Source organism: Pelodiscus sinensis, chromosome 1, assembly GCF_052426305.1.
Source record: "Pelodiscus sinensis isolate ZL-2025 chromosome 1, ASM5242630v1, whole genome shotgun sequence".
In the NCBI taxonomy this organism is placed as follows: domain Eukaryota; kingdom Metazoa; phylum Chordata; order Testudines; family Trionychidae; genus Pelodiscus; species Pelodiscus sinensis.
Window position 1 is genome coordinate 63,272,622 of NC_143052.1, and position 210,976 is coordinate 63,483,597.

Here is a 210,976-nt window from a genome sequence, read left to right on the forward strand (position 1 = left end):
TTTTGGAGCTTTTAAGCAGAAGCCTATAGAGGCAAGGTATTTTTAAGGTCTCCTGCAGGCCCCCACCTTCTGCACTCAGAGTGCCAGAGTGGGGAACAGCCCTGACAGACCCTAATACCAATGTATCCTGATTCAGTACAAGGAAGATCCTCTGGTGGCTTAGAGCTGGTGTAGAGGCTCTTACCACCATACCTCTCCCTGCTGATGGCATAGTGGGGGAAAGAGGGAAATGGCCAGGGTGCCCTCCTACAGTTTTGTCTCCTTGGGAGCCATTAGCCTGTTACAACTTGACCTAGATGGATGAGCCCCACATGCTGGGCCCATGGAAGGATCACTGCTCCTTTGCACCCCTAATCCCAAGGTTGCATTGTTTGCAATCTGGTTATAGATGAGGTTGGTTCTACATAATTGATAACATGGGCAGGCTCGGTGCAAGCGCCCCATGTAACTCAGACAATAAACATCAGTCAGAACCTGCAATACTCCTGTTGTTCTGGTCGTTGGCCTCTCATGCAGTCGCTATCAAACAGTGCCCAAGTGTGTCATAGTTTTGTAATAACAAAATTTATTCATAAAGGACTGGAATGAGATTGTCTCTTTTCTTTTTTGTACTATAGTTGAATCCAGATCTCCAGAGACAATGCTAATGGATGCACTTCTTTTCCCACTTCAGTTTGCAAGAGATTGCAATTGACCATTAACCTCCTGTTGCAGTACAGTGAGCCCTCGCTACTTCGCGGTTCGACCATCGCGGATTCACGACTTCGCGGACTTTTTTCATTACGTATGTATATACGTGAATCCGCGATGGTCGAACAGCGAAGTAGCGAGGTCTCACTGTATACATGTTAAATAAATACGTAAATATGGTGTCCCTACTTCGCGGATTTTCAGCTATCTCGGTCGGGTTTGGAACCTATCTACCGCGATAAACGAGGGTTCACTGTAGTGCCTTCCACCCAGAAAACTCCTAAGGCTCTTTAGATAGGCCATTACTTGATTCTACGTGACAAAGGGCTGGGTGGTGTTCTGGGTTAGTGAGATAGGGTTTGTCTACACTATTAACTTTTTGCAGAAGAGGTAATGCAAATGAAGCACTCATTAGTGCTTCATTTGTACATGTGTTCCGATCTGTTTTGCGGAAGAGGTTTTTGCACACACAAAAAAAGCAGTGTGGATGTGTCCATTTTGCACAAAAACCCCTTTTTGAGCAAGATCCTTATGCCTGTAAAATAGAGGCATATGGATCTTGCATAAAAAGGGGGGTTTGCGCAAAATGGACACTTCCACATTGCTTTTTTGGCACAAAAACCTCTTCCACAAAACAGATCGGAAGAGATTATGCAATTGAAGTGTGAGAAAATGCTAACGAGCACTTGATTTGCATTGCCTCTTCCGCAAAAAAAGTAGAGTAGACATAGCCTTAGACTTTTATCTCTAGCTTCAGTTAGAGGTTGTATTCTTTACTCCCTGTTCAAAAATGGTATTCCTGTGAACCATTTAATAGCTGCCAGGTTTCAGTGTGGCATTAGCTCCATTTTTGTAGTGGTGAAAGTAATAGACCTTGCATTTATATGACTTTTATAACTCCCAAAGCTCTTTGAGAATCTGATTTTTATTTTATAGCTACTATATATGTTATGGTTTGTGCATCTGTCTGTCTGTGTGTGCATCCGTCTATCTATCTGTGAGTCCATTTGTTCAAGAACTCCTCCTAAATAGTTTAAATTTGCTATGCAACTTAAAGCAACGTAAGGTTTGGTTGTACCAGGACAATGGGATGTGCCTGGAATTCGATGGTTTCTCATAAAATAGAAAGGGTGAGTTCTGCAAGGAGGGACAGTTATACTGTAGAATGACCATAGGGGAACAGCCAAGGGTCAGAGATGGGGACAGGGACAGCTATGACCCCCTTGGACCAGCAGAGGGCAGGAGTGGAGAAAGGGACAGCTAGCTATGATATATTTCAGAGAGTTTGTCTGTGTGTCTGTCTATCCTAACATTGCAGTTGCAACAACCACGGAGGTATTTCTCACCTGGCCCCAAGCTGCTGCTGTGAGAGATTGCTGGGGTAGTCCTCTCTCTCCACGGCAGCCTGCATACTGAACCCCTCCTCTCCTGCCCCACCCCAGAACAATGATTTAAATGAAGAAACACCAAAATTATTTAAATTAAGGACCCGAGCAACTAGGTAAATCTTCTAGTTTATATATAATATTAAAGCTGTAGGATCAGATACATAAAGTGTGTGTGAAATCACTTCAAATGGGCAAGTATGCATTCAAGAAACTAGCAGATATAGCATCAATGTCTATATTTACATAGCAGCACCATCATTTCAAAAGAAAGAGAGGAGAAGCTGATGTGAGTTAATGAACTGACCATTTATCTGTACTTGCAGCTGGATATGCAAAATCTGTTAAATGTTTTTATAAAAGCTTTGTGATCCATCAGGATAAGGGCAGTATGTAAATGTAAGGCCCTACTACCATGACTTAATAACAACAATATAGTATTATATTATCTATTATTAGAATCACTTTATCTGCCCCTGAAATTCAGCCACTGATCAGATGACTCACAGAAGCTATATGACAAAGTCCACCAAGACTCCTTCATTCCCTTTCCTAACGTGGTGAGAATACAACGCCCATCTCAAACTACAGATAAAAGTCTAATTTGCTATCTCATAGGACCAGCAAAACCTTTATCTATTTTGCCACCGATTGATGACTCTTTAGGATGTCTATTATATTGGCTGGTGTACCATAGGCCTAGTCTGAGTTTTATACAGGGGCAAATGTCACACCTGCCTGCGGCTTGCCCTCCTAAATTATGCCCATGTGCTTGCTCTCCAAACATTAACGTGGATGGTGATTCTATAATTGCTTGTGATGGAGGCCCACTGTTGGAGGCCTTGCAATCATTCCACATTCCACCCCAAGGAAAGAGCAGTGAAGGTGAATCCTCCATACCTGCCTAGAAAGGCTGCAAGGAAACAGCCAATTAGAGCACGGCAGGCTCACATAAAAAGAGCCGCTGGGGTTGAGTAAGGCAATTCCTGGCTGGGACCAGAAGGGTGAGGAAAAGCTGGAAGATGATGAAACTCTCCAGTCAGAGAGGCTGGGGGGGAGACCCTGCTTAAGCTTGGAACAGACTGAGAAAACCCAGGAATTGCAACCCTAAGGTAGTGGATGAAAGTGATGGGATCAAGTGGGAAGCACCCTAGCGAATGCAGCAGCAGCAACTATTAAAGAAAAGGAGCAGATGACTGCTCCTTATAGGGTTCCTGAGTTGGGATCTGGACAAGAGTAGGACAAGGTCCACCCATCAGCAAATGGGGAAGTGAACTAAGCCTTGCGAAGGGGATAAAACTCTACTGAAAGCCTGAAAAAGGGGCTAGAATTTAAATAGGCCAAGAGATGGGGCTGAAGACCTTGGAGATGGCCAAACCTATGTTACCCCACAAGGGGTTGACTCATTGTGGCCTGTGTGATCTAGCTGGAGGGTTGAACTATTGAAGACCAGCCTGATGAGGTCAACACCCCACAGGAGATGCCAGGAAAAAAGAAAATTGCAGCACCACTCCCAGACAACAGGAGGCACTCACCAGAGATGAGTGCTTCCCTTCACACTGCTTAGTGGTTGTTTACTTACTGTCTGAAAGTGCCTTTTTCTTAATTCACTGGATCTAATTCTATAGAGCTTTCCAGCCTTGGCACTCCCATTGGCTTTAACAGGACTTTGGCATGCAGAGCAGCCTCAAAATCAGGGCCCAGCTGCCCTTTCCTACTGTGACATAAACGTTCTTTACTTTTATTTTATTTTTCCAATTTGTAATAAATTGCCTGTAATAAAAGTTAAAATAGTTCTATTATCCTCTAGCTAATAAAGGCAATGAAATAGTGCCCTCTTTCATCCCATTTTAAAGCAATAAACATAAGAATGAAAATAAGGCTAATATAAATTTGTTAAAAAATAACAGCAATATGATCCTGCTCATTGTGTGACACCATGAATGAATGTACCACCTTCCCAACACACTTAAAAAAAGGTTGAAATGCTTTTTAGGACAGTGATAAAATTGAATGGATTTTTTTTGTAAAGTTTATTGACTATTACAAGGCGGTCTTCTACAGAACTCTCAATGGAGCGGCACAATAGCTGATTGAGCATTTTGTGTAGCTGAGTGGGAATGCTGCATGTTACATTTTGACCTTGTTTCCTGGTTAAAATAAAATGGAGCTAAAGGAATGCTTAGAAAATCTTTTCAGATCAAGAATCTGATAATTGACTCTGGTATTATTTTTCAAATAAATGAAAGCAAAGCAATATTTTTACCCAAAATATTTCACTATCAGTGACATGATGAAAGAAAACTTACAGACAGTACAGACTTGAGCTTTTCTGGAGTGCTCATACTGGCAAGTAGTCCAGTAACAAGTATTTAGCTCCCTTAGCAACAGGGCCCCTCTCACGTGCATGCTTACCTCCCTATGTTATGTGTTTTCAGGCTCAGGACTCAACCTGTCATATTAAGCAGAAATAATATATTTGCATAGGCAATTAGTGGGGAGAGAAACAAAGGGAGCACCAGCCTCACCCCCATGTGACTCCTCCCTGCACCATCTTTAGCTTAGGGCCCACTCACTCTCCACATCCTGTCCCTTCCCACATTATCTAGGTGGGAAGGGATGGGGGTAGGATATTTGTCCTGTTGCTCTGCACCGGGGAACAAGCAACATCCTAGGCAGCGTGTCCTGAGGCTGCTTCGACTCTGGTAAGTGCTGTGGCACTGTCCCATCCCAACCCCTTCACTCCCCATCCTGTTGGGAAGAGGTCTCTGTGACCCTCTGTTGCTGTACCACAGTTGGGAAAAAATCAGTGTGCAGATATCTCAGACGGGGCTTTCTGATTTGGTGTTTTTTAATGATTCACTGAGAATGACACCTGCAATCTAACCTTTTCTTCAGCCAAAAAGAATTGATTGTCTAATGCAACAGATCTGTTTTCCTCTGCTTCCATTTTCAAATACTGAAAGTTTTCCTTTTTCCTTTTCCTTTTCCTTTTCTTTTTGGATTGGTAGCATTGAAGTCAATGCACGTCCAATGTGAACTTTTCTCCTTTCACTTAGTCTGAAAACGAGGGTTGCCAACCCTCCAGGATTGCCTTTGCACCACAAGGAAATAAAAATTAATCTTTAATTAGAGATTGTCATATGTTGAAACCTCCAGGTATATATCCAACCAGAATTGGCAACCCTACTGAGAACTGTGACTCATGTTACATCCCAAGCACAAAATTATAAATATATTGTCTGTCCAGGTGTCAAAAATACGAGGGCGCAAAATATTATATCCTGTCTGTCTCAACTGTTCCTAAAATAGCAATGTCATATTTTATAGGCTCACTTGATTGGAGCAAGTAGCTGTTATGACAAACAGGGGAGAGATGTCTTTTTGTTATCATTATATAAGTGGAAAAGTAGATTTTGTCCTGGGGCTAGTAAATTTGCAGAATGATTTTCCAGGCTATTCTGAAAGTCCTCTTCTTGTAGTCTGGGCAGTCTCATCCAGTTAACAACTTCATTACTGTACATTTTTTACATACATGAACATCTGGAGAACATTGTCAGGTGTAACTCCTGGGCAGTGTGGAAAATATCTGTAATTATCTGAAACAAGTTTTGCTTTCAATGAAAGTATGCCCCTGCGGGGGCTGGCTAATTGAGAAAGTATGTATTAGGATAGCGACACTTTCACCTCTAGAACACCACTTCAATTTTGGCCTGTGTCTGTAATAGCCAAAATCCACAATGATTTCATAGCTTTTGTGGAGTGAGTTGGTCTTGGCACCACGTTACAAACCTACCACTCTAGTAGCCCTGCTCATAGGCAGATAGTCCAAGAACTGACTGGGCAAAACGATGGGCCTACTACCTTTGCTATAGGAGTGGTTTTTTTTGTGTGCAGGGGTGGATATTGCGAGTGGGGAAATTGTCGTTCATACTATTCATCCTGTACCTGGTTTGTGGCTAAAGAAAGGACTTACATTAGAAGGGTTTCCAACTTGGCAGTTATTATAAGCTCCAAAATCACTCAAACCATAAAACAATATAAGTCTCCGAAATAATTTACAAAAACACAAGTCCCGGTTTTTCCACTCCATTCCATCAGTTTTATGTCAGGAGTTAAGCTCTGGTAAACCTGGTACAATGGAATGGAAAGCTAGGCCCATTGACTGAGATTTTCAAGTCTCTGAGAGGTAGTTGTATTAGTCTGTAACTAAAAAAAATTAAAAAATAACAGTGGTCCTGTAGCACCTTAGGGTATGTCTACACTACCACCCTAGTTCGAACCAGGGTGGTTAATGTAGTCAATCGAAGTTGCAAATGAAGCCCGGGATTTAAATATCCTGGGCTTCATTTGCATCTTGCCGGGCGCCGCTATTTTTAAATCCCTGGTAGTTCGGACTCCATGCCCACGGCTACACGCGGCACGGACTAGGTAGTTCGAATTAGGCTGGAACGAGGTGTAACGGTAGTTCGAATTAGCCTAATTCGAACTACCTACTCCGTGCCGCGTGTAGCCGCGGGCACCGAGTCCGAACTACCGGGGATTTAAAAATAGTGGTGCCCAGCAAGATGCAAATGAAGCCTGGGATATTTAAATCCCGGGCTTCATTTGCAACTTCGATTGACTACATTAACCACCCCAGTTCGAACTAGGGTGGTAGTGTAGACATACCCTTAGAGACTAACCAAAGATATATATAGATAGTATCATGAGCTTTTGTGGGCACAACCCACTTCTTCATATTACAAATGTCAAATGTCAACTATTACCCCATTTGCACATCCCTGCCCCTTTGTCAATATAGGCTTTTACGGTTACAACAGGTTCACACACAGTTTGCTGATTCCAGTGTTGCACAGGACTTCAATCCTAATCTAGGGATTTTTTAGTCAGATATCTTCAAGTCACTGAATATAGTTTTGTGGGCTAGCAGAGACCTGAGAGGTCACAAGTTGCAAAATGAATTCAGTGACCTCTGTTCATCAGTAGCTAGTTTTTCTTGGCCTTTGTGTCCTTTTAGGGTTTTACCAGTTCAAAGCTGTTGTCCGATAAATTGTTACTTGAATGGATGTGCAAGAACAGGTGTGTGCATATGTAATAAATAGTCACCCAACAGAATGAGAGGCAAAGGTTAGCTGAGAATCTGCCGACTGAGAGACTAATCTTGTTGCAATTTGAAATCAGTGTTAGTTTGGCCATTGAGCCCAGTGGGAGAACAATTTCCTTTGACCCTGAGAGAGCTAAAATTAGTGGGTGGTGAGGAGGCACCTATTCTCTGCTTTCAAGCCCCAGGATACAAGTACCTTTCACTGAAGTGGGTACGTGCTACTAGCATCCTGTAGGGGAAGGGCAGTCATTCCCCAGAAGAGGCAGGTCAAAGCAGACAGCACTTTCATTTAAAATAATATTGTTTGTATTTTTCAAGGGCAGATTCTTGTGGCTGTTTAGGTCATAAGACGCCGGTGCCTGTTTGCATTGAAAAATGAGGGCAGAGGTGGTGGGAGGTGCCTGAATTGCTACACCAAATCTAACATTCTAAAACGAACACTGACCTGGCCAAAGGGCGGCTTCATTCATCCCTAGTGACGCTGGGACATGAAGGGAGCAAGTCCAACAGCTGAATGACGTCCATCCAAGGGGAATAATATTTGGTATTCTGCCTCCATGAACATCAAATACTTCAGTACATGCAGAGATCCTGCAGGAATTATCCTCAAGTGAGTTGGGTAAATATTATGTATTGACTTCAGCTGACGTTTCTAGTGGAAAGAGATTATTCCAAAGGGCTAAGCTGTACCCAGTGATGGGATATGTTGCCTGCATCTGAAAGCATATTGGCCACAGAAGGGCCATCTTTTTTCCCTACACATAAAACTAAAAACTAAAACATAGGTTTCAGTATAAGCTAGACATGGGTAAAATAGAATGCCAAGATTTTTTTCAACACAGCTTTCTTTCTCGGTTGTGAATTTTGCTGGGTAACTGAACAAGCAAATTGTTAAATGTTGCTGTTTCATAGCAAAGACAAAGATGGTCTCTCCTTTGGGTGACGGGGCCACTTTCATGCAAAGGTTTTCATTTTTATTTCATGTTTTGAGCCAGGTGGCCAGAATGAAGTTAGGCATATGAGTCACATGACATTGGTTCTAGTTTACAAAACTGGCTGAGTGGTAGGAATAGAGGAATTGTCATACTGGAACACTGCTAGAAAGGGAAGTACAGTCGCTGGTACCGATACCTTTGACCCTTTTTGAGGCAGAATTACCACCTTACATCTTTAGCTAATTCCACTCCCACCCCTCCACCTGCCCCAGTTTGAGTATATTATGCAGAATACATGTGTGTGTGACTTGGCATTGTTTTCAGTCCAGAAGCCAAAATTGCCAGAAACAATGACAATAAACGCATTTGTTCTCTATTGCTATTTAATTAGCATATTATGCCCCACTAAACTGTGTCTGGATATATGAACGTTGCTCATCACCTCTCTTGTCATATGAAAGAAAGAGAAGAATCAGCAGATAAATGTTTTTGTCCAGGGCAGTTATGCAAAACAGTTTTAGGTTTCTCAATCCTTTCTCAGTTAAACACTTGGTATGTGACTTGTGGCGTGAGCAGTTCTTTGTTATTATTCAGCAGAGGTAAGTGATACATACTGCTAGTGAGCAACTGATTTACATTAAAAAATATACATGTATAACAATAGTGTGTCAAATAAATATAACTTTTGCCCTGTGACCAAATTAGATAGATTGGGAACTATCAAATTTGCTTATTAGGCAGTTAAGGGACTCATCCAGCTGTAATTTACAACCCTTTTAAATAACCCACTTAATCTCTGTGTGGCATTATTTCTGATTTGCACCAGTGTGAGACTAGGTGCCCACCTTCAACAAAGTTCTGTATTCCAAGTTGTCCAAATGGTTCACAGCCAACATGAACAAAAGGCAACTTCAGCAACTCAAAGTGCATATATTCTACAAAACTGCTGCTCAGCCACTTGATGTCTAGCATTCTGGATACATTTCTAAATTAATCAACAAAAACTTTACATATCCATTTCTGGAAAAGAAATCTAAAACCTGACTGTTTGTTTGAGAACAGGGACTTAGAAATTGGGGTAAAGCATAGAACGGTAGCTCTAAACTGTCCATCTCTGGGATTCTCCCCTAAATATATCCTTCCTTCTCCCCTGTTGTGTGCACATGCACACACACATGCTGCTGTTTCAGACAAAGCTCAAAGGTAAGTTTCAGACATTTGCTTACCAAATGCACATACTTGTCCACCAAATGCCCACTCTCCCCACCTCTAATATCATCAATTCACAGACGCTTACCTTCCTTTCTTCCCTCCCCTCCCCCCCCCCTATCCACCTCCTGTTCTGCAATGTGATTTGTCCTTTTCATATGTGTTCATTTTTTTAATTGTATCCTTTGGTATATATGGTTGTGACTATTTTCTTCCACTATTTGATCTGTGGAAGTGGGTCTGGCCCACGAAAGCTCATCATCTAATAAACCATCTTGTTAGTCTTTAAAGTGCTACATTGTCCTGTATTATACTTGTCCTAAGTATACTGTGTAATGTATAATCACAACGTGTTTAGCATTATGCAAAGATAAATCTGAACTCTATTCCCCTCAATTCAGGATTCAAACAACTTGTTCTTATCAGGGTTAGTGGACCAAACTGTCAGCTGTCTGAAGCCAGGAAAAAAGTAAATGTGGCATTGTTCACAAGATAATACTTACAGAACCCTTGGAATCAGCTGAGAAAATCACCACCTTTAAAAAAAGTTAGGCATTAGCTAAGAGTATTTATACTTTCTGAGTAATGAGATAACTTGGGCTACAAATTTACCTAACTCCTAACTCACAAATTATTTTCACATTTGAACTTACTTTATAGTGCAAGAACTTTTCAGGAAAATCCCTAGGTTTCTTTGAAGATGCACATGGAAACTTATATGGTGAAACATGGAGGTGGGAAGATAATTCAAAACAACTGAAATGTCAGCCATAGAGATTTTCAGAAAGTTTTGTTCACTCCAAACAAATGTTTTCATATAAAAATAGCCTATCTTTAATAATCACTGTTATTGAAAAGGCACCTCAAGGAAACATGTTGCCACATGGAAATGAAAAGCAATCTAATGTCAACATTAGAGCTCATTCATAATTCGGTATTAAAAGCCTATGCAATTTTCATGAACTATGTCTTTCTGCATAATCATGAATGCTGAATATTGTCATGGCTTTCCAGGAATTTTCAACCTCAGCACAGAGGAAAGAAAATCCTTCTTAAATCACCAAGCAGAAATAACAATAATAACTCTAAATTTAAAATAAACATTTCTGGAACATGTTTTTTAAACATTTTTTAAAAGGGGCCGTAGTCTAACAGCAATTCTACTTGCCATATGATACAGAGGCTTTGATTGTGCGTATAATTACAAACCCTTGCTTTGGAGAGAACCGAGGACAAACAAGGTCATTAGTAAAGGATCTGCTTACTAACACCCAGATTTGGCAAATTATCCCTTCAGAGCGATCTAACCTGAGCCACATCAATTTTTTTTTTCTCCAAATCACCAGCTTTGTAACTGGAAGTTGCTCTCATTACCATAGCATGCTGTCATTTGCTACTTCGTCTTTAGTGCTAAATTCTCTCTGTAGCATAACACTACACGTCTATCTGTATCTGAGAGGCTGAAAGGCAAATGGGAACTTCTGAGGCCCATCTTCCTGTGAATGTTGGCTTCTCTGCCACAAGTTCCTGGGATTCTTTGTGCATTTCTACATAGCAATTAAACATCTGTGGCTCAGCTGACTCAGGCTGTGGGGTTGGAAAATTGTACCTGTGTAGACATTCTGGCTGGTGCTGGAACCTGTAGTCTATGGAGGGGCAGGCTCTAAAGCCTGGCATCCTGTCTGATCCCAAGGCATGCTGACCGGGAACGGGGAACAATGGGGGCAGTTGCCCTGGGGCCCATTACTTCAAAAGGGGCAAGCCCCCCGGCCACTCCTGTGGTAGTGGCCAATAGCCGTTGGGCTCCTTAAATTGCCAGCAGAATGCTTGGTGGTGTATTCTGGGCGGTGTTGAAGGCTGGCTGCCACAGCCCCAGCCCTTCCACTCTTGGCTCCACTCCTTCCAGGAGCATAGAGCCGGCACCTCCACTTTGCCCAGGGGTCTGGTAACTTGGTCTGCTCTCCTGCTGATCTCCAACATCTTCACGGCAATTTCATAGCCCCACAGCCTGAGCTCTAGTCAGCAGGTGTGTAATTGCTGTTTAGACATACCCAGATAGGCCTGAAATGACTAGCACAGCTGCTGTTTGCCATGCAATTTCCTTTTTATTTGTCATTGTTTAAATTGAAACAAAATGCTGCTCAAAAAGAAAAATAATTTTGTTTTTGTTGTTATATTCTCATTAATGACCCCTTGGATTTTTTTTTCTAGACAAAATTAGCAGAATACTGCTTCTGTGGCATGAAATTAAAATGTTGGGAAAAATCATGCAAATGCGGTGTGAGCTTTTTCAGTACAGCTTCTAATCCTTCCTATTATTTGACCCAGTACAGGGCAATCGAGCACTTATTTGCAATTTACAATACAACTCACACTACATTCATCATGTCCTGAAGCCTTCCGTTTCCTTTTACCGAAGATATGAAAGTCTGTGATTCAAAGAGTTCCATTCAGCTTACACTGCATGTGGAAAATTAGACAGCATTACCTATATAGGGCCTAAGGGTAGGTCTACACTACCACAACAGGGTAGCTGCACCAATGAAGATGTGGTATGCTGATGTGAAAGCACTCTCCTGTTGGCAGTGGGGGGGGCTGACAGAATTCTCAGGCCCCCGGGCAAGATGTGTGTGTAGGAGGTTTGGGGACCAGCCCTCAGTGCCAGCAGGATCATGCCATGTACCCCTCCCCCGCCAAGCATGCCCTCAGACCCTCTCGGAGCATGTCCTGCAGTGTGGAGGTGGTGATTTAAAGGATGCGAGACGCTAGTCGCTGCAGTAGGAACGGTGGCAGCAGCAACCAGGTGCTCTAGGCCTTTTTGTATTGCTGTGCCCCAGAGTAGTTGATCCTGCCCCAGGGGCGGACTGATCCAGTGGGATATCGGGAATTTCCCGGTGAGCCATCCTCCGAATGGACCGTAATAGCCACCGTAAAGCTTCTAATACCATGATCATCAACTTGACGATCATGATCGACTAGTCGATCGCAAGGTGTTCAGAGGCCTCCCCCTCCAATTTTCCCACACCTCCAAGAAGCCCCACTACCTACCTCCAGCGACAATGGAGGTAGTGTCAGCTTCCTGCGGGGTAGACGGAAGTCCAGCAGCTGCACGCCACTTCCAGGGGTTCCAGAAGTACAGAGGCTGCTCCCCTCCCCCAGGTCTGTGGTGTGCAGGGAACTGGCGTGGCGTGGCGGAGTCCCCAAAAGAGGCACGGGCTTTCCCTCCTCGGTGGAGGGCGGGGGGGGGGGGGGCGGAGTTGCATGCCGGGGCTTTCCCTCCTCTGCAGGGCATAGGGGGGAGTCATCCTTGGAGGAGGCCTGTGCCAGGGCTTCCCTCCTCTGCGGGGGCAGGGAGAAGTCCCAGGAAGAGGTGGGTGCAGAGGACTCCCTGGCACCCTGTCCCCTGCTGAAGAACCCTGCCCTCTGCCCCCCCAGCACCCTGTCTACTGCTCCCCGCTTCCTCTGTCTCCCTCTGGCACCCTGTCTCCCACTGGCACCCTGTCCCCACCCCAGCACCCTGTCCCCTGCCCCCACTGGCACCCTGTCTGCTGCCCCAGAACCCACTAGCACTCTTCCCTAGTACCATGTCCCCTGCTCCTACCAGTACAGTTGGGGCCACATTAGTGAGGCTTGGGGGGGTCTTGGAGGAGGTTTTTTTGCTTCTCACTTCAGTGGCCCCAACTGACTTTTCTGAGTCAGTGACCCCTGATTCAAAACAGGTTCCCTGTCCTTCTCATAAATAAAGACAATGCAGAAACTTTTTGTGTTTGACACAGTATTTTATTTAAAAATGAAGCCTGGCCAACAAACCCCCATATGGCCGCAGCATCATAACAGTCCTACACCCCACCCCCCAAGACCCTAGATCTGAGCCTATCATTCACTGGAACCCCCTGCCCTGAGCCCCTGACATACTCCAGCCCAAATTCCTGCACTCTCACAGCTACAAGCTTGTGGCTTACTTAGTACCACAACCCTCCATCTGACCCCCACACTCCCCAGCCTGGAGCCCCCTCCCTGAGCCAGGGTCCTCTTCTCCACCTGCTCCTGCATCCAAATTTCCTCCCAGAGCTTGCACCTCTCACCCCCAATTCCCTCATTCCCACCCCAGAGTCCACATATCCTGTCTCAAGCCAGTGAGGGTACAACTAGACTGCACGAGTTTTTCCAGGATTCCAGAGATATCCCAGAAGAACTCTTCCGTGTCCATGGATGCATTTGTTTTTCCACTTTTTTTAGTGGAAGAGCACACATACACTTTCGGCAAGCCCTTGTATTCCTCGTTCCACGAGGAATAAGGGGGCTTCCGAAAGAAGGGTTTTTTCTGACATTTGGTCCTGTCTAGACAGGCCAAATGTTGGAAAAACCTTTTCCTACAAAAGAATTGAAAGAAAAGCAGCAGTGTAAAGTGTATAAGGGCTGGGGATAGCAAGTGATGGAGAGGAGGGGTATGTCTACACTACGCCCGCTAGTTCGAACTAGCGGGGTAATGTAGACATACCCGAGGAGAATAAAGAGGGCGGGGCTTCAAGGCAGGGGTGGGGTCTTGGGGAAAGGATGGGGTGGTAGATCTTGGCTTGTTCTGACATTTAAAAAGTGATCTTGGATGTAAAAAGGTTGGAGACCACTGTTCTAATACCAAAAAATCTATAATACCAAAATTCAAAATGTTGCAGAATAAATCTGAGGCGGCTGAGGCTGTGTGTGTATGTGTGTGGTCGGGTGTGGGCCGCTGCACTGGCTAGGCCTTTGTTTCTTTGGCGCCAAAGTGAATGACATTGCATTACGGTTGAAACCAACGGAACGGATGTGTGATGTGCAATGAGCAGGCCTGCTTTGTGCACCGGTGGAATCGGTGATGGAGTCGCTCAAGTCTTGACCGCCGAGTAGAGAGTATGCAGTTGTTGGATGAGTTCTGTTATCGTCTGTCATTGTGGTGTGTGGTTTTCCGTAACTGACAATAAATAACAGTGCGAGTACGGCGTAAACGAACAAAGATAGTATGTGCGAAAAAGTCGGCTGTTCACCCATTTCCTGGGCCTATTTTGATTGCCAGTCCGCCCCTGCCCTCCTCCCATCAATGGACCTTCCTCTTGGAATAATTGTTCCACCTCCATGAGAAGCGGAAACTATGTTGACGGGAGAGTAACACTTGGTGATGCAGTGCTGGTGTTAACAGTGCTCAGGTGGATGTAACCTGTGTCAAGCTGGGCAGTTCTTTTTCACCTCGCTGAGTAACATAAGCTACACTGACCTACGTGGTTGTGTAGACCTGCCTTATATTTGATTTCTCTACCTCAGTGCAGCTGGGAGCTTCTGAGAAGATATTTCTCTGCAAGATTTCCCACCAGCTGATAATTTACAGGAAAGGGTTCTTAGCTAAATCCCAATCCATGTGTTTAAACAATAAATGTGCCATTCAGCATTCTTAAGTGAGCAACTTCATTTTGAAGAATGATCCCTTTTTATTGACTGTCAAGAGTTCTTATATGGGAGCCTTTACTACAGAGTGTAAGGACTATTCTGGTGAAGAGCACCACTGAAGTCTCTGATTACTCATGACAAAAAGGGTTATATTTAGTCATAGATTTTGGCCCAAAATTGAAAAGAGATAGTGAAATTTCAACATTAGCCTATGGCGTGAGACTAATTTATATCGGAAATGCATTTTCTATGACCTAACCACCAATAGAGATCGTAAAGATTGGTGCCTCTCAGACTTGTAGAAGGCAGAGCTTTTTGACACCTTTCTTCCTGTCTGTCTTCCATCATACACTGTCGGGTCCAAAAATAGTGTCCCTTTCATGATTTGGCAGATAAGATACATGTCTGCTGGGTATACGCTCAGTCAAGCTGGCTCTGCCCCAAATTTGTAACACTCAACCAATATGTGGTAAAAACATATTGTAAGAATAGCCATACTGGGTCAGACCAAAGGTCTATTCAGCCAAACATCTTGCCTTCCGACAGTGGGCAATACCAGGTGCCCCAGAGGAAACCAACAGAACAGGCAATCACCAAGGTTACGTCTAGACTGGCATGATTTTCCAGAAATGCTTTTAACGGAAAAGTTTTCCATTAAAAGCATTTTTGGAAAAGAGCGTCTAGATTGGCACGGACGCTTTTCCGCAAAAGCACTTTTTGCGGAAAAGCGTCTGTGCCAATTTAGACGCGCTTTTCTGCAAAAAAGCTCCGATTGCCATTTCCGCGATCAGGGCTTTTTTGCGGAAAACAAATCTGAGCTGTCTACACTGGCCCTTTTGCGCAAAAGGGACTTTTGCCCGAAAAGGAGCAGCATAGTATTTCCGCAAAAAGCACTGATTTCTTACAGTAGGAAGTCAGTGCTTTTGCGGAAATTCAAGCGTCCAGTGTAGACAGCTGGCAAGTTTTTCCGGAAAAGCGGCTGATTTTCCGGAAAAACTGGCCAGTCTAGACACAGCCCAAGTGATCCCTCCCCCGACACCCACTCCCAGCTTCTGACAAACAGAGGCTACGGACACCATCCCTGCCCATCCTGACTAATAGCCACTGATGGACCTCTCCTCCATGAATGTATCTAGTTTTTTTTTGAATCCTGTTAAAAGTCCTGGTCTTCAAAACATCCTCTGGCAATGAATTCCACGGGCATTGTGATATTTACCTAGCTTCAGCCATTTGTACCCAACTGGTAAAGCTAGAGTCCAGCAAACAGTGCACCTCCTCCAAGTACAGTAGTGACAAAAGGAGGGATGAAGGGTACCACCCTGAAAGGTGGAGAGAGCAGTAGAACTGAACAATGCAAAAAGCAGTCTTTCAAAATCCCATTGGTGTGCAGCTACATGCAAATCAAAAGCTGTGCTGTCAGCTACAGCACTGCTGAATCCTCTGCTGGCCTAACTTTCTTCCAGGCTCAATGAACACTTACTTGTTTGAAGATAGGACTCCCCTCACCTGATTCCCTGTCTTATGCTTGCAGGAAAGTAACATTCTGCTTCATGACTGAGCGAAGTTCTATAAAAATTTGTCCCACTGAATTTATATCCATTCTTTAAAGCTAATCAGATGTAATGGATCATAAGACTTCAACTTTAGAAGTCAGACAAGAGAAACAAAGAGGTCAATCATATTCTAAGGTGGTGGAAAGCTGTCTATATGCCCTAGTTGCTTAAGAACTGCATTTAGAATGACAACCACCCATGAACTATTTAAGACAAACAAAAAACCTCTAGTGTTTGCAAAGATTCCCAGCAAAATAGGCTTGTGCCAGGTGGTCCTTTGGTAGCAGTTTTATCTAGCTAGGACAGCAAGAATCTGCTTAAAAGGCAAGATGGTTACTAAATACTGGGGATAGGATAATTGCTTGCAGCTCTGCAATGCCTGGAGGGAGGAAAGGGCTGCATACAAACTTTTGAGGTTAGAGAAATGGGATGAAATCCTGTGTTCACTAAAGTCAATGACAAGATTTCCATGAACTTCAACAGAGCCAAGGGTTCACTTCATGTTACTTTTCAGAAGAGTTGCTTTTCTAATACAACTCAAGGTTCTCATTATGCAATTTTGAGCTAAGAAGGAAAGAGAAATAGTACTTCAATCAACTGACAGCATCTAGGAAACAGCTCTAGAGCCTGATTCCCCATTGCCTTGCACCTGGGGCAGTGCAAAGTGTGTGGGAAATGCCACCATATAGAAATGGTACAAACTCTGCATAGACCTCTTTTTACAGTCTCTTGGGAAATGGTACAAAGTGCAGGGCAATGATGAATTAGGCCTAAGGATTTCAAGACATTATATGGCTGCAGATGTTCTTTCAAATTCCTGGGGCTGGGTTCTTTTGGGGCCTGATCCTGCAAGATAAGAACCACTCTGAGGAGGCTGTGCGCCCTTTGACTCCCACTGACTCCTGTTAAGCATGTCTCGAAGAGACCTGTTTTATGCAAGGCTTGCTGCGTAGAACTCTGAACACAACTCCACATTTGTAAACTTTCTGAAGCAGGACTATTAATCACCAAAGGTCAGACCAATGCCAACACTGTATCCACTTTACAGCTCTGGAATCTGGGCGTCATGTTTTTTTTAAGTAATGGCTGGCTTATGCTAGAGAATCAAAGAACCAAAACACATTGCCCTATGTTGGAACTGTTTTTATCAATTAATATATTTATTCCAGATGGCAGATGTTTAAGCTAACTCAACTGTACAATACCTTGCAAAGGTGTATGAGGGCCCTTGCTGGCAGTACTGAAGGAGAGCTATCAATAATAATGCAGAAAAGGCAGACATGTTCAATAAATATATCTGTATTTGGGGGGGAAAACAGACAATCTAGTATGTGGTGACAGCACACTTTCCAGACTAGTAGTATGTCAGGAGGATGGTAAACAGCAGCTAGCAAAATTAGACATTTTTAAATCAGCAGGTTCAGACAATTTGCATTTTTAAAGGAATTGTCTGAGGAGCAGTGTTCCCTCTAATTTTTCCCACCTGTGTGGGGAATGAATTTTGTCAAGGGCACCAATATAGAGGTAATGTGCGAAGCTGGGAGCTAGGACAGGAGCAGAGCCGGGAGTGGGGCATTGACTGGGTGGCTCTCCTTCTCTGGCCCATCAGAGGTCTGATCTGGACTGCTGTGTCCTTCTGAATATTCCTTTGTGCCCTCCTCCTCCCCAGTTTCAGGACCTCTGATTTAGGAATTATGTGGGAGAGTTTTATAGCCTGTGTTATGCAGGAGGTCAAACTAGATGCTCACAATGGTCCCTTCAGGCTTTGGAATCTATGACTCAATGAAATAAGTGGGAGTTTTGCCATTATTTTCAAAGGGAGTAAGATCAGGGACTTTACTACTTATCTTGAGGGTACTGTTTCAGAGCGATTACACACTCTGAGTCACACCAACGTGAAGAGTTGAAGACATTCTAAAATCTTTTCCCACATCCTTGTCTCAAGCAGTTTTACAAGTAGATTAAAAACACATTTATTTTCACATAATTAATATGAAAAGGTTGCAGAGAAAAAATATTCTTTCCTTACTTCCATTTGATGAAGTGGCTTTTACCCACAAAAGTTTATGCCCTAATAAATCTGTTAGGGTATGTCTACACTACCCTCCTAGTTCGAACTAGGAGGGTAATGTAGGCATACCGCACTTGCAAATGAAGCCCGGGATTTGAATTTCCCAGGCTTCATTTGCATAAGCGGGGAGCCGCCATTTTTAAATCCCCGCTGGTTCGAACCCCGTGCAGCGCGGCTACACGGGGCACGAACTAGGTAGTTCGAACTAGGCTTCCTAGTTTGAACTACCGTTACTCCTCATTTCACGAGAAGTAACGGTAGTTCGAACTAGGAAGCCTAGTTCGAACTACCTAGTTCATGCCCCGTGTAGCCGCGCTGCACGGGGGTTCGAACCAGCGGGGATTTAAAAATGGTGGCTCCCCGCTTATACAAAGGAAGCCCGGGAAATTCAAATCCCGGGCTTCATTTGCAAGTGCGGTATGCCTACATTACCCCACTAGTTCGAACTAGCAGGGTAGTGTAGACATACCCTTAGTCTTTAAGGTACCACAAGACTCCTCGATGTTTTTGCAGATACAGACTGACACAGCTACCCCTCTGAAACTTTTCACCATGCAAGGCACTGCATTTAGCCAGACGAAATGGAAATCCATCAACTTCATGAAGAAACTCGCACAGATACAAATCAACATGATCCTCCTCTCCAAATCAAAGTGATGAACATTATACCCAATGGACTAAAAGTGAAAAACTCATTCTAGTCAACATACTACACAAACTATAGAGAGCGATTGTGCCATACACTTCCAAAGAAACAGCTAATCAGCATCCTACGGAACAAACAGGAGAAGATCAATAATGATCTCTCAAATCTAGAGATTCTCATAAAAAAAAACAAGATTTCACACAAACTTCCACATGGTTGAACATTACAAAAACAAAACAAGCCATTTACAATGCTCACTTTACTTTCCTACAGAAGAAAAAGGACAATGAACTATCTCAACTCCTACAGGCCACAGAGAGCTACAACTATGGTACCTTCAACACATCAACAACATTGTTAATCTATCCAACCGCACACTTAGCTTGGCAGAGGTGGCTGTCATATCTTGGGGACTCTCTTTCTACCTCAGGACCCTCATACACATGATACAGTTCTGCAGTGACTTGGAAGCCTATTTTCTCCACCTCTGACTCAAGGGATATTTCCAACACACCAACATTGCACTGACCTACAGGATCCCTCCTGCCAACACTGCATGAAAAAACAATTTTATGTGAACTCCTCCTGATGGTCAAAAAGACAGTCTGGAGTTCTACGCTGACTGCTTCCACAAACATGCAGAGGTTGATATTGTGAACAAACAACAGCATGTTCTCCATAACCTCAGCCATGCAGAACGCAACACTATGCCCAGCCTCAGAAACAACTCTGACATTATAATCGACAAGGCGGATGAAAGGGGTTCTGTAGTCATCATGAATAGGTTAGATTATGAACAGGAGGCTGCCAGGAAACTCTTCAAAACCTCATTCTACAGGCCTCTTTTCTCTCATTCCACTGAGGAATACCAAATGAATTGACACCATCACTCAAGAAACACCCTGCAATAGCACAGGACTAAATCTACACAGACACACCCCCTAGAGCAGGGGTGAGCAAAAGGGCCTCCATGGGCTGGATCTGGCCCACCAAGCAGATGGATCTGGCCCACGGAGGCCCTACTGTTCCCCCACCCCCAAATGAATTAGGGCCTGTAGGTAGGGGAGCTCCTGAAGCCTTCTCTGCTCTGCCCCTACCCTGCAAGCAGCGTGCAGTGGAGAAGACTTTGGGTGCTCCTCCACCCCCAGGCCTTAATTGGAAGGGGGGGGGGTGGGTGCATAAAGCTTCCTCCCATCCGGTGAGCAGCACACATCACTTAGACGCATTGCGCGCTGCTTGAAGGGACGAGGGGGGAGAGCGGAGGAGGCTTCGCGTGCTCCCCCGCCCCCAGGCCAATCAGGGCCTGGAGGCGGGGGAGCTGCATGAAGCTTCCTTTGCCCTGCCCCGGCCCTGTGAGTAGCCCGCAGCACTTCAAAATTCCATGTGCTCCTCACAGGGGGAAAGGAGGCTTCGGGCACTCCCCTGTCCCCAGGCTGTGATTGGCCTGACGGTAGGGGAGCGTGCCAAGCCTCTTCCAGGGCATGGGCGCCTAGTGGGATGGGGGGCAAAGACCAATCATGGTCTGAGGGTGGGGTAGCCCTGCCCCTTCCTGTTTAGGCCCCGCCCCTTCTGGGGTGGCTCCCGGGCAAAAATTATTGCCCACCTCTGCCCTAGAGCCCAACCAGAAGTATACTATCTGCTACCCAAGATCTATAAACCTAGAAATCTTGGACACCCCATCAACTCAGGCACTGGTACCCTTTCAGACTATCCAACTATATGGACTCTGAACTCAGATCCTATGCTACCAGCATAGCTATCCTCAAGACATCACTGACTTCTGGAGGAAACTGCAGAGCATCGGTAATCTTCCTGAAAACACGATCCTGGCCACGGTGGATGTAGAAGCTCTTTACACCAATATTCCTCATGAGGATGGCCTACAAGCTGTCAGAAACAGTATCCTTGATGATGCCACAGCACACCTGGTGGCTGAGCTATGTGACTTTGTCCTCACCCATAACCATTTCCATTTGGATACAATTTATACCTTCAAGTCAGCAGCACTGCTATGGGCACCCGCATGGCCCCACAATAAGCCAACATTTTTATGGCTGACTTAGAATGTTTCCTCAGCTCTCGTCTCTTAGCATCCCTCCTCTACTTGTGCTACATTGATGACATCTTCATCATATGGACCCATGGGAAGGAGGGTCTTGAAGAATTCCACTGGGATTTCAACATTTTCCACCCCACCATCAACCTCAGTCTGGATCAGCCCACACAAGAGATCCATTTCTTGGACACTACACTACAAATAAATGCTGGTCACATAAACAACACCCCATACCAGAAACCTACTGATTGCTATTCTTACCTACATGCCTCTGGCTTCCATCCAGGACACATCACACCATCTGTTGTCTACAGGCCCTAATCTGCTTCAATCCCACAGATAGAAACAAACAACTACAGGATCTTTATCAAGCATCCTTAAAACTAAAATACCCACCTGGGGAAGTGAAGAAACAGATTGACAGAGCCAGACAAGTACCCAGAAGCCACCTACTTCAGAACAGGCCCAAAAAAGAAAATAACAAAACACCACTGGTCATCACCTACAACCCCCAGCTAAAACCCCTCCAGTGCATCATCGACAATCTACAACTTATTCTGGAAACCAATCTCTCACTCTCACAGGGAGTGAGAGACTTCTGGGAGACAGGCCAGTCCCTCATCTACAGACAGCTCCCCGCACTCCAACCTGAAGCAAATACTCACCAGCAGCCACACAACACACCACAGAAACACCCAGGAACCTACCCCTGAAACAAATACCATTGTCAAATTTGTCCACATATCAATACAAGTGACATCCTCACAGGACCTAACTACATGAACCACATCATCAGGGGCTCATCCATCTGCACATCCACTAATATGATCTATGCCATCAAGTGCCAGCAATGCCCTTCTGCCACGTATATTGGCCAAACTGAACAGTCTCTGTGCCAAAGAACAAATGGACACAAATTAGACATCAGGAATGGTAATATACATAAGCCTATAGGGGAACATTTTAATCTCCCTCGACATTCAATAATGAATTTAAAAATAGACCTCCTTCTGTAAAAGAATTTAAACCCCCAAAGGAATTGGAATTCATCTGCAGATTCAATACAATCAATTTAGGACTGAATAAGGATCTTCACTGGTTAACACACTACAAAGACAATTTCCCCTTTCTTCATAGCCACATTTTCATGTCAAATGCTGTGAATGAGTCTCTTCTATCCTGGCTTTATTAGCCTCATTTACACAAGTATCCTCTTTCTTTTGTTGTCCTGATATATACCCATGCCTCAGTGAATTCCACTCCAGTTCATCTGATGTAGTGGGTTTTTACCCATCAAAGCTTATGCCCGAATAAATCTGTTAGTCTCTAAGGGTACATCTAGACTAGGTTCTTTTTTTGAAAGGAGATATGCAAATTTGGTGCTAATTTGCATATCTTCTTCTGATTGCTTTCTCGAAAGCATTTTTTTCGAAAGTGAAAGTAGTCTGAACACGGGGTTTTTTTTGGAAAAAAAAACCTTTTTTGAAAAAACTGCTCTTCCTTTAAAAAAAAAAGAGGTTTATGTGGTTTTTTGAAAAAGGTTTTTTTTCCCAAAAAACCGTGTCCAGATTACTTTCACTTTAGAAAAAAAATGCTTTCGAAAAAGCGATCAGAAGAAGATATGCAAATTAGCACCTAATTTGCATATCTCCTTTCAAAAAAAGAACGTAGTCTAGATGTACCCTAAGGTGCTACAGGACTCCTCCTTCTTTTTGGTGGTGCCCAGAATGCCCAGAGCCTGCACCCCTCCCCCTTGTAAACTCCCACTCACCTGCCTAAGTAGCCTCTGGAGGAAGTGGGAGTCTCTGGGCACTGCTGCCAGCCTGCTGCCCCCAAACGCTCCCCCCTGTGCAGCTCCCAGACCTGCCTGCCACCCACGGGCAACTTAAAACACCCCAGGGGCCCTTACTGCCATCCTTGGCCACACCTCATAGCTGCTGGTTTGTGCGTCCCTGTGGCCTGGGGGAAGAGAGTTTCTATGCACTGCTCCAGCAGAGTGATGTAGGCTTAGGGGAGCATAGGGAAGTGGGCCAGGGTGCGCCACTTCCTGCCACTGTGGTGAAACAGAGCACGCTGGCTGGGAGATGGCAGCAGCGTGGAGCAGTCTGCTGTATGCAAGCCCACTGATGGGGGAGGCAAAGGAAGCAGTTGCCCTGGGACCTGGGGGTTCAAAGGAGTCCAGGCCTCTTGGCCAATGCAGTTGCATTACTGGCAGCCAGGAACCCCCAGGCCTCTTTGAATCGCTCCCTGAGCACTGCTCCGTGCACTCCATGCTCCTCTGAGGGTGGGAGTGCTAGTGCTGTGGTCTGCCTGAGTCTCAGGCCTTCCAGGGGCGTGGAGCCAGCCCCCTCTTCCCCACACACACCTTGCCTGGGTGTTTGTAGAAGCTGTTGGCCCCTCTGTGTGTGTCACTTCGCTTCCTGTGGATCCTGTCACCATGGTGAGTGCAGGGGGGCTGACTTCTGCTGCGGCCCCATTATGGGCACCTCAGGTTACCCCCCAGGCCAACCTAGGCCTTGCAGCTAACATCGGTATGGGAGACCATTCTGTCCATAGGATGGTTGGGACTAGTGGCAGCCCCCGTCAATACAGGCGAACTAGGCAGTCGCCTAGGGTGCCAAGATAAACAGCTGTTGAGGACTTTGGAGGCGGGAGCACCAATCGCGCACCGATCACGTGTTTCACCTAAGGCGCCAGTTGCCGGCAGCTCGTCTAGGGCCGCTCCTGGTTGGGCAAGCCACTGCAGAGTCCCCAAAACGTGAAGTTGGAGGCAGCTGGCCTGAACTGCCTATGGACAGGATGGCTCTGCCCCAAGGTCAGTCAGTTAATGAAAAGAGAATTCAGAATCCCTGACTCCCAGCTCGCTGCTCTGATTACTAGAGTAGCTCCACCATGTGCCTGTTCAGGTGCACAGTGTAATAGAGACCCATCAGGATTTAAGTCACTCTCTTACATCATAAAGGCTATTTAAACAAATGTTATATATGCTATATCATAAGTGAATAAAATGTGATATCTTTGGGCCCAGGCCTGCAAACACTCACAGCAGCAATGTAGGATTATTCATGGGAGTAAGTTAAGGGCTTAAATGTCTGCGGGACTGTGCCCTGAGTTATCTTCTCTCCTGTGCTTTTTGGTTGGTTGGTTTGTTTTGCTGGCCTGTTTTGTGGTGTTTCAAAAAGCAAGCAAATGAGAACAATCCAAAGGGTCTGTTATGCAGCTGCTCTTTCTGTGAAGGGCTAGATGGAATGTTTCCTAAAGGGCATCGTCATAGCCAGCCAGTTTTTACAATTAACAAAGGTATTTGGTGACAAGAAATCTATAGGGTTTGGGTTTTTTTTTTTAAAGTGAATGCATTCACTGTGGGTGGCTTAAATTAACAAGGGCTTTAGGGAGGGGGGCTATCAAGTATCATTCCTACCAGTGTATCACAGTCTGTCGGTTAACAGCGTTTAAATTCCTGCTTTGTCTACTGCAGGCCCCAGCCAGTCCCTCCTGGAACGAAAAGGCCCTGTTTCTTATCAAAATGTATTGAAAGCTCAGCACTCAGTCATAACCAAAACATGGTGAGGGATGCCTTTACACCTTGTTGTCTGTAACCTTTCCTTGGACTGTTTCTCGCCCTTTGCATTGCCTACCGGTCTTCTCCATTTGACATCAACTATCTGCAGGGCACATTAGCAGATCACTGGGGTACTAAGTCTATGGGGAGACTGTCACAACACATTCTCTGAGTCCAGAATTCATGTGTATCTAGTTTCCATAACCCAGATGTGGAAATATGTACTTTTAGAGTACCTCAGATATCAGGAAAGGAGTAAAGAAAAGGAGGGGGCAGTGGGAAAGTAGTAATATTGGAAACACCTCGTAAATCCATGGAGACAGCGACTCTGAAAACTGCAGGCTTAAGGAGTATTGGAAAACACACAAGGGTCAGCTGTAAAGTGGGCACTATTGTAGAGTATGAAGCACTTGTGTTTGTGTGTGTGTGTGTGTGTGTGTAAATCCAAGCATGCAAAATGGTCCAAAACACATTCAAGGACTTTACTAGATGGGCCGTTACCGTGCTTATTTCACATGAGTTTAGTATTTCATGTTAATAGGTTTGACATTTCCAGACATCAGCTAATACCAGTTACCATTCTATAAATGAGACCATGCCTTTCCCCACACATTAAAGACAAATCCACCAAAGCCTGCTCCCAACTGTCGCCTGGATTTTCCCAGTAACTGTTTCTTTCAAGTGAAAGACTGATGTTGTTCTAATCACAAGGGCCACAGTCTCTATTTCCAACTCTGGTTTAGACAGATCCTGAGCTGAAGAATTTAGAGCTTCCTGAGTCTGAGAACAAAGGGAATTAAAAAAAGAAGAAGAAAAAGTAACTATTGATTGAGGAAAAAATCATGCTTAGGAAAAAAAAATCCCCATCTAGTTTAACCCACTTGTGTGTCCTTCAAACATGTAAGGGCTGCACTCTATTCCACAGCAATATTTAAAAGGGAGAGAATGAAATGACTCCCCACAGAAGACATAAAGAGTTGTTTTAGACATTTTTTTTCCACTTCAGGTACCTATATTAAGTTGAGCAGTTCAAATATGAAGCAACGGTGAGCCTGTGTACTACCACATGGATGTAAAAGAGCAGAGATGTCTCGGCCTTATAGTGATAGAAATGTAGCCGTGTTAGTCTGGTGTAGCTGAAACAAAATACAGGACAGTGTAGCACTTTAAAGACTAACAAGATGGTTTATTAGGTGATGAGCTTTCGTGGGCCAGACCCACTTCCTCTGATCAAATAGTGGAAGAAAATTGTCACAACTGCATATACCAAAGGATACAATTAAAAAAAATGAACACATATGAAAAGGACAAATCAAATTTCAGAACAGAAGGGGGATGGGGGGAGGAGGTAAATATCTGTGAGCTAATGATATTAGAGGTGATAAGTGGGGAAGCTATCTTTGTAATGGGTAAGATAATTAGATTCTTTATTCAGACTCAGGTGTAAAGTATCGAATTTAAGCATGCATGAGAGTTCAGAAGATTCTCTTTCAAGTGCAGTCTTAACAGGCTTTTACCTCCCCCCCTCCCCCTTCTGTTCTAAAATTTGATTTGTGCTTTTCATATGTGTTCATTTTTTTAAATTGTATCCTTTGGTATATATGGTTGTGACAATTTTCTTCCACTATTTGATCTGAGGAAGTGGGTCTGGCCCACGAAAGCTCATCACCTAATAAACCATCTTGTTATTCTTTAAAGTGCTACACAGTCCTGTATTTTGTTTTGGCCTTACAGGCTATGTCTACACTGCGGAGCTATTTTGGGATACTTCCGGTATCCTGAAATAGCTATTCCGCATCTTTTGAGCAAGCCTGTTATTTTGAAACAAAATGGACTTGCTATTCTGATGTCCCTGTAAACCTCGTTACACAAGGAGTAAGGGTGGTTTTGGAATAACACTCTATTTTGAAATGTTAGAAATAAGCTATTTCGAAATTAACTCGAAATAAGCTACACAATTTGCATAGCTCAAATTATGTGGCTTATTTCAAGCTAAGGGTGCAGTAGAGATACACCCATAATGAATGACTATTGAGAAATATCAGTGACCCCTCCTTCCCCCGCCTCTGGAAACTGTTTAATCTGAGTGACCCAAGGACCTCTATATTCCAACTGGCCGAAGGCACTGGGATGTGTAAAAGATACAAGGGAATCACTGTGTGTTGTCTAGTTCACCAAAAAATATGTAAGGTGTTTACAGAAAGCCTGTGTCACAATTGTCATCATAATCTTTGAAGGATGACCATCATAATCAGAGAAGAGCAACAAGAATGATTAAAAGTCTAGAGAACATGACCTATGAGGGAAGGCTGAAAGAATTGGGCTTGTTTAGTTTAGAAAAGAGAAGAAGGGGGGACATGATAGCAGTTTTCAGGTATCTAAAAGGGTGTCATAAGGAGGAGGGAGAAAACTTGTCCATCTTGGCCTCTGAGGCTAGAACAAGAAGCAATGGGCTTAAACTGCAGCAAGGGAGGTTTAGGTTGGACATTAGGAAAAAGTTCCTAACTGTCAGGGTAGTCAAACACTGGAATAAATTGCCCAGGGAGGTTGTGGAATCCCCATCTCTGGAGCTATTTAAGAGTAGGTTAGATAAAAGTCTATCAGGGATGGTCTAGACACTATTTGGTCTTGCCATGGGGACAGGGGACTGGACTCGATGACCTCTCGAGGTTCCTTCCAGTCCTAGTATTCTATGATTCTATGTGTGTGGATAATCTGGGAGGAAATTTGTATATATGCTGGAAATTATATTTCTAAGGAATTCTAGTTAAAGATAGGTCACCCGGAGGTAGTGTGCCATAAAGCAGGTCCCACCAGACAAGAAACTGGAAAAACTTACCTCCCCAGCCAATTTGTGTATTGTGTGTCTTATAATGGACATTAATTTGCATACTGAGTTGAATGTTAACGAAGTGGATGCCTGGTGCTTCCAGAGAAGAAATTAACAGAAAGACATGAATATCAGGGGTGCGGGGTGGTTGCAGGTAAAGAAAAAAGGGCTTGTTTAATATATTCAGTAGTGGATTAATAAATCCTGGCTTCCTTCTTCTGGGACTGACAAGCTGCCAGCAAGTATACTCTCGTGAAAGGAAGGTCCCAGCCATCCTGGCTGAAAAATGCTGTGAAAAAGACTTTGGGGAAGCAGCACCTTCTTATACAACAGGTTGTCTTGTTAATCAAGTTTATCCTCTAGAATATGTGTTATGGTTTTATTTCATATGTAACTGTGATGGGGTAAGCCTCCCCCGCACTAGATCAGAAGGGGTTAACTCCACTCTGAGGGTAAGGGAGACCACACCCTCTGTAGACTGCTGGACATGCACCCGCTGCCTGGGGATAAGAGGGCTCCACAGGGAGTTGGGGTGGACCACCGGAGGGGAAGGAGGTCAGGCGAGCGCTCCTGAACAGCCCCTGCAGTCACTCCAGCTGGGGCACCAGCCACCGCAGCTGCCTCCAGAGCTGCACCAGCCACCACAGCCGCCCTGGAATGGCACCAGCTATCACAGCCGCCGCCACAGCCGCCCCAGAAGCCGTGCCAACCACCGCAGCACCAGCGCCAGTTAGGGAGGTGGCCGGACTGGCACAGCCCGCTGGTGCAGCACACGGAGGATGGCGGGCAGTGGGGGTAGGAAGTGGCCCAGGGCGGAGGATTGTTCTCCAGGAGCTCGGCGTGTTCTGGCCGGCACCCCCCTGAGCAGGCAGCGGGAGCATTCGGTGCCAACAGGGCCCTGGGCTGGGACCCGGTGGAGTGAGAGGGCCCGGGTCCCCCTCCTTCCCCATCCCACCATAATCCAGCTCCCTAGATTTTGGGGAAGCTTACCTGTGATCTAGGCTGGATGCCCGTTTACACCCTGAGGCGTGGGGCTGTGTTTGTGACTAGGCCTAGGGGGCGTAGTTACCCTACTAGGGGAGTACTAGCTTTGTACCCATAGGGGTGTACTAGCTTTGTGACTAGGCCGAGAGGCTGTATTGATCCTAATAGGGGTGAATTAGAGTGGTACCCAGGTCCGAGGGGCCATATTGACTCTAATGGGAGGTAGCCCAATTTGAGAACTAAGCACGAGAGGCTGAGCTAGTCCTGGCATTAGGGGCTGTACTGTGTGGGGTGCAAGAAGGGGGTGCACAGGACACAAGGGCATCCCATGATAGTAACCTTTTGTTCCCAATATTTCTGTTTGCTAGAAATTTGAATATCTGTTCTTTGGTAAACGCATTTATTTTCGTTATAAAGACATTTGAGTGCTATATGATAAGTAGAGGTAGGGGCTAAGGTGTACCTAGCAACCTGCGATGTACAGATCCTTTAGGAAGAGGAGGTCTGGTAATTTTGTGACTACCCAGTGGATAAGGAGCTGGATACTCCACCTGGCTTGGATGACCTGGGGATTGGTGTCTGTAGTGAATGCATCTAATTAGTCATGCTTTGCATCTGGCAAGGTGAGTAGCTAATTGGCTCTCAGCTGGCAGAATGGAGCTAAGCCATAAGTAGATTGGAGAGGAGACAGGTCTGTAGCTGAGAGAAGCCCCACTACAGGCAAGTAGCAAAGTGTATAACACTGCTGGGTACCCCTAGGCCCTATAAGGAAGGGTTGTTGAGAATTATTATTGGATCACCATTCCCCAGGAGAAGTGTGATCTTCAGCATTTGATCACAGCTCACGGCACTCACTGGGCTCAGAATTTCCACAATGAAGACCAGGGCTCTATACTTTTAGGGAAGGGCTTGTGCTTTAGTGTCACTAAAAGGAGACGGTTCATATTATGTAACCATCTGTAGAAATAATGAAAACAATTTTCTTACCCTGGCTTATGTGCTGGGAAAGCCCATTCTGTGAGGTGGGCTGTCTGTCAATATTCAACTTGTCAGCTTGTGGCCTCATCTTAATTCTTGGCCGAAGTGTGTAGTAATGGGGTCACACATACCAGTAATTATGGTCACAGTTGATTGAAGTATGATTGAGTTTGCATTGCTAATGCTACCACAATAAACAGATATTAGGTACGCACAATATTCTTCCAGACCAAAAGATTACACCATGGGGAGTTAAGGAATGGAGAACTTGTTCCACCCTGAAATTCCTTCCTCGACCTAGCAACCAGACAAACACACTGTACTCCATTCTTCCGTTTACTTTCCATGTTATTCTCTGCTCGCCTCTTAGCCTCAAAGCAAAATGTATTAAATACTGTGGAAGTACTGGCCCAGAATGCTTCACAGACTGAGATTCTAGTTGCTTTATCTTACTTGCTAATTAATGCATAGCACATTAGTGGCGTAAAATACAGGAAATGGAGGTGAAAGGAACAGAGATGGAGCATAAGGAGAAGAGAACAGCAGAGAGAGCAGCAAGGAGGAATCACTTGTCCTTTTCAACCAGCCTCCCCATAACTTACTTTTGCAAGTAACGGACAGCCCATCATCTCAAGCATTGGCACCATTTCATCAGGATTTTCTTGCTATTTTGACCCTCTCTTCAGACCCTGTGCTACCAGCACTCCTAGCTATCTTCAAGACATCACTGATCTCCTGAGAAAGCTACAGAGCATCAATAATCTTCCTGAAAACACCATCATGGACACCATGGATATAGAAGCTCTTTATACTGTACCAACATTCCACATGATGATAGATTGCTAGCTGTCCGGAATGCTAACCCTGATGACGCCACTGCACACTTGGTAGCTGAGCTATGTGACTTTGTCCTCACCCACAATTATTTCCAATTTGGGGACAATTTATTTCTTTAAGTCAGTGGCACTGCTATGGGTAGCTGCCTCGCCCCACAATATGCCAACATTTTTACGGCTGACCTAGTGCATGACAGCCCTGCTTCCACCATTGCTCTTTAGCATCTTGTTTAGATCCACAAGCAGCTTGGCTGACAGCTTTGCAGAGCCCACCCTCTGTTACAACATTTGAAAGTCCATTTTTGCAATGTTGTTCTGCACTTACCTCATATTTATTCATGAGAAATTAGCTTGTTAACTTCTGTGCATTTAAAATAAGAGCATGTTTCTCATTACATAGCATAATAGGATGTGTTTCGAAAAGGCACGTTTTAACTCAACCAAAAGTTAGGGTCTTGATGCAGGAACCATTTGAGAAAAGTCTGTTGCCTGTGTTTGGTCCTCTCAGGCCTTAAAATCTACATAGTAACGTTCATCCAGATAAATCTCAAAGTGCTTTGCAAGCAGATGGAATGTAGCTGCCCACGTTAGAACATACTAGGAGACGGAGGGCCACATACCTAATGTTATAAAAAGAGGCAGAGGATTTTTAATTTTAAGTTTCATTTGAGAGATGGCATCTGCAGGAGAACGGTGACCACTAAGACTAGGCTGGAGCACTTCTTCAGTGCTCACTCCGAGGGAACCTCAATACCTACTGAATCATCAGCCCTGTGTCATCATGCAGCAATTATACTTTGCCTAGAAATCACTCACCCACATAGTGAACCCAAAGTCCTCAAATGAAAGAAGCATTTTTATTAGATCTAATTGGTGTGGCAAGCTTTGCATCCAGTGAGATTAGGGCTAATGAGATCACACCTATAGATGCAAACTGAAACTGGACTGGAGCAAAGAGGCAGACGAGAGCCAGCCTCTGCCATTCCCGGGTATAATGGTGCCTGTGGGTGAGGATTGGTTTGTGATGAAGAGCTCTGAACTCCACAGACCTGGCAATTAATCTTGAGACTGTGGTGTTCCCCATATTCCCAATACACTGACTGGGTTTTGCATACTTTATCAGAAGTAAATATATATGATGTTGCAGAGGAGCAGAATAGAGCCAACTGAGGCGGGCCACTCTGCTCCTCAACATTGCAGTGAAGTGGAGTGACCTGGCTAGGAGATGGCCAGCAGAACAGAACAGGCTGCTGGGTTTCTCCACTTCCCATAGCTCCTGCTGCTGTGGTGAGTTTGATGATCTGATCCCTGCTGCCACTCTATGCCAGGTCCCAGTAATTCCCCAGGATGTGTAGCTCGGGGGAACGGGGCTTCAGAGAAGGGATGCAATGGAAGCAGAAGGGGGCAGGGCATGGGTGGAGCCTGGAACTGGATTACCCTGCCTCCCCAGGGATGGCCCTTACTACCAATCCTAATAGTGCTACGACTCAGCCTTGGCAAATCCTGGCACAAATTAAGCACTGTTCATATTAGCTAACATCTTACATATCCTAAGAAATGCCAGTGTCGGTAGACATAGCTATGTTGGTCATGGATGTGAAGAGGAGTCATCCCTGGCCATCATAGCTGTGCTGACAGAAGTCCTTGGGTGAGGTCATGCTAATCTAGACAAGGCCTCTGGAAGTCCCTTCATGTCCAACATTTCTATCATTCTGTGAAAGATTGACTATGTTTAAGAACAAGTTATTAAAGAGCACCATGCAACATCTGCATAGTCAGTCTTTCACAGAATGATAGAAGGTCACATAGTCCATCCCTGTGCACCGAGACAGAACCTAATATACCTACACCTGGTAGATGTCTATCTAACATGTTCTTAAAAGCTCCACTGACAGGGATTCCACAATCTACCCTGGTAACCTATTCCAATGCTTAACTAGACTTATAGTTAGAAAGTGTTTTCTAATATCTAATCTAAATCTCCCTTGCAGGAGGATTAAACTGATTACTACTTGATTGCCTTCAGCTGACATGGAGAACTGATCCTCTTTTAATAGCTCTTAACATATTTGAAGACTGTCATCAGTTCTCCAAAGTCTTTTCTCAAAACTAATCATACTCAATTTTTTTAACCTTTCCTCACAAGATCAAGTTTTCTAAACTTTTTATCATATTTGTTGCTCTTTGATAAACTTTCTCCAGTTTATCCACATCTTCCCCAAAGTGTGATGCCCAAAACTAGACACTTCAGTCGAGTTCTCATCACTGCTCAGTGGAAGGGAACATGTTCTATATCTTGCATATGCCACGCTTTTTAATATCCCAAAAAGTTATTAATCTCTTTTGCAACTGTAACATATTGTTGGCTCATGTTCAAACTGTGAACTGCTACAACTCCCAGATACTTTTCTGCAGTATGACCTGCTAGCTAGTTATTCACCAGTTTTTAGTTGTGCATTTGATTTTTTTCCTTCCTAAATGTACTACTTTGCACTAGTCTTTATTGAATTTAATCTTGTTGATTTCAGAATAATTCTCTAATTTGTCAAAGTCTTTTAAAATTCTGATCCTGTCCTACAATGTGCTTGCCATCCACTCCAGCTTGGTGTCACACACTCTACATTCCATTTTTCAAGTAAATAAAAATACCAATGAAAATACTGAATAGTATCAATTAAAAAACAAGCCCCTATGTCCCCAGTTTGACAGAGAACCATTGATAACTATTCTTTGAGAACAGTTTTTCAACCAGTTGCACATTCACTTTATAATAATTTTGTCTAGACCATATTTCCCTATTTTGCTTATGAGAATGTCACATGGGACTATATCAAAAACCTTATTAAAATTAAGATTAATCACATCTACTACTTTCCTCCCATCCAGTAGGCCAATAATCCTGTCAAAGAAGGAAATTGGGTGACTATTACTTATTATCCTATGAACATCTGGTGCTTATATATAGATAGTTTAATCATTTATTCCAGTATCTTTTTGATTATAGAAGTTAGATTGATGTAGATCTACAAGTCCCTGGATCCTCCCTTTCCCCCTTTTTAAAATTAGGAACTATGTTGGTCCTTTTCCAGTCCTCTAATTCAGTGTTTCTTGAACTATGTTCTACGGAACACTGGTGTTCTGTGAATGACTCGCAGGTGTGCCGTGACCACTTCTTTGTTTTTGTCTCTTTTTGTCTGACAACAATAATTTTTTGAAGAACATTTTCATTGGTGTTCTGCATTAAAAATATTATTGTTGGTGTTCCGTGGTGTCTCAAAGTTTAAGAAATACTGATCTAACTTATCTAAACATGCTTTAGCTTGTTTTTCCCTATTCAGGCTTATATTTCTTCCCCCTTGTTGTTATTGTATATAGTGTTAAGCATCTTGTCACCATTTTTTTTATAGAAGGGTGAAATGCAATAGACATTAAATCTCAGCCTTCTTGATATCAGCTGTTGTTAGACCTACCCCTCTAAGTAGTGAAGCTTCACTTTTCTTCCTCCTTCTCTTGCTCCTGATGTATTCATTGACCCTTTATTGGCTTTTATGTCCTTACTATGTGCCTTTTGTCATTTTGTGCCTTAGTCTTTCTGATTGTGTCCCTACAGGCTTGAACTTTTCTTTTATACTCATTATTAGCAATTTGTCCACATTTCCAGTTTTAGTAGCATTCCTTTTTTATTTTTTTCAGGTCATTAAACGCAGCCATACTGGCCTCTTATTATTCTTCCTGTCTTTCCTTCCATCAGGAAAGTTTGAAGTTGTGCCTCTTTTTCTTTGTGAAACTGCCAGCTCTCCTGAACTCCTTTTTCGCTTAGATTTTCTTCACTTGGGACTATGATTTATGAGTTCTCTGAGTTTGTTAAACACTGGTTGTTTAACAAAAACTGTTTTGAAGTTCGTTGCCCTTATTCTTCTGCTCTCATTTCTCCCTTTCCTTAGAATCATGACATCATTTCATGATCATCCAAGTTGCCTTCCACCTGTAGATTCACAACTAACTCCTCCCTGTTAGCCAGAATCAAGACTAAAATGGCTGCCACTTTGGTTACATCCTCTACATTCAGAAACAAGAAGTTCTCCCCAACACATTGCAACAGCTTATTGTGTTTTGCCATATTTTCCCAATAGCTGTCTAGTAGGTAAGTCCCTACATTCTACCAGGTATTGAGATTTAGCTATTTGTTGTTCAAAAAAATGCATCATCCACCTCTGTCTTCTGATCTGGAGGCCTGGAGTAGACCTGTTCCATAGCATCTCCCCTTTTTACCTGCAGCCAGAGATTTTCAACTGTCTCTCACCTCCTTCTGGATTTCAGAATACGTATTTATAATCTTGATATTCAGCACAATACCTCCTATGTTTTCCTTGCCTGCGTTTTCAGAAAAAACTATACCTCCCTCGAGCAGTATTCTGGTCATGAAATGTATCACACCAATAGGGTCATCAATTCATCTGTGGTTCAATTACATTATAATTTTGCTGGTCCATTTCCTCTGGTTTTATCTCCATACTCTTGGCATTTGTGCACTGATCTCTCCACTATTTTCCTGCCTGTTGTTCCTATAAACCTATTATAATTTTCCATTCCTTCCCCCACCAGCTTCTTGCTGTGAAGGTCAACTGTTTTATACTTTCCTGTGGGCTTATGTCACCAGTGTTGTAATTTAAAGGCCTTCTCACTATGTTGGCAAATTGATTCCCAAGAAGCCCTTGCTCTTCCCTTTCTTCAACAATTGGATCCCAACTCTTTCCTTGGAGTCAGCCTTCATGGAGAAGTATCCTTGATCAAGGAAGCCAAAATCCTACTGTTGACACCATCATAGCCATGCATTCTTCCTAGGATGCTTCTGTCCCTGTAATGCCTTTTCCTTCAAGTGGCAGGACAAATGAGAACATCACCTGATCCTCTAGCCCCTTTATTCTCACCCTCAGTGCCCTGCAGTCAAAGTATCTTTGCTTACTTTGAATTTTGCTGCCTTAGCAAGTACTCTGAGCATAGTATTCTGCTTAGTTTTTCATGGGTGAAATTCACTGAAGACTTATGCCAGGCTTTCTTCACCAATTTAACCTCTCATTGTTCCTCTGATAGAGGGTAAAGCTAGTTCTACACCTGAAAGGTCAGTTTAAGGTATACAGCTTCTGCTACATAATTAACATAGCTGGAGTCAACGTACCTTAAGCCAAGCTTGGTGTTGCCTCCACAATGGGAGGTTTGCAGGAGAAATGCTCCCATCAACTTCCCTTTCTCCTCATAACAATGAAGAGTACCAGCACCAATGGTGGTGCCCTGGGTGTTCGATTTAGTGGATCTTTACTAGACCCGCTAAATCGAACCTTAGAAGACCGATTGCTAGAGCATTGATCTTCCGGTAAGTGCATACGTGGCCCAAGTGTGGGCAGCTGTGTTACATAGTGGGCCTTTGGATGCCTCCTCCATTCTGAGCACAGAGCATTATGTTTGGGTGAGTGGGGCTGAGCCATTGAATAAAAACCCTGGTGTAAGGGACATGAAGTACTATAGCCTCTACGCCAGGTGGGCAGCAGCTGCAGAGAGGCTCTCCCCGGCAGTCCCAGGGGGTTGGGTGTGTGGTTGTGGATTCGACACTCCAGCCCCTTGGCAAAAAGCCCACTTATGAGAAACATAAACCAAAAAAGCATAAACGGATGATTACATGCAAAGTATATCACGATTAGCCAGATAGATCCCAAATGTTTATTCTGTAAATGGCAACTGCAGCAGCTCCGGTGTTCTTTGTAGCTGTCGTTTCTCATCTTATTTGTGTAAGTTTGTCATTAAGCTTAGAAACAGGTAAATCATCTTTCTTCGTTTCTTAGTTCACATTTAAGTAACTGCTCTAAAAGACTACTTTATGCCAATATTCAATCCAGCTCTTTTGCAGCTATTTTTATGCTGTAAGTGAGCTCTGACCTAATAAGAAATCTTCACACATTTTTCTTCAGTGCTACTTCCTTTTCTTGCTGCAGCTGTTTAAGTGGCTTGTTTTGTGAATGAACGCTGGCTGCCTTTAGCACGATGGCATTCGCATTGACCTCCGATTGTGTATTGAATTCCTGCCCAGCAGGGAAACTAGGTCTTAGGAAAAAGTTAGTTTACTGATGACCGCAGCCTGCTGGGCTAAGGTCTGTTATTCTGCCTGGGAAGTGAATGACTTAGAGGGCTTTTCCCCTTCTTTGAATTATGCCAGAAAAACCATCCTCTGTTTAGTCTTAACTCAAATCAATCTTTCCACTGACAGATTGATTTGAGTTCTCAGTTTGATACTAATTTTTTTTAAAATATGACACATAAAATGATATTCTCAAATAAGTTTAGGAACTCTTCTATTCTACTGTATGTATCAGATAAAGGACGCTCTGCTAACTACACTGAAAACTGCCAAGGGCAGTACAAAAAAAAATCAACCCAAATGCTAATCTCCCTCAAAAATATTAGGGAATTATGCTTGTTGAGGCCTAAGGCTGTGACATACATATCCTATGAATGGAATTAATCTGTAAACAAGATTCTTTGCAAAGATGATTAGCAATAGTGTCCTTTTCACCACACCACCAGCCAATGAGAGCTTGTGTCCATGATGTAATGAGAGTAATTCACAAAGTTGTGCTCTGAAAAAGTGACTGTAAAAATGATCTTCGTCTCATCCGAGGAAGTGGGTTTTGCCCACTGTGACGACAAGTAGGGATTCCTCCAATCCTGCAGCCCTGTAGCATCAAGAACAGACTCCGCCATCCAGCAGAATAGAGGGGATTTATTGCTTCTCTGGGATACAGCACAGCATAGACGTGATGTGTCTACAGGAGTCTGGGCCAGGATGCCTCAGCCCCCTTGAGATGGGGTCCCAGGGCCCCTAGATTCCAGCCCCCTCCTTAGTCTGTTTCCTTCATGGTTCCAGCCCAAGACATCCCCTTCCAACACTCACTTCTTTTGTTCCATCCTTTCCCTTAACTGGTAGAATTGGTTCGGTCACTGTCATGGGGGCCCTCAAGACGTCCCCCGTTGGGCAGTGCTTTCAGACAGAGGCCAGTAGAGGTCATCCACAGCCCAAGCACAGCAACCAGCAAGGTACTGACCCTGCATCACACCCATGAATGCACATGATACTATATATATTTTTGTTAGTCTCTAAGGTGCCACAGGGTTATTCATTTTTTTTAAGTTACATACTAACACAGCTACCCTTCTGAGACATACAGACAGCTGGGTTTATGATGTCCAAGAGAACTGCACGGTGACTTGTCTGTCTGGTGTGAGTTTTGTGGATCTCTCAAGACATCTAGATAGACATTATATGTAATGCTGGGGAGGAGCACTGGTCGTGGTACATGTAGGTATGAAGGACACAGGGAAGAATAGGAGAGAGGTCCTAGAGGCCAAATTTAGGCTACTAGCTAAGAGGCTGAAATCCGGTACCTGGCTGGTTTCTATGCTGCTGGCTCTGGGGTAACCCCCACTGGCTGCCGTGGGTACCACAACCCAGCAAAACAGGATGAGTCACTATGCAAACCAGTATAGCCAGACACCCCCCATGGAGAGGAACAAAGGAAGGTGGAATGCTGCCCTGGCTGGGGGGCAGGGCTGGAAGAGGGTTAGTTAGTTGCTGGCTGGAAGCATGGAGGAGACAGCCTAGGGAAAGGGGCTGGAGTTTAGGGGCCCAGTCTCCCCCATCTCAAGGGGGCCTGAGGCAGCCTAGCCCAGCTCTGTGACCAGACTACATCTGTGCTGTGCTGTAACCTGGAGAGGCAATAAACTTCCTCTATTCCACCGGCTGGTGCAGTCTGTTTGTGCCATTTCGGGGTGCAGGAGAAGGGGGACCCCCAACGCGCCGTCACACTAGCTAAGAGGCTGAAATCCAGGATCTCCATGGTAGCATTCTCTGAAATGCTTCCAGTTCCACACACAGGGCCAATTGGACAGGCAGAGCTGTGAGATATGAATGCATGAGTAAGACCAATGGTTTAATTTAGATTTATTAAGAACTGGAGGAAACTTATGGGAAAGGGGGAGTCTATACAGGAAGGATAGGCTCCATGTAAACCAAAATGGAACCAGATTGCTGGCACCTAAAATTAAAAAGGTAGTAGATCATTTTTTAAACAAAGGGCTGGGGAAAAATCATCAGTTGCAGAGGAGCACATGGATCAGACTGAGACATCTCCAAGGGGAGAGTCTATGACAGAGATTCTCTGTGTCCTAGAAAAGAGAAGAGAATGGAAGATGATAACAAGTGGGGTTCTGCAGGGGTCTGTTTTGGGACCAGTTCTGTTCATTAAGTTTGCAGATGATACCAAGCTGGGAGGGGTTGCAAGTGCTTTGAATGATAGGGTCAAAATTCAAGATGATCTGGACAAACTGGAGAAATGATCTAAGGTAAATAGGATGAAGTTTAAGGACAAATGCAAAGTACTCCACTTAGGAAGGAACATTCAGTTTCACACATACAGACTGGGAAGTGATTGTCCCTGCAGAAAGGGATTTAGGGGTCGTAGTGGACCACAAGTTAAACATGAGTCAACAGTGTGACACGGCTGCAAAAAAAGGATTCTGGGATGCTTTAACAGGAGTGTTGTGAACAAGACCCAAGAAGTCATTCTTCCACGCTACTCTGCACTGATTAGGCCTCAAATGGAGTACTGTGTCCAGTTCTGTGCACCACATTTAAAGAAAGATGTGGAGAAACTGGAGAAGGTCCAGAGAAGAGCAACAAAAATTATTAAAGATCTAGAAAATACGAGGTATGCGGGAAGACTGAAAGAATAGGGCTTGTTTAGGCTAAAAAAGAAAAGACAGAGGGGGCAAGATAGCAGTTTTCAAGTATCTAAGGGTATGTCTACACTACCCTCCTAGTTCGAACTAGGAGGGTAATGTATGCATACCGCACTTGCTAATGAAGCCCGGGATTTGAATTTCCCGGGCTTCATTAGCATAAGCGGGGAGCCGCCATTTTTAAATCCCCGCTGCTTCGAACCCCGTGTAGCACGGCTACACGGGGCTCGAACTAGGTAGTTCGGACTAGGGTGCCTATTCCGAACTACCGGTACACCTCGTTTCACGAGGAGTAACGGTAGTTCGGAATAGGACCCTAGTCCGAACTACCTAGTTCGAGCCCCGTGTAGCCGCACTACACGGGGTTCGAAGCAGCGGGGATTTAAAAATGGCGGCTCCCCGCTTATGCTAATGAAGCCCGGGAAATTCAAATCCCGGGCTTCATTAGCAAGTGCGGTATGCATACATTACCCCGCTAGTTCGAACTAGCGGGGTAGTGTAGACATACCCTAAAAGGGTATTATATAGGAGGAGGGAGAAAAATTGTTCTCCTTGGCCTCTAAGCATAGGAGAAGAAGCAATGGGCTTAAACTGCAGCAAGGGAGGGTTAGGTTGGACATTAGTAAAAACTTCCTGTCAGGATAGTTAAACACTGGAATAAATTGCCTAGCGGGGTTGTGGAATTTCCATCTGTGATGGGCTGTCAGCGGCCCGCATGCTGAATGGCCCAAACCGCCAGGAGGAGAGCGGAGTCGCAAGCCGAACCCCCCTGTGCCGCAGGGTCGTAGGGGAATGGCTGCGGGGCCAGACCCTGCCTCTGCGCCTATGCCGTCAGGGAGCTACTGGCCCCTCCCCTGAGAGGGTTCCAGGAGGGGCCGTTGTGGGGAGTGACAGCCGCGAGGCTGCTGGGGAAGCTGCCATGCCGCCGGAAGGGGGGGGCTCCCGGACTGCGTCTGGCATGGCGGGCCATTTAAAAAAGGTCCACCGGCAGAGAGGAAGGGGGCCTCCTCTCGGGGAGGGAGAGGCAACCCAGGGCCCAGGATGGACCAGGTGCATGCCCGAGACCGGCAGGTGGCCCGCCCCCATCCGCGGGGATTGCGGGACGGCCCCCGCAGCCAGCGGTTGGTTAGTCCCGGGTCAGAGGATGACCGGGACAGGCCCCGACACCCACGAAGGGAGTGACTCGGCTGGGACCAGACCTGCGGAAGCAGACAGCCCCATGGGGCTTGGACGGAACAACTCCAAACCCGGACCTCGGAACCGCAGTAGGTCGGGCGAGATGGCGGGGGTGCTCGAGGGGCTAGGGGAAGGGAGGAAGAAGCCCCGGGTGGGAGCCTTCTGGTGTCCTTGGGCAGACGAGTTGCGGAAGGAAACATCCCCCGTCTGCCGTGCAGGGGCGACAGCGAGCCCCTGCACTTAGGGCCCCGGGCTGGGACCCGGAGAGAAGGCGGGCCCGGGTCCCCCTCCCTCACCCCCCGTTAGCTCCCGACCCCTTTTTGAACCTGACCGCACTCCGATGTGTGAACTGTGGTGGCCGGATGGCAGGGCCGGCCAAGGCATCGCCCCTCCGAGGGGCAAGACTTGGGGTGCGTGCCCCCTCCTTTTCCGCTAAGGCGGGATATCGGCACTGGGTTCGCTGACCCCCACTCTCTGGCCCTGCAGGGAGGGGGTGATTGCAGCCACCATCCGGGACATATGACAGAGAACTCCGGCCGGGGAGCTGGGGGAAGGAGGGGAGTAGGACGAAGGGGTTCGCTGAGCCCCCCCTACCCACCTGGTAGGGGGTGATCACACCCCACTGACCCCCCACACCATCACTGGAGATATTTAAGAGCAGGTTAGACAGACACCTGTCAGGGATGATCTAGACAGTGCTTGGTCCTGCTGTGAGGGCAGGGCACTGGACTGATGACCTCTTGAGGTCCCTTCCAGTTCTAGGATTCGATGATGATAAAATGCAGGTAAGTCCTGATGAGAAACAGTGAAAAGACAGAGTTCCATTCAACCATATCATGTAAAAGCAGACAGCTAAAAGTGATATGTTTTTAAAGTGTTTATATACAAATGCTAGAAGTCTAAATAATAATATATGTGAACTAGAGTGGATATTAAAGAGGATATTGATATAATAGGCATCACAGAAACATGGTAGAATAAGGATAATCAATGGGACACAGTAGAACTAGGGGTACGTCTAAACTACATGGCTCCGTCGACGGAGCCATGTAGATTTGTTTTTTTGGCAAAGGCAAATGAAGCCGCAATTTAAATGATCATTTAAATTTACATGGCTGCCGCGCTGAGCCGACAAACAGCTGATTAGCTGTTTGTCCGCTCAGCGTGCTAGTCTGGACGCTCCCCTGCTGACATTAAAGCCCTTTGTCAGCAGCCCCGGTAAACCTCATCCCACGAGGAATAACGGGGCTGCCGACAAAGGGCTTTGATGTCGGCAGGGGAGCGTCCAGACTAGCGCGCTGAGCGGACAAACAGCTGATCAGCTGTTTGTCGGCTCAGTGTGGCAGCCATGTAAATGTAAATGAAGCCGCGATCATTTAAATCGCGGCTTCATTTGCCTTTGCCTATCTGTCTAATCTACATGGCTCCGTCGTCGGAGCCATGTAGTCTAGACACAGCCTAGGCTACAAAATATACTGGAAGAACAGAGCAGATGATGCTGGTGGGGGAGTGGCACTATATGTGAAAGAAAGCATAGAATCAAATGAAGTAAAAATCTTAAATGAATCAAATTGTACCGTAGAATCTATGGATAGTAATCCATGCTCTAATAAAAAATATAACAGTAGGGATATATTACCAACCACCTGACCAGGATGATGATAGTTACTATGAAATACTAAGGGAGATTAGAGAGAAAGACTATAAAAATTTTAAAAAACCCTCAATAATAATGGGGGATTTTAAATCCCCATATTGACTGGGCATACATCGCCTCAGGATGGGAGGCAGAGATGAAAATTTCTTGACACCATAAATGACTGCTTCTTGGAGCAGCTGGTTCTGGACCCACAAGTGTAGAGATCTTGATTTAATCCTTAGTGGAATGCATTATCTGGTCCAGGAGATGCATATATCTGGATCGCTTGGAAATAGTGAATTAATTAAATTTAACATCCCTGCGGTGGGAAAAACACCACAGCAACCCAACACTGTGGCATCTAATTTCAGAATTTCTAATTCTAAAATGAGGTTAAACAGAAATTAAAAGGTACAGTGTAAAAAGTGAAATCCTTTCACGTTGCATGGAAATTTTTCAAAAGCACCATAAAAAAGGCTCAACTTAAATGTATATCCCAAATTTAAAAAAAGCATGGTAAGAGAACAAAAAAATTACACCATGACTTAACAGCCAAATAAAAGAAGCAGTGAGAAATAAAAATGCATTGTTTAAAAAATGGAAGTTAAATCCTAGTGAGGAAAATAGAAAAGAGTCTAAACTCTGGCAAATGAATTTTAAAATATAATTAGAAAGTCCAAAAACAAGTTAAAGAACAGCTATCCAAAAACTCAAAAAGTAATATCAATTTTTAAAAGTACATCAGAAACAAGAAGCCAGCTAAACAAACTACCTCCCAGAGCCTTAGTCAGGTGATGGTGATCTATTGGCACACTTGCTATTAACTATTTACATATATAAAGACAGAGCACTCTTGTAACATCCCACTACTATATCTATATAAAGATGTATCAACACTACAGTCCATCCTGATGTTAGAAAACAACTTCATGAAGAACAGCAATAGATTAATATATTTTAACAAGGGGAGCAAAGAATGTTTACATGTCCAACAAAGGGAGGCCAAATCTTTTAATATAATTGTTACCATCCACAAGAGTTTGCTTCTCTCATCTAGACAGCACAATCGTTGTGGCCACTCTTTTATAAAAGGCTTATAGGGCAATTATTGTACATCAAGTTGTCAGTAGGAATTGCTTCCCAAGGGTATGTATTCATTTTTGCTGCCATGAAGTGTTGTGCAGCTACTAAGAAGGTTTCCTTTAGACCAGAAGATGCCACAGTTTCTGATCTACTATATGTGGCTACATATTTCTGTCTTTGTAAATTCTGGGACAACTACACTATGTTTAGTTTAATGAAGCACTATGGTCCATATCTACTACAAAAGTCATTCTAGTCTGAGCCAAAGACATCCCCAAATGTTGCTGTATACTGTGTTAAGTCACATGGTATGGTAAAAATCAGTGTGTTCTTCCAGTCTGTCTGCCAGACTACTTCTCAAATCCTTTCCCTATTTAATTGTAAAGGAATGCTGTTCAAAAGATTTGAAGTCCTAAGTGCTCAATAAAGGAATCCAGATACAGCCCTAATGAGTGCAAATAAAACAGCGTTTATTTTAAGTTCCTAGGTCCTCTTGGGAGATTACATTTTAGTGCAAGCAGAACTGCTCAGTTGCAGGTATTGGAAGGCTGGAAATTCAGGCCTGTTGAATCTGAGTGCTAGTAGATATGTTACTATTCTTTCACCATTGTGACTAATAAGCAAAATTAACCTCTTTCATTTTAATATCCTATTTGCTGAGTCAAGAAGAAATAAACAAGTTCAAGCCTCAGTGGCTATCCAGTATATTTGATGTATTTAGGTTTGTAATATACATAATGATTACAGTCTCTAGTTGTATTAACAATCCATCAAAAATACAATCACCTCAAAAAAAGAACTATATTATTTTTAAGAAAGAAGGTGCAGGATCAGGCCCCCAAATGTCAACTCTCTCAGGGTATGTCTACACTCCAAAGTTAGTTCGAACTAACAGACGTTAATTCGAACTAACTTTAATAGGTGCTACACTAGCGCTCCGCTAGTTCGAATTTGAATCGAACTAGCGGAGCGCTTAGTTCGAACTAGGTAAACCTCATTTTACGAGGACTAACGCCTAGTTCGAACTAGCTAGTTCGAACTAAGGGCTGTGTAGCCCTTTAGTTCGAACTAGTGGGAGGCTAGCCCTCCCCAGGTTTCCCTGGTGGCCACTCTGGCCAACACCAGGGAAACTCTATGCCCCCCTCCCGGCCCCGGACTCTTAAAGGGGCACGGGCTGGCTACGGTGCCCGTGCCAGGTGCAAGCCTGCCAGCACCCAGCTAGCAGACCCTGCACCTGGCACGGCACAGATCCACCCACCCGATGCCCCCCAGCCCTCCCCTCTTCCTGGGACCAGGCTGGCGGCTCCCGGGAGCTTGCCCGGGACCGCAAGAAGCGGGCACCCACCTGGGCTAGTGCGGACATCATGGACCTCGTCCACAACCTCCGCACTAGGCACAGGAAGGTGGCCGTCTAGGGCAGGATAGCTGCCAGCCTGGCCACCCAGGAGCAGGTGTGCATGAAAATCAAGGGGGTCCACTGAGACGCCCCGACCCTGAGCCCTGAGCTTACAATGGCTGTCCTGGGTCAGAGCAAAGGTCCATCTAGCCCAGTAGCCTGTCTGCCAACAGCGGCCAACCCTAGGGACCCTGGAGGGGATGGACCGAAGACAGTGACCAAGCCATTTGTCTCGTGCCATCCCTCTCCAGCCTTCCACAAACCTTGGGCAGGGACACCACTCCTACCCCCTGGCTAAGACCACTCCATGGACCCAACCTCCATGACTTGATCTCACTTCCCTTTCAACTCTGTTCTAGTTCTAGCCTTCACAGCCTCCTGCAGCAAGGAGTTCCACAGGTTGACTCTTTGCTTTGTGAAGAACAACTTTCTGTTACTAGTTTGAAGCCTGCTACCCATTCCTTTCCTTTGGTGTCCTCTAGTCCTTCTTTATGGGAACTAATGAAGAACTTTTCTGTATGCACCCTCTCCACCCAACTTCTGCTTTTAGAGACCTCTATCCTGTCCCCCCTCAGTCTCCTCTTTTCTAAGCTGAGAAGTCCCAGTCTCTTTAGCCTCTCTTCATATGGACCTGTTCCCAACCCCTGATCATGTTAGTTGCCCTCCCCTCTCCCAGCCTCTCTCTTCCCCTCTCCCACCTCCTTTTCCCACTCTCCCCCAGTTTTGTTCAATAAAGACAGATTCCATTTTTGAACACAATTGTCCTTTATTTTGTACATCAAGAAAAGGGGCTAGGGAAGGGTAAGTGGAAGGAGGTGAGGGAGGAATGGGGTACGCGCCTCCGATGGGGAGGACTGGGCTGGCTCTGTGGGCTTTTGGGGTGGAACCTCTCCTGCAGCCCCCCGATTACTCCCTCTCCCCAGATGGCAGCCTGCGGCAAGTGCAACCGGTCTGATGGCCGAGTGCTGTGATGTGCCCAGTGTGGGTACTCTGGGCAATCCAAGCCAGGACTGCTTTGTAAGCGGGACACCCCTGAGAACTGTCTGTCCGGGATGGGGGTCAGGACCCTTTAAGCACAGCCCTCGGCTAGCCTGAGACAGCATCTCCACACTCGAAGTCCTCCTCTGATGCCCTGCCAGCACTGCTTCCAGCCATCCTTAAGCCTGGTTCAGGGTCCACTCTGTGTGGACATGCTAGTTCGAATTAGCAAAACGCTAATTCGAACTAGTTTTTTAGTCTGGATGTGTTAGTTCTAATTAGCTTAGTTCGAATTAACTAATTCGAACTAAGTTAGTTCGAATTAACGTTGTAGTGTAGACGTACCCTCATTGACTTCAAAGGGTGTAGGATTGAGCCCTTAATTATGCAAGAGCCTGATTCTGTGAAGTGCGAGGCAACCTCACCTTCCTCTGATGTCAACACAAGTTGAAGGCTCTTAACATCTTGAGAGACAAGGCACTAAGATGCCTGAGAAGCAGTCAGGGAGAAAGCATTTAGAAAGTTACTACAGGTTTGACCTTCCTGGTCCAGCACCCTTGGGACCTGACCGGTCTAAAGAAGGGAGTTTGCTAGACCAAGGGAGGTCAGATCCTCTGCTGACAGTCTCCAGGCTCTCCCAGGATCTGTCAACAAATTGCCTCCCTGCCTCCTCAGCTAGCCCCAGAGCTGGTGGAGCTCCACTGCCCCAAAGCTGCCAAATTCAGCTGCTCCAGTGACACTCAGTTCCGCTGCCAAAGCTCAGCTACTCTGGGCCTAGTGAAGCTCCATGGCCAGCCATGGGCCACCAGCACGCCACAGCCCTGAGGCACCAGGACTCCACTGCCCCAAGAGGACCACGGATATTGCTGGACCAGAGAGTCCCAGACCAGAGAGGTTCAACTTGTAAATCAAGATAGTATAAATCTGTTATGGTTTTTACAATATGCCTTTTTATCCTCTTTGTGGTCCTATATGGTGGTTTTCAATAATATCAAGCAACCTTAACTCTGCGAATAAGTCTATCATACACACAACAGCCACATAAACCCTAGTAACTCCTAGGATACGTCTACACTGGTATGATTTTCCGGAAATGCTTTTAATGGAAAAGTTTTCTGTTAAAAGCATTTTCGGAAAAGCGCGTCTAGATTGGCAGGATGCTTTTCCACAAAAGCACTTTTAGCGGAAAAGCGTCCATGGCCAATCTAGACGTGTTTTTCCGCAAAAAAGCCCCGATCGCCATTTTCGCGATCAGGGCTTTTTTGCAGAAAACAAATCTCTGCTGTCTACACTGGCCCTTTTGCGCAAAAGTTTTTCAGAAAAAGACTTGCCTGAACAGGAGCAGCATAGTATTTCCGCAAAGCACTGACAATCTTACATGAGATCGGCAGTGCTTTTGTGGAAATTCAAGCGGCCAGTGTAGACAGTTGGTAAGTTTTTCTGGAAAAGCGGCTGATTTTCCGGAAAAAGTGGCCAGTCTAGACACAGCCCTAATGCTTTTCCATTCCTTTTCCAGAGCAATCAAAAGCTCCAATTCTTCACTGCTTTGCACCTTGTGTAGCCCCTTGTATGCTGCCATTCTCATTAGTTTGCATGTTGTACCATTTTACACCAGTGTAAGTCATAGAAATGGAGAGCTAGAAGGGACCTTTGTGAGATCACATAGTATCCCTCAAGTCACACTGTGAGAGGCCCAAGTGACTTAGGCCATCCCTGACAGGTCTATCACCAGGCTGGAGAGTAAGGGCTAGGGTAACCATACCTTTTTCAGAATGGGCAAGACAGACGGACTCAACTCTTCCACCAAATATTATTTGGGAAAAGATAGTTAACTCCCTTGAATAGTTCTGAAAATCATCCCCTGTGCCTTTTCTATTGCTGTTTGCCCATTAGCCACACGTTGCTTATTTTAATTTATGTTTAATTTAGTTTTAAACAGATATACTTACATTTTCTTTCCTGGCTAGACATACCATATAGCACAGTAGTGAAACTCTCAATAACTAGGAAAAGTGAGTGCATAAAAATAATGCCTCACCCACTAAAACTCACCCAACACAGAACAAAGGCTTTGAAGGGTTCAGTTTCCACAAAGATTCAGTAATCCAGGAAAAAAGATATCTGCCTGGAATAGAGTTCCATGAGAAAACACAATGTTAGGACTAGGGATGTCAACATGTAGATGATTACACAATTAACCAGTAAGCCTGTCAATTACATGCACCCTCCTCCTAGCTATCTCTGTATCAGAGGAAGCAAGGTGGGGAGATGAGATCCAGTGCCCTGAGGAACCAAATTTTAAATCAGCTTTCCAAAATCACCACATCTGCCTGCCCCCCCTCCCAGCCCCACGCTGCTGCCTCTGGTAAAGAAGCAGCAGTGTGGAGGGTAGGGAGACAAGTGGGAGCTATACCTGTGGGGAGTCGGCTTTTAAGCTGACTCTTTGTGCACGCTGGCTCTGTGGACCTGCCTGCCCCCTCCTTGCTGCCTCCTACCAAGACAGCAATGTTGGGGGGAAGGCAGGAGCTGGTGCTGTGTGCTTAAAAGTTGGCTCCGCGGTCCCACCTGCCTCCACCATACTGCTGACTCTATCAAAGGCAGCAGGACAGGGAAGGTCGGGGAGCAGGGGAGGCTGCCATGAAGCAGCCTCTATCTGGGGTGGGCTCGGGCTCACCACAGACAGAAGCTCGTCTTCAGCAGCAGCCCCCATCCATGGAGGGTCCACAGAGGGTGGAGCAGCCTCTGTCTGTGGGGAGCTTGTCCCTGCCTTGCTGCCTCTGTATCAGCATGGGTGATAGGCAGGAGCCAGTCTGCATGGGAAGCTGTTTTTTAAACTCGCTCCCCTGGTGGATCGGCACCTGCCTGCCACCCTGTACTGCAGCCTTTGATAGAGAGGCAGCAGCATGGAGTGGCAGGGGGTTCCCTGGGACTGGGGCTGGGAGTACACTGTCTGCCAGCCCCACCCCGGGGACTAGCGAATAGTCGTGTAACTGCTAAAATTTGATGTGGTTACATGACAATGTAGTTACTTGCTATCTGACATCCCTAGTCAGGACTTACCTGCTGGGTTGGTTGGTAACAATGAGTATTATGAGACTAACCTGGCAGTATTAAGTTATGCAGCCGACCAGACCTGGGAGTAACCCTGGTTCTGATTCCTCTGGTCAGCAGGAGATGGGAGCACTATAGAAAAGAGCCTCAGGCAGCCAGTGGAGAGTGCACCTCGAAAGATCTAGGGTGAAATTCTGGCCTGTAACTCTCTACCAAAATTCCTGTTGATTTTAATAGACATAGGATTTTACTCCTACTTTCACAAGACCTCCCATTGAATGTACTGTGTGAATAGCTAAATAAAACATAGTGTACTGAAAATTTTAGCCTATGTCTGTCTTAATCTTTGCAGGTGGAGCCTTGTCATGTATTATAAATAATTAAATATTCAGCAGGCTAGATAGAGATTGACTCTCTAGGCCTCAGCTAAGGCACTTTCATGAGATAAGAATCCTAGGTTCAAGGCCTTCCTCCAACTGAAGCAGAAGTGGAACAGGACAGAATCGTCTGCAGCTGAGGTGGATTGGCCTCTTTTTTGTGTGTCTGTGTGTTGTTGTTTTTTAAAGGGCTGACCTGGCTAAGATGTCTAGCTCCCAGAGAAGCATTGATTACAGTCTGGAATCATGCACAGGGAGAGGTGACTCCCTCTGGTTCTCCAGTCAGGTGCCTGAGGCCCAGATGGGTAAAGGTGTTTAGGCATTGTTGAGCTCAGCACTGAAATGGAAAACTGATCAAGGAGTCTAAAAAATCTCATTTTCTGAAGTGATTTAGACACTTGCAGTCCAACTATGGATTTGATTAGGCAGCAGGGCTTTGAAATGCCTGAGTCCCTTTGTGGAGCTAGCCCTTAGGCGCCTAAATGCCATTCCCTTGACTTCCAATGAGACTTAGGCTCTGTGACAGTGCAAACTCACCTCTCGTGAGCACCTCCTGTCAGCTGGGTGCAAACCTGCGCTCTTTTTGCTCATAACACCCCCATTAACTGTTAACCTTCTCAAGTGGGTCTTCAGTGGCCTATCTCTCCAACTGTCACAGAGTCTAAGACATTTTTTTTTGTCACGAGTGTCATTGTCTTTTCCCTTATGGCTCCAGCCAGGAAATGAACCGGTCAAACCCTGCAGCTCCTTTTAACTGAGCCTGCTGAGCTCTGGCTGTTTCTCTGCAGCCAGTCTAGGAAGACTTGAATAACCACCTTTACTGTTCTTTTAATGGAGTGGGTGTGGTAGGACCATGAGGCCTCCAGTGAGGGGGCTCAAAGGGCCCAGTACACCCTGTCACAGGCTCCTAAATGCCTTTAAAAAATGTTTAGGTTCCTAAATCCCTTAGGCACATTTTAAAAAATTGCCTATGATAAATACTTTTCTTCTAAAATGTACTTTTGTGTTCACTCATTCTTTGTTTAAGAATCCGTGCTCTGACTCCCACATATGCCAATTCACAAGAACGATCCATCACGATTGGATTACAGAGTGATGAAGGAGTGATTTTTATGGGAACTACTTAAATATGAATGATGGATTGCTGAATATAAAATATGTTCCACATATTGTTCACCAGGTACTCACCTGTAAGTGGAAGAGAAAGGCCAAAAGATGTAGGATCAACAGAGGATCCTCTGAGATTACATGAATTATCCATATGAATACCACAAGAATGCATCATGATTCATGTTATTACAATGACTACTCAAGAAAGTAATAAAGATTTGGCTTTTGTTACAAAAGGTTGGCAAGCAAGTTCTTAGATTCCTACCTCTTGTGCCTGGGATTTCTTTTTCTTGTTATCTATTGAGGAGTTACTCATAACGCTATAATAGATGGTTGCCAAATGAGCATTGTTTTTGCTGGAAAGGGAATTTATTATAAAATAAGATTTTTCTCTCCATGTGTTGATGCCAGCTCAATATTGGAAGATGAAACACATACCTAGAGGATTACAGACCCAGAAAGCACCTTTTGCAGGAAAGCTGGCTGAGTGAATCATTTCAGTAAAAAAATGTGTTGAAATGTTAAACATGCTCTCTTGATTTAATGCTGTTGTTAATTATAGAAAGGCTCCATGAGAAAGGAAACAAGTCAAGACAGAGATTGTTACTATTGAGCAAGCATTTAAAAAGGAAACAATAGAATTGGACAAGTTCATTGACCCCAAACTAATGTGAAAAGGGCGTGGAAAATTCATCAGGAAGATTTGGTTCTGTGTTATTTTTCATGTGACTAAATGAACAGTAAGAGGATTTTTGAAGCTGACTGGTCTTTGCTAAAGTAGTTGCTTGGAAAGACCTGCCTTAGTGGAACTCCTGCTTGGTGAATCATTTTCAAATTTCTAGGTGGCATGAACAAGGGATAGGCCCTGAATTATGGGACAGAAAATGTGTAGGGGAAGAAGGAGACAAGGTAGGGTAAGACCTCTTGCTAAGTCACATTTAACTATGGAACTTATGGAGATATGGCACAGCTGTACTGCAGGGATTTCTCACACTTCCATGGGAGGAGGTGTGTGTTGTACATGCCACCTGAATTTCTCCATCACTTCCCTCTCCCTGCCCCCACTAGTCAACTAGTTACATTGCAATGTTGCCAATTTAGTTGTTGGTTAGAAATTTGAAATGAAATGAAAACCTTAATACAGACTTTGAAAGCATGTACAGTGTATGATAAAATACTTGTACCTGCAAAAGCACAATAGGTTTGAAAAGGATGATCAAAGACTAACTTCTCACACAGCTGTTGTTTTTTATGACAACATTGGCACAGTCATTTTGGTGACGTTGGCCAACCTAATCATTTCAAATTATGATGTGTGAGCAAGGTCTGAATGAGCTCTCCCCCGATGCCTAGTGATGAACTGGGGTGGGAGGGCTAGGTGGAGGGGAAAAGCTTTGGAACCAGACTGTATTTCCATGAACACACCCTGAATTTGTGGGTAATGAAATGTTGTTATCAGGTGGTGAAAGTAACTTAAATTTCTTACAGGTACTGTCCTGTCACAACCTGCTCCCCCTTGAGTAGGGCTCAGAGCAGGGGATGTGGGGGTTGCGATAAGGCAGCACCTGTACGAAATTTAAGTGTGGGGGGCTCCTGACAGAGGTTAAGGTGTGAGGGGGTTCAGGAGTAGGGCAGGGGGCTGGAGACATGGGGGTGCAGGAGTCAGGTTTTGGGTGTGCGAGGGGCTCAGGGCAGAGGGTTGGGGTGTTGGGGTGCAGAAGTGAGGGCAGAGGGCTGGGTGTGTGAGGGGCTCAGGGAAGGATGATGGGTGTGTGTATGTAGGGTGGAGTGTGGGAATGGAAAGCTTGGGACAGGGGCAATCTTTGTTGGTGACCCTGCCCTGCTCCTGTTCCCAGCCAAATGGGAGCTGTGAGGGTAACGCTATTAGACATGGGAAGGGAGATAAAGATGGATAGGATCCTGGCTCAGTAACAGGGGTCCTCCAACACAGCGCTGTCTGCATGGAGGAGACGGGGGTTAGGTTAGTATAACTACCTTCTTCAGCATGTGACATCATTTTATCAATATAGGTCTGTCGCATAGACCTGGCCTACAAGCAAAACGTGGGTTTAAAAGACACACAGACCATTGTGTGTGCCCTCTTCATTATTGTGATTTATCATTAGGATTATTAATGCCTAGATAGTTGTACATTGTTGATTCTACATGTGGATATCATTGCCCAAACTATGGGCTCCGTGCATTCCTGCTCTCTCCATCCCTCACACTTCCTATAAGCCACCCGCCTCCTCCTTTAGTCCAGGGACTCACTACAGCCCCTTTATATATATATATATATCCCTCATTGCTTTGGATTCTGTGTGCACCTCATTTCCCTGCTCCCTCATACCTCTAGAAAGTCCTAGATGAAGTTAATTTCCAAGGCCATTTGCCTGGCACCTTTAATCAATACTAAACTCTTTTCTAAAGGAAAAAATAAAAGGCATGCATGTAAATTTCCTTACCATGTGGAGCATATGTATATAATGAGACCACTATTACACCCATAGAAACATTGATCCAATTTACTTCAAAACAAAAAACTGGTCAGACTATGAACTTGGACTGGCATTTTGCTGAACAGCCTGTGAATCGTTGGCTGTCTCCCTTTGCACCACTTGAAGGGCATATCTCTGTTGCCACCTGGATCCAGGCAAATCTCTTCAAAGCCAGTCAGTCAGCACAGCACGGCTCTGATTTTAAATTCTGCACGAGTAACAGCTGTCCGCTCTGCAAACCAATTAGAAAGTCTGTAAATGCCGCCAGTTACAAGTAAGTTTTCTGCCGACTGCACGGCTTGGCACTGATCTGTATGGGCTCAAAGCCCAGTCTTTTCCTCTTTGATTTCAATTACAGGGCCTTCAAACAGTCTTGTGTGTTTGGTTGTTATTGTCACCACTCAGATACAGCAGGGGCTATGGCACAATGAGCTAGCACAGCTGGGTTCCCATACGCAAACAAAAGATATTTACAGTACAGGCCAATACAGTGAGGCCCCACAACCTGCCAACAGACTAATGTGGTGGGCTACCACTCCTATGGTGGGATCAAAGAGCATATTTAAATGTTTCTAATTCAGCACAAAAATAGCTATGCAGTGTCCTGGAGAACTGGGCAGCAGAAGCAGGAGTAGCAAGTGAAAAAAGAAGTGCCAGAAAAAAGTCTCATAGGGGTAGCCATGTTAGTCTGTATCTGCAAAAACAATGGGGAGTCCTATGGAACCTTAAAGACTAACATTTGCTTAGGCTAGTGATAGAAATGTAGCCCTGTTAGTCTGGGGTAGCTGAAGCAAAATGCAGGACAATGTAGCACTTTAGACTAACAAGATGGTTTATTAGATGATGAGCTTTCGTGGGCCAGACCCACTTCCTCAGATCAAATAGTGGAAGAAAATAGTCACAACCATATATACCAAAGGATACAATTTAAAAAAATGAACACATATGAAAAGGACAAATCACATTGCAGAACAGGAGGAGGATGCGGGGGGGGGGGGGGGAAGGAAGGTAAGTGTCTGTGAATTGATGATATTAGAGGTGGGGAGAGTGGGATGTTTGTGAGTTAATGGTATTAGAGGTGATAATTGGGGAAGCTATCTTGATAATGGGTAAGATAGTTCAAGTGTTTGTTCATCCTCTTTGGAGAGCGTCGAATTTTAACATGAATGACAGTTCAGAGGATTCCCTTTCAAGTGCAGATGTAAAAGGTCTTTGTAGCAGAATGCAGGTGGTTAAGTCATTGAGAGAGGCATTGAGAGAGGCATTTGCTTAGGCATGAGCTTTCGTGGGTCAAAAGCACTTCATCAGATGCATGGAGTCTGACGAAGTGGTTTTTAGCCACAAAAGCTCATGCCCAAATAAATGTTAGTTTTTAAAGGGCCACGGGACTTGTTGTTGTTTTTGCCAAAAAAAAGTATATGTTTGTGTGTGTGGAGGGTGGGGGGATTAGACTATCTTGTGCAAGTGACAGGGTTGCCTGCTGTAGTGGGGGCCTGGTTTTCATGACCCGTGAAGTTCTTTCTACTTCTATGTTCCTACGTGTGCTAGGCAAGAAAGAGGATCTCCACAAAGGGAAATGATATGGACCTAACACTTCCTTGTGCACAAGACTAGATGGGATAACTTGACAATGTCCTGGACAAACCTTGTGGGATTAAGATAAACTGTATCGAAGTAAGTAAAACCTTATTAGATTAGGTTTAATACCTTTGGGGTTGATTGCATTAAAATGAATGTGCAAGCACCTTCACTGGTGGTAGGGGGAATGCTAAATTATTTTGTCCCTTAATGGCCCTTTGAAGCCACCTCCGGGAGAGATTCACATATACTAACCCTGACTGGATTCTCCAGGGACCAACAGACCCAGACAGGCATTTTTGATAAATAATCTGGTTTTAAGATGACAGCAAATGGACAGAAATCTTGTCCATGGAGGGCTCCAATCCTTAGAGAAGGGTAGGACGGACTAGGCCTATTAAAGCCCAAAACACTGGGTGCTTGTTCTGAGCTGAAGCTGTGATGATTTTGTGACCCAAAGGAAATCCCTTGGGTGGGGCGTGGAAGGACTGCTCCTGACAGAACCCATAGTAAAGTTGGGATGGATCTAGTAAGCGTATTACCACGATATAAGTATTCATAGTTAGTAGGTTTTCTCTGTAGTGTTTTTACCTTAAGAATGAAATGGGCTTGCATAAAAAGAGCATTGTTGTATCTATAATCCCTTGTGTAGGCAGACTGGAACACCCGGGTGGGCCCTGACTCAGGGTGGGCAGGCAAAGACAGGAAAGCAGGGGTAGGAGCCAATGGGGGCCCTCTCCTCTCCTACAACCCCTTGGGGGGCAAAAGATGCTCTGGCCTGGGGGCCCTGGGAAAATGGGGTGGGCTGAAGAAATGTGCCCCCCTTTCTGTGCTGCCTTCCTGATGGACACTCCAATCAGGGAGTGGCGTTGGGGACTTTCCTCACTCTGTCCTCCTGGCCCTCCCACCGGGGATTGGCATCAGGGCATGTGGGCTTGCCCGGCTCCAGGAATCCAACTGAGGATACCGTGTTGGGCAGAGGGGTCAGGATGTGGGGCTTGCCCTATTCTGTCCACCCAGCACTCCTTGAGAGCAGGGTTGGGGCATGGGGGTTTGTTCCACTCTGGCACTCCAGCTGAGGAGTGGGGGTCAGCACCTTGGAAGCCCTCCCCCCCATCCATCAATCCCACTCCAAGGCAAGAGCACCGGGTGGGTGAAGCAGGGCAAGCATTGGGGCAGGAGCAGAGCTGAGGTAATAAGTGGGTGGGCCGTGAGGCCCATCCATGGCTACACCCCTGCTGTAAACCTGGGAAGTCTCTGAACCTAAGTCAAGTGTGTTTGAAGAGACTGTCCTGAGATATCATAGTGAAAGCAGGCAACTGTGTAGCCTGGAAATCTCCCATCAGAAAAGAGTGAGATGCGGGTCTCCCCCGGACAAATACAGTGGCTGGAAAGTTGGAAGTCTGCGTGCAGATGCACTGGCTGGAGCACTGAGGGGAAATACTGGTGCAGTTGCCCTGAACTGTGACACTGGAAATCAGATTAACAAACCTAGAAGTGTTTCTTTTAATCAGTTTGGCTAGCCAGCTTGAGACATAATGGTCAGGCTCTGGGTATGTGCACTTATGGGTGGGGACTGGTGAAAGACAGTAGGCGGGAAGTCCTGTGGAACATGGAGTAGCATTCATATTTCTCCTATTTGTAGCAGCAGTAAGAAGCATAGCTGAGCTGAGCATGTTATTTCTAGCACCCACGCCCCACAAGCCTACCCTGCTCTGTGTGCGGCTCCATCAGTTATTCCTGGACTTCTCCCCTCATCCAGGAGGACCCAGTGAATAACACCAAAGTTTTGTCCAGGCTTTCTATCTTTCCAGAGAAAGATTGGAGTCTCTATCTATAACTCATGCTTTATTAAAAAACAAAAGCAACACCCGATCGTGACATGAAAGTTCTGATTAGAGGTACCTGGGAATTTTTCAACACAAGGGTTTTCTGTCAAAAACTGAAGTTTTGTCAAAATTGAAACATTTCCCAGAATTGTATCAATTGAGATGAAATTTTTGACATGGAAAAGTGAAAATGAATTGGTTTGACTCTTGTTTCAATAAAGTTAAAATGTATTGCTTGGGAAGGGAAAAAGATTTCATTACACTCTACCATTTTGATTAATTTAGTTTAGACTTGTCTATTAAAATTAATTTTAACATACTTACTTTATATTTTAAAAGAAAAGTCTAAACCCAATAATACAAATAAGGCAAAAATGCTTAATTTTAACTTTATTGAAATGACGCATTTTGATGATCTCAAACAGATTTTTTTTTTAAATTTCACATTACAGAAAATTGTAGATTTGCATTCTGATTCAGAATGATCTTTTTTAAATGCTGACTATTTCCACAGAATTAAAATTTCTTATCCTGACCGGTTCCAGTTTTGGTTCCTTTCTGAGCTAGGACAGAGAGACTGTCTCCTATTCACAGAATTGTGCTACCCACCCACATCCACTCTTAGTACCAGTGTATTATTGGTAGAGCAGTGGCTCTCGACCTTTCCAGACTACTATACCTCCTCCCCTTTCAGGAGTCTGATTTGTCTTGTGTACCTCAAGTTTCATGTCACTTAAAAACAACTTGCTTACAAAATCAGACATAAAAAATACAAAAGTGACACAGCACATTACTTCTGAAAAACGGCTCACTTTCTCATTTTACCATATAATTATAAAATAAATCAACTGGCATATAAATACTATATTACATATCAGTGTATAGTATATAAAGCAGTATAAATAAGTCATTGTATGAAATTGTAGTTGTACTGATTTTGCTAGCGTTTTTTATGTGTCCTGTTGTAAAACTAGGCAAATATCTAGATGAGCTGATGTACCTCCTGGACAACCTCTGTGAACTCCGGGTTGAGAACCGCTGTTCTAGAGTACATAGATGGTATTCTACAGACCAAAAAAATTGTCAAGTCTATGCCCAGTCCTGCAGTTCTTACTCTTATGAGCCATTGTTCTAAGAGCGGCAGATTTAGACCCAATAAAGAAAATTAACAAATTATAGGGTGGGGTTAAAGTATGGCTAGATGAGGATTATGACTGTGAGAGAGGAATAAAAAATGATGTCTACTGTAAGCCTTTTATCAACAAAAAAAAACTTTTAAAGGTGACTCTAAAACTGGACAAAGAGGGAGCTTACATCTGAGTATGGTTATTGTATATAAAGACCCATAAGAAAAAACAGGAAAACAAAAATCTGCTATGCAGAGATACACATCTAATTTAAAGGTTAAACTCACCCTCAGACCAAGCAAAATCACTTTGCAGTAACAGAATTAATTACAACTTTCAAAACCTCCAAACTATGCAAAGACTGGTAACAGTGTTTTATAACATAGAGTCACTCATCACAGAAGCTACTCCAGTCTCCATTCACGTAGATGAAAATTCGGACGTGACTGAAAAATTGGCGAAAGCCCGAGGTCCCACAATGATTTAAATCAATTTTTTGCAGGTCTATATCGCTTCTTTGGTTGTCTCTGTTATAACTGCAAGGTGCATAATAAATGGAAATGACCTGGTAGAAAAATGTCTACATTTGAGGCCCCTTTGTCTCCTCAGGCCCTGGGCCAAATGGCCCCACCTCTGATAGGACCTGCAAATTGATAGTTTGATATCCAAGCTTGATGAATCAATACATTATTCCAGTTTTACATGTGTGACCCTTTTGACATAAATTGGGTTGCACTGGTGTAAAATTGGAGTAACACAGTGATGAATCAGGCTCTTGGTATGTACATGCAAATGCCTTTTAATTATGAAAATGCTGGGTTTAGGACACACAGGATTGTGGGTGCCAGTTTAGAGGGTTTTTTTAAGGATTTGGCTTTCAATGATTGTCACTTTCAGACTTCAGGACATCAGCTGGGATCAGAAAATTACCTACCTTAAACAAGTGCTAAAATTTTCTCACAAGTAAGATGGAATACTAGACAAAATGGCCCAATGAACTGTTCCAATATGTAAGAGATTATGATGTTATGTGCTGATCAAAGCAATCAAAACTAGCTTGCAAGAAACACTAAGTTCTTTTAAGAGTGCTTGTTATTTCATTTTATTTATTCAGTCTGTGAAGTGGAGGGGCAAATATGGACACATTTTTCTCCAGCAGGTTCTTTTGGCTATGTAGATCATTCAGTCTTATTTTCCTAAACAATAGGATTATCCTGAAGAGTGTTCCTGCTTCTCTTTCTACTGTTTTAATGATGCCGAACTGGTCAACAGTGGAATCTTTTTTTAGGGGGGGTTGTGTCTAGTAAACTGGCAGTAAAAACAGCTGCAGTTAACCAACCCAGCCAGTCCTTATCTTAACAGCAGTGATAGATAAAGCTTGTCACACTTCATTACTAAAGGTTGATTGATTAGAAGAAAATAATTAGTTTACTTTGCCTTGCAGCACAGTCTCCTGACATACCAAAAAGACAATGTGCAGAGGAACTAAGGGTCATTCATTTCTTGATCATTTGTTTTCTCTTAATGGTGATGAAAAAGGTCTGATAACTCACAAGAAAAGAAGCCACAGAAACAGGTTTTAAGGTTGTCTTTAGGAGGCATAGGCAAGAAAGATAAATCCAGGCACCCTGCACTCTGTTTATGCCAGAATGTATGAAATAAGTATGTGTCCGTATTCAGAGATTGGCTTCATTCACTAAAGGATAAAGAATATTTTTTAAATTTCCAATAAACCTCTCTCCACAACTATAAGATTAGCAAACTTAATCAAATAACTTTGAAAAAGTGACAGACTTCGAAGATAATTATGAAGTGTGTGATTTTAATGTCTGTGGATGCATATAAAATAGTGTATATTTGCACAACAGGGTCTGTCTTTTTGTTCTCTATCTACAACACCCAGAGCAATAGGTGTTGCATGGTGTATGACTAGAATGTCTGGGTGCTAGAACAATGCTAATAATAATAATATAGAGTGCATCTACACTGCACCATATAGCTCAAAATAAGATATGCAATTTGAGCTATGCATCTTATTTCGATCTTATTTCAAAGTACCTTATTTCTTAATTTGGCACTGTCTACAAAGCGGACATTGGAATAGCGAGCCTATTATAATTCAAAATAACGGGCTTGCTGTGAAGACATGGGAGAGCTATTTTGGGATACTCTAGTATCCCGAAATAGCGTTGCAGTGTAGACGTAGCCACACAGACACACCCATGCACGTATATGGGGTTGGCTGAGGAGGAGGCACAGCCAGAGTGCTGTTGAACTCTGGTGACCTTTGGCTGGCATAACTATATGGTAACTCACTATAACCACGTTCCAGAAACATTGCTACTATTTGCTTCCTTTTTTGATACATCCATTGGCTCTTCTGATGCAGGTATTACCGTGCAGTGGGTTTCCACAGAGTTATTTTCCCCAAGGACAATAAATTATGAAAGCTACAGTAAGTTACTAATATTAGCCAGGTTTTTTACACTAGCACCTAGGGGCCAGCCATGAGTGGCTGTAGGAAGTTCTCGGAGGCTATGTCTATACTGGCATGATTTTGGGCAAGAACTCTTCCAGAAGAGAGCGTCTACACTGGCATGTGCCTTTGCACAAGAGATGTGCTTTTGTGCAAGAGCATCCATGCCAGTGTAGATGCTCTCTTGCGCAAGAAAGCTCTGATGGCCATTTAACCATAGGGCTTTCTTGTGCAAGAAATTCATGTTGCCTGTCTACACTGGCCTCTTGCACAAGAACAGTTGTGCAAGAGGGCTTATTCCTGAGCGGGAGCATCAGAGATCTTGTGCAAGAAGCCCTGATTTCAAACGTTAGAACATCAGTGTTCTTGCGCAAGAACTCGCAGCCAGTGTAGTCAGGCAACAAGTTTTTGCGTAAAAGCAGCTGCATCAATATAGACACAGCCTGAATGTGCAGAGGTTCCTAATTTTGCTGCTTCTGGTCCTACCAGTTGGAGTCTCCTGGCTCCTTCCTGCAGTTTTTTCCCAACATCACATGGCAGAGGAAGGAGAGGGACCAACTGGGCATAGCAACAGAAGCATCATGCAAGAGTCAATAAATGGCTTATCTGTAGCTTACCCTGAAAGTAAATACAAAAACTTTAGTTAAAGACACGTTTAAAATTTATTGATTTACTATCCCACATTGGTCATCAAATGCGTGAATCCACACTCTCAGGGTATGTCTACACTACCACCCTACTTCGAACTAGGGTGGTTAATGTAGGCAACCGGAGTTGCAAATGAAGCCCGGGATTTGAATTTCCCGGGCTTCATTTGCATATTGCCAGGCGCTGCCATTTTTAAATGTCCGCTAGTTCGGACTCCATGCCTGCGGCTACACGCGGCACGAACTAGGTAGTTCGGATTAGGCTTCCTATTCTGAACTACCATTACTCTTCGTGGAACGAGGTGTACCGGTAGTTCGGAATAGGAAGCCTAATCCGAACTACCTAGTTCATGCCGCGTGTAGCCGCAGGCACGGAGTCCGAACTAGCGGACATTTAAAAATGGCGGCACCTAGCAATATGCAAATGAAGCCTGGGAAATTCAAATCCCGGGCTTCATTTGCAACTCCGGTTGCCTACATTAACCACCCTAGTTCGAACTAGGGTGGTAGTGTAGACATACCCTTACAGACAAGAGTCTTGAGAAGAGCTGGGATACATCACTAATGCTTGATTGACAATATTTCCTGCATCAGTTCACAAACTGCTGAGATGTCCAGATGTAAGGGGACTGTTAGTCCCTTACTAAAACTCTGTGGAAGTTTTTGGTTCACCAGCTCCCAGTATCAAAAGGGGAAGGGTCCATGAGAAATCAGGGCCCTGAGACTGACAGACCCCCGAGACATTGGAAAGCAGCCAACCCTCCAGCTCAGCCTGATTGACAGGTTGGACAGGCCAGTGAGGAAAGCCAGGCCCCGTTCTCCCTGTGAGCTGGGATTGTTCTGGGTCTCTCTGAGCAAGGAGAGAGCTGAGAGACAGCCCAAGGAGTGCAAGCTGTGCTGAGAGGCAGTTTTGCAGCAACAGAGCCAGGCACACACAGCCCAAGGAGTGCAGACCCTGTGTTGATCAGCAAAGACTGGCAGTGCTCAGAGAAGCCAAAAGGGACAGAGAAGCAATGCAAGGAGCTGGAGACTGGCAAAGCAGCACAGCCTACAGCTGGGTGTGGTGAGCAGCTGGGACCAGCAAAGTGCTGGGAGAGGCTCTGGGCAGGGAGATATCACCAGCCAAGAGGCCCAGCAGGCCAGACTGGGAGAGGGGTCTGGCCACTTAGAGCTTGAGGCTGTGTGGTCACTGCCAGAGCAAGCGTGTCCAGCCTGCAGCCCCCCCTGCAGCACATCCAGGGCCTCTAAGGGGCCTATAAGGAAGAGACTGTGGACTGTCCTTACACTCTGCAGACTGCTGTTTTGATGTCCCTGTGCTACAGAGCAGAGCTGTGTGTTCTCATTTAACCATTCTAATTTTTTCTTATTCTTTTCTCTTTAATCAGTTGATGTTTAATAAATTGTATTTTGCTTAGAACCTTATGAAATAATCACCGGGCCAAGAAAGCCTGCAGTGTGAGGAGAGCACCTCGGAGTGGGGACACCCTAACTCCTGCCCCTAGTGACTACAAGGTCAGGGATTAAACCCCAGGAAACCTGGGCCCAGCCTTGTTGGGGTTTCGAGGACTCTCCTATTCAGGAGAGTGGAGGGGGAGCCCTCAGGATCAGGGAAGTCGTGCGGTAAAGTAAGTGGGAGCGGGGACTCAGATCCTTTTGCTGGCCCATTTCACCAGGGTGGTATAGAAGCCAGGAAAGTTCCCCACAATAGCAGGACCATTCCCCCGCTTACACAGAGTTTACAATACATCTCATTCTCTGTGGGCATTTGAGTACAGTCATACATTGGCAGGTTTTGGGGGAAACCAGAAATCGCTCACTTCATTGAGGCTGTGGAATGTTATGAGATTCAATGAACAGCTGAATATGTTGCAGCATCACAGATGATCCAGAAGTCAAATAAGGCAGTGGGATACAGAAGGCTGAGTCATCCTTGTGAAATCCTATTTTACCCTCTGGAAAGACTCTTCGCATCATATGGTAAGGGCACATTTGAGGTATTTTTATACATGCATTCTTCCAAAGCTATAGTCACACTTGCCTTTCAGTATAACTTAACTTTAAAAAAAATAATTGGCAAAAGTTCTTGCTAATCTGGCACAATCTGGATAAATCTCAATAGTGGTCTGGCTGGATATTTAGTCTATGTCCATCTTATCAAGCCACTGAAGCTTTTGGTAAGCTTGGCTGCACAAGCAGCATTTCTTGGAGTAAAACACTCTGGCTATGTCTACACTACAAGGTTTTTGTGCAAAAACAACCTTCTTTGCACAAAAATGGGCAGAGCATCCACACCTCAAGTGCATTTTTACACAAAAAATACAGTAAATAGACAGGTAAAGGGCTTTTGCCAGTAGAGGAATAGCTCTTGTGCAAAAAGGCATGTGTGGATGCTCCGCAGGGGTTTCTTGCGCAAAAAGAGCCTATCAGAAAAAGCACAGGTGCTCTGATGGCCATTCTGTTAATGGCAATCAGAGCTCTCTTGCACAAGAGCATCCATGCAGTGTGGATGCTCTCTTGTGCAAAAGTACATCTCTTTTGCAATGCGCTTTTGAGGTGTGGACGCGCTTTTGCGCAATATGTTTTTGCGGAAGATCTCGTCTGCAAAAACCTTCTTGCGCAAAAACCCTGCAGTGTAGACAAAGCCTCTGTAATGTGTTGATCTTCCATTCAAATACTGTCCAGTTCAAAGAAACCTCATGAAACAGAGCTAATGCTGGTAAAGGGGGCTGCTGGGCTCAGCTGTGAATAGTGTCCCAGCTGATCTTGGCCTACCACATATGGAGCAGCAGATGAAGATGGCAAGAATTGAAAACATCAACCCCACAGCTCTTCCCCTTCCTCATTGCCCAGATCTTCAGCTTCAGGGTAACCCTGATGTCACCATGTTTCTACAGAGGCCACTGAAAGGCTCAGAATGTGCTACTATACAAACATTCACATCTTCTGAGCATCCTCCAACACTACCTATGACACTTTCCAAATATATGACAATTGCCATCTGTTTGGGGCCCCATCCAGATAAGTTAATGCCACATTTGCAGACTTGAAGGATTCTTCCTGGTAATGGCCAAAGACTGAGTTTTGTCTAGATCAGTGTTTCTCAACCAGTGGTACGAATACCCTTAGGGGTACTTGAGAGAAGTCTGGGGGGTACGTCAACACAACTGAAATTTGGAGAAAACTGAATTTTTGTTTTAAGTTTTACAGCACTTTATTATTTTTGTACTTTTTACACCCAAAAATATCATCACCTGCCCAGCTACAAATAAGTTGTTTAAACAAATGTATTGCAATGGTAGAAAAAAAATTGTGTGTCTGAAAACTGTGGGTACTGGGGCTACTTATAATTTATTTATTTATTTTTTAAAAAGGGGTACTTTATAAAAAAAAAATGTTGAGAAACCATGATCTAGATTAATAACTAGACCAATGTGTGCTGATTCTTGGCTGACCATATCACTCATCAGCCACAGTGATTCACCAGAGTGAGCCAGTGAGATAATGTCATCGGGGTATTTGCATCTTGACCCCACTGGCAATTTTCTCTTCCATCTTAACCAATCAATGCTGCTATTGAGTGGTGGTGACAGGATGCAGCCCTGCTGAACTCCCATAAAAATAGATATGTAGGGGGGGATGTAGTCACATAAATTCACACTTGAAATATGTCAGGGTAGAGCACATCGGTGGGTTTGTCCACACTTGAAACACAACAATGACACTGCTGCTACTGTGCTGCTGTAGTGCATCAGGGTAAACGCTCCCTATGTTAAAGGGAGGGGATCTCCTGATAGCATAGGTAATCCATCTCCTAGGCTAATCCTCTACCAGCAATCTTACAGTGTATAGCTGTACCAATGCAGCTGCATGGCCGTAAGATTGCTCATGTAGCTGCTTCTATGTCGATGGAAGAGAGATCTCCCACTGACATAGCACTGCACATATTGTGCACACTACCACTTATACTGGTGCAACAATATCACTCGGGTGTTTTTTCACACTTCTGAGAGACGTAAGTTTGATTCATAGAAGGGCTGTGTCTAGACTGATCAGTTTTTCCAGAAAATCAGCCGCTTTTCTGGAAAAACTTGCCAGCTGTCTACACTGGCCGCTTAAATTTCCGCAAAAGCACTGACTTCCTACTGTAAGAAATCAGTGCTTCTTGCGGAAATACTATGCTGCTCCTGTTCGGGCAAAAGTCCTTTTGCGCAAAACTTTTGCACAAAAGGGCCAGTGTAGACAGCTGTGATATTTTGCAGAAAAGCGCGTCTAGATTGGCACGGACGCTTTTCTGCAAAAAGTGCTTTTGTGGAAAAGTGTCCATGCCAATCTAGATGCTCTTTTCCGAAAATGCTTTTAACGGAAAACTTTTCCGTTAAAAGCATTTCCGGAAAATCATGCCAGTCTAGACATAGCCAAGGTGTATTGTACATATGGCCTAAGAGGAGGTAGCCAAATCTAGCAAAATCTACAGGCTTCACAGGACCTAGGTTAGCTTAACTAATTCACTCAGAGATATGGATTTGTCATATCTCTGAGTGATATAATTAAGCCACTTTGACTTTCTAATGTAGGCCAGAATGTTCTGTTTAAATGGCAGAGTTAAGAACTCTTAGATAGGAAGTGCAACAATATCAATGGGAGGGAGCGTGGTGCCTTCCAAAATCATGGGAGCCTCAACAGGCCAGGGTTGGTCCCTGTGTACTTTGGAATATTCAAGAACTGTGGATAGCAATAGGATGCTACACCTGCCCAGACAGACACACACTGGTTCCCTACAAATGGCCTGCTGACAGACAGTTCAGTTGGTAAAAGATTGAGCTGGGTGTTAGGCAAACTGGACTCCATGGCCAGCTGTGATAGTGACTGTCATGTGAGGTTGAGTAAGCCTCTTCACAGCTGTTCCTCAGTTGCCTCCTCTTTGAAACAGGGATAGCGATGCATTGTGAAAATACATTGTGATTGATGGATGAAAAGTGTGCTAAAAGGCTGGCGTTAGTCAGGCCTGTGGGAATTAGGTTATAACCTCAACAAGCTCTAATGTTGTCAAAATTACTGGTGTCCTTCGAAATTGCCATGAGCCCCTTGGGGATATTTATAAAAAAGGTTGATGACTTAGCTACTACTTCTGAACATAGTTAATGCCCACTGGAAATGCACTATTGCATTACTGGTACATTCAGATAACAGAGCAAAAACTCCTTCATTATGTACCTAGGCACATCAAGCCTTTTATTGTGTATATAAAAGGCTTGAAATCAACAGAAACGAAGGACAGGATACCAAAACTGTGTCTGCAGTAGTGTGCTTAATTTGAGCGTACAGTTACCGCAGCTGTTGACGCACATCAGATATTTGAATGTGCATGTTAGTCATGCATTGCATAGGTACTTTTGTGTGCAGCCTTAGGATTTGGATGCTTTGAAAACTGGGTTTTCACTGTGCTTTTCTACGTAAGGGGATAAAACCTTGACCAGTGTTCTCTGTAAGTTGAGTGCTTGGGCAGCCACTCAAGAGAGATTCAGATGCCATCCACCTGATTAACAGAGTACTTACAGCCATCCACAACAGACAGCCTGCATTTCTAGTGGTGGTGCACAGCTGCACATGCCTCAGTGCACACAACAAAAATTATTCTGCACATGGGTTAAAAAAAAGAAGAGGGAACATTGACCCTGACCCATTTGAAGTCAAGAGGAGTTTTGCCATTTCCTTAAACAGGACCAAGATTTCTTGCAGTGTTTTTATATGTCCGTATGTGGAATACATTGTCCAAATATCACAAAAGATAAACCCCAGCAACCACACTAGAGTTTTGAGGCATGCATGATATTGAAAAATATGTATTTTTAAACATTGCAGTCTACTTAGAAAGTAGACTTTTATTGCTTGTTATTGCAGGTAGGTCCTAATCAGCGTTCCTTCTTTTTAGTTATTACTTTTATGTTACTTTATTCATGCAACTCTATTCCTTGCATAAACCTACTTAATCTATTTCAGGCAATCAGTAGGTAATGGCACCATATCCAAACGTTTAGTTGCACCAGTTCCTTAGGATTACAAATGAGGGCCATCTGTAGTCCCAACTATTTGTGGAGATGAAAAGGAGGCTTAACTTAATGTACTTTGGCAGAGTAATAGGAAAACATCAATCACGCAGTGACATGTTAGTTCATATGCACCGATAGGCTCATGTTTGTAGCTGAGCACATTAAGTGGATCTGTTCTTTTACAGAGGAGTCCATCACTTAAAGACATGCATTCAAATCTCAAGCATACAGGACACTTTTAAGAGATACTTGATAAAGAGCTTGAAAATGTGAGTAGTGACATGAGCTAAACTCCATCTCATTTTCTTCAGATTCCCTATTAATATAAGCCTCAAAGTTGAAATTGGGGTCAGTTGGACAGTTATTTTAGCTAAAACAGATGGAGTTGCAGTGGTTACTTCTAAAAAAGCAATTTTTACCCAAAGTTAATGCATAGTTGTCTCTGAGATAACAGAGCGTTTCCCCGAACTGTGCACTCTCAAGACTGGGCTGTAATTGTTGGTAGAAGCTTGACTTTTTTTTTAAAGATGTGTGTGGTGTTTTTGTTTTTGTTTGGTTTGTTTTTATTCTCACCATTGGAGAACTTAATTGTGAAAAGAAACTGTGCATATTTCCCCAAGAATGCCAGACACTAGAAAGCAAACACTGCTCTTTTGTTTTTTTTTTTAACAAAATTGTGTAAAAAATTGAGCATCTCCTGCATTACCATTTTACTCATGTAACAAAATATTCTGCATGAAGTAAAATTACTAGACCCCTGAACTTCCCTAGGGTGTTGTGTACAGCTGTGTGAGCAATTCACAATGAATAATTTATTGAATGAAGCTGAGATCTTTCGACTTGTGAATTATTCATGAGCAGATCATGACTTTCTTGTAACTATTTGTTCTTTAAAATGAGTCCCAAATTTCCTCAGTAATTGTAGTCCTCAGATCATTCATGAAAAATTCATTGCAAATATGTAAAATTCAAAATTCGCTATGTTAGATCATTTACAGACATCAGAGAGTGTAATTGCTCTTCCCTGATTGGATGACTTATTATGTAATATAGTACATACATTCCTGTTTCCTGGTGTTAGACATTTTCTTAAAAAAAATTTTTTGTTGGAAACAATGGTTTATGTATATAACATGTAGAAAGAACGTATTATCTGAAGAACAAGTTATTCCTCTCTTTCTTAAACACCAAGTATTCCATAAACACATCAAGTTAATTTTAACAATGTATTTAGACATTGCCTATGTTTTATGCTTATAAAAGGAAAAAATCAAAAGCTCCGATTCATGCCAGAAATGGTGGGGGCAGATGCTGAGAAAGCTTCCCCACACAACCTTTGCTAATGCATCACTGTTCTGACTGGAAAACCCTCTACTATTATTCTTGCACCTTCTTGAGCAAGGTATTTGAAGAAGCGGGTTGTGCCCATGAAAACTCATGATACCATTTACATTTTTGGTCATCGCTAAGGTCATTGTTTTCTTATTAGTACTGAATTACGGAAAGGTTTGTGTTGAGGACAAGATGTGGATTAGACTTGAAAACTTATGCTCACTTTTGTCTTAAACCAAATTTGCTATTGGAAGAAAGGGACAAAACTCAGTTGACTTCACTGGGTTTGATCAATAAATTTGGCACCAAGTTGGCAAAGGTAAAAGTTTAGACCTCCTAGCCACTGATCTGTATTAGCTTTTTGAATGGTAGGTTGAGCCTTTATTATCTATTCAGATATGATATTGTCAGTTGAGAAATCACTCTTCCTTACAGTAGGTTTGATACTGTGAATACTGTATTGAATCAACAATAAAAGTTCATGGGAGAAGTTTCATTTTTAAACTCCAAAGCATTGAATTTTTTTATATCCATGTGCAGAATGAATTTTGTGATGTGCATCAAGATGGAGGTGATGTGTGACACATAATGTCCATAGTGGTGCACATCACAAAACTCATTCCACACATGGGCAGAGAGTGGTGAGGGTGGGTTGAAGGAATGAGTGTGAGAAGGGACTCAGGACTACGGCAGAGGGTTGGGGTGTGTAGGATGAGGCTTGGGGTGTGGGCTTTGGGGTAGGGTGAGGGATACAGGGATTGGGGTGCAGGAGTGGGCTCAGGGCTGGTGGGGGGGGACTGAGTGCTCCAGATGGGGGTGCAGGCTTTTGAATGGGGCTGGGAATGAGGGATTTGGGGAAGGGATGTTAAATTTCGATTAATCAACTAATGGAGTACTCGATGGAATTTCCATTGACTACATGATTAGTTGATAAGAGGGGCTATCCCGTTGCATCTCTGCTTTTGAAATGTACAAAAGCCACTCGTGGCTCTTGTTCTTGCCAATGGAAGAGACGCAGCAGGGAAGCATGTGAGCAGGGATGAAGCAGTCCCCACTCGCGTAGGGTCCCAACTGCTGCGCCTCTTCCTTTGAAATGTACAAAAGCTGCAGGCACAGCATAGGGACACCTCTCCCTCCTCTGCCCCCCCCCCCCACAGAAATGGTGGGGGTGGGGGAGAACCGGCTTTTAAGCTAGCTCTCCCCAGAACTGGCTCCTGTTCTCCCCCATCCCTTGCTGCCTGTCTCTGATAGAGGCAACAAGAGTGGGGGGGAGCGAATATTTAAGATACTTCTTGACTACCCCATAAGCATATGCTTATCAGGTAGATGACTAGTTGCTTACATCCCTTGTTTGGAGGAGATGCAGGCCACCCTGGGGAGAGAGGACGACCCCCAGTTCTCTTACTGCAGCAGCTCATGGCCAGGTGAGAAGCACCTCTCCATGGCTCCTGCAGGGCCTGGCTGGGGAAAGCCAGCACTCCATGGCCCTAGCAGGTCTGGGGTAGGCTAGGTTGAACCACAGGAGAGGTACCTTTGCCCCAGCAAATCCAGGGAAGCTCCACACTGGGGCTGATGAACCAAGGTGCCCCAGCCGTGGCAGCTCTGTGCTTGGCCAGAAGGCAGAGGTGTCTCTCCCCTGACCAGGGTAGCTCCATGCTGGGGTCAGCAGGCAGAGGCATCTCTTCTCTGGCTGTGGCAGCTCCATACTGAGGCCATCAAGGTGAGGGACCTCTCCCTCGGCCATGGCAGCTCCGTTTTGGGCCAGCAGGCAAGAGATGCCTCTCCCCACCACAGCATGTGTAGGGCTTGGGAAGAGGCATCTCTCCCCACTGAAGCCCTGAGCCCCTGCATGAAGCTTAATAGGCAGGTGTGTGGCCAGGCATCTCGGAGAGAACTTAGCTCCAAAGAGGAATAATGTAATTTATTAACATTCATATAACAGTTTTCACTGAGACTGTGCAAAGGAGGCAGAGAGTATATACAATCCTGTATGTGGGTATACTACTGGCAGCAGATGGTGGTTCATTCTGGCAGTCCCAGAAGGCCAGATAATCCTGCAGGGACCATTGCTAAGGGTACAAGATAGAGCAGTTCCCATACTGATCTAACCAGTCTCCAAGTCAGAGGCTGGGCAGAGAATCAAATAGACATCATTCACTCCTTGACTCCCACCCAACCTGCTCACCATTCCCACAGTCTGAGCCCCATAGACGCTAGACATGGGAGAGAACCTGGACCTTGTGGCCTAACAAGAGTTGGAGTCAAATGTCAGAAATGGAAAGCTAACCCAAAGAAATGAGCTTTGGGAGAGATTTGAAGGAGGAGAAATATTTATTTTAAAAAGGAACCTCCAACAGAGAAGACGCTCCGGATCATTTTAAACTCATTAAAAAGCACTATTTGATGAAGAATGAATGTAGACCTTAAATGCAGAAAATTATATCTGGGGATTTATAGTGATAGAGTATGTTCTGAGTGCTGAAACTCAGAGCAGTCAGACATATACTCAAGAATGTCTAGCATGTAACACTGAATAAGCTGTTGTAGGTCTTTATATACCACAATAATAAAATTATAGAGGTAATAAGTGCCTTCTAATGGCCCATCAAACATTAACATTCCTGTCTCTTTTACTGTTTCTGGAGAAAATCCGGAAGCAGTCTATAAGTTGGACTGAGTTTTAATAATGGAAGTAATTTGAATTGTTTGAGCTGTCTCAGGACCTAAATGTCAAAGGAAAGTAGCTCTACTGCAGATTCCTACTCTGTATTTTGCATTCCCAGAACCACAATGATGAGAAGCTGCTGGTTCTCCAGAATAAAATGTATCTAACTTCTCTGAAGTAACAAAACAATACAAATAAAGGTTTTTCCAGTTACTGTATGTGTCTGGGACCACTCACAATTCACTTTCAAACTATCTGATCCAAATAAAACCCGTCCTCTTTGAAGTGCCAGTGTGACTAGATTGTCATCGGTTCATGTTTCAATAATCAAGGGAATTTGTTATTAGCCAGGCTCAGGTATTAGTCCATATTTTCAAACACGGGATTCCTGTTGGGGTGTGAGAGACTTGAGCAAGAGCATAGGTCTCCCTGCCTTAGCAACATCTGTATAAAAGCTAACCTCAGACATTTGCATCCACACACTCATGGCAGAGATATCACCTCCCCACTTCTGGAAGTCATTCCAAAGTGATGAAATTCCCTCTGGGCAGAGGGCCAGTTCGAGGCCTATGCATATCTGACATCCTACTTAGTCCATACTTCTAGGACTTAAGTGGGATTAAAATAGTAAATAGATCCTGTGTTGGCCTTCACAGGAGCAAATTTCACCCCAGTGCAGTATGCAATAAATTCAGAGTATGTCTAAATTAGAGTTGGGAGTGCAATCTCTAGCGCAGGTAGACCTATCCCTCAGGATGACCAGGTGTCCAGTTTACAGCTGGAATGCCTGGTTGAAAAGGGATCTTGGCAGGTTCTGTCAGCACTGCTGACCAGGCCACAAAAAGTTCAGTCAAAAATGCAGCAGAGCTAAGGCAGGCTTCCTACCTGCCCTGGCTCTGCATCCCAGAAGCAGCCTGCATTTCCTTCTGGCTCGTAGGTGGAGGTTTGGCCACAGGGCCTCTGCTCACTATCCACACCCTAAGCACTCTGTCTGTAGCTCCCATTGACTGGGAGCTATGGCCAACAGGAGCAGTGGGGACAGCACCTGCAGATGGGGCAGCATGCAGAACTGCCTGGGTGCACCTTCACCTAGGAGCCAGAGGGAAATGCTGACCACTTCTGGGAGCTGTTTGAAGTATTTGCCACCTGGGGTTTACACTCCTCACACATCCCGAGCCCATTCCTGTATCCAAGCTCCCAGAGCCAACACCCCCACCTGCACCCCAATCCCCTCTGCCCCACCCCAAAGCTCATACCCCCAGCTAGAGCCCAGCCCCCTTACACCTGAACCCTTTGCCCCCCTAGTTAAAGCCTCCATACATCCCGAATCCTTCATTTCTGGCTCCATCCCAGAACCTACATCCCCAATCCACAGCCTGTACCCCTTCCCACACCCTGTGCCTCCATCCCAGCTCAGAGCCCCCTCCCATACTCCAAACTCACTTTTGGCCCTAGCCCAGAGCCCACACTCCCAGCCAGAGTGCTCACCTCCTCGTACACCCCAATCGCCTGATCATCATGGTGAAAATGAGCGAATGGGTGAGGGTGAGAGAGAACAAGCAACGGAAGGAGGGGGATGAAATGATTGGAGGTAGGGTCTCAAAGAAGAGGTAGAATAAGGAGTCTCAGGAAGGATGAGGATCAAGGATGATCAGTTTTCTTCATTCAGAAAGTCTGCAACCCTGCTAGCCCTATTAGTACTGATGGAGCTAGTGTACTAAACTCCAAAACTCCAGTTATCTGAAGAAGTGGGCTGTGCCCACGAAAGCTCATGATACCATCCACATGTTTTGTTAGTCTATAAAGTGCTACCAGACCATTTGTTGTTTTTTAAGTTTATCCTGTACAGACTAACACGGCTACCCTCTGAAGCTAAAAATAATTATTAGCCACAGTAGTGCCAGTTATGACATGGATGATAGGGCTATGTCCACACTGCAGCACTGTTTCGGGGTACCAGAGGTATCCTGAAATAGCTATTCCATGTCTTCTGAGCGCACCCGTTATTTTGAAATATAATGGGCTCATTATTCTGACATTCCTGTAAACTTCATTCCACGAAGAATAAAGGACATTTCAGAACAGTGATTTATTTAAAAATAAGTGCTTTGTTGATAGTGCCACATTTCTAAATAAGTTATTTCAAAATAGCATTGGAATAAGCTACGCAATTTGTAGTGAACACCAGGTGCAGTGTAGCTGTCCACAACTTAATACATTCTGAAACCTTCGTTACACATTTGGATGGCTATCCAATCCAGTTGTTGTTCCGCCATTGCTACATTTTGATTTTTAGCATACTAGCTTGATCAGATCCAGTTTGCAAATTACATCTCCAGCTTCAGTGTAGATGTACCCTTAAGATTTGTCTATGCCCGTGTTTCTCAAACTATGGGTCCTGACTCCCCCAGGAGGTTGCGAGCAACTTAAAGGAGGGTCGCAGTATCACAAAGTTTGAGAAACCCTGGTCTATGCAGTGACTAGACACCCATAGCTGGTCCATGCCAGCCAACTTGGGCTCACAAGACTCAGGCTGTGGACTCAGGCTCACAGGACTCAGGCTGTTCATTGCTTTCTAGACCTCTGAGTTCAGGATGGAACCTGAGCTCCAGGACCCTGAGAGGTGGGAGGGTCCCAGAGCTTGGGCTGTAGCCTCAGCTTGGAAGTCTACAAAGCAATGAAATTGCAGCCCAAATTCTGTGAGCCCAAATCAGATGGCACCAGGCAGCCACAGGTATCTAGCTGTAGTGTAAACATTCTCTTAGCCTTCAAATGGTAGGAAGGTGGATGGTGGACATCTAGCCTTCCTGGAACTAGAACAGGTTCCCCTCTCTTCTTTCTTATGTAATAAATCCTCTTAAAATATTGTGATGACAGGCATCACCAGGTGGTACCATTACATATCCCTGAAGAAAAAGGACTTGGAAGAATATGTGTGTCTATATTGCTGCTGTGGGTGTAATTTGTACCTCACATACATGAATCGGTGCTACCTGTGCTCTACCTCACTACAAAGTAGCGCTTTAGCATTAGCTGGCATTAGTAGCACAAAAGTGTTCATATGGAAGGAAAGGGATGGGGGGAACAGGCTTATACAACTGCACTGAAGTCTGCATCATGGTGTCCTCACTTCTATTTCTAGCAAGCTAAGTAGTGCAACACTAGTGCAGCTATGGCTTTTCACAGCCCTGGCTGCAATGTAGACATAGCTGTGAAAAAGCAGATGTTGAGTGGTGAGAAGCCATGCTGTGATGGTAGTAGTTGTTTTGTTATGAAAGGTTCCATGTAGAGGCAGTGGTCCCTGGAGAGGCAGCTGTGGTAGCCGCAGGAACATTTTCTCCTTGGGAACCAGACTCTGGTGTCTGGCTGAGATTACTGAAGGATGTGTGTAAATAAGCCAAGGTGCACCTACGAGTATTATCTACACTCTGCAGCACAGGTTTCTCCTTCATGGGGAAGCCAACCGGCAGGGTCCCCAATATCTGCTTCTGCTTGATAGAGGGAGTGTGACATTGAATCACATGGGTCTTCTTGGAGTTGTCACTTGGTATGCTGGTCACATCACTTGCCCTCTAGGGTGCCCCACCACCATGCCCCGCTGGGCCAGAAGCTTCCCAAGCAAAGTCACAGAGTTCAGGTAACAGCCCCCCACCAGAGCAACACAGATACTGAACTCGCTCAGCTCTGAGTAGGCTCAGCAATAAGGCTGCTAGAACACAACCCCAAAAAGGATCTAAATCAGTTTTACTGTTTATAATAGTTTAACACAAAGAAAGCTAATAAGGTCAGCCTCCTTTATCAATGAAAGAGAGAGATGCACAGTGGTTGCCCCTCCCCCCCATAACAATTATTTACACCAATCTTGATAATAAACAGAAGTGTTTTTATTAAGTATAAAAAGCAGTGTTTAAATGATTGCAAATGAAAACCAACAGATCTGAGGGTATGTCTACACTACAGAGTTAATTCGAACTAACGGATGTTAGTTCGAACTAACTTTCATAGGCGCTACACTAGCGCTCCGCTAGTTCGAATTTAATTCGAACTAGCAGAGTGCTTAGTTCGAACTAGGAAAACCTCATTTTACGAGGATTAAGCCTAGTTTGAACTAGCTAGTTCGAATTAAGGGGTGTGTAGCCCCTTAATTCAAACTAGTGGGAGGCTAGCCCTCCCCAGGTTTCCCTGGTGGCCACTCTGGCCAACACCAGGGAAACTCGTCTGCCCCCCTCCCGGCCCCAGACCCCTTAAAGAGGCAGGGGCTGGCTGCAGTGCCCATGCCAGGTGCAAGCCTGCCAGCACCCAGCCAGCAGACCCTGCACCTGGCACGGATCGAGCCACCCACCCGATGCCCCCCAGCCCTCCCCCTCTTCCCAGGACCAGGCTGGCGGCTCCCGGGATCTTGCCCGGGACCGCAAGAGGCAGGCACCCGCCTGGGCTAGTGCGGACATCGTGGACCTTGTCCACGATCTCCACACTAGGCACAGGAAAGTAGCCGTCTAGGGCAGGAGAGCTGCCAGCCTGGCCACCCAGGAGCAGGTGTGCATGAAAATCAAGGGGATCCACTGAGACCCCCAACCCTGAGCCCTGAGCTTACAATGGCCGTACTGGGTCAGACCAAAGGTCCATCTAGCCCAGTAGCCTGTCTGCCGACAGCGGCCAACCCTAGGGACCCTGGAGGGGATGGACCGAAGACAGTGACCAAGCCATTTGTCTCGTGCCATCCCTCTCCAGCCTTCCACAAACCTTGGGCAGGGACACCACTCCTACCCCCTGGCTAATAGCACTCCATGGACCCAACCTCCATGACTTGATCTCACTTCCCTTTCAACTCTGTTCTAGATCTAGCCTTCACAGCCTCCTGCAGCAAGGAGTTCCACAGGTTGACTCTGCTTTGTGAAGAAGAACTTTCTGTTACCAGTTTGAAGCCTGCCACCCATTCCTTTCCTTTGGTGTCCTCTAGTCCTTCTTTATGGGAACTAATGAAGAACTTTTCTGGATGCACCCTCTCCACCCAACTCCTGCTTTTAGAGACCTCTATCCTGTCCCCCTCCGTCTCCTCTTTTCTAAGCTGAAAAGTCCCAGTCTCTTTAGCCTCTCTTCATATGGGACCTGTTCCCAACCTCTGATCGTTTTAGTTGCCCTCCCCTCTCCCACCCTCTCTCTTCCCCTCTCCCACATCCTTTTCCCAGTCTCCCCCAGTTTTGTTCAATAAAGACAGATTCCATTTTTGAACACAATTGTCCTTTATTTTGTACATCAAGAAAAGGGGCTAGGGAAGGGTAAGTGGAAGGAGGTGAGGGAGGAATGGGGTACGAGCCCCCGATGGGGAGGACTGGGTTGGCTCTGCGGGGTTCTGGGGGTGGAAGCTCTCCTGCAGCCCCCCAATTGCCCCCTCTCCCCAGATGGCAGCCTGCGGCAAGTGCAGCCGGTCTGATGGCCGAGTGCTGTGATGTGCCCAGTGTGGGTACTCCAGGCACTCCAAGCCAGGACTGGTTTGCAAGCGGGGCACCCCTGAGAACTGTCTGTCCGGGGTGGGGGTCGGGTCCCTTTAAGCGCAGCCCTCGGCTAGCCTGAGACAGCATCTCCACGCTCTAAGTCCTCCTGTGATGCCCTGCCGGCACTGCTTCCGGCCATCCTTAAGCCCGGTTCAGGGTCCACTTAATGTGGACATGCTAGTTCGAATTAGCAAAATGCTAATTCGAACTAGTTTTTATTTCTAGATGCGTTAGTTCGAATTAGCTTAGTTCGAATTAAGTAATTCGAACTAAGTTAGTTCGAATTAGTGCTGTAGTGTAAACGTACCCAGAGTTACTAAGCCAAACTAAACAAAACATGACAGCTAATCTTCATACACTAAAAAAACTTGTTACATACAAATTCTTACCCTAACAGTTGTTTTAATTCTCTCTGGGTATGTCTACACTACAACGTTAATTCGAACTAACTTAGTTCAAATTAGTTAATTCGAACTAAGCTCATTCGAACTAACGGATCCAGACTAAAAAACTAGTTCGAATTAGCGTTTTGCTAATTTGAACTAGCATGTCCACATTAAGTGGACCCTGAACCAGGCTTAAGGATGGCCGGAAGCAGTGCTGGCAGGGCATCACAGGAGGTCTTAGAGCGTGGAGATGCTGTCTCAGGCTAGCCGAGGGCTGTGCTTAAAGGGTCCCGACCCCCACCCCGGACAGACAGTTCTCAGGGGTGTCCCGCTTGCAAAGCAGTCCTGGCTTGGAGTGCCCTGAGTGCCCACACTGGGCACATCACAGCACTCGGCCATCAGACCGGCTGCACTTGCCGCAGGCTGCCATCTGGGGAAAGGGGGCAATTGGGGGCTGCAGGAGAGCTTCTACCCCCAGAAGCCCGCAGAGCCAGCCCAGTCCTCCCCATCGGGGGCACGTACCCCATTCCTCCCTCACCTCCTTCCACTTACCCTTCCCTAACCCCTCTTCTTGATGTACAAAATAAAGGACAATTGTGTTCAAAAATGGAATCTGTCTTTATTGAACAAAACTAGGGGAGACTGGGAAAAGGAGGTGGGAGAGGGGAAGAGAGAGGGTGGGAGAGGGGAGGGCAACTAAAACGATCAGAGGTTGGGAACAGGTCCCATATGAAGAGAGGCTAAAGAGACTGGGACTTTTCAGCTTAGAAAAGAGGAGACGGAGGGGGACAGGATAGAGGTCTCTAAAAGCAGGAGTTGGGTGGAGAGGGTGCATCCAGAAAAGTTCTTCATTAGTTCCCATAAAGAAGGACTAGAGGACACCAAAGGAAAGGAATGGGTGGCAGGCTTCAAACTGGTAACAGAAAGTTCTTCTTCACAAAGCAGAGTCAACCTGTGGAACTCCTTGCTGCAGGAGGCTGTGAAGGCTAGATCTAGAACAGAGTTTAAAGGGAAGTGAGATCAAGTCATGGAGGTTGGGTCCATGGAGTGCTATTAGCCAGGGGGTAGGAGTGGTGTCCCTGCCCAAGGTTTGTGGAAGGCTGGAGAGGGATGGCACGAGACAAATGGCTTGGTCACTGTCTTCGGTCCATCCCCTCCAGGGTCCCTAGGGTTGGCCGCTGTCGGCAGACAGGCTACTGGGCTAGATGGACCTTTGGTCTGACCAAGGACGGCCATTGTAAGCTCAGGGCTCAGGGTCGGGGGTCTCACCGTCCACCTTGATTTTCATGCACACCTGCTCCTGGGTGGCCAGGCTGGTAGCTCTCCTGCCCTAGACAGCCACTTTCCTGTGCCTAGTGCGGAGGTCGTGGACGAGGTCCACGATGTCCGCACTAGCCCAGGCAGGTGCCCGCCTCTTGCGGTCCCGGGCAAGCTCCCGGGAGCCGCCAGCCTGGTCCCGGGAAGAGGGGGAGGGCTGGGGGGCATCGGGTGGGTGGCTCGATCCGTGCCAGGTGCAGGGTCTGCTGGCTGGGTGCTGGCAGGCTTGCACCTGGCACGGGCACCGTAGCCAGCCTGTGCCCCTTTAAGGGATCCGGGGCCGGGAGGGGGGCAGACGAGTTTCCCTGGTGTTGGCCAGAGTGGCCACCAGGGAAACCTGGGGAGGGCTAGCCTCCCACTAGTTTGAATTAAGGGGCTGCACACCCCTTAATTCGAACTAGCTATTTCGAACTCGGCTTAATCCTCGTAAAATGAGGTTTTCCTAGTTCGAACTGAGTGCTCTGCTAGTTCGAATTAAATTCGAACTAGCGGAGCGCTAGTGTAGCGCCTATTAAAGTTAGTTCGAGCTAACGTCTGTTACTTCGAACTAACTTTGTTGTGTAGACATACCCTCTCTGATGAGTAGACAGCCTCTAACTTGGGCCCAGTCTTTCTTCCTGTTCAGTCTTAGATGCTTCCAGCAGGCCTCTTGGGTGGTAAGTTGGGATCTCCTGTCATCTGGCCACTCCACTTGTTTGTTTTTTCCTCCTTTATATCTCTTTTGCCCAAGATGAGAATTCTTTGTGCTCAGTTCAAATTTTTCTCACTGGGAGTGGAAAACTACCAGATTCAAAATGGGTTCTAGCAGTAGGTGTCATGATCACATGTCTTTGAGGACCAAACACAGTTTGGGTTTACAGAAAAAACAAAACCATTCACAGGTCATTGACTTGATCGCCGAAAAAGATCTTACAAGAAAGATCATGCACACACATAGAATATACAGATACAGCGGATTATAACTTTTAAAAATGACATGTCACATGATGTACTTCACATAAAGCATCCTTGAGTTATGTATATTTATATTCATAAGCCAATTTTTATAAAGCATAGAGGAGGGGACCCAGGATAGGGGGAACACTGGTGTCAGTATCTTCCCTGGTGCTTTGGATCATCACTTCCACAACCATACTTCTTCCAACAGGAAGTGTGTGCTCCTTACAGTGCCTCATTAGATGGAGGCTTAGGAGCAGGAGGAAACTGATCAGAACTACAATCTTAGACCAGCTGGCTCGGTACAGTCTAGAGGCTTGTTAGCTAACCCATCTCCTTGTATTTCTGTGTTAGCTGCCTTTCTCTGGGAAGCTTTTTGTGAGCTCACATTTGCATTAAGTGCTACTTTCCAACACAAAATTGAAAAGGACATTCAGTATGGTAAGAACAATTAAAGCCTAGCTCAGGCAAGTCTTGGGAATACCTGCTGTAGCATGTCATTAGAATATATGAGGGCAGGAAGTGTATGTGGGGGTTCAACCTCCAAAGGCTGTACTGCCAGAAACGTTGCAGCTTTATGTAATAAAGATCATCTGTCAAACATATAACACAAAGGAATAGTACTTTTAAACTACTCAGAGCATAAAGCTCTTAGTGGCTGCACATGCTGCCTTGATCTGTATGGTAAGCTGGCCCATAGGCTTCCTTTTTTACGAAGAAAGCTATTGTGGGTAGAACTCTTAACTTGCACTGAAGGGTGAGATGCTCAAAAAATATAGAAAATCCTTCATGGAAATGTTCATGAATATTTTGAGGCATAATTTCAAAACAATGTTGACTGCCGAATAAACTAGGGGATAAGATAAGGAAAAATGATGAAAAAAATTATTCTTACGTTTAGGGCATGGCCCCAAGAGTCCCAGTTTCCCCCTCCTTAGTGAGGGTTCCTCATACGTTCCCTGCACTTTGCCTCAGACAGTGGGGTTGGAGGCTTACATGCTCTAGTAGCTGGCTAAGGAGACGGGATCTAGCTCAGGTCCTGCAGACAGCAGAACTAACTCCTGTCTTTTCACTAGTCAGCCCCTAACTGAGCCAGGCTCCTTCCTTTTATCCTCCCTCCAGACCTGGCATTGGCTACAGGTAAAGTGGGGCAGGGCTAGCTGGGCCAAAAGGCTTCGTTTGATTCCTGTGATGCCAGGCCATCCTCCCTTCAGTCTCTCACAAGCCTATTGAAGATGCATTTCTCTCAGTGACTGAGCCTTTCAGCTTCAGATTAAAAATAGCACATTCAGGGTCTGACTTTGTCTGGCTTGTTCTTGAATTTTCAGTGGGAAATTCAGGAAAAAGTTGAGGAAAAAAGTGTGCAAATCTGAACCATGAAATAGCAAATGGCCTTATTTTCTCAATTGCTCATGACCCACAACTGCAAGTCAACGGGAACAATACGTGTTCACCACCTCTTAAAATCAGGCCCCAAATATCCATTCTACCTGCATCCATCCATCAATCACATACACAAACATACTCAGGCCACATACTTGGTAAGCATAAATTTTCTCACAGAGGCTATGTCTAGACTGCAGGTTTCTTTCAGAAGAAGCTTTTCCAGAAGAGATCTTCTGAAAAACCTTCTTCTGAAAGAGCGTGTCCACACTGCCAAAGTGCATTGAAAAAGCAATCTGCTTTTTCAAAAGATAGCATCCACACTGAATGGACGCTCTCACATTTAAGCTGTGATTACTATGGACGGAGTGGCCACCAGAGCACCTGTGCTTTTTCCTCTTTCCTCTTCTTTCAAAAGAACTCCCTCTTCCCCATCCACACACGTCTTTTTCCAAAAGGGCTCTTTCAGAAAAAGCCTTCTTCCTCATAGAAAGAGGTTTACCAGTGTAGGAAAAACCCCACTGTTCTTTCAATTTTTTTTTTAAATAATGTGATTGCAGTGTGGACGTAAGTGAAGTTTTTTTTTTTTAAATGGCCATTTTTCCAAAAAAAAACCTCTGTAGTATAGACATAGCCGGAGTCAGTAGAATGCTTCACACCAGCTAAGGCATTTTGAGGAGAGAAGAGGTGAAATGACAATGAGGGAAGAGAATGAAAAGGAGACTAGGAACAAAAGAGGTTTATAAAGTGAGAAGGAGGGACCCAGGAAGATGAAATGGACAGAAATAGTTTCCTGAGTGAGGGATTGTTCTCTACAGCACAAAACATCAACATTTGTGTCTAACTCTGTTTGATCAATGTATTTTAAAAGGTGCACCCTACAGGATCTTTTGAGTTCCTGATTAGATTTTAAATACTATAAAAGAGCATTCTGTGTCATTAGAACATTTTAATCACCTACCTTAAGAATACCATAAATTAGCAAATCTAGCATGCAGCCAAGTATAACACGCATTCATGTATTACCTGCAGTTTTTCTATTGTATGTAAAAAATATATTAGCATACCCATGGACGTACATAACCCTCAGGTTTACATAAAGAACAATAAACGACCAAAATCTGTGTTGGCTTCTTTTCATTAGGTATAAACATAGTACAGAAATAGGTAAAACCAGTATAATTTTGCTGGTCAATTAACATATTATCACAGAACAAAGTCATCAACTATCGTATCGAAGAGACTTCTGCCACCTTCATAAAAGAATCTGGTGGTCTTTAATGTGGTTACCATTTGCCAGCTATAAACATTGAAGATAATGACATCATGCAGCCTGATAATACTGGGTCTTGGTATACCGGTAATGAACCATGGCTGAGGCCACTGAACTATAAAAAGCAATAAGCACTACCCTATTACTGTACCAGTATATAAGACCTACCTCAACCACAAAGTTTTAAAACTTTTTCAGTTTATAACAAATATAGTCCAAGAAAATATTTTTAAAGATGCCTAAGCACAAATCATATACAGCTGATTTTGAACTAGCTGTTGTTAAATATTCAAAAGAAAATGGCAATAGAGCAGCAGGCAGAAAATTTTCCATTAATTAAAAGTCTGCTAGCGAATGGACAAAAGAAGAAACGGAGATTGAGAAATTAAATCCTCGCAAAAGAGCACGCCAAGGAAAGAAAGCCAAGTGGCCAAATCTAGAAGAAAACCTGGCGAAGTGGGTTCTTGCACAGAGAGATAGCCAACGTGCAGTGTCAACGGTAGCCATAAAGCTCAAGGCCTGACTTATGGCTATGGAAATTAAAATCAATGATTTTTGCGGAGGCTCAGGTAACTGGGTTTACAAATTTATGAGACAAAACAATCTTTCAGTTCGAGCACGGACAACTGTTGGGCAATGGCTTCCTGACGAATGGGAGAAGAAGATGGATGATTTCAAAGATTTTGTCCATAAATAAATTAACCAGCTGGGCCTATTACTATAACATGATATCGATAATATGAGTAAAAATCAAATTGCATAACACGCGGACATGTATACCCCACGGGGGGGGGGGGTGCGTGGTAGGGAAAAACTTGGACAACCCACTACTACTCACTAATTAACAGTAAAGGGATGCCAGTGTACTCCAGGTTAGGATCAACAACAAAAAAAACATGTAGATGGTATCATGAGCTTTCGTGGGCAAAACCCACATATACGCTGCTCATCTGAAGAAGTGGGCTATGCCCACGAAAGCTCATGATACCATCTACATGTTTTGTTAGTCTTTAAGGTGCTACTAGACTATTTGTTGTTTTTTAAGTTTTTACTGTTACAGACTAACTCGGCTTCCCCTCTGACGCTTTTGAATAACAAAGGAATTTTTTGTTGTTGATCCTAACCTGGTGTATCCTTTAATTTATCTGCTGGTCTGTTTGCATTTCTAACTCAATACCACATAAGTTGCAGAGGAAGACACCAAATCATATACGCCAAATTTGTTTAAGTATATAAAATATGTGATTTATTTATTGCCATGACTTTGAAATGCCCTCATCATTTACAAGGAGCAGAATTTCCTGCAGATTCTATCAGACTTCGTCCTTTTGATCTCTCTATGTTTCCCATACTGTTCTGAAGTACATGACTTGGCAAGATTTCCCTCTGCTTCTCATCCCCAGGCTGAGTTTCAGGGGTGTGGCACATGACTGCTCCCTCGGAGCAGAAGAAAGGAGTGTAGTGGTACGTCCATTGATCCTCCTCTCACTACGCTTTCTGGAACCCCCTACAAAGTCTCTTGCCTTCATCCACTTCTCCTATACAGCAGACTCACTATATGTAGGGCTCGCTCTGCTCATGGAGGCTGGTGGGAATAGGGCTTGCATCTAAGCAAACAAAGATGTTATTATTCAGAGTAACTACTAGTGACATCCACAAAAGCAGAATAAAATCAATGGGCCAAAATCAGACCCAGTAGTAGTGGCTGCAACTCCACTGAAATCAATGGCATCTCATCTGCCTACACCAGGTCTGAATTTGATTTAGAAATATTATACCAAGGTTTGTTCACGTTCGTGGTATTAAACGTACAATGTATTTGAGAGAGTTTGTCTGTCTGCGTGTCTGTATGTGTCTCTCTGTTTCTTCAAGAACTTCTCCTAAACAGGAAGAGCTAGAACCACCTAATTTGGAATGCAGCTTCCTCTTATCATAACTTAAAGCAAGGTCAGGGTTTGGTTGTGCCAGGACACTGGGATGTGCCTGGAATGGGATTGCTTCTCAGAAAACTATATAGAAAATAGATAAAATCGCCAGTAGGTAAAAGGGATTAGCTAGAGGTGCCTCACCTCTGGGACTGCTCTAGACCTGAGCCTTCCACTCCCCAGGTGCACTTTAGGAAGGGTGTGGGGGAGCTGACCCTCCTGCTCTGCCCCCCAATTCATACAGGAACATTGCTGGCTGTTCCCCTTCATCAGGGAGTGAGGGGAGAGTGCACAGTTTCTGCATTCCTCACTCTGGCTGGGGAGTGCAGAGGGACCTGCCCCAGCTGGGAGACAGGCAACTCTCCCCCAGCTGTGCCTGCTGGAGCTGCAGTAGCTATGGAAATGTGCTTCCCACCTGGCCCCAAGCCACTACAATGAGAGAGGACTGGGGTAATCCTCTCTCCCTGAGCCAGCCTGCATCATGAAGCCCTCATCTCCAGCCCCCAACCCCAGAGCAATGATTTAAAGGAAGCATGCACATTTTCATTTTATTTAAAACAATTAATTAAGGAGCTAAGCAACACCAGGTTAATCTTCTAGTAGAGCATAAAAGGCAAATCATATAACTTTAACACAATTGTTTTATAATAAAGGGACTGATATTCACATCTTAACCCTTTGATTCTGGAAATTATGATGTTTTAATGTATACTTACTATAGGAGTTTCATGACAGTGGCAGGAAAAAGGGAATATAAGATTAAAATATTTAAATATACATGTTAAATGTCAGCTCTGACTTTGGATATTTGGAAAGTTTGGAACCAATCAAATTGGAGAAGCACCTTTCCTGTATTCTGTAATGATTTCTCCCCTCCTTTATTCCTCTCTTACTTTCCTTCAAAAAATGTGTTTAAAAACAAATCTCAGACTGGGGATCTACAAGAAGGAGAGTATGGAAACCAAGGTTTCCTTTTTCAGCATTCTCTCAGTGTAGGAAAGAAGATTGCTTTTTGTACACACAAGAAAAAAAAATAGACTTGTCAGTTTGACTTCCTTTATGCAGAAAAACTCTGTAACTATTTTAAGGGATCAAATAGGGAACACTTGGAAAAGCAGAGCTTGATTAAAGACAGCTAACATCAATTCAGGAATAGCAGATCTTACCTAACTAATTTGTTGGAATTCTTTGAGGAAATTACTGCTATGGTTGATAAGCAAGGAGGGAAGGATATTATAGCCTTGGTTTTTCAGAAAGTACTTGACAAAATTCTCCACTGATGGTTAAAATGTCTAAGGTCTGAAGTCATGGAATTGTAGGACAATGGGCATATTGGACTGAAAACTGGCAAAAGAGGAGGAAAGAAAGGGTAGTTATGAATGGAATCCTTTCATTTTAAAGAGCGGATGTAAGAAGGATCAGAGAAGAAACCACATTTTGAGTTTGGAAATAGGATTTTCAAGGTTGCTGAAGACTCTAGAGCACCTTGAGCAGTGCAGTAAAAAATGAGTAGCATTGCAGATGGATAGAAAAAGAACTGCCTTCTGATAATACAGTATCTTAAAGAGTAGAAAGCAGGAGGGGGATCGACTTCTGTAATGTGCTCTTCACTCCACAGAACCCTGCTAAAAGGGACCATTCTAGTTTTGGAACAATAATACATTTTACATTCCCAAGACATGAAGAGGAATTCATACAAGAACATGTCACACTACAAAAACTGATCATGGCCCATTCTCCATTTTTCATGTTAATCACCATCTTTATGCACCTAAGCCAATTTGCCACAGAATGATCTTATGTCTTACACACATAAATGTTCTTATAGAGGGTCCTCTTGCTAGAATGGTCTCACCATAGGCCAGCGTTTCTCAAAGTGTGTCACAGACCCACCCAGGTAAGCCACTGGCGGGCCTGTGCCACTTTGTTTATATTAAAAATGCGCCCGTAGCCATGGAGCCTTGCAGCTCCCATTGGCTGCAGTTCATAGTTTCCAGCTAAGGGGAGCTATGACTTTGGCTATGTCTTGCCCATGATTGTTGCAACAGCACCCTTCCATCGTGTGGCACTCAGGCCTGGTTTATATTCAAAATTTTGCCGACATAGCTAAGGTAGTTAAGAGAACGGAAAAAAGAAATCACACCCCTGATCAGCATAGCTGTGCTGGCAAAAGCCCAAGTGTAAATGCAGCTATACTGGTAAAAGAGTCCTTTTATCAGCATAGATTATGTTGTTCAGGACATGAATTAACTATACAGGAGGCCCCTGAGATGCGACCACCCGAGTTCTGACCACCCACACTTACAACAATTTTTGTAAGTGTGGAAGGAGCTGGAAACCCCCGACTTCCATCTTTGGCCCGCATTTACAACGGCACACGATGCCAACTGTAAATGCGGGTTCAAATTATGATGCCCACAACTTGTGACGCTTCCCCTGGAACCAATCACGTTGCAAGTTGGGGGCCTCCTGTACTGCCAAAAGAACTTGTGCTGATGGCTGTGTTTATGCTAGGGGGCTCTGGTATAGCTATGCCAGCAAAGCCTTTCTGGAGTGGACAAACCCTCAGTGTGATGCTATGCATAAGAAAATGCAGGCTGATATCTTTATAGAATATCCATTTATATCCCCTTGAGTTTATTTTCCTCTACTTGTTTGAAAATAGATCCTTATGTTAATATTAGGATCTATTTTCTACCTAGAAACACTCTGCTCTCCTAATTAAGCCATTCTTGGAAGGAAAGCAATAATTTAAGTCTTGAGATTATAAGGACTTTGATGGGGTTTAATGTATGTGGGAGCTAAGGCAAGTAATCCTCTCCCAGTGAGTGTTAAACCAGGAAGTTTTAACATTGACTGGGAACATGCTTCAGTAAAACAGCTTCATAATCCTCTAATTTTTCCGCACTAGATGATTTAACGTTTGTCCTCAGAACAGACATGTTTTTGCCCTGTTGCCTTTCTCTCATTTTTCAAGTACAAAGAGGCATTTGTTTTTCTGACAGTTAATTGACCAAGATGGAACAGGATACACAGCAAGTGACGTCTTACCAAGGAAATGCGTAACTTCATTAGTATGTCTGAATGCTTGGCTTCTCAAGTAGGTCTTGTCATTCCTCTGATCTGCTGGCTTTTCTTGATTGTGTCTTTCTAAAGATATCTGCACATCTCTAGACAGGAATTTACCATAGTCTGAAGGACTTTTAATATATCTCTCTCTCCCCCTGCCCTTCTGTTTATAACTTATTTTTATCATCTTCCTTCCCTTGTTGGGCCCCGTTGGTTTTCTATCTCTATTAGAGTTGCTGGAGGCTACATCTTTTACATTTGAATGTTCTGTTTGCTCATTGTTCCATTCTCCTTCCTGTCATGCCCCTTATTTCAGTCATCAATAACTGCACCAAATTTAGAACTGACCATTCTATTTGGTTCATTGGTACAGAACATCTGCCTGGATCCCGGAAACAAAATGGAAGTAGCAAAAATCCCTGTGTTGGACCGCACTTAGTAAAACACAGCTCTGTAAAACAGTGGCCATCAAGATGTTAAATCTGTTAACAACTGAGACTGAGAAGGATGCCATATATAATTTAGGCAACAAACTATTACTTCACCTCTGCTGGAATAGAAAAATTCAGATTATAACTCAAAAGCTTTAGCTGCCAAAGTTTAAAGATGGACCGAGGGGATTGTGAACATTGAACCTCTACCCTTTGGATCACCATCTCTTCCCAGCCTTTCCTTCATGAATGAATTAAATTTTGTTCAGAGGTATTTTTGGCAGACATTAAATTGAAATATCGTATGAGTGAAAAATACTGTAAAGTGTGTTGGGGGGACACTTACTACAAGAAACCTCTAATCTGTTCTAAGCAGATCTCCCTAAACTGTTCCATACTACTTAGTATTAATTAATATTAATTAAATACCCAATGGTCGTTAATAGAATGGAAAGGTCTCTCTCCATGCCCTTGGGTTGCTCATTAATAGACACCAGGATGATGACAAATGTACAATCCTACACTCATTATTGTTTTCCTTTTTAGGACAAGAGGGAGGGTTTTGTGTTTTTGAATCATAACTGCAGCCCCTGTTCTTATCGGGTTAATTGGGGTGTAGTAACATCTGTTTGGATAGCCTGCTTAAAGGACGATTTTAAGATGGCAAATGTCATGTGGCTTTTTCATTTACTTTATGCTGGAATGTCAGCCCGTTGCATAAATCAGAACAGTTGCTTCCGTCTCAGTGACAAGGTATTTCTTTAGCCTCTCTTTAATGAGCAAGCATCTATCAAGAACAAGGAAAATGTGATTTAACAAAAAAATAAAAATGTTAGTGTTACTGCTCTGGCACTGCATAAGCCCATTGGTAGCTGGCCAGGTCTTAGGATGTCACCCTCATGCTTGCTACTTCCCCTTCGCTTTGCAGAATTCTCCCTGGCACCTTTTCAAAACAAATCTTGGAAAGCGCACAGAGACATACATTCTTTCTGGAACCCTCTGAGTCCTTTTAACTACAGAGTGGCTGCCAACTGAGGCTAACAGGACTTTTGCTCTTTTGCTCTTTTTTTTTTTTTTTTTTTGAGTTATCAGCATCCTAAATGTAACTGCATGCCTTCAGCAGGGCTTTGTGGAGCCAGAGGGTGGCACTGTGCAAGAGGAAGATCCATGACACCGGATTGTGCAAAGTGGCAGCAGACACAGTTCCCACGGCTCAGAGATTTCTGCAAATGTTAGCACCTAACATACTGGCAACTAGTAAAACTAGAAGTCCTTGAGCTGAGAGAAATGATAAGCATTGAACTCTGCAAGACAAAATAAGAAGAGAAAAAAGCAGTGGTGATTAAAGAAGTGGAAAGGCCTCATCTGTAATTAAGATGTCACTGGGAAGGAACAAGGCAGAAGTCTGGGAGAGGTCACCTCTCTGCTCCTGAGAGATGAGATAGCAAAGGGACTGTCTATGATGTCAGTGTGGTTGCTTTGAAAAGTAGGGTCTGTGCATTCTGGAACATGACAGGACATGGCAACAACAATTGATTCTCTCAATTGAGATTGGTCAAGAGTGGAAGCCTTCAAGTAGAGCTGTGAATGGTTGGTTGGTTAAACTCAGCAACACTTCCGCTTTGTTGACATGCATCTTAGAGTATCAGGTGTTCACCTGTTTTGCTATTAAAGGGGTTTCTCACAGTGAATGTGCTGTGGACTCCTGAGACAGAGGCTTACTTTCTCCTTTAAAGACTACTATAAAACAATGTTTTCCTATAATCCTATGTTAAAATTTGCTAATAATATTTTTTGCTTTCAATAGCCTTTAAATGTGGAAATTGACTTGGATTCCCGAATGGGGGTTGTACCTCTGATGAATCTACTCTTATGCAGGATTCTAGAACAGAAAGTCAGCTGGGAGCAAAAGCTTAAGTGACTTTAAGGGCTTTAACTCGGATGCCTTATTTGTTGGGAGACAGTAAGAAATGAAAATATCCCAAAAAGGGGACAGGGTTGCCCAGAGGGCTGTGTCCAGAGTGCGTGGAGAATGTGCTAATCCGGCTCATCCTCTCAATAGCCCATGCTATCCCAGCACTTTGTTCACATACTAAATCAATTTTTTTACTTATATTAAGGCACTCTTAAATCTGGTTCTGCTGACATCAATGGGACTTGCTTCAGATATAGATACGGTGAGATATAAAACATATCCAATCAGAGAATCTCAGAACACTTTAACGTTTCATGAACTGAGCCTCTTGAATTAAAATCTTGAATTACACTTGTAGGAGAGAGTGATGGAGATATTTCCCATAAATTGAGGAGGAGAAAGGTGGATCCCCTTTCTCTGAAGCATCAGGTACTTGCTGGGATTAGGATAATGGATTAAATGGTCTGAAATAGTATGACAGCTACATTGTTCCTATGTATATAAATGACTTCTTAACTCTTGCAGCCATACTGTGATACGAACTCAATACAGAAGGAACGCATAGACACAATACGTGCTTAAGAACACTAGAAGGGGATTAGAGAAAGAACCTGGAGTGAAAAAGAGAAGACTGACAAAATGGCAGGAACTCTGAGTTGACTTTTGTTAAATAACCCACTTTAATTCTTCTACTGACCTCTTACTTGCTTCATTCAACATACTTCCTTAAAAAATGGTGTTATGTAGCCTAGCCAAGTTTTTGACGGCATACAGACACCAGACATCCATAATTTATGGTTGTGCCTGTGGGTTTTTTGTGGCAATCAGGACCTTGAGCGAACAAGATCATTTTCATTAGCTGATTATGACCTATAACATATGCTTTTAGGAAATCAACAAATGAACAAAACAATATGGATCTAGAAGTCAAACTAATGATTCAGAAATTGAAAAGAAATTTAAGATAACCTGACAACTAATAAAATACTATTATTAGGATAACTACTATGTGTAACTACTTAAATTTTGTAAAGTTTAACACAGTTAACTATTTTGTCTAATATACCAGTGATGTATCCAACACCTGCTAAGCAACATTATGTCATTAGCTTGCAAAATTCTTGCCATTGTATTCTGGCAGACCTGTAACTGTTAATAATGTTGAATAGTGTTTGAAGTTAATAAGAATGTTTCTATTCTAGAAATTAAGGTCAATAAAACCCAAGTTTCTTGCCAACTCATTGTGACTTTTATGGAACCATTTAAATAAAAATGGTAGGTTTCCATTTCTTTTAATCACACTCCATTTTTCCTGGGTCTCTGGCAGTAACCATCCTAGTCCTAAAATATCAGCCTCATCACTCCATCTGTCCCCTCAAAATCATTGACTATATGAATGGCAACAGAATCTCTTCATATTATTTAGAAGACATTGGGTTTTCTGTTGGACAAAAAGAAGCTAAATTTGTGTGTGTGGTGGGGGAAAGGGGGGTTAAAATAAAAGCATTCTTTTGTTTCTATAGACTAATCTTAATGCATTCTTGATGCAGTAATGATTTCAGTGCCATTTATTTTTATATTGCAAATATCACAGCCACTATAGGGTTATCCAACCCTTTCATTGCTGTGGGCCAGATGCTAAATTCGAGGCATCTCTGTGGTCCACCATACAGATTCTAAAATCAGATCCTTTTTTAGAATTAAAAAGGATTTAGCCATTAAGGCGCTAATGGGGTTAAGAAGCAATAAAATAAAAGACTAGCTCCCTGTGTAGCAAGAAACCTAAGGACATGGTTTTTCTTACACTAGACTCCCAATGTTGACATCAATATTTGTAGTGACAAGTGTGAAATGGCAGCCAGGCCTGTCATTTGCAAGCACACAAGGGATTGTGGATTTCCATCACTTTCAATGAATAAGTAGTCTCAGGGTGCGTCTACGCAGCAGGGCTTAACTTGAAATAAGTTACGCAAATTGAGCTACGTCAATTGTGTAGCTTATATTGAAATAGTTTATTTCGAATTTTGGTGCTGTCTACACAGCACTTATTTCAAAATAAAGCACTCTTTCTCCGACTTCCCTTACTCCTTGTACAATGAGGGTTATAGGAGTCAGAGTAAGAAGTCCTCCAGCTTGACAGTATTTTGACATTATTTCTAAATAACTGCCTGCTGTGTAGATGCAGACTAAGTTATTTGAAAATAATATTCATTATTTCAAAATAATGTTGCTGGGTAGACCTACCCTTAGTGTGAAATGCTCTATTCTCTGCACCAATTTTGTTTAATTACAGCCACTGCAGGTATTCACATCCTTGCTCTTGGATTACTGCTGCACCGCCCATTAATGCACTGTGGTTAAAATTAGGGACATAAAAATTCATTTAAAAATATAACCATGTAACTGCTAAAACTCATAGTTAAAGTATAAAGTTTCCTCGGCAGCGGAGCCAGAAAATCAATGCTGGCCCTGCTCCTGGGAAGCCAGTGGGCAACCTGCAGCAGGGGGCAGGCTGGGCCCGCCATGGACAAGGGCTGCTCAGGGGAGCCAGCTGGAACAGTCCCTGCCTGTGGCAGGCAGGAGGGGGAGGTGGGAAGGCTGCTCTGAAAGACCCTGTGGGGCTGGAGCTGCTCCCTGCTGGGTGGGCGGAGAGCAGTTCCAGCCCTTATGGTTAAGTGGAACCAGTTAATTGGTTAAGTATTTACATCCCTAGTTGAAAATCCACCAAGCACATGTTACGATTAATCAATTCAAAAGCAACTACCCACCTGCCTTGGGAAGGAAACTGACCGTGGCCTCACATTGTGCACCACCACTATGGAGAACAGGGGCACATGGGGCCCACGAGGCGGCACACAGATGAAACTCTCTCAGGGGCCTGACTAAATTGTCCCTCAAGTTGCCAGTTGGACCCCAACACCTTTGTAGCTTCACTTATACCAAACTTAACTGACGAAACCAATATGTTATTGGCCATTAGAACAGCAGCTAAAGATTGAGTCAGTGTCTGGGAGCTGGAGGAGTAGCTAGGGCTGAAACAGTGCCCTGAGCGGAGACAGTAAATGGTGATCCAACCACTGTTGGGTCTGGAGCCAGCACAGAAACTGGTGCTGGAAGAGCACATGACTGGAGCTGAGAACGGACATCAGCTGCCAAGGCTGGAGCAGTAGCCAGGGCCGGGGCCAAGGCTGGAGCAGAAATACATATTTGTTTATATGAATATTGGAAGGGGCTGGGTGCCTGCTTGTCCCCCCCCTTGTCCATGCTGCAGCCCCATGTGTGCAGAATGAAGATTGCTGTGCTGAGGCAGATGCTGGTGCTGCGAGAGGTTGGTGCCCCCTTTGTTGGTGTGAGAAGGAGGTGGTGGCACTGGTGATGTTGGAGTAGAAGAGCACCCATTGCATAGCAGCTGAATTGCTTTGTTAGTTTAGTGATCATAATACACAGAGATGATTGGCTCTGCTTTTGGCTCTGCTGGGGCTTTTGGCTGCTGCTGCCACTACAGCAGCAGCAACGGTAGATGGAATCCCAGGCTTTTTGAATCTCCTCAGGGCCCCAGGTGGTGCACTCCAGGCTTGCCTCAGCCCCGCCTCTTCTTCCTGAGGCCCTGCCCCTTCCAGGCACACAGGACTGGTCTGTTCTATCTTTCCAAGTCTCTCAGCTGCCCAGCTAGTGAGATTTGGTCCCAGCTCTGAAGACACTGCAGACAAAGGGCCACTGGGGAAAGGGAGACGTTGCTTCCCAAGCGCATGCATCATATAGGTGGCAGTACAGGATTTAAACCTCAGAAAAGATTCCCTAGTTCAGCGCTCTGTCCTCTAGCCCAGGGGTTTCAAATGGCTCATCAAGGCAAGATGCTAGCAGGCCTTCAAGCAGTCTTTATACTTGAGCATCCACAGGCACAGCCACTCACACTTGTGGCTGCAGTTCGTCATTCTTGGCCAATGGGAGCTTCAGGAAGCAGCGTGGGCCATCCTATGGCTTCCTGCCCCTTCCTTGGCTGGGAACAGAGAACCGCAGCCACTGGGAGCTAGAAGCTACTGTGCCTGCTGACATTCAAGTAAACAAAGTATCTTATGGCCCACCAGTGGCTTACCCTGATGAGCTGCAGCCCAAAGTTTGAAACCCCCTGCTCTAAACAACTGTTTGTACTAAGTGAAATAAAATTATTAGTATTTTATATACCACATCATCCAGTAGCTTGAGTCACAGTCCAGAACCATACAGTGCTAGGTGCTGTGCAAAAAAAAAGAGACGGGTTTCTGCCCCAAAGAGTTTATAATCTTAGAGAAGACAACAGACAGATATTGTAAGACATGTTCCCTCAGAGCTCATAATCTAAGACGAGAGAGGTTTTTTGGGAGGTGAGGGGTGTTGTTTTTTTGGAAGCGTTTTTTTTTTTGTGAGCTGAAGTCGTCTTTCCCTCATCAGTGGTAATGTGTCTGGATGAGCAAGAAGAGCTACCTAAATGTGGAGAATTAGAATTCTGGTAATATTAAAGAACACCACATTTACAATGGATCCCTCCCTGGAATTGTCTTTTAGAAATACATATGCAATAAAGAATGAAATAAAGGAAAACAGCAGGGGGTTTGAAAGGCAGATTATTCATACAATAGGTCTTAGACTTAGGAGCTCCATGGCTGAGAGTTAAGAAGATTACTCCATATGGAAGGCTAACATATTCCTGTAAGGGGCAGGAGCCCTTCTATTCAAAGAGAATTTTAAAATTTACCTTAAATTCTCTTCAATTTTAGCCCATTGTGTTCATCAGTGAACACTGAAATGGAGACATTAAAGTGATACAGAAGAAAGAGCAAGAAAAGACTTGGCTAATTACGCACAGTATGTGCTGAACAGAGGCAAAAGGGATATTTAAAGCAAGATGTAATATTGAACGCTGGTGTTGCACTATTCCACTTTGGCAAACTGGTGAAAGTATGGAGCAGGGTGTCGTATCTCAGGGTGCAATCCAGACCAGTGAAAGAATGTGTCACTGCTTGTCCAGTAACTCTGGCTACCTTACAGTGCTATGATGTTGTAGCTTCCAGCCCAGGACCACTCACAAACAGCCAAAGGGATAGTCCTACACAAATTTCACTTCAGCTGTGAGGACATAGACATAGAGTCTCATAGTGAAAGAGGTTCCATGTTGTTATTTGCTCAAATGCAGTTTGTTCTGTTTCTTTCCCCTTTCTATTGTCAAAGAATGACCACCTGATGGGTGATTGCCAAGCAATTGTAATGAGACCAAGCAAGAGGTATAGGCTTGCCCTTTGTCTTTGAGAAACAGGTTCACCTCCTTCCCAGATTTGTCTGATAATAGGGGCAATGGATTCAGCCTAAAAGTGTGTGTGTGTGGGGGGGGAAATTAGGCCCTTCCCCCTGCATGGTCCCACCCTGCCTCTCCTCTTTCTCCAGAGACTCCACCCCCACCAAGCCGGAAGCTGGAGCTTGTTCAGGGAGCTTGAACCCCTCCATTTGTCTGAATAGGGGACAGAGAGTAATCCCCAACCAGTGTCCCTGCTCCTTGGGATTTGTGCCCAGAGAAGGTGGAGGGTCCATGGCTCCCCACAGTTGCCTGCCTGGCCAAGGAGAACATGGGCTGGGGGCCTGCTTTTGGTCCCCCCCTCACCGCATGAGGTGGAAAGTCCACAGCTCCCCACAACTGCCCAGTTTCCCTGGATGCTCTTACTTGGGCTGGGTTCCAGCTTCTGGCCTGGCTGAGGGCAGGGCCTCAGAAGGTAGGGGGGAACAGGGCGGTCAGGCCCATCCACTTTCAAAATGAGGGAGGGCTATGGCTTCTTGGCTCCTGCTTTTCTGCTGCACAATTTGGTAAACAATTAGTCATCATTTCAACTTTGTTCATAATTCTTTATATGCAGTTTGTACATACATTACAGAAGATGATGTTAAGTTTTTAAATTATACCTCACAAGCAGGGTTCCCTCTAAGGTGCATGCCTGTGCAGGTGCACACCAATAATTTACCTCCTACCTACCTCCTCAGAAGAGCCACGCAGTGGCTGCTCAGCTGATCTGGAGTGGGGCCACATGGTGGGTGGCGGTCCCACCCCAGGAGCAGCAGGGCAGCCACCACACAGCCCTGGCCCTAGCTTCAGCCCTTCCCCAGGGCTGGAGCTGTGGGCCACATCACGGGTGGCTGCTCCTCCAGCGGCCCTGGCTGGGGCCAGATCCTGAGACATGTCACGGGTGGCTGCTCCTTCAGAGCAAGCCCAAGACACCTGGCAGGTGGCTGCTCCTCCAGTGGCCCCAACCGGGGCCAGAACCAGAAGCCATGTAGCAGGTGGCAGCCACTAGAGCAGCCCCAGCTGGGGTGGGAGTTGATCCTGCCAGACTGGAGTGTCTCTGCCTGTGGCACTGCAGGTCCCACAGAGCTGGAGCAGCCGGCCAGTTGACTGTAAGTAGTAAGTCTCACCCAGTAACGGTGATGTTAACCATTCACATCCCTATTTTGAACAGGATTTTAATAGTTGGGCTGTATTATTTGATATTGAACCACCCAGCTCATGGCCTTTTTTGAGCTTTTAAAAGATTTTAAGTATTATATTTTTATTTTATAGGAATACTTATAATTATTTTTAAATTTTTACTTTAATGATAATTTGTATTGTTTTAGTTGTTTTAATATTGGCAAAAGGATTTAGGGTGTTTATTTTGGGTTTCTTTTTTTATTTTCACTTATTTTATATTTAATATAAATCACTTAAGGAAAAAAAGTTAAACTTCGTGAAAGCATCATGGCACTTGAAGAGTTAACTAACAAAGTTAAGGATGTCAGTAGATGCTCACTGCCAGATAAAGAGTAGTTGTAAGTTTTGCAACTTTGAATAAGATATTTAAATGGATTATATATTTATATATATATATATATATATAATTTTTTTTAAGTATTTTTTGAAAATTTGAGGTCCCTTGCTGTGTTTATTATGAGAGAATACAGGTTTAAACTTTCTTGGCTTACCTTTTACTTGCTGAAGTTTTGAACTTTTTTGTTTTTAAAATGATTTTAGACATTTAAAGAGCTTTGGGGGTCGTGTGTGTACATTGCAAGTTATGAATAAATGACTTATTTAAGTTGCTTACATTTCTAAATTGCTATTTATTTTTATATTTAAGCTTTGACCATGTTTTTTTTTTCCAGCTGAGATCTCTTTTGGCCTGGGCTTTGATAACTTCTGTATTTTAGCAATGTTTAGTTCCATCTTCCTTCCATGTTTCAGCCATCTGATCTTAACTACATTTTTTATAGTTAAACAATTGAAATGGGATTGTTCTTGTACCTGCTGCAACCATCACAATTCATTATTTACAGGCTCATTTGTTAAGAAGCCCCCATTTCCTTCCGAATGACTGTCAGGCCTTCCGTGTTGTGTATGTGGTGACAAATCACATCGTGCCGGGGTGGTCAATAAGCACATTGCAGGACAAAGAAGGTACATTGGCACTAAGTCAGCCATAATAATAAAGATGCATGGGAGAAAGTGCTGATGTAATAGCTCTTTTTATTCTTTGTGACTGGGAAAGGGCTGTTTTAGTATTCTTTCTTCCATAACATTTTTGTTAGTAACTGGTGGGTACAACAGTGGCACACATCTGAACAAGCGCACACAACCTCAATATTGGTGCACAAGACAAAACTCAGTCTGCTCATGGATGAAAAATCTTAGAGGGAAAGAGGGAACACTGCTCACCAGGCCTATTTTCCACAAAGATTGTTATGATAATGTATAGGGTGTGAATGTAAGGGTGTTTTTGGTCACACAGGCTATGTCTAGACTGCACTCTAAAATAAAAAACAGATACACAATTTGCGCTACGCAAATTGCATATCTTTTGTCAATTTAATTTTGAAAGAGGTTATTTTGAAATTTGGCATGTCTACACGGTGCCAAATTTCAAAATAAAGTGCTCTTTCAAGCCATCCTTTATTCCTAGTAGAACAAGGTTTACAGGGATGGCAAAACAGCACGTCTGTTATTTCAAAAAAAATTCAAAATAGCAGATGCGTTCCTTAGACACTTCCAGTATCCCGAAATAGCAATGCAGAGACAAAGCTAAGGTGTTTGGTTCAGTAGGGACTGCAGTTTCCCAACTGAAAGGAAGGATTCCCCCAGTGAGAAAAATATGAAATACTCAGCATTAAGGCTGAGTGATTATTACTTGGGACCATACAGCCTGTTTAAAGCCCTGGAACTTGAGGCTGTTGAAACTCACCTAAATTGGGCCCTGGATACTATATTAAATGGACAAATCTTCAATGGATAGGAGGTAGACAAGAAACCTGGATGGGCTGAATTCTCATATTTAGGAACCTAGTTTGTACCTGTACAATATGTCCATGTTGGCATAAACAGCTAAATGGCTCTGTAAACAATGCCGGCACAAATGGGGGAATTGCTCAGAATTACTCGCTGTGCATTAAAAAAAAGCATCATTTCTTCTGTGTGTTAATGTAAGCATGTTCTGTCAGCAGAATGCAGACACTTTGGGCCATGAACTGTGTGTGTCTTCCCACATCCACACCATCTATGCCATCTGCTCTCCTCTGCTGGCTATAAGCACAGAAAAAGTGAAACTTCAGGTGAGAATCCAGCTACTTGTTTTGCTGACTTACCTCAGTATGGCTTCCCCATCTCTGACAGTTATGAACCAAGCCCTCGTGGTCCTCACTCCTCTCCTTAGGCCAAAACCTCAGCAAAGGCAACAGAAGGTGTGCCTGAGGAAGGGCTGACTGAAAGATTGAACCTGGGCCTTACGAAGGGATCACTGGGAAGGGAAGGTGGTAGAATGCGAAGAGCACTGGCCAATTGCTCCCCCTGACCCTGTGCTCTTTGAGAAAGGGGTGGATATAATCACAGTTTCTGCACACCTGCAAATATAGAGACTGATCTAGTGTTTTTAGGGTTGCTCATTGTCCTGAGGAAGCCAAGGAGTACCCCATAGTTCCCTCCACAATGCCCAGAAGAGCTGGCTGGGTATGAATGTGTTTGTCATGGCCCTAAAGTATGGTGCCGTGTATGGCCTCACACAGCACATGGAGGAACTCGGAAGGACTGTGGCTCTCAAGGCACAACCAATCACAGCCTGTCTGGTGATGCACCCATTCACTTCCCTCAGGGAGCACTGAACACAGTAGCTCTAGAGCAAGGACTTCAGAGTATGTTACCCTTGTCCCTCCACATGTTGCAGTGGTGTGACAATGCATCTTTGAAATGTCAGAGCTGGCTTAAGAGCAGGCTAGACAGTATCCACGCATGGCTTGTGGAGAAGTGAGATGGAGAAGTGTAGAGAAGCACTATCTTTCATGAATAAGTATACGCTGGCTGATTAAGAGAGCATACTTTTAGAAAGGGGCAGTCAGAAAAGCAAAGACAACCTCTCTTCGACAGCAGAAATACGGCCAACTAACTTACTAAAATATCTGACTGAGTCACCACAAAGCTACTCTGCCCAGAGCCAGGTACAACAAGTGCTTTGTGCACTCAAATGAGACTTGCATTTGGGCCAGTCAATAGACATCAACATGTACGGTATCATGGCAACTGGTGTATCGCTTGCATCGGCTTGTACAAAGCTTTGCTGGGCCCCAGTATGCAAACTTCCCACAAACATTTCAACGTGCTCAGAGCCAAATTCTAGGCAATACTTGAAGTAATTTTACCTCAGCATTTAGCCAACAGAAAAGAAAACACCTCAAAAACTTCTTTTCAGATGTTGAAAATAGCAGAGTTTTGTCCTAGTCTAGTGAAAGCCGAAACGAGCAAGAGCACATACATGTTTGTGGGACATCACCTTTCCTTTCTTTGCGCACAGAAGCTTAGCATTCAAGGAATGGATTATGGGTGGAACTCTATTTGCCCCTCCAAGCTCCAAATTTGTGCCCACATATTGTTTATTGGCAGACATACATTTTCTCCTCTTAAAGGGAATCCATTCTTCTGAAAACAAACCTTTTGATTCTCCAGAGGAGAAACTAAGCCAGGTGCTGGATAGCTACACAAGGGAGGGGAGGAATCTACTTCCTTGACTGAAGAATGGTTATGGAGCTGCTCTGTGACAGGCAAAACATCTTCTAGTGCTCCCTCATAAAAGCAATGAATCCTGGGGCATTGACAGGTGGGATTGAACCTGGGACCTTGAGAACGATGGCTAAAGCCATGTGACTCTATCACATGAGCTAAAAGTCAATTGCCTTTTAGTTAACCTAATACCAGAGAACAGATTTCACTTTCCTTTCTCATCATTGCAGTACCTTTGGACTACATATATTATACAGAAGCATGTTCTTCTGCCTTGCCCACATCCCTACCTTCCTAGAACTGAGCTTTTTGTCATGTAATGAGTACAGAGCCCCTTAGAATCCTGTTGCACAGAGGGTGAGACTGGATGTTGGACACAATACACAGTGGGGGGCTACCAACTTCATCTGGTACATAACTTCATATGGTAAAAACCACTGGGGAATTTGATGTTGGTCTCTGTGCAATAAATTTCCCACAGGAAGATTACACACTTTGGCAGCATCCTTTGGGAGGCCACTTTTGATGTTGCACTTTCTTGCGCTATTCTGCTTTCATTTACTAGATGTGGTATGTGCTGTGAATTTTCATATAATGTTGTTTTGTAGTCATATGTTGCACCAGATGCAGTCATAGGTCTGTCCCATCTGGAAAAGTTATCTAGGATGGGTCTGTGGGGCTAGCTATAGAACAGATGTGCTCAAACTCTTTCAGAGTGTGGAAGCTTTCGGAGGAACAAGATGGTCTTCTGGGCCACTTCTTGATCCCATCTGGGATCCTCTCCCCTCCATATGGCCATGACAGTGCTTGCTCACAGGGTAAAATAATACTAGGTCAGTATTAGTCTTCATATGATATTTTCACTGTGATCTGAGATAGGGAAGTTTAAACAGTTAACCGGTTAAACGATAGAGCTGACAAGGCCAGTTAGGTAAGCATCCCAATAAGCCTCATGCTTACTGGTATTCTTCCAAGTTAACATCCCTAATTTTTGCTCTTGGGGGGAGGTGGGGGTTAAGCATTCAGGTCAACAATAAAAATCAGTTTTTTTCTTATTAACTGTTTTCTTCTCTTATGAATGTTGTTGGCAACAGTAAGAAATTAAAATCATCCTATTTCCTGGTTTCTTTTCATTCTCTGCCCTACTTTCTGCTGGACTCTGGCTCCCCTGCTTTGCTTGGCATGTGACTGTGAACAAGTTACTGAAATGTTAGGTGTCAGTTTCCTTATCTGTAAGATGGGGATGATGATATTTAGACTAAAGCACTGAGGTACAGTGAGGATTCATTAGTTAACATCTGTAAAGCACTTGGTAGCTATTCTGTCAATCACACTTCATGTTTTAAGTGTGATCATTATTCCTTTTTATTTGCACACACACAACTGAAGGAAAGGGAAGTCCCTTTTTTAAAATGGGGACTCTGCTCTGGATGTCGTATTATGAAAGCAAGTGGTTTAATAGGATTCTTACATTGGAATGTGGTGCCTACTATGGAATAGCTGAACTTCTCAGAATACTGGCTGTTGCTTCTCTGTTCACAACACCAGGGTAACAATGGCAAACAAGAGTCAAAGCTCAGATGTTTGAAGCCTTTGCTAGAACCCTGGTCATGTGTTTGTGGCTGGTGTTATCTGCCAATTGTGTAGGTTCAGTATGTGAATAATTCATTGTGCGGTACAGAATACATCACAAAGAAGAGAATGAATTTGCTCATGTGATTGATCCTTCACTTTAGGTCGTAGTGTTTGAAAGAACAGTTTTCATATATCTCAAAAGCATTTCTGATGGCTTGCTTATAATTAAGTAAGACTAGATTGAGAAGTAAATGCTACCAGACTTATTCTGAACATTTCATTTTGATAATATTTTCTTTCTTTTTCATCAGCAGTATAGTGCCTTTTTCATATTCATTCTTATAAAAACAAAATTATTGTTGTTGTTTTGTTGTAGCTGCTGTAACAACAACAGCAATAACAATAATAATTAGAGTGCCAGTTCTTGAAATCCATATTTAGTTTTCACTTTGTCATTTCTCAGGCAAAACTCCAGAGGAAAGACATCAAGATTTGACACAATAGAAATTTTGCTTGAACGAGAATTGACACAAATTCTGTGAAAGTTTAAAGATTTGACCCTTTAACCTTCTACCTTTGAGCGTTAAATAGACTTTTACTAAAGTGCTAGCATAACCCACACACATATTGGGTGTGATATGCTATCCCATGTAGTGGCACTTAGACCACTTACAGAGAGAAAGAATGAGTTTACTGTACTACAGCCCTAGCTAAAAGGGAGGAGGCATTTAGCTCAAGTGGTAGAGACTCGTGTACAGCGGTCCCAGGTTTGGTTCTGCCTGTTAGGAAGACCATGCTCTTTCTTCTGTGAGTCATTACTCTGTCAAACATTCCCCACACAGCTGGGAGGCCAAAATTGTGAGAGGGTGTGTTCCCAATCAGTCTCTGGAAATCAGAGCCTCCCTCAGATGAGTTACCTAACACAGGCTTTGAACTGACATAGGAAATGAATCTTTTGCATAAGAAAGAAGACAACTTTCATATATTTTCTGAAGCTACATATGGAAGAAAAGCCTTTATGTGTTAAGAGACCTTCCGTCTCTTTTCTGTTGCAAGACCCAGCTTCAACCCTCCCAGTCTCTCAAGAATAGTATTTCCTGCCTCACAAGTCAAAATTTGAATCTTAGACAGCAATGGGGAAATTTGGAGAATGTTCCTTTCTTCCTTCTCTTTCTCCATCCTTTTACAGCCCCTGGATGATGGTGAGGATTCTCTTCCAGCTAGGGAATGATGTTTCCACTGTTTTGCTGCTGAAGAGGATCATTTTGGCTAAATTTATCTCGCTCCTAACTTTTCCCAAATGTAGCCTGTAGTAATATACCAACTTCCTTTCACACTCTGTCTTCCAGACAGGTATTTCACATTACGCTTTTTACCTTGAAACCTTTTTACTTATTCCACAGTGACTGAGGTACCTTTTGTGATGAATTTGGGTTCTGAGGAATTAGGAGGCAATGCTTGTTTCTGTTAGGGCATTCCTTTCCTCCATCAGGAAGTTCTTGGTGTCTCAGTGAGGTCAAGAATTTTGTGGTTTGCTTTCTTCTCATGATTGCTTCTATTTGGCTTTGTCAAAGAGCCTCAAACTTCCTTTTATCCAATGCAGGCCTGTATGCAGGAATTTCTGGGGGGGGGTGCTTTTTTTGTAAATGTGGACCACAAGAGTGTGAATGCACCCCGAAAGGTCTCCCAAGGAGGCGGGAAAATCAGTCCCAGCCTTCCTCCATCCAACCAAATCATGGGGGAGAGAGGCTCAGGTAGCAGGCTGTTCCTGCCTTCCCCTGACGAGCCAGAGAATGTTTACAAGGGGGTGCTTTCGCACCCTTTGCATCCCCACTACTTATGGGCCTATAATAACTAGCCTTGTTTTTGATTCCGCCACAGCTCCAACTCTTTGCTACTACTTATCTGTGGGAATCTTTGGATTCTTTCTCCAGTTCTTTTCTCCCCTGCAGGCTGAGTGACTAGGACAGGAAATTTCTGTCTTCTTACACCAATGTTTCTTAAACTTTTTAAGACCGAGGAACACTAAACAAAAACATTTTTTTTATCAGGAAAACCAAGGATTTTTTGTTGAGAAAAAAAAAAAGGTGGGGGAAGAGGGTCGGGGAAAAGTTATTGAGAAAAAAAGGTTGCCTGCCCTTTTAAGGGAGGCCATTTTGAATTTTGTTGTTGACCGTGGCACACCTCTGACTGCCTCCTGGCACACTGCTGTGCCATAGAACATAGTTTAAGAAACACTGCCTTACACTCATCCCAAGCCCACTGAACTAAGTGGAAAGATTTCAATTGGCTTTTGAATGGGCCCTTAATGAATCTGCACTATTTTTCCATACTTTTCCAGGGAGTCTCCATCTAATAGCTAAGCAGGCGAATGGCACCATTTAAAAAAAAATAAAACATCATAATCTCAGGACATGAAAGTTCATCACAGATGTTTCTCTAAGGCTTATGAAGTGGATACAAGACCCCTTTACCTAGGATTGCAGAGGTCCAGAATTGTCCTGGAGCCTACAGGAATTAAAGATTCATCTTAAATTATGGTGTAGCGCCCCCTCTCCACCTGGTTACCTTCTTTTAAAGCCAATCTCCTTTCAGGTTTGGATGGATAGGTCTGGGTTCTTCTGGATCCTGCCACCCACTCAATTTTATTCTTTCTGATTGATGTACTTGGCGGTGCCTCCACCCCCCTCACTCCTTCCTAGCAGGGTCACCAGGGCAGCTTGGGAGGAAAATTCTAGCCCAGGATAATCCCCACGTATTTGCCAGATAGTTGGAGACTCCCAGAAAATAACACAAACACATACACTATAATAAACACACTTATATTAAATAGAACAGGGTAAAACACTATTTTTAGGGTCACCGGTGCCCAGCAACTGTGAGGTTAGTGTCCCGTTGGTACACGTACTTTGTTGGGGCCCTTTTTGACTGTTGACCACACAATCCTTCTCTGCAGTGGTTTAGCAGTGGAGCTGACTAGGTCCAGTACAGCCCAAAGGACTCACAAATGGGAGAAGGCAGTAAATCCCTCCACAGTTTAATATGCTGCAGGTAATAAAATCCCCAAACAAATTCCCTGACTTACTAACTAAAAATTGGTGCACTCACACACTCCATGAATGAGCCTCAGGTTGAGAGATGACTCAGTCTCTGCAAAGGGCTGCTCTCTTCTCACAGGGGTCCTCTTCAAGCAGGAACCAGGCTGCTTCCGTCCCAGAATTTCCCCTCACCGCGAAGGGGTGCAGGGCTCAAGATGCAGACCACACAACTGCACCAAAATTCAAAACTACAGCCTCCCAGCCCAGCATTCAGACCCACACAGCAGGCAGCAGCCCTGAACTTGCTGCTAGAGCAGAGCTGACCATGCAGTGACTCCTTTCACCCAGGGAGCTGGAGCTAACTCAGCCTGGCTGGGGAAGCCTCCCAGCAAACTCCACAACTGGGAATCAACAGTGGAGACATAAACCCAGCTGAGGGATCCTGCCTTCAGGTCCCTAGAGGCCAGTTCTCAGGGGGAACCCTGCATGCAGGCCTGGGGCTTACTAGCTCCCACACAGCCAGTCCTCCCCTTTCTCTGGCTGGCTCCAGACTCCCCTCAACAATGGTCTCTCCTTCCCCCTGGGTTGCCGGGCAGACTCTGGCCCTGGTAGGGAGGGAGAGCCAAGGCAAACTCAGAGTGCCTCTCCCTGAGCTGCCAGCAGACAAGGCCCCGGGAATCCAAGCAATCTCCTTGGGAGTTACAATGGCATGTGATGAAACCTCAAAGAACATGTCCAACCAAAATTGGCAACCCTAACCCTAACCCTTCAGGATAGCAGCAAATTTTATTGTGCCTCCTTTGTAATCTGGTCCATTATGTGCAATAATATGTGGGTAGCCAATACGTCTTCATATACAACCACTTGTTGCAAATCTAATTTCACTGGGTTTGCAAATAATAGGAGGGCAGATCCTCCTGAGGTATAAACTCACATCCCTCCTCTATAGGCACTGGAGCTATGTTGATTTACACCAACTGAGGCTCTAACTCAGGGTGTTTTTCTCCTGGAGAAACTGCACGTGTGTTCCAAGGTGGAGGAGCATGTTTCTTGTTTTGGTTCATATCTGGACATTTCCCTAAGTCTCGCTCACATGAACAAGTAACCCAGAGCTCATTATTTTCCTTAATCAGACACTTAACTCTCCATTTAAAATTCTGCAAAGATAATTGGAACTCATCATCAAATGCAATACAAATAAATGCATCCTGCCTTCAAAAGTACAGCAGAGCTGAGCCGTTTGCTCTCAGACTGAACTCTGCTGGACTAAGATGGTTGTGTGTGTATGTATGTGTGTGTGTGTGTGTGTGTGTGTGTGTGCTTGCAGTAATTGTTATTCTATCATTAAAGGGAAAATGGGAGGGGTGCTCTGTTTTACAAGGCAATAATCTGATTTGCGAGGGAATAAACCATGAGACAGAAGGCTCAGGCTGAGCCATGGGTCTCAATGCGGGGAAGAGAATTATTCCTGAGGAAAATGAGGCACTCTGCCTATTATACTAGAAGGGAAACTATAACATTTATAGTATCCATAAAAATAAAATTTCCCCCTCTGCTATCCCTTAGTAATGTGCATATCTCTGGCTTTAACTTCCATATGTCTTTGTTCATGAATGAAAAGAAGAATTTCTCTCTAGCTGCCCTTCCCACCCCCCAATCTCTTCCTCATTCTGTGTTCCTTTCCATGGCTGATTTAGCAAAACGTTAGATAGAATAAATCTAACCTTCCCTTTCTTCTCCTGTTGTGCCTGTTGCTATCTAAAGCTGAATTCAAGCTGTCAGCTTGGGGGTTTAGCACATCAGACCACCCACAGGATCAGGGAGTGCTCTGAGCTGCTCCAGACTGAGGCGGACCGTTCAGTTTGGTGCAATGGGTGATAGAGACATTGGTAGAAGCAAAGGAAGGGTTAGATGGAAGGTATTCAACATTTTTATAAATCAAGGCTGAAGATGAGGGAACCCTGACTGAACTGGGAGGGTGTGGAATGAAACTAGGTTTTCCGAGGTAAAACAGAGCGCTGTCATTTGGAATGTGGATTGGGGGCACAGTGCTTATAGAAATACAATTGGTAATTAAAACCCTCTGGTAACATTAGAGTAAGTGGTAGCATTTTGGATATTACACTAGAATTTGTAGGGCTTTTGGTTGTTTGTTGTTTATTAAAATCAATAGATTTCCTGAGTAAAAACTAAACACTTCACACAGAGTGGGGGGAAAGGAGCAACTGTCTCAGGGCTGAGTGATTCAAAGGGATCTTGGGTTCCTGGCCACCGACGCCGCTACTTCAAAACCCTGGGTGCTGAGCTACAACGATGGTGCTGGGGAGGGGAATACAATCCATTTGGCATTAAGGGCTGGCTGCCCCAGCTCTGCCCCTTCTGCCTAAGGACCTACCCCTTCCAGGACCATGGAGTCAGGCCTCCCTGCTACCTTGCCCAGAGGCCCCTGAGTCTGTAGGCTTACCTGACTTCAGGATTTGGCTGTCATTTGGTATCAACTCCAGCCCATATTTGGAGCTCAGCTCTCCGCTGCTTTGCACCTTGAGCCATTGACAAATGACACCAGTGCAAGGCAAGTGTACAAAACTAGTACCATTCTGATTAGGTCAAGTTTTCTGCCCACTTTGCACTGATTGCAATTACTAGAATAGGTTCAGAACAACAGAGATTCAGGCTCTTGGAGTTTATAATAGAGTTGTGGGGGAAAGGCAACAAAGAACGGAGTGAGACAAAATTGTATTCAAAATGGCATGCATTTCTCTGAAAAATAATTTGAGATTGGTTTTTTTCTGCTGATAGCTAAAAGGATAGAAGGGATGTGGACATTTGGTAACGATGACTCAAAAATTGCTGATGGGGAAGGAGTCACTTTAGGAAGAAGAAAGTGGCATGGTAAAAAACATGTTGAGGGTGAAGGGTCATTTTAGTAGTGGGTTGGTCAGATATTTGTTGACTTCAGAGGAATGCTGAGATTTGGGGATTTTGGAGTTCCATTGCAGGGTCTGGAGGAGAGTTTGCTTTTGCTTGCAAAAACTCTTCCTACCATTCCCCTTAGGCTGGCCCTTTTTAGCTCAGTCCCTTCTGACTTGTCCCCACTGTAGTCTTATTTTTTTTACCACATCACTGTCTTGTCCCACTCTCATTCATCTCACGTAGCCAGTCCCCTTGTCTCCTGATCACAATCTCAGTCTTCTTGCCCAATAAGTCCTACTCTCACCTTGATCCAGCCTTCCCATCCCAGTATTCCCCATTCCCACTCCTTCAGTCTGCACCAGTCCTCCTTCTAGTCTCCTAGCATACAGATTCATCCTCTCTTGCACCTTAAGAACATAAGAACGGCCACACTGGGTCAGACCAAAAGTCAGTTCAGCCCAGTATCTTGTATTCTGACCATGGCCGATGCCAAATGCTTCAGTGGGAGTGAACAGAACAGGGCAATTTATCATGTGATCCATTCCCTATTCTCCAGGCCTATCTTCTGGCAATCAGAGGTTTAGGGACACATAGAGCTAATATCAACTGATGAACCTATCCTTTATGAATGTCTCTAATTCTTTTTTTGACCCCACTTATACATTTGGCCTTTACAACATTCCCTGGCAATGAGTTACGCAGGTTGTCATTTGTGTGACATCTCCTTGTTCCAATCTCTTTGCCCAGGCAGTCCTAGTTCTCCTCCCATGCGCCAGATCTTTATCACATCTGTCTTACCTCCCATCACCTTCTTTCTCCTCCCTCATTGGCTCCCACTCCCCTTGCCCTGCCACTCACAGTCCCATCCCTATGGTTTCTCATCTAAACTCAGTTCCTCCTGGCCCAGGCTGCCTGTCTCACCGTCCCCTTTTCCTTCTTCAGCTAGCAGACATAGTCTCCATGCCCAGTTAGTCCTAATACCTACCCACTACCAGGTTCTGCTCCAATTCTTTGCTCCTTAAGCTCCATGTCAGGCCACCTCCTTCCAAATTTCACATCCCAGCTCCAAAGAAAAAGCTTTCCAGCTAGAGCTTTCCAAAGAAAAAGGCACCCTTTTTTTTTTAATACGCAACACCAACAGATGTCCCCCAGTCTCATGCTAGCAAACAGCTGTACTGTTTTGGGTAGAATTTCCCCCAAAAATTCAGCCTATGTCAGATACCCAGTTTGGAAAATTTCAGCTTGAACAGGGGAAGTCTGGCAAATTTATAAGCAACTGAAATCATGGTCTCAAAGTCGGAAATGTCGGGCAACCATAATAATAGGTGAGGCTAGTAGCTCTGCCTATAATAGACCAAAGGTCTATGTGGTACACATCTCCTTTCCTCGCTCCTGGAAGGAGGAGCTGAGCACAGGTCTGACAAAATTGCAGAGGAGAGGCGGGACGCCCATGCAACGAATGTCTTGCCTCCTCTACAAGATTTTCATAGAGCTGCTGCAAAGTAGCCATCAGTGGTGAGTCAGACAGAGCCAGGTCAGGGGCAGCTCAGTCCAAACTCCTGATAATTGTTATCCAGTGGGGATATGGGTGGGGAGGCTTGGCTGTGTCCTCTGTTGAAGATTGTTCTGGGCGGACAGTGTGTTTCACCCAGACCTCCCTAGCCGTGAACTTTGGCATTGTCAGCCATTTCCCTCTCCCCCGCATTGGGACATTGGGACAAGGATCTCCTCTCATTGATATTATTCCTTAGCATTCCCACTGTCACATGTGGGGGGAGGAGTCATGCATTCTGCCCCTGGGGACATAATGGGCAGGACAGCCACAGAATGACTCAATAGACCCCTCTGTCTGCTGCAGCTGCTCACCCCACCTATACCTGGCTCTAAGTCATGCTGTGCAGCAGTGGTGGAGCCTGGTTGGAATCTGAAACTCTGCCTGGGTTCTGCAGCTGCTCACTGCCTGGGTCATGATTTGGGCCATCTGGTTTTTATGTATTTTTCACATATCAGCATAATGCAAAAAAAAAATGTAATTTCAGCTACAGCAAACACAGATGAAATGGGAAGCTCAAAGCCACAGGCCTGTTCGTGTGCATAGATATGTTTGAAAACTGTATCCTAGTACATAAAAATCAGTCTCACTAAAGTGCGAGGAGAAATATTTAGGGATTACTAGAAAGAGATGCATTTTGCTTGAAAGTTGTCCTTATAGATGTGGCTTGAACCCTAGCATTGAGTTCATATCTCAGTGTCTCCTTTATGACTCCTGCTTTGTTATTATCTTTCAACACCGGCACACACACAGGCTGCAAAGAGAAGATGGATTAGGGGTAAGATGAAGGGCAGATGAAATGTCCATGATAAAAAGGCACTCTTAATTTGAGGCTCTAGGGCTCCAGAAATGACTATCATGCCAGAATGTGTGATTTTACAGCTATGTCGTAAGGTTGTGAGGGTTTTTTTAAAGATCTTGTCTATGTATCTTCTTTCCTGTTTAGAAAGGAGCCCTCCCAATCCTGCATGCTCTTATTCACTAGGGTAAGCCCAAAGAGAGTTCAGGACCATCCCTATGTTTTTATTCTCTCTATATATGGCTCCCATCACTGAGAGTCATAGATACATACAACAGTATTTTTTATACTAATACCATACTCATTGCCAACTTTAATTCTATAAATATGGGATAGAAAGGACATTGTGTTTACAATTTACATAATATAGAATGTTTACACCAATAAAATGTCGTATTTTATTAATGTTCCAACATAACCTATAGTATACACTGTACAGGCTATGTCTACACTGGCAGCTTCTTGCGCAAGAACAGCTGTTCTTCCGCTAAAACTTGCCGGCTGTCTATATTGCATGAGTGTTCTTCCAGAAGTAAATTTACAGTACAGCGTTGTAAAACAGGGCTTCTTCCAGAAGAGTTATTCCTCTCCCCAGGAAGAATAAGCCCTCTTGCGCAAAGAGCTCTTCCGGAAGAGGCCAGTGTAGACAGACAACATAAATTTCTTGCACAAGAAGCCCCTATGGTTAAAATGGCCATCAGAACTTTCTTGTGCAAGAGAGCATCTACGCTGCCATGGATGCTCTTGCGCAAAAGCACATGGCAGTGTAGATGCTCTCTTGTGGAAGAGTTTTTGCGCAAGAAGCTGCCAGTGTAGATGTAGCCACATGTATGTATGTAGCAAAACAAAACGTACCTAGCACAGTTTCACTGAGGCTAGTCCAGAGCTCTGAGCAAAAACGGAATGTATTTATTTATTCTTCAGAACTATAACATATTAGTAAGAAGAGATGCCTATCTAACACAGTCTATAAAAGAAAATGTCAAAAAAGACCCAGAATCCTGTCATATAGAAGAGCTGTAACCAAGTAGCGCATAAAGAAGCCAAATTCCTCATTTCTTTATTAATATCACCCCCAGCAATAAGTACCTTTTCAACTGCTCTTCTGAGAAGACGAACCTTGCAGCTGCCCTGAAGGTGGGGACACAGGCTAATGTGGACTGGAGGAAGTGAATTCCAAAGAAAAGGGACTTTACAGAGAAACTTTGGTTCCTTCTCTTTCAAATCAAAACCATCGTGAGTTCTTATGCAGGCCTCAGCTGCAGCAGCAGATGAGTGCGAAGGAGGTGGACAATGGAATTGAGAAGATCACTACATTTGTGTATGAAATATTTTGTACGCCTATGATTTTGCACGTATAATCCATCATACTTAATTTTTTGCTCTTGTTAAAAGACAGATTTACATGTGCAGACTTAACTGGTGTATATAATTTAGGTGCGTCGTCTGAATAATATGGCTTTTCTGAAGAAGATAGGAGGGAATAGGGTGGGTGGAATCTTGCTCTGTGTGGTGAAGCAAGTTTTAAGGCCTTTGTATGGCTAACCTGCAGGTATAGAGGGAGGTATAGTGAACTCAGTTGACCACTTAATTTCTACACAAGTTTTCAGACATACAGATTTCTGTGTGTTCTGACCTATTAGCTACAGGCAAGAGCCACTACAGCAGGGGTAGGCAGTAATTTTTGAGCAGGAGCCACTTAAAATTTTTTTGAAGTAGTTGTGGGCTGCTCCGGAAGGGGTGGGGCCTCGGCAGAGCCTCAGGCAGAAGGGGAGGGGTCTTTAAATAGAAACAGTTAAAGGGACTCGCGCGTGGCTCCCAGGAAACACACTAGCAGTGGGGTGGGAGCTGCAAACCCTTTTTACTGCTTCTATTTAAAGGGCTTACATGAGCCCTTCAAATAGAAACAGTTAAAAGGGCTCGCAGCTCCAGTGCCACTAGCATGTTGCCTGGGGGCCGGAGATGCGTGAGCCCTTTCAACTGCTTCTATTTAAAGGGCTCGTGCCTTCCCCATGGCTTCCAGGCAACACATTGTCTTTCTCATTGTCTGTCTCAGTGTGACTTTCTCATACTGTTCCATGCTGGCCCTTTAAATTTGGCAGAGACCTGTAACTGCAGTCCTAAAGCAACCATTTTGCCTTCAACTGCTGCTGACTCTCCATCTCTTCCAGCCAGCTGCAAAGTGTTCTTAATTCCATGGCTAGGATTGCTCCTCCTTCCTGTTTTCTTTCTGCTGAGGAGATGGCACTTTCTTACAGGCTCTGTGATTCAAGGATGCACAGTGGTTTTTGCAGCATCACGGGTGGAACAGACTTCATTGGGCTCTGGGTCCCCTAGAAGGAGTGAGGCCTTCTGCAGAAGAGGGCTAACTAGGCACAGCCAGCCCTCAGCACTGCCCAGACTGCAATGCACCTCCCCAAGACAGCTTTTAGTGCCACCCGGACAAGCTGTGCAGGATTCTGGTGGCCACTTAAAGGGCCTAGGATTCTGTCTGCCACCATTACGGTGGTAGCAGGCTGGAGCCCCAGGCCCTTTTAAATCGACAGACCCTGGGGCAACTGCCCCCTTATCTAACTTGGTGATGAGCCCTACTGACTTAGAGGCTATGCAAGTGCACAAGTGTCCAGCCACGTGCATCGGATTACAGAATCAGGGCCTAAAATAATATTTTTCCTCGAGAGGTGGAATTGAGGGCTAACTATGCCCAATGAAGACATAAACTTCTGCTGTGGATGTTACTAGGCTGAAATACCATGAAAATTGATCTGCATAATCACATAATATATTACTTTTCAGAATTATTACTGGTGGCATTTTTGCCTATGGAAGAAGAGGAATCCCCTCCTCCCATCCTTCCTGTTGCCTCCATAATTATATAAAGGGATTCTTTGTATGTTAAAACCTGTAAACATTAAACAATATTCTAAAATTTAACCTGTGGTAATTGGAGTCTCAGTCCCAGCTAAACACAGGTGGCCAAAATCTACCCTCTGTGGCACTTACGCAATGCCATAGCTGAAAAATGGTTACTGTTCACAGCTCTATATAAATAACTTCACCAAGAAAGTAGTTTGCACTTCACACATTTTATCGGTCCTATAAAACTCAGAAGCTATACTGCAATTTCTTGAGCACTATCCCTGTCACTTATCTATTGATTAATTATCTACATATTTACAGTCATCTCATTTATAAAGCACTCCTGCCCATGAAGGCCTAAAGACAGATATAGATTTTAAATATCAGTGGACCTGACCCTGTAAGTAACTGAGAACAAGCGTTTCAAAGATGTTTAAGCACCTAAACCTTAGGCACGCTTGCAAATACCACTAGGCACTACCTGCATCTGCAAGCACCTAAAACACCTAAAAAATTGTTCCAGATTCTGACGCTGAGGCACCAATTTCTTGGATGCCTACTATGAGATAACTCTGTTGTCTGGGATTCACAAATGAAGTGGATAGAGGCATTGACTCTGCCCCCCCCCCAAAAAAAAATTCCTTCACATAATTCATGCAGAAGGTACCCAGCACCAGTAGGACTGTGCTAGAAGGGTGGGACAGGTGATCCTGTATCCAATATGCAGGTACAGGATTTCTTGCAAAACCCTAAGATTCACATGAACCTCAGGGTGCTTTTGGGGTTCCAAGACTTCCTACATCTTCAGTAGAAGAAACCTCCTGTAGCATGTTTTCTTCCTTCCCTCTCTGTAACTTCTTGAGAAGTGCTGAGCACCTTCTAGACCCATTAACTTTAGGAGGCGCTGCAGGTGCTCAACATCTCTATGGAGGTGACTCAGGGAGATCAACAACAGTTAACCACACTCATCACCTCACAACTGGTAATCAAACCCTGGGAGAGCTGCATAGAAATTCTGGGGAAAACACTGGGCTACATGTATATAGAAAATAAACCAATTTTCAGCTTTTCCAAAAAATATTTCATAGACGGTGGAGTATCACAGAGCCACTAACACCATCCTTTTGGTGTAAAAAACATCTACATGTGAATGTGATGAGATCTGACTCATCTTCAGAAGGAGGAAACACCCAATACTGCAGATAAACATATAGGTATGAGAGATTAAGCATTATGTTCATAAAGCTATGCACTGCAGAGTGCCAAAAGTTGCTTTTTCTGACTTAGGAAAGGATATGGGTTTTTTTTCTGTTCTCTTAACTTGCTTTCCCCTTGTTGTACTCAAAACCTCACAAGCCAGAAAAAAAACCCATAGAAGGGTGAGTGAAATTCAACCCAAAAAATAATAATAAAAGTCATTCATAGTTCATGTGCTCGGCCGAAGCTATATTTATCATAAACCAACTGACATTTTCCCCAAAAAGGCCAAATGCGTCAATTAATCCACACAAGAGCAGGTCTGAATTATACCCTGGCCATTTACAGTATGCAGGCTTTTATGAGATTTTTTTACTCTCTTGTTCAATAAAACAATAAGTTGGTTATACAGCAGCCAGAGGAGACGATAATTCATATGTTTCCAAGGATGCCAAATACCTTCTTATGGAAATACACTCAGTAAGAAGTAATATGAACCTTTTGTGCTTTCTGTGGTATTTCAAGGATTAATAGAATTTCCAAAGAGAAGATATGAACGAGATACAATAGAAAATGCTGCTGATGCTGGTTTTGCCCAGTGGTGACCATATGCAACGGTGTACTTCTAAAACTTTATTACAAGTGATTTCTCATGCAATGGTAAATGAAATCAAATGTCACCTGTTATGTTATCAATTGATTAACTCTGTACTGATTGTTTGATTCCTTTTTGGCTGGGGCATGAAAAAAGGAGTTGGTTGCACCTACTAAATTTTGTAGGAATAAAAACATATGAGTCAACTAGTGTACACTTAACCTAATATTGAGTGGGGACGAGGTACCTGTATTTTGGGTTGAAATCAGAAGTGGTTCTGGGCAATTGGGTTTAAGTGGCTCCTTATTTTTAAAGGTAGTTTGTAAATAAACAGGAGGGGGGAGAGTATCTCATCCATATTTTCTGCTCTTGCTGACTAGATCAACAGCATAGTAGCTGTTAGGAAATCAGGCAAACTGTGTATCTGTAGAGAACCTGAGGACTCGGGTTAGAAAAATCCAGAATATTCTTGGGGCTTGATACAAAGATGGCTCTGGCTGAAGAGTTTCTTGACACTGCCAAAAGATTTCCTCTGACAAATAATGACTTCTGGTATTCAAGCTGCAGCTAAGGCCATCAGCAGTATTATGCAGCTGGGGGTGGAGACTTATTGGAACATGCATTCTAGCAAATAACAATCCTTAATTTATTAACTGGGAGGAGCTGTCGAAAAAGAAAATAGGGATCATGACAAAAATAGCATCTGCTCATTTTAAAGAGCAGGAAAAATAAATCTGAAGTTAAACAATACAGCAATCAAACCAAAATTAAAAATTTATAGCTCATCACTGTGCAACATGTTGTATATATTGACTTGGCTTGATTTTTAATATAAGGGTATGTCTACACTGCATTCCTCTTTCGAGAGCGGAATGCAAATGCAGCCAAGTGAAATTGCAAATGAAGCGTGGATTTGAATTTCCCGTGCTTCACTTGCATAATGGCATCCGGGTGCTTTTTCAAAATACCCTATTGCGAAAAAAACCTCTGTCTTGATGGGGTTATTTCGAAAAAAAAAACCTTCTTTCGAAATAACCCTTAATTGTGAGGCAATTAAGAAAGAGTGCAGTGCTTCAGGAGAAAGGATGGAGTGGTGGTTATGAGCATATATAGTAGGGTATTTCCAAGCACATGTAGGCTATGTCTACACAGCAGCATTATTTCGGAATAACTGATGTTATTCCAAAATAACAAAGTCCGCATTACACACAAGCTGTTATTTCAACATAATGTCAAAATAATGTTGAGCTGGAGGACTGTTCACTCTGACTCCTGTAACCCTCATTGTACAAAGAGTAAGGGAAGTCGGGGAAGAGTGCTTTATCTCTAAATAACTGTTGTGTAGACAGTGCCAAAAGTCAAAATAAGCTATTTTGACTTAAGCTAGGCAATTAGAGTAACTCAAGTTGCACAGTTTATTTCAAGTTTAGCCCTGTAGTGTAGATGTGCCCTTAGTGGGATTGTTTCCCTGACATTATTTTCAAGAACCTGATTTTCATATTAGATTGGAAAAAGTCGGGGTCCTGTTTAGAGGTGATAAAAATTATGGTGTAAGTTAATTGATAATATACATACTAGGAGAGTGTGGTGGGTATGTGGTAATAAAAGCAATCAGTAGGACAATATGAGAGGTATGTGCCAGGTTACTTTACCTTACACTGTCATACTACTCCACCCTGTTGTTTGATTTTCCTTCTGCAAACTCACATGGACTCCCTGTTGCCTTGCCAATATGTAATTTATACCACCTCCATATAACTTACACTGTCTTTCAACTTGGTCCATGGATCCTGCTGTGGAGAGGGTGCAGCATAGATGGCCAGACAGGCTATTTACATGTCTACCAAATATGAGTGAAATTAAAAAATGTCCTTGAAGAAAGTGGATTAGCTGCCACAGCTGCAGAGTACAGGAAACCTGTGGAGCTTTTGACTGCCAACAATCCCAGCAACTGTTTATTACTGAACTGAGCCCTTTAATAGCCTATTGTTCACAGTGCACCAGTTATTAGGTAGATATGGGCTTCTGTGAATTATAGCACACACATGTTCGGTGTATATACAAAGACACAAACAGAACTAAGTACACAGATAATGATGTACATATGGCAGAGAAATCAAATCTATCTAATTTCATAAGGAACATGCAGAATATAAAATGGACATAAAAGAAACTGAGCCTGTTAAGATCCAACATCTGATTTTTATAATTAACGCTAAAGAAAAGAGGGCATGCATATGAGTATCTAAGAAAGTGCTGTGATTTGAAAGGGTTGAAATTACATGCCTTAATTGTTCCCTTGCTTAGGGAAACAGTGTATTCTAGTGGTGAAAGCCAGGGCTGTCCCAAGGGCAGGGGGTGCAAGGTCCAGAGCAACCCCAAACCTGCTCGAGGCCTGAGACTCAGGGCAACCACTCCTGCCCCAGGGCCCACCCCCATCCCACCTTTTCCCACTCCTGCTCTGCCCCTTCCTGCTCCATTGCACCTCTACCCCGATCCAAGCAGCCTGCTCCGCTGTACTATCATCTCATTGACTGCTCTGCTCTGCAACCCCAAACACCATTGCTTGGGGCAGGAGAGTAGGCCGGGGCTGGGGCACTCTGCTTCCCACCACTGCTTTGAGTGAGAGGGGGCCTGGCCTCTGCTGTCTCCTGATGCTAGGCCCCACCAGGTATTTCCACAGATCCCCTCCATAGGATGGTTGAGGTGGCTGCCGTGGGTTCCTCCAAAGTAAGGGTTCTGGGGTAGGGATGTTAGCTATGAGGTAAAAGAATAGTTGAGTAACCACATAAAATATTATCGGTTACTTGAACATTCTATAGTCCCCAGGGGCGGGGCTGGTAGCCAGCGCAATCTGCCCCCACTCCCAGGGAGCCCCCTGCCACCCCACACTGCTGCCTCTGTATCAGAAGCAGCAACGTGGGGTGCCAGGCAGGAGCCAGTCTGCTAGGGCAACCAGTTTAAAAAGCAACTTGCTGAGCAGACCAGCTGCCTGCTGCCCTGTGCTGCTGCCTCTGATACAGAGGCAGCAGTATGGTGTGGCAGCAGCCCCTGTCCACAGGAAGTCTGAGCTCCCTGTGGACAAAGGGGAAGGGGATGCTGCTGCAAAGCAGATTCTGTCCACAGGGAGCTCGGACCCCATGCGGTCAGAGGATGCCATGAAGCAGGCTCTCTCCCCCACCCCCTGCCCATGGTGCTGATTCACTACCACCGCCTTGCTGACTCTGATACAGAGACAGCAAGGGGGGATGCAAGTAGTCGAGAAGATTAACTGATAAGCCTAGACTTATCAGTTAATCATATACCTGACTACTTGTTTATATCCCTAGATTGGGGTGGCCATCCCAAACCATCCTATGGACAGGATGGCTCTGGTGAGACCAATGGAGCTGTTAGAATCAGGGGAACTGGGTTCTATCTCTGCTTTGTCACATCTCTGGGTGACTTTGGGCAAGTTACTTCAATTCTTTATGCCTCCATTTTCCCTCTCACCTTTTGTGTGACTTGCCTATAGACAAGCCCACCAAGTATAAGTTATTTAGGGCAGAGACTGTCTCTTACTACAGAGTCTAGCACAATGGGGCCCTGTTCTAGCGCTACTGTTGTGCAAACACAACTTGCCATAGTGTAATTCTGTGGAAGGCAGAACATGGGAGGCGGGTATAGTAGGCTTCAGGAGGCTAGACCTCCCTGGTCCAGATGATGACAATTCATCACCAGACATCTGGGACATGATGGCCCCACCTGCTTTCTGCCTCTTCCTGTCCCTCCTCTGCCACTTGCCTGAGCCCTCATCACCTGTCACTGCCAGCTGAGTCCCTCCTCTCTTCCACTCCACCCTCCTTCTCTGGAAGTCCCCACCACTCGCCATGTCCCTCCTTTCCTCCACCTTTGTCCACCTGCCATCTCCCTTTTCTGGTGTAAGTGAGCAGAATATCAGGCTCAGATTCTTTTCTAGTTTAATAGTCAGATCCTCACCGCCACTCCATCCCTTTATTCCAGTAAAAGTGCTGGAGTGGCTTAGAGGAGTCCTAAACGCCCAGTAAATGGCTACAGGGACGAATTTTCTGATTCAGAACTATGGAGACAGCTGTGAAGCTGCCTCCCATGGACCTTTTTGCAAGCCCCAGTGTAGGGGACAGGGCTGGAGGCCAGAGGGGTGCATTGGGAGTAGAGATGCAGCATCTTGTGCTGGGGTAAGGGAAGCTGCCCTTAGGGTTCCAGGGCTGTCTCATTTATCCTGGGTGTACTCCAGCCCAGGACTGAAGGGAGGGTGCTGAGGTGGCTTAAAGACGCAGTAATTTCACTCGTCTGTGAGTTCTGTGTTGCACGAGGCACTGGGCGGAAGCTCACCCTTAAATACTATGTGAATTATTCACAACATACATTAATACATGAAAAAACCAATGCCCTAAACAAACCCCAAAGAAAATGTAAGAATACTGGCCTGATTCTTCTCTTGTACCATGTTCAGTATTATTCCATGGAGGGCAATGGTGTTGCTTCTGATTTGCATTGCTGTAACTGGAGAATCAGGTGAATATAAAGAACAACATCATGACATATTTGAAAGAGCCTGTGGACTTAATTTTTAAATGTAGACAGCCTCACGCCTTCTCTCATGTAAAATTGCTTTGATGTTATGTAAAGCTTTAGCCTTTGAAATCATGTAGCTCTAGCTCCTGCACTCCTGAGTGAGAGGCTCAGGTATTTAGACCCCCTATTCAGTTCTGTAATTTGACAGGAAAGGCTGAGTCTCTGAGCCCTTCACAAAGAAACCAAACTTCATGTGAACTCTCCTATGGAGGAGAGGCAGGTTGCCTCAGCCCAGCTGTTTATTTCAACCTATGTTACTCAACAGAACTGTTCTCTGTGTGCCTTTTTGAGTCAAATTTGCTGGCTTCTGTGACAAAAATAATTTTTGGTCCACTATTTATTCCTGCTACTGCTACTGAACCAAGACAATTCTGAGGGAGTGAACTGCGTTCTATTCCTTCACACATATCATCAACAAACTTGCGAATTAAGTTCTAACAAATGAGGAGTCCTGTGACACCTTACAGACTAACAGATTTATTTGGGCTTCAAAGCGGTAGCCGAGTTAGTTTGTAACTTAAAAAATTGAAAAACAATGAAGTCTAACAGCACCGTAGAGACTAACAAAACATGTAAATGGTATCATAAGCTTTCATGGGACAAAACCCACTTCTTCAGATGAGCTTGAGTGGAGCTCATCTGACGAAGTAGGCCCTACCCACGAAAGCTCATGACACCGCATATGACTTTGTTGGTCTCTAAGGTGCCACAGGACTACTCCTTGTTTTCAAATTTACAGACCAACACGGCCACCCCTCTGAGACTTTTAACCATGCATTAAGACTGCAATCACCTTCTCCTCAGAGGAGTAGTATATGTGGTGCCATGAGCTTTCATGGGCAGGGCCCACTTCTTCAAATGAGTGCCCCTCAAGCTCATCTAAAGAAGTGGGTTTTGCCCCATGAAAGCTCATGATACCATCTACATATTTTGTTAGTCTTTAAGGTGCTGCAAGACTATTAGTTGATTTTTAAGTTTTTCCAGATGTATTTGGCTTAAGCTTTTGTGGGGCAAAAATCACTTGTCAGATGCATGGAGTGCAAATCTGACCAAGTGGTTTTGACCCACGAAAGTTTATGCCCAAATAAATCTGTTAGTCTTTAAGATACCACTGGACTCCTTGTTTTTACAGCTACCTCCTGAGACTTACATTCTAAGAGCATTGCTGGGCAACCTAGCAGGAGACAATGTTTTATCTACACTAGTGCACTCCAACCAACATAAGTTTTGCCAACAAAAGCACCAGTTGGGCAGTGCAGTGTCAGCGGGAGACACTCTTCCACTGACATAGCTATTGCTGCTCATTGGAAGTGGTTTAATTATGTTGGGGGAGAGCCTTTCTCCCACCAGCGTAGAGCAGCTATATGGATGCAGCTGTAAAGTCCGTAGTGTAGATGTAGCCTTAGTTACATCTGGGCAACTCCTCCAAACTCACTGGTGTAACTGAGGCACAATTTGGTCACAGAATATGTATTTATTCCTGCCAGTGATGATGTCTGAGAAGGAAATAACTCAGCTTGAACTGCAAATCCCATGGGCTGGCAGTTATACAAAAAACAAGAATCTGCTCAGATTTTCCTGTCTGACTTGTTAATTCACAGTGCCATTTCAGAGTAGAATTCTGCTTTAAAATATCCTCCTATCATCCCACACAGGTCTGCAGCAGGACTACGCCCTAAGCAAGTTCAATACACTTCAGAAAATGGCTTCTGCCAGTTAAAAATCAAGAAAACTATCTGATGAGTGTTACTTTCAACTCACATTGCTGATCCGTGCTGAAAATTGGATTCTGAGAACCCTATGCTTCTGGGGAGATGTTAAGTGCCCTCAATTCCATGTAATAGGAGCTGAAGGTCCTCTCCTCTCTTGCATCTTGCTTGCTTGCAGTAACATAGTCACACATGAGCTTATCTGAATAATGTTCAAACATTGGGACTCCTGAGAGGGTGTGGAGAAGGCCTAAAAAAACAACAGTCCTGATAGAGTTGGAAGAGAAGGGAGATGAGGAGGAAAAAATAAATGTGGACTGCAAAAATTAACTATTTAATGTACCTTGGCAATTCCTGGACAACCTGACAGAACTGTTCCCTGGTGTTCAGAGTGAATGATAGAAATGAATTGGAACAGCACGCCAGTCCTGGTGTTGTATTGTGGTGCAGGGCCTGATCATGAAGCCATTACTTAAATGAGTAATTTGGTGTATTTTTACAGTCTTTCCATGGATTTCTATTATACTGTCATTCCAGATGAGGGCCTGGTATCAGATGGGAGTAGATTGCAATTCACTGCATTGGGGGTGTTATAGAAAGTTTGTTAAGAAAGAGATCAGTGTTGTTGAAAATTTGCTGCACAAACACTGGGGAAAGTTTTGTGTTTGAAAGCTGGTTCTCAATTTTTGTGCTAACTTTCTTTCATTAGGCCTGTACAAACATATGCTCAGGCTCATTGAAAGGAAATCATGTGATGGGGTTTAATTTATGGTATTGCTGTGCTGAAAGTCTGAGCTAATCTAAAATAAAATGGAGGAGGAAAGGCCTCCGTTAATGCTATACCAAAGATTCAGTTAGAACCACAATATGTCAAGAAATGCTATTGCTAAGGTTCCAGCAGCAACACTAACCTTGCTGGACTTTTCATTCTGTGTATTCTGTGGTTTATGTCTAAGTAAACAGTTAATATATTGGTCTATATTTTGAACCAGAGAATCAGGAATTGAAAGCAGTTCATGTGTCCAGTGGAGCTGATTTCCCTGCTGGTGACTTAGACTAGCATTGCCTGGCATGTGGTTTTAATCATGCAAGCTGCATGGATCTTCCAGACATCCTTCTTCCTTTACCCCCACAATAGGGCAGTAGAGTCTACTCCATCCATGCTACTCTCACTTTGCTGTCTTGGGCATGATGAGTTCTCTCCCTTGTTCTTATAGCCCAGTGACTTGCTCAGTTATACCAATTGGGGGCTTCATATGGATTTGCCTTTTAAATAATACTCATTGCAACTCAGTATTTCTGTGTGCCTAAATTCAAGCACGTGAGTAATTCTAATGGAGTCATAACTTGCTGAATAGGGGCCTACTTGCAAATTTACTCATCACATATCTTCATATATGAACCTAGGGACTAAGACATTTTCTATTTTGCATGCTCATGACAGTTTTCAATTGGCTGTCATGCTCTGAAGAAAACAGTTACTGTCAGTGAATACACAGGTGTGCATCTCAATCAGGACTACACCCATGCCCAATTTAAGGATTCATTTTTCAGCTATATTTTCTGTAAAAAAAATGCATTAAGTAGAAAAAGTAAGTGTGCCAGTTTTTGTTTTCTCCTGTCCTGTATCTGAAAAGAGCTAAAAAGGGCCATGTTTAAATTTAATAAAAAGAAAAAAGGAATTGCTTCAGGCAGTTGCCAGGAATGGACAATTTCAGCCACAAATGTGACTTTTTCAGTAGATTATGAGTGTGTGAAACCAGGTTATAATGGAAAATGTTTATAAAGTTTTACTATCACAGCCACAATAACTTTATGAAACCATTATACCTGAAAGATCAAAGTGTAATGCACAGTTGAAAATATATTGTCCTTTAAAATAAACTTGTAAGACTTAAACCTGAGTGTTTAGTGTTCGTCTCTGGGAAATAAAGAAAAAAAATTAAAATAACACAAAAAATATAATTAAGATAATAAATGAAGGTCTTTCCTTTTCATCATTTCCACAAGCACTTTAAATATCTGCTGGAAATGATTATATCAGCAAAGGCTGGACTATATTAAAATAATGAAGAGTGAAGTTTTCACTGTGTTCCCATTTAATCATCACCTCACAACTTTACATTTTAATGTCTGACCTTAGGATATCCTCTTCCACTATCACATTAAGAATGTTGAAAGGAAACAGGAAGGTCCACAAGTGACATAGTTTCCTCAGAAGAACAGTGGCTATCAGCCTAATGTAGTCTGAATTTCTCAGACAAAGCAGCAGCAGCTTAACTATGGCCAGATTTCTCTAATGCTCACACAGTGCAACTCTTTCCTCTAATTAACAGAGTTAGCTTAAATGATGGGTGATGCCTTTTTGTATTATGTGCATGAAAAAAAAAGATTCTCCCACATGCTTTGACTAGTTCTATTAATAGTCTAGTATACTGTAAAGCCAAAACAAAGTAAATTTAGTGCTTTAAAAAAAGGACAGTAAAAAAAATAGAAACAAAGGCCAGCCAAAACATTACACACTGTATTTGACCCTTTGCATCTCAACTCTGGTTCAAAGCCCAGATTTGAAACTAACTGCTGAAGTCATTAAGCTGACCATATATGGCAAGTTTCTGGATGACATTTCTGTAACAAGTTGAACATAACTGGATAGTGTGGAGGGACGGAAAAGGCAATAGGAGAGAACCCGACCAGTTTGACTGCTGCATATGAAAAGTGTAAGACTTCTAGAAGGCTGGGGAGAAAGGAAATAAAATGGGTGAAAATAGGAGATGAATTATTAAATGAAATCCTTTCATCAAACTGGCTGATGTTGAAATTCACAGATTGAAGGTCATGAGCATTACAATATTTAAGTAAGAGGAGAAATAACCATCCTATATAGGAGCAAACCTAGTGGGAAATCTCGGAAACTGCCTTAAAACAGTTCCAAATGTTATAAATGTATTGTTTCAGACAAACCTCCTTGCTTAAATATCACATGCATAAAATCATTTTCATATGTCTGCTCATTTAGACATAGAGGAGGATACATATTGGAGAAAAGATGTGAGGAGGGGCTTCATCTTCAATAGCCTCTATGTTTGGCTATAGATGAAAAGCAGACAGTAAATTAAGTTTGATGTTCATGAACTTTTGCATTCACAGAGAGCTATGTTGTGACCTATGGATCACAATGTTTGAGCTTCGGAGCCTTTATGTACAATTTTAAATTGACTTTTCTACAACACTATTGGGATGTTTGTATTACATTCATGGGACTCCCTCTGGTGTATAACTTAACACATGAAAATTCTTGGTTTTTTCTTCACCAAAAGCTCTCTGTAGCATAGTGGATACGGTGATTGCTTTTGTGACCACATAGAAAGCAACATATATGTTGCTTGTGTTTCCATTAACAATAAAAATAATGCTGGCCCAGATCACCCCCTCCTACAGTAAAACCCACAAACGGGAATTAAGGGACAGGAAACCTTCATAAGTTCATATTATGATGTTTGTCTACTATTGCTTCAAGGTGGGCATTCTGGAGTGAACCCTGGAATTCAGCTACAAATGTGTGGAAGTATTGTATCTCATGGCAGCCACTTTAAAAGTGGGTTTCAACAGAAAAGGGGGCTCTTTGAAAGTGGTAATGCAGAAATAGATGCAAGACCAGAGAAGGGATAATGAACATTTTTCCTGTTCACTACTATGGGGCCACTCAGTTCCTGTCCCTGTCCCTCCCACATGTGGATCCTGACCCCACAGAAAAATTACTGTGGGGTCCTGGAAAGGCAGGAGAGAAGAAGCCATAAGGACGGATGATCCCCAAATTTCTCTGTGGGAGGAATAAGATCTTCATCTGGGGTTACTATTCCTTAGGCAGATCAGAGCTGCTATCTGGTCCTTGACTAATAGCTGATTTTCTCATTGAGACAGGGATTTACTTCGATAAATCACAACTATGTAGTGAAAGTTACTGCATCCTCCAGCTAGGTTTGGCAATTCACACGTGTGCTTTCTAGGAGTTCTAATTGTATCTTGTTTAACTTGGCCATTTAAATGGCTGATTATTCTCTTGTGAAGGGTCAGGAGACTCCTTGGGACTGTCATCTGATCTGCTGAGACCCTGCTGAGCCTGCTTGCCCTGACAGCCTGGGCACCTAGGCCGTAACCCTGTTGTGTGGAGCCCTGCTCTCCAGCCTGCTTCAGCTAAGACACAGGGAGAGGGATACACCTCCAAGGCTGCAGACACACATTGTAAGCAGCACAGCGTGGCTTTGTCTATACTAATCTCCACCGTCGACTTAGTCTATGTGACTTCAAGCTACAGTGTCGACCCACTGAGTAGTAGAGATAAGTGAGACTTTTTCCCAGCCCTCAAGAACACAGTCCCTCTGGGAGCTGCACCCTAAGTAAATCCATCCAATGCTGTATAGAGATCTGCATGGTGTAAGATCATGAAATTCACCCTCTTTCTCAACGTAAAGAGAGAGAGCCATGGACTTCTTGCCCCTTGCTAGGTAATAATTATTAACACTGAGTTTATTAATAAATAAAAATGATTGTATTAAGTATAAATGGTAATATTTAAGTGGTCATAAGAGATAGCAGACATATCAATGTAGGGCTAGGTCTAAACTACAAAGATAAATCGGAAATATGGTATGCCTATTTACTTCCGAAAGAGGCTTTTCCAAAATTTGGGGTGTCTACACTGCACCAAATTTTAGAAAAAAGCCCTCTTTTGACACATCCCTTATTCCTCGCAAAACGAAGTTTACAGGGATGGTGAAAGAGCGCGTCTGCTTTTTCAAAAAATTTCAGAAAAGTGGATGTGCTCCTTGGATAGGCATTGCTTTTCCAGGATATCTCTAGTATCCCGGATAAGAGCTGCAGTCTGGACGTAGCCTAGATTACTAAGCGAAATAAAACAGAACATGCAAACTAAGCTTAATACAGAAAGAAAATAGTTACACGTAATATCTCACCCTCAAAGTTGTTCTAATAATCTTCACAGACTAGTTAGTCATCCTTCCAGCCTGGGTTCAGTTTCTTTCCTCAGTTCAGTCTTAGTTGTTTCCAGGAGTCATCCTGGGAAGAGTCCCAGGGGAGAACTGATGGCTTGGATTATCGCATTCCCCACCTTTAAATGAGTTTTGCAAAAAGGTGGGAATCAATTGTGAATAGTCTAAACTTTCCCTCTGCTCTTGTAAAAAACTATAGCATCCAAGATAAATTCCAACATCAGATGACATGGTCACATGTCTCTGCAAGGCCCCTCTCTCTGTACTTCATGAGCTGACTCACATGTCCGCAGGAAGTTTAATCTCCATTGTCTCTTGCTAATGGGCCACCACAACCCAGAACTATAAACAGTGAGACTAACCCAAAGCAATTACAGATACACAGTTCAATATTCCTAACTTGATCTACACAAATTATGAATACAAATGGGATAATCATATTCAGTGAATTACAACTGTTCAATGATACCTTACATAAAGTATCTCGCACAAAGCGTCTTTGAATTATGTAATACTCATATTCATAAGCATATTGCCATTAAGAACATAGAATCCCCATCACAATGCTTACTTGTTAACTTAAAGTACAATGTTATTATATTCATTAGGAATTGTTTTATACTCCCAATGGAATCATGATTGGCTGCCCCCGCACTGAATGAGGAGAGGCCCTGTGTATCCATGCTTCATTCATTACACATCATCCAGTTTTTGCAGTGCATAAAATGGGATCTCCAGAGCTCAACTCCATTCACTGCACAGTCATGAATTATTCACCATTCATTATGTGCAGTGAATGAGGCACGGGTCTTGAGGATGTGGGGAGGATCATGTGATCTTGTAATGAAAGCCTTTTTCTAATGTATAGACAGTGGTGGAGCCAAGATAAGGATGCATGAGCAAGCTTAAGGTTGGTATTTCCTGACCTTTGTTTGGTCCAGTTTGCAATCTTATTACCGTATTTTCCGGCGTATAAGGCTACTGGGCGTATAAGACGACCCCCTAATTTTTTAGTTAAAAGATAGGTTTTTGTCTTATACCCCAGGGCCCCTCCGCCTCCCCGGCTTTGCTCCCGGTGTCCCTGGTCTGCTGGAGACAGTCCCCAGCAGACCAGGGACACCGGGAGCAAAGCCTCTGAGGACGCCCCGGCAGCGGGACAGCCCCGGCGCGCCTGGGCTGCCCTGCCGCCGGAGCCCCTCCGCAGCTTTGCAAAGCCTCGGGGGAAGCCGCCGCCGGAGCCCCTCTGCGGCTTTGCAAAGCCTCGAGGGAAGCCGGCGGCGGGGCATCCCAGACGTGCCTGGGATGCCCCGCCACTGGCTTCCCCCGAGGCTTTGCAAAGCCGCGGAGGGGCTCGGGCAGCGGGGCAGCCCAGGCACGCCTGGGCTGGCCCGCCGCCTGTATACCCGGCATATAAGACGACCCCTGATTTTTGGGGGATGTTTTTTAGCATCAAAAGTCGTCTTATACGCCGGAAAATACGGTAGTCTCTTTTTTTTCTGGAATTGCCTAGGTTCTTTAAAGAGAGAGAGAATTCCATTATTTGTTAGACAACAATTTAGAGCACCATTGTGCACAACATGTACACTCAACAATGTAAGGGTTTCTGCAAAAAAAAACTTTACATAGTGTATGGAAGAAACAGTGCTCCTTTAGGGTACATCTATGCCACGGCACTATTTTTGGATACTTCTGGTATCCCAAAATAGTATTTTCTGAGTCTTGACAGAGTGCCCATAATTTTGAAATTTAATCAAAATACTAGGTACGCTATTCCAACCTTCTGGTAAACCTCGTTCCATAAGGATTACTACGTTTTTCGGAATAGCAGTCTGTTTCAAAATAAGCTCGAACTAAGGTACTCAATTTGCATAGCTCAAATTGCGTAGCTTATTTCGAGCTGGTGCTTCAGTGTAGCCGCACCCTTAGAGTCATCTCTCCTTTCGTGTGTGTATTGTGTAGATATGTAACCTCAGAAATCATATGGAATGGTGCAGGGCTTTAAAAACACCATCCCTGATATATAGGCTTGGAAGGATTAGGCTTTTAGCAGTAAATGTCAGGAAATAAAATAGAAAATAAGTCACTCATGGCTAGTCTATGGACTTTGAAGGTGAGACCAGGGGCACAGACACAGCTCTGATGGCTAATGAGCAAAGGAGGAGTCCAGGAGAAAGATCCAGCCAATCAGAGTGAAGAAATTGGGACTATTTAATTTAAAGAGAAGACATGATAAAGGTAGACAGAATAATTAAGCTTGGAAGGATTCAATTTTTATTGGTAAATGTTGGTAAAGATAAATTTAAACATACACACGTGAACCAACATATAATCAAAATGTATAGATAAGTAAAGTAAGACAAATGCTGAATGAGAACTTAATAGAGTTTGATTTGGGGATATTTTCTTTGCAAATTTTGACATGTGCTGTTGACAATTTGGCTATGTCTACATTCGCAGCTTCTTGCGCAAGTACAGCCGTTCTCGCGCAAGAACCTGCAGAGCATCCACACTGCCCACCTGTTCTTGCGCAAAGAAATTTACAGTACGGCATGGTAAGAGAGGGCTTCTTGCGCAAGAGCTACGCTCTTTTCTAACAGGTGTAAGCTCTCTTGCGCAGGAGCTCTTGCGCAAGAGGGCAGTGTAGACGCTCGGCAGAGATTTCTTGCGCAAGAAAGCCCTGTGGCTAAAATGGCCATCAGAGCTTTCTTGCACAAGAGAGCGTCCACACTGCCATGGGAGCTCTTGCGCAAAAGCACAGCTCTCACATGGCAGTGTGGACGTGTTCTTGCACAAGAAGCCACCAGTGTAGACATAGCTGTTGTGTTTTAACAGTGACAAAGCTTTAGCTTTTTTGAATCATATTACTGCCATTAAATAGCTGTTGTCTCATCTTTCTGTGGCGTGACTGTCCCTATAGTTGCAAACAGCTATGCAAATTTAAATCAATAAAATCTACAAGAAGCGTACAGATAAACGTTATTATTTAGTCAAAAGACAGATAAATAATAAAATTGAATTTTGCCAAGTATATTGATATTTTATGTTTGCCTGCTAATTAAAAATGAAATTCACTGTCAAACCTTATAACAAGACATAGTGTGCATGTACAACAGACGTTTCAGAATCCCTTATTAATCTGACAACTCCAAATTAATGTTCTTGAAACCGCTATAAATGCATATCTACCACCTAAGCATGATATCCCTGCCAAATCTTGAGATTTTACCACCACCCACCTAGGCTATGTTAGGGTAAATCTAGACAGTGGTGCTATTTCAGGATACTGGAAGTATCCCAAAATAGCTATTCTGCGTCTTTAAATGTGCCAGTTATTTCTAAATAGATTTTGAAATCACAGGCATGGTATTTCGGCAACTCTGTATCCCTCATTCCACAAGGATTAAGGGATGTTTCAGAATAGCACTTTATTTCAAAATTTGGCACCATATAGACAGCACCAAATTTTGAAATACGCTATTTTGAAATTAGATTGAAATAAGATATGCAATTTGCGTAGATCAAATTGCATATCTTATTTCAACCTAAGGGTGCAGTGTAGATGCACTCCTGGGGTGTGTCTACACAACACCTGAAACTCGAAATAAGATACATAATTTGTACTATGCTATGCACAAATTGCGTAACTTATTTTGAGTCTATTTTGAAATAAGCTATTTCAAAATTTGGTGCTGTCTATAGCGTGCCAAATTTTGAAATAAAGCACTATTTTGAGCCATCTCTCATTCCTTTTAGAATGAGGTTTACAAGGATGGCAAACTAGAGCATCCGCTATATTTCAAAATAGTGGATGTATTCAAAAGATGCGGGGTCACTAATTTGAGATACCTCTGATATCCCAAAATAGCATTGCAGTGTAGACATACCCATGCTGTCCTAAAAAAAGTGACAATTTTTATAATGGTGAAGAGTTGTGTTTCATATTTGCTTTTTGGAAAAAGGCATACCTAATTTTGCTTAGCCTTTTCAAAGCAGTTCATTCTTCAACTGAGAACAAACTTGCCAAATTTTAGCCCAAAAGGTAATTTGAATTTCCTGCATTTAATTTGCATAATTGCGTCCGGGCGCTATTTCGAAATACCCTATTTTGAAAAAAACCCCACTGTCTAGACGCGGTTATTTCAAAAGAAAATCCTTCTTTCGAAATTACCCTTACTCCTTATAAAATGAGGTTTAAAGGCAATTCTAAAGAAGGGTTTTCTTTCAAAATAACTGCTTCTAGACAGCGTTTCTTTTTTCAAAATAGAGTATTTCGAAATAGCGCCCGGATGCAATTACGCAAATGAAGTGCGGGAAATTCAAATCCACGCTTCATTTGCAATTTTGTTCATCTGCATTTGCATTCCTCTCTTGAAAGAGGAATGCAATGTAGACATACCCTTTGTTTGTGATGGTGGAAAATAGATGCAAACATTTCCTAGTCTAGACAAAACTTCTGTATCTTGGCTTTGCCGGCTATAAAATAATAATACTTTCCTGTTTGGTGAGGTGCTGTGCGGATTATTAGTTCGTGTCTCTTCAGCCCTTTGAAAATGCAAAGCTCTATGTAAGTGTTATTATGGAGGGGCTGACATCTGTGAAATACAGAGTGTATTTTGAATTCTAATTTTAAACCACGGGGAACCAAGTAAGCAAAAGCTGGCCATGTGTTAAAAACACTTGAAGTTTTTTCTCTTGTAACTGTTTGTCTACATTTTTAAAACTATGTTTACATTGTACTAACAGCTGTGTTTAAAGGGGACATGACAGAGCAGACTAATTTGTAAAACTGAAGTTGATTCTGAAGGAAAAAAGCTAATGTTTGAAAAAACACTTCAAAAGAGGGCAAAAATGATTAAAATAGACACAACCATTTGTTTAAACTATGACTTTCTCAAGAAAAACCAGCCTAATGTAAACTGGCCTATCCAATGTCCAGGCAGCTGTTCTGTGCAGCTCTTTTACAAAACCCTCATTTCAGGGAAGGGGAAAACATGAAGACATAACAGGTCACTTCTCAATGAAGGAACCAAACTAAGGACCAGATTAACAATGGAATGGCCATCTACAGGTGAGATTTTGCAAGGCCCAGCAGAAGAGGACATTCCAACCACTTTGACCTATTTACCCTCAGCAAGGGCTTAACCAGGCTACGTTTAGATTGCAGAGTTTTTACACAAACACTCATGGAGCGTCCACACCTCAAGCATGTTTTCGCACAAGTAAATCGACAGAATGGAGGGGGTTTTGTGCAAGAGTTAGTCCTCTTTCTATGAGGAATAACTCCATTTTGCGCAAGAGCTCTTGTGCAAAAAAGTGTGTGTGAACAGGGAACTGCCTCTTTTTGCGCAAAAAAAAAAAAAACCCTATAGAAAAAAAGCACAGGTGCCCTGGTGACCATTCTGTGAATAGCTATCAGCGCTTTCTTTTGAGAGAGTGTCCATGCAGTGTGGACGCTCTCTTGCACAAGAAGTTTTTGCAGAAGATCTCTTCCACAAAAAGCTTCTTGTGCAAGAAGCCTGCAGAGTAGACATAGCCCCAGGTTGCCAGTGTTAGCCACAGTTTGTTCTCATTTACACTATATATATATAGTGTATTGAGTACTGGTTGAGCAAAACTGATATGGTTCTATTTCATATTGTAGGCATAGGGTTTTGCTACTGTCCATCACCACAATATTGACACACTTCTCAGGTAAGTTAAAGCTGCATATCTCAAGGGAATTTCAGCAAATTTTCTTCTCTTTCCCCCTTCTTGTACATGGCAGTTCTGCATGGGAATTTTTTTTTAATCATAATTTTTTCATTTATGAGGGAGTTCTTGTAATATGCCCTATCAGCTTGACTGTCTCTGGAAGGTCATTCTAATGCCCTTCAATAGAAACTGTTTTATCTTTATCTTCCTTCACCTGGGTCTTTTTACACTACTTTGTAAACCAGGATTGCTTCTGGCTACATGAACCATGAATGTGGTCATTGACAAATTCCAATGGGTCCTTACGATTCTTGGAATCAGGAGCAAAGGTTTAAACAGACAATAGAAGTGGAATGGGGTCCTATGGAGGATTAGATCACAGAAGAGGTGTGATTATGGCAACCCATCCTATTTACATCCACATTCAGTTCCAATTAATTGGTACAGCAATCTAGTCTGGATGTAATAAATGCATGTATCACAGTGGCCAGCCCGCATGCAGGAGAAGGGCTGGAGGTGGAGAAAGTCTGAATTCACTGTGGATGTTACTTGAACATCTCCTTAGGGATGAGTCAAACAGGACCAAGAAGCCTCGCACTACTTTGACAAATGGGAAAAGGAAAGGTCTATTTGATTGAAAGAAAAGGATTTTTTCTCCCCCTAACCAGTATCACTTAGGTCTTGCCTGCTTTAAGCATGAGCCAACTGCCCTCCATGAGCAGTAATGGTGCTGGTTTCAGCTGTGGGAAATGATATGCACAGAGGATGCCATGATCTTATGTTGCTGTTGAAGAAGGGAGGCCAGATGGATCTCTGTGGGACACTTTTGGTAAGGGCTGTTGTGGAGGCGTAACGGTTACCCATCCCTGCTGTCTTGTGGGTACGTGGTTTACCCACAAAGGCATTATGAACAGATGCTTTTCCCATCTGACTTTTAAGCACAGCCTATGCCTCATGTAAAGTGTACATTGATCCTCTTCCTGGGGCTTGACTTTTATTAATAAAGAAATTTACTAGAAAATTAATGATAAAATAATAAATTCCATTTCAGACTTTTTCCCTCTAGATTTAGCTGCTTCAGGAGTTCCATCGGACTGTTCAGCTGGCACACTGGGTCCTCTCTCTCTAGACAGCTGCTCTCACTTCTGTTATATCAAGGAATGGGCTGACAAGCTGCCTCCTTTGGTGGAGCAGCAGAACTGCCTTAACATTCCTAGCAATATAAACATTTGCTACCAGTGTGGGTGTGGCAGGCAAACACTGCTAACCTCATGCAGGGATATTAAAAAGTAAAGGATTTAAAAACGTGTGTCGTAAAACAGCTTTGACAGTCCATTAGCTGGAAGGATAGGCCGTATCTTCATCTACATGGTAGGGTAGCTGGGCCATGAGGGGGGTTGTGCCATCCCACCCTCACAAGCCCTGCTGCTGGGGGGAGCGTCCTCACAGCGAGTGGCGAGTGGGGTTTTTGAGGGGGGGAAGGAAAGAGGGCAGGCACCTCCCAGGGGCTCAGGCACTCCCTCCCATTCTCTTTTTTGTTTGTTTCTTTGTCTCCTTCTGCAGGTTGTGAGGGCCATCAACTCCATCCTGCTGTGCAGGGTCATCCGCCTGGGAGACCTGGACCCCATTGCTGCAGGATTTGCCTCCCTGGGGTTCCCCAACTGCGGAGGAGCCATAGATGGAACCCACATCCCAATCCACACACCACAACATCGAGCAGCCCAATACATCAAGAGGAAGGGCTATTTCTCCATGATGCTACAGGCCATGGTCGACCACCGGAGACAGTTTTGGACATTTTTTTTGGGTTGTCGGGCAGGGCACACACTGCCCACATATTCAGAAACTCCAGCCTCTACCAGAAGCTGGAGGCTGTCACATTCTTCTCCCAGCGGGACTTTCACGTGGGGAACATCCAGATGCCACTGTGCATCGTTGGGGACGCGGCCTACCCACTAATGCCATGGCTCGTGAAGTCCTACACTGGCCACCTGGACCCAAGAAGGGAACAATTCAATGTGCACCTCAACCAGGCCCGCATGCAGGTGGAATGCACCTTCGGGTGCCTCAGGGCACAGTTCAGGTGGCTCCTGACCCACCTCGACATGGGGAAGCACAACATCTCCGAGGTGGTCATGGCATGTTGTGTTCTCCAGCACATAGTGGAGAGCAAGGGGAGGCCTATTTCCTGGGGTGGGGAGCAGAGGCCAGCCATGAAGGGAATGCCTTTGAACAGCCATGGACAGCGGCCATCCGCCAGGCACATCTGGCCGGGGTGTGCATCCAGGAGGTCCTGAGGGAGAGTCTCTCTGAAGGACCCCAGTAACTCTCTCCAGGGCCTCCCCAATAGGGGCCTCTGCCTTGCCCCCCTATGCCTTTCCCACAACAACCCCCCGTTTCCTCCCTTCCCTGTACTCCCAATAAACACACCAGTTTTGAGTGGAACCACAACAACATTGTATTTTGTTTTCAAAGAACAGAAACTGGGGAAGAGGAGGGCAGAGAACCTGGAGGGAGAAGGGCTGGGAGTGGCGTGTGGGGCGGCTGGTGGAGCCACCTCCAGTCCAGGGACCTCGGCAAACCCAGGGGTGGCTGGGGCCTGGGATCACAGGGGGGTGGGCAGGATGGGGGGCTGGAGCGGGGTCTGGAATGTCTAGGAGGACCAGGGGAGAGGGTATAGGCATGGCAGGGGAAGCTGGAGTGGAGACAGGGGCTGGAGGGGGGAGGGCTACAATGGGAACAGGAGCCAGGTGTGCCATTACTTCCCAGATGATGGCACACAAATTTTCACCCTGCCGCACAAGCTGGTCCCACATGGATCTTTTGGGCCAGGGTTCATTGCATGTCATGCAGGACTGCCACGTCCTTCCTCATGAGGTCCTCGTGGACCCTCCTGCGCTTGTGACTCCCCTGGGGCCGGGCGGCTGCCTCTGATGGCATGGATCACCCCTCAGCGACAGCTGTGGAGGAAAAGAGGGAGAGAGATGGTCAGTCATCCATGCAGACTCTGAGGGGCAATCCATGCCATCACAGGCAGCCGCTCCACCCCCGTCCCATGCATAAATAGGCCAGGGAAATGTCCAGCCGCAGTGGGATGCTATGGGCAGGAGAGGGGTCTGGAGCAGCCTGGCCTTCCATTGGGGCTGCTCACACACCTGTGCCTGGCAGTGCTGTCTGTGAGAGCAGGAGGTTCCTCGAGCATGCAGACATGGCCATGTGCTGTTTGTGGCACTCCTCAGAGTGCTTGGGGTCGTGCGTGTGTCCTTGTGCCCGCCTGCTTCCAGCGGTGTCTGGTGGTGGGAGGGCGTCCCTCCAGGGGTCAGACATGTGTGGGGCCTCCACACTGCCTGTGAGCAAGAGTCCATGGGTGCTCCGGAGCTAGCTCCTGAGGCCACATGGTGCACACTGCTGCTGCACATGCTCACACGTGCACAGAATGAAGCATGCTGCCCAGGCCAAGCAGGCCGAGCGATGATTGCTCCCCGTACCCTCTGCACCCGCCTCCCCCGCCCTGTGTGTGTGTGGAAAACTGACAGCACTCTCCTGAGGATCAGAGGATGCCTGGGAGATGTCCAAGGCCTGGGGTACTGGCTCCAAGGTGGGAGTGACCATACTGGCCATGTCCTCCTCCTCCTGCAGCTGCTGTTTGTCCTCCTCCTCCTCCTCCTCCTCCTCAAGGAGCTCCGGCTGGGCCACCACAGGCGTCTTGAGCCCCGAGTCCACCATTACATGTGGGGAAAGGGCTTCACCACCCCCCAGGATTCTGTGCAGTTCCTCATAATATGGGCACAAGTATGGTCCTGTCTCGGAGCGAGAGCTGTGCTCCCTGGTCCTGGCGTATCCTTGGCGCAGCTCTTTGGCCTTGCTTCTGACTTGGTCCAAGGTACGGGGGTGGTGTCCCCTCTCAGCCAGAGCCTCGGTCATCCAGCCATAAATGTCAGCATTGCGCCTCTGGGAGCAGGGATCCTGCAGGGTGGCCTCCTCCCCCCACAGCTCCAGGAGGGGCAGTATCTCCACCCCGGACCAGGTGGGCGCACGGTGTTTGCTGCCCCTGGGAGCCCTGGGGCTGCTCCCTGTGAGTCTTGTGGGGGCTTGTTGTTCGGCCCTACCTCTTAGTTATGTGGGAGGGCGAGCCATGCCATCAGGGTGCTGCTCCAGGGCTGCCTTCCTGCCACAAAGCTTGTCCCGGGTGCCTGCTGCTTTAAGAGCTGACAGGAGACAGGAACTACAGAGTTGTGATTAGTATGGACAGAGTGTCCACCAGGGCATCTGTGTTATTTCCTGGAGGCCTCTTCTTTCGAAAGAAAACCCTCCTCCCATCCACACACACCTTTTTCCAAAAGAAAGAAAGAAACTGCTGAGCTACAGTTAATCTGCAAATCTGACACCATCATTTTAGGATTAAACAAAGACTGAATGGCTAGCCAACTACAAAAGCAATTTCTCCTCTCCTGGTGTTCACACCTCCACATCAGCTGTTAGAAGTGGGCCTCATCTTCCCTGACTTAATTGACCTTGTTATCTCTAGCCTTACTCTTGATTGGAACTCTTTTCTTATGCCTGTATATTTATACCTGCCTCTAGAATTTCCACTACATGCATCTGACAAAGTGGGTCTTTGCCCACAAAAGCTTATGCTCCAATACATCTGTTAGTCTATAACGTGCCTCAGGACTCCTCGTCGCTTTTGCTGATCTTTCGATTTACTTTTGAAAGAACGCAATTGCAGTGTGGATGTAACTCAAGTTTAGTGGGAAAAAGTCTGTTTTTCTGACAACACTCTGTAGTGTAGACATACCCTAAGAGTCCTAGATTCTTTTTGTCCTTTATAATCACTGGCCACGTGGATGCTGTTAAAGGCTTTATTTTCTGGAGTGCAGAGTTGTCATGGTTACCATGATTAACTGCACCTCTCACCCTCCTGTGTCTTTGATTACACCCTTCTCATGCCTGTAGCTCTGACCTTTCTCTTGGGATAGAATCCTGTGATTCTCCTGCTATCAGACCAGGTGCTGAGTTACAATCTCTGGTCACAGTGGAGCTGACAGCCTCAGCGGGCCCCTGGACACGGTGAGGAGGGACCAGCTTTGTGCTTCTGAAAGGAGTGGGGCCATAGGCGAAAGGGGCGGGGACGGGGCAGCCCCACCACTGCCCTCAGTGCTACCCAGAGCATGCAGTGTGATGATATAACAGCATGGTGGCTGGGATCTCCGGGGCCCTTTGAATCGCCACGCTCTGGGGCATATGCCCCATTTCCTCCCCCCTTTGCCGGCTGGCCTGCTGGTGCATCAACTGTGATCCACACATAAATTCTCACTTATGTCTAAACCATGCAAGTCTGTTCCTGCTTGGAGCAGTTTAAAACAGCCTTTTTAAAGAAAAGTGTTATTTATTTAGAACCAAAACATTTAAGAGGACACAGCTTTTCAAGCAATAAATCAATATTATGCATATCCACCTCTCCTTAAGGATTACTTTCCCCTGGATCTGGGAAGATACAACCCAGAGTCACCCTCTGCAGATTCTCTTCTTGTGCCTCTCAACAACTTCTGACCCTTCTTCTCCTGAGATGGATTTTTTAACTGTTTCATTTTTGTGCATAGTTAGTTAGAGTATGTCTACACTAACACCCTAGTTCGAACTAGGGTGGTTAATGTAGGCAACCGGAGTTGCAAATGAAGCCCGGGATTTGAATTTCCCAGGCTTCATTTGCATATTGCCGGGCACCGCCATTTTTAAATGTCCGCTAGTTCGGACTCCATGCCCGCGGCTACACGCAGCACGAACTAGGTAGTTCAGATTAGGCTTCCTATTCTGAACTACCGTTACTCCTCGTGGAGTCTGTATTTATGAAACATTCAGAAAAACTGGCCATGAGGAGGGGAGATTATATGGGGGAAAGGAGGGCGAGGGGGCTCTGGGCTGGGAGGGACATGGGGGAGGCTTGATGTGCCACCTCGGGTGTGGGGACCTTGTCGGAGTTGGGGTTGGGTGGGTCTGGAGAGCACAGTGGGTTGGCAGGAGGGGGGGCTGGCGCGGGGTCAGGGTTGGCGGGAGGCCAGAGGGAGGTGGCATAGGCATCACTTGGGGAGGGAGCATTGGCATCACCTGGGGATGGAGCAAGGGCATAGTAGGGGGGCAAGTTGAGGAGGAATGGGAATAGCGGGGGGGGCAGAAGGGTGGAAACCAGGTGCAGCACCATCAGGCAGGTGTGCCATCATGCACAACATGACGGCACACATGTTGTCACATCGCTGCATCAACTGGTCCCATGAGCAGTTCCACCACTCCAAGTCCTCGTGGACCTTGTGTGCCAAGGTCTGGTGGATGTCACGCAGGACACTGATGTGCTGGCGCATGAGGTCTTCTTGAATCCTGACTCACCTTCGGATCCCCTGGGCTCTGGCGGGTGGCTGCAGTGGTGTGGCTCGTCCCTCAGTCCTGGCTGGTCCAGCTGTGGAGAACACACAGAGGGAGAGGCGGTCAGTCATCCTTGCACTGCCCCTGAGGTCGTGCCCTCCTCTGTGAGCAGCGACCAACAGATCACGGCCCAGAGGACAGGGATGTTCTGGGAGCAAGGCCATGAGTGGCCTTCACAGCAGGCCCAGCCTCACAGGGGACCTGACGTGCCCAGATGACCATGCTGCCTGATTCCCACCCCACATCCCCCAGCCCACGGACAAGCAGGCAAGGGAAGGATCTGGCTACAGTGGGATCCCCTCATGGGCACCAGAGGAGCTGGGAGCAGCCTGGGCCTCCTAGAGGTCCGCACACACAGGTGCAGCTCGCAGTGCTGTCTACAGAAGCGGCTGCTGCCTCGCATGTGCAGGCATGCCCGTGTGCTGTGTGTGACACTCCTTGGTCTGTGTGGAGTCATGCGTGCACTCTTGTGGTCTGCGTGCACTCTTGTGGCTAGCCTGCTTCGACCCGGGCTCTCCACCCCCCCCTCCCCCATGGCAGGACGTGTGTGGCCTCCCCTGAGCCTGGCAGGAGGATCCCACCCATGCTCAGAGGCTGCCTGCTGCATCTGCGTGCCACACACTGACGCTGCACGTGGTTGCATGTGCACAGACCACAGCACAATGTCCAGCTTGAGCAGCCTGAGCAACACTCACCTCTCACCCCCTGTGCGCCCTCCTCCCCTACCCTGTGTGTGTGTGTGACAAAGTGAGACCACTCACCTGAAGATCCCTCCCAGGGCCATTTTTCTGACTAAACTCTGTAGTGTAGACATACCCTGAGTGATGTAAAGGGGCCTTTGTGTAAATGAGAATCAGATACCCACTGCATATAACACCCCTTGTAGCTGTGAAATGCCACTAAAGATGGGAATAAGGAACACATGGACATCCCTGTCATCTCTCTCTTTATCTCTTCTGGCTATAGTGGGCCTCATTCTTCCCTAGCTTGAAGCTTGACCAGCCATTTACACATATGCACACTGGGTGTACAATGCTATTTCACTCATTTTGTTAACTGGTTAAAGATACCGTCAATGAATCCATGAATCAACCTTTTCATTAATACGCTTCATAATAAAGTTTGACAAAAGGGCTTGTCACTGCCTGTTACAAGTAATGAAATCTAATTAAAATTCCACTGAAATAAGCAAAACGAAAAGAGAGTCATTTTCTATATGATGCACACCAAAAATACAGAATGTACTATTCTTGCCATGAGGAAAATTATCTATGGAAGGACCAGTTAAAGATTTTCCTGTGGGAACCCAGTAAGCAGGGCTTTCCACATCACTGGTTGCGCAAAATTTAAGGGGAAATATTTTTTAAAACACCAGTCAAAATTATTTGTTTCTGTAACATTAAGAACTGAGTTCTCTTTATGATTGCCACATATGGATTCAAAGAGACCGATTTAGTGTTACCATAAAACTTTCCTAGATGTCAAAGATGAGTCTGAACTTGTATTACTTGTGTGTTCATTGCTCCTCCCACTGATTTCAGTGGGAGGTTAAAGCATGCAAGTAATGAAGGACTACACTTATTAAAATATACATCTAACTCTGTGTGTGTATGTGTGCATGTGCATGTATTTATATAATATAAATACTTGGATTGTATTAGTTTAGTTTTTGTAACAATTTTTTAAAGAGTGAAAATAATCTTCCCAGCATGAGAAATGTCTCATTTGACTTTAGATCTGAGACCAAATAGGAAACAGAATATTTGTGGTATGATCTTTAATGTAGTGTGTCCTGCTTTCCAGGTGCATACATCTGGTCTTTAATGGACATTTTATTAGGACTGCATCATTTTATGTTGGTTTTCACCACAAATATTTTATCGCAATGAGATCTGACCATGGAATGTGTCATCCTTGCTGTTAAATACAAAGAAACATGAATTTACAATGTGTATCTTCTATCTAGCATAATATATTCTATTTGGGATTATAATTTTGTCATGGCAAAACACTGCTGACAAGATTTTGTGCAATGATGACCAAATGTCCTGTGAACTGTCCATCAGTTATAATAGGAAACTGGGACTGACTGGCTCCATTCCCACTTCACAAACTGACTTGCTGTGTGACCTTGGGCAAGTTGTTTAGGCTGGGATTTCCAATGGGATTTAGGTATCTAACTCCCAATGATAGTAAACTTAAATCCTTTGACTCTGCCTTAATCTTTTTTGTGCCTCAGATTATCCCGCTAAAAATGGGGATAATGTTTATAAACCTCATTCTGATCTTCCAGTGATAATCATTTATAGAAGGATGCAGGGGCGCTGGAAGAATTTTTACAGTGGGGGTGCTGACAGTCACTGAACCGAACTGTAAATCCTGCATATAATGGAAAACATTTCAAGCCAGGAGGTGCTGCAGCACTCCCACTAAGGGGGTTGATAGCTTCCACAGGCCTCTGGGCAAGGTGTGGGGAGGGCTGGCTCTGCACCCTGGAAGGGTTGGGGGCTTGAGTGGAAAGGGGCTAGGGCAGCCAAACCTCAGCACCACATGGACTGTGGCACTGAGTCCCCACCCGCACTCAGAGCTGGGTGGAGCATACAGCACAACACTTTGCCAGGGATTTAAAGGGCCCAGGGATCTGGCTGCTGCCCTAGTAGCAGTGGCTTCAGTCAGGTCCCTGGGACCCTTTGAATCCCAAGGGCAAATGCCCCTTTTGCCTTCCTGTTATTAATCTTCACAGCTGCCAGAAATCACATATAAAGTATCACATGCAGTAAGGCCTACAACGGGGGTCAAAGTAACAGCATGAGTTAAATAAATTTGTACATAACTGGGAATCAGAAAATTTTTCAGGTGAAATATTTCAACCAGCTCTGATGAGCATGTATTTAATTCTGATTTGTTTTATCTTCTAAAATGAACAGTGGAGCAAATTTTCCTTGAAATCAATTGAGATAAGCCAGTTTATGTCAGAAAGTCAAGTTATTTTTGAATAAACAATCCCTTTGGTGTAGTGTGGGTAGATGCTAAGCTGTGCACAACAGGAGAGAGGAGTATATTTTACAGATAAAACATTCAGACTACATCTATACTGCAGGCTTCTTGCGCAAGAATGGCCGTTCTTGCGCAAAAACTTGTGGAGCGTCTACACTGCATGGCTACGTCTACACTGGCCCCTTTTCCGGAAGGGGCATGTAAATTTCATGAGTCGTAGTAGGGAAATGCACGGGGGATTTAAATATCCCCCGTGGCATTTAAATAAAAATGTCCGCCGCTTTTTTCCGGCTTTTAAAAAGTAGGAATAAGAGCCTCCAGAAAAGGGCGCTTTTTCCGGAGGATCGGGGCCAGTGTAGACGCTCTTTTCCGGCTTTTTTAAAAGCCGGAAAAAAGCGGCGGACATTTTTATTTAAATGCCGCGGGGGATATTTAAATCCCCCGCGCATTTCCCTACTACGACTCATGAAATTTACATGCCCCTTCCGGAAAAGGGGCCAGTGTAGACGAGCCCCATGTGTGTTCTTGCTCAAGTAAACGTACAGTAAATCAGAATATAGGGCTTCTACCACAAGAGATATTCCTCTTCCCACGAGGAATAAGCCCTCTTGCACAAGAGCTCTTGTGCAAGAAGGCTGTGTGGATGGGAAACATGTGTTTCTTGCGCAAGACACAAGAAAACGGCCATCAGAGCTTTCTTGTGCAAGAGAGCATCCACACTGCCATGGACACTCTTGCACAAAAGCACATGGCAGTATGGACGCACTCTTGCGCAAGAGTTTTTGCGCAAGAACTCTTGCACAAAACAGTTCTTGAGCAAGAAGCCTGCAGTGTAGACATAGCCTCACACTCTGGCTGTGTCTAGACTGGCCAGTTTTTCTGGAAAATCAGCCGCTTTTCCGGAAAAACTTGCCAGCTGTCTACACTGGCCGCTTGAATTTCCGCAAAAGCACTGACTTCCTACTGTAAGAAATTAGTGCTTCTTGCGGAAATACTATGCTGCTCCCATTCAGGCAAAAGTCCTTTTGCGCAAAACTTTTGCGCAAAAGGGCCAGTGTAGACAGCTAAGATTTGTTTTCCGCGAAAAAGCTCCGATCGCAAAAATGGCGATCGGGGCTTTTTTGCGTAAAAATACGTCTAGATTGGCACGGACGCTTTTCCGCAAAAAGTGCTTTTGCTGAAAAGCGTCCGTGCCAATCTAGACACTCTTTTCCGAAAATGCTTTTAACGGAAAACTTTTCCGTTAAAAGCATTTCCGGAAAATCATGCCAGTCTAGATGTAGCCTCTATGTCTACACTGCAGGCTTCTTGCGCAAGAACTTTTTGCAGAAGAGATCTTCCACCCACACTGCCATGTGCTTTAGCTCAAAAGATGTGCTTTGACGCAAGGGAGTGTCCACACCGCCATGGACGCTCTTGAGCAAGAAAACTCTGATGGCCATTCAGAGAATGGCCTTCAGAACACCTGTGCTTTTTTCCTTGTGTCCGTCCACACATGCCTTTTTGCACAAGAGCTCTTGCACAAAAAGGCTCATTCCTTGTAGAAAGAGGAATAACTCTTGTGCAAAAAGCCTTGTCTTCTGATGATCTACTGTACTTTTTCTTGTGCAAAAACTCTGCAGTGTAGACGTAGCCTGAGAGACAAAGAAAAAAGAAGAGGAAAATGTTAAGGTGACCAGCAAAGCAGAAATGAAAATGAGAACACTCTGCTCAGGCCTGAATGTCCCTCACAATAAACCAGACCAGGGTGGAATTTGGTACTTAAATAAAGTTTAGCTTGTACAATGAATTTCACTTTCTTGTTACTAACTTGGGTCCTGGAAAGTCAGAGGAAATCATCCCGTTACAAATGTCTGATACTAAATATATTTAGCTGTCTGCTTCTTCCAGATGTGAATGAGTCCCATTAATGGTCTGATAACATGTTTTGGCCTCAGTCTTTGAGATAAGGAACTCTCAGCAGAACTCAGTTGCTTTTCTATTCCCCCAATCCTAGTTGCATTCTGAGCTAGACCCTCCTTCTGGTGCAAGTCAGAGCAATGTAGAAGCTAGTGTAATTTGTACCAGCTGTCAAAAGCTGTTAAGGCTTCCGGGGATCACCAGGATGTAGGGATGCCACAGGCACATGGTTTTTATTGCAGCTATGACCCTTGTGCTAACTCTATGAGAGAGGGTGGTAAAGGAAACACTTGGCCACTATGGCTATGTCTACACTGCGGAGAAAAGTTAGAAAAAGATACTCAAATTGCAAACCACAATTTGCACATCTTTTCCCCTTTTTTTTTCTGAAAAAGACTTTTCCAAAATTTAGCCTGTCTACATGGGACCAAATTTCGGAAAAAACTCCTCTTTTGGAACATCCCTTATTCCTTTCACCGAGAGACATACAGGGATGCCGAAAGAACCTGTCTGCTTTTTCAGAAACTGTTCTGAAAAAGTGAACGCATTCCTTAGACGTGGCAGAGGTTTGCAAGAGACCTCTGGTGTCCCAGAAAACCTCTGCAGTCTAGACATAGCCTCTATGTAATCCAACTACACTGGGACAATGCCCACACTGGGGTAATCTGCCTGTGGCCAACTATGCCAACTTCAGGGCAGCTTTGCATTAGCAGAGCACTACAAAGCTGCCCTAATGCAGAAGAAATTGGCCTTCTTTCTCTAGGCTCTCTAGTATTCTGTTTTTGTAATCTATTCTGTCCTGCCTAGCAAATCCAAGGCCAACGCCAGTGAACCCATGACCAAACAGAAATATCAGTAAGATCCTCACATGCCCTTGTTAGTGTGTTGCTTGTCTCATACGCAGTCAAATATTCACTCCTCTGGCTTTGAAGAAGACTCAGCTGAAGTTTCAAGAGGGAGAGGACAAGGTGTGTGATTTATTAGCACTGCAGCTGTGAGGCATAGAGGTTGAGAGAACACTTGTGAGTATAAAGAAAGGGGAGATATGGTGTACTTTCCAGATAACATTAACCCCGAATTCTACAAATCTCTTGATACAGTGAGCTCAACTCCTTTTGTAAAAGGTTTTATTAGGAAAGAAACATAAACGCCTTAACTCTCCAGGAATGAAAACACTTAAAAAACAGTGAATAGTCTTGCAGCACCTTTGAGACTCATGATACCATCTACATGAGCTCATGATACCATCTACATTTTTTGTTAGCCTCAAAGGTGCAGCAGGACTATTCGCTCTGTTGTAAGTCTTTTCAGTTACAAACTAACACGGCTACTCCTCTGAAGCTCCTGGGATGGTTTGTGTGTTGTATTTCTTATTTGCAGAGATCTGGGCTTCTCAGAAACACATTATATCTGGTATTTACAAATAAAATCCCTTATTGCACACACAAGTTATGACAAGAGGGCCTGAGAAGGCAGCTGCAGAGTGTATTTTACTGAATGTGACAGAATGAGCAAAGGAGGGATGGACTGCAAACCAAACAATGTATGGTTTTGAGTTTACTGTGCTGCTTTGAGTTTGCAAACTTTTTTCAGCCATAATTTTAACCTATGGTTTTTAAGAATGATTCAGTTTACACACTTGCTGTCTAAAGGGAAATTTAAGCTATGTATTAAACATATACTGAACATTAGGTTATAGCTGTTCTTCAATATTTATATTTAGGGCCCTATCAAATTCACATTCATGAAGAATGCCTTATGGACTGTCAAATTTGGTCTCTTCCATGAAGTCTGGTCATTTGTGTGCTTTTATCCAATGCTATACAGACTGGAGGTCCTCAACCAAAAAGAAGTTGATGGCAGGTCACAAAGTTATAGTGTGTGTGTGGGGGGGGGGGGGGGGGGGATTGCAACCCTTATTTCTACACTGCTTTCAGTGAGGGATGACTGGTGAATGGTGTGTGCTGGCCAGGCACCCAGCTCTGAAGGCTGTAACATTGCCAGCAGCAGTGTAAAAGTAAGGGTGACAATACTGTACCATGCCACCCTTACTTCTGCACTGCTGCCTTCAGAACTAGGCTGCTGGAGAATTGCAGCTGCTGACTGAGGGCCCAGCTCTGAAGGCAGCAGAACAGAAGTAAGGGTGATAACACTATCTCATGCCATCCTTACTTCTGCACTATTGCTGGTGACAATGCTGCCTTCAGAGCGGGGTTCCTGGCCAGCAGCCACCGCTCTCCAGCCACCCAGCTCTGAAGACAGCATAGAAGAAAAGATGGCAATACCACAAACTTCCTACAGTACCTTTGCAACCCCCTTTTGGGTCTAGTCCCCCACATATACAACACAGTGAAATTTCATATTTAAATATAAAAAATTGTGACATTTACTATTTTTGAAATCCTGAGAGACGTAAGTTTGATTCACAGAAGGGCTGTGTCTAGACTGGCCAGTTTTTCCGGAAAATCAGCCGCTTTTCTGGAAAAACTTGCCAGCTGGCTACACTGGCCGCTTGAATTTCCGGAAAAGCACTGACTTCCTACTGTAAGAAATCAGTGCTTTTTGCGGAAATACTATGCTGCTCCCGTTCAGGCAAAAGTCCCTATTGCGCAAAACTTTTGTGCAAAAGGGCCAGTGTAAACAGCTCAGATTTGTTTTGCGCAAAAAAGCCCCGATCACGAAAATGGCAATCGGGGCTTTTTTGCAGAAAAGTGCATCTAAATTGGCCACGGACGCTTTTCCACAAAAAGTGCTTTTGCGGAAAAGCGTCCGTGCCAATCTAGATGTCCTTTTCCGAAAATGCTTTTAACGGAAAACTTTTCCGTTAAAAGCATTTCCGGAAAATCATGCCAGTCTAGACGTAGCCATATAGAAAGATGAGCTACATTTAATCTCCATCTCTGTGTGACACCCTATAATGTAGAAATGTTCTGTCATCCTCTCTGCTCCTTTTCACACCTTATTGTCTCTCTGAAGCAGAATCTGAACTCACTTAGGTTGGAGTCAAACATGAGGTTTTTGGGCCATTTTAAATTAGGCAAACTGGATTGATTGAAAGTAAGGGAGTGCGCCCTGGTGCTCAGCTCTGACAAGAACTGGCTGAGCTGTGGCAAAAGCCAGGAAGGAGCTATTTTAAGAGCTTGCAGGGACCCAGGTTGTGATAGGACAGTACCTGGAAGAAATTTAAGTTCCTTCCACCCCGGTTGAGACTCCACTATGACAGGCTGTTGAGCTGCCAGTTTTGTAATGTAGGCACTACATTAATCGCTAATAAGTGGACCAAGACCAAATATGACTTTTCAACATCTGTACCCAAATGAGATTTTAACAAATGATCTAAGAAGAAAAGTTTCCATATCCACTTACCCGTCCTCTGAGCATCTCTCATCTTCCTATCTGTCAGTGTACCACCCCCACAATTAGACTGTGACAAATGACCAAAATATGGAACATCTGCATGCGGCTACATACAGCACCAGAACTTACTGATTAGAGTACAATGTTGTGTTTATACTATTATTAATCCTCATATCAATTATCAATAATATTAAGTTATATATTTCCAGTCATGCAAATGGGCATTCTCATAGGGCTCTTTGTTGACCACTTGTTCTGAATTTGGTTGTAGTTTGGCTCTTTGGTTTGAAAAGGTTGCCAACTCCTCTTCTAAGGCATCCAAATCCTGCCTTGATGACAATTTTCACCAAAGGTTGGTTTGAAATGTGTTCAAGTTTCTTAAAGCTAAAATAAAAGTACTGTACTACTGAGCCTTTTTTCTGGAAAAGTATTTTTATTGAATCTCCTTGCTTGTTAACGTTAGGTTGTGTCTAGACTGGCAAGTTTTTCCGGAAAATCAGAAGCTTTTCCGGAAAAACTTGCCAGCTGTCTACACTGGCCGCTTGAATTTCCGGAAAAGCACTGACGATCTCATGTAAAATCATCAGTGCTTTTCCAGAAATACTATGCTGCTCCCGTTCGGGCAAAAGTCTTTTTCCGAAAGACTTTTGCGCAAAAGGGCCAGTGTAGACAGCATAGTACTAGCCCCGATCGCGAAAATGGTGATCGGGGCTTTTTTGCGGAAATGCGCGTCTAGATTGGCCACGGACGCTTTTCCACAAAAAGTTCTTTTGCGGAAAAGCGTCCTGCCAATCTAGACGGGCTTTTCCAAAAATGCTTTTAACGGAAAACTTTTCCATTAAAAGCATTTTCGGAAAATCATGCCAGTGTAGACATAGCCCTAGAGAACACATGACAAAAGACAGAAGATTTTTTTTATAATCCCACAGGGTGACACTCTGGCCACAATAATCACACTCCTAGTTGTTTTCTGCTCTCCTTAAGAAATTTATTTCCATTTAACGTATACATTTTTGCATCCAATTACTTCATGAATATATTTTACACTGGAACTTCAGAACATGTTCTAGGTTCCCTGGAATGTACATTTGTAGACAATATACATTTATATAGTTTAAAACATAGAATATAAGAGAAGTGTCTCTCGTAAGTCATTCTCCCAATTTAATGTATAATTATAATAAATAAAATAACAGATACATTGTTCAAATATTTCAAAATATGGAATTCAAACAATTATTATCTTATGATCACAATGAAAATTTTGAAAAAGTATATTACAATAATCATGTTTATATGTTACTTTCTTTAATATATTGTTGTAAATATTTTACACACATTATATATTTAGGAAAAGACTGGAAATATGCTGATTTTGTTAAATTTGTTTTCCACAGCACACATTCCCTATGAACAGAGTCTCACAGTAGCCTGGAATTGCCATATGGCTTATTCCAGTACACTGCAACAATTTCATGCATTAAGTCTACTTTCTTATTAACAGAATTTTGCTATATCCAAATTAATTGTGAATGTATTTTTATAGGTATTGATGTGGTTTATCTGAAATAAAATTAAAATATTTTCCCTTCTTTTACCAATGAGAAATCATTACGTAAACAATGGTTAATCTTTATATATGTATAAAAGAGGAAGGAGATTAGTGGTTAAAGCAGAAGAGTAGAATGAGAAAAGCTAGGTTCTATTCCTTGCAATCACAGTAAAGATCTTTAATTTCTGTGCCTCAGTTTCATTATCTGTAAAATGGGAATAATAATACTTCTCTACTTAACAGATATATCATGACATTAACCTGATTAATGTTTGGAAAATGCATTAAGAACCTTTGAATGTGATGCAGAAATACAGTCTTATTTTCTAAAAATCTGTATGGCTATATATTTCGTGTATGTAATTTGATCAGACAACTTTAACATGCGTTTTATTATTTAATTAATGTTTGCTGCGTACTCAGAAAGTGTGCATGTTTATATAAATTAGCTTTTATGTATTGTCTCCTATTACATAGATATTGGTGGCAATAATAATTACACATTTCACTAGCTATATATAATATGCCTAGAGATTTGAGATGTATAAAAATGAATGAGAACTAGAATTAATCCAGAAAATGTCAATGGTATATTTTTCTCTAATGCTTCCATTTTGGAAATTATGGGAAATCTGTGTATTATACAGCACACATTATTTCAGTAATTAATCTTATCCAAGTATTCAAAAATGTAAGTCTCTTTCTTTTGCTCTCTCTGTTGCTCTTTCTCTCTCTTTCCAGGCCCGTACGCAGGGGGGTGCAAAGAGTGCAAAAAAGCAAAGTCACAATATGATGCAATTTGTCCACTGCCTGTTCTGCTGGGCCTGTCCACACTGGGGGCTTGCAGCTGCCCAGGCCTGGCCCAAGGGAGCCCCCGGCAGGGCAGATGGAGCTTTGGGTAGGGTTCCCTGCAACTGGGCTCCAGCTACCCCATGTGGGTGGACAAACAGCGGCACCAGTGTTCCCCTAAGGCTAAGCTGCTAGGCAGCACAGCTTCACAGGTGATTAATCAGCCCCACCCAGTCAGAGGCTCAGGGGCTCTGGGCAGGCTGAATAATCACTTGTGAAGTTGTGCCGTCACACAGCTGTTCCCAACCTTTTCCAGATGGGCACCCAAGGAAGACTTGGTGACCCAAGGCAATTCAAAAACAGGGGGAGAAGAGAGGGCAGAGCCACCTGGGGAGATAGTTGGTAACGCTTTTGAATGTAATGGCAATCCATATTTGGGTCCCGATCCACAGGTTGGGAAACCCTGCGAGGGAACACTGACCGGCAGCCCCCGTTCGTGCTAATGTGCCCAAAACAGCAGGGTGACATGTGGGCATTTCCTGTCTGTGCCTTCTTGGGGTATTCCATGCACATGGGTGCTGCCTTTTCAAAAGGGCACCCTGTTACCTGTGGGGATTTCCAGGGGAAAGAGCAATCACACCTGCCTAAGGATTGCAAGGGGGAGGGCTGTCACTACCCCCTGCTGTAAAGAAGGAAACTGAGGCATTCAGCAGCTAACAGCCTGATTTTTCAGATGCTTCCAATGGGAGTCCTGCAGCCTGCCAACTGGGCCCACAAGGATACGCTAAAGACCATGGTAACAAGAGAGTGCCCGAGTTAGGAGTAGGCCCAGGAATCCCAACTCCTACTCTGCTACTCTAACCACTAGACACAGGCTGCCCTACAGAGGGGATAAAGGCCGGGGTCCCACTCACTCCCCAGCAAAAGAAATGCAATCAAAGGCCATGGCTTTGTTTTGCCAACACAGGTGCCATTAGCCAACTCTGCCCTGCATAACTGAGCCCAGCCACCTGCTGCTAGTTCCAGCACCATGTTTTTATGTCAAATTCTCAGAAGCTGGACAACAGCATTTCTGTCCCTGAAGCCTCCGTCTCTCCCCTGAGGTAGAGGGGCTGCTTCCAGCAGGGACATTAATGCTCCATTTTTATCTGGGCCTGCTGGGGCTGCAGCTATCCATGAGTAATGCTGAAACAGAATGGCACCACTTCCTTCACTATCTATCTGTAGGGATATCTTTGGTTAGAGCAGGGAAGAGGTGGTGCTAGGACAGCCAGACCCTATTCCTAGCCCTGCCAGGGGAATGGAGTTTAGCTAGAGCAGTGGTCACCAACCAGTAGATCGGGATCTACTGGTAGATCCTGGAGCCTCTGAAAATAAGCGGCAGAACGGCTCCTGCGCAAGAGAGATTTTTTGTACAAGAAGAAGCAATGTAGACAGCTCCTTCTTGTTCAAAAGCCCCTTCCGCAAAAATGGTGGCTCATTAGGTATGCAAATGAAGCACGGCGATATCCTCGTTTGCATATCTTTTTGTGCAACAATATGCAGTGTAGAAGTAGCCTTCCAGTCTAATGTTCCAGCCACATGGGGCTCTATAGGAACAAAGGACTGGAAAAAACTGGCTAGAAATCTGGCATGCCATGTGAAGGCAGCAAATCACCAAAGAACATTCCGTAGGTGGAAAGAGCTTGAGCTGAGACTAAGGTTAAAGCCTAAAGGCCACCATAGATGATCAGCATCAAGAGAAGATTGCATCAGAGTCTCTTTACTGGCAAAATGTTCTGAAAAGGCTCATTGCCATCGTGAGAATGTTTGCTACCCAAAACCTAGCATTGTGTGGCATTTCAGTTCAGCTATATGTGCCAAACAATGGAAACTTCCTTAAAATTGTGGAGCTGATGCCTGAGTTTGATGCTGTACTCTAGGAGCATCTAAGAAGAGTCACCACCCAAGAAATGTACACACACCACTATCTTGGAAAAACAATTCAAAATGAGATCATACAGTTACTGGCAACGAAAGTCAACCAGAAGATTGTGGCAGATCTGAAGTCAGCAAGATATTACTCTGTTATTCTGGACTGCACACCTGACGTCAGCCATATGGAACAAATGACTTTAATGGTGCGTTTTGTAACAACAACAGAGCCTACTGAAAATGTCCCTGCAATGGTGACTGTCAGAGAGCATTTTATAGAATGTATTGACATTGATGATATTACAGGAGCTGGTATGACAAATGTGCTTCTTAAAAAGCTGGAAGATATGGGAATTGCGATAGTTGACATGAGAGGTCAGGGCTATGATAATGGTGCCAACACAAGAGAAAAGAAGAGAGGAGTGCAGACACGGATCCGAGAGTTAAACCCTCAAGCTTTTTTTGTCCCATGCAGTTCTCATTCACTGAACTTGGTGGTCAGTGATGCAGCATCCAGCTTCTAGTGAGGCTGCTGAATTTTGTAATATAATTCAAAGCATCTATGTATTTTTCTCTGCATCAATTCATCGATGGCAAATTTTGAAGCAACATCTGGGAACATCCTCTCTGACACTGAAACCACTGAGTGCCACACGATGGGAAAGTCGAGTGGTGGCAATAAAACCTATCAAACACCAAATTGGAAAGATAGATGATGCCATTATGGAGGCTAATGTTATAACAGGAAATGTTCGTGGGAGAACAGTGGCAGAGGGAAATGGAATCACCAGAAACATACATAACTTCAAATTTCTGTGTGGCTTAGTGTTGTGGCATGACATACTGTTTGAAATAAATGTTGTAAGCAAGAGACACCAAGGTGTTGACCTTGATATATCTGGAGCAATGGAACAACTAGACAAAGCAAAGTCATACCTACAGTCTTACCGGTCAGATGAGGGATTTCAAAATGTTCTGAAGAGAGCACAGAAGTTGGCAGAGGAACTTCACACTGAAGCTATTTTCCCACCCATTCAAGAATACAAGAGTCAATGAAGAAGACGACATTTTGATTACGAGGCACAGGATAATCCCATAAAAGACCCCAAACAACAATTCAAAGTTGAATTCTTTAACCAGGTGCTAGATAGTGCAATACAGTCAGTTGAAGAACATTTCATTCAGCTCAAAGAACACAGCAGTATATTTGGGATGTTGTATGATATTCCAAAACTCCTCACTGTACCTGAAGAAGACCTACACCAGCAATGTAGGGCACTAGAGACAGTGTTGACACATGATGACATGCGCAATATTGATGCGAGTGATTTAGGTGATTAACTGAATGCCCTTTCAAGATACATTTCAGGAGGATCAACTCCAAAGGCTGTTTTGGAATATATGTGCACAAATAAGATGACCACCCTCTTCCCAAATGCTTTTGTTGTTCTGTGCATACTTCTAACACTTCCTGTAACAGTTGCCAGTGGAGAATGCAGCTTCTCCAAGCTGGAGTTAATAAAAACACATCTACGCTCCACAATGGCACAGGAGAGGCTGATCGGCCTTGCAACAATCTCAACAGAGCATGAGCTGGCCCAGACTGTGGACCTTCAGGAAGCAGTTCAAATCTTTGCAACCAAGAAGGCATGGAAAGCACCACTTTGATTATTCAAACAGATAAAAATGCCAGTGTTTACTATTCAGACAAGAAAAGTTACATTTGCTGTTCAGGAGTTTGAAAGTTAAGTGTTACTTAAAATTTTTGAACAAGGCATTTTAAGTTGTTAGTTCTCCTTTATTGGGGCAGGTAGCAGAGCAGTACCATGAGAGGAGTAGAACAGGAAGAAGGCAGAATTGAGATCTTTCAAAGTTTTGGTCCAAGCGAGGGGGCATAGGGGCGTCATTTGAGCTCCCCGCCTCAGGTGCCAAAATGTTGTAGGCTGGCCCTGATGGCGTGCCCTGCTAGGGAGGCTGGAGTGAGAGTGTGCATACCTGTCCACTCCCCTCCCCATAGTTAGAATGGTGTAGCACGCACACAGCACACTGCCCCACCTCCCTATGGGGGACAGGAAAGGGGCAGGACCTCAGCAGAAGAGTGGGGCTGGAGGTGGAACTGGGGGCTTGTCTCCCCCAGCCTTGCCTTCACCGACCACCCATGAGCAACTCCCACTTGTGTAGCGAGTGCCCCAGATCTCTTCCAAGCTGCCTGGGAAGTGAACGATGACACAAATACGTATGCTTCAGTTCCCTCTTGCTTTGCAGGGAGTCAGAGCTGGCTGCAGCACTACTTGGGCAGAACCCAGCTCCACAATTCGCCTCTTTGGGTTGCACTGGTGTTTGTGCAATTGGGATTTGGGAGACATCTCTCCCCCTTCCCCAGCCCATATGAAGGAGGAAGCAAAGGGTGAGAACTCACTCCTCATGGTCCCTCAAGTAAGTGTGCTCCAGCTGGCCAGGGGAAGGCTGGGGCTAATCCCCTCCCCCTTCGCTGCCTTCTCCCAGGAGTGAGACTGGAGTCGGGGCAAAGACTTACTCCTGGCGGGGTGGGGGGGAATCAGCCCCAGTCTTCCCCCAGACAGCTGGAGCATGAGGGATAGCGTTGCCAGGTGTCTGGTATTGACCCAGACAGTCCGGTATTTTCACCTCCTGTCCGGTAAAAAAAAATCAAGAAAATACCGGACACCTAAAATGTTCAGTATTTTCTTGGTTTTTTTCCCTGCCAGAAGGCGAAAATACTGGACACCTGACAACCCTACAACACACTCAGCAAGTGGGCCCAGCCCCCGCCCTCCCCTCTGGACCCCCAGACCCACTGCTTACCTGGTTCTGCAGGGAAGCTACCTTCTGGCTCGACCAAGAAAACTAGATGGCCTTCAGCAAAAAGCCTAAAGACCTGAAGCAAGGGCAAGCAATGCCTTCCCTGGGTCTTAGTGCTCAACAACTCCCTCTTCCTATCCCTATTCTGACTCTGTATGCACTTAAAGGGGCCATGCTGTTTTAATGCTGTCTTATTTTTTGCCTAATAAGTCCCGAGGTTCTTTTTTTTTTTTTTTTGCTCAACAACTTTGGTCTCCTACTTTTTCTCCCCCTCAAAAGAATTTTTCCACAGTGGTTTATTGCGGGGTTGTGGGGGGAGGTGTTTGGTATTTTTGGTTAAACCATCTGGCAACCCTAATAAAGGAGGGAGGTTTGGGCAATGTGCTGCTCCTGTCTTCTCCCAGCTGGTTGAAGCATTCTAACTTGTGGGACCATGGAGAGGTGTATTTGCATGCTTGCTGTCTACATTTACAAAAAAAGCACCTACCCCTCCCCCCCCACACACACACAAAGATTCTTGTGCATGGGCCTGCTTTCTTCCCAGTCTGAGGAAGAAATAGGGTTAGCTGTGTGTGCAAGTGAGAGTGTCTGAAGATATTAGTGAGAAAAAGTAAACAATAATTTACTGAGGTTTGCATTTAGTTTTGAATATAATGATGAGGCCTGTAGTCATTCTAATCTCTGGCCTGAATGAATTCCATTGTCTAGGTCCAACTCCTGTGAAAATAGGACAGCTTTTCCCTGTCTTCCACACAGTCATATCAGCCTAAAATCTTTACACTAGAGCAATACACAAATTGCGAAGATCACAAGGTGTGCATGAAGGCAGTATGTCCTCCCGGTTCTATGCAATATGATACTAAAATCCTCAAAAAGGCTTCCACAATTACTCATTCTTTAAAATACATGGGGTTTTGTTTTGTTTTTATAAAATGGCCTGGCACCAAAACTTCAGTATCTACTGTAACCCAACAATCTGAAATACCATCAAAATCACTTCATCCCATATGGAGTCAAGATATAGAGACCTCCCTGTTTCCTACTGACTGGCAACAAGATTTCTCTAGCCTCACTAGACCTTCTGTCTAGAGACTCTAGACTTACAACAGAAAATTCCTTTTTGAACTTTTTGGACAACAGTCTGTGTAGCTGCTGCACAATGAAATGTTCACAAAATCACTGTAGCTGTAATCAATACCTTGACACGCCATTGCATGTGTTATGGTATTATCTCAAGGTCTCTGGTTTCACCATCACCCCAATGAACATGGTTGCTGCATGTAACATTAATACCCAATAAAATTATTTTGCAGAAATGAACATTTTCTTCCCCTTGGTTCTGAGGAATTTGTGGATAGGGCTTTGCAGACTTGCAATATTGAAAAGAACCTCAAAGACAAAACACCAAATGTTAAATACATTTAAAGACATAAGCAAAATGCACGTGGCTCCTGATAAAGTCAATCATGGAAATTAAACAGCTAACTATAATGTTCATTTAAACATAACATATGTATATGAATATGTATAATTTTTGTATAAAACACCTGATGTCAGATATAAAAAAATCTCACTAATTAAAATTGTTTCAATTTCTTCTATTTAAATAACAAACTAGAAAAATATAAAACTCTCAGTGTACTGATTTCTGCCTTCAATTACACTTGTGCAACCACATTGACTTTTCCAAGGCTGCATAGCTGTAACCATGGGTAGGATTTGATCCAAACCAAATTTTTGCCTAAGGAAAAACTTCAAAATTTGGACCATATTAAATATTTTCCCTATATGCAAATTTAATTTTGGCTTTCTTGTTTGTCCTTTGGTTGTTTTCTTTCTTAGTATCTTTTATTTAATCCATGGCAAAAAATCTTAATAAAACTGGGTGTAGATGCTGTAAAAAGGTTCATAATAAAAATTACAACAAATTACTGAGGGGTGGAGTATGGCTAACCTTCAGACAGCTGTGTCATAGAGTGAGACCCTTCCACTCACTCAGCCTCTGAGCGTGGGTGCTCAGAACAGGGGTTATATGCCCAGTTCTCCTGCTCTTCATGCCTGCCATAAAGCCTTTCCACCTCTTCAGCATGCTAACCAGTAAACTGACTGTAAATTACCCACCCCTGCTAGGGACATGTCCTGATCTAGAGTTTGTGGAAGAGTGTGTCTTTCAGGAAATCCTACCAAGGAGAAGTGGGATTCTGCTGACTGCTGAAAGGGGTAGAGATCCCCAGGGCTCTGTATGTGTGGGTGGTGGGTGTGGCCCAGCCTGCTGGGTGTAGCCCTGTCCCTGAGTCTTGGTTGAAACAGGCTGGAGAGCTAGGCTCAGCAAGACAGGGTTACGGGGTGCCCAGGTTATGAGGGAAAGCAGGTTCAGTGGAGTCTTCATTTAGTTGGGATTGGTCTTGCTTTGGGCACGGGCTGGACTTGATGACCTCCTGAGGTCTCTTCCAGGCCTATGATTCTACATCAGGTAACAGTCCTGATGCATCACAGCAACCAAATCCTCACATCTCTTCTGTGATGGAGGGAGATAAGTATTATTATCGCTATTTCACAGCTAGTAGAGGGGCAGAACATGTTGCCCAAATCCACACAGCAGAGCAGGGCAGGGCAGGGCAGGGCAGAACTGGAATTAGAATTCAAGATTTGCATCTCATATTCTCCGTTCAGTACTAAGAACATTTGTTTAGAACAGTGTTTCTCAAAATGAGAAGTGGCATGGCCCAGGCCACTGCTTCCTGTGACTCCCCTTGGCAGCAATGGTAAACCAGAGGAGGATGGAAGCTGTGAGGCTCTGTGGCTGCGGAGCCGTAAGTAAACAAACCAGAGCGGCCCATTAACAGCTTTCTCAGAGTGGGCACACTGGTTTAGAACCTCACTAAACTCTGAGGCTATGTCTACATTGCGCATTCTTGCGCAAGAAGATATGCAAATGAGGTATGGCGATGAACAGGGCTCGACAAATAATACTCACCTGTGGTGAGTAGATTGTAACCTGGAAGAGCTGGGTTTGGGCGATCTGCGCATGCGCAGAACAATGTGCACCTGCGCAGATCGCCAGACAGCGCTGCTGGCAAGCAGGGCTTGCCGCGGTTCGGTGAGCCCTGGCGATGAATATTGCCGCTCTTCATTTGCATACCTAATGAGCCATCATTTTGCGCAAGAGCCGTTCTGCCGCTTATTTTCAGGCAGAATGGCTCTTGCACAAGAGGGAGGTTTTGCGTAAGAAGGAGCAATGTAGACTGCTCCTTCTTGCACAAAAGCCCCTTGCGCAAAAATGGCAGCACATTAGGTATGCAAATCAGGTGCGGCAATTGCCGCGCCTCATTTGTATATCTTCTTGCGCAAGAATGTGCCATGTAGACGTAGCCTAATACTGAGTTTTATGGCCCTTCACTAGCCTTTCAGCTAGTCTTGTGCGGGATTTGGATTGTTACCAAAACCTGAAACAAGAAACTGTTATCAAAACCAGGCATACTTGGTGTTGCATTGTTGAAACTTCACACAGCTCCTGTTTTCCACTTGGTCAGCCCATCCTGAATCATAAAGCCATGACACAGCAGGCCAGAAAACTGCAGGTTTTACTGAGGACTGCTGCACGCAAGTGAAAGATGGTAGAGATGGAAAGAGTAGAAAATTGACTCTTCAATATTTTATAGAAGTTACCACTTCCTCTGAGAATCCAGGTTACTCCCCACACTCAGTTACATGCAAAGGATCTGTTTGTCTTTCTTGGTGTATCTGAGAATTGAGTCCTCTATTTTGTTAACAGATTCTTCAGCCATAGGTAGAATTACTTATAAAAACTCCATCTTCCACAATCTGTATATAGAAAGTAAGAGCAACTACTTTAATATAAACCAAATGAAAGCCATCTGAAGCCATTCATGAAACTCATTAAGCTGAAATAATAAAGAATAAAGAAATCAAAGAAGAGTGGGTTTTTAGTCTCATCCGTGTTCCCGGGCACTGTTGGAAACTGTCTATAAATCAGCAATGAAAGTGTGGGAGTCTTGAAGAGCTATTCACTTGCTGCCTGCATTAAGGTGCTTTCCTACGCTGCTTATGTTAACTCGGGTGTAAAGGTACACAGTGAAATTAGTGCAGTTTCTGCACACACTCCCACTCCTGAGTAGTCCTTCCTCACTCAGGGTATGTCTACACTACAATGTTAGTTCGAACTAACAGACGTTAGTTCGAACTAACATTCATAGCCGCTACACTAGCGCTCCGCTAGTTCGAATTTGAATCGAACTAGCGGAGCGCTTAGTTCGAACTAGGAAAATCTCATTTTACGAGGATTAAGCCTAGTTCGAACTTACTAGTTCGAATTAAGGGGTGTGTAGCCCCTTAATTCGAACTAGTGGGAGGCTAGCCCTCCCCAGGTTTCCCTGGTGGCCACTCTGGCCAACACCAGGGAAACTCTATGCCCCCCTCCCGGCCCCCCCCTCCCGGCCCCGGACCCCTGCACCTGACACGGCACAGAGCCACCCACCCGATGTCCCCCAGCCCACCCCCTCTTCCCGGGACCAGGCTGGCGGCTCCCGGGAGCTTGCCCGGGACCGCAAGAGGCGGGCACCTTCCTGGGCTAGTGCGGACATCGTGGACCTCGTCCACGATCTCCGCACTAGGCACAGGAAAGTGGCCGTCTAGGGCAGGAGAGCTGCCAGCCTGGCCACCCAGGAGCAGGTGTGCATGAAAATCAAGGGGGTCCACTGAGACCCCCGACCCTGAGCCCTGAGCTTACAATGGCCGTCCTGGGTCAGACCAAAGGTCCATCTAGCCCAGTAGCCTGTCTGCCGACAGCGGCCAACCCTAGGGACCCTGGAGGGGATGGACCGAAGACAGTGACCAAGCCATTTGTCTCGTGCCATCCCTCTCCAGGCTTCCACAAACTTTGGGCAGGGACACCACTCCTACCCCCTGGCTAAGACCACTCCATGGTTCCAACGTCCATGACTTGATCTCACTTCCCTTTCAACTCTGTTCTAGTTGTAGCCTTCACAGCCTCCTGCAGCAAGGAGTTCCACAGGTTAACTATTTGCTTTGGGAAGAAGAACAACTTTCTCTTACTAGTTTCAAGCCTGCTATCCATTCCTTTCCTTTGGTGTCCTCTAGTCCTTCTTTATGGGAACTCATGAAGAACTTTTCTGAATGCACCCTCTCCATCCAACCCCTGCTTTTAGAGACCTCTATCCTGTCCCCCCTCTGTCTCCTCTTTTCTAAGCTGAGAAGTCCCAGTCTCTTTAGCCTCTCTTCATATGGACCTGTTCCCAACCCCTGATCATGTTAGTTGCCCTCCCCTCTCCCACCATCTCTCTTCCCCTCTCCCACCTCCTATTCCCAGTCTCCCCCAGTTTTGTTCAATAAAGACAGAGTCAATGTTGGAAGAAACGTTATCTTTATTTTGTACATCAATAAGAAGGGGGGCTAGGGAAGGGTAAGTGGAAGGAGGTGAGGGAGGAATGGGGTACGAGCCCCCGATGGGGAGGACTGGGCTGGCTCTGCGGGCTTCTGGGGGTGGAAGCTCTCCTGCAGCCCCCCGATTGCCCCCTCTCCCCAGATGGCAGCCTGCGGCAAGTGCAGCCGGTCTGATGGCCGAGTGGTGTGATGTGCCCAGTGTGGGTACTCCGGGCACACCAAGCCAGGACTGCTTTGCAAGCGGGGCACCCCTTAGAACTGTCTGTCCGGGGTGGGGGTCGGGACCCTTTAAGCGCAGCCCTCAGCTAGCCTGAGACAGCATCTCTACGCTCTAAGTCCTCCTCTGATGCTCTGCCGGCACTGCTTCCGGCCATCCTTAAGCCCTGTTCAGGGTCCACTCAATGTGGACTTGCTAGTTCGAATTAGCAAAACGCTAATTCGAACTAGTTTTTAGTTCTAGACGCGTTAGTTCGAATTAGCTTAGTTCGAATTAACTAATTCGAACTAAGTTAGTTCGAATTAACATTGTAGTGTAGACGTACCCTGCCTTATTGTGGGCTGGTCTCATCTGCACTTAAAATTCAGGTTGCAATAGCTACACTGCTCAATGGGGTGAAATATTGACACCCTGAGTGCCATAGCTATGCCGACCGAGCCCTGAGTATGTATGCAGCTAGAGTAACAGATGAATGATGAATGCTTAGATCCATCAGCCTAGCCACTGTCACTCAGGTGATGGTATTCTACAGCAGTGCAAGAGCCCCTCCTGTCTCTGTGCGTACACTATGGCAGTGGCTCTCAACTGGGGGGTCATGAGCATGTTTTCAGGAGTCTGCCAAGCAGGGTGACATTAGATTTGATGGGGTCCAGGGCAGAAAGTCAAAGCCCCAGCACCATGGGCTGAAGCCCAGGGCTCCAAGCCCTGCCACCCAAGGCTGAAGCAGAAGCCTGAGAAAGTTAGCTTCATGGCAATGGCAACACATGGGGGCCATATGCCCCCCCCAAATGCTATGGCAGGAGAGGTAAGGGGTCAGAGCCTCTGGCAAGCCTGGGAAATTAGTGGGGGGACTAGTGCCTACAGCAGGGGTTGGACCTTCCCTCACTCACCAGCGACTATGGGAGGAAGTGGAACAACACAGCTTCGCTTCCATGCTGTGAGCCACATCACTTTGGGGTGGGGGAGAGGTGGACTGCTCCCCGCCTCCTGCACACTCACCTAAGTGATGCAGCTGGCAGCCAGAGAGAGGACCTGCATCCTTCTGCTTCCCCCTGCCACCACCAGTGAATGCAGAGAGGTCAGATCCCTGCTGCTGTGTCACTCGAGGGAGGGAGTTTGGGGCAAGAGGCAGGGCAGGGGCCTGAGGGGGAGAGAGCGTTGTTCGGGTCCTCACTGGGTGATGAGGGGAAGAGTCATGTGGGATGGTGGTCACATGACCAGTGCCCCCCCGCATTCTTGGTAATGAGTCACCTCTGTTTCATAGGGTCCACCATGGTGTGTAGCCCCAAGCAGCTGGGCTGCTTACCACCCCCTAACACTGGTCCTAGCTTTTAGATGCAGAAAAACAGGGTTCATGGCACACATGAAAGAATTTTAAAGCATGTGTGTGTGTGTGTGGGGGGGGTGCTAAAAAAGAAAAAGGCTGAGAATCCATGCATTATGGGATTAAAGCTGGCTGTAGCTATTACAACATAGTCATTGTGGTATATCTGTGGTCTTAGAGATTTCTCCTGCTCCTGTTAATGGGACATTGATTTAAATGGAAGCAGTATCATGTCCTTTCGAAAGCCAGATCATGACTCTTGCCAGGGTCCTACCTAGGGATACAAGGGGACATAAGGAACCTTCCCTACTTCCCTGCACAGATGACTACCAATATTGTATGGCTGGGGGAGAGAAGCTTCCATCAAATTACTACTTCTGTACTCCGTCCTCCTGCAAGAATTGAGATCCCAAAGAGGGATTAATTAAACTGCACCAGGAAAAGGGCTGTCCCAGTAGAGTGAATCAGGGTCTGAACTCCTGTGTTCTAACCTTGACCCTTAGTAAGCGAATAGAATCCTTTGCATGAGTAAATGTTAGCAGGATCAGGTCTTATGACTGATCCTATACTGGACAAAATGTAACTATATATTAGTGTACATATTATCTAGTACAGGAAAAAAAATCAAGCAAACCACTGAAGGTATCTAAATCCTAAGATCCTTTGACAATGATGATTCTGGCATGAAAAACTTTGTTCTGACCATTCATTTTAAGGTGGATTCATTATTCATGACAAATGCTGTGTATAATTAGTATATCCCATTCCAGATTTCCTGCTCAAGTTGTTTGGTCTTCATCCTATTATGAGCACAGTAGTTATAATTACCACCCATCCATTATATAGTCAAAAGGGTCTTTTGAAATTCTGCCCCACAATGTGTCCCAGTAAATTAGAAAGCTTTATTTATATATGATGCTTTTTTTGGTCATCTCAGGCGCTGTGCATTTTTCCTTATTATTTTTTCCCCAAACTCTTTCCAGACAGATCTGAAGCATTTCGGTCGAACTGATCATTTTGCTATGTAAAAAAGAAGAAAAACATCTAAGAGGCACAACACATAAGACTAATAGTTGGGTAACTCTTAGCAGTTGTCTGATTTGATTTCAGAACCATTATTACTTATTTATAATTAATCTTTGTGTTACAGTAATGCTGTAAGCTTCCAAACAAGATCTGAGGTTCCATCACCAGGGATGCTGGACAAACATCAATAATTGTTGTTGGAACCAGAATATTAGAGAGTCAGGGTGGATGAGGTAATATCTTTTATTAGATCAGCTTCTGTTTATCTCTTTATATTACCTTACTCACCTTGTCTTTCAAACATCTACAAAGACATCATATAATTATAAGAAATTAGATTAAAATGTACCTACCATTACTTGATGAAAATTAACTCATTAATTTTTGTTTTTCTTCATTGAAACCCTGCTTTGGAGTGGGGCTGGGGATGAGGAGTTCAGGCTTCCCTGGGGAGAGAGGACTATCCCAGCCTTCACCACAGTAGCTTGGGGCCAGGCAAGAAGCACCTCTTCACAGCCATTGCAGCTCCAGCTGGGGGAGAGGTCCATGTCCATCTGCCTCCTGCACCCTCCAGCCAGAATGAGGAATGGAGCAAACTGTGCGCTTGCTCCCTGACAAAGGGGAACAGCCAAAAATGTTTCCAAAGGAATTGGGGGTGGGGAGATTCATCCTCCCTTCCCCAAAGGGTGCTTATGATGTGGGAGGCTAATGGCTGGGACAATCCTGAAGCTGGGAGGAGGCATTTCTCCAGCCAGCTCTTTTCAGCTGCCTGTTGATTCTGTCGCTTTTCTGTATGGTTTTATGAAAAGCAACCCCATTCCAAGCACATCCCAGTTTCCTGGCACAATCAAACCCTTACCTTGCTTTAAGTTACAATAAGAGGAGGCTGTATACAGAATTTGGTGATCCTAGCTCTCACCATTTAGGAGGAGTTCTCGAACAGACAGTAGATGTGGAAGTGCTAGAAATTGTCTGTGGAAATATTATATTAAACATTTAGCAAGATTTTTTTCTTAAAAAAACACCTTGTTATTCACAAATTGGTGATCCTTTAAGCAGAGAGCTTACAATTTCTAGATCTCTTTGATCTTTATTAACCACCTTTTCTACTCCTTTAAACTGATTTTTTCCCCCTGTAATGGCTAGGGACATTGAAGGTTCTCCAGATCCTTTTGTTTCTTTTGTCCAGCAAACCAACTAACTTGTTGATTAGATAAAGAATTATCTAAAAGAGCCACTCTGGTCGATAAGATGGCAATCAAATGTGGAAATCTTCTCTGTATAGGCTACATCTCTATCACTATTCTCTGTATAGGGCACCCTGGGATTTGTTAAATATCTGCAGATCTGCATGTTTAAGTGATAATGTTTAATCTTTCAAGTAAATTCCAAGGTAAACTTGATTTCTTGGAGTTTAATCTCAGCCTTTTTTGTTTTTCTGATTAGTTGAAAATGGTAACAGGTCACCCAGACAGTTTGAAGAATGAAGGGTCTCATTCTGAGGTGAGGCCCTATGAATTTGTGAATGAATGAAAAGTTAATTGAAGAAAAGGTTAGAGAGCATATTTCAGTCATAGTTAATTTAAGCAAAGCTTATAAGCATCTTACGAGAAACATTAGTTTGTTATTGAAGCAGATTTCCTTATCACACCAATATCTTAATTTTTGTATCTATGGTAATTTTGAAGGTTCATGTTTGTCACCATGTTATCTAATCTTCTAGCAAGTAGAGATCTAATAGTGTCAAGCAATTATCAATAGAGGTAGCTGTATTCAGAATAATAAGACAATCTGCCCAGTGTGTCTTGTGCTTTTTACTTTACCCAATTTAGAGAATGAAGTATTTACTTCTGTATTTATTTTGCTACTGAGCATCAGAGGGAAATAATCAGAGGGTAGTATAAGGCTATCAGTTTTTAAGAACTTAAAATAAACAAAAAAAAAAGGCTGAGTTTTGCTTTGATTCCTGTTTCTACGCCAACTGGAAATGCATTTTGCAGACATGTCAGGATTATGCTAGGATGCACAAATGAAGAACAGTTTAGCAAAAGTCTGGGAACTTTCTCAATTTAAAATGTTTAAAATTAAATTACAAAAATGAAATGAAAAATGCAATTTACCAGTAAATGAAGATGTAAGAAACTAAAGGCATTGTTTCTGGTTTTGTGGAAGTTGAGGAGAGAGTATCATTTTTCTGGACTACTGTTGTCCACTAAGCAACAGGTTTTTATGGGCAGGGAGAAGCAATAGCAAACAATTGGAGAGATGGAATCTAACATATCTCCTCTTTTTAAACAATATTATATGCTTCTATAGCACTTCAAGTGCACAGATTTCCATGTGTTTTACAAACACGAATGAATTTACCTTTTAACACTCTCTGGGTATGTCTACACTACCCTCCTAGTTCGAACTAGGAGGGTAATGTAGGCATACCGCACTTGCAAATGAAGCCCGGGATTTGAATTTCCCGGGCTTCATTTGCATAAGCGGGGCGCCGCCATTTTTAAAACCCCGCTCATTCGAACCCCGTGCAGCTCGTTCGAACCCACGAGGAGTAACGGTAGTTCGAACTAGGAAGCCTAGTTCGAACTACCTAGTTCGTGCCCCGTGTAGCCGCGCTGCACAGGGTTCGAACGAGCGGGGTTTTAAAAATGGCGGTGCCCCGCTTATGCAAATGAAGCCCGGGAAATTCAAATCCCGGGCTTCATTTGCAAGTGCGGTATGCCTACATTACCCCGCTAGTTCGAACTAGCGGGGTAGTGTAGACATACCCTCTGAGTGTTAGTATAATTGCTATTTTGTAAATAAGAAAACTGGGGCTTAGAGAGGTTGCGATTTGCCAAAGGTGACACAGGAAGTCTGTGGCAACATCAAGAAAGAACTACTGTTCTCTGAAAGGCTGGCAATATAGCCTTTTGAACAAGGCCCCAAAGGAGGACTCTGCCACAGCTTTGCTGAGTGGCCTTGGGCAAGACACTTTCTTGGCGTGTGCTGTATAATCGAGGTGCTAATACTGATCCTCCTTTATAAAGCGCTTTAAAATTGATGGAGGAAATATGCTATGTAAAACTTGCTAAATATTTCCAAGCATAGCCATGTTAGTCTGTATTTGCAAAAACAATGAGGAGTCCTGAGGCATCTTAGAGTGGTCTCTAAGATGTCTCAAGACTCCTCATCATTTTTGTTAATATTATATTATTATTATTTATTAAATCTGCCATGCTTTAGCGATGTGCTATACCTATCTTAGCTACTCATGAACAGTTCCTTAGCTTGGGATTTTAGTTTTAAGTTATAATCATAACATCTGATAAGACTCTATTAAAGCAAAGAAATGAGAATATGAATTTAAAAATACACTGCAAATATCTGAATACCCCTTTGTATCTGCAAATACTTTTGAAATGGCATAAATTGTTCATGGTGGAGCCCTAAAGATTAACTGGAATGTTGGACTCTTCTTCCAGGTAAGCCAAGGGAAAACATTTTTGTAAAGCATTGATTTCAAATAGTTTTTGTACCCTTTCAAAAACAAACCATCATTTGTCTAAAAATTAGCACTAAAATTATAACAATTTTTTTTAAAAAACCCTACAGATTTTTTAAAAACCCTAGTACATAAATACATACAACAGTGAAAGATACAGGTCCACAGTCTTATCTTCACATAACAAAACAGTCACATTGGTTTAGTGAAAATTACTTAATTAAACTACATTGATGTAAGACTACAGTAAACTGAATTAAGTATGTCCCCACAGCAGCAGTGTGGCTAAATTGATTCAAAATCCAATTTTCATTAAATCAGTTCAATTCTGTTTAAACAGTGCCTGAGCAGCAAGTTGACTAGTCAGGATAAAAATGTCAATGGTATGTGGAATTTAGAAGCTAACCATTTCACCCTTGCTCAACTGTGCAATTGCAGCCACTTTTTTTTTCTAAAATAGTAATTGTAATACACATATATAATTACCACCCAAATACACAGCTGATGTTAGGTATAAATAGATTTCTTCAGCCATGCCTTGCCTAAGAACATAGGTCACGTTTTAAAATGCATTAGCTCATTATGGCCTCTCATAGGCACGAAGATATGGTTGGCCATGACTAGCTAGTTTTCAGACATTTCTTGCCCTTTATACAAGGTACAGAGATTTGTTTTAAACTGTGTGAGTTAGAACTTCTTAGCAGTTTAAAAACATGGCCTATATTCTTACTATATACATGGCCACTTATGGGCAGGTCTACACTATACACTTATGTACTACACACTACCACTCCCCTTAGTGATGTAAAAAATCTCAGAGAGATAGCCGTGTTAGTCTGTAACTTTAAAAACAACTAGTAGTCCTGTGGCACCTTAGAGACTAACCAAAATATATATAATCATGAGCTTTCGTGGACAAACCCCCCTTCATCAAATACATTGGAGTAGAATTGAGTGACGTAGTTATACCAAACTTAACCCTATGTGTAGACAGTGCTGGATCAGCAGGAGACCTTCTCTCATGCCCACATACAGCTACTGCCTCTTGCAGAGGTGGAGTTATTAAGCCAACAGAAGAACTTTCTCCCATTAGCTTGGAGCATCTTCACCAGAAGCGCTATAGAGGTGCAGCTGCATCTGTGCAATAGTGCAGCCAGTTTGGAGTGTAGACCTGCCCTGAGACCCCAATTCTGTTTGCTGTGGTTCAATGGGTTGAAGAACAAAAAAGCATAAATAGCAACATCTATGATATTATACAGCTTTTTGTTTCATTAGTATTTGGGTTAATTTAACTTCTTTCAGTTTCTTCTGGACTCTAAAGTGGCACCTCCTCAGCCCCTGCAGTTAGGACTTGATCCAAAGCGAAAGGAAGTGAATAGAACAAAGCTTCCATCAGCTTTGGATCTAGTCCTTATGCTCTGTAATAGCAGCATGGCCACTGCTGCTCCTGTTTGCCGTTTTAGTTACCTCAATGGCACAAACTGAAGGGGAACTCAGCTCTTCCGATCCTGAAAAAACAAGAAGGAAGGATGCTGAAATCATATCTGACCCACCTTCTGTGCTTTCCTTTACAGCTGTAATTGTAAGGGGCTTTGTTAAGACACACACTTTCTTTTCTCTTACTCCTCCCCTTCTTTTTTAAGATTAATCCCTTTTTAACAGTCCCTCTTGTTGAATTTTTTTGACATTTATCCAAAAAAGAGGCAAAAATTATGTATGTATTATAACTCAAAATCATTTAAATTAAAGACGTTAAAAGAGTTCGTTTTGCTAAATTGGTAATTTTTTCTGATTCCCCCCACCGCCATTTTAAGTTGTCTACTATATCTTTCCCTTTGCAAGTTACCACTGTGTCAATGAATGCTGCTTATCCTGGGCCCAATCCTGCATTTATTATGCTCCCAAAGAAGGTGGTGGGAGCCTGGCGTACTCATGAAAAAGCACAATCGGACCCTATGTGTATAAGTGAGGCAGCAAGCTGAATTTAAACTTTGACCTTTTCCCGGTCTCTGCTGTGATACACAACAGGCAGTTTGCAAACCAAAGCTGGTGAAAAAAGCTTTTTGCTGTTTTTTTTAAACTCACTGTGAAATTGTACCAGATGAAAAGTTAATTTGTTTTATCTTTTTTAAAATGAGCAAATAGTCAATGCTACCCATTTCTCTTTAAAGTATGAAAAATATTTATAGGGCTCTATTAAAAACCATAAAAAGGCTAGTGGGTAAATCTGCCTTCCCCAAAAAACAAATGAACCAAGCCTTACATCAAATCTTTTCTAAAAGTGAAGAAATATATGAGGTTTTCATTGTTTTAAATTATATGAAATGTGATTCCCTATGAAGAACAAACTTTTTTTTTCTAATGATAACCTTATCACCTCTGAATTACAGCTATAGTACTCTTAGTATAAAATGTCCTTAACAAAATACATATATGCATTATGAGTTGACTAACTGCTTTAATTTGCAAGCCGTTTAATAGATTTTTAATCTCATAATAAATTGAGGGAAACAACTGCCATTCTGTTTTGATATTATTTAGGCTGCAGCTAAAAATTACTGGTATTTTAACTTCTCTTAAATGTAAAAATATTATCAATACTCCCACCAAAACAATCAAAAAGTACATTTAAATGAAGGAGACAATTTGTTCACACCATTTATTTTATTATTACACTGATTATTTAAATATCAGCCTTGTTAAAATATCTAGAAAGAGACATAAATTACTAATAAAACAATCATTATCAAAATACCACTTTAGTCACAATTTGTCTGTGTTCCTATAATAAAACTGTCAGATTAATGACAGTTCTTTTTTTCTGTTTGTGAGAATTAATTTCCTTCATCTTTCAGAGAATTAATTTGATTGACAATTTACACTGCTTGTGCATTTTATTTCTGAATTTTAGAAATAATAAAGTCATGGTTATGATATATTTAAACGAAACCCAAACAAATCTTGTGGGACATTTCTGACTGGCAACCTGCCCCATCATCATTAGCTTTTCAGGATGACCTTGCATAACAAGTCAATGCTTTCTCAATCTGAAAGGTGATTTCTAAAACAAGCAATCATTTTCAGAAATAAACAATGCTTTCTTTGGGTGTGTTGCTTTTTTTTTTCTTTTCTTTTCTTTTCTTTTCTTTTAAATCAAATCTAGCCCAAACGGCATGTTGATTGGAATGTGCTTTAACTAGGCAGGCAATGTTTCCAATCAAATAATGTTTGTAGAAAGTCTAATAATTTGCAAACGAGTTTCTTTCTGGTTTAGGAGAGTGGACTGATCAGAAGAACTCACATGATAAAACTAGGGAGTTCGGGTCATTTTGCGGCTAGATCATTTGTTCCTGAAAATTTAGCAACAACGTTTTTCCCCTTGCCCCCAAACCCCAGCAACCCACAAGATCGGTTGTGTAGGCTACTGTCTCTTCCTTTCCCTAGCGACTTCTCTTCTTTATGCTTCCTCCTTTATGCGGGTGAGCACCGGCTGGCTTGCCTGCCTGCCTCCTGCAAACAGATCTCATGACTTGCCCCAATTTCCTCCGGCTCCCCGACAGGAAATCAAGAGCTTTAAAGCGGCCACCCCCAGTGTATCTGTAAATAGCTCCGCCAGCGGCCAGCAAGCTCGTTAGCCCTTTGGGAGGGGGAAGCCCAAGTGGCCAGCCGAAAGAGGGGGAGGGCGCGGGGAATTCCTCAAGCGATCAGGGGTTGCTGGGTTGCTTTCAGCTCATGTGGGAAGGTGATGGGGGGTGGGTGACCGACAATCTCAGCTCCTGTAGATCTCTCTCTCTCCCCCTCCCCCCAGCCTGCATAATTCCCCGGCAGGGCTTTCCCAACTCGCCCATGCCGATTTAGGGAGCAGGTTAAATTGCTGACATGTCTGAGCTCAGAGGCAGGCAGAATATTCATCGCAAGCCTCCCTGCTGGGCTCTACAATACGAAGCTGCTTTTAGAAAGTCATGCCTGGCGGCGTGGTTAACTAGCCTTTTTCAAGTATTATAAACTGTCGCTTTGGGAGCACGGGTGATCCGCTCTTGCTTGCGTGGCTGGCTAGGGGATTTTTAACCGCGATCAGTGTGACACCATCCCTGATGAGTTATGGATATGTCCATGGTAAGATCAGAGTTCCAGCATGAAACTGTTTTCTGGGGAGAAGGGTTATAATTCAACTGAAAAATTCACTTCCTAGATACAATATCTCAATAGAGTGGGGAGAAGGGAAGTTTCACAGAGAAATTGAATAATAAAAACATATATATTTAATTTATAAAAGTGGAAACCAAAATAGAATTAATGTAATAACATATTACTTTTGCACTCCTAGATTTTCAGGCTAAAATCCTGAAGGTCATTAGTTTGTCATAATATTCTGGACTTGACATCTGAGACCCCAAAACTATGTTACAAATGTTAATCATCCCAACCTGACTGAAAGACAGGAGTAATTACTCCCATTTCACAGATGAGTCACAGCAAAAGTTATTTATTTTATCAGTACTTCAGTACTGACATTGAATAAAATCAAGGGATTTTGATTTTGACCATTAAGAGCATAGAGTTGGAACAAATTCACTGGAGTTGCTCTCCTTACCTGTCAAAGACAATGGCCAACCCAAAAAAGCCTTCATAATGCATCTACTTTGCATTATTAGTAGGGAGGTTTAGGGGAAAAGTGTTACAGGATAAATCTGTGTGAACTGCAAATACTATTCCAGTTCACACAGAAGCAGTATTGCCAACCCAGAGCACACAAAACATGAGGTTTTTTTAATAATAAAATGTAAAGTTTATTTACCTTTTTAAAAAAATTCATAGTGCACTGAAGCTACATTTACAAGACTTTCTTCACAGTGATAAAGGGTTGGAAAATTCTGTTCCCCACTGAAATCTTAATCTTGTAACTCCGGGAGCTGTGGATTCAAGAAAAACACCAGTTAACACAAAATTTGTGATGAAAATCATCAGAGCCGGCTGGAGACCTAATCTTAATTCCATACACAGTCAGCTCAGTATTGCCAGCCCCACACATTAAAAATCGAGTCAGACTCCCGAAAATCAAGTGATTGCCTCCTAAATCCTGAAATGGTTAAAATAAGTTTGTTTTTTTGCGTTGTCTCACTTTTGAACTCCCTTTCCTCACTCCCAATGTGTGTGCGAGAATTACAGTTCTGTCATCGCTCACAAATGTACAGTAAGTAAAGCAATTTTGATCCCTTGTAGGGGGAACTCTTGTTAGAAGAAAGACACGCCTGAGATCAAGTAACACACAAATGTGTATAATGTGTTGACGTTCTCAAATGCAAAAATTCCAATGAATGTTAAGCTCTCTTTGCTCCACCTCTGCTCATCTCCCAAACCATATTAATTATACTTTGTGTAGGCTTCTTTTGCTATCTTTGGATGCATTTGGCTCTGGCCAAAGTCAGAGGAGAGGCTGTTGGCCTAGATGGGCCAATTCTCTAATGCACTACAGCAATTCTTATATTCCTACTCACTCCCCCAGCCTCACATTAGCTGAATGCCCTCTCATCCCCATGTCAATTAACGTTGTGCCCCACCTACATCCACTCTGTCCTCCCAGCAACATATCAGTTCTACACTTCTGTCTCACAGCTACCCTATACCCTGTTCTGCCCTACCTCAGCCTCTCCTGCAGATGTGGAGGCTCTTCGATCCCATTTCCAAAGTGTAGGTCGGGCCAACTCCCGTTGTTCTTCTAGTGGGGCCAGTTTTGCGAGATTAAAGGAGAATGAGGAGTGCACTCCATTGTTCATGGGAAAGAAGTGAGAAGGAGTAGAGCTGAAGGTTTCTTTCTTCTTCATCCACTGCCCCGCCCTCCTGTGAGAATGGAATGGCTTTCTGCTTCCTCTCCCACCTCCCCAACACTCCAGGCAGCTGTAGGGAAGTAGATGGCTCTGTGTGCCTATTTCAGCACTGCTGATTGGATGTTCTTCCTCAGGAGGCAGGGAAGAGGGGAAGGTGGCCTGAAGGTTGGAGCTGAGACAGTTTCCCACAGGGCCCAAAAATCCCCTTTATTTGCAAGATGGCAATCCTGTGAGCTATGTGCGTGGCTTGTGTGTTTGCCTCATAATATATAAAGAAACTCAGTGATGATATTTTTTTAACATTAGACATTCAGGTGCTCTATGACAACTGGGGTGTGTCCACACAGCAAAGTTATTTCGGAATAACGGACCTTATTCTGAAATAACAATACGAGCGTCTACACAGCCATGACGTTATTTTGAAATAATTTTGAAATAACGGGAGCCTTATTCCGAAATTTGTAAACCTCATTCTACAAAGGATAATGCCTGTTCCAAAATAGTTATTTTGAAATACAGTGTGTGTAGATGCTTTACTGCTGCTATTTTGAAATGGCCCCTCATGAGGACCATTTTAAGTTATTCCTCCCCAGTGCCTCCTGGGGCTCTAAATCAAGATAGCATGTCTACATTCAGGAAGCCTGCCTCCGTCTAATTTTGAGGCTTCCCTGCAGTGTAGACATAGCCCTCGAGACCAAGGGAAAAGTTGGCTTTACAAGAGAGTGAAAGTTGGGCAACTGAAAACTGTTAGCAAGAGCTAGCAGACTTAGCAGAGACTGCAGGGTTTCAGGCCATCCTAAGGAACTGGTGAAGAAAACTGTCCCTTTCCAATCTCTCATTTGCTATTCTTCTTTTGTCTGCCTCCTGGGAAAAAGCAGCCAATTAGAGATGTTCCACATATCCAGGAGCAGCCTAAGCTCATTTTCCACCTTTCCTTCTCTTAAATAGCCAGGTGCTCAGCTGTCTTGCAGCTCCTTTGCTAGCTCACTGTGCTGCCCACCTGCCAGGAGGAGAGTAGGAGGAAATAGATAGTTAGGAGCAAATGATAAGGAGAGCCACAGAAATACAAGAAAAAGCAGCTGCAGAACCTGAAGTAAGCTTTGTGAGTACCTACGTATTTTGGGGGTTTGCATGGAGAGACTAGATTAATTAATTAGTCTGATGTAGATGGCAACAGATGAATTCATTGGGATAGTATGTGTGTATGGGAGAGACAGATTAATTCAGAATTAATTCAAGGAATATGAAGAGGGGTTTATGCTTTTGTGGGTTGTAATATGGCACCTGCCCCACTCTGGGCACTAAGGGTGTGTCTACACAGCAACAGTATTTCAAAATAATGTTGAAATACTGTCAAGCTGGAGGACTTCTAACTCTGACTCCTGTAACCTTCATTGTATGAGGAGTAAGGGAAGTCGGAGGAAGAGTGCTCTATTTCAAAATAATTGCTGGATAGACGCTCCCAATTTTGAAATAAGCTATGCAATTGACGTAGCTTATTTTGAGTTAAGCCCTGCTGTGAAGACGCACCCTAAAAGGTTAATAGAATCTGTGGGAGGTTGTGCAGGAAGTAGCCAGTAAGAGAGGGGCTGTGAGGAGCAGCCAATCAGGGATGGGCTTTTCCATGTAACAAAGTAGTAGAAGCAGCCCATAAGATTTAAGCTTTATGTGTGGTCTCTGTTTCTGCCCCATTTTTCTGCCCCCACAGCTGCCCCGTGCCTTGGGTATAGCCCTGGGCAAAGAGGAGAGTGGGAAGGCTGTTTCAGATGGTAAGGGCTACAAAGAAAGTGCTTATACCAATAGCTGCCCAGATGGAAGGGGGCAGATGTGCAGAGAGAACAGAGTGGAGTAGAAAAACAAGGTCTCTGTTGCAGAAGCAAGCCCATGAAGGGCAGTTTTGTACTGTATTCTGAAATGAATGAAGAATCAATAGGGTTTTTTGAGGACAGGAAATGTAGTTACACTTCTTTGTACTTGTGATTGATCAATCACAGTAGAAAAAATAACTTTTTTATCATGTCCTGATTATAGCAGTTGCAGCTCATTTATTTTATGTAATCTTATTGAAATGTGGATTTGTTGGCTGTTCCTGGTCCCTCCCAGGGCAGTTGCACATTTCTCGTTAACTTTAATGGAAGCGAGGACTAAGCCCCATATGATGAAATGTTTTTGTAGTAAAAACTTCTTCTGTTTTGCTTTCAGCAATAAGGGAATAGAAAGCCATTAACTGCTTCTATTGATACATAAAACTTTTATCAGGTGTAGTGAACTAAATAAGAGGAAAGATGTTCCCTTTCAATATTGAAATCCCAAGTTTAATTCACAGTACATAAAAAACCCAATGTTAAAGGAAAGTTAGGGTTTCAAAGTCAACACTCAAAAGTTAGGAAGTTCTAAGAATTGAGGTTGCCTATGTATTCCTCATTTTTAGATGTCCAATTTGAGACACTTGGGCTCTGATTTGCAGCAGTGCTAAAGATTCACAGCTGTAACAGAGGCTAATAATGTCACTATGATGTTTGAAGTACTAAGAAACACCCTAGAAAAAGCCTATGAGGAAATTTAATAATTATTTATTCCTGGCAGGTTTTGAATAGCATGCAGTAAATGATGGGGCCACACTGAATGATGAGGATAAAAAAGAACAGTGAATAGAAACAGATTAATGTCTACAATGGAAAAAAAACCCTGTATGAAATCAAGTTGTTAAAGTTTGCATAGTAATGCATATGCGCAAGTGGGGCAAATTAAAGTTGAACTGGCAGTTTACTGCTAGCAATTTCTAACTTTTGAGTGTTTGACTTTGCCACCTTATTGTTTTTTTAAAGTAATAAGTATTACACCTGAACTATATTTTACCTACAATTAAATAACTGTAGGGAAAATCAGAGTCTTAGCCCAAAACAATATATAAACATGCATTTGTGATTGTGTTTAGAATGATACAGATGTTATATACTTTACATAGATGTGCATTTTTATACTACATGAACATACAGCTCTGTATGTATACATACATGATAATATAGGAATGGGTATACTGTAAGGATGTTAAAATGGTGTTTAATCAGCTAATCAATTAGTTGATGGGAGGGGGGCACTGCAGAGTTGCAGTGGGGTTAGCTCCTGGCCCCAGGAGCTAACCTTGCTGAGGCTCTGTCTTTTAAATGTTTTAGGAGCCATCAGTGGGGAGGACCAGGTGCACACTGGGACAGCTGATTCCTGGTTCGCAACAGGTCCCTTGATACACCTCTGCTTCCCCTATCCACTCTGGGCATGGTGCTGAGGGGGAACTGGTTTTTAAACTGGCTCCCCCCAGCACGGGCTCCTGCTCCTCCCCCCCCTTGCTGCCTCTCTCTGATAGAGGCAGAAAGTGGGGGAAAAGCGATTATTCGAGTCACTAGTCAACTATCCAATAAACATATTTGGTTAGTTGACTAATTGCTTACAAACTAGTATATGGATCAGACCAAAAGTCAGTCTAGCCTATTATCCTTTCTCCTGACAGCGGCCAATGTCACAAACACAGGTAACCTTATTTGATGTAAGGTCCATATTTTTATGGAAATTTAAAATGTATATTCTGGAACTACTGACATTATTTCTATGAGTATTTGAAGAGAATTTGTCAAATTTAATTTGACTTAACATTTATATTTTCTAAAGAAACCCCAAAAAGCTTTTTATAAAACTTGATGTGAATAGAAATATTTTCTCATTTTAAAAAAGTCCAGTGAAAACAGTTCTTTTAAATAAATAAACATTTTATTTTAGTATGTGAAATCCAAATACTAAAGTTTTAAGAATCTGAAAGAGAAACTGAAAATAAACAAAATTGAAACTGGCATATTGATTTTTGCTGAGAAAAAAATGCAATAAGTAAATAAGGAGCATAATAAGTGATTAATTAGATTTTTATAAACCTTACTTTTATATAGGTTAAAATGGCATATTTACAAGATGGGGGGTAAAGTCTCAAAGAGTTCTGCTGATTTACTAAGTATGAAGATTTTTATAATTTTTAGGCAGAGGCTGTGTAACAGTAGAGTTCATTTATATGTGATCTGAATAGCACTAATTGTGTACTTGATATCATACGTTACAAACAACAATTCTTACAATATACTGTGAGTCAGAGATTATTCACATTTCACAGAGGAGGAATATATATTTGATTTTTAGGATGAATGTGTGGATTATAAGCTTCCTAAAAAGAATAAAAATAGTAGTAAGCAGAAAGTTATACTATTTCCCCCAAACAAAGGTGATGTGGGAGGGCATGACATGCCCCCAAACTCTGTAGGAAAGAGGCAAAGGGTTTAGGGGGAAGGGGTGGGGTGAGTGTGGAGCAGACGTGGGGTGGGGATAGGAGGAGTCTGAGGTGGAGAGAGGGAGTTATCCCAGGACCTGCACCCCCTTAAGGATAGCCCTTCCCGGTCTAGCGATGGTGTGGGAGGAATCACATGGGGGGGTTTCTTTGTGTCTCTTCCTAGCATTCGCCACTGCCCCCAAATGTGCATACGTAACCAGTTCTACCAATCCCAAGTATTCAAAGACCATAAAACCCTCTCAAATCACGATTATCTTAAAATAATGAGATTTTTTAAAATAAGGTTTGAAATTTTGATTATTTTTATTTGATTTTGGGGGTTCACTCAGATCATATTTTCAGGCTTTTCTTTCTAACCATAAGTGCCTGCAGCTTACTTTAAAAAAAAATGAAGGCTAAATTTCCCATGACTTCTGGATATGGTACTTTAAGGAAATATCAAATACGAAAAAATGTGTAATGCTGTTCTTTTTTCATTTCAGCACCCAGTTCACAGGGACATAGACATTAAAAATTGTACTTCTATCTGAATTTTCTTTACCAAACATTATTGCCTGTATCATCAAAGATTACTAAAATTGTGAGAAATCTGGAGAAACAATTATTTTTTTCTTTTTCAGTCTGCTGACTTTGTGCATTGGGGCTCCCTCCTGAAAGATACTGAAGGCACTCGCAAAGATCCAGCAAAGCACTTAAGCACATGTATAATTTTAAGCCACTGACAAAGAGTCCCCATTTAAGTGAATGGTAGCATAGGGTCAGGATTTCAGCCTTTGATTCTACACTGGAGGGGCTATTCAAGAGAGTAATAGTGCTTTGCTGGATTGCTTTGCAGAAGGTGCAGCATCTCCTGGAACTGAGCTCTTTGTGCACCATTGGTTGCACTGATTCCCTTGTGTAGATAACTGGCATCCTTTGGCTTGTTCCAGGTAGGCCAATCCCTGGCCTTAGGGCACTCAATTATTATTTTGCCAAGGTACAAATTTCTTGATGAAAGTATAGTCAAGTTCCAGCCTTCAGAGAAGATATAAAAACAAAAAAAAGATTACAAGTAAATAAAAATTTTCGGTCTGTCAAGAGCAGGAGTGGGCAAGTGGCCCCTGGGCCGGACATTTACCAAAGTTACTTCATGATGGACGTCGGACACTTCATTTACATGAGCATCTGCAGGTATGGCTGCTTGCAGCTCCCTTTGGCTGTGGTTTGCCATTCCTGGTCAATGGGATTTGTGGGAAATGGTGGCCTGGCCAGCTGCATTTCCTTCAGTTCCCATTGGCTGGGAACTGCATCCTGACCATGGGTTGTTTATTGCCCGCCCTTGTTCAAGAGTGTCTCTAGCTCAGCACTCACCTATTGACTGCTCCTGCTTTGGCCTATTTGAAGTGAAGCTGGTTGTGGGCTCAGAACTCCACCCACACAGAACCAGTTTAGGCACTTGGGGTATGTCTAGACTACATCCCTCTGTCGCCAGACATTGCAAATGAAGCAGGGATTTAAATCTCCTTAGTCTCCTTTTCCAGCTGCTGCATGAGAGACTCCCACTCACACCAAAAGAGGTAAAACTTGAGCCACATTTTTCCGTTTTAAAAACAGATATTATGCAAGGGCACAAAGGCACCAGCATTGCCCGAAAACACTTAGCTTGTATTCTTATGTATAGACTGCTAGTGACCAGAGGGGCCCGTCATCATCTGCTAGGGCTACGCAAAGGTAGAGCGGCTCCACTGGTGCCTGGACATTTGTGCTTTGACCCGGCAGTGAGTGGATTTTGAACCTCTGGATGAATCTAAGCTCCCCTACCATCGACCAGCGGCTGGGAGGCCGGGGGGGGGGGGGGGAGCAGGGGCTAGTCCCTCACCGCCCCACACACACGTCTCTCGCCATTCCTGGGCAGTGCGTGGTGGGACAGAGGCGGATTCCCCCGCCTACCCGCCCGGCCTGGGCGTGGGGGAGGAGCGGGGGCTGCCGCGGTGGAAAGTCATCGATCTTGTTTAGGAGCCGGTGTGTTGCTAACACTTCCTGCAGTAATTTGCGGCCAGGGCTATTGCTTGGGTCGCTCCGATTCGCTCGCAGGCCTGACGCCGGGCAGTCTGGGGAGGAGGAGCCGGCTGGGCGGAGGAGGGGACAGGGTGTGTTTCAAAAACAAAGTCCTTGGACAAGCGGGAGCGGAGGCGGGGGGGCGGGAAGGGAACTTCCCCCGCCCACGCAGTCGCTGCTCCGGGGGTCCCTGCTGCGCGGGAGGGGGGGGGGTATGAATGGACTGGATGCCCAGGGACACGCGAGCCACTGGGAAAGGCGGGCGGCCGCGGGCTGGGCTCACACGCACTGCCCCGGGCGGCGGGAACGAAGCAGCCCATGTGTGAGCGCGCGGCACCTGGCTGGGCCGGGGCTCCCCCTACAGCCCCGGCGCGGCCAGAGCTGCTCGGCGGCTCTCTCGCCCCGGCGCCCCCCCCCCCATTCTTCCTCCCCTTTGCATCAGGCGCAGACCTGGTGCTTTCCCTCCCGCGAATGGGGAAACAGCCCGGCCATAGCACCTCTCTACCCGTGGCTGGGAGGGCGGGTGGCTCTCTGCAAGCCAGGGGGCAAAGCCTCTGGGCGGTGACCCTGACAGTCACTCTTCACTTGCCCTCCCTCCCCCCGCTCCTGGCGCCGCAGCAGTGACACAGCGATGCTCGCCGATTTGTCCGGCTCTTGAGCGTGGGCACCTCTCGCCCACGCACTTGTGCCGCGATTGCCCGGTGCCCCCGGCGCAGCGTCCCCGCAGCGTGCGTGTCACTCTGGGAGTGGGTGTGTTACACACCCATGTGACTCGGGGAGCAGCGGGACGAGTCACAGGCGGAGGCGGTTCCTACTGGCGGCTTAGCTAAGCTGTGCTGCTGACGTGTGTTTATTATTTATTTGCACTTTAAACCTTCCCTTTTTAAAACAAAATACGGGGCTTTGGCCCAAGCCTACCCTCCGCCGTTTCCTCTGCAAAGATCAAGCCCGCAAAGGCTGCTCTCTCCCCACCCCAACCCTGTTTCATTTACTAGCCTCCCCACCCACCCCCTCTGTCTCCGGCAAAGCCCAGGGCTTGGGGGTGGGGCTTGTGTGGTGGGTTTTGTTTTGTTTTGTTTTTTTGAATGGTAGCAAGGAGGAGCCTGAATAACGCGGTGATCCCTTGCTGCTGTCGAGCTGGCTGCCCTGATCGTGGGAAAGTGGCTGCACGTAAAGCAGCAGATTCTTTGTCCCTGTTGTTCTTCTGTAATCGATCTCACTTCAAGTCGAGGGGTGGGAAACTTCAAAGGCGGACCGGGCTGTTGGGAGGTCGGTGCAGGAGCACAATCAGCTCGCACTGTACCCACTCTCTGCCTCCGTTCCCTCCCCTCCTTTCTGCAAGAGAAAAGGGCGGGTGGGGGAGAGAATCCTTCAATCTCTAAAGTACAGCCAATCAAATAAAATGCAGACCTTTGGGACAGGATGGGCGGAAAGGAGCTGAGGGCGTTAATGTACCCAAATACAGAGCTCCAGAATGCTCTGTTTCTGCCCTGGCTAAATAGCCCATTCTGCCCTGTGTGTAGGGATTTTTTGGGGAGGGAGAAACGGGAAGGTTAGGCACCAGCTGGGGCTCTCCTTCATAGCTGGCAGTACTTTTAAACACAGAGCACTCTATTGTGATGAGTAATTTTAGTTGAGTAGGAAAAAGTACAAATGGCACCAAGACAATACATAGCCATAGCTGGATACTGGATACAGCTGAGGATCAAGCCCTGTTTATTCTCCATATTTCATTTTTTTCTTTTTAAAGTAATGTCTAACAGCATTTTCCAGTCTCCATCCCCACCATACACAATTGTGCAAAACACACCCTCTTCTCTTCTACAAGGAGATTGCATTCTTAGAGCTTGTGCAGTCAGACTCTAACAACATAGATAATACATATACACATAGGCTACGTCTACACTGGCCCCAAATTCTGGAAAAGTCATGCAAAGCAGGTAAGTCAGAATAGGGAAATCTGCGGGGGATTTAAATATCCCCCAAGGATTTAAATAAACATGTCCGCCGCTTTTTTTCCGGCTTGGGGAAAAGCAGGAAAAAAGCGTCTAGACTGGCGCGATCCTCCGGAATAAAGCCCTTTTCCGGAGGATCTCTTATTCCTACTTTCAAGTAGGAATCTCTTATTCCTTTCAAGTATTTCCCTATTCTGACTTACCTGCTTTGCATGACTTTTCCGGAATTTGGGGCCAGTGTAGACGTAGCCATAGGGTGGAATGCTGCTTGTAGCAATGTCACTAACTATGATTAACCCAAAGTTTCCATCCTAAAGGACTTTTATCCAGTTGCTAATCACTTTCACAAACTTTTACTTTTGGAATGTAATTTTTCACATGTGGTGTCAGCCTAAGGATGATTTTTTAAAGGCTGAGCAAAACCAGTTCAGCTACATTTCAGTACAAAGAAAAATTTGGTCCTCCCCCCAATATTTGGCTGTAATTTATAAACAATGACACATACAGCCATTTTTAGAACACCTCTCTCAGTGGTTTGGGGTAGAAACTTGTTTTCTGACATAGACTTTGGCAGGTGAGAAATGAGCCATCTAGTAGCCTAGTGAAGTTTGTATCTGGCCAAATAGTGTGTCATAATGGGAAACAGTGCTTGAACATTGTTTTTTTAACAAATGAGGATGTTATTTTTAATGGCTATATCCAAACATTCAGTTGGATCCACATGCTAAATAAATGAAATTCCTCAATGTGCAGGTGGAATCCACTTATGTATGTGTGTGTGTGTGGACAGGAGGAGAGCTAGATTCAGTATGATCAGCCAAAGGCCGTAAGTTACAGAAGTTTTTCCTGTTCTGTGCTCTTTGAGAAATGTATTTTTAAAAAATCAGAATGAACACTTCTGAGCAGAAGCAGCCAACCTAGACTACAAATAAGGTCACGAGGCGTGAATCACGGTTTTCTAGCCTGTATCTGTCTGGGTTATCAAGCCCATTGTCCTTCTTTCCCTCTTGTCCCACAGCAAACAAAATCTGCAGCTTCCTGGAATCAAGATTTGCTCAAGCATGAAGCTTGAACTCTTCACTGTTTTTCTTTATGCGATATTGCTGTTCTGCCTGGGTACCCTTCCTCCATAGTTCTATGTATATACCCCCCATATCTTAGTATTTGTGGATTTACCTGTGAAACTCCTTCTTTGAGGAGGTTGTGAAGGCTAGCACTTTAACAGGGTTTAAAGAGAACTAGATAAATTCATGGAGGTTAAGTCCATTAATGGCTATTAGCCAGGATGGGTAAGGAATGATGTCCCTACCCTCTGTTTGTCAGAGGTGGAGATGGATAGCAGGAGACAGATGGCTTGATCATTACCTGTGGCAGACAGGATACTGGGCTGGATGGACCTTTGGTCTGACCCAGTATGGCCATTCTTATGTACCTTCATAGCATCACTGAATTAAGTATTAATAGTCTCTTTCTTTTTTAACAGATGGAAAACTGAGGCACTGAGTAACTGACTTGTCTGATGTCTCACAGCAAGCCTGTGGTTCCATGCCCTCAACACAAGGCTTGCTTCTGCCCTAACACTACAGCATACAGGGCTGCGGTCTGTTTCCCTTCCTTTTTCTGTTGCAGTTTCCCTTTAATCTCCTTTTGATATGCCTACATTATCTTCCAATTTCTCACATCGGCCCTAAATGGTCCCTCTAACAACCAACGATCAGATCTTAAGGTTTGGCCAAGCTGCACCTGGTGCAGGCTGTAGAAGTACATGGGTAAAATCACTGTAAGCTTTCTTTCATCAGCTCTGATTCTGATTTGACTGGATTTCAACATGGCCCCCGGCAAAACATGGATCAGGCTAAGCTAAGGAGTGTTCTAGCTCTGCTAGTTAGAATGATTCCCTAAGGGCAAACTGTATGCCAGTCATTCATTTTTCTCTAATTCACCCAGGAATACTCTTTTACTGTCCTTACATCATGTGGGGATTCCCTACATCAGGGGAATTCCCAACTCCCCTATAAAAGTACAAAATGGATGAAAATAGGTGCCTGAATCGAAGTATTTCTAATATAAATACAACAATTATGTTTTTAGGAGTTGTGGAACTAATACAATACGGCTACGTCTAGACTGTCAAGATTTAGCGCAAATACTCTAAACACAAGAGTTTTTGCATGAGAGTATTTGAGTAAGAGAGCGTCTATACTGGCATGTGCCAAGCATCCGTGCCAGTGTAGACACTCTCTTGTGCAAGAAAGCTCCGATGGCCATTTTAGCCATCGGGCTTTCTTGCGCAAGAAATTGATGTTACCTGTCTACACTGGCTTTTTGTGCAAGAACTCTTGCGCAAGAGGACTTATCCCTGAGTGGGAGCGCAGAGTATTTGCGCAAGAAGCACTGATTTCATACAGTAGAACGTCAGTGTTCTTACGCAAATACTCGCGGCCAGTGTAGACAGGCGGCAAGATTTTGTGCAAAAGCATGCGCTTTTGCACTAAATCTTGCCAATGTAGACACAGCCCAAGTGTCAGCTATTATTCTGATTACTTTGCTTATGTGTTTTATCTTTTCCCCCTTTTGCTTCCTCTGTGTTTTTGTCTTAATTAAATTAATTATAATCTCAAGGCTGGGATTGTGCAGATACAGTAAAAAAATAAAGTAAAAGATGAGATTGCATAATGTCCACAAAAGGTAGGAAAAGAAATTGGCATAAATTGCAGGAAGGGAGATTTAGATTGGATATTATTAAAATATTTCTAACTACCAAGATAGTTTACCACTGAAAGAGGTTACCTAGGGTGGTTGTAGAATTCCTGTCACTGTAGGTTTATAAGAACAAGAATATTTGGTCCTCCCTAAGCATGGAGGAGATAGCAATTTCTATGATTGCTGATGCCTTTACATATCTCCATGATCCTTCCTCACTTGAAATACAGAGTTGTGGTACTGCTTATCTCAGCTCAAAAAGGATATTATAAAAGTAGAGGCTATTCAAAGGTGGGTGAAAAGAATGATTAAAAAGAGTGGAAATTTCCCTTAGAAGTAAGATGAATTAAATGAGATATGGTAAAAATATACAGAATTGGGGATGGTACAGAATTGTTCAACTGGGAAGTTTTTTTTCCCTATCTCATAACTCAAGAAGGAATGGACATTCACTGAAATTGAAAAGTGGTAAACTCCAGAGTGCTCAGAGGGTGTAATCAGACTGTGGAACTCATGTCCTTAGCAGTGTCCTGTGAAAAACACTTTAAAGATGACTTGAGGTGGCATTGGACATTTATCATTAACTATTATTTTTATCCACATAAAAATATGAAGTGCATTGGAAGGAATATAAAACGTTTTGCTTCCCAGTTTATCACTAATAATTAAGGGTTAGAGGGGCAAATTATCTCACATCTGACTATGATGAGTTCTTGTGTGTTACTGAGGCATCTGGTACTGGCCACTGTCAGATACAGGATTAGATGAACTCCAGGTATGATGAAGTATGGCAGTTCTTAAGTTCCTAAACATCAACCTTCATGTCTGTAGATCCTAATCCTGACTGGGACCATTGGGTGATACTACAACTACAGGAGCCAACTTTCTCTTTTCACTAGGGGTGCTCAACTCCTGCTGTGTCCCAAGGCACCACCTCCACCTCCGCCTCACCAGCTCCGGTTCCAGCTCTAGCAGTGGAACATGGAGGTGGGCGGCTGCCCCCTTTGCTCTGGCTGGGGCCATGCGATTGGCCCCAGTTCCAAATCTGGTGGGTGGGTGAAGGAGGAGGAGGGTCATCACTTGTAGTTCAATGAGGACATCACTTGAACTCAAATGCACTCTCGTTTGAGTTTCCCTATTTTCTTTGCCTTAATTAACCATCTTTAATTCATTAACTGATTCTATTAAAATGGCTGAATTTCTTCAATTATAATGTTAAACTCAGTAGGCTCTTTCATTGTGGAGAAATTGGAAAAGGTCCAGAGAAGAGAAACAAAAATGGGTGAAGGTCTAGAAAACATGAGCTGAAGGAATTGGGCTTGTTTAGTTTGGAAAAGAGAAGACTAAAAAGGGACATGAGAGCAGTTTTCAAGTATCTAAAAGGGTGTTACAAGGAGGAGTGAGAAAAATTGTTCTCCTTGGCCTCTGATAAGACAAGAAGCTATGGGCTTACATTGCAGCAAGGGAGGTTTAGGCTGGATATTAGGAAAAATTTCCTAACTGTGAGAGTGGTTAAACACTAATAGATTGCCTAGGGAGGTTGTGGAATCTCCATCTCTGGAGATATTTAAGAGCAAGTTGGATAGACATCTATCAGGGATGGTCTAGATGGTGCTTGGTCCTGCTGTGAGGGCAGAGGACTGGTCTTGATGACCTCTTGAAGTCTCTTCCAATTCTAGTATTCTATGATTTTATTATTGTAATTAGTTTTAATGAGTCAGATTGCCTGCCTTTACATTTTTTTAAATCATATGTAATCTAACACTTTTAATGAAACATTTTCAGATAGCCAAAAGTCACAATCAAAAATCTAAACCAAAGAGTATCTTTTCTGAATATACTTTTAACACATAATCTACTGACTCATCAGAACATGAGGAAGACATAGTACAGAGCAAGGCAACTATAATTGATGTGAGGGCTGTCTAAAATACAATAGCCAAAGAAATCAGAATACAAACCATCGAGGACATAATTCACAAATTCAAGAGCCCAACAACTATTATTATTAGACCAATGCCTCTCATTCGTTCAAGACTACTGTACCCCCTCAGGACTCTGATTTATCTTGTTTACCCCCACATTTAAAAACTACTTGCTTACAAAATCAGCTATAATCACTGAAATGTGACTCAGAAATGCAAACTCAATCCCCAGCACAAAATTAAATGAATGAAGGTGTGTGTGCTTGTCTCTGTGTATGTGTGTGTGTGTGAGAGAGAGATGAAGTAGTGTGTGTGGGGGGGGGGGGTATGGAGGCAGGCAGATGTATGAGAACAGTAAACAAATACGCATATCAAGCAATGAACTGCTCCAGAGAGCAATAGCTGGAGTATCTCCCTTTATTCATAATTATAGCTTCTTTGATGTTGACAGTGAAGAAGCCCAGTGTGTTTTCAGTTGTAGGACTTTGAGTCACATTATCAGAAAACTTAATATCATTGACACTTCAGACTGAACAGATTTGTAATTCCCATTGTTGGGCAGACATCTAGTTACCTTCATGGCTACTGAAAATTTTGCGGTATTAACTTTATTTGATTTCACATTATTTAAAGTTGTTAATTATCCCTTGTTTTAATACTCTTTCTTCCATAACTTTTAAAAATATATAAAAGATATTTGTTAGTAACTGGTGAGTACCACAGTGGCACACATTAGAAGAAGCGCACATGATCCCACTATTGGTGCACGAGACTTAATTCACTCCATTCAAGGAAGGAAAATCTTACAGTACGTCTACACTGCAGAGTTTTCCTGGAAAAACAACTGTTTTTCCGGAAAAACTACACTTACGTCCACACTACTATTGCGTTCTTTCAACAGAAAGTTGAAAGAACGCAGGGTTATTTCCAACAGCAGTAAACCTCTTTCTACGAGGAAGCTTTTTCAGAAAAAGGCATGCATGGACATGGAAGAGAGTGTTTTTTCGAAAGAAGAGGCCTCCAGGAAAAAACACAGGTGTCCTGGTGACCACTCCATCCACAGTAATCACAACTGAAATGCGAGATAGCGTCCAATCAATGTGGATGCTAACTTTCTAAAAAGCACATCGATTTTTCGTTGTGATTCTGCTGCGTAGGCACTCTCTTTTGAAATTTTTTTTTCCAGAAGATCTCTTCCAGAAAAGCTTCTGAAAGAAGCCTTCAGTCTGGATGTAGTCTTAGAGGGAACACTACTAAGCACCCACTATTTTTTTCCTGGGGTGCTCCAGCCCCAGAGCAACCAGGGAGCTGATGCCTGTGACCACAAAATAAGTAACAACCACTGTGATCACAGTATTCATGGCTTGTAACACGTTTAGAGAAAAGCTAGTTTAATTAAAAATTATTGGCCACACTATATCCTGAGAATTGAACTATATATCTCCAAAATATGTGGTTAATTTCAGTGTCTGAGGGACGAACAGCAGCTCCTGAATGCAAGTTACAATCCAATAGTATTCTGGCTTCCTCCTGTAAGTCTGGTTCTTCATACCCATGTCTTCTGTGTTTATAATGGAAGATTTCCAAAAGGAGGTGTGGTTTAGTCTGAAATTGGCGCTTCTAGCAAAAGTCTTAGTTGTATGCTACTGTCCAAAACAATTAGAACTTGAGCCAATTTAGCAGGCCCAAGTTTGAATTGACTTTGGAAAGGTTAACTTGTACTCTTGAGCTGCTTCACATGTAGCCAATAGAGAACTTAGTACTATAGATTTTTCACATATCTTTCAGATAATTCCAAGCTCTGTGTACAAAATTAGGTCTCTGTGATATCAGGTAGATGTGTCACGCCCTGGGACTCTTGAGGGTCTTTGATCGAGTGGACCAGGTAGCTTCTTCCCATAGATAAATCCACAGGCGGGGTTGCAGAATGGGGGAGGGAAACTTGGTATCATTCCTGTCTGAATTTTCCTGCAACAATTTTTTTGGTGAGAAGGATCTGGGGTAGATGTGGATTATGAATGTCCTGCTTCTTCTTAACTTTGCTTTCCTCACAAAAATAGGAGCTATTTGCAAGGATGACAGTTACTTGTCTCCCCAAACTTTGCTATTCTGGCTTTATAGTCTCCCCTGGTTTCCATGTGGAAATGTGGGAGCAGAATAATGCGTTTGTGGAGCCAAAAGTAGAGTGGCACCTTTGGGATGGTTCTGCAGTGGCAGCACTCCACATTTGCCCAGAAAGGGAGAGATCTGTGTGCTCAGGAGCTCCTTTGTACACCTCTGCCCGGAATGATGCAGCCCAATGGATGGAGTATAACAAGAAATAAAGGTGCTTTTGCTATCTGAGGTTGATATAGTGTTCCTTAGGTCCCATAGCCTTTTGAATTATTGCATGAGAAAGAACACAGAATTGACAGTGTGTTCAGAACTTAAGAGGGAGACTGCTCGACTGTAGCATGTATTGGGATGAGACATGCCTCTTGGTGAGGTGCACGTGTCAGCCGACTGTCAGGGCAGTGAGTGGTGTGTGTATGTGTTATACACCCGAGACTTCAACTGCTGAGACCGGGGTCCCTTCGCAGCGGGCAACCTGGAGGAGGTTGACAGGCGCCCCAACAAGTTTACAGGGAGAGCTTATTACACCTCAGATTTTTATTGCCAGGATACACGATCCCTTCGCAGCGGGCAGCCTGGGGAGGCTGAGAGATGCCCCAACGGATCTGTCCCCTGGAAGCGATACGATCCAACGCTCAAGATCTCCCTATACCTGTCCCTTATGATAGGCTGAAGTTCTTTAAATTGTGCTTGGTTCTGTTACAGCAACTGAAGGAGTCAGGTTAAAGCTTAAACAGTTACTATTTTATTGTTACAGGGTAAGCTTAGCTGTTAAATGCTACTACTGTGTTACAGATAACACAGTCACTACAAAGGACAGGACAGAAATTATACTAAGTCACTTACAGGTACCCTGAACCCTTTTGGTTCTCTGAGCTCTTATTAAATGCATGCAAAATAGACACCTAGCAGGTATAAATTCTCACCCCTGCGTTCCAGACTTGGCGTGGCCAGCGTCTTTCTCTCAATCCCTCGGGAAGAAGTAAGGCGAGGTTGGGCGTCCCACAGACCTCGGGAGACAATCAATACCTGCCAGCAGGTGTAGATGATTGGAGCTCAAATGGGGTGGGCTACTGAACCCCTCTTTATACCCCTTGGGTCATGTAGGCTTCTTCCTGGTCTCAAGTGGCCAATTAGGAAAAATGGCTTTGAATGCCAAGTTTCCCACGAAGGGTGCAAAGCATAATTTACACCTGGGAAAATGCAGACAATGGGCACCTCTGGTATGTGATGGGCGAAGATTCCTCTCCTGGGACAGTGCAGGCTTGTCAATTACTGGTACTAGCCATCAGGGCGACAGGAGGCCTCCCAGTCATCAGCTAGCCCATTTACTGTCTGGTTTCTGTTTATGGTAGAGTCAGGGACAGGCAGCACACCTGCGTTCCCAGGGCATCAAAGGCTGACTGCCTTTCTCTTGCTTTCCGGGGGAGGGGGGGAAACAAGATGGGGTTCATGTCTGGCTACAGCACGGCAGGTCAGAACTGGAGGGTTCCACTCCCCTTCAGTCTCCAGAATGTCTTTCTTGCCTATGGCCACGTCACCATGTCTGGTCAATGTTGTGCTGTATTTCTCTCCATCTCCCAGGTTCAAAGTGCTTTTTGATATGACTGGACTATTGGTAGAAGGCACAGCTTGCTCAGTAAGCACAGGCAGGGAAAAAAAGGGACAAAGTGTTGACTTACATATGAAAAATGTATATACACTTGGACTGAGGTTAAGAGGGAAACAGAAAACAGATTTGTTGACAGTCTCTGGGTAAGGATAAAAGGAGTAAAAATTAAGGGTGATGACCTGATGTCATGGAAGGGGTTTACCTACGGACTATCAAGCCAGGAAGAGTAGTTGGATGAGGCTTTTTATAAACCACTGGCAAAATCATCTCAAGCACAAGATTTGTTGATGAGTGACTTCAACTATCCAGACATATGTTAGGAAAATAACACCGCAGGTTACAAATTATTCAACAAGTTATTGAAATGTTCTGGGGACATTTTTTATTTCAGAAGGTGAAACAAGCTACTATCGGAGAGACTTCTAGACTTGATTTTTGACAAATAGGGAAGAACTGGTTGAGAATTGGAAAGTGGAAGGCAGCTTGGGTGAAAGTAATTGTGAAGTGATAGTGTTCATGACTTTAAGGAATGGTAGGCGGGAAATGGTAGGCGGGAAAACAGTGCAATAAAGACAATAGCTTTCAAGAAGGCAGTCACAGATTAGCAAACTCATGGCATTGGTAGGTAAGGGTATGTCTACACTACCACCCTAGTTCGAACTAGGGTGGTAATGTAGGCAACCGTAGTTGCAAATGAAGCCCGGGATTTGAATTTCCCGGGCTTCATTTGCATAAAGCCGGGCGCCGCCATTTTTAAATGTCCACCGCACGGCTACACGCGGCACAGACTAGGTAGTTCGGACTAGGCTTCCTAGTGAAACGAGGAGTAACGAGGAGTAACGGTAGTTCGGACTAGGCTTCCTAGTGAAACGAGGAGTAACGAGGAGTAACGGTAGTTTGGACTAGGAAGCCTAGCTCGAACTACCTAGTCCGTGCCGCGTGTAGCTGCGCGGCACGGAGTCCGCACTAGCGGACATTTAAAAATGGCGGCGCCCGGCTTTATGCAAATGAAGCCCGGGAAATTAAAATCCCGGGCTTCATTTGCAACTCCGGTTGCCTACATTACCACCCTAGTTCGAACTAGGGTGGTAGTGTAGACATACCCTCAGATCCCATGGGAAGCAAGTTTAAGGAGAAAAACAACTGAAGACAGTTGGCAGTTTTTCAAAGAGATATTATTAAGGGCACAAGAACTATCCCATGTGATGGGAAAGATGGGAAGTATGATGTTGCACGCCATAGTATTTATGAAAATATGTTTATAAATATGCATAATGAGAAGATGCTTTACACAAAATATTTCTCGTTACATATCATTAGAAATGTTCTATTGAATATGTATATTCTATTTCTGTGCATGTATCATTCGTGTATCAAAGTTAGAATTATGAAGTATAAAACTATTTACTAATTTAAACAGGCTAAGTGAGAGCCATTTATAGTACTCAAGAGACTTAATGGCCTGATACTCAGGTCAATGATCTGTGAATAGTCTTATTTTTCCTGTAAGCCTGATCTATGGTTGCTCCTGCCAAGACATGTGGCCAGGTCACCTGATGCTGGAACCCATTTTGGATGCTGTACTCTTCCACTGGAAGTGTGAAAAATTTAAACTGAACACAAAGGACTCCCACCTTTGGCAAAAGGTCTATAAAGATGGGAAACCAAATAATGGAGGCTCTGACAAATGCCAGGACACCCTGGCACACTACCCATCATGACTGCTGGAAACATCTAGACTAAACAGGGAGAAGAAACAGGCCCAGATTGGGAGGCTTTGTGAGAAAAAAATATTAGAACTACTACTTGGGTAAGAAATTTCATGTAATAAGTTTGATAGCGTATTAGGCTTAGCTGGCTTGTTTAAGAACATAAGAATGGCCATACTGGGTCAGACCAACGGTCCATCTAGCCCAGTATCCTGTCTTCCAACAGTGGCCAATGCCAGGTGTCCCAGGGAGAGTGAATAGAACAGATCCTGACTGATTCCTGTCATCCATTTCCAGCCTCTGACAATCAGAGGCTAGGAATACCTGGCTAATAGCCATTGATGGACCTAACCTCCATGAATTTATCTAGCTCTTTTTTGAATCCTTTTAAAATCCTGGTCTTTACAACATTCTCTGGCAAGGAGTCCTACAAGTTGACTGGGCACTGCCTGAAGAAAAACTTCTTTTTGTTTGTTTTAAACGTTCTACGTCTTAATTTCATTTGGTGACCCCCTACTTCTTAGTTTTGTTTTATTATGCTTAGTAACTTACTTTGATCTGTCTGCTATTACTTGCGACCACTTAAATCCTACTTTTTATACTTAATAACATCACTTTTTTTAATTAATAAACCCCGTGTAAATAATTGTTATCTAGGGGAACAACAGCTGCGTGTATCTCACTTTAATTGATAAAGGGGGTGAACAATTTATGAGTTTGCTCTGTGTAAATGTTTATACAGAGTAAGATGGATTTATCTGGGGTTCTGGTCCCAGTGGGACTGTGAACCCTAGTGCTGTGTCAAGTCCCTTTGACTGAGCCTTCCCAGAGCTGAGCTGTTCTCAGTGTCTGTATTGCTCTGCTGTGGGCTGCGACCCCAAGTCTGTGCTATCACTGGAGGGTCTGGCTCAGCAGGACAGGATGGTGAGGCACCCCAGAGGGAAGATAGTTGGATTCAATGGTATTTTAGTACATGAAGTGACAGTATCAAGGGGATCTCTGTGACCGAACCTGTCACAGGAAGTATGACAAGATGCCACCATGGCTTAGCCAGGAGATCTTCGATGATCTGAAACTCACAAAAAATCCTACAAAAAGTGGAAACTATTTCAAATTATAAAGGATGAATATAAACAAATAACACTAATATTTAGGGACAAAATTAGGTCAAAGCAGCAAATGAGATAAAACTAGCTAGAGGCATTCAGGGTAACAAGAAAACATTCTACAAACACATTGAAAGTGGAAAACCAAGGAGAGGGTAGATCCGTTACTGGATGTAGGGCCAGAGCCTGATGAAATACATCCTAGAATGCTCAAGGAGCCGATTGAGGAAATTGCTGAGCCATTAGTGATGATCTCCAAAAAGTCATGGAAGACGGGTAATATTCCAGAGGACTAGAAAAGGGCAAATAGAGTGCCCGTCTATAAAAAAGAGAATAAGGACAACCTAGAGAATTATAGACCAGTCATCTTAACTTTAGTACTTAGAAAGATAATGGAGCAAATCAAACAATCATTTTGCAGACACCTAGAAGATAGTAAGGTGATAGGTAACAGTCATCATGGCTTTATCAAGAACAAATTGTGTCAAACTAACTTGATAGCTTTCTTTGACAGGGTAACAAGCCTTATGCATGGGGAAAAAGAAATAGATGAGCGTATCTTGACTTTAGTAAAGCTTTTTTTATATTGTCTTCTCATAAGCAAACTAGGGAAAGACAACCTAGATCAGTGGTCTCCAGCCTTTTTACACCCAAGATCACTTTTTAAGTCTCAGAACAGGCAAAGATCTACTGCCCCGCCCCTTCCTTGAAGCCCCGCATACATTACATGAGGAAATCTAATGTAAATGTACTGCGCAGGTGCGCAGTTCAGAGAGGGCTCAAGAGCTACTCTTAGAGCCCCTGAGATCTACCGGTAGATCACGATCTACTGGTTGATGAACACGGACCTAGATGGATCTACTGTAAGGTTGGTGCATAACTGGTTGGAAGCTATTCACTGGGAACATTTTATCAGTAAGAGTAAGTCTGTCACAGAAAGTCATGGGTTCTGTGACTTTCCAGAACTTCTGTGACTTCTGCAGTGGCTGGTGCTGCTGGTTCTGGGGCTCCCAGAACAGCTCAGACAGCCCCTAGGTAGCCACACTAGCCAGCAGCAAGGGTCTTGGGCTACCACCCATTCCCCTCCACCCAGCACTAGTGGGAGGGCCTAAGGCCTGCGACTGCTGCACAGACCTCTTGCTACCAGCAGGGTTCCTGGGCCCCAAAGCTGCCTCCCTTCCCCCTGCCAGCACCCAAGATTCATTCCAGGATATATAGTACAAGTCATGGACAGGGTACTGGCTGTGAATTTTTGTTTAATGCCTGTGACCTGTCCATGACTTCTACTAAAAATACCCGTGACTAAAATGTCACCTTAATTATCAGTGGTTCACAGTCAAGCTAGAAGGACAGATCAAGGAGGCTTGCCAAGTGTCTGGTTTTTGACAGGAACACTCAGTCAAAAAGGAAACCAGCTCTGCACAGCACTATTGCTGGACTGTTAAAAGTTTGGTTTGCACCAGGCTCCTCAGAAGTGACAACACATCCCTGGGATGAGTAAGCACCTAGTTGGAGGGGTGGCCACAGGACCTTTGTGCACTGTCCCTGCCCTTCCCAAAGTGCCATCCCTATAGCTCCCTTTGACCAGGAACTGTGCCCAATAGGAGCTGCAAAGGTGGCACCTGGGATGGAGGCAACATGCAGAGTCTCCTGGCTGCCCCTCTGCTCTTATTGATTAGCTCCTCCTCTTAGATGGCCCTATACATTTCTGGGGCATGTGGATTAGAGTTTGCCTAAGACATTAAGATTACTTTTTAAAACAAGAGATGACATCTTTGCCCCATTGAAGTCAATAGCAAAATGCTATTGCAAGTGTGTAGCAACAATTCTTAAAGTCCCGGAAGACCTGTGTAGAGAATTTAGTTTCTTCCTCCAATCCACATATAAGCTTTACATCTGGAATTTTCAAAGGAGTCTGGGCAGTAAGCACCCAAATCTCACTGAATTTAAGCCCTATATCAAGAGGGCTTAAAGAGTCTATTTCAACTAGACTCTTGAAAATTTCAGTCTATGATCATTATAAAGCTCTACTAAGAAGCTTATGTTTTGCAATGATTCTGCATTAAAATAAAGTAATAAGTATTATAAATGCTGATTTCTGAAGCTTCAGGCTATCAAAAATCTTTAGTCAGTGACTATGCTTGAATTTTTTGTGTCTAACTGATCGTCTTAGTACAAAACTAGTGTTCACAATATCTCTTTGTTGTAGTCTTCCCCTGTGCATCCTTTAATGCGCCTTGCCTCAAAGCTCTCCGAGAGAAGAATGAAAAAATTCCTTGATCCAGTATGCATTTATTTCATCATAGTATTTTATGGAATTAAAATTTAATTTCAATTATTTTATAAATCATTGTCTCCATGTTTGAATGATGAGCATCTAGTCAAGGGAAGTCCCCTTGTTTAATATTCTGTTCCTGGCTCTCCTCTTTCCTTCTCTATGTTTTCATTTTTAAATTTAAGTTCCTTCCCTTTTCTTTTCAACCTCACTTCCCCTTTTTCCCTCTTACTGTCTGTTCCCCATTCTCCAGCCCCTCTCCACCTCTTTTATTTTTATATCCTTGCCCCGACCGCTGGAGCAGCTCCCTCCTCCCCGTCATGTGGCCCTGGCCCTGGCTGGGGCCACCGGAGGAGCAGTCGCTGGCTAGCCACCTGCGATGTGACTCCGGCTCTGGCCTTGGCCAGTGCCACTGGAGAAGCCACCACCCACCACGTGGCCCGCAGCTCCAGCCCTGGGGAAGGCTGCTCTGCTGTTCCTGGGGTGGAGCAGCCACCCCGCCCCATGGCCCCGCCCCGGGACAGCTAAGCAGCCAATGTGCAACTCTGCTGAGGAGGTGTGCGAGCCTCAAATCCTTAGAAGGAATACTGCTCCTCAGGGCGTCTGAAGACCTGCCCAGAGTATGCCATGTGGCACTCCTGTGGCAATTTAAAGGGCCCCAGGCTCCAGGTGTTGCTGCTGCCCCTTTGAATTTCTGGGACCCGGGACAATTGCCCCTTTTTCCCTCCTGCTGTCAGAGAGCATGGGCACAGCCATGTGGCCTCAGGGATGGTGTGTTCAAAGGAATTCAGTTTTGTGTGATTAGCAAGTTAGGAACCCTAATATCAAATGGTGTCCTATAGGGTATGTCTACACTACAAAGTTAATTCGAACTAACAATCGTTAGTCTGGTCTAGTGCGGACATCATGGACCTCATCGAGGTTTGGGGGGAAGCCTCCAATGTCCACAACCTCCGCACTAGGCACAGGAAAGTGGTCGTCTAGGGCAGGATAGCTGCCAGCCTGGCCACCCAGGAGCAGGTTTGCATGAAAATCAAGGTGGTCCAGTGAGACCCCGACCCTGAGCCCTGAGCCCTGAGCTTAGAACATAAAAACATAAAAATGGCCGTACTGGGTCAGACCAAAGGTCCATCTAGCCCAGTAGCCTGTCTGCCAACAGTGGCCAACAGTAGGTACCCTGGAGGGGATGGACCGAAGACAATGACCAAGCCATTTGTCTCGTGCCATCCATCTCCAGCCTTCCACAAACAGAGGCCAGAGACACCATTTCAACCCCCTGGTTAATACCACTCCATGGACTAAACCTCCATGACTTCATCTAACTTCTCTTTAAACTCTGTTCTAGTTGTAGCCTTCACAGCCTCCTGCAGCAAGGAGTTCCACAGGTTGACTATGTGCTTTGTGAAGAAGAACTTTCTGTTATTAGTTTGAAACTTACTACCCATTAATTTCATTTGGTGTCCTCTAGTCCTTCTATTATGGGAACTAATGAAGAACTTCTCTTTATGTACCCTCTCCACACCACTCATGCTTTTATAGACCTCTATCATATCCCCCCTCAGTCTCATCTTTTCTAAGCTGAAAAGTCCCAGTCTCTTTAGCCTCTCTTCATATGGGACCTGTTCCAAACCCCTGATCATTTTAGTTGCCCTTTTCTGAACCTTTTCCAAGGCCAAAATATCTTTTCTGGGATGAGGAGATCACATCTGTACACAGTACTGAAGATATGGTGTACCATAGTTTGATACTTCCCCTCCTCCTTCTTCCCCTGGCTTCCCCCTTCCAGCTCCCTCCTCCCAGGTTTCCTCCTCCCCTCTCCCACCCTCTCTCTTCCCCTCTCCCACCTCCTTTTCCCAGTCTCCCCGAGTTTTGTTAAATAAAGAGAGTTTCTATTTTTGAACACGTGTCCTTTATTTTGTACATCAGGAAGGGAGGGGTAAGTGGAAGGATGTGAGGGAGGAATGGGGTACGAGCCCCCGATGGGGAGGACTGGGGTGGCTCTGTGGGCTCCTCGTGGTGGAAGCTCTTCTGCAGCCCCCCGATTGACCTCCTCCCCCCCCCAGATGGCAGCCTGCGGCAAGTGCAGCTGGTCTGATGGCCGAGTGCTGTGATGTGCCGAGTGTGGGCATTCAGGGCACTCCAAGCCAGGACTGCTTTGCTGTCCCTCATCGAGTTAGACAAGCGAGCAGGGCACCCCTGAGAACTGTCTGTCCAGAGTTGGGGTTGGGTCCCTTTAAGCACAGCCCTCGGCTAGCCTGAGACAGCAACTCCACGCTCAAAGTCCTAATCTGATGCCCTGCTGGCACTGCTTCCAGCCAGCCTTAACTTTGGTTCAGGGTCCACTCAATGTGGACATGCTAGTTTGAATTAGCAAAATGCTAATTCGAACTAGTTTTTAGGTCTAGATGCACTAGTTCGAATTAGCTTAGTTCGAATTAACTCATTCGAATTAAGTTAGTTCGAATTAGTGCTGTAGTGTAGACATACCCATAGAGGTCAGTTCTGCGTCTGGTTCTGTTCAATATCTTAATCAGTTATTTAGATAATGGCATGAAGAGTAAATGTATAAAGTATGTAGATGATACCACTCTGGGAGGGGTGGCAAGTGCTTTGGCAGATAAGATTAAAATTTAAAATAATCTGAACAAATTGGAGAAATGGTCTGATGTAAACAGAATGAAATTCAGTAAGGACAATTGCAAAGTGCTCCACTTAGGAAGGGACAATCTGTTGTACACATATAAAATGGGAAATGACTACCTAGGAAAGAGTACTGGGCAAAGGGATTTGGGAGTTATAGTGGACCACCCACTACTTATGAGTCAACAATGTAACACTGTTGCAAAATAAAAGCAAATGTAATTTTGGGACATAGCAGCAGGAGTGTTGCTAAGCAAGACATGGGAAATAAATCTTCCATTCTACTCCATGCTGATATGGTGTCAGATGGAGTATTGTGTCCAATCCTTGGCACCACATTTCAGGAAAGGTGAGCAAATTGGAGAGCGTCCTCAGAAAAAGAACAAAAATGGGTAAAGGTCTAAAAAACATGACCTATGAGGGAAAATTTAAAAAACCGTGTTTGTTTAATTGGAGAAGAGACAACTGGTGGGGGACACGAGAACAGTTTTCCAGTGCACTACATAAAGGGTTTGTACAAGGACGGAAATTTTTTTTTTTAAGCTCTGAGGCTAGTCAGGGCTGGTGATAAACTTCATCAGACTTAAACACTTACTTGTTGGGAGACAGAGCCTCACTATAATTGATCTTTTTTGTAGAAAAATTCAACTTAGACATATCTATTAGGAAAATTGAAACATTTCATTTCAGGTTGACACTTTTTGCATGTGCCTGAACTTGGTGCATTATGAGAGATGCAGTCTGGCTGGGGAGCAGGTCTCATAGGGGACCATGGGGACATTAGAAATTTGAAACTACTGCTCTTGTGAAGCATTATTGTGGTGCAGAAAGCTACAGAAAGTAATGCTGACTTGAAATACAATGTATCATTTCAAACTGACAAATTAAAATGTTTTGATATTTAGGAATGCAGAACCATTTCATTTAGATTTTTTAAAAATCTGGCATTTCTGAATCAAACTGTTTTGAACTTTTCTTGGTGTAAACAGTTTTTCATATGGTGATTTTTTTTCCTGCTTTGGGATGAAAACAAATGCAAAACTATTGGAATTTCCTGCTGTATGGAAATTCCATTTTTTTTCAATTGCTTTGATGTTTCTTCCATAAAGACAAAGACATGGGGCCAATTGAACTTTTAAAGTCAGTAGGGGACAGCTGTTTACCACAGAGCTGAATTTGTCTTACAGGTAGCCATGCTGCTCTTTAAATGTAAAATAATTTGTTAGGGCTTTTCTTTTGTCTGGAGAACCATACACTTAAATATAGTAAACATTGTTTCATTCTGCCTGGACTCTATCTGAAATGCATACCCAATAATAGACTATGGCTCTGACTATCAGGTCTGCTGTGACCCCTTTATAAAACTCAAAATCACAATGGGGCCATGAATCTGTCTACGCGGAAATTCCCTCAACCCAGGGGCATCCTTCAGTGGCATGCAGTCAGTGTAGAGGCTCTAACTTTCTCATCCTTGGCACTCCTGGCTTATGGTACGTGCAGTGGAAGGGGTGAGGCCCTGACCAGAAAATCTCTATGTTCCAGTTATTCCTAGCTGCCAGAATAATTCCTTGGGGCTTTGGACAACTGAATTAACATAAATCAGGGGCAAACTGCCCACCAGTTATCTCCAAAATAAAAGCTACAGCGAATGGTAGCATCATTTAAAAAGTAGAAGTTAAATCCCAGTGAGGAAAATAGAAAGGAACATAAACTCCGTCAAATTAAGTGTAAAAACGTAATAAGGAAAGCCAAAAAGGAGTTTGAAGAAGAGCTAGCCAAAAACTCAAAAAGTAATAGCAAAATGTTTTTAAGTACATCACAAGCAGGAAACCATCTAAACAACGAGTGGGGCCCCTGGACAATCAAGATTCAAAAAGAGCACTCAAAGATGAAAAGGTCATTTAGCAAAGAAGCTAAATGAATTCTTTGCTTTTGTGTTCACGGCTGAGGATGTTAGGGAGATTCCCAAACCTGAGCCATTCTTTTTACGTGACAAATATGAGAAATTGTCCCAGATTGAGGTGTCATTAGAAGAGGCTTTAGAACAAATTCATAAATTTAACAGTAACAAGTCACCAGGACCGGATGGCATTCACCCAAGAGTTCTAAAAGAACTCAAATGTGTAATTGTGGAACTATTAACTGTGGTTTGTAACTTATCCTTTAAATCAGCTTCTCTAACAAAATGACTGGAAGATAATTAATGTGACTCTGTTGGGATATGCCATCCCTTGATCACTCCAGCGCTCCCCCCTGAGGCCCTTTCAAGGTACCAACCTACTAACTCGCCTATGCAATACGTTCGTGGTCCCTATGAGGTCCCACTGGTGTCCCTTACTAGCATTCTGATTTATGTGGCTGAAAGGAGGCCTGTGAGGAGTAGGGAGATTCGGGCCCACCGTCACTCCTAGTCTCAGCCCAGGGCCCTAAAGACAGAGTAAATTCCCCTCTGTCTTGGCTGACAGGGCCTCCACCTGCAACTCATCAGCCCTCGGGCCTCCAAACCGGCCCGGCTCTGGACCACTTCCTCCCCCTCTTATTCCTTCCCAGGGTCGCCCTGGGAGCCCTGTCCGGGACTTCCCTATTCCGGAGGATCGGGCCAGTCTAGATGCTTTTTTTCCGGCTTTTCCCCAAGCCGGAAAAAAAGCGGCGGACATGTTTATTTAAATCCGCGGGGGATATTTAAATCCCCCGCGGATTTCCCTATTCCCACTTTCAAAATTAGCATGCCCCTTTCGAAAAAGGGGCCAGTGTAGATGTAGCCATAGAGTCATTGATATCAGTAGGAATAGTCGCATAAAGAAGGATAGGCAGGATCAAGCCCAGCGCCATGCAAAATTGGCACCATTTGCCATGACATTGCACAGGACTCAGATTAAGAATATTGCAAATAAGGACTTGGATTGGATGCTTTGATCTCTGTGCATGAAAGTTTGAACAGCATCTGTCCACAATTGTTCTTGACTCAAGCCAATGTGGTTAGTCCTTGACTTTCATGTGCACCAGATTCACCCACAGCATTTTTTAAATATGAAAGTGATGTGCACGTGCAGTAGCCATTGCACAGATATAAAACTCCCCCCACTGTTAATACAAAAGCAAGCTCCTAAGAAGCTAAAAATCTCTGGACTGAATTTCATTTTATTAAAAAAAAATAGATTTCAACCACAAAACAGTTCCCTGAACAGTCAATTTACTTCAATTCTTCCAGCTTTTAAAATGGCCAGACCAATATTCTTGAAAATGAGGAGTGATGACTTTGGATTTACTTGTCTGGAAGCCTGATATGCATCATGTCAAGCAGAAAGAAATCCACCAGCAAAGCTAAACATCTGGGGGAAGGAAACTCCAGCTTTTACTGGAAATGCTGGCAGATAAGAGGCATTCCATATTGTTACTCTACTCAATTTTGATATAACTGCACCTCTCCCCTCCACACCCTCCCCCCCATGTAAATCTCTGCCTGCATTCCTTCATTACTCCAGTGCAGATCTTAACCCACACTCCTTCCTTCCCCCAAATATGAATTTCCCTCCTGAAGCTTACATAGCATCCTTCCTACTGGTGGTGCAATTCTCCTCCCCACATTGCAGCCACCTTATTTCCTCTGTTGCAGATCCCTTCCTAGCCTCCCCCTTACTTAGCAAACCACCATCCTTTCTTCCATAGCAGCTCTCACTGAGCCTTCCCTTTAGTTCCTCCCATGCAAGTGCTGCTGCAGACAGTCCTCCCGCTCCCTAATCTCCTCACCTGCCAACCTCTTTTCCCACACACTGCAGATTTCACTAACCCCACTTCCCTACCCTCCTTTCTCACTCCTCCAGTGCAGATGGAACTAGGGATGCCATTCTCAAACTTCATTGCATTCTGACCCTCCCCTCCTTCTGGCAACTAAAATTACCGCACAATCCCAGGAGGGTGACTAAACCCAAGCCCACCTGAGCCCCTCCACCCAAACCCTACCAAGCCCCAGAGCTTTTGCACTGGACTTGAGCTTCAGCCCCAGATGGTGGGGCTCAGGCTTGAACTTCAACCTCGCTGAGGCTCAGGACCAACACCAGCCTTATGGAGCTGTTACCCACTTTGGGGACCTGACCCATAGTTTGAAAACCCCTCTACTAGGATAAGGTCAGGGACTTGTTGCTAGGCCCCCTCCACTCCTTTAATTGTATGTGTGTGTAAATCTTCTTTCAGCCTGTAACACAGACTGATTATTAAGGCCTGTTTTACTAGAAGACCATTTCAGTTCTGTACTCTAGACATGTTACAGGTGTCACTAGTTTATGTTACTACAGCATACACCTGCTACTCCCATTTTTCATACTCTGCCTTCTCACTAATAACTCTAGCCCCTTAACCAGGCCCCTTGCAGAATGACATTCTAGCTAAAAGCACAGATGGTACAATTTAGCATTGTTCCCTAACCTTTGTGCAACTGATTTACACTGTCACTGGTTTGCTTTTTCTCCCACCGTAGCAACTGCCCCTGTAGAAAACTGCCTGTTCTTTCTCACTGCTGAACAAATTGCAAGGCAAGATTTCAAAGGAATAGGGCTGGGGTGGAAATGGAAGAAATGGGACTTAGTAGTGGTTTGGAGCCACCTGAATATGAGAGAAGGGGGAGGATGGGCAGGTAGGAAATTGGAAGGTAAGAGAGGAATGGGGAGGAAATGATAGCAAGAAATAATGTATGGTAATGTCTTTTTAAAAAATTACTACATAACACCAGTAATAAACCAAAGAAACAACCTTCCAAGCTATGCTTCATAGAAGTTCTTTTTCCAAAGTTCTCCGTTTACTTCCTGACCAGTCAGCTAACAAAAAATTATTTTGTCCTTCAAAAGGCTGAGGGAGATGGCTTTGCTTTATAGAATAGCTCCTATGATTTAGGAACCTATTTTCACGCAGTATAATGTCATCCAACCTTTTGTTTCTGGGACCTGAAAATTGAGGGAGAAATCCTGGTCCCGCTGAAGTAAATAGCAAAACTTCAATTGAAATAATCCTGGGTTTTAAACTATAGTCATCATTTTCTAGTAGAGCCATTTTGGAATGTAGAGTCATACAAATGCACATGAATATCTTAAAAACTTTACACTATATTCTACTAACCTAATAGCTAGCATATATTTTTAACAAAAGCCCAATAGCACAAGTAAGAAGAGTCTGGCAATTTCAGTGTATTTCAGAGGAAAAAGAACAAATTGTTAAACAAAGTATCCTTTTTTTAACCCTTGGGTATAATCTGCATTAAGTTATTGAACATACCACCCTTTACCACTGCACATCTGTACATATTTAGACATTTCAATATCATCCAATCTTGTAAACCAATTTGAGGTGCCACCCCACCAACTAGGATATGTTTACTAGCTAGTCTGAAGTCACTAAATTAGTGCATTTATAAACAAGTTATTCCCTGGTGGGTTTTCTAGAACAATTTGAATGGATTCCAAAAGTGAAATGTATTTTCTTCCATAATATGAAGTTGCCATAACCACAGTACTCAAGTGAAGGAGAGTTTTTGAATACCAGTTGAATTCAATTTGCTTGGCTGCAGTGGTCATGATTTGAAACAAATATTTATGTGCTGCTGTCAGTCCTAAAATTCCTGTAGCAAAGTGAGTTATGTTCAAATTGTATCAATTATTAAAATTAGGATATAGTTCTCCAAAATGAGATTATGATTGGGTAACCCTGGAGCACATAGAAATGTCATTGTCTGACTGCTATAATTTTTTTGCCAACAGCTATGGTAACTGAAAGGACCAAAGACAGTTAAGAGCTATATTTTAAGTGTCCACTAATTTGGGATGTCTTCATCTTTGGGCACACATTTGTAGAGCTCTGCAAATCTGGAGATATCTGCTTTATATCACGGGTATTCACATCTACAGAAGTAGATATGAATACCTGAAGTATGGTTTTGCAGATATGGATGCTGATGCATATACAAATTTTATATCTAGAACCCTGCAAATATGTGGCTATACACTTTGGCTACGTCTACACTGGCCCCTTTTCCGGAAGGGGCATGTAAATTTCACTAGTCGTCGTAGGGAAATCCGCGGGGGATTTAAATATCCCCCGCGGCATTTAAATAAAAATGTCCGCCGCTTTTTTCCGGCTTTTAAAAAAGCCGGAAAAGAGCGTCTAGACTGGCCCCGATCCTCCGGAAAAAGTGCCCTTTTCCGGAGGGTCTTATTCCTACTTCAAAGTAGGAATAAGAGCCTCCGGAAAAGGGCGCTTTTTCCGGAGGATCGGGGCTAGTGTAGACGCTCTTTTCCGGCTTTTTTAAAAGCCGGAAAAAAGCGACGGACATTTTTATTTAAATGCCGCGGGGGATATTTAAATCCCCCGCGGATTTCCCTACTACGATAGGTGAAATTTACATGCCCCTTCCGGAAAAGGGGCCAGTGTAGACGAGCCCTTTATATATATGGGTATCCGCATCCACAGATATTTGGATGTGATATCCACGGATCATTTTTGCAAATTCAGATGCAGATGCAGATACCAATTTTGTATCCACACAGGACTCTAGACATGCGAGACAACCAAGATAACTCTAGTGGGTGCCCAACATTAGCAGACATTTGAAATCTTAGGTTCTGATCTTAGCTTTTTATGTAGAGTACATGAAATTAGAATTTGCTTCAGTCTTGGGAGCTTGCAACTGTAATGAAAATGTTTTCATGAATCTCGTCTCAGGCTTCCAAATTTACAGCACTATTGATCTTTCCCTTGAGAACTTTGGGTCATTAAGGTTGTTTAGGACCTGTTTCTAATTAATTTTGTAGTAAGAGCCTCATTTGTCAAGATGCTGAACATCCCCAGAGAGGTCCTTAGCACCCTCAACTTCTATTGATGTCATTAGGGGTATGTCTAGACTGCATCCCTCTGTCGGCAGAGGGATGCAGATTAGGCAGGTCGACATTGCAAATGAGGCAAGGATTTAAATATCCCACGCCTAATTTTCATAAATATGGCCATTGCGTTTTGCTGACTCAGCACTTTGTCGGCAAAAAGCAGCAGTTTAGAGGGGCATCTGTCGAGAAAGAAAGCCTTTTTCAACAGAACCTGTAAACCTCCTTGCAGGGGGCATAAGGGATCTGTCAAAAAAGGCTTTCTTTCTCGAGAGAGCCCCCTCTAGACTGCCGCTTTTCGTGGACAAAGTGCTGAGTTGGCAAAACGCAGCAGCCATTTTTATGCAAATTAGGAGTGGGATATTTAAATCCCTGCCTCATTTGCAATGTCAACCTGCCTAATCTGCATCCCTCTGCTGACAGAGGGATGCAGTCTAGACATACTCTAGGACTTGACGATCCTTAGTCCCGGTGTCAGAAAGTACTTTTATTAGCCAATCAATATTCCTATAGTTATTGTATTCTTATCTAATTTTGATCAGAATTGCTTCAAGGGACACAAGTATTTCCTCTGGCTGTCCATTCCTTACAGCTCAATGGAAATCCAGAGGTTTTGTCTCCACTGCAGGGGTGAGATCTTCCGCAAAAACCTATTGCACAAAAGCGCAGCCACACCTCAAAAGCACATTGCAAAAGCTATGTGCTTTTGCACAAGAGAGCGTTCATACTACGTGGACACTCTTGCGCAAGAAAGCTCTGATTGCCTTAAATATCCCGGGCTTCATTTGCATCTTGCCGGGCGCCACCATTTTTAAATCCCCGGTAGTTCGGACGCCGTGCCCGCGGCTACATGCAGCACGGAGTAGGTAGTTCGAATTAGGCTTTCTAATTCAAACTACCATTACACCTCGTGGGCTTCATTTGCAACTTTGAATGACTACATTAACCAGCCTAGCTCGAACTAGGGTGGTAGTGTAGATATACCCTTAGTGATTTAAACTTTTTAGCCACCCCCGAGGCTGGCAAAAGATTCCAGTTTCCACTGGACTAGCAAAAAGACTCCTGATGGAATCTGCTTTAGGTCTATCCTTAGAACATGCAGCCGTGGGGGGGGAGGGGTAGGAGGGGCGTGTGGAGAAACAGGTTGAACCAATCTTACAGCTCACACCTGGCAGGCATGAAGCAGGCTGGCTTAAACCCTTTCCCCGCAACTCAGTACACTCAGCTCTGGAAGGGGGAGGCTTGTTTATCTGAGACCACTTACAATTATGGTGTCTCTCCTGCAAGCACTGGTGTCATATTTTACAGTTCCTACATTTAGGGGTAGCATGGTTTGTGACCCCACAACAGCCCAAATTAGTTACAATACATCACATTCCATTCTAACAACCAATCCTCCATCAGCCATGGCTGAATTGGATTTACAGAACCACACCCCGGATTCCTTCCCCATCCCAGCATGAGCTGTATTTACATATCAGCAGTTGCCAGTAATTATCTTGCAGAGCTAAACAACTTCAGCTGGCTGCATTGCAAGCAGTCCTTTGGACCCCTGGCTTACATGTGCATGCTCCCTGAACTGTGCTATGGAGCAAGAGAATTTGGGGATCAGAGTGGAAATCCAGCTGCAGAAACCAAAGTGCCAGCTGGAGAGCTAGGCAGATTGGAAAACAGAGCAGGAGCTGAGGCCTACAGGGCCATGGTGTCCAACACACTAGCCACTAGCCACATGTGGATATTTGGCCGGTTGAGTGTGGCCAGTTGGCTTGAACAATGTGCCCACTATAGCTACATCTACACTGCACGCTTATATCGAAAGAACAGAGTGCACATCTATACAGCCAGCCCATAATTTTGAAGTAACAGGCTTCTTACTCCGACTTCTGTAACCCTCATTTCACAAGGAGTAAGGGAAATTGAAGGAAGAGTGTTCTTCCTTGGACTTCTTGCTGTGAAGACAGCGCCAAAAGCCGAATTAAGCTACTTCAACTTCAGCTACACAATTGGGCTGTGTCTACATTGGCACCCCTTTCCGGAAAAGGGATGCTAATGAGACACTTCGGAATTGCAAATGCCGCGAGGGATTTAAATATCCCCCGCGGCATTTGCATGAACATGGCTGCCGCTTTTTTCCAGCTCAGGGTTTTGCCGGAGAAAAGCGCCAGTCTAGACGGGATCTTGCGGAAAATAAGCCCTTTTCCGGAAGATCCCAATTGCTACTTTCAGCCCAATTGTGTAGCTGAAGTTGAAGTAGCTTAATTCGGCTTTTGGCACTGTCTTCACAGCAAGTAGGAATAAGGGATCTTCTGGAAAAGGGCTTATTTTCTGCAAGATCCCATCTAGACTGGCGCTTTTCTCCGGCAAAACCCCAAGCTGGAAAAAAGCGGCAGCCATGTTCATGCAAATGCCGCGGGGGATATTTAAATCCCCCGCGGCATTTGCAATTCCTAAATGTCTCATCTGCATCCCTTTTCTGGAAAGGGGTGCCAATGTAGACACAGCCTTGATGTAGCTGAAGTTGCGTAGCTTAATTTGACTTTTGCCCTGCTGTGTAGACATAGCCTATAGTGACTACTGCTTCAGAACTAGTTGGAAACCATGGCTGTAGAGTGAAGCCCAGAGAACATAATGGAAAAATGTATAATTATTAAATATGTTAATACAATAATGTAATGTGGCCATAGAATTCAGGAGTCATGCCTACTGCTGCATGGTCTCATGGTGCTGTAGGTTACCTGGAACCCTTTCTGTTACTTTCCTTCCCTTTACTCTTCCCAGCTAAGAAGAGCATCTGGGCCAGTTTTTGGTTTGTTTTTGTTTTTTGGTAGTTTTTTTTAAAGGAAACTGCAATTTTGTGGTTGCATATCTGTTAACACACATGCCTTTGGGCATTGGACTCATTCAAGCCTTCCAGTCATGTTCTATTAAAACACTTAAAAGGAATTTCTATAGCCAAATAAGTGACTGGTTTTCAGAGATGGTCATTAAGCTTCAGCAATGACTCCTAGTTCTGCTCTCCATCTTGTGTATTTAAGTTATTTCTGACTTGCTGAGCATTTTACAGGGAATTACGGATAATGAAAACTGTATCACTATTGCTAGCTCTCGCTCTGTGTCCATCTCTGTCTTTCTCTCTCTTTCTCATATATTTTTCAGCTCCGTTGGTGGGGGTCTAGTGGTATATTAGGTAACTTCAGTGAAGTTTGTCTATTACCACTCTCAGGACTGGTGCCACGGGATACAAAATAACAAGCATTGGCTAGAGTTAACTAGGAATGGCTCTAAGTGTGTGAAGTACACACACACACACACACACACACACACACACACACACACACACACACAGGGACATCTTGTGCTGCTTTCCCTGTTTCAGCTGCTTGGCTCTTTCACTGGAATATCATGCTGTCCAGTTTGAAAATATTTGAGCTCCTGAGCCACAGTGATCATAATGTGCAATGCTGTATTTAGAAATCATAAACTCAGTTGATGCTTAAAATATACCACTGCAATGTGAAAATGTCAAGGGTATCTTTGCATAAAGTTTTTGCCAGTGTGAGTCCCCTGGAAGTATAAAGTATGGAAAGAACAGCCCCAACCCACCCCAAATATTGGTATTACATTTTGCAAAAGTGACTTCCACATAAAAAAGGAGCATTTTGATCTATTAAAAAATGGTTTAATTATGTGAGCGTGCTTATAGGTTGCATTCTGAATATTCTGGATTTGTTCTTTTAATATTGGAAAAATTGGATTTGTAGAAAACCCTTTTCCTCTTCCACTCTGTAAATTAAGCTGGCACAGCATTTTACAAACCCTACATATGATTATAATACAACAGTGTATTTTATAACATTTTCCATTAGAGCAACTAAGGGCCTCACAGCTCTTTACAGACAGTAATGAACTCATTCTCTTGAGAGGTAAATCAATGTTATTTTCATAATTTCAGAGGAGAAGTTTGGCATGGTTTCAGACACACTTACTCATGTGGAGTAGCACCTTCTTACATGAGTAGTCCCATGGCTTCAGTGGCACTGCTTGCACAGTAAAGTACTACTCAATGTAAGCAAGGTCACAACTACAGTACGGACCTATATTGGTTATAACTACATTACTAATGGGTATGAAGAATCCACACTTCTGAGCCATGTAATTATACCAACCTAACTCCTCATACAGACCAGGTTATGTTGGTAGGAGAGCTTCTCCTATTGACATAGCTCCCATCTCTCAGGGTATGTCTACACTACCCCGCTAGTTCGAACTAGAGGGGTAATGTAGGCATACCGCACTTGCAAATGAAACCCGGGATTTGAATTTCCCGGGCTTCATTTGCATAAGCTGGGCGCTGCCATTTTTAAATCCCGGCTAGTTCGAACCCCGTGCCGCGCGGCTACACGCAGCACGGAGTAGCTAGTTCGGATTAGACTTCCTAATCCGAACTAGCTGTACTCCTCATTCCACGAGGAGTACAGCTAGTTCGGATTAGAAGCCTAATCCAAACTAGCTACTCCGTGCCGCGTGTAGCCGCGCGGCATGGGGTTCGAACTAGCCGGGATTTAAAAATGGCAGCGCCCGGCTTATGCAAATGAAGCCCGGGAAATTCAAATCCCGGGCTTCATTTGCAAGTGCGGTATGCCTACATTACCCTCCTAGTTCGAATTAGGAGGGTAGTGTAGACATACCCTCAGGGAGGTGGATTAACTACACCAATGGGGAAAACTTTTCATGTAGAAGCATCACTCAGCTGTGCATATGCAAAATGTTAGGTGTAGACCTGCCCTAAGACTAGTATAATAGACCCTTGAGCTCCTAAGGCTAGGATTGTGCCTCAGCCCAATCCCTTCAAGCAGGTGATATGAGGAAGTAAGGTTTCTCTTCACCCTCCCAAATTGCAGCTCCAGTTGCAGGAGCAAAGCAAGAGATAGATACCATTGTGTTCATATTGCTGTAAGATGGGGCTGAAGACCACACATTAAAAAAGTGTTTCAGGATCTAATCACCTTTCATCCTTTGCAAGTTCACTTGGCATTACTTTTCTCCCTTGAGATCAATTCTCTTTGAGCTGCATAGATATTCCTAATGTTTCAGCCTATAAAGTAGCAGCTTCCTTACATGCAATGAATCCAGAAGACCTGTTGGATCACAGAGAGCCCCTTGAGACTGTCACCCAATGTGCAGATCATACCACTGAGCCAGCCTACCTGCCCTCTCGGATACTCCACCACCACCCTGTCCAGCTGGCCCAAAGAGGTTTACAGGATCTGTTGAAAAAGGCTTTCTTTCTTGAGAGATCCCTCTTTAGACTGCCACTTTTTGCTGACAAAGTGCGGAGTCGGCAAAAATGGCGGTGATTTTTATGCAAATTAGGCACGGGATATTTAAATCCCTGCCTCATTTGCAATGTTGACCTGCCTAGTCTGAATCCCTCTGCCGACAGAGGGATGCAGGCTAGACATTCCCTTGGAGTAGGTGGTTCCTGTGTCCACATAGGAGCATAGCAGAGCCTGAGGCTTGGAGCTCAGCCCAGGCAGGAGAAGAGGTGATGGTTGCTGGGAGGGCAGGGACAACCTAGGAATTGGGTTGGGGTAGAAGCCACAGATAGAGTGGACCCTCCTCCATCGGCCTCTCATGACCTTGTCAGGCCATCAGGGAGCAGCAGAATGGGGCCAAGAGAGCACAGGTAGCAGTTCCATCATGGATCTCATGGACTGAGAGATTCCTACATCCCATCTCCACTCTCACTGCACCCCCAGAGACATTCTGCATCTCACAGAATCTCACGTCACCCCAACTACTAGCAGAGAGAAACCCCAATATCACCTAATCTCACTATACCACTAGCTCTGTATTTCCAGAGAGATCCCCCAAAATTGAGGGACCCTGAATCTTAGTGCATGCTTTCCCTAGAAAGACTCCCAACTCCAATGACTCTCCCTCTAGCCCTATTCCCAAAAGATTCTGATGTGGAAATGAAAGGTATCTCCAAAGAATTAAACATGATCTGGAATGGCCCATTTGGAGCACTAAACGTTCCCCCAGACACATCATTCAGGACAGTAAGTGGGGCCCTAAATAGTGCATTTGAGATACTAAACAGAGAAGACTAGAGGACCATGATAAAATAAAAGAGTGAGAAATAAAAAAGGTAGTGAAGTTAAAAATATTGTCCTTTATGGCCTGTTGATGGGCCCAAGACCAGTTCCATTAGAACCCTTTGAATCCTGACTCTTGCATTGGGAATATTCTTTTCAATATTTGACCCTTTCTTCTTTGCTTTTTATTGATGACTCTATCTTAAATCTCTGACAATATGTGTTGGGATACTCAACAGAAAAGAAATATGCAGACAATATGGTCCTGACTATAACACCCCTTTATTGAGGTACAGTTGTGATGCATGAAATCATTGCAAAATGATAAAAAATGGATGGAACACAAATACCATAGATACAGTCCCTAGAAACCACCACTCATTTTAATTGAGAGCAGCTGCAATATTACAAAAACACAGCAAAGGTTGCAATTCCTATAACTCCTCCCTGGCTTTTCTAAGGGAACAAAAATCCATTTTGACCATATACATTCTGGGCTGTTTTTGTATGCATTTTTTTAAATTGCTCACTATCAGTTGAGACCATAGAGTGTCTATAGCTTGAGAAGCCATGTCTCAGTCATCCTCTCTATTTTTATGCTTGCAAAATTATGTGTGTAGTATTTTGTGCTAATAAAATCTCCAATTGCATGCACAAATGGACATCCGCCAACACAGACGAATTCATGTACAGGCAGTCCCCGGGTTACGTACAAGATAGGGACTATAGGTTTGTTCTTAAGTTGAATTTGTATGTAAGTCGGAACTGGCTCCAGATTCAGCTGCTGCCACTGAAACTGACCAGGGGCTGACTACAGGAAGCGGGAGGCAGAGTTGCTCTGCCCCCAGCTTCCTGGAATCAGCCTGATCAGTTTCAACAGCTGCTGAATCTGGAGCCTGGGACAGAACAGCTGGGGCGCTGCCCACAGGACCAACCCGGCAGCACCCCAGCTGCTCTACCCGAGGCGTCCCGCAACAAAAGCCTGGTCTGCTGGGGGGGGGGGCGCACTAGCTGCGCCCCCTACCCCCCCAGCAGACCAGGGAGACCCGAGCAAAGCCGCACAGGCGGAGGGACCCCGCCGCCCGTGTGGCTTTGCTCCTTTGCCCCCAAGCAAAGCCGCACAGGTGGCGAGATGCTGCCTGTGCGGCTTTGCTCCTGTCTCCCTGGTCTGCTGGGGGGGGGGGAGGGTCCAGCAAAGCCACTGGACCCCCCCCCAGCAGACCAAGGAGACCGGGAGAAGCTTTTCTCGCCCCGGAGGACACGGGTGGCGACCCGCCGCCCGTGAGCTCCGGGGCGAGAAAAGCCCCATTCGTAAGTGTGGATCCGACATAAGTAGGATCCGCGTAAGTCGGGGACTGCCTGTATATCGTACTATTCAACTTTCACAGGCAAAATTTGTGTGTGCAAATTGAATATCACTGTAGAAATAAAATAAACATTTTCTGGTCTATCACACTATTTAGAGTCTTGTTTAAACATGGATTTTAACATTATCTCTTTATTACCATCTCTGGAAAGAAATACATGTGAAGTCAGACAGTTCTCCCAGTGCTCAAATCTGTAATAAAGCAATTGTTAGAGCAAAGAGTGAGTCAGAACCTGGTATTCCTCAATCTCACAGACACCTTGATCTGTGACTACTATATCTCCCTGTACCAAAGCGGTCAATGGCAAAAATATTCCTGAGAGTATATCTGGAAACATGAAACAGTTACTGAGAAATGTATTAGACAAACAACTAAGCAGCCCAGATGCACAACTTATACCCTAACAATGCTAGAAAAATAAACCATTTAATTCTTCCTAAAACCATGTTAGATGATCTTCACTTAGCCTTTTGGATAGCACATACTGGCTTTGCATACCTGCCACTGTGAGCCTTAAAGCCCAAATAAAATGGGTGCAGCTCGGGTAGTTTGGAGGGACTATCTAGGTTTCTTTATACACACAGGCTACGTCTAGTCTGCAGGCTTCTTTCAGAAGAAGCTTTTCTTGGAAGAGATCGTCCAAAAAACCTTCCTCCAAAAGAACGTCCACACACAAAAGCACATAGAAAAAGAGATGCGCTTTTTTGAAAGAGAGTATCCAGACTGATTGGATGCTCCCTCGCATAAAAGGCCACCCAGAACCACTTCAGGCAGGGCTTCAGGTCACCAGTTGCTTCCAAGGGCTGGTGCCAGAGCTTTGCAGAGACACGTGCTCAAAGGGCCCCCCTGGACAGCCGTTTCTCTGCTTCTGCTACATGCTTGCTACCTCTTTGAGGGACAGCAAAGCTCTTGCAGTGCCTGCTGTGGTTGCCCTGTTCTTTTTTGGATGCCACAGCTTCTTCCTTTGAGCCATAGAACTGGAGCTGGCCTGGGGCATGCGATGGCCCCACACGGCCATGCTCAGTTTTTGCAGCACTTTGTGCCAGCTGCCTTTCTGGTCCTGCACAAGCCTGACCCCAAGCTTATTCTGGGGACCCTCTCCCTGGGTGCGGGAACTACATTCTGGCAACTACACTCCACTGTGAAGAGGCATTTTTGGAGGTTGAACACCAGTTCGGACTGGTGGGACAGGCTCGTCATGGCGCGGTGGGACGACCAGCAGTAACTCCAAAACTTCTGCATGTGGAAGGCCATCTTTTGTAGCTATGTACCTGGCTCACCCCCACCGCCTGGAGATGTGACACCACCTGTGGCCCACCATCAACCTGGAGAAGCAAGTTGCAATCACCCTCAAGAAGCTTGCTACACCAGACAACTACCAGTTGGTGGGCAACCAGTTTGACGTGGTGAAGTCCATTGTCAGGGCCCTCGTCATGGAGGTAAGGCACTCTCAGGCTGCAGTCTCTGCAAGGGCGGGGGGAGGGAGGAAAATCCTGTTGAAGGGGGACCCTCAGGTAAGGGGATTTGGGGGCGGTGGGGGGTGGAGTGGGGGGGAAGCTCCTTCCCCGGGGGGTTGTGCCACCCTACCCTCACACAGCCCTGCTGCTGGGGGAGCAGCCTCATAGGGGGTGGCTCCTGGGGTGTTTGGGGATGGGGAGGGGAAGAGATGGGATCGGGCACTTTCCAAAGGCTCTGTTTTGTGTGTTTCTTTGTCTCTTTCTGCAGGAGGTGAGGGCCATTAACTTGATCCTGCTGCAGAGGGTCGTCCATCTGAGAGACCTGGATGCGACCATGGCCACATTTGCTGCCCTGGGGTTCCTAAACTGCAGCACCTAAACTGTTCCTAAACTGGAGCAGGAGCAGGGATGGTAGGAGGGTAGGGGGAGGGGGCATAGTCATCACTTGGGGTAGGAACATGGGCATTGCTAGGGGAGGGAGCAGAGGCATAGGAGGGGGTGCAGACAGAGGGGGAATGAGCATAGCAGGGAGGGGCAGGAGGGTGGAAGCCAGGAGCAGCAGTATCAGGTGGGTGTGCCATTATGCACGACATGATGTCACACATGTTGTCACACTGCAGCATGAGCTGGTTCCATGCACGGTTCCACCACTTGGAGTCCTCGCAAACCTTCTGCATCAGGGTCTGCTGCATGTGACACAGGACGCTGACATGCTGGCGCATGAGGTCTTCCTGGACCCTGGCACATCTGCGGGTCCCCCGGACTCTGGCGGGTGGCTGTGGTGGTGTGGCTCGCCCCTCAGTCCTGGCTGGTCCAGCTGTGGAGAATACAAAGAGGGAGAGATGGTCAGTCATCCCTGCAGACACTGTCCCTGAGGCCGTGCCCTCCTCTGTGAGCAGTGACCAACAGTCTTTGGCCCAAAGGAGGGGGCTGTCCCAGGAGCAAGACCATGTGTGCCTGCACAGCAGGCCCAGCCTCATAGGAATCCTGATGTGCCCTCATTCCACAAGGAGTAACGGTTAATCCAAACTAAGGACTTAGTTCGGATTAACTTCTGACTGCTGTGTGTAGCCACGAGCAGTTCGTTCGAACTAAGGGGGATTTAAAAATGATGGCCGGACGGGAACATGCAAATAAAGCCCAGGATATTTAAATCCCGGGCTTCATTTGCAACTCTGGTTGCCTGATTTGCCTACCTAGCTCGAATTAATGAGCTAGTGTAGATATACCCTTAGAGATAGTGCAGAAGAAATAATATATTGAGGCTTAACTTGCAGAATGATTCCCTGTAGCTTTGGGCATCATTATAATCACTTTATCAAACCAGTGGCAAGTTTCACTTTTCCTTTCTTAAATTCCTTTTTCCTTTTCTTATTAATTTTGTTTTCCATCCAAGGATCTTAAAGCACATTGTAAACATGAATGGATTCTGCCTATAAGGGAGAGCAGTAGTACTGTTCCCTTTTTAACGTGTGTGGAAACTGAGGCAGAGAGAAGCTATGCAACTTGCCCAAGGTCACACAGGAAGTCTGTAGCAGAATTGGAAAAAGAACTTAGATCTCTGACTATAAAATCATGACTGGTGTAAAGAAAGTAAATAAGGGATGGTCTAGACAGTATTTGGTCCTGCCATGAGGGCAGGGGACTGGACTCGATGACCTCTCGAGGTCCCTTCCAGTCCTAGTATTCTATGATTCTAAGAAAGTATTATTTATTCCTCGTACATGAAATTAATAGGTAACAGGTTTAGAACAAACAAAAGCAAGTGTTTCTTCACACAATACAGTGCTATCCTGTGTAACTCCTTGCTCGAGGATCTTGTGAAGGCCGGGAGTCTAACAGGGTTCAAAAAAGAATTAGAAAAATTCATAGAGGACAGGTCCATTAGCCAGGATGGGCAGGTGGTGGTGTCCCTCAGCTCTGTTTGTCAGCTGCTGGGAATGGGTGACGG

The 210,976-nt window shown here is 44.2% G+C and overlaps 2 long non-coding RNA genes across 3 annotated transcripts; both read left to right on the top strand.

Annotated features, from left to right (window-relative positions):
- Window positions 1-7,041: 7,041 nt before the first annotated feature.
- Window positions 7,042-132,225, top strand: LOC142829753 (uncharacterized). 2 transcript variants are annotated; one of them, XR_012904501.2, is made up of 5 exons: window positions 7,042-7,792; window positions 53,913-54,038; window positions 61,894-61,998; window positions 96,695-96,802; window positions 109,197-111,252. It is a non-coding gene; the product is annotated as an uncharacterized LOC142829753 (long non-coding RNA). The 2 variants fall into 2 exon arrangements; XR_012904512.2 differs by lacking the exons at window positions 96,695-96,802; window positions 109,197-111,252 and adding an exon at window positions 131,340-132,225 and having other exon boundaries at window positions 7,044-7,792.
- LOC112546956 (uncharacterized) lies at window positions 87,448-89,435 on the top strand. The gene is made up of 4 exons (XR_003090690.3): window positions 87,448-87,873; window positions 88,404-88,460; window positions 88,557-88,627; window positions 88,724-89,435. It is a non-coding gene; the product is annotated as an uncharacterized LOC112546956 (long non-coding RNA).
- Window positions 132,226-210,976: the final 78,751 nt, after the last annotated feature.